This window comes from Staurois parvus, unplaced genomic scaffold, assembly GCF_062004578.1.
Source record: "Staurois parvus isolate SC_StPar_1 unplaced genomic scaffold, SC_StPar_1.0 ptg000175l, whole genome shotgun sequence".
Lineage (NCBI taxonomy): Eukaryota > Metazoa > Chordata > Amphibia > Anura > Ranidae > Staurois > Staurois parvus.
This window is the reverse complement of record NW_028317971.1, coordinates 8,926,345-9,214,702: the sequence shown is the minus strand read 5'-3', so window position 1 is coordinate 9,214,702 and position 288,358 is coordinate 8,926,345. Positions and strand designations below refer to the sequence as shown.

The 288,358-nt window shown below is 41.0% G+C and overlaps 3 protein-coding genes across 7 annotated transcripts in view; 2 read left to right on the top strand and 1 right to left on the bottom strand.

Annotated features, from left to right (window-relative positions):
* The window catches only part of STRIP2 (striatin interacting protein 2), a 70,254-nt gene extending 21,511 nt beyond the window's left edge, over positions 1 to 48,743 (top strand). Inside the window, exons 5-21 of the mRNA XM_089676922.1 lie at positions 1,015 to 1,135; positions 2,901 to 2,969; positions 3,076 to 3,182; positions 6,850 to 6,977; positions 7,097 to 7,276; positions 7,876 to 8,087; positions 11,657 to 11,722; positions 11,803 to 11,866; positions 13,020 to 13,091; positions 15,583 to 15,657; positions 17,867 to 17,964; positions 22,709 to 22,835; positions 25,294 to 25,394; positions 28,473 to 28,539; positions 39,532 to 39,636; positions 40,417 to 40,621; positions 47,774 to 48,743. Of these exons, the coding sequence (XP_089533048.1) occupies positions 1,015 to 1,135; positions 2,901 to 2,969; positions 3,076 to 3,182; positions 6,850 to 6,977; positions 7,097 to 7,276; positions 7,876 to 8,087; positions 11,657 to 11,722; positions 11,803 to 11,866; positions 13,020 to 13,091; positions 15,583 to 15,657; positions 17,867 to 17,964; positions 22,709 to 22,835; positions 25,294 to 25,394; positions 28,473 to 28,539; positions 39,532 to 39,636; positions 40,417 to 40,621; positions 47,774 to 48,024 (2,048 nt within the window). The 3' untranslated portion in view covers positions 48,025 to 48,743. The remainder of the gene's footprint in view (positions 1 to 1,014; positions 1,136 to 2,900; positions 2,970 to 3,075; positions 3,183 to 6,849; positions 6,978 to 7,096; positions 7,277 to 7,875; positions 8,088 to 11,656; positions 11,723 to 11,802; positions 11,867 to 13,019; positions 13,092 to 15,582; positions 15,658 to 17,866; positions 17,965 to 22,708; positions 22,836 to 25,293; positions 25,395 to 28,472; positions 28,540 to 39,531; positions 39,637 to 40,416; positions 40,622 to 47,773) is intronic.
* A 7,839-nt stretch (positions 48,744 to 56,582) lies between these two features.
* SMKR1 (small lysine rich protein 1) lies at positions 56,583 to 86,615 on the bottom strand. 3 transcript variants are annotated; one of them, XM_089676925.1, is made up of 4 exons: positions 86,319 to 86,615; positions 68,853 to 68,926; positions 67,792 to 67,850; positions 56,583 to 56,998 (listed from the first exon to the last, which is right to left on the bottom strand). In XM_089676925.1, the coding sequence occupies exons 3-4, from the start codon at positions 67,792 to 67,794 to the stop codon at positions 56,753 to 56,755; spliced, it is 249 nt and encodes an 82-aa protein (XP_089533051.1). In that variant the 5' UTR covers positions 67,795 to 67,850; positions 68,853 to 68,926; positions 86,319 to 86,615; the 3' UTR covers positions 56,583 to 56,752. The 3 variants fall into 3 exon arrangements, with proteins under 3 accessions (XP_089533051.1, XP_089533050.1, XP_089533049.1); XM_089676924.1 differs by lacking the exon at positions 68,853 to 68,926 and having other exon boundaries at positions 86,319 to 86,611; XM_089676923.1 differs by lacking the exons at positions 67,792 to 67,850; positions 68,853 to 68,926; positions 86,319 to 86,615 and adding an exon at positions 65,281 to 65,423.
* An 85-nt stretch (positions 86,616 to 86,700) lies between these two features.
* On the top strand, positions 86,701 to 187,931 carry NRF1 (nuclear respiratory factor 1). 3 transcript variants are annotated; one of them, XM_089676921.1, is made up of 12 exons: positions 86,701 to 86,818; positions 108,017 to 108,272; positions 119,253 to 119,367; positions 128,431 to 128,557; positions 133,674 to 133,814; positions 144,397 to 144,555; positions 148,682 to 148,876; positions 151,929 to 152,030; positions 152,313 to 152,470; positions 155,889 to 156,013; positions 170,464 to 170,546; positions 179,417 to 179,555. In XM_089676921.1, exons 2-11 carry the CDS (start codon positions 108,026 to 108,028, stop codon positions 170,511 to 170,513), a joined length of 1,419 nt encoding a protein of 472 aa, XP_089533047.1. In that variant the 5' UTR covers positions 86,701 to 86,818; positions 108,017 to 108,025; the 3' UTR covers positions 170,514 to 170,546; positions 179,417 to 179,555. The 3 variants fall into 3 exon arrangements, with proteins under 3 accessions (XP_089533047.1, XP_089533044.1, XP_089533046.1); XM_089676918.1 differs by lacking the exon at positions 170,464 to 170,546 and having other exon boundaries at positions 179,417 to 187,931; XM_089676920.1 differs by lacking the exons at positions 86,701 to 86,818; positions 170,464 to 170,546 and adding an exon at positions 86,929 to 87,907 and having other exon boundaries at positions 179,417 to 187,931.
* The last annotated feature ends 100,427 nt before the right edge of the window (positions 187,932 to 288,358 follow it).

Genomic DNA, 288,358 nt, shown 5'->3' with positions numbered 1-288,358 from the left:
GTGGACAGCCTTCCCAGAAGAGTAGAAGCTGTTATAGCTCCAAAGGGCGGGCCAACTTAGTATTGAACCCAACGGACTAATACTAGGATGCTGTTAAACTTCATATGCGTGTAAAGGCAGGTGTCCCAAAACTTTTAGCAATATAGTGTATACAAAAATATTACATCTCAAGTAATTACACACAGATGTACAGTATAAGACAAAGGTAAAACCAAATGGGAAAACAAATTCAGTATCAAAAGAAACAAAAATTATCAGTGTCTCAATAATAAGGCATTAAGTATGATAAAGAGTCATCAATATAAAAAAAAATGTTCAAGTTAGGAATAATAATAAAAAAAAAAAATTAGTTGACATTCGGGAGTCTGTATAAGACCCATGGAGTACTTTACATTTTAAAGGGAACCTGTAACTAAAATAGGTTTGCCAGATTAATTCTAATGTGATGTAATGTAGGGAGGAATCCATAGTGCCAATTGAGCAAGATGCTATGAGAACATCTGGATGTGTTAGGTTAGTTGTACAGAAGTCAGTTAGTAGGACAACTTCTGTACCACCTCCCTGCCCATACATGGATTGAAATTCGTCCAGTCCCTGCTGAACTGGCCAAATTTCGATCCACTTATGGCCCCCCCCCCCCCTTAGATAACAGCAGTATCTGAGAGCAAACATTTGACCATCCTTTGGAAAGGCAAATAATCCTCTTTACTGTATGGGCTTGCTCTTTCTTCTACAAGCTAGTGAACGTGTAATTTTTTAAATATGTAAAAGGACATGCCTTCTTCTAGGGGATGGTTAAACTTTTGAATTTCAAAATGTCTTTTTTTTTTTTTTTTTTTTGTGTTACACTTGTTTTTGAAGCTTTCTTTTTTTAAGCCTTTTTCAGGGAAAGGTGGCACCTCCTGTGCCATTTTTGTCAGAATGCAACAAAATTGCTCTCTTGCATAGCACGGACTTCACATTTATGTGTATGGCCGGCATAAGTGGATGACACCTGTTGATCTCTCTTGCCAGGGGTGTTTGGAGAAAGTGAGAATGAGACTGATGTCCTCTACTGGTCCCGATACAACTGCTTCCTCCTGTACCAGATGGGGACATTTGCTGTCTTCTTGGAACTTCTGAACATGGAAATTGCGTAAGACAACTGAGTTCTCTATGTAACATTCTGTATTATTTTAGTATATTGGTGCATTTAGATGTTTCATAAAAATGTGTTCTTTCATATGAACTCAGAACCATGCATAAAAAACAAAAACTAATATATTTCATAGTTCCACCCAAGTCATCTTATATCAAGCTGTCAGAAGTAAGATTTGCCTGTGAGTCTGTTGCTGCCCAGAAACTGCTCCATAACGTCTACATAAAGAAAATCTGAGCAATTTCTCATGCAAAAAAATTCAAATGCTATTTTTTTTTTTTTCTATTAAAGTCTATTTTCTGGTAATATACCACATATGTATAATTTTTTGGCAGCTTGTTTCCAAGATTTGGTTATTTGTGTATTTTCTAGGGGCTGTGGGGGCAGGAACCAAGCAAAAAGCCCAGCTCCTTCCAAAACTCTGAGCTGGAAATGATAGAACTGTGTAAAAAAAAAAAAAAAAAAAAATTATTTGGGAGGTTTGCCATCACCTCTAGTCCAAAGAGAAGTTGACTTGAGTTGAGCTTTAACATATTCCTGCAAAGTTACAACTAAAAGTAGGCTTAATAATTGAAAAGTATTACTCTCTAACGTGATAGTCTAGTCATCATTGTTAGAACACTGCAAGATCATTTTATACCAGTATATACTGTATTATTGTCCTAATCTGATTATTTAACCACTTCCCGTCCAGTCCATGTACATAAACGGCCGGACGGGAGCAGCGCAGGAGCGGGTTGCCGTTCATACACGGAGCCCACAGTTACAGCCTGTGTTCTCCAAAACACTGATCGCTGTACGGGACCTCTGTGTGAGGTCCCGATTATGTGATCACTGATTGGCCAATCAGTGAGTGATCACATGAATAGTAGTAAGCAAGATGTCACTTCCTGACATTATTGCTTACTACTAGTGAAATCTGTGAATGATCACAGAGGTCACATGGTACAAAGCTATTTACAACAGCCTTGTACCATATGACAAGCTGTGACCAATCACAGCTCTCAGTGTTCCTCAATGGCTGCAGGAATGCAGCCAGAGAGAAGGAGAAATTGTTTTTACAGCCTTTATGGGTGTAAAAGCAATCAGTGTAAAACAAAAAAATCATCAGCCCCCCCCCCCCCCCCAAGTAGTACAGTGTCACTATGGTGACACTGTACTGCTAGGGTGACAGTATGTTAAAAAAAAACCCATAATATTAAAGAAATAAAATAAAAATGTAACGTTTTTGAAAAAATATAATTTTTGGTTATAAACTAATTTGGGTTATTATTTTTTTTTACTAGAAAGCTAACTGAATACGTTTTGACCAAGATTTATGAAAGATTATTTATTTGTAAAATTTTATAAGAAAAACACTTTTTCAAAATGTTTGGACTTTTTCATTTATATAGCAAAAAATAAATAGAAATCCCAGTGGTGAATAAATACCACCAAAATAAAGTTTTATCTGTCTCAAAAAAATACTAAAAAATGCATATGGGTACAGTGTTGCATGACCGCACAATTGTCATTCAAAGTGTGATGGCACTGAAAGCTGAAAATTGGCCTGGACAGGAAGGGGGTGAAAGTGTCCGGACTTGAAGTGGTTAAAACATGGAACAGGGAAGTGCAGTAGTATATAGCAATCCAATATGTTCTCCTTCCTGAAGTATGCAAAGTTTTGTTGGTTATGCTGCCCTTTGAACAGTGTGCATAAATAATGTGTATGTTACATTCAGTTTTCAGGGACTTTTGAACATGTATATATCTTTGGTCCTAGGAACAGCCAGGCCTGCAGCAGTGCTCTAAGGAAGCCTGCTCTGTCATTGGCAGACAGCACTGAGCTCCGGTAAGTCCACGTGGGTGATGTAATCATACATGTTTCAAGTATCCTTTTTTTTTTTTTTTCAGTACTTGACATGGTATAAAGGTTTCTGCCCTTTTTCTCTGTCTAGGGTGATTCTAAGTGTCATGTATCTCTTGGTGGAAAATATAAGACAGGAGTCACCAGAAGATGATCCAGAATGGAGTTTACAGAGACAAACTTTCCAAACAGAACTTGGTGCGTAGGGGACATATTTTTCAAGCAAACAGCAGTTCTTACAGAGAACCAGTCATAATTGTACTTGTGCAGAATTCTGAATATTTAGTCTCCATTGTAACACTACAAGATCATTTTTGTAGGATTTATATTTGACTCCACATTCAACTTATTCTGACAGATGCGGCTTGCTCTGTGTCCTGCCATTCAGTGTTGAGAAAGCACCTTCTCGATTCTAATCCTGATTAAAAATGACGTGGATTTCTCCTCCGTTCATCTCTGTGCCCGCTTACAGTATCTTGGGCACATTTGGCCACTTGTCCCTATTCCTGCTAAACTGCAGCCAGGTTAGTGCGTATCTGAGGCCTAGCCTCATACCCTGAGCTGTGTTGCATTCCACTTTGCACTGCAACACACCTGGTTCTAGATACATGGGGACAGTCCCACTGTACTGGTTGCTACCAGAAAACACTTCAGTAATGGTTCTGGTGCTGCCTGTAGTGTACCCCCTGAGGTTGCTGATACAGATGGTCTGGAAATGTTGTCTACAGCTAGAGTCTATGCCATCCTTGGAATACATCCATGGCTCTATTGGTAACGGCTGCCTCATTTGCTCTACCCCAGGAGGGTCAGCCCCACTTTCCAAGGTGGGAGGGTATCCGTTAGCCTTTGCAGACTCTTGGGCAGCTAGCATTTCAGTTGAATGAGTGTGGTGGATGGGTTTCCAGGGGCTATAAGGTGGAATTTTGCTCCCAGCCACCTTCTTGGTTCATTACTTTCAACCTGCCTGTGTCACCATATACAGTGAATATAAAAAGTCTACACATCCCTGTTAAAATGTCCATGTTTCTGTGATGTAAAAAAATGAGGTAAAGATAAATCATTTCAGAACTTTTTCCATCTTTTAATGTGGCCTATAAACTGTACAACTCAGTTGAACAACAAACTGAAATCTTTTAAGTGGAGGGAAGTAAAAATAAAAAACTAAAATAATATGGTTGCATAAGTGTGCACACCCTTAAACTAATACTTTGTTGAAGCACCTTCTGATTTTATTCCAGCACTCAGTCTTTTTGGGTACGAGTCTATCAGCATGGCACATCTTGACTTGGCAATATTTGCTCACTCTTTGTTGTAAAAACACTCCAAATCTGTCAAATTGCGAGGACATCTCCTGTGCACATCCCTCTTCAGATCACGCCACAGATTTGTACCCTTTTCCTGAGTGATACCTTGTAACAATGGTGGATTCTTGTGATGATTTGGAAGCTCTCTGCGGACCTTGGCTTTTGCTGTAAGATGCGACTAAGAAAATGTCAGGAAAGACCTACTAGAAGAGTTGAACTTTATTTGGGGTTAATCAGAGGCACTTTAAATGATGGCAGGTGTGTACTGACTCCTATTTAACACGATTTTAAATGTGATTACTTAATCCTGAACACAGCTACATCCCCAGTTATAAGAGGATGTGCACATTTATGCAACCATATTATCAGAACTCAGTCAGACAACTTCACAGTTTGGCATGCATCAACCACCTGAGAAGATCCAGAAGTCTTGCTGTGGCAAGAGAGGTAGAAGGAATTTTGTCCTGGGCAGAATTTTACTTTCCAGCCTTGTACGCCATTTACATCCCAAGCGTGGACCAGTGGCAGACAGACTTCCTCAACTTGCACATCCTGGAGCCAAGAGAATGGTCCCTACGCTCCTTTTTTTTTTTTTTTTTTTTTTTTAATGTTTGGGTGGTGTGTTCATTTTTTGTCTGAGTGTAGATCTATGCTTGTCCCAAGCATGTTTGAAGCTATTTATTGTTGACTGGCTCACTACCTTCCAGTAAAATAGCATCAACTACTCTTTCAGTAAAATAGTACTTTTTGAGATTAGTTTTGAACTTTCTTCCAGATAGTTTAAGCAGTGGATGCTCTGGTGGCACTTCGTGGTTAGTACAGCACAATGTATGCCTTTCTTCCCCTATCACTCCCCATCTGCTGTGCAGGATCGACATGAAGGGTATTCAGATGATCTTCATAGCTTCAAGCTGGATCAGGTGGATGTAATACTGTGACGTTATCTGACTCCTGTCAGATGCTTTGTGAGCTCCATGCTCCATCAGATCTTCCAGATCTTAAGTCTCAAGAACTGGTTTGCCACTGTGCTTTCAGGGCCATTGACTTCTTACAGCTGTTGAAGTCCAGGTTCTGAGAGACAAAGACACCTGTGGATCTGTGATCCCAACAATTCTGAAAGCTGGGAAGTTTTCTTCTCACAAGGTTTACCATTGCACATGGAAGGCATCTTTCACTTAGTGTGAGGCAATAAACTTTCATCCCAGCAAATTCTCTGTGAGCTGAATCCTCCTCCTTCTTCCTCCTTCTTCCTCCTTCTTCCTCCTTCTTCCTCCTTCTTCCTCCTCTTCCTCCTCTTCCTCCTCTTCCTCCTCTTCCTCTTCTTCCTCCTCTTCCTCTTCTTCCTCCTCTTCCTCCTCTTCCTCCTCTTCCCTCCTTTTCCTCCTCTTCCCTCCTTTTCCTCCTCCTTCCCTCCTTTTCCTCCTCCTTCCCTCCTTTTCCTCCTCTTCCCTCCTTTTCCTCCTCTTCCCTCCTTTTCCTCCTCTTCCCTCCTTTTCCTCCTCTTCCCTCCTCTTCCTTCTTTCTTCCTCGTCCTTCTTTCTTCCTCTTCCTTCTTTCTTCCTCGTCCTTCTTTCTTTTCAAATGGCCCTGGATCAGTAGTTGGCCTTAGTGCCATCAAGGATCAGGTCTCTAGCGATCCTGTCCCAGAGTCTGCTTGGCTTCCCATTCTTTGCTCAAGACCTTTTTGTATAGGATTTCTCCCATGTGGCTCCTGGTGTGTGTGCTTCCCTCTGTCTCTCTGACATCTGAATTTGATTTTCTTGGACTTCAAAAACCACTTTTTAAACCCATAAGGAATATTCCCGTCTAGTTTCTAGAAGTTTTACCGGGTGGATTTTCAAGCTTCATCTGATGCCAGCTTCATGTGTAAGGTCCTGCAGGTGGCTGAAGGTCCTATCTGAGTCAGTCCGTCCCCAGTTCTGTTGTTTGCTGTGTGGGTCTGCTAGTATTTTGTTGCTGTTGCTCATCTCTTAATTGGACTGCTTTTGTGGATGTCACAATTGTGTCTGAATTGATGTCCTTCAAGAAATGAGAATATAAACTTGCCATAAAATCTATTTCATGAGTAACAGAGAATTCCACCCTTCTGTTTATGATCATGCTTTTGGTGCTGCTTTGCTACAAAACTGAGGCATACAAGGAATTATACTGGGCTGACCCTGCTTTTCTGTGTCCCAATGCTTTTCTAGGTGGCAATATAATCCAAACGTATCTTAATTGCTGCATCCCTTTTGTGAATGCAAATGGATTTTACAGTTCAAAAAAAAATTTTTTTTTCTTTAGGCTGGCATTTTTTAATATTTTATTATAATTTAAGGCTTAATTTTCAGATTCTTGCACAAGCCAGATCCTTACTGTTTCTCCTCAAATCTTAAAAAAAATAAATAAAAGTTGATTGACAATTTCATATATTCTTTGTTCTGAAAAGCTATATCTTGCACATCTTATTTCATATTATTGTATTTCATATTATTGTTTGTATATATCAGTCTTGTTTACCTCCTTACATATAATTTATTGTCTATATCCTAAATTGTAACTCTTTTCATGTATATGTTTAGCTCTTCCATCCAATGGGGAGGAACCATTTGCTTACCTCCTCTTCTCAATGGTTACCAAGTTCTGTAGTGGCCACTCTCCACATTTTCCCATGAAAAAGGTCCTCCTATTGCTCTGGAAAGTTCTTTTGGTATGTTCAGTAATAAGAAGCTTGTGCTGTTTAGGCTATTTTATATAGTATATGTAATGTATCTCATTGCTAAGCACCTTCAAACTATACGCAAACTCATTTTGATGTACTTTACTTAGTTTACATTAGGGGGATTCTCTGAGCTGCAGAAGATGAAGGAGAGAAAGAGAGCAGAGTTGGGTCTTCCACCACTGCAGGAGGACAGTATACAAGTAATGAAGAACATGAGGGCCACTGCTCCTCCATCCTACGGAATTGAATTTGGCGAGCAGCAGAGGAGGGGGCGACGTAGCCGCAGGGTATACCTTACATGGATCTAAATATGTTTGTCTGCATAGGTTGTTTTCTTTTGTCTGGGGTAAGTGACTGCATTGCAGCACATGTGACCTCATGCCAATATAAGTCAAACAATTAAATTAGGTTCACTATGAGAAAAAAAAAAAGGTCCCTAGCCCCACTTTGCATGAAAGGAAATAAACTATATTCCAGTCCTCTTGTTTGAATTTAGGAAAAGCTGAATGCTGTGACTTGTCGAAAGCCATAACATGGTTTTCCTCCTGCAGCATCCCATGCATGTACCCAAGCCTATTGCTTGGATGGTATTCCGTTAAAAGAAGCCATGACTAAACTTGACATAGTCATGATCCAGAAAGTTGTATGTGAGCTAAATACAAACTTCCAGGTTTCTACAAAATATAGGGGTGGGGGGGGGAGTACCTGTTGTGTAAATTTGTTAACTAGAAAAGCTGGGACTAAATCCCAACCTGCAGAAGTAAGCCCCATTACATCACAAGAATGTCTAAATGAGTCATGTTTGCCCTTTTATGTATTGTGTTTAACTGGTGCACCTTTTACCTACTGTTTTTAACACTAATGTCTGCATCACTAATTCAAACAGGACAGCCTTGATCTCTATAATGAGAAAGACCCGTTCAAGAGTGAGGAAAGTGCAGGGGCAGAAGAGGATGAAAACGAAGATGCAGATAACATGGTGGAGGCAGAGTCTGATTTACAAGAAAGGGATGTCATGTCACAGCCATTGGCTTGCCTGAGAATCCACACAGAGCGAGTGTGCTTCCCCAAGGGTCTTCCTTGGGCACCTAAAGTAAGGTGAAAAGAACTAAATTTTTACACAAATCACTAATGTATATTGGTTATACAAAGTAGCATAGTGTTTTGGTTTCAGAGCTGCATTACTTTGTGCCTGCACTAAATATTACTTTGTCTTCCTTTCCATCACATACTTCCAGCACATTACCAAACCCTAACCTTGTCTCGTGTGACCTGCACTGCCTCCTAAATATTAAGAGAATGATTGGTGTCACCTTTCTTTCTTTTTCTTTTCTTTTTTTCTTTTCTTTTTCTTTCTTTCCCTGTGAGCTGCTAGTACATAACAATCTTTCCAGCCCCCTGAGAAGTGCACCCTTTCTGTTTAAATTCAAGGTAAATACCCGTGGCGGGACTTCATTCTTGTCTGGATTCCTTTCCTTCTCCTATGTTTAATATCGGCTCTGAGCTGCCTGCTCACTCCTGAGACTTCACACAGCTCCTCTCTCCCCTCCACCCCCCTTCTCACACCGGACACAGTTCAGATCCATTCTCTTACAGACAAGCCTCTATCTGCACGCTGTGTAGCGTGATTCCATGCTGCATAGCCACTGCAGCATAGCAGGCAGCTTCACAGTGTGTTGATGTGGGCTGTTTGTAAGAGCTTTGATCTAAATTGTGTTATGCTAGGGGAGGAGGTAGGGAGAGAAGGGGGAGAGGAGCTGTGTTGTCTGTGTGCAGTGCAGGGATGTGATAAAGAGCTCAATGGGCACAGCATCCATGGAGAATGGAGGGGGGGCCACAACCCTCCCTAACACTCCCCCCTCCCCCCCAGATTCAGCCATGTCCATGCTACTTATGTATTTTCCACTTTTATACATAAGAATAACACTAAACAGTAAACTTTTTTACTGTTCAGGTGTGTGCTGTAGCCACAGCGTGACCACATCCTCCAGTGTAGGAGAGACAGGAAGAGGGGGTTGACAGCTGATGTTGTAACCATCCCCTCTGAACTTTCAAACCGCAAATGGCCTATTATTGGTACCCACATGACAGATGAAGTGCCCATGCTGGGAAAACAAAAGGAGGGAGGAAAGAATTAACAGCTGATTCATGATTATGGTAATATTTGTTAATTATTTAGCCTATCCCAAACTTTTCCTTTTAATGAACATGCTCCTTTATATATTTGTTCCCAAAAGACTATATATTCAGTATATGTTCACGCATTATTGTATTTCTCCTTTATTTTGAGTGTTTCGCAAGCTACAAGATTGAGGCTAGATATCATTAACATAGATAATGGGTTTTTGTTGTTTTTTTTTTTTGTTTGTTTTTTTTTTAAATAAAGAATTGCACCAATATTCTGCAGCATAACTTATAGTAACTACCGTCTTTTAATTCCATACATTTTTTGTTTTTTAGTTTTTAGTTTAGTGGTACTAAAAAAAATTAATATATAGTATGTGCTTATTGAAGCACAGCTTCTGAATTGTGCAATTACTAAACAAAATCTACTATATCCACAGGGATAGAAATAAGTTTGAGTTTCTGAATTTATTCTGTTTAAAAATTGCTTAACTCCTTCTTCCCACTTGCAATCCGTATAATAACGTTTCCTGTCATGTCTCAGGCCAAGGATACTTTTACTATGCATTCTCCCCTATGAGAACCCACATTCAACACTTCCCATAGCTGCTGGTTTAATCACTCGTTCACTGATGGGTCCTCGACTGTCTGTGACATAGTGATCATGTAAAGGCTGAAAGTTCCTGATAAAGATGAAAACTTTCAGCCTGGTTTGTAGTGTTGATCTGCATTGCCGTGTATTTTTTTTCATTTTTCAGATACAGCTTCCCTATTAAAAATAAATTTTATTTTTTTCATGTTTGCACATTTTGTCAGCCTCAAATAAAAACAGGGTAGTGATGTTTTTCGCAAATAAAAACCGTATATATAAAGATGTGTAATAAGTCAGAGTTTTTAAGTTAACCCCTTCACGCCTAAGGGTAAAACAAATCTAAATGCCTAAGCACAATTCTGCAACGTTGACGTGTTAGTAAAACCGTACATATCGTCACAACTACTTTGTACATCCAGGTGGATTATACCTTGTTTTTTTCAGGACAAATTGGGCTTTCATTTGGTGGTAAATGGTCATGGATAGCTCCTAATTTTTTTTTTATTATTAAAAGAAAACTGGGCCAAAATAGTAAAAAAAATCATTTTTTTAAATTTAACTGTGTGTTTCTTGTTACGACCATAACCTACCACCAAAGAACAACTCAAAATACATTCTCCAGTTCTTGACGATCGCAGCGATACCATATATGTGTATGTTATTTGTTGTTTGTACCCGTAGTACAGTCCAGAAACAACAGTGCGCATTTTGTTTTTGTCTTTTTTTTTTTAATATAAAACACACTGTCACTGACATTGACATTAACACTAACTGACACTGATACCAATTTTTTTTTTAAAATCCTGACCTTTGACCCTGACCTTTGACCCTGACCTTGACCCAAACACTAACCCTGGTACTGAACTAGATCAAACCTTGATCTAGGTATTTTTCTTTATTTTTTCTTTTATTTTTTAATATTTATTTATCTTTTTTTTTTTTTTTTTTTTTTTACAAACTTTTTTTTCTCTCTCTGTGTCAGGAGTTCGAGAGATACAATGTATCTCTCTTCTCCATTCATAGAGAGAGAGAAAACAAGGGGGCCGGGCTGCACAGTGATTGATCACTGTGATAGCCAATCAGAGGCTATCACAGCGATCACGTGACCCGGAATCGGGAGTCCCGGGTCCCGATCGTTAGAACGGGACCCGGGGCTCTCAGTGACACCGCGGTCTTGGTGCTGGGAGCGCGCCGAGCGGCGCGCTCCCAGCACAAAGACAGGTACGCAAATATGCGGCCCCACGGAAAAAAGCCCAGGTCCGTGAGGCCGCATATTTGTGTTACGTCGGCGTCAAGGGGTTAAAAGAGAAGTAGGGTTTTTTTTTTCTTTTCCCCCCAGTCATACTTGCCTAGGTGGATGCAGCATCGGTCCAATGCTGTATCTTTTTTTCTCGCCAGCTCTAAGTGTGAGAATTCAGCGATCACTTGACCGCTTATTACTGAGTTCTCACAGCCGCTCTGAGCAAAGACTGTCAGTCACTGCTGTCTGCTCTGCCACCCAGTGCACTCAATGGAGCGCTGGGCTGTGGAGGGAAATGGAGTAGTCGGCTCAGGCTCTCTGCAGATCGCGGAGAGGCTGAGCCAGGTACCGCTCCAGACGCTGGAGTGGATCCTATCTTTAAAGTCTCGATCTTTCCACAGCCTGGACTGGCTGAATGATGTCAGCCAACAGTGGGCTTCAGCTTGCTGTCAGCTGAAAATGGGCCACAGGAGTGCAGAATGAATTGCACTTCTGTGATCCACAGAAGTACAGCCAGAAGATTTTTGGCTGTAACTCTCCTTTTAATTGGTGCATGCAGACGCTGCTAAATTTGACCTGAGCATCCAGGAGTCAGTGGTATTTGGTCAAAAATGGTTAGGGTACTAGTAGTTCTAAACCGCACATTGCTGGTTATCAGTTGCAGATTCTGTTTGAAGAAATAGAACCTTATCCGTATATTGTGTTTTTCAGAGAGCAGGACATTGAAAACTTCCTGGAGATGAGTCGAAACAAGTTCATTGGATTCACACTAGGACAGTGAGTATAATATTAATCTTGGTGGTGTTCTCTGTTATGTACCAGTAGTCAGTGTATGTGATGCATTTTCTCCTGTGTAGTGACACGGATACTCTGGTGGGATTACCACGGCCTATTCACGAGAGTGTGAAGATTTTAAAGCAGGTAACAACAAATAATTTGAGTCCTTTTATATCTAGCAGTTGTATTGGAGTGTAAAACTGATCCTGTATTGGGTCTTCTATGCAGCTTTTACTGAGCGTTTCTAAATGTAATTTTATCCAGTGAAGCCCTGAAGTAATCCATTGCAGCCCATAACATACCTTCTTTCTTTAACCCCTAGATGCCGAGCGCATGCAAATATGCTGCCTCTCGGCTCCTGTTTCTTGACACCAAGCGGCCGCATATTTGCGTGCCATTAGAAAATACATATGTGCTGAGAACGCTCCCAGCACATATGTCCGTGACTCACGAAAAGGTCCCGATCTCCCCTTGAGATTGTGACCTTTTCCGATCATGTGACCGCCAGGACCGCAAATTTATTTTTTTCTGCTAGGCAAATAGCTGGCAGCTTGCTGTAATACCACTGATAGACATACTGAGGCTGATTTACTAAATTACTTGATCATTTTTATATATAATAACATTTTTGAATATTCACTTTCAGTTCCCCATTCCTTTGAAAAGAAAGTCCTGGTTTATGTATTTATCTGTACATGATCGGATAATCAAAGTGAATCTTCACACATTTTATTGTATGAATATTCTCAAATCCTTTAGTAAATCAGATTAATTGTGAGGGAAATCCACAAACAGCTGCAATATATTCTCTAGCATCGGGAAAGGCTAGTGGATGGGGAAGATTATCTATTGTCCAAAGTGCATATTACCTGTAATTTCGTGTTATCTCATGCATAATCATTCAGCATAATCATTCAGCATTACATAACACGTACAGTGTATAGTGACTCTATGCTCACAAATGCAGTTTGATCTATGCTTCCAATACAGTATCTGTTGAGACTATCAATTCCAGTTCAGCTGGTTCCCTGCGTGGCCATGAATGATTCAGGCTAAAGGGTGTCAAACTGGCGGCCCTCCAGCTGTTGCGAAACTACAATTCCCATCATGCCTCTGCCTTTGGGAGTCATGCTTGTAACTGTCAATCTTGCAATGCCTCATGGGACTTGTAGTTTGGCTACAGCTTGAGGGCCAGAAGTTTGACACCCGTGGGCTAAAGGGTATTTAATTCAACAGTGTTCAGCTTTAGATTGTTCCCAGTATGGGTGATGTGATGACTTAATCTTTGTTTTTCCAGCACAAGTATGTTTCAATTGCTGATGTACAGATTACAAAGGAACAAGAGCTAGAAAAATGTCCCGTGTCACTGGTAAGAGGATTGTTTTTAATTAGATTACAGTTATTCGAAACGAGTGAAACTTTTGTGAAATTTTAATCTTGTGCATCCCAGTTAGTGTTCTGAGCCAAGCACCTGGGTCTCTATTGTTTTGTATCTGATGGTGTCTCCTAATAAAATTGAGACACCTTCTGACACACGCTGCACAGTAAGAAAACCTGAACAAATTCTCAACATGGATTTCCAGATTGCAAGATGTGTATTGGTTCATTGATCCAAAAATTCTTAGGTGTTTATAAATGGATAAAAAGGTATAAGAGACCAAAACTTAACATAGAAGAATTTCCACTTCCAGACCTTCAAAACTAAAGGCTGTCAGGGAGTGTTCGTGAAAGGTAAATCCTCAAGTTGCAATGTCTATACACAGTTCTGTACTGAATAATACAGTACATAAGTCCATTCCATGATGGTCACTTATCAAGAACACTATGATAGGCATCTTGTAATTGTATGTAGCAATACCAGTTTTACTTAGTGTTACTAAACCCATGACCTTGCTTTCACTATATCTGGTCTCCCACAGTACACAGGATATGGAAATACAATTATTTTAGTAAATTTGAACTTCTAAATACCTATATCATTAGCAGTATATAGCAGTATTGTTACTTCTATAAATGTCCAGCTGGTTAATCTTGTAGCAGAAGTTTTCATTCTCCTCTGACTGTCCTATGAGGCTGCATGACCCCTGACCCTCTCTCTGGACAGAGCTGATTAGCCCTGTGCTGATCACATGCACCCTCCCAAAAAAGAAAAACTATAGTGATACACACAAACTGAACATGTGCAGAGTGTCTCCTAGGGCTCTGTACTATCAGCAGATGGATTGGGGACATTGGAAGAAGGAGAGGATCAGAGAAGACAGGATCAAAAAGCATTTTCACACAATGCAGAGGATTAACTCCTTTGGCTCTACAGTGAGTTTAACAAGAATGCTTTACTGCATATACAGACTTATTTTACAGTTGTGGGTTTAGTAACACTTTAAATCATGCCTAAACTCAAAAACAAAAATGTAATTTCTGTCTTACAATGTTTCACCTTCACACCTTGAGGTGAATGGATACATGCCAAAAAATCCGGAATCCTCACTCCGATATGACCTTTTCCCAGCTCAGCCCGCCCTCAGTTTTGTGCCAGTGTCTGCTCCCCCAGTGGGGAAAAGGATTGGCTTTATCTAGATCAATCACCTACAGCCCTGGGCCAAGAGTTACAGTATACAGACCTCACTTTAGAAGATCAGAGCAGGCCTGTATGGTCGCTGGTTGACACTGGATCCTGCAAGGAGTGACCATTTGGGTACTTTGTATAGACTGATTTGCTGGCGGGGTGCTATATAGGTCCAGGGTTAGTCGAGTCCTTGAGGGCCTCTGGGGGTGTGCATGCCGTGATGAACAAAAATTGGGTTCTTTTTACCTCATGAAGCAGGACTCCTAAGAAAGCCTGGTCCACCGCAGGAAGACTCCTGTTTCCTTCAACAGACCTTGAAGAGGTTCCAGTATGAAGGGTGCCACTGACCAACAGTCTGAGGCTCTTTTTAAGGCCTATAATAAAATAACTCCATGCGTTATCACAAAAAACAAGTGATGATAAAACCAAATGTGCAAAAAAAAACACCTACACAAGTAAAGTGAAATAAGGACCAGCTGCTGTACCAAAATACCCTATAGTTGCCAAGATATATGTAGAACCTAAAGATTCCTCATAAACTACAGCGCCAGTATTAAGTAGGAAATATACTCACATCATCATGAAAGGCAAACACAGCATGAACAGCCTCAGGTGAAATGGTTAAATATAGCTTGAAAGCAGCAGGGGGAATTATCCTCCACTACCTGCACATAGGTTGAATCCCAAGAAGGATGTATGGTCACCAAAGGAAAAACGACCTCACATATCGTGTAATACTGTAATTATAATCTCTAATTCACACATGCAGATAGATACTGTGGAACTAATCGGCGCCAGCTGGAATCTAGGACATCAATCAACCTCCAGCTGCCCAGCATCATGCTGCTCACAGCACACAGAGATTAACACCAATCTGCTCTGCTGACAGTATTGTGTATGGTCCCGACGCGTTTCGTCATGTGGGACTTTGTCAAGGAGATTTTTAACTTGAACTCCACTCTGCCCCTTTTATAGAGCCACCTATAACAGCTTAGCCAAATTTGATAAGATATGGTACCCATGGTTGGAATTCCCTGACACTGTGACGTCAAACTAAGACGTCTAGCTGTTAGCTGTACTTGTATTTCCTAATTTAACTGTCCAGTAACACTAGTCAGACATAGTAGTGGTCTCTAATATCGCACTAATGCCAAAAGGATTTACATTTCCAGGGAAACTTTCTTTTGAGCATTGCTTGCCGGATGGATAATATCGTTTGATATGGCAAGTAGAACAGTCTTCCTTTATGTAATTGTTAAAATACTCCACAAATGATCTTGTTTTAATTTTACAGGGAGAGGAGGAGGTGGATCAGACTGCAACAGAATGTCTATATAAAGCCATGTTATTCAACATACCTCAGTACATGGTAAGTTCTCTAACTTGTGTCAGGTGACCAGCGATCGGAAATCATTTTTGTATATACAGCCTGCAGCTCATTTTGTTTTGTCATAAGTTTAGCTGAAAAGATAACTACATAACAATGTTACATGATTGACATTTGAGACCAATAAAGAGTTGATGGTGTTTAAAGCGAGCAATATCCTCTCTTGTAGTAAAAGGACGTATAGACTCCAGAGAGAGAGCTATCATATTACCCCGGTACAAATCATTATTAAGACCTCATCTGGAATATGCAGTTTCGTTTTTGGGCACCAATTCACAAAAAGAACATTGGGGAACTGGAGAAAGTGCAGAGAAGGGCAACCAAACGGATAAAAGGCATGGAGGAGCTCAGCTATGAGGAAAGATCAGGGGAACTGAATTTATTTTCTCTTGAGAAGAGGAGATTAAGGGGGGGATATGATCAACATGTATAAATACATCAGTGGTTCATATAGTGAACTCGGTGTAGAGTTATTCACCCTGAGGTCATCACAGAGGACGGGGGGCATTCTTTACATCTGGAGAAAAATAAATGTAATCTCCAAACATGGAAAGGTTTCTTCACAGTGAGAGCTGTGAAAATGTGGAACAGACTCCCTCAAGAGTGGGTTCTGGCAAGCTCAATGGATTGCTTTAAAAAAGGCCTGGATTCTTTCTTGGATACACAGAATATAAGTAGATGCTAACATTTATAGGTAAAGTTGATCCAGGGAATATCTGATTGCCTTTCCCCTGCAGTAGCAAATTGGATCATGCTTTGCTGGGGTTTTTTTTTTTTTTGTTTTGCCTTCCTCTGGATCAGCTGTGGGTGTAGGATTATAACTTTTTTGTAATGGTTGAACTGGATGGACTTTTGTTCTTTCAGCCAAACTATATATGTAATTCCAGGAATTCAGCCACTTTGTAAAAAGTGCAGGAACGTGATCAGTTAGGTCCAAGGAGGAGCACAACATCTCCTGAACTTCTCTATTATTTATATCTAACAGGTTTATGCCTCTTCTGAAGATACACTTGAGACATTCAGGGCTATGAGGAAGGAGAGAGGCACACAGAGCAGCTATGCTCACCCCATCCCTCTGCTGCCTTTTGTATTTTGTGAATGAGTTCACATAATTCAAAGGCTTCTGTGATTGGGCAGGAGGAGGAGAGGGGCGAGCATAGCAGCTGCAACGACTCCAATGTTGACAATACTGATATCTGAAGGATGAGTGTCAGGCCTGCTGGTACTGCAGCGAAAGCTGTCTTCTGGGAGATATGAATAATAGAGGATAAGTTCATGAGATGTCATGTACCTCCTTGAACTTAAATCATAGTGTGACTTCACTATTTACAAAGCAGATGAATTCCTGGAATTCAGTTTTAATTGGAAGGTGTAGAACTGTAGTGTGCCACTTTGTTCAACATAAGCATGATATGATCACCTAATTTAGGTGACTTTTTATTCCTGTGTAGGGTTTCACTGTCATTTGAGGCAGAACTACAGTGTGCACAAAAACTCTTGGTTGCAGAACCCAGTGATTTCTGCCCACATGAACATCTTCATCAGTAATTTGGAAATCATTTGCTGAAAAACCTGAGAATATTTCTTTGTATTACTTAATGTTGTGTGTGTTAGGCTGGCCAAACATGTTTAAATCTGATAGTACTATGTGATATCATGTTCTTCTTCAGATTGACCAACAGCTCTGCATTGCAAGGACTTACTTAAAGAGTCTATTTAATTTTATTCAGGCAGTCTCACTCACTACATAGTTGTTGGTAAATCTAAAAGAAATGGTATAATCTGATTTATAATATGTGTAGGCATCTTTGGATTGGTATTTCCTGATGTGAGATATGCTTTCAAAATGATGTTGCTTTATGCTTCCAGTTGACAGATAATCTAACTTTTGAGTGCCCCAAGCTAGTTGTCAAGAACCTAGCAGAATGCTTTCTATATGAAACAATACAGTCTGGGTTTATTCAGATCTTTGACACACACCTTTGATCGTTCGGTTTTGTTTCTTGGAAACTTTGGTGAGCCGCAATAGCTGTTCATAAAAAACGGAAAAATTTAAAACGCGTAATGACTTATAATTGATTTATTGCATAACTGATAATGGATTGGGTATATTTTTTTGCTCTAGAAAAATAAGTGCTGTATCTGTGGTATATTATCAATTTTATAAACCAGTTTGTGCCTGTTTTGGTAGATTGCCTTGTTGAAGATACTTCTGGCAGCTGCTCCAACTTCCAAAGCCAAGACTGACTCCATTAATATTCTGGCTGATATTTTGCCTGAGGAAATGCCGTGAGTAGTACTGAAGTGGGGTAAAGCTACCAAATAAAAGCAGCTGTTAGCAATGATCTAGTTCAGGGGTCTCCAAACTTTTGAAACGCAGGGCTAGTTTATTGCCCTTCAACTATTAGGGGGGCAGACTGTAGCCAGTCGAAGTAAAATGCCCCAGCATTGGTGGAAGTAAACCATGCCATAGGCTTGGTGGTCAGTGGGAGTAAAAAATAATTACATTTTTGGTGTCAGTGGGAATAATAGTGCCCCATAACTGGTATCAGTTGGAGGAATAATGCCCTGTGATTAGTGTCAGTGGAAGAATCCGTTCCCCATCTCTGGTGTCAGTGGGAGGAATAGTACCCCATTGTTGGTGTCAATGGGAGGTTAATGCTCCGTCTTTGGTGTCAGTGGAAGGAATAGTGCCCCAAGGGCTGGATAAAGGCAAAGCACCTGGCAGACCCCTGGTCTAGTTAGTAAAGCTCAGTAAATCTGAACAGTTGGTGAAGTGCATCATGCCAAGCCTTATACCTTATTGCTTAGATTAAGGGACATTCTAGTTCCCTTTTTGAAGTTCCACAAAATTCCTTTGGTAATGTGGCTATTTAGAAAAATGCTTTACCTCTGATGGAATATATGCAAACCTGTGGGCATTCTTCTGTACATAATATCCCTGACACTATATAGAGTGGGCACTCTGAAAAGCCAGGTCATTGTGTTATGGAAATATCCACAACAGTTGTCTTGGCTGAGTTGCAGCTCACCTCTTTTTGCTTCTTTTCTGTAATATTGACTCGTTTGGCTAAACCATGACAATTGTGGCTTAGGTTTCTGTAACCGTGATCCAGCTTTTTGGAGTACTGGACCCTTCTGAAAATTAAAGAACACCTATCACCAATTTGTTTCGATTTTGAAAAGAGTAGGGGATCGATGAAATTCTTCCAGTGCTTTTGCCATCTGTTTTCCATTGGAGAGATTTCTCTTCACATCCTGATTTGTAGAAGGTAACTCATCAATTTGAGGGAAATGCACTCTTAGCTGGGTATACATGTCCTGAAATTCATCGGTTCAGCAGGAACCGGCAAAAAAAAAAAAATCAGTACCTGTGTACCACTCTTTAACAAAAGCTGGTCTAAGGATAGGGGAGTCCCCGCTGTTAGAATACAATAGTGTGGCAGGGAAGGTCCCTGCATCAAAATTGCATGTGAGGATCTGTCTTTTTTTTTTTTTTTTTTTTTCAATCTGCTGGCTGAATGAAAAAATAAAAATGCTTGTATAACCTGTTTGTATATAATTGGATATTGTCTCTAATTTTTACTAGACACACTTAAAAATTGAAGTTTAGATATTACAAATTTTACATGGTTACATTGGTCTAGCTTTGATTTGATCCCTGTGGATCACTGTAGTTGGCACTGCTACTGCAGCAATTGCTGCTAGCTTCCAGGCCCTGTGCCAAGCGGTTGTCCTGCTACCTACTGAACAAGGTTGCTTGCTCAGTATAGTTGCCATCCATAGAACACTTTGCATTTCTCAATAAATGCAAAGTGTTCTCTGATTGGATGAAGTGGAGATTGTGACATCTGCGCAACACCTCTCCACCTTATCCAATCAGATAAGAATGCTTTGCACTCATTGTGAAAATACAAAATGTTCTCTAAATGCTGCCCGTGCCAAGCAAGCAACCTCCGGTGTTCACAGTGCAACAGGCCAGCCACTCAGGATGGGTCCCAGAAGCTCATGGAGAACACTGGAGTAGTGGTATGTAGGTAATAACGGGTTAAATAGGAAATGCATTTAATTGTAATTTCTTTTAAAATAGTAGACTTGTATTTCCTGGTTTCTTTGATGTGCATACAATGTCAGCTAAAGATCACAAATGATTTGACATGGTAAAATAAATGAAACAATACATTTTTACTCAAGGAATAGGTATTTACTCAACATGGCGACACTTGCAGACTATCTGCAAGTGCCGTTGTACACAGGAGCAGCTGCATTTTGCCAGCTACCCCTGCTGAGTAATCCAAAGCAATTCCTGGCTGTTAAGTTGACCGTGTGTAATGGTGGCAGAGAGAGTGATGTCGGGGGGGGGGGGGGTTTAAAGTGTTGCTAAGCCCAGGCCCTGCATTCACTATATCTGGTCTCCCACAGTACACAACATGAACATGCAGTTATTTTAGTAAATATAAACTGCTAAATACCTTTTCTCATCAGCAGTTAGAGCAGTCTTGTGACTTCTATCAGTGTCCAGCACAGCACTGCTTATAGCTTGTAGGAGGAGTTTCCTTTTCTGCTCTAGGATTATGCAAAACCCCTGACCTCTGTCTGGACAGCTCTGATTGGCCCTGTGCTGATCACATGCACTTTCCCAAGGAAAAAAAAAAACAACCTCTCTGGCAATACACACCAAACTGAGCTTGTGCAGAGTGTCTCCACATCATATGTCTTATCAGGAGATAAGAGGGGGACACTGGAAGAATGGGAGGGTCAGAGAAGTCAGAATCAAACAGCCTTTTTGCACAATGCAGAGGATTAGCCCCCTTTAGCTTGCGCAGTGAGTATAACAAGCATGCTTTACTGCATACAAAGATTGATTTTACTGTTGTGGGTTTAGTAACACTTTAAGTAGAACAGAAGATGCATCCAAAAAACTTAAAATTTAAGATGTATCTCTTTCATTGAAAATCATCAAGTGGTTAGGCACAAATGAATAAAATCTTATCTACTTAGCAACTTTTTGACCAAAGGTCTTTGAGACCAGAGACATCATGGGCAGAAAGCTGTTTTATTTTTTTCTCCATGACTGTACAGGATTGGTGGGTTTCTGATTATCACTCAGATGAGATTTTTTATCAGTATGTAGTAAATGTTGCTTTCTAAATGAGTGTCATTCACTCTGAACTTCAGCTTCTGGCTCCCAGACGGAGACTGCAGTAGTGTCATTGACATGATCATTCATGTCAGTGAAGGGTGTGTATGGGTAGACACGTGCTTACTCCCAGAAACTTTGGATATATTTCATCACAGGCAGGTTCTGGAAGTGATTAAACAAGTGCAAAAGGAATGGCAAAGTATTAGTGGCAAATTTAAAATGATCATTGACAAACAGGTGGAGTTGTGTTTTTTTGTGAAGTGTTTTTTTTTTTTTTTTTTTAAATGGCTGTCGAGAGCAAGTAGTTGTTCAATTGATCTCTGCTTAAAGGATAAGTTCACCTTTCATAACATATTACATCCATATTCAGGGTGTAACATGTCATGTTCAGACCAGTCCCTGCTCCCCCACCCGATCTCCGCTTTGACAGCTAGCGGGGGATCTTCTCTCCCCTCGCTTGCTGTCAAATTTAAATAAAAACGTGGCCATGCGGGGCTCTGTCCACATGGCCGCATCATTTATTTGCAGTCATCTGTGAATGAGAGACTACAAGTCCTCAATGAACTACCAGTGCCGTGGTAGTTTATTCATTCTTCCTGTCAGAATATTATTATTATTATACAGTATTTATAAAGCGCCAATAGTTCGCTCAGCGCTGTACATTACAAAGGGGGACAGAACATGTGACAGAACAATACCAATACAATGCAAAACATGAGGGGATTGAGGGCCCTGCTCTTTCGAGCTTACAATCTAGGAGGGAGGGGATGGTGGTACAGGAGGAGATAGCTGTGGGGGATGGAGTGGTAGGAAGAGTGGAGGAGGTCGGCAAGTTAGCAGGGGGTGGGGTAGGCTTCCCTGAAGAGATGGGTTTTCAGGGTGCGCCTAAAAGAGAGGAGAGTAGGTGATAATCTGATGGGTTGGGGCAGGGAGTTCCAGAGGATGGGTGACACCCTGGAGAAGTCCTGGAGGCGGGCATGGGAGGAGGAGACCAGGGAACTAGAGAGAAGGAGGTCTTGTCTGCTTTATCGTACATCCCATACAGCAAGCAGATATTATGACAGGTCTGCAGGAGACTGTATGGCATCAGCAATCTACTGATCGCTGGTGAAATGCTTTCCAGGCGCCTGCAGACAAAAATAATAAACGCACATTTTTTTCTACCTGCAAAAAAATGTACATTTATTATTTTTTTTCTAAAAGGTGAACTTATTTTTTAAATTGTTACCAAACCCAGGACCCTGCATTCACTATATCTGGTCTCCCACAGTACACGTAAAGGGGCAATTATTTTAGTAAATATAAACAGCTAAATACCTTTTCTCATCAGCAGTTAGAGCAGTCTTGTGACTTCAGCAGAGCACTGGTTAAAGCTTGTAGGAGGAGTTTTCTTTTTGCTCTAGGAGGATGTGAAACCCCTGACCCTCTGTCTGGACAGTGCTGATTTGGTACTGTGCTGATCACATGCACTCTCCCAAGAAAAAAAAAAACACCTGTAGCAATACACACCAAACTGAGCCTGTGCATGTGACCACGGGTTCAGTCTGCATCAGGTGGTCAGGAGGGGCAGAGAAGAAAAGATCAAACGGCCTTTTTACACAATGCAGAGGATTAACCCCTTAGGTTCCACAGTGAGTATAACAAGTATGCTTTACTGCATATACAGACTGATTTTACTGTTGTGGGTTTAGTAACACTTTAAAACGTGCTTTGCAGGCAATGAAATGAGACTAGCCTATACTATGGTAGAGACTGTAAAATGTGTAACATCACTACATCAAATACTGAAACTATTTAAATGCAATAATTTAAACTCTTTGTGGGGAGTAGACATTTGTGTTTGCTATATTTTCACGTTGTCTGTTTTCACTTTATCTTTTCATCCCGTAGGGTCACTGTGCTGCAGAGCATGAAACTGGGGATCGATGTGAACCGTCACAAAGAGATCATTGTGAAAAGTGTATCTGCACTGCTGGTACTGATGCTCAAACACTTTAAGCTGAACCACATCTACCAGGTATAGTACCCAGAAATGTGTGACAGCAATACAAATTTCTGCTTTCTACATCTTCTCATTACAATCCATAGCATTGGACAAGGAGAGGGGTCTGCCTATTTTTCATTAATCAGGTTTGAGAAGTGTATTTGAAAACACTTGAGCATGTTTTGCACATGTCAGAAACCCCATTATCTTTTAGTGAAAGGCGCTCACAGAATCAGACTCCCAGTTACTGATTGCTGACAGTAACCTGCAATTGTATGTAATGTTTACTGCACATATGTATGCATTGCTACCCCCAGAGGAGCCACTGAATTGTTTTGTGATTTCCCTGCACACCTGAAGATGACACACCTCGCTCTGCCAGCACTTACCCAACACACCTTGAGGTAAGCATAGCCTGAAAGAAGAAAGGATTAGCAAACAGTAATTGTATGGTTAAACACCTGCAGTAAAGTACCACAAATGCCACACCTCCTGCGCTCAGGGACCTGGATCCGTAGGGGGCCGATGGACCAATACTCTTGAAGAGTATGGAGATTTGTCCAGGACCGATCAAAGGCTGTGCAGCTCAAAAAGCTGCGGAAGCTCGATACAAACTGTAGTGAAGAACAAAAGACAGAGCGCACCAACCTTGCGCATTACCTCAGCAAACAGTTAGATTTAGGAAAGATACTCACAAGCATGTAAAGTCTAAAATCAAACCACACGATAAGGAGACACGTGCACATCCCATCGGGAGGGGAGATTCTCAAAGTGGCTCTGACGCATTTCGAAGGGGGAGCCCTTCTTCATCAGAGCTCTTTAGGTGTTTATCTCCTAAATCAATTAACTGTTTACTGAGGTAATGCGCAAGGTTGGTGCACTCTGTCTTTTGTGCTTCACTAAACACCTGCAGTATTCTGACTAATCGTAATTAAAAGCACTAAAATGAATTTACCTAATAACAGTATGTAAAGACAAAATTAACCTATAACAGTCCGTTTTTTTGTTTTTTTTTTGTTCCATAATATTTGTATTAGAAAGTAAGTACACAACATTCTCAGTTTTTATCCTGCTTGGAAGTGATTGATGGAAAAAAAAAGTTGGCCAGCAAAGTTGGGGCCAACTACTGTGTGAAAAAGTACAGCAGTTCCCATTAGACAACAGATTAACTTCTATGATGTTAGTCTCTTACCAGTCCTAGGGTACCCTCTTCTGGGTCTCCGAACACATGCTCTGGTTCAGTAAAAGTCCATTTCAAGTGAGACAAGGATAGAAGTTGCTGATGATCTCTCTTTCAATCCTGCGGAGACATTCCCACTTTTCCTTCCTTACAATTGGTGGGAGTGCTCTTTAGTACTGTCTGCTCTCACCAGGCACCCAAAATAACACTCTCACAGGTAGAAGGTTCTCAGTCTCTGCTTCTCTAAGCTCTCACTGAATTGTGATCACCTACGGCAGGAATATGTTCATCCAGCAGAAACTGTCTTTTTTTCCACACACCTGTTTGCTTCCAGGACCATCCTCTGACATGTAACATTGCACAAAATATTTTCAGGGTATTTTCAGGTACTTGTATAGTGCCGTCAATTTACGCAGCACTTTATATACATATATATTGCACATTCACATCAGTCCCTAACCCTCAAGGGGTGTAAAATCTAAGGTTCCTAACTCACATTCATACATACACATACTAGGGCCAATTTAGACAGGATCCAATTAACCTAACAGCATGTCTTTGGAGTGTGGGAGGAAACCAGAGTTCCTAGAGGAAACCCATGCAGACATAGGAAGAACACCACCTCCAGGCAGGTGGTGTCGTGGTTGGGATTCGAACCAATGACCCTAGTACTGCCAGGCGGAAGTGCTAACCATTTAGCCACTGTGCTGCCCTTATGACTTCAGAAGCAGTCTCTGATCAGCACTCTTCTCTTGGGCAGTACAGCATCAGATAGCTCCAGCAAACTCTGGCAACAGACCACTTTTCTCCCGTCTCTACAACCTTGTGGTGCCCTTTCTCAGCTGCTCAGTATAGGAAAATGGTTGCAGCAGCACATGGTCCTCTCAGTGGCTTCCTCACTGCATTCTGCAAGCTGATGGCAAAACAGAAACGAAGAAAAGTGCGTTTTGTTTTTTTCCAAAGGTTCAGGTGTTTATTTTATTTAGCAAAAAATAAAAAAAACTAGGCGATTAAATACCACCAAAAGAAAGCTCTATTTGTAATAAAAATTTCATATGGGTACAGTGTTGCAGGACTGCGCAATTGTCATTCAAAGTGCGACAGCGCTGAAAGCTGAAAATTGGCTTGGGCAGGAAGGCGGTAAAAATGCCCGGTATTGAAGTGGTTAAATGGACCTTCAGTTTTGAGCAATGTCATTAACAGGGTGGCAAGATTCAAACTGGTAGACTTTGGAAATGCATATTTGTCAAAAATAAGTGTGTTGCCCAGCAGTACATAGCCTTGCTCAGCTCCTCTTCTTCTGTTTTGTAGTTTGAATACGTTTCCCAGCACCTGGTGTTTGCTAACTGCATCCCTCTGATCCTGAAATTCTTCAACCAGAACATTATGTCCTACATCTGTGCCAAGAACAGGTGGGAGCAGATTTTTTATTTTTTTTACAAAGATCTTATTTAGTGGCATAAATAACATACTGTTTGAGTTGTAACACAATTTGCCTCTGAGTGAGGGTGTTCAGACTTTTATCCAGATTTAATACAAGATTTTAAAATGCTGTATGGTTCTGTGTTGGGAGAAAAACTAAGGGCTATATTTATAAAGCAGTGATTGTGATATTTATCAAACATTCACTGCAGGTGAATCTTCCTAGTGCATAGTGATTGATTTCCCTTCAGTCCATATTTGGTGAATGTCACATTCCTTGCTCTATAAATATAATATATAATGCCTGAAAACACATTTTGTCAGCAGCATCCTCATATTATCTAGAATATATAAAAAATTATTTTTCATGGATTTCTGTACTTGAGTTAGCAGGTCTTCCCTCCTGCTGGATATATTACAGTGGGTGTCACATTCACTTATGGATTTTTAATTATTTTGGATTTCCGTTCACTTCCTGTCTACAAGACAAAACTGGAAGTGTGTGGATTTATCTATAGGAGGGAGGGGAAAACTTCTCTTAGACTGTTGTCGTAACAGGTTCTCCTTTAGAAGAATTTGCTCTAAGGCCAGGTTCACACCTGCGTGGTTTTTTTTTTGTGCATTTTGCAGGAACGCAGTGCATGCCATTTATCATGATTCACATCTATGCAGTTTTTGAATGTGCGTTTTTTGGAAAGGGTCAGGGACTTCTTTTCCCGCAGCAGCATGCGTTTTTAGTCCGATAGACTTCAATGAAACCGAATATAGAACGCAAGTGCTGCATTTGCGTGCACTTTTCATGCGCTTTGCGTTTTTAATCTGCCAAGCGACAAGTTGGCCAAAAGATAAACAAAAATGCATCAAAAATACATGTGCAAAAAGCACTGCAGAAACGGATCAAATGCAAACTGCACAGGTGTGAACCTAGCCTAATTATGTTCCGATAACTGTAAAATACTGAATTTCACATTACATTCTGTTCAGTAACAATTGTCCTGAGTGCAATTTCCCAATAGGGGCACAGACGGCAAAATAAAAATAAAAAATACTCAACAGAGGTTCTAACTGGTCCCAGATTAGATCAGCCTCACGGGAGAGTTGGGTATGTAATCCTAATTCAAAATGTAAACAAAGCAAGGTGCCAATTATATCTCTATAGCTTTATTTAATTTATACCATCTATTTCCATTCATTTCAATGAAGTATGCCCAGGGCTTGGTGTATTTAAAACTCCAAAATGTATGTATTGCAGCTAATCAGTTCTTTTGATGTGCTTACTCATGGGGAAATGTGCATGGATTGCAGAGACATACTGAATGTGTTTGTTTTTTATCCTCAAAGCATATCCAAAGTCATATGTTGCATTTTATTCGTTTCTATGTGATGGCTGCATTCATTTTCGTTTTTTTTTTTTCCACCTCGTGAACCTGCTAGTAGACGCTTGTGTAGACTTGCAGTTGGCAGGTGTTATCACATGGTTGCGCCACATTTTTAGCACTGTTAAGCTCAAAAAAGTTGCATGAGCTACTTTTCCATGCATAGGGAAGACCATGAAAACGAATGGGCTGCTCTGTGTATAGTGTGATTATGCGCAAAAAAATAAAACACTATGCTTTACGGCAAGCATCATAGTGACCTATTAGAGAAACTATGCAGGCTTTACCAAAGAGCCTTCTGTACAGCAAACCCACCTCCTTCTTCTCTGGCAAGCAATATTCCTTGAAATGTTGACAACGCCTTATGTTGCCAGTGGTTCTAGAGGAATAGTGTATAGCTATATTTATATTCCTTATCCCTTACCCCTTAGGGCTCTTTCACACTGGCAGCCGGGGGATTTTAAAAGCAGCTTTAGAACCCCTCCCTTCCCTAGGCACCCGCCGGAATTGTAACATTACAGCTTGCTAGGGCTGTGAACATGCCACAGCTGCCATGCTTTGCTTCTTGCCAACGGCATTTTGACTGGATCAACTGTGTGTATAGGATTAGAACTTTTTTTTTTTTTTTTAATGGTTGAACTGGATGGACTTTTGTCTTTTTTCAGCCAGACTAAATATGTAACTATGTAACTTGCGGCATTTGACAAGCAGAGCCACCCATCGTGATAATTAGAGCCACACTGCAATCATGAGCCAAATGTTTGGTTCGCAGTTGCAGCGTTGTTCCCCAAATGTAAATTTAAAAAAAAAGGGATCAAGAGGTGGCAGTAGTGCTTCCTGAATTCCTGTGAGCTGCTGCTATCCCGCCCGTTGAAAAACCGGCTACTGCGGATTGCTTTTCAGAGGGTAATAAGAATTGCCACCTGTCTGAAAAAGCCCTTAGTTACTGATTCTTAATGCTTCTGTGCCTATGTGTCTATAGTAGATGTATCTTTGTCTATAGGCATACCCAGCAGTGCTAGGAATGTTACAAGTTATAACTCTGAAAGCTTTGCTGCACCCTTTAAAATTTGGACAGTTTTGAGGAACCCCATTTTAAAATGGGGAGCCTCAAGGCTGTCCATAATTTTAAAAGGGCACCGAATTCTAAAATGTGCAACTATTCTAATAGTTTCATATAATACAGCAACATCCACACATGTAGGACACCCAACATTAGAGGTGATGTATTCTTCCAGAGCAAATACACTTTTGCACGCTGGTACTGACTAGTATTCCAATGTTTCTCTTCTCCCTCCTCAGTTTTTCTCTATCACTGAGCTAATGTGACCCCAGCACTGATGGAAAGGGGCAGGAGAGGGTCAAACAAGGATGCTGTGCAAGCAGCTGACATCCTCCTTATCAACTGATGTCATTGGTCGTCAGGACGTCAGCGGCTAGAAGGTTGTAATGGTGCACAATGAAAACCTGTAGCTTTGTGTAACTAACAGGCAGGCTTGTTCCACCTGCTGGCTTTTATACAAATTTTGGGAAATTTTTAGACCTTTTGCCAAGGCACACCTGAAGAAACCTCAAGGCACCCTTGTTGAGAGAGACTGGGTTAGGGCATGGTTAAAATCACTTGACATACTGTATATCTTATTTATATTTAAAATGTATACCCTGTCTTATTTATATCTCTTCCTTTCTCAGCATCTCTCTTCTTGACTTTCCATCCTGTGTCGTCCATGAATTGCCAGAGCTGACTGCTGAAAGTCTGGTAAGAAATTTTGAAGATGCCAGTATGTTTCAGCTGTGGTATAGGGGTTACCTTTCATTCAGGTAGGCTACAGTGTATGCGGATCTTTTTTTTTTCATGGAAACTATGGCTTCTTTAAAACATGCGAGAAAGTGGTAGTTTTGCCCAAAACCTGCCCTGCCTTAAAAAAAAAAAAAAAAATCTCAACTGGTTATCATAACTTTCCACTCCCTCTGCTTTTAGTATGTCCATATCCAGTGGCAAAACTGGAATCTTCAGGGCCTCAGTGCAAGAAACCTTGAAGGGCACCCCTTACACCTCGGCCAGGGCCATTCCTATTGATCAGGGGCCCTTTATTCCTGTCACGGGACCCTTTATTACAGTTTCGCAGGGAGACCCGTTCACATGTTCTGCAGCGGACCTTCTTCCTGCTATCTTGGGGCCTCCATGGTGGTGGAACACCAGGGCCTGGTTGCAAGTGCGACCTTTGTGACCCTGGTAATTTCGTCACTAGTGTCAGTAGTTTTCCATTTTTATTTTTTTTTTACCATTTTGGTTTTTTTTATTATTTTTTACAATTTGGGGGGCTTTGGTGAGACATCAGGGGCCACAGTCCTCAATCTCCATGTATGCAGCTTCAGCTGCACAGAATTAATGGGGAGGAATAGTTCTGTACAGAGCGGCTTCCTGTTCATTCACAAAATGAAGCATAGTAAACACAGTTTACTATGCTTCAGTTATGAATGGACACAGAAGTAATAATTACCAATTATATAGAAATATCTGTGCTGTGAAAAAACAAATGAAACCATGTGCGGTAGCTTTCACATATAGGTACATTCTTTGGAGATTTATTTCACTGTATTATTGTTTCATGTACATTAATTTAAGTGGTGCTGTACAATTTTATTCTTCATAATCCTTACCAATCACTCACTGTGTCCATTCAGAAAAGGAATAAATTACCGAACATCTTACCTGCTCTCCATCCTGAAAGTATCCCCCCGCAGCAGCCTGCAGGAAAGGGGAGAGATGAAGCTGGCAGAGCTACGGGGGACGAGGGGGGGGGGGAAGAAGAGTTGAGGGCAAGGAGAGTAAACCAGGGGCCTGGGGCTGCAGGACCTGGATAGGAGGGGTGATGGGAGCAGTATATAGAGTAATTGATACTCTCCATTTTCCTCCCACAGTCACTGAAGGCCTGCAGGAGATCGAGAAGGAGAAACTGGCTTTCAGCAGCTGCAGGAGGAAAATGGAGGGGATCAGTTCTTCTATAAGACGCCCCCACTGCCCCTCCTATCCAGGTGTACAGGGGAGAGCTGCACAGGTCCCCTGGAGCATGGGCCAGGTTGCAGTTGCGACCCCTATACTTAAGCCCCTGTCCATATCACAGTGTTTAATTAGCCACAGCCATTGACATGGCATCTAATGGAAGTACTGGTATAGAGCCTAAAAAGCAGGATTTATTATCGCAAGGTTTGCAAAAGTACTAAATCCTGTTCAGCCAGTATGTTAGTTCAGTCCAAATGTTTGGCACCGATGTGTTGTGCTGGGATTGAAGCCTCATTAATTGGCTGATATCAGCTGAACTGAAATGTGGTTGGTGGATTGATGTGAACGAGGCACTTTTTTTTTCGGAATGTATCTTCTCTGGAGATTCTGAGTATTTGACGTATAATCTGGCTAGAAATCTAGAACAGATCATTCCCTTGCTTAGAGATATGAGAGACTGACAATTATTAACTTTCTGTGGGTAAAAAGTAAGAAGGACTGATCATTGATCAATGCCAGAAATATTCCACTGCTTGTGTTCTTTCCTGTGCCTGTCTTATATGGCATAGTTGTCAATGACACTGCTCAGATAGGTCACATGATTTGTAGGAACTGGGCAATGGCCACATTCTATACCTGGGTTGGTGACTGTGCCATACACAGTGCAGTCTGTGTACAATCATAGTTCTCATGATTGTAACGAACAGCAAATTAATTTGAAACCTAAGATGAGAAGAACCCTTTAAGCTAGTGGCATTTGGGGCTTACCTTTTCTTTTAAATAGAATGTAGTGTTAAAGCAGTATTAAACCCCAAAGCAAACATTTATTATATTGCAGCTTACCAATTCTTAGATATAATGGCAGGATTTGATTTCTTTTTTAGGATTTCTTTTTTTATTTTCATCTGGTGATCCAACCAGCAAGTCTTTTGTTTTTTCAAAAGCACAAGTTCCCCAGCAGAATGTATCCGTTTACATAGATGACACGTACCATTAAACAGTGGCAGGAGTGCTTAAAATGATCAGTTTTTTTATTAATGTAAAACCTTTATAATAAGTTACAGCTTGGTATTTTCTTTTTGGGATAAAGTGTGAGCTGGAGTTTGGATTCAGGGTTCAATTTGTTAGTGTATCTAAATCTGCTAATACATTTAATACTACCCTCTCCCCAGACTGACAATGCTGCTGTCGACTGTGCCCCTTAATCTAGAGTTGTAGCACTTTAATACAGGAGGCATGTTACTGGCTAGATCACCAGGGGAAAACAGGGGGGAAAAAGCCAAAGAACAGAAAACTAATGTAGCCACCACCTGTAAGCGTCCATATATTACATTTTTGGTTTTGTGTTTTTTACCATTTTAAGTTGGCCTTTCTTTTTGAAACTTTTTTTTTTTTTTTGCTCTTTTATTATATCGTCATTATTATTGGTTTGTTCTGGATTTTACAACCACTAATAAAATGTGTAACCTGATGTTTCAGGAGGATAACATTTGCATCCCATTGCAATTTTATGAATTGAAATTCGGTTGGTTCAGCTTAGACAAGCCAAATTTCAATCCATGTATGGCCATTCTAGCTTTACCAAAGTCGATCCAACAATTGACCTCTGTCTAACGGGAATGTTGGAAAATGTTTCTTGGTCAGTGGCAGCAGCTATTTGCTGATGTGTACCGTTGACAACAGCAGATTCCTCTTTCCACCTCGCATGTGCAGATGGGAGAATCTGAAAAAAGTAAATCAGCCTGCTGGCTGATCAAGAAGAAGAAAAAGATCAGTCTATAGCCAGCTTAGTGACACTGCAACATGTTTTTCTATGGAGGGTGTTCTATATGGAGGAACAAACTGCTGCATTATGCTGACATCAAGTGGTCATTTTGTTGTACTGCAGTCAGTCTGATTCTGTGTTAGGCAGACTTTACAGGAAAACTTCTATTGTGCAACTCCTTCCCCCATTCCGCTAGAGATTGTTATTTTATTTTGTACAGCACTTTACTTCTATACAGTTTTAATGTCATGTTGGTGTCACTTTACAGCACCGTATAAAGTAAGGATATATGATTGTTGTAGCAATAAAATAAAAACTCGCACATCTACATTTAAGATTAGCAACAGGAACTCTGCCCAAAGTAGTATAAAAGGAGTGGTGGGAGATACCACATACAAGGCATGTTTGGGTTCAGTCGCTTTGTTGTCAGATAAGTTTAGGGGACCAAGGTTATGCAGCCTCAAAATCTTTCTGAAAATGCATATAAGAAGTAAAGCGGTCAGGAAAGAAGTGGGAGCTGCAATTGCTCAGTTTTGAAGGTGTAATCTTTAGGAATGTAATTTTCTTCCTTTTTTCTACTGTGAAAGACCCAGAGCAGGAATGCATCCACTGAATTTTCAGGACCTTTCACGTTTGGTGTGGGGCAGTCATTTTCTAAGTATTGATGCAGGAATAAGGATTACATCCTTAAGGTGGAGTTCCACTCACCTGTCAAAAAATAAAAGTCGGCAGCTACAAAAACTGTAGCTGCTGACTTTTAAAAAAAAAAAAAAAAAGCCACTTACCTGTCCCTCGGTCCCATGGTGTGTCCCCCATGGCCCATTTCACCGGCCATCCTGTATTCCAGGAGGCCGGCATCTTCAGTGTGGGCACCTGGTTGTGATAGCTTGCGGCTTCACAGCCGGGTACCCACTGCGCATGCGCGAGTAGTGCTGCACTTCATGAATGGTCCTGTAGTCTTCTGGGACCTGTCACGTGTCCCAAAAGACTGCAGGGATGGAGGACAACTTCCGTGTCCTATCGCCTAGGTGATTTGACCGGAAATGGGAGCGATTACCTGTCAAATTCGGGTACCCGCTCCCCCTGCCCCCCAAAGGTGCCAATCCTTAATGGGGAGCGGGGGAGCAGTCCTTAAAGCGGAACTTCCCCTTTTGCTTGGAGCTCTGCTTTAAAGCATAGAGAAACAAGTCGGCAATGACCGCTTCCATGAAAGACTCGGAGGGTGGTAAATGACTGATGGCACATAGAATAGATTTCCAAAGAGACAAAGCCATACATACAATGTTTGCATTTATCTAAACTCAAGAATGAGATTCAGAAAGTACTATATTGATGAGGAACTTACAATATTTAAACTAGAGCTCTAAACTATCTTGGTGTTGGAAGTGGGGAATGACTTATGAGTTTGACCTGCTGTATTCATAGTAGATTAAAAAGGAAAAAAAAAAAAAAAAACAGGGCACATTCTCCTCGTGCATTAATGCAATAACCAAAAATGTATGAAAAAGATGCAAAAACAAACAAGCCATAAAGGTCATAAAAACAGAGACAAGAAGTCAAAGGTGCCAATTGTGGACAGCATGCATCCTCAGGTAAAGTCCTAACGCGTTTCGGGAGTCAAACTCCCTTCCTCAGAGCAATAGATCACTTTACCTGAGGACACATGCTGTCCACGATTGGCACCTTTGACTTCTTGTCTCTGTTTTTATGACCTTTTATGGCTTGTGAGTATGTTGTTTGCATCTTTTTAATACATTTTTGGTTATTGCGTTAATGCACGAGGAGAGTGCGCCCTGTTTTGTTTTTTTTTCTGCTAGTATCAAGATTTCCCAATCGATCAAGGGCGGCACCTCAGCAAGTGCAGGATTCCATTTTGAGTGCAGCAAGAGAGATCTGTGCGCTGGTTTCTGGTTACTGTTGGAGTATTCATGGTAGATTGTTTAGTACAGTAGAAGGCAATAAAGGACAAGCATTATTAGTGTATTATCTTGTAGTCAAAATGAGTGCAAGGTCAAAAATGATCTCTAAAGGGCTTGTTCGCATGTTTGTTGATTATGAAGAATGACGCAACGCTCATTAATGCACTTATAGCATTTATGAAGTGTTTTTTTTTAATGCTTGTTAAATGTCCATGAAAGTGTGGTGTTTTTCTAGTGGGAAGTGCTTAAAGCTTTACTAAACCTACAACAGTAAAATCAGTCTGTAAATGCAGTAAACCCTAAGGGGTTAATCCTCCACATTATGTAAAAACGCTATTTGATCCTGTCTTCTCTGATCCTCCCCTTCCAGTAGCTCCCTCTTATCTCCTGATAAGACATATCGTGTGGAGTCACTCTGCACATGCTCAGTTTTGTGTGTATTGCCAGAGAGTTTTTTTCTTGGGAGAATGCATGTGATCAGCACAGGGCCAATTAGCACTGTCCAGACAGGTCAGGGGTCCTGCATCCTCCTAGACTAAATTGAAAACTCCTTCTAGAAGCGTTAACCAGTGCTCGGCTGGACACTGATAGAAATCACAAGACTGCTCTAACTGCTGATGAGAAAAGGTATTTAGCCGTTTATATTTACTAAAGTAATTGCATTTCTATGTTGTGTGTACTGTGGGAGACCAGATATAGTGAATGCAGGGTCCGGGGTTTAGTAACACTTTAAATGGGAAATTTATATAGTAGAGATGATCTGCTATGAGGTTTGGTTAGGTTGTGGTGTGATAGACATTTTTGTGATTTCTCTGCAAGATGTATTTATATACGTTGACCTCTTTTACACTTGGCTTGTCCCAGCTCCCAATCTAAGGAGAATACCTGCTTTGTGACTTGTTGCCTGCTTTGTGACTTGTTGGGATTTTTTTTAATGTGTCAGAATAGCTTAGGATACTCGGGTCATATAATTCTGGGTGCTGTTCCACCTCTTTTTATGAGTACTGATACATTAATATCCGCTTTCATGACACTTGCTGGCACTGGCACTTTCATGTACTGAATTTTGAAGGCGTGGTCACTTGCTGACACTGACTCTTGCTGGCTCCAGCACTTGCTGACACAAAAAGCTTTGTCACTGGCAATGATGCTTAATTCCTCTGCCTGGCACTCTCAGTATTGCTGGGTGACTTGTTGCTTTTGCTTGCACACAGAATCAAATGGTGTTGGCACACAGCTGCTCTGTACAAACATGAAGTGTCTGAAGCTGCTCTGTCCTAGTTCTCTATTATTTCCCAGTGCATTCTGGGATACAGGACCCTCCACTGTCTCTCCCCAGCACCCAGCTTACACTTTAAAAAAAGTTTCATTAACACACCATAAATGTTATAGGTTTGGTTAAGCTGCATTCCAATTTTAAATTAATGGAGGCGGTTGATAAGCGTTGATGTCTCCTAGACTGTAAGCTCGAAAGGGCAGGGCCCGCTAACCCTCGTGTATCGTGTATTGTTTTGCTACTGTATTGTCTCATGTCTTGTCCCCCATTCTAATGTACAGCGCTGAGCAAACCCTTTGGCACTATATAAATACTCTATAATAATGATGGTGGCACGTTGCTTAATTTGTAACACAACAAAACACAACACTGTTGCTCCTATGTGTACTGCACAGTGCAGTGTTCATTGTAATATTCATGGCAGGCATTGAAGGATGGTTATGAGACTTTTAAAATGCTGATTAAATGCCACTTAACTGCTTCCCCGCTGCCCTATATCAGAACTATATCACTGTATTTGCATCATTGGGGTGGCAGTTAGTCCATTACCTCCCAGTGTCAGAATGCCCGCCGCAGTCCCACTATAAGTCTCAGATCACCACCATTACTAGTATTAAAAAAAAAAACCAAAAAAAAAAAACGCTATAACTATCACATAAACCAATCAATTTACATATATTGGGATTTTTGTTTTTTAGCAAAGACATGTAGCAGAATACATTTTGGCATAAATTGATGATGAAATCTGATTTTTCAAAAAAAGATTTTTACTGGATATGTTTTATAGCAAAAAGTAAAAATAGGGGGGTTTTTGTGTTTTTTCTTTTTTTTTTAAAAAAAGTATCGGTCTTTTTTTTTGTTTATAGCGCAAAAAATAAAAACCGCAGAGGTGATCAAATACCATCAATAGAAAGCTCTATTTGTGTGGGAAAAAAGGACATTACTTTCATTTGGGTGCAGCGTTGCATGACTGCACAATTGTTAAAGTAATGCAGCGCTGTATTGCAAAGAATGGCCTGGTCAGGAAGGGGGGTAAATCCTCTGTTGGGCAAGTGGGTAAACATATGATAATGATGGGCATGTGAACGAGCCCTTAGTAGCATGAGGAGTCGGGGAGACTGAACTGTTACAAAGTGATACGTCTGGTAAGATAGTCCCTTTCATTCATGCTAGGATTTGGCTCCTCTTATAGAGTTTAGGAGCAGATCTGAGTGTCCTATCCAGTCAAATGATACTGCAATCTAAAGAAGTGAAATTATTGTACATTAAAACAGAATGGACCCTGTACAAAATGTGCCAACAGACAAAATGACAATTTTCATCTGATCTGTCTAGTGGTTGTTGGACCAAGCAACAATTGTAGATTTGCACACCCTACCCTGCCTTTCCTGACATCATCTATCAGACCTTTCACAGTGGAACATCAAGTGGCCAAATATAAATTTGTACTGTTTTACCCCAAGATAATTCACATGTCTTGTTCAGTGAATCCCCTTCCTTGCATATGGAAGATTTCTTGGCATGGCTGGTAGGATGAGACAGAGAGGGAGTCATTTGTTTATTGGCAAACACTAAACCTCTGATCCAGGGCAGCCAGTAGAGACTGAGTTTAGCAGAGTTCTGAGACAAATTTACCACTGTAGATTAGACAAATTTTTATTCAAAACGCACACAGAAATAAGAGATCAGAAGTAGGTTTTTCCACACAAATTTTGTAATTAACTTTTCAAAAGAGTTTACATAGCATCAAATTCATTCACGCATGGAGGGATCAAAACAATTGCATGGATTATTATACAAGCAGGAGTGAGTATAAACAGTTCATCCAAAGTGGCATTCCAGGGGTCCAGCCTTTTGGTTCATATTGCAGACTTTGTTTTGGGGCAAAACAGAAGTAGGGTTTTTTTGGGGGGCAAACAGAAGTAGGGTTTTTTTTTTTCATGTCCTGGTGCTACTTTTAGCCAGGAGAAGTACTTCGATTGACTACAAGATTTCAACTTGATTCATGCTCTAAAGCTATCTTCTGTTTTGCACTGCCTTGCTGTGCAACAGAATTGATAACCGTGTTTAGCAGCAAGGTCAGTATTGGAAGGATGAGAAAATGTGAACTAGCCCTACCAAAATACAAAAGCAAAAAGCTGCTTACAAAAGGTATACAATAAATCCCTGAAACCTATATATAATGGTTGCAGCGCCAGAAAAACCAATAAGTAAGTGATAATCCACAATATACACTCATTGGCCACTTTATTAGGTACACCTTGTTAGTCCAAAGAAAATATCTCCCCATGCCATTATACCACCACCAGCCTGAACTGTTGATACAAGGCAGGATGGAACTATGCTTTCATGTTGTTTATGCCAGAATCTGACCCTGCCATCTGAATGTCGCAGCTGACATCGAGACTCCTCAGACCAGGCAATGTTTTTCCAATCTTCTATTTTCCAATTTTGGGGAGTCTGTGTGAATTGTAGCCTCCGGTTCCTGTTCTTAGCTGACAGGAGTGGCACTCGGTGTGGTCTTGGCTGTAACGAGTGGTTATTCAAGTTACTGTTGCCTTCCTATCATCTCGAACCAGTCTGCCCATTCTCCTCTGACATCAACGAGGCATTTTTGTCCACACAACTGCCACTCACTGGATAATTTCTCGGGCCATTCTCTGTAAACCCTAGAGATGGTTGTGCGTGACAATCCCAGATAAGCAGTTTTTAAAATGCTCAGACCAGCCCGTCTGACACCAACAACCATACCATGTTCAATATTCCTTTTAACCCCCTTTCTTCCCCATTCTGATGCTCGGTTTGAACTTCAGCAAATAGTCTTTACCACGTCTAGATGCCTAAATGCATGGAGTTGCTGCCATATGATTGGCTGATTAGTAATTTGTGCTACCAAGCGATTGAACAGGTGTACCTAATAAAGTGGCCAGCGAGTGTATATTTAGTGCGAACATAAATGTGTCCTTAAATCAAAAACGAAAAAGTTCTTCTGTTGTAAAGAACAAAAAACAAAGCTCACCAACCTTGTGCATTGCCTCAGTAGGCACTTAATACATTTATTGATAAGAAATATACTCACAAGAGTAGCAATATAAAAGGCATGTAACAACGAACAGCGAAACAGTCTCTCGGTCAAGCTGATGCGTTTCGAAGGGGGGGGGGTTCCCTTTAAAACGCATATCAATAAATTTATTAAGTGCCTAATGATGTAATGCGCAAGGTTGGTGCGCTTTGTTTTTTGTTCTTTATTACAGTTGTTATCGGGTTTCCCCAGCTTTGTGTTTGAGCCGCACAACCTTTGATCAGCGTTGGATGAACATTATACTTTCATCATACTGTCATATTGTTCGATTTGGCCTTCTTCTGATCTGGGTCTCTGAGCGCAGGAGGTGTTGGATTTGTGCTTACAAAAAGTTCTTCCACAGATGAATCGCAGTAAATTGTGAATATCACTTGTGTATCCAGTGCATAAATAATAGATGGTGTCTCTTTGCTCAAACCTTCACCATATATAAGGGAAACAGCCGCTCTGTTTTTTCTTCATCTTATAGGGAGATTTCAAGCTTACCGCAATAAAATGCTGTCTAAGCAGAGAACAGCAATATGCACGTGTTGTATAATATCCTTCAGGACCGCTCTCCTTCCATTACTAAAAACAAAAACTGTATGGGAACATTGTGAAGATTTGCATTCTATAAAATGCCATTTCTTTTCCAAATTTGTAACAAGGCAAAACAAGAGATTTCTTAGGTACTGTTCAAATAACATCATCAGTGTCAAAAAGTTTTGGAGCACTTTATCCTCATGGCCTGAAGTAGCATGTTCTTACCAGGGCTGGATTTGGCCTACCTGATATAGGGGTGCAGTATAAAAATAAAAAAAAAAGGTCAGGAGGTATAATGTCAATGGTGTGACAGAGATACATAGAACCAGTATTCTCTGTTTACTCTGTATTCTTCTGTACCATAACCCGGATGTGACATCTGACAGGTAGTGGAGAGGAGGTGCAGGAGTGAACAGTAGTATGTGTTAAGGTGATTAAACAGAACCTGTGCCCCCTTAGGTGTTCTATCAGAGTTCCCCCTTCCATTGGGGTAACTATAAGTACCCCCCATTACATCAAGTGTCCTCATCAGAGTGTCCCTTACATAAAATGTCCATGCCAGAGTGCACCCTTACTTCAATTCCTCCCCTCAAAGTGCCCCCCTACATCCGTTGTCCCCATCAAGTTTCATGGATTAGTTTGCTGCACTCTTCGATATCTTTGTGGGGCACAACTAAAATCTGGGGGGGCATAGCCCAGCACCCACCTAGATCCAGGCCTGGTTCTTACCTCCTTTCTCTCACTGGAGGGATTCTGCTGAATATGCATTCCCTGGCTGGTTTGTACTATTCAATTGTTTCACAGATGGTTCTGATGATGGATCCTCTGTGCAGCCTGTGCTATGGTTGGCGGTATGGTCAGAGAGTATATCTGTTACAGCTGACCTGTACAGGGAATCACTAGAGACAAGGACCTAGGACAGCTGGGAATACAGAACTCTTGGCAGGAGTATAGTGCAGCACTGGGCTGCTGATCTTACAGGCAACTTAAAGCATCTGTGGAAGAACTTTTTTGTTTTTGATTTATGGACACATTTAGGTTCACACTAATTATATGTGATGGATTATCTAGATCCACTTTATTATTTAGCACTACAATCATTCCATAGTGGAATGATGAGGTTGGCTTTATTTTAATATTACATGGACTGTGTGAACATCTTTTTGTAATGTGTTTTCAGGAGTCGGGAGACAATAACCAATTTTGTTGGAGGAATCTCTTCTCCTGCATCAACCTGCTGAGAATCCTTAACAAGCTCACCAAGTGGAAACATTCCCGGACCATGGTGAGTGTCCAAACAAAAGATAGATATGCCGAGCATTCATACAATGTACCTCTAGATTCAAAGAAGCTGGAAAATGATTGATTGCATGCATGCAATACGTGCACAAATCCTACCGATAAATATCGCAAAATGCCTGCTAATCTATTCGCATGCAGAAGTAAATAATTTGAGATGCTGCATTCCAAATGCTTGGTAGGGTTGTACCACAGTCATGGGGTAAGTTTGTGCATTTGAAGCTGACCGGGCACACACTGACTCTTTTTGCATTCATTTTGTATATCTTTTCCATATGCGTCGTGAAAACAACTTAGTTTCCCATCAATATTGGAAGTTTGTATGCCGCAGTATTTTTGATCTGGACTGTGGCTGTATTAGAAAACATGAGCTTTAAAGCTTATCTAAAAGGAAAACTTTTTTTGGAAAATGTAGGTAATAATTAGAAACGCCTCTAAGTTATGTGTTTTTGACGGGAAGTCCTCTTAGACAGTTGTCACTGGAGCTGACCTTTCAACTGGAAGATTTTCCCTAACCGGTTTTAGGGACAACATTTTTGACTTTTCCATCATTGTCTGTTCCTGTGACCAAAAAAGGGTAGTGAATCTCCTTAGCAGGGACACAGGCTGCAATACATTTTTTTTTCCAGAGGTTCTAACCCATCCATATTGTATCAAAATCAAAAACTTTCTTTTTTTGTTTAGGATACAACTGCATTAGTTATAACCTTTTGTCCCATTTGCTGTATTTAAAGTGTAATAAGATATGATGTCACTTTGGTTACAGATGTTGGTGGTGTTTAAGTCTGCTCCCATATTAAAACGAGCACTGAAGGTTAAACAGGCCATGATGCAATTATATGTGTTAAGACTGCTGAAGCTCCAGACTAAGTACCTGGGGAGACAGTGGAGAAAGAGCAATATGAAAACTATGTCTGCTATCTACCAAATGGTGCGGCATAGAATGAATGATGACTGGGCCTATGGCAACGGTAAGTAATTACCCATAATACATCAACCATTTACCTTTGTGAATTATTAAAATTTTCAGAATAATATTGAGCAGAAATGTACACACTATTGCAGTGTATTGGCTTATTGGAAGTTATCAGTGGTTTTCTGTGTTTAAATATATATATAATATGTGTTTTGATTTTATATATACTTTTATTTTTTTTTTTGTCAGTGTCCAATCACCTGACGTAGTTTTATATAACACAGTTTTATTAATTTTAGGAGTCTCTGCAATCCGATTTTGTACATAGAATAAAATCAATTTTCTATAGTTCATTGTGGGACATAGGTTCCAATGCTCTGTGTCTATGATCATGCTATTGCTTTTCCATGCTCAGAGTAGGAGGGGTAAAATTGGCACTGCTTTTTTTTGTTTGCCAATATCCAAACATTCTCTAGGAAGCAGTATAACCTAACCGTCCCTGAATTCCTGTGTCCATCAATGAACTCCAGAAAACAGATTTTACCACAAATAAAAAAAAAAAATCTGTGATTAGCAGTGCCTTGTTTTTCTAACAGTTGTCAGAGTGAGAACATATTTTTCACTCTTTTTAAAGCTGAATTTCTGTAATTATCTGTTTTTGTCTTTTACCTACATTGGGCTAGCTTGGATACATGTAAATATCCATGGAGGACTGCTGGGGATGATGTAGTAGTTTGTGCTATATATATATATTTCATTTCAGCATGTAACCAAGCTGGCTCCATGAAAGTTTAAATTATAAGATAATGCCTGGAATTCAACATCACAGCCCCACCCCTGGGATAAACTAATCCTTATACTAAATAATAATACTATCTAAAAGTCCTTTTACTTACCAGTAACCACGGTCATGTGATGCTCCAGCTCCTGAGCCTTCTGCTTTTCTGAACTGAAATTAATGCTAAAGCACAACACGTGTCAAGCATTTTTTCTAAGGATGCACTGATATGATACCCTTTTTTGATCGGCAAGTACGAGTACCAATACTTTCGGTCAAGTACTCGCCAATACAAAGTACCGATAATTTTGCAGTGCGATTTACTTCAATACGAAATGTATGGACGCACGCAAATTGCATGGCAAAGAATAGAATGTGATTCCTGTCTAAATTGAATGCTGTTTCCCCTTTGCTCCTTTGTGAACCCAGGCTTGTCAAAGCTGCTTCACAGGCCTGGGGATTTGAAATCTCCGACACTTTCTCTCCTCTCCTTGCAGGGCTGACAGTACAGGCTAGACAGCTTCTGACTGGTCAGCACCGTCCATGTGACCGTTCTGACTAATCAAAAGCTCTCTAGTCCAAACTGTCATCCCTGTAAGGAGAGAAGAGAAAGCCGTGGGGAGTGCAAATCCCTGTGGCTTTCTCTCCTCTTCTACAGCTGAGAATACGGAGTATCTGCCACCAGGTATCTATCCCTACACGCCCACTCTTACAAAATGTAGTTTTTAAAATATTTCATTTATCAAAAAGCTGTGCAAACCTACCTGGCCCTATGTGAAAAAGTAATTAACCCCCACCCCCTTGCTAAATCGTGAACGAACTGTGGTTAGCCACATTTTTTGGAAAGCTGAATTAGATTTCACTTTGCGCATGCAGGCCTAATTACCACCAGTCCTGTTGAATCAAAAAATCTATTAAATAGAAGCTGTCTGACAAAGTGAAGCACGCTAAATGATCTCAAACTGCAACACATCATGCTGCAATCTAAAGACATTCAAGAACAGATGAGAAAACCTAAACAGGCCGTTCATGCTTGAAAACCCCTCCAGTGTGGCTGAATTGAAACAATTCTGCAGAGAGTGGGCCAAAATTCCTCCATAGGAATGTGAAAGACTCATTACCATTTATCGCAGATGCGTGATTGCAGTGCAGGGCACAGCCAGTTATTGGGTTTAGGGGGCAATTACTTTTTCACGTAGGGCCAGGCAAGTTTGCATATTTTTTTTTTTCCCCCCCTTACAAAATGAAGTTTTTTTTAAATTTATAATTTAATTTATTATCTACTTTGTTTGACGATCTGAATCATTTAAGTGTGACAAATATGCAAAAATAAATAATCAGGAAGGGGGAAAATACTTTTTCACAGTATTGTATGTGTGCATGGACACATAGACTAATATAGAGGGGTATTTAGAGACAGAAAAAAAATTACAGATCCCTCTAAAAGCAGAATTAAAAACATGTGCATGAGCTCTAATAGTTAGAGGTGAGTGAGAGAATTGTTTGTGCCCTAACCTTAAACCTGTTAAAAGGATCTTTCTTTATCATACATCACAGGACAAAGTGGGCTATTCATGACTATGTGGGTTATAGGCCACCTATAGGTGAATGGACACACGCTGACTAGAGAGGAGGTCCTCCTCTATATAATCCCTCCTATATAGGAAGTACTTCAGTTTTTTTTCACCAGTGTCTGTAAGGTGGATAGTCACTGAATGTGTTGCTGTGCTCTTGGAGCATACCTGAAAGTCCAGAACGGTTCCATTAGAGAATCAGGGACTATCGGATCTATTCGGAAGGCTATGAGCTAAAATGGATGGTACCCAAGCATCGCTGAATAAGGAGAAGCACCCTTGAAGTTTTGCCTGTAATGCAGCCCGCGCAGATTGAACCCTGTGCAGTTTTAAATCTGACCAAGGCGCTTCCAGTGGGGTGCTATACGTGTCCAAGGCAGTGTCCCCTCAGAATGGGGACTGAGCCCTTGAAAGTCTGTATGACAATGCCCGCCATGAAGGTTGATGTTTGACGGAAATCAGGGACCTGATTTTTTTTTTTTTGTTCCCGAGATGTTCTTGCTCTTCTGTTGTCGGCCATTAGAGGGATTACAGTCGACACGCATGTGCAGTAGCAGCTGGAAATGGAAGTCGGCCATATTTGTTTATCTGGAGGCCAGGACATACATGGGCTGCTGCTGGGGAATCTCCTGTGGCCAGGATACAGAGCGGACTATTCTGTAGGGGCATGTGAGTACTCCTCTGAAAGGGAAGCATGGACCAGTCAGTCAGGAGCCACCCTAGGTGGCTCATAAGGCAGCATTTGCATTGAGCGGTTTTACTTCTGTGCACTACTTGCATAGCTGTATCTTGAGATCTGTGTTTACTAGTGGAGGTGCACGGCTTTGCGCTATCAGAAGTAATGTCTTCCAGAAAGCGGAGTTGGGGAGGAGCAGCAGGAAAGGGCACTAATGTACCACCGCCAGGTCCTGAGGAACCTAGCCGAACATCCCTGTAATATCCTCTCCTGACAGGCCATAAGTGACTGGGCAGTCTGAGCCGCTGTGCCTATCTGGAATTGTGGCTGCCATTGGGGCTTCTGCCTTAGCATATGTAACCAAGGATGATCTTGCTTCAGCCTTAGCGGGTTTAGAAGATAAGATCGCTGGGGTGATTGCATCGGTTTCTCAGGGGACTAAGAAGCGGAATAGGTCCCCACTAGAACCACAAATCCTGGAGCAGGAATGGGTGGAGCCTGAGGATGAAGAAGAGTTGAAGGAAGGTCAGGTAGTAGAATTTCTGTCATCACAGCCTGAGCAGACGCAGGTGGTCCCTGCCTCCCAGTGTCAGAGATTTTTAGTCCAGGATCTCACTGATATGGTAAGGTCTGCATTGGGGCTATCTCTGATAGAAACCTCTGAGGTTACTTTTTCTTCCGAGGGAACTTTGAAGCCTTCACAGAGTACTCAGGCCTTTTCCAGTGCATCCTCTTCTGGCGCAAATTATGTATGCTGACTGGGATCACCCAGACAGGGTTTTTCGTTTTAGCAAAGAGGTTCTCTTTTATTACCACAAGGAACAAAAGTTTAAGAAATGGGGGTTGCCTGCAGGGAATGCAGCTATTTCAGAAAACCTGTACGTTATCCACAGGACATGTTAAAGATTTAACTTATCCACTGGATCCTTGAAAACCTGTACATTATCCACAGAACATGTTAAAGATTTAACATGTCGTGTGGATAACAAACAGGTTTTCATGGACCCAGCAGATAAGAAGCTAGAGTCTCTCCTTAAGGTCTCCTTCTCCCTGGCAGATTCTGTCGCACAGCCAGCTGTGGCAACTATTGGCATTTGGCAGAGTCTTTCTGACTATGTCAAGCAGCGGATTGGAGCATCATCAGTGCAGGGGGAATGCTCGGCCGAGGATTTGGAGGATGTTCCACATGCTTTGTTTCACTGTCGATGCTCTTAAGGATTCAATTCATCAAATTTCTCACTTGGCCCTCTTATCAATACACATGCGCAGGTTTTTGTGGCTGAAGAGTTGGTCGGCAGAACTGCCATGCAAAAAATAGTTGGCAGGTTTTCCTTTTCATGGGGTACGGCTGTTTCGGGTAGATTTGGACAAATATATCCAAAAGAGTTCAAGAGATAAGAGTGCTCTCCTTCCCTCTAAGAGGAAATCTAAACGCCATTCTTTTAAAGTGACAGGGGCTTTGGTTGCTGGGCCCTCATCTACCAGGCAGTCATTTTGCCACACACAGGTCCCAAGGTCCCAGCCTCCAGAGGTAGATCTCAGAATTAAAATCCAAGGAGGCCCTGGGTGAAAAAGTCGTCTGACAGATCCAAGGTCCGCCTACTTATGAAGGAGCGCCCCCACTTGTTTGGGTGGGGGGGAAGGCTTTTAAATTTTGTGGCCACATGGAGAGCTCTAATACAAGAAAAATGGGTAATTTCCATGATTTCTCTGGGGTACAGGCTAGAATTTCAGGTATTGCCCTCTCCCCGGTTTTTAAGGTCAAATGTACCAATAAATCCAGAGAAAAAAGCTTTATTTCAGGAACTCGATTTTTCAGGGGTTTTATTTAAACCTGTTTACCATCCCAAAACCAAATGGGGATGTAAGGCCTAGTTTGAACCAATTCCATACGAAAGGATCGACATTTACGAACTGATTTAACCCTTTGAGATCCAGTCAGTAGTGACCTCCCTACAGGAGGGAGATTTTTTTTATGTCCATAGACATCAAGGACGCATACCTGCATGTACCGATATTCATTCCTCACCAAAGATTTCTGTGGTTTGAGGTAGGGGCTCCGCATCTCCAGTTCATAGCACTATCGTTTGGGCTGGCTACGGCTCCCAGAGTTTTCACAAAAATGTTTTCTCCTTTGTTGGGGCTACTGAGTACTACAGGGAGTATCGGTCAAAAGTTATCTAGATGATCTCTTGCTCAGAAATCGGTCAGTGCCAGATCTGAAGCAGGATGTGGTCCTTACAATGCAGATCCTGGAAAAGCTGGGCTGGGTGCTCAACTTCAAGAAGTCGGCCCTGGAACCAATGCAGAGCCTGGAGTATTCGGGGATGGTCCTAGACACTGTTCAGGGAAAGCTATTTCTGCCTCCAGCAGAAGGTTGTGCCCTGGGGAACGAGGTTTGCATTTTGAAGGCTAAGAGGTATCCTTCAATTCGCCTCTGTATGAGCTTGCTGGGGAAGATGGTGGGAGGAGTCTATTCCGGTGATATGGATTGCTCCAGCCTGGCCCAGGAGGGACATAGTGAGGATGGCAGTAGATGGGCCGTGGGCCCTGCCGTATCGGCCAGACCTATTGTCTCAAGGACCTATATTGCACCCAGCTTTACGGTCACTAAGTTTGATGGCATAGCTATTGAAACCCAGATCCTGAAGGATAGGAAAGTGCCAGATTCTATCATTCCCATCATGTTGGGTGCTAGAAAGGAAGTTTCTAGGAACATTTATTACAGAACCTGGAAGGCTTACATTGTCTGGTGTGAGGTTCATAAATGGCACCCACAAAAGTATGTGATTGGCAAGATTCTGTCATTTCTTCAAACGGGGTTTAACATATCCGCTGGTCCTTAAATGGTGCCATTTAAGGGCCAGATTTCAGCATTCGCTATTTTTTTTTTTGCAGAGGCCCATTGCACCTCACTCCTTTTGTCTGCACTTTTTTTTACAAGGAGCGATGCGTATGGCTCCTCTTCCTGTCAGGTTGCCTTTCTGTCCTTGGGACCTGAACCTTGTTTTGGAGGTTTTGCAAAAGCCACCATTTGAACCTATTGGAGAGATTCCACTGGTCCTGTTGACTCGTAAGGTGTTGTTTCTTGTGGCAATCACTTCTGCGAGAAGGGTGTCCGAGCTGGCAGCTCTATCTTGCAGAGAACCATTTCTGGTTTTGCATCATAAGTTGGTGTTGCGACCTCATCCGTGCTTTTTACCAAAGGTGGTTTCTAGCTTTCATCTCAGTCGGGACATAGTTCATTCTTTCCTAAGCCTCAGTCAGCACAAGAAAGATCTCTGCATACCTTGGATGTGGTTCGTGTTTTAAGGGTCTTCTTGAAAGTGACAGCACAGTTCAGATGCTCTATTTGTGCCGCCAGAAGGGCCTAGGAAGGGGCAGGCGGCATCCAAGGCAACTATTTCTCATTGGATCCACCAACTGATCATTCAAACCTATGGTTTGAAAGGTAAAATCTCACAGCTTCGGGTGAAGGCACATTCTTCCAGGAATGCTGGGGCATCTTAGGCAATCCACCATCAGGCATCAGTGGCTAAGGTTTGCAAGGCCGCTTACATGGTCTTAGTTTACACTTTCACAAGGTGGATGTTGGAGCCACAGAGGATTCGGCCTTTGGCCGCAGTGTTTTACGGGCGGCTCACAGGACACAGAGGTCCCGCCCCTCTTTATGAAATTTTCATTGCTTGCTAAAAAAAAAAATGAAGTACTTCCTGTATAGGAGGAGTTATATAGGGGAGGACCTCCTCTTTGATTGGTTGGCCAGTGTCCATTTAACTAAAGGGAGCCTATAACCCACATAGTCATGAATATCCTGTTCTGTGTCCTGTGATGTACTACAAGAAATCGATTTTACATGTATGTAGAAAAAAAATCTAATTTTTGGCAAACTTACCAATTAATCACATGGCATTACAGTGGTGCCTTTTCTGCAACAGGAGCTTGAATTAAGCCATGTATGTCCCTCAATAACAATTTATAAGATATGATCCCTACCTAAGTTGTTAATTATATTAGATACCAATACAAACTACTGTAAGTGCTTAAGTAGCACTGTTATGTGAATTGGTTAACATAGTAAATAATCACTACAGTTTCCTGCCATAAACGTCATTTGTTACATTTGTTATCTTTAATATGGTTTTTATAGCAGTATTTATTTTACTATATTTTCTTTAGATATTGATGCCCGACCTTGGGACTTCCAGGCAGAGGAGTGCACATTACGGGGTAACATAGAAAGCTTTAACAGCCGAAGATATGAGAAAAACCCAAACTGGGAGTTTGCCCCTGTAGACAACTGTCTGCAGAGTGTTTTGGGCCAGAGGATTGAGCTTCCAGAGGATTTTCATTACACCTATGAGCTCTGGCTGGAAAGAGAAGTGTTCTCCAAGCCAATCCAATGGGAAGAACTGCTGCAGTATTCCTGACTACCGAGCATAGCCATTTAGTCACATCTTCTTGTGTACTATATGGTGCTTTTCTGACACTGTGTAACATGGGAAACCCAGAGTTATGAGTAACTGGCAGGCATTTTCTCTGCTATGGGTCTAGTTTGAAGAAAAGAGCTTAATGAATGTTTTGGAAAGGTCAGAGTCATTTTCTATTTGCACTGAAGAGGGGTAACTCTGGTTTTTGCCAGTACTTTGTTTTAGTTGGAACAGATCTGTTTGACATGAATGCCGTCCAAAGGCCCCAACTACCTGATGCCTTCGATTCAAGTGCCTAGCCTTTATATGATATCATACTAGTTGGGTAATTAGCGCCAATATTAGTGTGAAGCTTTTGGGTTTTTTAGCGATTTGTCAGGTAAATAAACTTGTCTCTTTTGTGTGTTTTCCACATTGTGTATGTAAAGGAACTCTAGAAATGTAAAATTTAGCTTTAATATAAAAGTGATTTTTAGCCTGTGTTTTTATTTTTTCTGAACAACCCAACATGTTGCACAAAACATCAAAGAAGTTAGGTGAACGTGCAAGTGAGGTCTCTTCCCCCCTCAAGGAAGAAATCCCATCATCATACTCGAGGTATTTATATGGGACTTAGCTAGTGTCTACATGCATTTAAGGCTGCATTCTCACTGTAGTTTTTCATTAACTTGTGCAAAAATGCCCGATTTCGTGTGTGATTACAAAATGTGCAAAAACCACTTGTAGTGCTTGTGGCTTCATTTATTGTTAATGACACCCCAAATACCGCAAAACAATCATGTGTCTTTTGCTAGAAAAATGCATGACAAACACTCCAAAGCATGGTAGAAAAATGCTCAAAGCTCATAAAAGTGTATGAGCCACTTTCCTGCACATAAGGCTGCCCATTGAAATGAATAGGCTATCCTATGCAAGTATTGCAGCACTGTGCAAAAAAGGCCCAAAAAAACACCTATTAGTTATACCTGCAGTCACGCATTAGAGGGTGAATAAATAAGCAATTCACAGGAGGCTTTGTATTCTACAAATGATTACAAATCTTCTTCTGATTGGCTGAGGCACAGCTCATGATGTCATCTTTTCATAACTGCCTCTCCGCCTCAGCCAATCAGAGTAAGCCTTGTATATATTCATAGAATACAAAACTTCCTCTAAATGGCTGAGCAGCGCTCTGCCCAACTTCATTTTGTTCTGGGAGCAAGATGGGAAGTTCACAACGCACACAGCCACTGCAACTGTTAACTGCTTCCCAACCGCCCTATAGCAGATATACAGAGCACACGGGTGTTCAAAATCATGTGTATATATACACGTGATTTTGCATTTCCTGATAGGGGGTGCGCGCCCCACCCACGGTGCCATTTGCGGCCGCTTCTGGCAATCACAGGGTCCCAGCTGGTGATTACTCGCCGGCGCCCGGGGATTGCCGAGCATCTCCGACAGGTAGGAGAATTGTTTTGTAAACAAAACCGTTGTCCTCCCTGTCAGCCCATGCAAAGCAGTTCCCCACAGTGTCAGAATACCCACCGCAGTCCCGCTTTAAGTCACTGATTACTGTCATTACTAGTAAAAATAAAAAATTCCAGTATCTATACCGCCATTTGTAAATGCCATAACTTTCACTTAAAAAAAAAAATCCCAATATTTGTGAATTAATTAGTTTAAGCAAAGACCTGTAGAAAAATTCATTTTAAAAATTCTTTTAGTCAAAAATATTGGGTGTTTTTTTTTCTCAAAATTGTCGGTATTTTTTTATAGTGCTAAAAATTAAAAATGCACAAGCGATCAAATTCCACAAAAAGCTTTATTTGTGGGGAAAAAAGGATGTAAATTTCATTTGGGTGCAGCATTGCATGACCACGTAACGCAGTGCCATAATGCAAAAAAAAATGACCTAGTCAGGATGGGGGGTAAATCCTCAGCAGAGCAAGTGGTTAATAGTTTGTTTTGACCAGCTTGGCCCAAATTAACTATTTAAAGTTGAATAAAACATGGAGAAGTAGGGCCAAGCCTCTTTTAGCCTTACTCTTCTGTAGGTCACAGGACTGCACTTTGTTCTGTACTCATGTGACCCATATTCAGCCAATAGTGGGCTAAAATCTGCTATCAGCTGACATTACACAGCTGGTCCAGATTGGAGAGATCCCGAGACAGAGGAAGAATCTGCTAAAAAAATAGGACCCGAACAAAAAGGAAACTACTGGGGCTTTATCGGGCACCATACCAACAAAACGCCATATACAGATTATAAACCGTGTATAGCTTTATTAACCCCTTCACGCCTAAGGGTAAAACAAATCTAAATGCCTAAGCACAATTCTGCAATGTTAACATGTGTTAGTAAAACCATACATATCATCACAACTACTTTGTACATCCAGGTGGATTATACCTTGATTTTATTCAGGGCAAATTGGGCTTTCATTTGGTGGTAAATGGTAATGGATAACTGCAGATTTTTTTTTTTATTATTATCAAAGGAAAACTGGCCCAAAATAGTAAAAAAATATATATATTTTTTTTATTTAGCTGTGCTTCTTGTTATGACCATAACCTACCATCAAAAAACAACCCAAAATAAATTCTCCAGCTCTTGACGATCGCAGCGATACCATATATGTGTATGTTATTTGTTGTTTTGTACCCGTAGTGCAGCCCAGAAACAATAGTGCGCATTTTGTTTTTTCTTTTTTTTTGTTTTTTTTCCTTATAGCTAAAACACACTGACATTAAAACTGATACCAATTTTTTTTTTTAATCCTGACCTTTGACCTTGACCCAAACACTAACCCTGGCACTGAACTATATCAAACCTTGATCTAGGTATTTTTCTTTATTTTTTCTTTTATTTGTTAATTTTTTTTTTTTTTTCTCTATGCCAGGAGTTAGAGATACAATGTATCTCTTTTCTCCATTCATAGAGAGAAAAAAAAACAAGGGGGCTGGGCTGTGCAGTGACTGATCACAGTAATAGCCAATCAGAGGCCATCACAGCGATCATGTGACCTGGAATTGGGAGTCCCAGGTCCCGATCGTTAGAACGGGACTCGGGGCTCTCAGTGACACCGCAATCTCTGTGCTGGGAGCGTGCCCCCAGTACAAAGACAGGTACGCAAATATGCGGTCCCACGGAAAAAAGCCCAGTTCCGTGAGACCGCATATTTGTGTGACCTCGGTGTGAAGGGGTTAAACACCATTAAAAGTACAATTGAAATAGGAGATTTGAGCATAAAATATAGCTCAGTGTATAAAAAAACATGTAGCCGTTACCTATTGTGACATCAGGCTTATTTCCAAAAGATTCCCATATACAGTGCCTTGAAAAAGTATTCATAGCTATTGAAATGTTCCACATTTTGTCATGTTAAAACCAAAAACAATGTATTTTATTGGGATTTTATGTGATAGACCAACACAAAGTGGTATATAGTTGTGAAGTGGAAGGAAAATGACTTTCAACATTAATTACAAATAAATATCTGAAAAGCTGTTGAACTGTTGAGTCCCATGAGGCCAGGCAAGACTCCCACAGGCAGAGGCATGATGGACTTGTAGTACTTTAGCAGCTGAAGGGCAATAGTTTGGAGACCCCTGAATTCTAAACTATTCCATTGTAGCTCTGGCTGTATGTTTAGGGTTGTTGTCCTGCTGGAAGGTGAATCTCCGCCCCGGTCTCAAGTCTTTTGCAGACGATAACAGGTTTTCTTTCAAGATTGCCCTGTATTTGGCTCCATCCATTTTTCCATGAACTCTGACCTGTCCTTGCTGAAGAAAAGCATCCCCAAAACATGTTTCACGGTAGGGATGGTGTGTTCAGGGAGATGTGCAGTGTTAGTTTTCCGCTACACACACTGTTTTTAGGCCAAAAAGTTACATTTTGGTCTTATCTGACCAGAGCATCTTCTTCCACTTTTGCTGTGTCCCCCGCATGGCTTCTCACAAACTGCAAACAGGACTTCTTATGGCCAGATTTGTGGAGTGCATGACTAATAGTTGTCCTGTGAACAGATTCTCCTGCCTGAGCTGTGGATCGCTCTAGCTCCTCCAGAGTTAGCATGGGCCTCTTGGCTGCTTCTCTGATGCTCTCCTTGCCTGGCTTGTTGGTTTAGGTAGACTGCTATGTTTTGGTAGGTTTGCAGTTGTGCCATACTCTTTCTGTTATCGGATGATGGATTGAACAGAGCTCCGTGAGATATTCAAAGCTTAGGATATATTTTTTTTTTTATAATAACCTAACCCTGCTTTAAACTTCTCCAAAACTTTATCCCTGACCTGTCTGGTGTGTTCCTTGGCCTTCATGATATAGTTTGTTCAGTAATGTTCTCTAACAAACCTGTGAGAGCTTCACAGAACAGTTGTATTTATACTGAGATTAAATTACACACAGACTCTATTTACTAATTAGGTGACTTCTGAAGGCAATTGGTTCCACTAGATTTTAGTTACGGGTCTCAGAGTAAAGGGGGCTGAATACAAATGCACGCCACACTTTTCAGATATTTATTTGTAAAATTTTGAAAACTATTTATCATTTTCCTTCCACTTCACAATTATGTGCCACTTTGTGTTGGTCTACATGAAAGCCCAATAAAATACATTTACATTTTTTGTTCTAACATGAATAAATGTGGAAAATTTCAAGGGGTATGAATACCTTTTCAAGGCACAGTACATTACAAAGGGTGTATGTACAGCTTATATATAATGTCTTGAAAATTTTCTCCAACACGTTTTGCAGGACAAAAGCCTGCTTCCTCATGGAGACTTAACACACAATTCTAAAATTATAAATAAAGCAATAATAAACAAACTGAAACTTATATATGAAAACAAAAGCCATCTGTCACCAAAATATTTACATTTTACCAGTTGATGGCATCTAGTTTTCCATGAGGCAGCCAAGCAGCCATGATCGTATGAATCCCAGAAGCCTCTTCATTTAGCAGTTATAAAAAAAAGAAAGTAGATATGGGCCTACCAATAATAGGATTAGGCCCATTCAGTCTACAAGAAAATAAGAAATTATACAATTTATAAAAAAAAAATTGGGGGGGGGGGGGGGAAAGAGGGAGAGGAGAGACCCTCCCACCACCACCCCTTGTCACTTAAAGGTATGGAGCTATACAGTGGATATAAAAATTTTACACACCCCTGTTAAAATGTCAGGTTTCTGTGATATAAAAAAAATGAGACAAAGGGAAAAAGTTCTGTAATGATTTCTACCTGTAATGTGACCTATAAACTGAAATCTTTTAGGGGGGGAAGTAAACATAAAAATTTAAAATAATGTGGTTGCATAAGTGTGCGCACCCTCTTATAACTGGGGATGTAGCGGTGTTCAGAATTAAGTAATCACAGTCAAAACCATGTTAAATAGGAGTCAGCACACACCTATCATCATTTAAAGTGCCTCTGATTAACCACTTGCCAATCTCGCTATAGCCGAATGACTGCTACAGCGCGGTTGTCCAGTTCTGGGAGGGTGTTACATGACTTCCTCCCAAAACGCGCACTCCCAGTGGCATGCATCTGGCGCTCTCCGTGATCGCTGTGTCCTACGGACACAGCTGATCACATGATGAGGTAAAAGGCCAATCACAGCAGCCTTTTATTGTGATCAGCTGTGTCCAATGACAACAGATCACCAAGTAAATACAGCTGCTGATTATCAACTGCAATTTCCTGCCTCATCAATGCATATCGGTGAAGGAGAAAAATTACTTGTTTGCTAAATTTTAGAATAGAAACAAAGAAAATAATTTTTTTTTTTGCTCTTTTTTTTATTTATATAGCAACAAATAAAACACCCAGTGGCGATTAAATACCACCAAAAGAAAGCTCTATTTGTGTGGGAAAACAATGATAAAAATGTCATATGGGTGCGATGTTGCATGACCGTACAATTGTCATTCAAAGTGTGACAGCACTGAAAGCTGAAAATTGGCCTGGGCATGAATGGGGTAAATGTGCTCAGTAGGAAAGTGGTTAACCCCAAATAAAATTCAGTTGTTCAAGTAGGTCTTTCCTGACATTTTCTTAGTCGCATCCTACAGTAAAAGCCATAGTCCGTAGAGAGCTTCTAATGCATCAGAGGGATTTCATTGTAAAAGGTATCAGTCAGGAGAAGGGTACAAAAGAATTTCCAAGGCATTAGATATACCATGGAACACAGTGAAGACAGTCATCATCAAGTGGAGAAAATATGGTGGAACAGTGACATTACCAAGAAATGGATGTCCCTCCAAAATTGATGAAATGATGAGAAGAAAACTGGTCTGGGAGAATGCCAAGAGGCCTATAGCAACATTAAAGGAGTTGCAGGAATATCTGCCATATGTCTGGGCTATGGGGTAGAGTGGCAAGACGGAAGTCTCTTCTTACGACTAAAAGCATCCAAGCCTGGCTAAATTTTGCAAAAACACATCTGAAGTCTCCAAAAAGCATGTGGGAAAATGTGTTATGGTCTGATGAAACCAAGGTTGAACTGTTTGGCACAAAAATAACACTGCACATCCGCAAAAGAACACCATACCCACAGTGAAGCATGGTGGTGGCAGCATCATGCTTGGGGCTGTTTTTCTTCAGCTGGAACTTGTGCCTTAGTCAACGTGGAGGGAATTATGAACAGTTCCAAATACCAGACAATATTGGCACAAAACCATCAGGTTTCTGATAGAAAGCTGAACATGAAGAGGAACTTCATCTTTCAGCACGACAACCCAAAGCAAACATTCAAATCAACAAAATAATAGCTTCAACAGAAGATAAAAGTTTTGGAATGGCCCAGACCTGAATCTGATCGTAAATCTGTGGGGTGATCTGAAGAGGGCTGTGCACAGGAGATGCCCTCGCAATCTGACAGATTTGGAGTGTTCCTTTTTCAAGGAAGAGTGGGCAAATATTGCCAAGTCAAGATGTGCCATGCTGATAGACTCATACCCAAAAAGACAATGCTGGAATACAATCAAAAGGTGCTTCAACAAAGTATTATTTTAAGGGTGTGCACACTTATGCAACCATATTATTTTAGTTTTTTTTATTTTTACTTCCCTCCACGTAAAAGATTTCAGTTTGTTGTTCAACCGAGTTGTACAGTTTATAGGTTAAAGGTGGAAAAAGTTCTGATATTTCTTTGTCTCATTTTTTTTTTTACATCAAAATGGCACTCATGGAATCCCCCCTCCAAGACTCCTCTCTCTCTCCTCTATAAATTGTGCCAGGCTATATATCACTTCTTTAAGTGTCTGGAACAGGTCAAGAGTACTCCAGATAGTGTATTACCTCTGCTGCCACTTCCAGAAATGTCTCTCTACTTCCTACCACATGGAAAAACTGTATTAGAGTGCCCCCACTCTGGCTGAAGGAGCACAGGGTGTAACTTTTGACCGCAGCATTTTCAGTCTGGGGTGAGGGGAGTGTTAGATGTATTAGAGGATTTAAATACACTAACGGACTGAAACCGTACTCCAGCTCACATTTTATAAGCAGTTACAGCAGTTTTTTTTCCTTTTGGGATTAAGACTTTACATAAATAGAAATTATAATTGTAAGCACCCGTCAGTAGTAAATGGTGGGTCTCATCCCTATAAACTGGTACATTGTTCTTTTGAAAAACAACAGACTTACTGGCAGGATCACTAGGTGAAAATAGAAGAAAGCCTAAAAAAGAGAACTAATGCAGCCACCACATCTAAGAATTGGTAAGCTGCAATATAATACATTTTTGCTTTTGGGTTTAATGCTACTTTAATAGCATGAAAATATCTTCCAAATGAAATAAATATAGCAGAAGAGAAAGGGACATCCATTTTTCCCAAGGACATCAAGTCAAACTGAACATGTGGGAGGGGTATAGCCTTAAAGGGGCAAGCCTTCAGTTTTTTTATGTGGCTAGTTTGAATTTCTCCTGTAGGCGGCAGTATAATCCTAGGTTTTTCACTATCAAGATGTGTACCTCAGTGGACGATAGAGACACTGGAAAATTACAGAGATAACTCAAGTAGATGTAAACCTTAACTGTATGACATTTAGCTTATTAAAGCACTGTAGAAATAAAAAATGCCATTTTTTTTTAAAGCTCCAGGTATAATCTTTACTGCAAACTTATATTGATCTAGCTTGGCACAATGCAAGTATGAATATCTAAGGGGCCGCTAGGGAAGCTGGAAATCACTGAAGTAGTATGTGCTGCTACAATACCATGATCTTTCAAGTCTCACTCAGATTCTAAGCAAGAGGCTTTTTAAATTATATTCATATATTAAAGGTAATATGAAATTCCAGTGATTGGGTTTACATATACTTTAACTGAGTGTGATAAACAGGGCCTACTTGATCAGAATTGGGCTAGCTGCCTCCCAGTTCTGGTCTATATGTATTTACTGTCTTTGAAAATTACATTTCTTGAAATTGAGAGGAAATTAAGTTGATGAGAAGAATACAACCAGTCTTTGGATTGTTGGCGATAGATCTAAGAAATGGTGAGCAACAACTGAAATATACACAACAATTCTTTGAATATAAAATAGCTAAAAGCTATCAAAATACACCAGATACAGTTACATTTGCACTACAATTTATTGCTAATTGCTATAAAGTAAAAAAAGCCAGAAGTGGTATCTAATGATACCATTAAGGAAGATTATATGTCTTGACAGTTCATGTAAGGTCAACTAGTTGTCTTCTTTTTGGCACCAATAATAAACTGCTGCCAGTAAATGTAATACAACTATTTCTTTTTCTTTCCTTTCTTTCCTTTCTTCCCTTTCTTTTTTGGAGCTCCAGACCAATTAAAGCCTCGAAATTCCAAACAGTCCACAGCATTGTGAGATATATAGTAAGCATTCATCATGGCAGCAGGGCTGAGTATGTCCACTTCAGGTTTGGGCTCTTTACTTTTTTTTGTTTTCTTTGACTTCTTTCCCTTTGTTTTCTTTGATTTGGCAGACCCCTTCGATTTGGCACTTTTAGTTGGCTGAAAAAAAAAGTAATCCATTTGTTAAATATCTTGTAGTGTTCATATTTATGAGATACAAAGATTACAAACACTAAAAATGTACTGTAGTTGAGCTTCAAGCAAACAGCTATATATAATGTACTAGGGGAAATGGAAATAAATACACCGATGATCTACATATAAGTGTGATTGCTTTACCTGCCAAAGGGTTTTTATTTGTGTCAAACTAGGTCTGAGATTTATATAGCTTTATCACACAGCAAAGCCCTGTCCAGAAGGCAGGATATATGATTTTAATCTGCTGCAGGTAAGTTACACAAACAGGTCTTCTCTCCACATCAAACCACATGACTGAACTCTAAAAGCAGAAACAGCAGAGTAATCAGCTCATTTCTTGGCCACTCTCCTGCTCAAGAAATTCAAGACAGAATAAAAATCAATCGGGGTGTTCAGGCACAATGTCAGGAACTAAAGCACCTTCTGGTGGCATGGTGATCCTCAGAACTATAAGGTGTAGTTCCAGTGTCCACCAGTGGATGGCTCCCGGGGGCCAGCAAATGCTAGGGATTAGTCTGCATCTGATGTTGGTTGTTGGGCAGGTACTTAGCCCCTCATCTATCATTCCACAGTGCCTCAGTGTTTTGTGCTGTGAGCCGGACCTTCTGATTGTGATGCCCTGATCTTGCTTCTGTACCTGTTACCCTGATTTCACTGCCATTACCTGATCCCTGGTCTGACCCCCTTCCTGACCTGTTTGACCTGCTGTTCCTTCCATCTGCTGTCTGACCTTGCCTTACCTGATCTCTTCCCTAGCTTTGTATACAATATATTACATTATAGTTACTTTTGTTAGGTATTTTTACACTAGGTTTCATTTGCCACATGTGTTTGACTATTGCTTGTTAACTGTTTGTGGTGCAACATTTGTAGATGTTCCGTATAGCACAGCAGTTATTTGCTGTTGTTGTAACATGCAGTTTCCCCTTGATCTCCGCTAGCCCTCTTCTCGTCCATCCCAGGTGTTATCACATATAAGAGCCTGGAACAGACAGTAGAGGAGGACCTGTTGGGAACAGTGCAGCAAATAACAGTATGTTTCCCTGCACCGCTCTACAAATCCATAACACAGAGTTTCTCAAATAGAGTTCCACCACAAATAAATATTGTGGAGGATGTATATCTGTCCAATGTTGTTTTCAATATGAACTAACAGTGCACATTGATACCTGACCAACCTGTAGTTGTGGTTCATGTGAACTAAGAGGGTGGCATCAAGAGGAGTGCAGAGAGTGGGAACATGTGGCTGGATCAGGAGGTGACATCCTAGCAGCAGTGAATACAGACTGTGGAGGGGGGAAGCGGAGAGTGAGAGCACGTGAATGAATATGACATCCAGTGTATGGCAGCATTGAATGTAGACTGGAACAAGGCTGGATGAGAATGAATGTAGCAGGAGGTGAGATCATACAGTTAGGTATATATATTTGGACACAGGCCCAATTTTAGTTTTTTCAGGTATTTACCAAAACATATTCAGGCTATAGTTATATAATGGATATGGGCTGAAAGTGCACACTCTCAGGTTTCATTTGAGGGTATGTACATCCAAATTGGAGGAAGGGTTTAAGAATTACAGCTCTCAAGAATAGCCATCCCCCCTTTTTCAAGGGACCAAAAGTAATTGGACAATTTAATCAAAAGCTGTTTTATGGCCAGGTGTGGGCTACTCCTTCGTTATTTCTTCATCAATTAAACACGTAAAAGGTCTGGAGTTGATTCTAAGTGTGGTATTTGCATTTGGAATCTATTGGTGTAAACCTACATCATGCATTCAAAGGAGCTGCGCATGCAAGTAAAACAGGCCATTGTAAAGCTTCAAAAATGAAACAAATCCATCAGAGAGATAGCAGCAACATTAGAAGTGGCCAAAGCAACAGTTTGGTACATTCTGAGGAAAGAAGAACGCACTGGTGAGCTCAGCAACATAAAAAGGCACTGATGTCCATGGAAGACAACAGTGGTGGATGATTGAAGGATCCTCTCTATGGTAAAGAAAAACCCATTCACAACATTCAGACAAGTGAAGGACACTCTCCAGGAGGTGGGTGTATCGTTGGCAAAGTCTACAATAAAGAGAAGACTTCATGAGAGCAAATACAGAGGGTTCACCACAAGGTGCAAACCATTCATAAGCCTAAAGAATAGAAAAGCCAGATTAGACTTTGCCAAAAAACATCTAAAAAAGCCAGACCAGTTCTGCAAAAGCATTCTTTGGAAGGATGAAACTAAGATTAATCTGTACCAGAATGACAGGAAGAAAAAAGTGTGGAGGAGGCTTGGAACTGCTTATGATCTAAAGCACACAACATCATCTGTAAAACATGGTGGAGGCAGTGTGATGGCATGAGCATGCATGTCTTCCAGTGGCACTGGGTCATTGGTGTTTATTGATGATGTGACTGAATTCTGCAGTGTTTAGAGATATACTGTCAGCCCAGATTCAGCCAAATGCAGCAAAGTTGATTGGACGGTGCTTCACAGTACAGATGGACAATGATCCAGAAAACACTTCTAAAGCAACCCAGGAGCTTTTGAAGGAAAAGAAGTGAAATATTTTGCAATGGCCAAGTCATTCACCTGATCTCAACCCAATTGAGCATGCATTTCACTTTCTGAAGCAAAACTAAAGGCAGAAAGACCCACAAATAAAGAACAACTGAAGACAGCTGCAGTTAGCCTGGCAAAGAATCAGAATGGAGGAAACCCAGTCTTTGGTAATGTCCATGGGTTCCAGACTTCAGGCAGTCATTGCCAGTAAAGGATTCTCAACAAAATATTAAAAATGAACATTTTATTTATGCTTATGTTAAATTTGTCCAATTACATTTGAACCCCTGAAAATGGAGGGACTGTGTATAAAATTGATTGCAGTTCCTACAATTTTTACTTGATATTTATGTTCAACCCCCTGAATTAACCGCTTCCATACAGGGCACTTTTACCCCCTTCCTACCCAGGACATTTTTCAGGTTGCAGCGCTCTCACACTTTGAATGACAATTGCGTGGTCATACAACACTGTACCCAAACTAAAATTAATTTTTTCACACATTAGAGCTTTCTTTTGGTGGTATTTAATCACCACTGGGATTTTTATTTTTTGCTAAATTAACAAAAAAAGACCGAAAAATTTTGAAAAAAAAAACGTTTTTCTTTGTTTCTGTTAAAGTTTGCAAATAAATAATTGTTCTTCATAAATTTAGACCAAGATGTATTCTACTACATATCTTTGGTGAAAATAACCCAAATTAGTATTTATTATTTAGTCTGTAGGAAAGTTATAGAGTTCACAAACTATGGTATAGATCTGAAAATTGATCAATCCTGAAGTACTGACAGTCAATCTAATTTCTTGAGGTCCAAGAATGTCAGAATCGTACAGATATCCCCCAAATGACCCCTTTTTGCAAAGTAGACAGTCCGACATATTTCATAAGAGACAGGGCGAGTTTTTTGAAGTTGTAATTATTTTTGTCATAATTTTTCGAAAAATGAAAAAAATAATTTTAATTTTTTTTTTTTTTTTTTTTTTTTTACATACTGTCACCAGTGCAGTACAGCTTCATCTTATAACTGGCATGGCGGTGATCAGGGACACTGACTGGTGACAGTACGAAAAAAAAAATTTATTTTTATTTTAATTTTTTTATTTTACATTTTTTATTACATTTTTTTTCTGGTTTTTTTAAGTTTTTTTTCATATTTCACTATGACCAAAGTAGTATAATGTTACCATAGTAACAGTGTACTACTTTGGGGAAGTGATCAGTTTTTTACACAATTTGCTTATAGCAAAGAATTACTTTGCTATAAGCAAGCATTTACCTGAATGACATCGATTCATTCAGGGTTTTTTTTTGTTGTGCTTAGCTGTGATTTGGCAAGGGCTAAGCACACGAGACAGCTGGGCTGTGATTGGCCCAGCTTGTGCATGTGATCTCTGTGTCGATTCACAGCTAGACACACTTGTATACAATGGATGGCATGAAAGGAAGCCATCCATTGTATTCAACTGTCATGTGACCTGCTGTGATTGGTCACAGCAGGTCACATGGTACTGGAAATGGGGCCGGTACACAGATCTGTCATCGGCCGTGTCTGAGGTACACAGCCGGTGACAGGTCGCACCGCAGAGCGGACCTGCGGGCAGGTGCACAGCGCATGCCTGAAAGGACGTCATATGGCGGCATATGGAGCCAAAAGTATGAAAATTGTGCCTGTGTCCAAATATATTTGGACCTAACTGTATTAGCTTTATGTACAGTTATGACATAACATATAGCTAATATAATCTTACCTCCTGTTACATTCAGTCTCATCCAGCTGTGCGCTCCCCCTCTCTGCAGTCTGCATCACTGCTGCCAAACACTGGATGTCACCTCCTGTTTCAGCCATGTTCTCCCTCTCTCTGCTCAGTCTCCAGTCTGTATTGACTGCTGCCTTACACACACACACAGTGCTCAGACTCTCTGCACCCCCCTCCCCCACACTCTGCATCACACCACTACACAGACTCAAGGGATCTCACCTCATGATCCAGCCATGGGTTCATGCTCTGTGTTCCCTTTCACTGTCTTGCCATAGGAAATAATACCTCCCCCTTCAGCTCCTGCTCTATGCAGTATCCCTGGCACTTCACTCTAAATTCGCAGGGGCGGACTGACCATTTGAGCACTCGGGCACTGCCCGAGGGCCCAGGGTCAGTAGGGAGCACCATGAGATGCCCCTGGTACCTTTTTTATAGGCTTTTTTGAGTGTGGGCAAGGACACAGGGGCCCCATGATCCCTATTGCCCGGGGGCCCCATGAGTTGTCAGTCCGCCCCTGCACAGGAGCCAGAACTACAGAGGAGGCATTGGGTATCAATGTTTCCATAGTGTTCTCAATGTGCGCTGACAGCCAGTACTGTCAGCGTGCATTGAGAACACTACTGGAAACAACAGAACACATTTTTATGATGTGATCCCTATCATCAGTCATAGCGATCACATGATACTCGGTTACAGATTACCAGTAACTGTAATCCACTGTGTCCGGTGGACATAGCAGTCACAGGCAGGGCCGGTGCTTCCAATAGGCAGCCATCTAGGGCGCACTGCCACCTAGGGGCGCTTGAGGCGCAGCACAGGCCAGCACTCTCTCTGTGTGGGATGCCTCCACATCATGAACGATCCTTCAGCTGAGAGGAGGGGCAGAAGAAGGGAGGAAGAAAGAACAGAGGAAGATGCCGGGTGTCTGGGGCCAGTGTAGCAGCTGAGCTGCCGCTCCTTCCAGTGTTCCTCTCAGACTCAGTCCCTTACTGCAAGCTGGCTGGTGGCTGCTGATCACTGTAGAGCTCCAGCCCTTCTCTTTACATTCATCCGTGGAGGAGGAACTGTGCCTGCAGAGGAAGGTAATGTCTGACTCTGATGCATTGTATCTGTGTGAGTGAGACCCGGCCTGCCATCCATCACATGTGCAATGTGTCAGCAAGTGATGACATCATCATGATCCCACAGCCTGCTCTTCTAGTGCCTGCTGATCTGTGTCAGTATTGGTGGTGGTGTGTTGTGTCGGATCTGTCACTGTGTGGGATTGCTCAGTTCAGGTGTTCTCTCTGTGCGTGGGGGCTGGGCTGCCTGCTGTCGCAGCATTTTATCCCCCCCCCCCCCCCCCCCCCCATTGCCTGGGGATTTCCCGCCTGGGATCTGTCAGTGTGGATCCATCATCCTCCACTCACTGCAACGGTCACCCTGCCACTGCCAGCCACAGGTACAGAATTTTAACAGTTCCATGTTTTGCTGATTTAATATTTTCTGTTTTTTAAAATATTTATTTATTTGGGGGGGGGTGCAAGTAAAGTTCCTTGAAAAAGTATTCATACACCTGAAATGTTCCACATTTTGTCATGTTACAACCAAAAACTTAAATGTCTTTTATTGGGATTTTATGTTATAGACCAACACAAAGTGGCACATACAGTGGGGATCGAAAGTTTGGGCACCCCAGCTAAAAATTTGTATTAATGTGCATAAAGAAGCCAAGGAAAGATGGAAAAATCTCCAAAAGGCATCAAATTACAGATTAGACATTCTTATAATATGTCAACAAAAGTTAGATTTTATTTCCATCATTTACACTTTCAAAATAACAGAAAACAAAAAAATGGCGTCTGCAAAAGTTTGGGCACCCTGCAGAGTTAATATCTTGTACTGCCCCTTTGGCAAGTATCACAGCTTGTAAACGCTTTTTGTAGCCAGCCAAGAGTCTTTCAATTCTTGATTGAGGTATCTTTGCCCATTCTTCCTTACAAAAGTCTTCCAGTTCTTTGAGATTTCTGGGCTGTCTGTCATGCACTGCTCTTTTAAGGTCTATCCATAGATTTTCAATTATGTTGAGGTCAGGAGATTGTGAAGGCCATGGCAAAACCTTCAGTTTACGCCTCTTGATGTAATCCCCCGTGGATTTCGAGGTGTGTTTAGGATCATTATCCATTTGTAGAAGCCATCCTCTCTTTAACTTCAGCTTTTTCACAGATGGCATCAAGTTACCATCCAAAATTTGCTGAAATTTTATTAAATCCATTTTTCCTTCTACTCGTGAGATGTTCCCTGTGCCACTGGCTGCAACACAACCCCAAAGCATGATTGATCCAACCCCATGCTTAACAGTTGGACAGAGGTTCTTTTCATTAAATTCTGTGCCCCTTCTTCTCCAAACGTACCTTTGCTCATTCCGGCCAAAAAGTTCAATTTTAACCTCATCGGTCCACAGAACTTGTTTCCACAATGCATCAGGCTTGTCTATATGTTCATTTGCAAAGTTCAAACAATGATTTTTGTGGTGAGGACGTAGAAGAGGTTTTCTTCTGATGACTCTTCCATGAAGACCAAATTTGTACAAGTATCTCTTTATAGTGGAATAGTGTACCACAACTCCAGTGTCTGCCAGATCTTTCTGGAGGGATCGTGCAGTCAAACGTGGGTTTTGAATTGTTTTTCCCACAATCCTGCGAGCTGTTCTGTCTGATATTTTTCTTGGTCTTCCAGATCTTGCTTTATCTTCCACTGTTCCTGATGACTGCCATTTCTTAATTACATTCCGAACAGAGGATATTGACATCTGAAAACGCTTTGCTATCTTCTTATAGCCTTCTCCAGCTTTGTGAGCGTCAACTATTTTCAGTTTCAGTTTTCTAGACAACTGCTTAGAAGAACCCATGGTGCTGATTGTTGGGGCAAGGTCAGATGAGTCTGGGCATTTAAAACCTTTGAGATTGACATCACCTGGTCTTCCCAGACGATGATTGAGAACAATCCATGACACTGCAGGTCTCAGCTTTGCAAAGGGGGCAGTGCATGCTATAAATTCTGCAGGGTGCCCAAACTTTTGCAGACGCCATTTTTTTGTTTTCTGTTATTTTGAAAGTGTAAATGATGGAAATAAAATCTAACTTTTGTTGACATATAATGTCTAATCTGTAATTTGATGCCTTTTGGAGATTTTTCCATCTTTCTTTGGCTTCTTTATGCACATTAATACAAATTTTTAGCTGGGGTGCCCAAACTTTCGATCCCCACTGTAATTGTGAAGTGGAAGGAAAATGATAAATGGTTTTCAACACTTTTTACAAATATCTGAAAAGTGTGGCGTGGATTTGTATTCAGCCCCCCAAGTCAATACTTTGTAGAACCACCTTTCGGTGCAATTACAGCTGCAAGTCTTTTTAGGGATGTCTCTACCAGCTTTGCACATCTAGAGGGTGAAATTTTTGCCCATTCTTCCCTGCAAGATAGCTCAACCTCTGTCAGATTGGATCGAGAGCGTCTGTGAACAGCAATTTTCAAGTCTTGCCACAGATTCTCAATTGGATTTAGGCCTGGACTTTTACTGGGCCATTCTAACTCATGAATATGCTTTGATCTAAACCATTCCATTGTAGCTCTGGCTGTATGTTTAGGGTCGTTGTCCTGCTGGAAGGTGAACCTCTGCCCCAGTCTCACATCTTTTGCAGACTAACAGGTTTTCTTCTAAGAATGCCCTGTATTTGGCTCCATACATCTTCCCATCAACTCTGACCAGCTTCCCTGTCCCTGCTGAAGAAAAGCATCCCCAAAACATGATGCTGCCACCACCATGTTTCGGTGAGGATGGTGTGTTTAGGGTGATGTGCAGTGTTAGTTTTCCACCACACATAGTGTTTTGCTTTTAGGCCAAAAAGTAAAATTTTGGCCTCATCTGACCTGTGGACAGATTCTCCCACCTGAGCTGTAGATCTCTGCAGCTCCTCCAGAGTTACCATGGGCCTCTTGGCTGCTTCTCTGATTAATGCTCTTCTTGCCGGCCTGTCAGTTTAGGTGCACGGCCATGTCTTGGTAGGTTTGCAGTTGTGTCATACAATTTCCCTTTTTGGATAAAGGATTGAACAGTGTTACGTGAGATGTTCACAGCTTGGGAAAAATTTTTCATAACCTAACACTGGTTTAAACTTCTCCACAACTTTATCCCTGACCTCTCTGGTGTGTTCCTTGGCCTTTATGATGCGGTTTGTTCACTAATGTTCTCTAACAAACAGAACAGCTGTATTTATACTGAAATTAAATTACACACAGGTGGACTTTATTTACTAATTAGGTGACTTCTGAAGGCAATTAGTTCCACTAGATTTTAGTTAGGGGTATCAGAGTAAAGGGGCTGAAATAAATGCACGCCACCTTTTTCAGATATTTATTTGTAAAATATTTTGAAAACAATTATCATTTTCCTTCCAATTCACAATTATGTACCACTTTGTGTTGGTCTATCGCATAAAATCCCAATAAAATACATTTACGTTTTTGGTTGCAACATGACAAAATGTGAAAAATTTCAAGGGGTATGAATACTTTTTCAAGGTACTGTAGCTGGTCTTGCCTAGGGTGCAAAATGGTTTAGCACTGGCCCTGGCCACAGGAGGGGCACGCAGCACACTTCTAACCTGGAACAGGCACAACGATGTACATGTATGTGATTGTGCCTGCACATGCCGCCCTGCATATAATTACTGTGGCAGGCCGACAAGTGGATAAACTGTATATAGCATCAGATACATGCAGTATAAAGCACTGTGTTCCGGCAGCTGTACAGGAACTTTCCGTCCCGTTCCCAGAACAAAATCAAGTCACATTTAGCATTGCTGAGCCATTCACAGGAAGCCATGTATTTTTATCAAAGGTGGAATGGCAGGCGGCCTTGTATTCATTGATAAAATACAAGGCTTCCTGTGAATGGCAAAGTAGTGTTCAGCCCAACTGTATTTTGTTCCGGGAACGGGATGGGAAGTTTCCATACCTCTGCCGCAACACAGCACTCTATATTGTATGTAGCTGATGCTACATACGGTTTATATAATGCTGACAGGAGCCACATGTGTTAGCAAAGAAAATAATTGGTTTGGACCAGCTTGGCCCAAACAAACTATTTAAAGTGACAGCAAAGCTGGAGTTAGGTTTTAAAGAAACATAATATTGGGAGTGCTGACTGTCACTTTAAAGTAGTACTAAAGGCAAAACTTTTTTTTTTCATTTTGCATAAAGTAAGGGTTTTTTTTTTGCCAACTGTGTCCCATTGGGGAGAATTCCCTTCACTTCCTGTCCCATAACCAAAGCAGAAAGTGAGGAAATCCCTCCAAACTGAGATAATCCCGGGGTGTCACCAGGGTCAACAGTACTAGTGTTCCTATTGGAAGATTTTATCTCTATTCCTGTTCTGATGTCAACCCAAGATTTGGGATTTTCTTTTACTTTCACTTTCAATAATGGTAAACAGGACAAATAGAGTGAATCTCCCTAATAGGGGCACAGACAGCAGTAGAAACCTGACAAGATACCTTTCCACTCTATCCAAACCAAAAAAAAAACTTGCCTGTAGTTATACTTTAAAGCAGAGTTCCACCTGATAAAAAAAAATAAATAAAAGTCAGCAGCTACAAAAACTGTAGCCGCTGACCTTCAGTCCAGTGGTGTCCTCACCACCTGTCTTTTCTCCCTGGTGTCGGCATCTTCAGTGTAGGCAGGCAGCTGTGACAGCTTGCGGCTTCACAGCCGGGTACCCACTGCGCATGCACGAGAAGTGCTGTGCTTTGTGAATGGCCCCGTAGTCTTCTGGGACCTGTCATGTGTCCCAGAAAACTACGGGGAGGACAACTTCTGCTTCCGATCGACTAGGTCATTGCAGCGGAAGTGGGTACCTGTCAAATTCGGGTACCCACTCACCCCCATTCCCCAAAGGTGCCAATCCTTAATGGGGAGTGGGGGAAAAAGGCTTAAAGCGGAACTTCCCCTTTTGGGCAGAGCTCCACTTTAAGAAAGCTGCCGGCAGGCTTTCAACAAGCTTCAAGTAGTGCTGAGGCCTACTGAAGCCTGCTAGACATTTATTTAAAGCCCAACTCCAGGAAACGTTATGGCCCTCCCTTGCTGTGGGGCTGCACCTGCACTGTAAGGGCTAACAGTCTGCTTATGTCTAGGGCACGGCAAATGCACTTTTACTTAGCTGATCATCTGCATCCTCTGGTCTGTCTTAACACAATACCTACTAATGCACATGCAGTAAACATAGTACATTGGACTTGACTGGTGTGAATGGGCCCTTACTGAATAATCCTGTAAATGTAACAGCACACTGATACTGTAATAGGCCACTGTAGTAACTAAGAGAGTTCTTACTGTTAGCAGCAATAAGGCTGATTAACAATACAAAACAACAACACGAAAAGTCACTATATTGTATGCATTACCATGCTGAGCACACTGAAGATGCTGTGAACAAGGTTTTACATATCTATGATGCCACGTCCTGCAAAAGAAAAAAGGAGAAAATTAATGCTGTGCTCATAGTAAATACATATATTGTATCGTATGTGACTGTACGCCTTATGAAGATTTTGATGATTTTTCATGAACAGCCTGACACAAAGGTTCATTTAAGCAATGATTAAATGCTAAAATAATAAAGAAAACCTTATGTAAGCTTTTGTGTGGTTTATCGCTTCCTAAAGTGTCTGTCTGGGCATTACCCAATTTGCCTGCAAATTCTACCACCGCCCCCCCCCCCCCTTTTTTTATTTTTTATTTTGCCTTGTTCCTGAGGCAAGAATCTGCCCTTATTGCTTGCTATGATTTCATTACCAGGCTTTTTGCAGGGGCAGATGCTGAGCTCAGTTCCTATTGACATAGGCTTGCCTTCAGAGACCTACAGTTGTGTTCAAAATAATAGCAGTCAGACATCACTAACCTGATCAATCACTGTTTTAGGTAGAAATGATATTTCTACATGGGAAATAATTTACTAGCAGGTGTAGTAGAGTAATAGAACTCCAACAGACCCAACAGTCATGACATGCATGCTGCTGATTCTGTGTAAATGAATCACTAATTGAAAGGGGCATGTTCAAAATAATAGCAGTGTGGAGTTCTATTAGTGAGGTCATTCATTCTTTGAAAAACAGGTGGCAATTATTGCCCTTATTTAAGGAAGGAAGGCAACAAATGTTGTACATGCTGGTTACAGTGCATTTCTCTCTGAAATTCTGAGGAAAATGGGTCGTTCCAGACATTGTTCAGAAGAACAGCGTACCTTGATTAAAAGTTGATTGGGGAGGGGAAAACATATAAAGAAGTGCAGAAAATGATAGGCTGATCAGCTAAAATGATCGCAAATGCTTTAAAATGGAAATTAAACCTGAAAGACGTGGAAGAAAGTGAAAAACTGCCATTCGAATGGATAGAAGAATAGCCAAAATGGTAAGGACTCAGCCAACAATCAGCTCCAGGAAGATCAAAGAAGGTCTAAAGTTACCTGTGAGTACTGTTACAATTAGAAGACGCCTATGTGAAGCCAAGCTATCTGCTAGAAGCCCCCGCAAAGTCCCACTGTTGAAAAAAAGACATGTGCTGAAGAGGTTACAATTTGACAAAGAGCACATTGACTGGCCTAAAGAGAAATGGTGCAACATTTTGTGGACTGATGAAAGTAAGATTGTTCTTTTTGGGTCTAGTGGCCGGAGACAGTTTGTCAGACGACCCCCAAACACTGAATTCAAGCCACAGTACACTGTGAAGACAGTGAAGCATGGTTGTGCAAGCATCATGATATGGGGATGTTTCTCATACTACGGTGTTGGGCCTATTTATCGCATACCAGGGATCATGGATCAGTTTGAATACATCAAAATACTTGAAGAGGTCATGCTGCCTTATGCTGAAGAGGAAATGCCCTTGAAATGGGTGTTCCAACAAGACAACGACCCCAAACACACCAGTAAACGTGCAACATCTTGGTTCCAGACCAACAAGATTGACGTTATGGAGTGGCCAGCCCAATCCTCGGATCTTAACCACTTTCCTACCAGGCACTTATACTCCCTTCATTACCAGGCCAATTTTCAGCTTTCAGCACTGTTGCACTTTGAATGACAATTGTGTAGTCATGCAGCACTGTACCCATATGACATTTTTATCATTTTCTTCTCACAAATAGAGCTTTCTTTTGGTGGTATTTACTTGCCGCTGGGTGTTTTACTTTTTGCGCTATAAACAAAAAAAGAGCAAAAAATTTGAAAAAAAAGGTTTCTTTGTTTCTATCATAAAAGTTTGCAAATAGGTAATTTTTCTCCTTCACTGATGTGTGTTGATGAGGCTGCACTGATAGGCAGCACTGAAGGGCACTGATAGGCAGCACTAATGAGGTGGCATGGATAGGCGGCACTGATAGGTGGAACTGATAGGCAGCACTGATGATGGGTACGGATAGGCAGCAATGATAGGCAGCACTGCTGGGCACTGACTGGCGGCACTACTGGGAACTGACTGGTTGCACTGCTGGGCATTGACTGGCTCAGTTGCTGGGCACTGACTGGCAGCACTGATGGGCACAGGTGGGTGGCACTGATGGGCAGAGTTGGGTGACACAGGTGGGTGGCACTGCTGGGTACAGGTGGGTGGAACTGGTGGGTGGCACTGCTGGGCACCGATCATCAGGGAACTGATCATCAGTGCCCTGATGATCAGTGCCAATCCCTGCTCTGACAACTGTCGGTTCTCGGCAGTACTTTCCCCACTTTCTGACAGTGTGAGGAAAGTGCAGCCGAGAACCGGCAATTGCATTTCCCTGTGATCAGCGTGTCATTGGACACGGCTGCTCAAGTGGTAAAAAGCCGCTGTGATTGGCCTTTTACCACATCACGTGATCAGCTGTATCCGTAGGACACAACGATCACAGAGATCACCAGGTGTGCGCCCCGGGGGGGGGGGGGAGTGCGCAGGAAAGTGCGTTCTGGGAGGACAACATATAACGCCCTCCCAGAACTGGCCGGCCACAGTGTAGCCGTCATTCAGCTATCTGCGGTCGGCAACTGGTTAATCCAATAGAAAACCTGTGGGGTGACATCAAAAATGTAGTTTCTGAGGCAAAACCAAGAAATAGAGAAGAACTGTGGAATGTAGTCCAATCATCCTGGGCTGGAATACCTGTTCACAGGTGCCAGAAGTTGGTTGACTCCATGCAACACAGATGTACAGCAGTTCTCAGAAACAGTGCTTATACAACTAAATATTCATTAAGTGATTCAAAGGAAAGCAAAATCTTCAAACATTTTTCAGTTTATATAGTGAATGTTTGAGTTTGTAAAGAAGAATACAAACACTGCTATTTTTTTGAACAGTCTAATATTCACTTTTCTTCAATTTTTTTAGAGGAACAACACAAATTTGATATATTTTTCTTCATGTTTTGATTTGGAATAGAATGTGTAGTGTCCCCAATGCATTTGTGTGTATGGAAATATTATTTTGCTATTGTTATTATTTTGAACACAACTGTATATCTCCCAAGAGCCCTTTCCCTATACATAGTGTTGGCTAGGTGCCAGCATTATGTTGTTGGGAAAGAAATGTAGGCATGTGGATAGGGAGAGAGAGAGGTGAGGGGAGAAGTTGAGTTCTGTAGTACAGCAGGCAGGGCTGACAATCATGTTTGGGATTTCACTGACATACACTTTAAAGCGGAGGTCCAATCAAAATGAAAAAAAAAAAAACAAAAGTCAGCAGGTACAAAAACTGTAGCTGCTGATATTTAAAAAACACTCACCTGTCCCTTGATCCCGTGGTGTCCTAACACTGGCTGGGTTCACCCGCCGTCCTGTGTCCCCAGCGCCTGCATCTTCAGTGTTGACACCTGGCTGTGACAGCTTGCGGCTTTGCAGCCGGGTGCCCACTGTGTATGCGTGAATAGCTCTGCACTTTGTGAATGGTCCCGTAGTCTTCTGGGACCCATTACATGTCCCAGAAGTCTATGGAGAGGGAGGGGTGGAGAACAACTTTTGTTTCCTATTGCCTAGGCAATTGCAGCAGAAGTGGAAGCGGGTACCTGTCAAATTCAGGTAACCCCCCTCCCCCCCTCAAAGGTGCCAATCCTTAATGGGGAGCAGTGGACAAAGCTTTAAATCAGAACTCCCCCTTTGGGTGGAGCTCCGCTTTAAGATATAGGCTGGTGATATTTGTGAGTTTCAGCGAGTCTGAAGAAAGCAAAAAGTAACCCACTGATGCCAGTGTCACACTAATATGCAGATCTCAGGAGAGGCTAGTCTACATCAAGCCTTAAAGTGGTTGTAAAGTTGTTGTTTTTTTAAATAAAAAACATGTTATACTTTCCTGCTCTGTGCAATGGTCCCCAAACCTCTACTTCTAGGGTCACCTGTCGGTGCTCTGGGCTCCTCCTCTTTACCATGTGCTCCTGTGGCAAGCTGCTTGTTATGGGGACACGTGTAGACTCAATCCCACGCCGAGCTGTGTGCATCCATAGACACACACACAGTGAAGCTTGGCCCCACCCCCCGCATGATTTGGCTGACAGCAGCAGGAGTCGGCCTCTGTTGAATAGTCTTGCTGGAAAAAACAGCATTTGACCAATGGCTGCAGTGCCGGTCGGTGTATTCTGACTGAGAAGGAAGTTCCCACTGTCAGAATGCAATAGCACAGTTTTTGTTCAACCCACTGGTTGAATGAAAAAAAACTGTGTGCCCAGTTTAAGAATAAACTTTATTTTTTAATTTAGTGTCAGTGTGTTTTAGGGAGGATAACAAAAGAAGAAAATTTACACACTGTTATTACTTGGTCCTACTATAGGTAAAACATCAAATACTATAAACAAATATGATATTGCAGCAAATATCAGGAGTAGGAGATTATTTTTTTTGTGGTGGGTGACAGCAACAGCAAGAAATTTACAGCTAAAATGTGATAAAAAAAAATTGGGGGGGCAGTTAAACTTCCAGCTGGTGAGTAGCAAGTGTACTCGGGAGTGGATATTCCCATTTCACATTTTGTTTTAACTGTGAAGCTAAAATCCTGTAGGAAACAGCTATTCATACATCTGTTTCTTTATTTTTTCTGGGCTTTCCACTTCAAAGAGGCATGATCTGTCACCAACTTTAAGGACCCTTTTACACAGGTGATCCAATGAGGTTCACCTGTCAGTTTATTGGGTGGACTAATTCAGAAGGTCCTTGTGTCCCTATGGACTGGCAGGTGTAAACGGACTTGTGTCTTTTTACACCCGCATACCTCCATTCCAATCCAGTCCACTATAAAAACAAGTGGATCTGCTCCCCATCTTAACGGATCAGATCGGAGGGCCTTTTACACCCGGCCGCCCATTGAGCAGAGCAGACTCAGTCCCTGACGGACCTGTCATCTGCTTGTTCTGCTCTGATCAGCAAGGGATCAGCAGACAGGTCTCCTGCTGAGTGAAGGGGATTCTGCCCTGTGTGAAAGGGGCCAAACTATCTTCCTAGCAGAAAGAATCCAACACCCTTTGATGGATAAGCATTCTTTTCAATGATCACATAATTTCTCTCATGCTCATTCAGTTTTCTACTCAAAAAGATTACGGAATACTCTTCTCTATTCTGTACATAGAACAATACCACCCCAAACCAAAATCTCAGGCAATAGTCTAGACCAGGGGTACTAAACCTGTGGCCCTTGGAGCTCTCTGATGTGGCCCCGACCTCAAACCAGGGAAGTGCACTTCTATTATATCCTGCGGGTTTTGTGCACAAGATATAATAGATGTCTATGGCAAAGCACAGCTAATCCACAGGAAAGCCGTAGGCACACTGCACTGCACCTGTGGTGTGGGTAAGCAACAGCAAATCACTGTGAAAGCAGCCTCATAGGGGGCTCAGGACAGTAGGGATTTGTTTACATTTGCAGTTTGGGAGGGCGTAAATTGCTATAGTTGAGGAGTGTTTTTACCCCCCCTACCACAGGTGTCAGGGGTTGCAATGGTGGTCCCTGTCACATTCTGTTTTACACTTGGACAGGAGGGCTGGGTGGGGACAACATATACAGGACCAATTCTCTCCATTTTCCTCCTGCAACTGCTGAAAGCTGGCTTCTCCTCTCCCTTATGCCAGGCATTCAGCAGCTTCAGGAGAAAATCACTTACGTGGCCCTCGCTCATCAAAAGGTTGAACACTCCTGGTCTAGACAATACATTTGCCAGGCATTTAGCAGCTTCAGGAGAAAATCACTTATGTGGCCCTCGCTCATCAAAAGGTTGAACACTTCTGGTCTAGACAATACATTTTTCTAATCAGTAGCTTCTAACGCTGGCTGAGTACAAAAGTCTGCTCTGCACTTAATCATTACAAAGTCTGTAAATATTCTATAATGCACTACAATACACAAAAAGGCCCAAATCTGCTTCATATTGGCATGATGTAGCCACCCCTGGACAGTGTCTGTATTATTAACTTGGGGTTTATTGATCCTATGGCCAATGGTATAACCCAACTATTTGACTTCCTCTAGTCCAGTGGTGCATTCCTGTGTGTTTATGATAAAGCTAGCTTCATGTAAGGTATCTAGAACTGCTTGTACCATATGCAGCTGGTAGGCCTTGTCAGAATTATGAACGATGACATCATCCAGATACGCAGCTGCGTACCTCTGTTGGGGATGTAGGACGCTGTCCATGGTTCTGTCCATGAAAAGAAGCTGGGGCATATTATCATCCACAGGCCATTACATATACTGAAAGGAGCCCTTCAGCATTACAAATACAGTCAGTAGTGAGAGATCTGCCAGTAATCCTTCAACAAATCTCTGGTCCTCATATATTGGGCTCATCTAGACAGTATAAGCATAAGAAATTTGTCAACTATGATAACTGCATTAGGCTTTCTAAAGTTGTTGAAGAACTGTCAACTGTCACTGTCTAAAAAAATAGGTGCAGCGCTAAAATACGACAATATGCGTATTAAAGTGTAAAGTGATCATAATCTTCTAGATGTGAACATGAATACATCGATAATAAATATTAAATATTATATATAAAGTGCAAAGAATATCACTCCAAGGTGATAATGGTAGTGACAAAATGTCCCAAGATAAACGTGAGGATCCTTTCAAGATCACAACCAGTGTGTATGGGTAACTGATCCAGGGGTGACAGATGAAGTGAATAAATGAACAAAATGCACACTCACCAGAAGTCTGTTTTAAACACGCATTTGAGATTATTCCTGTCTCATCAGGTAAAATCAGGTCATCTGCTCCCAGGTTCGGCCAGGTTCCTATACACCATAGGGTCCTTATGCAGGTGTCACAGTGTCTGGTCACGTCTGTGTCAGGTTTATCGGGGTTCCTTAATGTGTATCACCGTGTAGGGTCACCACTCAGATGGGCTCTGCGAATGACGGAGCTCACAAGGAGAGCCCAATGAAAGACACCACATAGTGTGATACTGCATAAAGGGATTTTATTTCCACAAAAGACAGGTGTATAAAAAATGTATATATAAAAACCACTGACCATGTATATCAGGATGGCCAGCATTGAGACGTCACACCACCGCTGGTGGCCATCCTGATATACATGGTCTCATATGACCAGAGCATCTTCTTCTGGTGATGATTTGCACTTTAATACGCATATTGTCGTATTTTAGCGCTGCACCTAATTTTCTGTTATTTACATTGGAAGGATTGTTTTGGTTACCTTTTGGTGTTCCAGCGGCTAATTTTTGAGGTAGCGCTCGCTAATATCCTATTTGTTTATAACGGTCACTGTCTGGCCTAAGGAAAGTAGGGCTTGATCAGTCACTACTGGATTCTTCAATAACCCCCAAATCAAACATTCTCATTATCGCTTTGGTTAATACTTCCTTTCTAGTCTCTGGAATCCTATAAAGTCTTAGTTTTACTTTTTACCCAGACCGTGCTTAATAATTGTGGTCTGGCCCAACATATTAGAAAAAAAAGATCTCTGTTTCCGAGCAGCAAGCCTTTAGCTTCATGTTATTGGATATTTGACAAAGTATCAGCTTGTGGAAGTTGCAGAATCACTTCTGCAACAAATCATTCCCTCTTTCCAGAACTTTTGCAAATTGACTTGATACATTTGTTAAGTTTCCTTTCCTGGTGTCTCCCAGACAGAGAGTGACTCCATCTGTCACACTGCATTGGGGCAGGTTGGCTGCTTTTTGGCAACCACTGTAATGTGGATGTTACCATATACACATCAAGTATCTCTCTAAGATAACAACTGAGAAGTTGGTATGATGGAATCCAGAAGCAATTAATGGGGGATGTTCCAACCTGGTACAAATGATTACAGATACACTGCTGTGAGTGCACATGCTGAAGTACTCTCTAACACACTTGCAATGTGCACTTATGTGATGTTTACATATTATGATAAACCTTCATGTGTGCCTTAATAGGTTCAGAGTTGTGGGAATAACATATTGTTGCAACTCAACACTAATATTTGTGAATATTACAATATGTGCATCAAAAGATCCCTCTGGGATGAACTGCTCAGTCTGCATGATAGTTTCTACAAGCTATAGAGTCCTTCACTCTTGAGGGATGTTTCAATGTAATATATATACACACATATACACTATAATAATAATAATATATTGCCAAAAGTATTGAGATGCCTGCCTTTTCATGCACATGAACTTTAATGGCAACCCAGTCCTAGTCCATAGGGTTCAATATTGAGTTGGCCCACCCATTGCAGCTATAACAGCTTCAACTCTTCTGGGAAGGCTGTCCACAGGGTTTAGGAGTGTCTATGGGAATGTTTGACCATTCTTCCAGAAGTGCATTTGTGAGGTCAGGCACTGATGTCGGATGAGAAGGCCTGGCTTGCAGTCTCCACTCTAATTCATCCAAAAGGTGTTCTATCGGGTTGAGGTCAGGACTCTGTGCAGGCCAGTCAAGTTCCTCCACCCAAAACTTGCTCATCCATGTCTTTATGGACCTTGCTTTGTGCACTGGTGCGCAGTCATGTTGGAACAGGAAGGGGCCATCCCCAAACTGTTCCCACAAAGTTGGGAGCATGAAATTGTCCAAAATGTTTTTGTATGTTGACACCTTAAGAGTTCCCTTCCCTGGAACGAAGGGATCAAGCCCAACCCCTGAAACCCCAACACCATAATCCCCCCTCTGCAAAACTTTACACTTGACACAATGCAGTCAGGCAAGTACCGTTCTTCTATCCAGTCCTATCGGATAGCAAGACAGAGAAAAGTGATTAGTCACTCCATAGAACACGTCTCCACTGCTCTATAGTCCAGTGGCAGCGTGCTTTACACCACTGCATCTGACACTTTGCATTGCACTTGGTGATGTAAGGCTTGGATGCAGCGGCTCGGCCATGGAGACCCATTACATGAAGCTCTGTACGCACTGTTGCTGTGCTGAAGGTCACACAAAGTTTGGAGGTGATTAGCTATTGACTCTGCAGACAGTTGGTGACTTCTTCCTACTGTGCACTTCAGCATGCACTGACCCCGCTCTGTCTTTTTTTGTGGCCTACCACTTCATGGCTGATTGCTGTTGTTCCCAGTTGCTTCCACTTTGTTATAATACCACAAACAGTTGACTGTGGAATATTTAGTAGTAAGGAAATTTCACGAATGGACTTAATGCACAGGTGGCAACCTATCACGGTACTACGCTTGAATTCACTGAGCGCCTGAGCGACCCATTCTTTCACAAATGTTTGTAGAAGCAGTCTGCATGCCTAGGTGCTTGATTTTATACACCTGTGGCCATGGAGGTGATTGGAACACCTGAATCCAATGATTTAGAGGGGTGTCCCAATACTTTTGACAATATAGTATATATGTATGTGTGTGTGTATATATATATATATATATATATATATATATATATATATATATACACAGTGGGGATCGAAAGTTTGGGCACCCCAGCTAAAAATTTGTATTAATGTGCATAAAGAAGCCAAGGAAAGATGGAAAAATCTCCAAAATGCATCAAATTACAGATTAGACATTCTTATAATATGTCAACAAAAGTTAGATTTTATTTCTATCATTTACACTTTCAAAATAACAGAAAACAAAAAAATGGCGTCTGCAAAAGTTTGGGCACCCTGCAGAATTTATAGCATGCACTGCCCCCTTTGCAAAGCTGAGACCTGCCAGTGTCATGGATTGTTCTCAATCATCATCTGGGAAGACCAGGTTATGTCAATCTCAAAGGTTTTAAATGCCCAGACTCATCTGACCTTGCCCCAACAATCAGCACCATGGGTTCTTCTAAGCAGTTGTCTAGAAAACTGAAACTGAAAATAGTTGACGCACACAAAGCTGGAGAAGGCTATAAGAAGATAGCAAAGTGTTTTCAGATGTCAATATCCTCTGTTTGGAATGTAATTAAGAAATGGCAGTCATCAGGAACAGTGGAAGTTAAAGCAAGATCTGGAAGACCAAGAACAATATCAGACAGAACAGCTCGCAGGATTGTGAGAAAAACAATTCAAAACCCACGTTTGACTGCACGATCCCTCCAGAAAGATCTGGCAGACACTGGAGTTGTGGTACACTATTCCACTATAAAGAGATACTTGTACAAATATGGTCTTCATGGAAGAGTCATCAGAAGAAAACCTCTTCTACGTCCTCACCACAAAAATCATCGTTTGAACTTTGCAAATTAACATATAGACAAGCCTGATGCATTTTGGAAACAAATTCTGTGGACCGATGAGATTAAAATTGAACTTTTTGGTCGGAATGAGCAAAGGTACGTTTGGAGAAGAAGGGGCACAGAATTTAATGAAAAGAACCTCTGTCCAACTGTTAAGCATGGGGTTTGATCAATCATGCTTTGGGGTTGTGTTGCAGCCAGTGGCACAGGGAACATCTCACGAGTAGAAGGAAAAATTGATTCAATAAAATTTTAGCAAATTTTGGATGGTAACTTGATGCCATCTGTGAAAAAGCTGAAGTTAAAGAGAGGATGGCTTCTACAAATGGATAATGATCCTAAACACACCTCAAAATCCACGGGGGATTACATCAAGAGGCGTAAACTGAAGGTTTTGCCATGGCCTTCACAATCTCCTGACCTCAACATAATTGAAAATCTATGGATAGACCTTAAAAGAGCAGTGCGTGAAAGACAGCCCAGAAATCTCAAAGAACTGGAAGACTTTTGTAAGGAAGAATGGGCAAAGATACCTCAAACAAGAATTGAAAGACTCTTGGCTGGCTACAAAAAGCATTTACAAGCTGTGATACTTGCCAAACGGGGCAGTACAAGATATTAACTCTGCAGGGTGCCCAAACTTTTGCAGACGCCATTTTTTTGTTTTCTGTTATTTTGAAAGTGTAAATGATGGAAATAAAATCTAACTTTTGTTGACATATTATAAGAATGTCTAATCTGTAATTTGATGCCTTTTGGAGATTTTTCCATCTTTCCTTGGCTTCTTTATGCACATTAATACAAATTTTTAGCTGGGGTGCCCAAACTTTCGATCCCCACTGTATATATATATATATATATATATATATATATATATATATACATACATACATACACACACTTAGTATAGTGTTTATACAATATTGAACCCTACAGAATCAGATGCCAATAAACTTTGTGTGTGTGTTTGTAAAAGGCAGGTGTCCCAATACTTTTGGTAATAAAGTGTACCCTGTCAGTGCCCGAGTTTCCAAATGGTCAGTCCACCCCTGGTGTGTACAGTATATATATATATATATATATATATTTACACAATTGTGTTCAAAATAATAGCAGTGTGTTGAAAAAAGTGAATAAAGCTCAAAATCCTTCTAATAGCTTTTATTTCCATACACATAAATGCATTGGGAACACTACACATTCTGTTCCAAATCAAAACATGAAGAAAAATAGATCAAATTTGTGTTGTTCCTCTAAACAAATTGAAGAAAAGTGAATATTAGACTGTTCAAAAAAATAGCAGTGTTTGTTTTCTTCTTTACAAACTCAAACATTCACGATATAAACTGAAAACTGTTTGAAGATTTTGCTTTCCTTTGAATCACTTAATTAATATTTAGTTGTATAAGCACTGTTTCTGAGAACTGCTGTACATCTGTGTTGCATGGAGTCAACCAATTTCTGGCACCTGTGAACAGGTATTCCAGCCCAGGGTGATTGGACTACATTCCACAGTTCTTCTCTATTTCTTGGTTTTGCCTCAGAAACTGCATTTTTGATGTCACCCCACAAGTTTTCTATTAGATTAAGATCCGGGGATTGGGCTGGCCACTCCATAACGTCAATCTTGTTGGTCTGGAACCAAGATGTTGCACGTTTACTGGTGTGTTTGGGGTCGTTGTCTTGTTGGAACACCCATTTCAAGGGCATTTCCTCTTCAGCATAAGGCAGCATGACCTCTTCAAGTATTCTGATGTATTCAAACTGAGCCATGATCCCTGGTATGCGATAAATAGGCCCAACACCGTAGTATGAGAAACATCCCCATATCATGATGCTTACCCAACCATGCTTCACTGTCTTCACAGTGTACTGTGGCTTGAATTCAGTGTTTGGGGGTCGTCTGACAAACTGTCTCCGGCCACTAGACCCAAAAAGAACAATCTTACTTTCATCAGTCCACAAAATGTTGCGCCATTTCTCTTTAGGCCAGTCAATGTGCTCTTTGGCAAATTGTAACCTCTTCAGCACATCTTGTTTTCAACAGTGGGACTTTGCGGGGGCTTCTTGCAGATAGCTTGGCTTCACATAGGCATCTTCTAATTGTAACAGTACTCACAGGTAACTTTACACCTTCTTTGATCTTCCTGGAGCTGATTGTTGGCTGAGTCCTTGCCATTTTGGCTATTCTTCTATCCATTCAAATGGTAGTTTTTCGCTTTCTTCCACATCTTTCAGGTTTTGCCATTTTAAAGCATTTGGATCATTTTAGCTGAGCAGCCGATCATTTTCTGCACTTCTTTATATGTTTTCCCCTCTCCAATCAACTTTTTAATCAAGGTATGCTGTTCTTCTGAACAATGTCTGGAACGACCCATTTTCCCCAGAATTTCAGAGAGAAATGCACTGTAACCAGCATGTACAATATTTGCTGCCTTCCTTCCTTAAATAAGGGCAATAATTGCCACCTGTTTTTCAAAGAATGAATGACCTCACTAATAGAACTCCACACTGCTATTATTTTGAACATGCCCCTTTCAATTAGTGATTCAATTACACAGAATCAGCAGCATGCATGTCATGACTGTTGGGTCTGTTGGATTTCTATTACTCTACTACACCTGCTAGTAAATTATTTGCCATGTAGAAATATCATTTCTACCAAAAACAGTGATTGATCAGGTTAGTGATGTCTGACTGCTATTATTTTGAACACAACTGTGTATATATATATATATCTTGCCAATTTTATGTTTTAGATTACATTGAAAATAATGGCACCTGAACCTGCATTTTGCGATCACAGTGATTCTGCCGCAATCCCAAAATGCCCAGGTGTGAATGGAAACGCCCTGGTTCACACATATGCAATTCTAAATGTGATTTCAAACTCACAGATTCCAGTGATAGGCTAGATATTATGTGTTTCTATTGAGGTGGTGCACACAGATGCAATCTACACGCATTGTGTTTTGAGTGCCATTACAAAGAGGGTCCTATGTGAGTTTGTAGCAGTGCGTTCCAGACTCACAAATTATTGAGTAGAGTAGAATGGAATGCGGAGATGCAGAAGTGTTCACATAGGATTGCTATTGACAGGAGTTTTTGCATTGAAGTCAATGGGAGGCGTTTTTACATTGAAGTCAACGGAAGGCATTTTTACATTGAAGTCAACGGGAGGCGGATTTGCATTAAAGTCAATGGGAGGCGGATCTGCCTTAAAGTCAATGGGAGGCGGATTTGCATTAAAGTCAATGGGAGGCGGATTTGCCTTAAAGTCAATGGGAGGCGGATTTGCATTAAAGTCAATGGGAGGCGGATCTGCCTTAAAGTCAATGGGAGGCGGATTTGCATTAAAATCAATGGGAGGCGGATTTGCCTTAAAGTCAATGGGAGGCGGATTTGCATCGAAGTCAATGGGATGCGTTTTTGCATCGAAGTCAATGGGATGCGTTTTTGCATTGAAGTCAATGGGAGGCATTTTGTGCATTGAAGTCAATGGGAGGCACCGTATGAACCTAGGCACCAGGATACAATTTCTAGTCGCCATGGCGCCCTGACGCCTGGGATTTGTCGAGCCCTGTAAATTTATATACAGTAATACATGTGTGGGTCTACCTCCTTCCCTACAATTCTGCATTATTATAACATTTTATGCTACAAATGTAATTAGGGTACATATAACACTATTATGTAGTATCTTGCTTTGTTTGAGATGTCCGGGAACCTACATTTTTTTATGACTATTGTGGATGTTCAGATTTTAGATACATAGAAGTAAAGGTGTTGTGTTCTACCATCACTGTACAGGGAACAGTAAACCCTTTTGTTACTATCTCTCCTCTTCTCTTCATATTGTAGGGTTCTTATTACAGTGTTTTTCTGTTTGCACTAAAGGAGAACTGAGTAGAGACGATGATTGTAATATTATCTGTATCAACAAAAGCAGGGAAACTAAAGATGTGTGCATGCAGACAAGGAGAAAGTTATGCAGGCTTACACATAAAGAGACAAAATGGAATAAACACATAGGCAGATATGTACATTCTTATCTATCTGTGCTCTGTCTTTTCATGCATTTTCATGCTTCATGCAATTTTTTTGTAGGAGTGGACTGGTTGTTAAACACAAAACCCTACCAAAAATGCATGTACGTACATTTTTGATGCGCTTCCATTAAAGTCTATGGGGTCAAAAATGCACCGTCCTGCATGAAAAAAAGTCCATACACCTTTCCAAAAACAAACTGCAGGAAACTGCATATCTGTGAATGGGACCCACAGGAAATAATGTTACATGGATTGTAGTCCCTTTGCTTCAAAAAACACAATAAAATTGCATAGACGTGAACCTACCTTAGGAGGAGTACAGAAGGGGTTTAAAGCAGAACTACACCCATCTTTTTAATGGTTTCAGAAAACAGGTAACTGTCACATATGCTTGTACCCTCAAGTAAACTGTCAAACCATCAAATGAATGGTGTCATAAGTGATCACATGCAGCACCATGGCAACTGCAGATCAAACCGAGGCTAAGATGGCAGCTTCCTTGGCTGAAAATGAGGGTTTAGTTCCACTTTAGGAGAAGTACATTTATCTGTGTGTGTTCTGGGGATGGAGGGTACACGTATCTGTGTGTGTTCTGGGGATGGAGGGTACACGTATCTGTGTGTGTTCTGGGGATGGAGGGTACACGTATCTGTGTGTTCTGAGGATGGAGGGTACACGTATCTGTGTGTGTTCTGGGGATGGAGGGTACACGTATCTGTGTGTGTACTGGGGATGGAGGGTACACGTATCTGTGTGTGTTCTGGGGATGGAGGGTACACGTATCTGTGTGTGTTCTGGGGATGGAGGGTACACGTATCTGTGTGTGTTCTGGGGATGGAGGGTACACGTATCTTTGTGTGTACTGGGGATGGAGGGTACACGTATCTGTGTGTGTACTGGGGATGGAGGGTACACGTATCTGTGTGTGTACTGGGGATGGAGGGTACACGTATCTGTGTGTGTTCTGGGGATGGAGGGTACACGTATCTGTGTGTGTACTGGGGATGGAGGGTACACGTATCTGTGTGTGTTCTGGGGATGGAGGGTACACGTATCTGTGTGTGTTCTGGGGATGGAGGGTACACGTATCTGTGTGTGTACTGGGGATGGAGGGTACACGTATCTGTGTGTGTACTGGGGATGGAGGGTACACGTATCTGTGTGTGTGTACTGGGGATGGAGGGTACACGTATCTGTGTGTGTACTGGGGATGGAGAGTACACGTATCTGCGTGTGTACTGGGGATGGAGGGTACACGTATCTGTGTGTTCTGGGGATGGAGGGTACACGTATCTGTGTGCGTTCTGGGGATGGAGGGTACACGTATCTGTGTGCGTTCTGGGGATGGAGGGTACACGTATATGTGTGTGTTCTGGGGATGGAGGGTACACGTATCTGTGTGTTATGGGGATGGAGGGTACACGTATCTGTGTGTGTTCTGGAGACAGAGGGTACACGTATCTGTGTGTTATGGGGATGGAGGGTACACGTATCTGTCTGTGTTCTGGGGATGGAGGGTACACGTATCTGTGTGTGTTCTGGAGATGGAGGGTACACGTATCTGTGTGTTATGGGGATGGAGGGTACACGTATCTGTCTGTGTTCTGGGGATGGAGGGTACACGTATCTGTCTGTGTTCTGGAGATGGAGGGTACACGTATCTGTCTGTGTTCTGGGGATGGAGGGTACACGTATCTGTCTGTGTTCTGGGGATGGAGGGTACACGTATCTGTCTGTGTTCTGGAGATGGAGGGTACACGTATCTGTCTGTGTTCTGGGGATGGAGGGTACACGTATCTGTGTGTGTTCTGGGGATGGAGGGTACACGTATCTGTGTGTGTTCTGGAGATGGAGGGTACACGTATCTGTGTGTTATGGGGATGGAGGGTACACGTATCTGTGTGTGTTCTGGGGATGGAGGGTACACGTATCTGTGTGTTATGGGGATGGAGGGTACACGTATCTGTGTGTGTTCTGGGGATGGAGGGTACACGTATCTGTGTGTGTTCTGGGGATGGAGGGTACACGTATCTGTGTGTGTTCTGGGGATGGAGGGTACACGTATCTGTGTGTTCTGGGGATGGAGGGTACACGTATCTGTGTGTGTACTGGAGATGGAGGGTACACGTATCTGTCTGTGTTCTGGGGATGGAGGGTACACGTATCTGTGTGTTATGGGGATGGAGGGTACACGTATCTGTCTGTGTTCTGGGGATGGAGGGTACACGTATCTGTCTGTGTTCTGGGGATGGAGGGTACACGTATCTGTCTGTGTTCTGGGGATGGAGGGTACACGTATTTGTCTGTGTTCTGGGGATGGAGGGTACACGTATCTGTGTGTTCTGGGGATGGAGGGTACACGTATCTGTGTGTTCTGGGGATGGAGGGTACACGTATCTGTGTGTTCTGGGGATGGAGGGTACACGTATCTGTGTGTTCTGGGGATGGAGGGTACATGTATCTGTCTGTGTTCTGGAGATGGAGGGTACACGTATCTGTCTGTGTTCTGGGGATGGAGGGTACACGTATCTGTGTGTGTTCTGGAGATGGAGGGTACACGTATCTGTGTGCGTTCTGGGGATGGAGGGTACACGTATCTGTGTGTTCTGGAGATGGAGGGTACACGTATCTGTGTGTTATGGGGATGGAGGGTACACGTATCTGTCTGTGTTCTGGGGATGGAGGGTACACGTATCTGTCTGTGTTCTGGGGATGGAGGGTACACGTATCTGTGTGTTATGGGGATGGAGGGTACACGTATCTGTGTGTGTTCTGGGGATGGAGGGTACACGTATCTGTGTGTGTTCTGGGGATGGAGGGTACACGTATCTGTGTGTGTTCTGGGGATGGAGGGTACACGTATCTGTGTGTGTTCTGGGGATGGAGGGTACACGTATCTGTGTGTTATGGGGATGGAGGGTACACGTATCTGTCTGTGTTCTGGGGATGGAGGGTACACGTATCTGTGTGTTATGGGGATGGAGGGTACACGTATCTGTCTGTGTTCTGGGGATGGAGGGTACACGTATCTGTGTGTTCTGGGGATGGAGGGTACACGTATCTGTCTGTGTTCTGGGGATGGAGGGTACACGTATTTGTCTGTGTTCTGGGGATGGAGGGTACACGTATCTGTGTGTTATGGGGATGGAGGGTACACGTATCTGTGTGTTCTGGGGATGGAGGGTACACGTATCTGTGTGTTCTGGGGATGGAGGGTACACGTATCTGTCTGTGTTCTGGAGATGGAGGGTACACGTATCTGTCTGTGTTCTGGGGATGGAGGGTACACGTATCTGTGTGTGTTCTGGAGATGGAGGGTACACGTATCTGTGTGCGTTCTGGGGATGGAGGGTACACGTATCTGTGTGTTATGGGGATGGAGGGTACACGTATCTGTCTGTGTTCTGGGGATGGAGGGTACACGTATCTGTCTGTGTTCTGGGGATGGAGGGTACACGTATCTGTGTGTGTTCTGGGGATGGAGGGTACACGTATCTGTGTGTGTTCTGGGGATGGAGGGTACACGTATCTGTGTGTGTTCTGGGGATGGAGGGTACACGTATCTGTGTGTGTTCTGGGGATGGAGGGTACACGTATCTGAGTTGAATGAAAAAAACCTGACATATCATTAGATCAACACAGGTGATGTGGATGCACGGATCTTCCTCGCTGCGCTATTTTCTGACAGTGGGACCCCTGCTGGTGTCAATCAAATCCTGTGAGGACAGAGCAAGGCTGAGCCATGCTGTGGGTGTCTATGGATGCACACAGCCCAGCTCGGGACCAAGCCTACATGAGTGCCCCCTACAGGAAGGGGCATGCTATAGAGGCGCACAGAGAAGAGGAGGAAACGCAAGCACCATGGGGGGGCCCCCTAGAAGAGGAGGTTCAGGGCCACTCTGGCCAATACCACTGCACACAGCAGATACGTACTGCACATCATGTTTGTTATATTTAAAAAAAGACCTTTATAACGATTTCATCTATGAAAACGTCTCACTAAAGGAAAAATATAAACAACTGCTGTGCCAGCTTATGAAGTCTGAGCTGAGCTCCCCCCCCCCCTTCCAGACTGACAACGCTGCTGACCAAAGGTGTCTCTGTTACCCATTCACCAGAGTGGAGACACTAAGAAGGGAAGTGTCCTAATATAATACATTCCAGTCAGCTGTGCCCCGTCCCTCGGACCTCCATCCTCTCACAGTGGGGTGCAGTGCTCCCCTTCCTCATACAATGAATACATACACACAGCCGGCCCGGCTCTCCGCTCCTCTCACAGACTCTGCCTCCTGTGTTGCTGAGGATTCAACTGTTGCAGCGGTTGCTATGGTGACAGCGAAAGCCACGCCTCCGAGAACTTCAGAACCAATCAGCACAGTAGATTAGTTGATAAAATGTCAGAACGAAGCCGGACCACCCTGTAACAATGGCCTCTGTGAACTGGGGCCGGTTGTATGTAAGGGTAAACCTCATTTTTTTAATATATATATATCTTTGAATGAAATATTGTTCCAGCTCCCCTGCCCCATTGAACATTCTATTCACGGGGCAACATTACACCTTCCGAACATGGCTGCCGGGAGTGGACGTCACGTACACCAAGAGGCAGAGGACGTCATGACGGCGGTGACGCAGCTCCTCCAGCCCTGGCCGTGTGCAGCGTGGGCTCCCGCAGCCATTGCAGCTCAGAGAGGTCCCAGTCAGAGTGTCACGGCGCAGGCTCGGTGTAGCGCAGCCGCTCTGAGGTGAGTGCCCTACCGCGCAATCTCCAGCTATCTCAGCCCTGCTGGCGCAGCCGCAACACGGAGCTCGGGCTCCGGGGCTCTGCCAGCAGCTCCGCCCCGCACAGCGCTGGCCGGGGAGCGCAGCGGGAGCGGGGAGGCGGCCGGGGGCTTCAGAAAAGGCGGGGAGGAGGCTGCAGGCCGCGCTAGGCCCCGTGCGCATGCATGCTGTGCAGGAGCGGGATGTACGGAGTGCGCGGACGGCCTCAGTGCTTACAATGAGCAGAGAGGGCCATACTAGTCTAGGGGGCTGTGTCTGTATTGTGATCTGTAGATACACCCCTCTGTGTATTGGAGTGTATACATAGACCTGTGTGTATAGGGGAGGTGGGGGCACGGACATTATAGTGGGTGTACCTGCTGCATCACCAGCAGGAGGATCCATGTCTTCTCTAGGTCGGGACTGGGGTGAATTATATACTGGGAGGAATGGGGAGTGGGGGCCTGACCTCGCGCTGTGCCCCCCCCCTTCCTACATGGTATGATCCATGTTAGATGAGTGGAGGTCCAGCCAGAAATGTGGTGCAGGCCTCTGTATGGTGTCATTACATGTCAAGGCCTCCTGTAATGTACAGCCACACAATGCATGGCAGCAGGCTGCATCCTGTTCCTCTATTCTTGTGTGGGTGACATTTGCTATGTATGTGGACATCTTATCTGTCATTGATTCAGTGGATGACAGTGTCACCTGAAGAATGAATGAATGCCTATTTCCCAATGTGTTCAGTAGAAGGGCTTGTGTGTGAAGGTGGGGGGATGATTCTGTTTACTAAGCTCTGATAGGAAGTGACAGCTGGGATCTGGTCATGGTGAGCCCCCTCTTTGCCTATCCTTCATTTATTTTTTTTTATAAATTGGAATGCTGGCTATACACCTTGCTGAACTACACCCTCCCCCCCATCCTCTCCAGCCAAGGAAGCGGACATGGTGGCCTCTGTTTGATCTGCAACTGCTATGATGCTGCACATGTGATCAGTTATGACTCCAGCCATTTGACAGTTTGGTAGAGAACACAAGCAAATGTGACAGATACATTCCTGATATGCCAGGATTGTAAGTGGTTTTTGAAACCGTTAAATTGTTGGGTTTAGTTCTCGCTTTAAAAATCGTATGCATGCTAACTAATGAGGGCCATACATGGTTAGAAAATCATTTGAAAAAAACCATATATAAAGATCTGTTGAATGTGCATGCGTTAACGCCATCATTGTATCAATATATTTCCCCACCATCATTGTATCAGTATTTATAATCAAAATATACAGGAGAGCGCTAATAAGTGTGTGTGTGTGTGTGTATATATATATATATATATATATATATACACACACACAGCTAGCACTTAAGGTATAGGCAACAATCCCAATGAAAATATAAATATAGAAGTGCAGCTCTAAAATCACATAAAATATATAAAGTGGAACAGTAAAGTGCAGCATATATGAATAAATAGCCTTGCGCATATAAAAATTCAAGAACGTAGCAATAAATAAAGTCCGCAAGTAAAAAGTGCTAATCTGCAATAAAGTGAATTAATAATAATGTCCATGACTGCATATATCAAAATGATAAATCTACATCCAGCATATGTTAATCATAAAACCGTCCCTAGGTTGATTATGTGCAAAATCGCCAGATGCAGAGTGTGAATATTCACATATGGAATCCACCACCTTGAACGGATGTACACAGCAGAAGATATATAATATAATGTGTATATCATGTCACGTCTGGAGGTGCAGCGGCAGCCAAAGGGTTAATCCTGCTGTATCATTTCCATAAAATTCCACGTGGAGTATAATGTATACAGATACCAAAATGGCCGCCGCTGCGTCCTTTGGCAGCATGACGTCAGCAGTGTAGGCTCCACCTGATGCGTTTTGTGCTTATGCACATCCTCGGGTACGTCACGCCGGCGCTGCTGAAGGACGGAACGGCGGCCATTTTGGTATCTGTATACATTATATACACGTGGAATTTTATGGAAATGACAGTTTTGATTTATTAATAAAGTACTACACTATATTCGTACTCTTGGCTCCTGTGGTTGAGCTATTTCCCTAGGACAATGGACTCCCCTTCCATCTATACCCGGATGATACAGCAGGATTAACCCTTTGGCTGCCGCTGCACCTCCAGATGTGACATGATATACGCATTATATTATATATCTTCTGCTGAGTGTACATCCATTCAAGGTGGTGGATTCCATATGTGAATATTCACACTCTGCATCTGGCGATTTTGCACATAATCAACTTAGGGACGTTTTTATGATTAACAGACGCTGGATGAATAATATTTATCATTTTGATATATGCAGTCACGAACTTTATTCACTTTATTGCACAGATTAGCACTTTTTACTTGCGGACTTTATTGCTACTTTCTTGAATTTTTATATACGCAAGGCTATTTATTCATATATGCTGCCCTTTACTGTTCCACTTTATATATTTTATGTGATTTTCGGGCTGCACTTCTATATTCATATTGTATCGGTATTTGTTCCCCAATTATTGACCTGTTATTGATTGATAATTAAATGGTACTTTTTTTGTCTTTCGATTACACTTGCGTTTACATTTTAAAACACGCATGCGCTATAGATTTTTTCAGACTCTTAGATCAATTCCACTACTTATGTTTTTAAAATCTGTTTAGGATCAAAAAATCCGCCATGATGGTTCTTTTTTTTTTGCCATTAAACTTTGCATTTCGATAATCAAAATTGTCTCACTAACTTTTCGAAAGTCAAACGATCGAGCATATCTTCGAACAATTCTCTAACAATGTATGGTCATTATAACCTGTGTAAAGCTGGGTCCACAGGTTCCAAAAGACATCAGGTTCTTTTGGCTTTTAGAATGTGTGTACTCTTCTCTGTTCAGCAGGAGCCTGCCTGATGGGCAGCTTTTGTTCAATGGTCATAGTGGAAAACCAGCATTCGATCAGTGTTTGCAGCCAATGGCTGCAAGTGCTTATCAGTGTATTCTGGTGGAGGCGAGAGAGAGAGTTCCCCAGTCAGAATACAAAGACACAGCAGTAGAGATCCCTTTATCAACATCACTTTAGTTTATTATACACAGTTTATTTTTCTTTCAACTCTGGTGGAACGAAAAAAAAAGCCTCTTAAACATTGTACCCATGATCTGCTGATTGTGGGTGCAGTGCCAGGCTCCTCTAGACTTTGTCAGCTGTCTGCTCATATCTCTCATGCAGGCAGTTACTGAACTGCAGGAAGAAGCAATGAACCCACTAGAGCCTTACCAGTGCTCTTGTAGTTAATTGAGAATTACAAGCTGTCTGCTGCAGTGGCTGACAGTACTTGTAGTCCGCTTATAGAACTCTGTGAATGAATGAGTTGGCCACACTGTTTTTAAATAGTAACAGTGGGTACAGGGAGAAGGTCCTTAAATACAGATGTAACATGTTACAAAAGTGAACATATCCTTTAAGAGATATATATATATATATTTGCCTATTATCAGGCCAACCACTAGTAAAGCCTGGAACGGTGACATTACCCAGAGGCGTCTGTGGCCCATTTGTTGTTGGCGCTCCCTCCTCTCCCCTGAAGCCACCACTGGCTGACATATGATCATATGACTGGACCGAGCAGCCTGAAAATATGTAATTAGGGGTGTCTTTATTACACAAGTTAGCAAGTGTTAGGCAGGGGGAGGGGCCGTTTTAAAGGCTAAGTTCATCTTTGTGCAATAAAATAATAAATGCAAATATTTTTGCAACCAAAAATGCATTTGTTCTTTTTTTTGCCCCAATGAGCCTGCAAAGCATTGCACTCTGATCAGGCTCCTGCATACACTTCCTCCAACCTTGTCTGCCTCTGTATGGCTTTCTGTTAGAAAGCTGAAGGAAGTGTCAATGAACTACCAGGGTGCCCATCAGTGCTCTCGTAGTTAATTCAGGCTCCATTGGCACTAGTGCTTTTCAAATCGCAGGCGGAATCGCTGTGATTCTGCCCACGGTTTTAAAATGCGCTCTGAAAGTGTGAAACCGCTTGATTGCGTATTCAGGCGGCATTAATTTTAATGGCACCTGAAAACACAGAGTTTATGCTGCGATTGCGGCGTGGCAAGCAAAATCCCGGGACATGCAACGCCCAAAAAAGGGTCTGATTGTGACAAAAACTCCTGCGTTTTCAGGTGCCATTAAAATGAGTGGCACCTGAACATGCGATCGCACATTTTAACTCTTTCAGATCGTGGGCAGATTTGCGGTGATTCCGCCTCCGATTTGAAACGCCCTACTGTAAATGGAGCCTCAGAACTACAAGCCGTCTGCCGTGGTGACAGATGGTACTTGTAGTTTTTTTCATTCACAGATTGCTGTGAATGAATGATTAATTTAAAATGTGACTGTGGAGATGAGGAACCCCATCTGCTGTTGAGGGGGATGCTGGAGCATGTCACACTGTTTGGATGCTGGCACTCTTCAGCCAGTGTTTTGTTCTGCTCAGCACCTTTGATTTCTCAAGGAAGTTTAAGCTGGATGGTGTCAGCAGGGCCACCCACAGTTTGAATTTCAAGGATTTGAATGAAATGTGAGCGGTCTTTGGCTAGCTCACACATTGGCTCCATTGTTCCATTGTCACTGCTCATGTTAATATGATTGGCATTGAGAACAATACTGCATGTGTGTTATGAGGTAAAGTGACCAACATTCAAGATCTTTAGCATCAAATTTGTTGTCTACATGTATAATTCGGGACTAACTTGACAGAGGCATTGGCTCCGTACAGAAGCAGCAACTAAATGCTAATTTGACATAAGACCTTAGTTCTCAAAACTATCTCTTGTTTCACTTGTCAGTGGAAAAGACACGCAGAGCTGTAATTGGAGATACAGATAGGAAACTGTGATACAGGGAGAATCAAACACGGAACATCCAAGTAATTCTACATTCACAGGTGTCATTGGATCAACACTTTCTTTTTTTATGCTGTAACTTTGTTGGAGATGCTGGTTTTATCCCAGCACATCTGCTCCTGACTTACATTTAATCACCTCAGGCTTCATAGAACAATTACAAGCTTGATGACGATCACATTGTTTTTTTACACTACACCCTATGGAATTAATTCTAAGGAGACAAATTTAAACTTGAACTCCAGCCTTAGCTTCAGTTTTGCACAGTGGTGCAGGCTCCTCTCTTGTACTGAAATTACCTACAGTGGGCATTAGAAGCTACAGCAAGTCAGGGCCTGCCTCATTTCCTAGCTGAAGAACATCTAGCATCATTTATAGTTCTTTACTGTCCCATTACGTTTCAGCTCTTTTATTCTTCGAGGCTCATCATTACTTGTGGGCATTATATTGGGCAGCCTGCCTAGGAACTACCACTTTCTAACTGACGTCAACCCATACAGGCATTTTGATATCCTTGAGAGGCAGGGTGCTGTGAACCCTACGGTTCCTCCAGAGGCTGCTAGGTGTTCCCTTGAGCAATGAGCAATTTCTACCTCTCAGATAAGTTCCCACTATTACCATTGATCATTTTAGCTATCTGTAAGGGAGTCATTCTGTCCAGTAACCATAAGTGTAGGGGGCATTCTTCCCACTGACCATCACACTAGTGTTCATTATTTGTAGACAAAAGTTATTTAAATGGTTCCTCCGTATTGATAAGTTTGATAGGCTGACATAGATGAAGGGAGAAAGGAGAAGCCAGAAAAGGCAATTCAGCTGGACCAGTGGGAGAAGGGAATTTATTTGTATGTGTGTGTGTATGTATGTATGTATATATACACACACATATATATATATATATATATATATATATATATATATATATATATATATATATATATATATATATATATATATATATATATACACATCAATCATCTGATTACAGTTCTCTGCAGAATAATATCTCATAATTCTGCAGATAACTGTAATCAGGTGATGTATATAAACAAGATTAATTAAAAAAAAAATAAAATACAAGTTAAAAATAAAATAAGAGATATATTATTCTGCAGAGAACTGTAATCAGATTGATATATATCTATCTTTTATTTTTAACTTTGTATTTTATTTTTTTAATTAATCTTGTTAGTGATTATCTGCAGGTTATTGTATGTTTTTTTCTTTTTATAAAATATCCACTGGGAGGGGAGACAGAGCCTATCCCATCCGGGACACCCGAATAACCATATAACTTCTGCTGGCTGATCATAGAGGCAGACAAAGACCAGCACCACTTTTCCGGATGGAAACGGCACCAATTTTAAAAATGGAAAGCATTTGATCACACCAATCTTGGTGTGATCAAATGCTTTTCAGAGCAGAGGAGGAATATGGGGTCTTACTGATCCCAGATCTCTCCATAAAGAGTTCCTATCACTGCCTCTTGCTGTCACAGAGGATGTTTACATTGCTCGTGACAGCAATAAAAGCAATAAAAAAAAAATTAAAGTGACAGTGTGAATAAATAATTTTTTATTTTTTTTAAACGTTAACGCACCCCTGTCCCCCCGTGCTTGCGCACCGAAACAAATGCATGCATCAGTCCCGCATGCATGCAAACAGCGATTGTCACACAGGTGAGGTATCACCCTGCACGTCTGATCGAGGGTAGTAATTTTAGCACCTGAGCTCCTGTGTAAATCTAAAGTGGTAACCTGTAAAAGCTTTTAAAGCATCACCCATGGATAGTAAAATTTATGCCGTTTGTTGCCATTGCATGGGCGTGTGCAATTTTAAAGCGTAACATGTTTGGTATCTGTTTACCTGGAGTCACATCATCTTTTATATATTACCAAAAAATCGGTCATGTATTGTGTTTTTTGTATTAAAATTCCAAAAAAGTGTATTTTTAAAAAAAAAAATTGTTTGAAAAACATCTGTGCAAATGCCGTGTGACATAAAAAAAATTGCAAAACCCACCTCTGCTTTATAAAAATTCTTTGGGCGTTCTAGCAAAAAATAACTAGTTTAAGTCATCATACTGCCCCTTTCATTTTTAAAAGCCCTAGACATTCCTAAAAGCACCTCTGCCTTAAAAAAAAAAAAAAAAAAATCTTTTGTATTTTCAGTTCTGAGAATCTTTTTTTTTTTTTCCCCTCAGGACAAGTAGATTGTATTGAGGGACAAGTAGATTGGGTCCTCCAATAAGTCCCTTGGACGAGTAGTTTTTTTTTTTTTTTTCTTAAATTTCCACACCCCTGATGTTCCTGTAATAGATCTCCTCTCCTGCCAGACAGGACTGTGTTTTATCAGAGCTATGTAAATTCCAGAACTGGATGGACAGAAATAAAAATGATTTTCTAATAATATAATACAGGAATTATATAGCGCCATTAGTTTGCACAGTGCTTTACAACATGAGGGCAGACAGTACAGTTACAATACAATTCAATACCGGAGGAATCAGAGGGCCCTGCTCCCTAGAACTTGCAATCTAAGAGGGAGGGTCAGGTGATACAAAAGGTAATCACTGGGGGATGAGCTGATGGAGGAGAAAAAAAAAAGTACAGTTGTTGGGTAGGGGCAAGATTTGCTTCTCTGAGGAGAAGGGTTTTCAGGGATCATCTAAAAAGGGCCAGAGCAGGAGATAGCCAGAGTGGGGTCAACTGCTCATCTTTTCTGGGGGTGGGCACAAAGCTCATAGTCAAATGATGCGCCGATCCTCTGAAAAGCGCACTCCCCCATGGCCCAGTGGTGGACTGTTCCTGTCTATGGAGCGTGCATTGAGCTTGCTGACATCAGGAACAGTCCATTTACAAGACCGCTGAACTGGGGGGGGGGGGGAATGGGGACCGGTCTTGTGCAGGGAGGATCAGTGGGTCAGGTAAGTATATCTCCAGTGTCCTAGTCCCTGGTACAAAACAAGCAGTTATCCTATGCAGTGCGGACACAGCCCCACTGCATGGGCTTACAAAAATTGGGAATGTCGTCTTATGTCAGCAATATAAAAGAGATCTGCTTGATGCTGACATCCACCCAAGAATTGAGGTGCCACTTATCTTCTTCCAACCCCCCTAGCTCTTAATTTTCAAACTTTTTTTTTTTTTTTTTTTTTTTTCACTGGGAGCTGGTTCCTTTAGCTTCACAGGTACTTGCTCCCACTTCCTCAATTCTTGCCTAGGCAAGGGTGACGTCAGCTTGGCATGGCAGCCATGAGTTGGCCAATTTACTGAGACACTCCCCATGTGGCTGGAGGGATACGGAAAAATTGGTGTGATCCACTGGAAGCTTCCTCTAGTGGAGGGCTCTACAAATCGTGGGCCGAGGACTACATGAAACCCCTGAGGCCTTTTTTCTGCCACTCGTGAGGTCCTAGCTACGTACTCTTCAGTAGTCCAGGGATTTTGGGTGTTGCCTTGCAATGTCTGTGGCTTGTCCTGCAGGATCCAGATTGTCAGGAAGGCATTGTTACTATGTGGGCACTGCCTGTTGGGTGGAATGATCTCCAGACAGACGTCAACATGAAGGAAGCAGTGGGAGTGCATGTATGTAGCTGCCTGCTAAATTAGGAGGTTTTTTTTTACCCTTTTGAACACTGAGGGTAAGGGGTTGTTATTATTGCAAATGTCACTATTGAAAGGGGGGGGGGGTTATTTATTCCAACAATACATTTTCCTTTTTTGATTCAATTTGCTCTATTAAATATACCGTTGAAAGCATTTTAATAAACCTAAAACTGTATAAGCGACTCAGTGCTGCACAGTACAAATACTCCTAGTGAAAAATTATTGTGTCGTGCAATATCACATAAATGCAAAACAAAATCATATAAAAAAAAGTGTGTTTAGTGGACATAAGTGTAACATATGTGTTTATGTGAAAATATAAAATGTGTATAACACATGCGTTTATATCAACACAATGTATCTGTCATTGTTTAATCACAGTTATTGGTGTGGATTGTTCCAAATTCCACATGTCCATATATTTTAATAAGAATCCTCTACGTCCAATAATCCAGCTGTATAATCAATCGTGTGTGTATATATATATATATATATATACTGAATGTATGTTCTTTGTTTATATAATCAAAACGTGTAGGTACCCATCCAATGGCAGTGATATGCTCACACCTTTTTATTAGACCTCACAAGGTCTAATGCGCCTGCCCCTTGTAGTGGGGTCCCCTATATCACAAGAGTGATGGCTTCCTCTGGACCACTGGGGCTTTTCAATCCATCATCCTCAGCAATCCTTGGTGGAATGTTTTCAATATACTCTGAATAAAGAAGGAAATAAAGTGCTCTCCTCATAAAAAAACATCATTTATTGATTAAAAATAAAATACATAAATACATACATTTTATTTTACCCATTTGACAAGTGCAAAAAATATAGCTGTTCATGCAACTTCTAACTCCCTTTACTCTGCATCTTTATTGCGAGCAGTTAGCATTGTTCCCTGCTAAATAAGGCAAGAAAACATCCAATGGTCGCACATCCGATAAAATCACCTTCATTACAAAATTCTTTGCCTAAACCACTTCCAAAAAATGTGGGGAGCACAGTACTCCAGCTAACGCAGTTCACGCTCCATCATCACTTAGTCTCAGCTGAAACGCATTAGCTGGAGTACTGTGTTCCCCACGGTTTTTGGAAGTAGTTTATGCAAAGAATTTTGTAATAAAGATGATTTTATCGAACCGACCATTGGATGTTTTCTTGTCTTATGAAGTCGGCTGCCGACAAGGCCAGCACCTCAGTGTGTGAGGGGTAGTGGAAGAGGGGATCGACCTGCAGCAGTGTTTTTTGTTTTTTCCTCATTGTTACTTGCTATTTATGTGGACTACAAAACACATCCCTCTGATATGGAGAGCTTTGTGGGAGAGGGTTATCCTTATATGAATGTCTTTTCCTGGTTTTATTAGGATAATTATGGCCATCACCTGATATTTTTTAATAGCATGTATAAATTGTAAATCAAAGCACAGGCTGGATGAACTCTGCAGGTTTCTCTCTAGCAAGGAGAACATTGATCAGCATTGTAGTGACGTCACTGAATCTCGGGAGGTTAGTAGACAGACAGCAGTACCTTCTGCACAGCAGATATATTTCTGTATTGATTTTAAGGGGCATTCAAGTCAAGAGGTAAATCTTTCAGGGCACTGCTTAGGCACACAGTTAATGCTTTTCTAGATGTTCCTTATAAGATATAGATAACAAATGTTCATTTTTTAAAATGTAGATATACTACAAGGGTAGCTGTACTGTGAGAAAGGAATAGGCTTAGAATCTGTTCAGGATATATTTCTGTTTCCCTGCTTGGCAGGTTCACCCTCTGTTTGTGCTGGTGGCTATTGTCACTGAGACACAAAGCAGTAGAAAATCCAAAATATCACAGTTGTTACCTGGTGAAGGGAAAATATTCAAACTGTGACATCTATTCCAGTGACAAGGCATTCCTCTTATTTTGTTGTCTTCAGCAAAGGAAGTGAGGGAAAATCTCCTCGACAGACAATACTCTTTGTGTGGGGACAGGCAGTGGCTTAGCCCCCTGGTTCTCCTCCAATGCGTTTTTTAGTGCTTTTTGCAGAAACACTCTACAGTCCATTTAACATGTTTTCCTATGGGACATGTTCACATCCTTGCTTTTTTGAGCTGCTGTGTCTTTGGAAAGGGTCGGGGACTTTTTTAAACACAAAAGGCAGCGTTTTTACTACAATAGATTTCAATGGAGAAGCTGCCGAAACACGTGTTGTGTTTTTTTTTTTTTTTCTGCCCAGCAACAAAAACATTTCCACTTTAACAAAAAAAAAAAAAAGTTGAACGAAACCTGCTCATGTAAAATCGCAAAGCACAATGCAAAAAACATTATAAAACAAAGCAAAAATCATAGGTGTGATCCAAGCCTAAAATACATTTACCAAGAGCAGAGACCTCACCAGCAGAGTACCTGCATTAAAGCATTTAACTTCCCAGCATGTCTAGTAATTGAGGTAAATGATTTGGGGGTGGCCTCCCCCCCCAAAACGCCCCTCCCCCACTCAAGGCTAGGACCACATATGTGCGGGTGGTGCAGCTGCGGGACCTGTACAAAAATACCTGTAGCCGCACCACCCGCACAGAGAAATGCGGGACCCAGTAATTCTAACAGCACGCCACCCGCACTGGAAATCGCAACCATACTGGGAACCTCGGTTCCCGTGCGGGCTGCAGTTGCAGGGGTACGGGAGTCCAGTTAAATTAATGGGCTCTTGTTTCCACGCAAAATGCGGCCCGCACGGCTGCAGATGTGTGAACCGGGTAAAGCAGCAGATATTTTACTAAGCATAAATATTTAATTTTATCTTTTAATAAACATTTCTGCCTTGTTGTATGGCATCTTGATGGAAGAAGACTTGTGGCACTGTTGCAGTATGCTGATTGTGACATGGATCTTGAGATATTTAAAGTATGCCTGTTAGGGAGAAAAATTAGAGCTGCCAGTGTTGGCTGCCTTCTGAAAATGCTAGATGAGCCGCAGTCCAAAGAGAAAATGCAAATGAAGGTTGGAAAATGGCGTTCTTAATGTCTACTACTTTCATGTCACAAAGTATCTCAATGACAGCCAGGAAACCAAAAACTGCATCCATGTTTTTCTGTGGAAAACTTTCCAGTCCTGTTAAAACTAAAGCCAGTCATACATGAATGAAATTCATCTGGTTGAGCAGGGCCCAACCAAACTCAACTCCTGTATAGGCATTTTGGTTGAATAAAGTCAGTCTACCAGTTGACTTCTGTACAACCGTCTTGTTGGATTCAATCAGTGCTGAAGGTTATCGATGGCATCACTGATCAGTGTGTTTTTACAGCCTAAAGCTTCCCCACTGTCACCTCAAATGTGTGGATGGGGTAGTTGGGTCCATGTTTGTTTTTTGGTTTTTTTTTTTTCAGCCTGCTGGTTAGATAAACAGTGTATGGGCAGATTAAATCCATACATATACCCACTAAATTGACTGGCCTTGTGATAGAGATGAAACACATCTTCCTACATAGGTTGTACCTGTTTGCCCCCTGCCAATGGATGTAGAGAAGACTGCAGATAGAGTGCTGACGTAACACTGCAGAGCTGATTGTCGGGAAGGAACACACTCTCTTCACACAGAACCTAGGAACAGAGCTGAGGCTGTCTCACAGGCTGTATGCTGGAGATCTCTCCCCTGTCACCTTTTTTCTTGGTGTCAGGAAAGCTTGTCAGAAGTGACTAATCCTGAGAGCTCCTCTGGAGGCAGCAGACAAAAATGACACCTAGTACCCTGGTTAGAGACAAGTACACACTATAGAAGGATATGTTCATTTTACATGTCTGAGGTTTACAACCACGCTTAAGCTGTCCATCCATTGCTTGCTTCATGCATGTTAAGTTGGAAGCCAAAGACATCTGCACCTGTTTTGAGAAGCCCTAACACAAAGCAGTTCTCCATTGGTTCCAAACTGTGACACACAACTCTGAAGTGTCAGACTTCTTGCCATCTTGAAATCAAGTATAATCAGTCTCTAAACTAGTAGATAAATGTTGGTTATATTACCTTTTTTGTGCAAAGAGACTTTGGTCAGCCCCTGCTCAGAAGACTCCGTTTAACTTTAAACAAGAAAAAAATATACAAGACCAATAAAACCTAAAGAAGTATTCAGATATTGGTATTATTATTATACAGTATTTAGCGCCAGAAGGTTTGCTCAGCGCTGTACATTATAGTGGGGGACAGAACATGAGACAATACAGTAACAAAACAATACACAAGGGGTTCGAGGGCCTTGTTCTTTCGAGCTTACAATCTAGGAGATCTTTACATAGTTACATTGTTCCAGCATACATGTAACTATGCATATACAAGTCCTTCGGGATCCCTCTAGAAATTGGAAATCACTCCTCCAGTGGTCTCCACTAGCTTTGGGGTTCTGTTCCAATCTGCAGCTCTGCTGCATTGTGAACACAGGAGGTTGGCCACTGGGCACGAGGGCCATTCAGAGAAAGCTTTGCATTTTATGGATGAGGTAGAGAGTATGCTATCACCACCCCACCAAACTGGACCAATGTAATTATGTAAAAACATCCATTCCTAAAATGCTTTGTTAATTAAATCACCCTAAAGTAAAATCAATCTATATAGTGTGTATGTGTATATAATTAATAAACCCCCCACGCAGACACCCCCACACCCACCCTATAACATTATGACCACCCACCATAACCCTCCGAGGCATGGACTTTGCTAGACCTCTGAAGGTAAGCTTTGGTATCTGGTACCAAGCTATCATTAGCAGATGCCTTAAGTTCTGTAAGTTGCGAGGTGGGGCTTACATGGACAGACTTGTTTTCCAGCAAATCCCACAGATGCTTGACTGGATTGATCTGGAGAATTTGGAGGTCAAGTCAACTCCTCAAACCATTCTTGAATTCATCAGACCACACCACCTTCTTCCATCGCTTAGGCTGCAAAGGGGAGTGTACAGTGCAAAATGTGGCAGGCCAGAGATTTTAAAGGTTAAGTTCACCTTTGGAACATGTTACATGTTCCACTAGTATTTAGGGTGTAACATGTTCCAGCTCCTGCCCCCACAGATTCCTGCAAATTAATAAGCTATACTGTCTGCCACTGCGGCAGACAGACTTGTAGTTTAATTGGGCTGCAGGGGCTCTGATGAGTGCTCTTATAGTCCACTGACGTCCTCCAGCTTTCAAACATAAAGCGCATGCAGAGGTACAAGCCGAAAGCCAGAGGACATGTCTGCAGGAGCCCACAATTCACCTGCGATCTGATCGTGGGTGCAATGCTTTCCAGGCACCTTGAAAAAAAAATATAATAAAAGCACCCTTTTTTCTGGAAAAAAAATTTGCATTTATTATCTTTTCTGTTAAGGTGAACTTAGTATTTAGAAATCCAGTCTAGTGACCTTTGAAGTGGCTGATGCAGACTGCACCAGGTCAAGACAAGTGGTGTTCTTAAGTCTAGGAGAAATGTCAGTAGACTGAGATACCTTGGGGACCAGGTGTACAATTTTCCTCCTGGCCGCTGCAGCTGGGTTTTAGGAGTTCTAAGCCCAAAAGTACATACAAATATACCATTAAAGTGGCCTCTTATATTCCACCATATAATTCCTTATGTCACCGTTTTTGTTTTTTTAATACGTTTTTTATGTGCCAAATTAATGTGCAGCCACCCCTTTAAGTGTTAAAACCACTATTAGTACAAACCACAACAGAAAAAAAGGTATGGCGCTACGAATATTTAAATGACTCATAAAATTAAAGTGAAAAGAAGTCCAAAGAAATCTAGGTGACAAACTTGTGCCCAACACCTCAAGATGGTACATTTTCAGATAAGCCTCTTGTGGATTCCTACACCATAAACATCACCACATGTGGTAAAAAATGCACACTCACCACAGGGAATGGCCCTTGATTAAAGGAAGGACAAAAGCACTTGGTTCTCCATTGAGATTTTCAGCTAGAGTGGATTTTATGTTCTTCCTCAACTTTCCATAAACACTTCCCACTCCAATCACTCAGCCACAAACTGGGGGGAATACCAGATAAATTAAATAGTGTATTTATTAGTTAAAAGCTTTTCGACATAAAATATAAAAAGATCACACATCACATTAGCTTCCTGAAAATGCCATCTTGGTGAAATGCATCAAAGGGCATGTTGCCGTGATTTACGATACCCTTGTGTTACGTCCGATCCTAACCTTCAAGTAATTGGAACGCACGCCGACTTATGCAAACGGAGCGGTCTGTCACTAACCAAGCTATTATTATATTAAGCTATATTATATGCGAGTTTGATCTTTTTATTTTTTCTGGGAAAGCTTTTAATAAATACTACACAATGAGTTAATTTATCTGGTATTCCCCCTGGTTTGTGGCTGAGTGATGACAGGTACGTGTTTATGGAAAGTGGAGGAAAAACATAAAATCCACTCTGGCCAAAAATCTCAATGGAGAACCAAGTGCTTTTGTCCTATTAATTAGGGGTCAGTCCTTGTGGTGAGTGCGCTTTTTTTTTACCACGTGGTGAAAGAATCAAAAAGAAAAGGCTTATCTGAAAATGTACTATCTTGTGGTGTTGGACACAAGTTTGCCAGCTGAATTTCTTTGGACCTTTTATCACTTGGATTTATAGAATAATTGAAATATTAGCACCGATTCTTTTTTTTTTTTTGTTCTATTCGTACTAAGCCTTATAGTGCCTTGAGGTATCCTAGGAGTTAACTACTTCATCTCATTGTCTATATCTGTCCTGCATTCATCCTGAGCTCAGAGTGGAGCAAGGGGTAATTGCAGCTTTGTGGTGTCCAGAGATTTAGACTCCATGTACACTGCAGCTGATAAACTCACGTTCAGGAGATTTTCTGCGTTTTTTTTTTTTTGTTTGTTTGTTTTCAGCAGCTCCTGAACTCACCCTAATGTTCTCCCATGTGTCCGTGTACACTATGTTGTTTACAGGCAGCTGAGTTTACAGTCATGTTTTTTTTTTTTTTGAACGCTCCAAACTTGCATTCAGGAGTAGATTTTATCAGTGTTTCAAACGCTTGTAACCGCGTTTATAAGCGTTTGCAAATTTTTTTTAACTCTTCCATTTCCTGATGCTGTCCAGAGCCTTTTTCCATCATGAAAGCATCTTCCCAGTACTCAAATGGACCTGGTACACCATACTGTGAGATTTTGCATAAAAGAAAATGTTAGACACTGCTGCAATAATTTGTGCACAGAAATGAGCTGGAACACATCCAAACACCTCAAAAAAAAGACAGCTAAACTCAGCAAATAGTGCTTTCTCTGCTTCTGCTCTCTATTTCTCTCAAACAATCTGAAATAGTTAATAATTTATCATTTTTCCAGTGCATTCTGGGCATTTGGGAGGTTCTCCTGTGCTTATCTTTAAAAAAAAAAAAAAAGCTTCTGAATGCAAAAACGCATAAATGCGGCAAAACTGACATTTTTTTAACCTGCGTTTTCCTGCTGTCAATTTCCAGTGCTCAGAAGAGATCTCCAAACGCACCGTGTAAATGGAGCCTTACAGCTGTAATTGTAGGCAGAAAGCAAGGGTGTAATTATGTAATCAACAGATTGCTACTTTTTTAATTATTTAACAATAGGTGAACAAATCTGAAAAAAACAGCCGTTTGAAATATGTTGTGTAAACTAAAACCCACACATACTGTAAATATGGACGTTCAGTGTTGGTTCTGCAGAGCAGCACCACAAGCATCGCTTTGACTACCTATGTGCAGGAACATTAAAGACAATTTCCACGTATAGATACTTTATACCTGGATACATTGTGCCAGCTTAGACTAATATAACTATACATATGTGGGCAGCACAGTGGCTAAATGGTTATCACCTCCGCCTGGCAGTACTAGGGTCACTGGTTCAAATCACAGCCACTGCACCTCCTGCCTGGAGTTTGCATGTTCTCCCTGTGCCTGTGTGGGTTTCCTCTGGGTACTCCGGTTTCCTCCCACACTCCAAAGATATGCTGGTAGGTGAATTGACTCCTGTCTAAATTGGCCCTAGTATGTGTATGTATGAATGTGAGTTAGGACATTAGATTGTACACCCCTTGAGGGTTAGGGAGTGATGTGAATGTACAATATATATGTAAAGTGCTGCGTAAATTGACGGCACTATATAAGTACCTGTAATAAATAAGCTGGCTTTACTAATCCATTGTTTGAATAAAAATCTTGAATTCTGCTCCACGTTCTGCAAGTGTTATCAGCACATACCCACAGCAACATCCCAAGACCTTCCAGTCATGTCCCAGTTCCACCCCAGTCTGACAAACAAACATGTTTGGGAAAAAAATGCTGTAGAGGGTAACTGGGTAAAGTGTATATAAACTCTATGGACTTATTGTATTTGCTGTCTTTTGGTATGTTAAATATAGCAATAAAAGTGTTCTGTTCAAGTAGTGCAAACATTACCTGTTGATCCTGCCAGAAATCTCGTGAGATAATCCCTTCCTTTGCTATCTGCCTGTGCTGACTGATTTCAGTTTGCTTTATCCCCGGCTCTCTCTTTAGACTAAGGAACATCTTCAATCTGTTATGGAGAAGATCCTGCAGGATGCGTTTTATAGAGGAAACACTGCCCCTCCATAAGGCACAGTGTGAGAGTTGTCATGTTAGTGAAGTAGTGTTAATGGCAGGACCACCGGATGGAAATAAAGGAAAAAAGCCTGGGGGAAAAAGGATGCATCCACAACATCTAGTCTAGTAATCTGCAATCTTTTACATTTTCATTCTTGTGTTAGGATGCACTTTAAGGTGAATCCAGACTAGATCCATGAACAAAAATATATTGAAGATTACCTGTCATTTGGTGTGGTAGTTCTGTTTGTTTCTTTTTAATGCTTTTCACCTAGTGATGCTGTCAGTTACACACTTCATGTCCTAGGGTGACAACTCACTCACTGTACAAGATCTATGGAGGGGAAGTAGTGTCACCCTGGCAAGTGTGTTAGGATAAAGAATACCTCCCCTTCCATGCACTTCTCCATAATCGAAGGTGGTGGGGGCGTTTTGTAGTTAACAGAGCGAGAGCTGTCACATGAACAAGAAATAGTTAAAAGCAGCAAAAAAATATAGTGGAGGCTAAATCCAGAAACTGCCTTCATAGCTAAGCATATTTCTTAATACAAATACCCAAATATTTATACACATTTAAAAGCCACAATAACAAACCCAGTTAAAAACCCTGGCCAATGGGCTACTACAAAAAAATATTGATGAGCCTGTGTGCATTTAATATCAACGTTAGGATTTCTACAGATGAAGCATGTAAAATATCTGGCATAACACTTGACTTGATTCATAGCATCAACATATTCAAACACATGTGATCTGTTTAGTCCGCCATCATTCAGCAAATCTATGCCTGTTGCCTCTGTCTGACTGCATCTGCTGACAACTTGAGGCCCTGTTTGGATAAGTATAAGCGATTCAGATTTTTATTTTTTGTACATTTTTTGCATGTGTATATGAGAACTTCCATGCTAATCTTTAAATACTGATGTGCCACTGCCACTAACATTGGACCTTTATACGTCATTCTCGTGTGGAATTTAGTTTTTTTCCATCTTATGTTAAGTTTATTACTACAGGAGGATCACTGCAGCACAGTACTGGGCTCATATTAAGCAAAACAAGTACTTCTTTTAACCAGCAGATTTCTTTATGGATCTGTGCACATGTACACACATTGTACAGTTTGCAACCCTAATGAGAATATGGCATCATTAGCAGAGGGTTTGTGCATGACACCTACACCTGGAAATAGGTTTGTATCATCTATAAGAAACTCCGTGAGAACTGTTTACTACTGCAACAGATTTGTGCACTATTATTCTTGCAAACCGCCTGCATCAATAGTTGAAAGTGTGGTTGAGTCTGGGTGTGAACATTGATATGTGAAAAATGCTCCTAAAAGTCAGCAGACCTCTTTATGAATATTTGTCAAAACACACATTGAAATCTTGTAAACTCAGTGAGAACCGTACAATGATGGCACTAGCAACAGATCTCTGTATTACAACTGTGCTTGCAAATAAAGCTGGCACCCAAACAAGGTAGAAGGAGGATTCCCCCCTGCTCTGGGACATTGTATTCTGACAGCAGCACCCACGGGGACGGCCACATGCTGGTTCATGCTAATCTGGCCGATTTTTGAGTATTGTATGGTCAGTTTCCAGTAAATCTGCACTGACGATGGAAAGAATTGCTACTTATCAGAATCTTCTATGGACTTGCTTTCCAATATACATTTGCAGCTTTGCAAGTTCACTGAGAAGTCTATAACTATGTCTATGACCTCCTGCTCTCTAGCTCCCTTGCCTCCTCCTCCCATGCACGTCTCCAGCGCTTCCCCCATCCTCTGGAATTCTCTACCCCAACTTATCAGACTATCACCTACTCTGCTCACTTTTAGGTGATCTCTGAAAACCTATCTCTTCAGGGAAGCCTATCCTGCCCTCAGCTAATAATGGAATCTTCTACTCCTACCAGTCCATCCCCCACAGTTACTACCTTTTGTACCACTATCCCCTCCCTCTTAGATTGTAAGCTCCTAGGAGCAGGGCCCTCCTATCCCTCTTGTATTGAACTGTATTGTTGCTGTATTGTCTCCTGTTATATTGTAAAGCGCTGAGCAAACTGTTGGCGCTATATAAATCCTGTATAATAATAATATTATGACATAATTAGCAGCAGATCCATGCAATTTTTTTTATATTCAGAAACAAGTTTATCACACTCATTAAAGTTTATTGGAGAGACTTCATTTAGGCCCCTTTTATATGGGGAGGACTCTGTTTTGATCAGCAGGATGAGCGATCTGTGTCCTCAGTTTCTGCAAAGCAGACATGGACAGCTCTGCTCTATGGGTGACTGATAGTAAATGGAATCCACCTGTCCTTTTAGACCCAACTACCCTCCGATCCAATCTGCCTAGACCGAGAAGGATGGATCCCCTTCAGTTTTTTCTTTATTAATTTTTTGCTGTCCTGAGGTAGGTGGGTGTAAACGGACACAGTGCAGCTTATACTGGACTGTAAATGCAGCTGTATGTATGGGCTCATTGATTACTATAGTGCTGCTCTGAGAGGCATAAGAAACTGTCTGCTGTATGCATCTAAATGCAGCGTTTTTACTTCCGTGTGAATGAGTCCTGTGTGCTGCATTTAGATGCGTACAAAACTATCTGATGTACACATCTAAATACAGAAGTTTTTGTGCCTGTTTGAATGAGCGCTAAGGATGGGTATATTTGTACAATATGAAATAAGGCAAATTTTTGCATGAAGCTCTGTACACAATGAGAATATTGGACGAATGATCGTTCGATTTTTATTTATTTATTTATTTTTTGCATGCTAGTGTCATAGAAAGTGAAGAGGTTACTAAAGTTACAAAACTTCTTGTACTACAGAAAAAAATATCAAAAGTGATGTATTGTATTTTTGGATGAAAACTGTACTAATTAACCACTTGCCCTCCAGAAGATTTACCCCTGTTCATAACCAGGCCATTTTTTGCGATATGGCGCTGCATTAGTTTAACTGACAATTGCGCGGTCATGCAACTCTACACCCATATGAAATTTATGTTTTTTTTTCCCACAAATGGAGCTTTCTTTAGGTGGTATGTGATCGCCTGTGCATTATTTTTTTTTTTGTGTTTTTTTTGCGCTATAAACAAAAAAAAAAAGACAATTTATGAAAAGAAAACTATTTTTGACTTTTTGCTATTAAACATGGCCAGTAAAAATTTTTTTCAAAAATCAAATTTTGTCATAAATTTAGGCCAAAATGTATTCTGTTACATATCTTTGCTAAAAAAAAAATCCCAAGACACTTAGATTAATTGGTTTACGTGAAAGTCATAGCATTCACAAATGGTGGTGTGTGTATATATATATATATATGGAATTTTTTTCTTTCCCACTAGTAATGGCGGCGATCAGCGGGACTCTGGCTGACATTGACACTAGGGGTAACTGACTTGGTGTCACTGACATCCCCAGTGACACCAATACAGTGATCAGTGCTAATAAAAAGCACTGATCACTGTGTGTGCTTTACACTGTAAGCACACTTTTTTGTTTGGCTCTGCTATGCAGAGCCATATAAAGCAGTGTGCAGGAGCTGACGGGAGAGATCTGTATTGTTTACATACAGGTCTTTCCCCCGTAGGAAATATTCGGAGATCGCAGTGTGCTGGCGGGGAATCACCGGCCTGGACCCGCTGATTGACAGCTGAGGCCGCAAATGGTGACGTGTGCCCCCTATCCAGAACTGCAAAATCACATATGCGATTTTGTGCACCTGTGCTGCCCTGTAGCAGTATTTCTGGAAGTGGTTAAATGAAAATCTTATGATTTGGCATTGTGCAAGAAAAATGTTTGTGTTTGTCCCTTCTAATATTTTCGGATGAAAGCTGTGTAGTAACGATCAGATTATTGTACGATTTTGTGATCGTGTGTACTAGGCTTAGGGCTCAAATGGTAGCATCCATTTATCGGTACTTGTGCTCTGCAAATACTCTAATCCCTATGTAAAAAATAAATAAAAATGTAAGAAAGTGTAACTTCCACAGCAACTGCAGTAATGTTTTTGTGTAATGGACTTTGCTTGATTGTAATGTTTTATTCTAGAATCTTTTTTATTATCTATTTTGACAGTTGGCAGCCATGGAAGATCATGCAGTTACACAGACGGATAACCTGACAACCATTGAAGCGCATACAGTGGCTCACACTGTGGCTCACTCTGTAGCCCAACAAGTACAGCAAGTCCATGTTGCCACATACACCGAGCACAGTATGTTGAGTGCTGATGAAGATTCTCCATCCTCTCCAGAAGATACCTCTTACGATGACTCGGACATCCTCAACTCCACTGCAGCTGATGAGATAACTGCCCATCTGGCAGCTGCTGGTAGGAGCTAAGTAGTGATAAATAATGGTAGCTCTGCTTAGTCATACCATTGTTTTTCTTGTGTAGATGGGCTTTGCTGTTAAATGCTGCTTTTTGCATTGAAACGCAGCACTGTTTAAGCACATGCATTTTTAAGTCCAAATGCAGCAAAAGGTTGCATTTGACCCACTTTTCCTTCAGTGCAAATTTATCGCAATAGGACATGCTGCATTCAATGAAACACATTGTGAATTTGGTGGCCTGTGTTTTTGACATCCGTTGCATGTTGAGGAAACAATCTAAACAAAAACGTGTGGGAAAAAAAAAAAAAATAACATTTTTAATTTATATAATAGTCTTGGCAAGAAACAAGACCCACCAGACCAAATATTGTGGGGGGTGGGGGGCTGCCTGTAATGTGAACCTTGGGCATCAGGCTCAGCTTTGCGTGCTCCTAAAGAACCTAGTGTACTGCTGTCCAACTGCAGAGTGTTTTACAGGTCGTGTCAGTTTCTCTAAAGCAGTGTACCAGTCTCTAAGCACTCAATCTTTGAGTAAGCCCAAGGATGGGACACAGATACTGTATATTGGAATGTGACCTTCAGGCACAGGCCTCTGCATTACAGTGTACAGAGTACTCTCACGTTTTTGAACAGTGATAGAACATCTAATGTGTACACAGTCTCTGGTGTCTTCCTTTGATGCAGATATCTTAAGTGTGATCGTCACCTTAATGGACATCATCTCAACTTGGTGAATAATGTCTTTACATTTAGGGACTTTACTGATGATCAGTTAGGGTTCTTGTTTAAAGGATAAGTTCACCTTTGGAAACATGTTACATGTTCCACCCAATTTTTAGGGTGGAACATGTAACATATTCCTGCTCCTGTAGCCTCCCTCTGACCTAACCACTCCATTTGTCTGGACACTTTCACCCCCTTCCTGTCCAGGCCAATTTTCAGCTTTCAGTGCTATCACACTTTGAATGACAATTGCGCGGCCATGCAACACTGTATCCATATGAATTCTTTAGCATTTTTTTGAGACAGATAAATCTTTATTTTGATGGTATTTGTTCACCACTGGGATTTTTATTCTTTTTGCTATATAAATGAAAAAGTCCAAAAATTTAAAGTGTTTTTCTTATAAAATTTTACAAATACCTAATCTTTCTTCATAAATCTTGGCCAAAATGTATTCAGTTATCTTTTTAGTATAAAAAAAACACACATTAGTTTATAGCTAAAAATGTATAATTTTTCAAATTTTTTTTTTTTACATTTTTATTTATTTTTTTTAACATACTGTCCTCCTAGCAGTACAGTCACCATAGTGACACTGTACTACTTGGGGATGATGATTTTTTTTTTTTCTTTTTTTACACTGATTGCTTTTACACCCATAAAGGCTGTAAAAGCAATAATTTCTCCTCTTTTGACTGCATGCTTGCAGCCATTGAGAAATACTGTGAGAGCTGTGATTGGTCATTCACAGATTTCGCAAGTAGTAAGCAATTATGTCAGGAAGTGACATCTTGCTTACTACTATTCATGTGATCACTGATTGGGCAATTAGAGATCACATGAATCGGAACCTCACACAGAGGTCCCGTACAGCGATCGGAGACAGCGGGCACCGGATTGCGGTGCCGCCGCTCCCAGGGAGCTGCAACCTGCTCCTGCACTGCTCCCCATCTGGCAGTTTATATACATGGGCTGGATGGGAAGTGGTTAATTGTGACAGTGTGAAGGTGATCTTGTCTCCGCACCCGCTGTCACAATTTGAAAAGTGCGGGGCTCTGCCCACACAGCTGCGTCAGCGGTTTTTGAATGAATGAACTACAAGTACCAACAGCCTTTGCAGCTGACGGCTTGTAGTTCTTGATGAACTACCAGGCGCTAGTGAGCATTCTTGGTACTTCATTAAGTATTCCTGTCATTGTGTAACTGCCTGCCCGTATAAGCAGACAGATATACTGACAGTCTGCAGGAGCCCTGCATTGCTGCTGATCACGAATGCAATACTTTACAGGCTCCTATAAAAAATAACAATAAATACACATTTTTTTACCTGCAAACATGTGCATTTATTATTTTTTAGAAAGGTGAACTTATCCTTTAAGTCTCAGTTTAGGTGAGTGGAGATACTCTTCACCCTATTCTGACAATAGCTTTAATATATCCCTGTCCCAGTTTAAATGCACACGTTTTTCTGCAGCTTTTACTCTGAACCTTGTATCCAGGTATCTGATTTTTGGATTTTTTTTCCTAAGATTATTGTACCCCAACCTACAGAGTTGATATACATTACCCGAATATTTGTGTTTATTGGGAATTTAGGTCTCTCTTATAGCACTTACTATTATGTCACTATTTCTTCTTGCATCCCCATCGTGAAACACTTCCTATATTCTAATTGAAATGCTTCGGTACCCTGCTTTCTGGACATTTATTGTCATTCTAAGTGTTCTCCCTACTCTGGAGTGTAACAAATACTATCATGTTTACCCCTTATGTCAGAAGTGGGAGATCCCAGATATGGACATTAGGTGCAACAACAATCTACTCCTGTTTCTAGCCAGTACGAAGGATCCTGTAGCACTGTTATTACATGCTGTGGTAATCCAGTGGACTCCAACCATGTTAATATGTGCCTTCCTTTCAGTGCGAATTCTTCCTTGACTGCCCTGCATGACAGAGTAACAGGAAAAAACTGTGATTTTTTTCCTTTCACAAAACTGTCCCAGTAGAACCTGGTACACCAACATACTCAATCTTCTAGAAGACAAACCCTGGCTTCTTCCAAACAGGCCAGACTTGCTGTCTTGAGGCCCCCTGTACCATACTGCTCAGTCACAGACTTTAATGGCATGACTGTTGAAGCCCAGGCCTTGAACAACAGGGGTTATATCTGACTCTGTCATTCCCACATTACTCAAGACCAGAAAAGCCAGTTGAAGAAAATTCTGCTACTGTGCCTGGAGATCCTTTTTCATCTGGTGCAAACACAGGCATTTAAACCTTAGAAGCTACTTGGTACCTTGTATTCTGGCTTTTCTCCAGTGAGGACTTGACCAAAACTTGGCTCTAGGTACTCTTAAAAGACAGATTTTCACCCTGTCTATCCTATTCCAAAGGTCTTTGGCTTCTCTTTATTGTAAAAAGCATTATTCAAGGAATCTCGCATATCAGACCCTCATTACAGCACCCTGTGCTTCTTGGGATCTCAATCTGGTCCTCATCTTTGCAGAAACTGCCCTTTCAAACCATTAGAGAACTCATCATGAGTGATCTCTCCTGCAAAGTGGCCTTCTTGATGGCTATCTTGTCCCTTACGCATTTTTCTGAGTTAGCAGCCCCCTATTGTAAGGAGCCCTTCATAATGCTTTACAGGGACAAAGTAGTCTTGTGTCCAAAACCCTCCTTTCTGCCTAAGGTGGTATCAACCATCCACCTTAATAAAGAGATTTTCCCACTTTCCTTGTGCCCTGCATTCAAGCATCCTCCATTGTTTGAATGTAGTCAAGTCTGTCCGAGTCTACACCAAAAAGTACTACACCTTTCTTTGTATCACATTGAAGGTCTACTCCCCTCTCTCCCATTAGATTACTGTAGGGTGGGCTCTTATTTTGTATCTCCCTTTCTCTACATTCAGGGGTTAAGGATATTCTATAATCCCCAACTGTTCACTGGTTCTGGTTGGGGCATTCTTTCTTTATCTGACATTCCTTCCCTGAGGTCAACAGTTAGGTATCCTAGGATTCAGCCTTTACCAACATTTTATTATTTTTGTTGACCACGTTTGCTGTTCTAAGTTGTTCCTATGATGGCTGCTGGGTTGTCCTCCACTTGATTGTTGAAGTCCTTTATCTTTTCGGATAAGTCTTTCCCTAGGAGTGCTACCTGTCCTGGTATGGAACGCCAGATTCTTTTTGGTGTCTTTCTTATAGTAGCAGTTCCAATATTGTTCCTAATTTTTTTAATCTAGCCTTTCAACCAATTATTTTTTCAGATAGTCTTCCAGTAGGATTTCCACACCACATCCATTGTTGCCAACCCTTCGGTTGGATTGCATTTGGACATGTCACATATCTGTGATTAAATATATCACTGTGTCCCTCAATTGTGCTATAAAGAAAAAATGATATGTGTACTTGCCTTAAAGTCTCTTTTTCTTGGATTTCTTTGAGTGACACTGATCCCATCCCTTTGTCTCTTGGCCCTATGTACTACTTCATCAAAAAGTAAGGTGGAACTTCAATGTCCTTTTTTTTTTTTTTTTTTTTTTTTCTTCTGCTGGTCATTGGCTAATTCCTGAATGCAGCAACATATCACACATATAATTTACTATATAACTTTGTCTCTCAAAGGACTTCAAGAAAAAAAGATTTTATGGCATATACAAAAATCTTAGTTTCCTGGTACAACTACCATTCTGGTTAAATTAGTGTATTCTCGTTCTGATAGTGGATGCATGCATGTTGACACCAGCTGTTGCAAGAGTTACTTGCAGAACCAGCAATTAAATCTTTGGGTTGTTGGAGACTGCTTTTGCCATCAAATGATCAGCTGAATTTTGCCAGTCCTGGACAAAGTAGCCCTTAAAATCAATGCCATTAGCAGATTATTTTCCTTACAGTGAAATTATTGAATTTAACTGCATGCTTCCTATTTACAGTGCCTTGAAAAACTATTCACACCCCTTGAAATTTTCCACATTTTGTCATGTTACAACCAAAAACATAAATTAATTTTATTTGGATTTTTTGTTCTAGTTACAGTTAGTCTGGCTGAAAAAAGACAAAGGTCCATCCAGTTCAACCATTAAAAAAAAAAAAAAGCTATAATCCTATACCCACAGTTGATCCAGAGGAAGCTAAAAAAAACCTCAGCAAAGCATGATCCAATTTGTTCCTGCAGGGAAAAAAAATTCCTTCTTGATCCCCTAATAGGCAATCGAGATTTGAGACTGGGGCGGAGGTTCACCTTCCAGCAGGACAACGACCCTAAACATACAGCCAGAGCTACAATGGAATGGTTTACATCAGGGTTTAAAATTTCGAGTCTAGACCTACTAGCCAGGCACAAACCTTACTCTCCTCCAAATGCCCCACCCCCAGCCCTGCCCCCAATCACGCCCCTTAAAGCTTATGAAATTAAATTTTTCTTTAGAATAAAGAGTCCAAAATATAAACATTTGCAATTATAACATAGCTTTATTATGTCAATTTAAAAATAACAGCAATGGCTTAATAGCAATCAAAATATCAAGTTTTACAGCTTTAAACCTTTTAGTAAACATTTTGTTTTATCTCCTGCATTTTTAAAAAGAGACTTTAACTAAAGTCTCTTTTAAAAGATGTAAGTTTAGTTTACAGAAGTATAGCACAGCGCTGAGCAAACCGTTGGCACTATATAAATCCTGTATAATAATAGCGTAAGAAAAAGTAGTTATTTTGATGCCAAAAAACATGGAATAATCATTACTGTAAACATGTTGTATTTTTTTATCTCCAGCAAAGACCTTAGAGAAGCGTGGCATTAAGAAAAAAGAAAAAAGTGCCTCTTTTGATGGCCAAAAAACATTGCATAAAATAACAATCGTAAACGTTTTTGCTTTTTTTATCTCCAGCATCTTATTAGAAGAGCTTAGAGAAGTAGTGCATTAAGAAAAAACAAAAAAGTGCTTATTTAGATGCCAAATAACATGGCATAACAATAGTAAACATTTTACCAAAGATGTGCTAATAGAGCAGCCATGGTTTGTGTTGTACAGGACATAGGATCTTGAAGCATTAATGGATCTGGTAGAGTTCTCTTTAACATGGAAGGGAGGAACCCAATCCTTTGGGCTTGAATAATCACTTCTAGTTAAATGGTATTATTATATTGCCTAGTGATAATGTGCTAAATAATAATAGTATTGTGCCCACGCTGTATCAACAATGTGGATTTACAGCTGCCCCCGAAAAGTGAAACAATACTTACAGATATCAATAGTGAATAGGTAGGCGGTGGAGGGCGGGTGTCTCCTCTCAGCAGAGGAGAGCGGACGTCTCCTCTCAGCGGAGGAGAGCGGACCTCTCCTGCACCTGTCCCCTCAGCGGCACTACCAGTGTAATGGCGGTGCCGAAGAAGAAGTTGGAAATCGGAACTCGGCTTCACGATGAGGCTTGGAACGCAGGTGGAGCTGCTCCATCTGTGCTCACCACACAAGGATTTCCCCTCGCATTTGGCGAGCAGCTTTTTCAAGCCCTGGTTTAGATCAAAGCATATTCATGTGTTAGAATGGCCCAGTCAAAGTCCAGACCTAAATCCAATTGAGAATCTGTGGCAAGACATGAAAATTGCTGTTCACAGACGCTCTCCATGCAATCTGACAGAGCTTGAGCTATTTTGCAAAGAAGAATGGGCAAAAATGTAACTCTCTAGGTGTGCAAAGCAGGTAGAGACATCCCCAAAAAGACTTGTAGCTGTAATTGCAGCGAAAGGTGGTTCTACAAAGTATTGACTCCAGGGGGCTGAATACAAATGTACACCACACTTCAGATATTTATTGGTAAAAAAAATGTTGAAAACCATTTATCTTTTTTCTTTTCTTCCACTTCACAATTATGTGCCACTTTGTGTTGGTCTATCACATAAAATCCCAATAAAATACATTTACGTTTTTGGTTGCAACATGCCAAAATGTGGAAAATTTCAAGGGGTATGAATACTTTTTCAAGGCACTGTAAATATGTTGCAACAGTTTACATTTTTACATGAGTGTAGCTGTTATATGGCTACAGTGTTTTAAAGTTACTGGGCTACACAAATATGGGTATTGAGACTGGTAAAACATTTCACTTTTATTTGAACAGTATGTTTAGCTGTTTATCTAACTGCATAAAAAATAGAATGCCTTTGCTGTTACAGATATTAGAACAGACTGAGATTGTTGCAATGTCATTTATTTAGCCCTTCCTCACTAAAGTCACAGTTGAACAGCAGATCAGTCCACACGCTGAACAAGAGTTCATATTTTCAGAACCAAAGTTATACTTTTGACTAATGTTTCGTTAAACATACACACATACTGTATATATCAGTTATGAAAGCTCTTTAGTGAAACAAATGCTGTTGCGTTCACTAGAATGTTAGCAACCTGCTACACTGACTGTCTGTACAATTTTTTCCAGCAGAGGGAGCAGTTACAACACAAACACGCCTAGTGGAGTCTCATTGTTCGTGCTTCTATACCAAAGACATGATGCAATTTATAGGGAACATGTTGTGAGAGGCGCATGCTTGACGTTGCACTAACAATTTTACTTTTGTGTTTGTTTATTTATTTGCTCTTTTTGTGGCACAGACAGTTAATGCTTCTTGCATCTGTTACCTGAACTACTTCTGCAAATTATTTTAACAGAAGGTACATCTGCAATTTTAAGGCGTCAGGCACGCAGGGAGTTCTTGCAGCCACTGTAAGGGGTGTCAGGCGGTATTTTTTTTTTGTTTTTGTTCATTTGTTTTTTCTACAGTTTCCAGATGCCCCTCCATGTTATCCTATGCACACAGACTTTTACAAGCTTTTAGTGGCAGGGGCTTTCAGAGACAGGAAAAAAATCAAACTGCCAGTGCATCCAGGAGCAGCAGAGTTTTAGCAGAAAAAATGCTTGATGCTGCTAAAAGCACCTAAGCACTAGGTGTGTTTAGCTCTTGAGCATTAATTAACTTCCATGGCCAGAATAAATGATATAGTCTGGCCAATTAAATTAATTATTGTCCAAGAAATTGACGCCTAAAAAAGGTCCTAAAAGCTTTAGACACTGTTATAAGAGTCAGGCATTTTTTTCTGCAAAAACACTGTTGGCTTCCAGGAGAGTTAGGCCTCATGCACACAGGACGTTTATTTACCTGTCCTAGAAGCCAACAGCGTTTTTGCAGTAAAAATGCCTGACACTTGTAAAAGTGGTTTAAAGCTTTTACAAGCTTTTAGGAGCTTTTACAGGCATCAAGCTCTTGGGTATTCATTTCATTGGCCAGAATAAATAATTTATTCTTGTCATTGAAATTAATTGATGCTCAGGCACTACCGTTTAGGCACATTTAGCAGCTTTTAGTAGCTTCAAGCGTTTTTTCTGCCCAAATTCTGCTGCTCCTGGATGCACTGGCAGTGAGGTTTCATCCTGCCTCTAAAAGCTCCTGCCACTAAATGCTATTAAACGCCTATCTGTGCATGGACACATAGGCTAACATGGAGGGACGTTTAGAGGCAGGAAAAAAAATGTCAGACGCCCCTAGAAACAGCTGAAAATGTTCTGAGTACATGAGGCCTTAACGTGGTTCTAAAGACTCAGTTTTTTTTTACCTTCACGCATTCTATGCATGAAGATAAAAAACCACCTGTGTGTAGCAGCCCCCCTAACCCTTACCTGAGCCCCATCCTGATCTAGTGATGTCCAGGAGAGCCTCGGTTCTCCGGGAACTTGCACTTCTGATTGGCTGAGGCAGCAGTGGAAGCCATTAGCTTGTGCAGCGATCAGTCACAGCCAGTGAGCCAATCAGGGGAGGGATGGGACAGGGCCAAGTTGCAGCTCTGTGTGTGTGAATGGACACGCAGAGCCGTGGCTTGGGAGCATGCCTGCTCAGGTGCCCCCATAGTAAGCTTCTTGCTTTGGGGGCACCCAACATGAGGGAAGGGCCAGGAGCACCGGTGGAGGACCCAAGAAAAGGATGATCCGGCTGCTCTGTGCAAAACCACTGCACAGAGCAGGCAAGTATGCAATGTTTGCCATTTAATAAAAAAAAATAAGACTTTATCACTTTAAATAAACGTCCTGTGTGCATGAGGCCTTTTAGTCCTGGTGTTTAGAAAAAAATACAGCCACGCTCCAGGACGCAACTGGTTGAAGACCACCATTCTTATATTGCTTAGATGATGTACAATCAACATGGTTTGGTTATGTTATTGTTTGATATAACTCCATTACTTGATATCTATTTGTACATATCTGTACCTTAACACTTTGTTTAAACTTCTTATAAAAATATTATTTGAAAAAAAAAATACAGGTGGATAAATATAAAGTCCACCTCCTCCATTTTCATTGATGAAAGCTAAAGTTCAGGTTCTATGCAGGAGGGGGCAGAAAGAGCCAGAATAGTTGGCACTCTTGACCAATGCTTGAGACGGGTCCAGTGGGGAGGGCAGAGGACTGAAGATTTCAACTAAAGATGGCTATAGATGGATCAAAGTTCAGCTAGGACCATCCACATTTCTATCAGAAGTTAATCTAACAATAGACTTCTGTTGAACGTGTTGGAAAAAAGCCGCTCTATCAGCAGCTGAAACTGATCTGTGTATTCTGACAGCGAAGGGGTGCCCCCTACTGTCAAAATGCAATAGCGCAGCAGGGAGGATTCCCCCAATGGCTCCCGCTGCTGTCAATCAAATCTTGACAAGGGAGTGCGGGCATGGCCAAGCCATGCTGTCTGTGTTTATGGAGTCCACAGGTGTCTCACAATTAATACTGACTTCCTATGGTGGCCTACTGAGAAGAGGAGGCACAAAGCATGTTAGCAGGGGACACAAAGCAGGTAAGTATAAACCTGTTTTTTATTTTAAAAAAAATGAACACTAAAAAATGTCCGTACTGTCCCATGTGTCGATTAAAAAATAAGCTAACGTTAGGCTTTAAGTCCTTGGTAATGTACCTATGCAATCATCTGTGAAGAACATCTTCACTGAATAGCCATTATAAAGCAGCAATAATAATTAAAGTGGGACTCCTAGATTGTAAGCTCCAAGGAGCAGGGCTCTCCTATCCCTCTTGTATTGAACTATATTGTTACTGTATTGGCTCCCGTTATATTGTAAAGCGCTGAGCAAACTGTTGGCGCTATATAAATCGTGTATTATAATAATAATAATCCTCTGCAAATACTTAAATCTTCCTGAAACTGCTGCCTTGGGAGTTCTGATATGCAGGTAAACAAATTGCTAGGAGTTAGATTTTTTTTTTTTTGGCAAAGGAGACACCCAAAGTCTTTTGCCAAAAAAATCTTTGCCCCACACCTCTAGCATTTTTTCTGCCTGCATGTACAATGCCCAGCATATGCAATTTGCAGTGCACATCATGACTCATTGTCTGCATGCTGAGAGAATTAGTTAAGATGTACATATGTGCAGAAATTAAATCATCAGTGGCTGTCCAATGGCCAAAGAGGAATGTTGTAGGAGTTGGGAAAACCGTTGGGAGATGACATCAGCGGACGCAGCAGTGTCTACATCCTGGACCTGTCACCGCTGGTGGGATCACTAGGAGGTAAGTGTACCTTAATGGTGAGACCTCACCCCCACAAAGTGGGATTTAGTCCTGCTTTAATTTTTCTTCACAAATTTGACAGCTGAGCTGCTTCCTGTCCCAAGCTACTGGTTATTAAGCATATTGGGCAGGGAGAACAACCCATATCTAGTCGGAGTAGAGGGACAGTTATCGCCTTTCTGAAGAAAGCATTTGGATATTGGGGCACCCTGGGTTTCAGTGGGCCTAGGGTGCTTCAAAAGGTATGTTTAGGCATGCGCAGGAATCCTCTGGTGCCTGCTTTTAAAAGTGTTCCAAGAGGACCACAGGTCACTGTTGTTGACCACCTTCTAAAAATACTAGTTGCCTAATTTCATCTAGCCTCAGTCTTCTGAGGCACTGGCTTGGAGCAAGCTCTTCATCAATGCCTATGACAGGTGCAGTGGCAAACAGTAGAGGATACTTGTTTTGAGTCAGGAAATACAGAATCAGTTTGCATTAATAATATAGCAAAATCACTAGGGTTTTAAAATGCCATGCTTATCAGTGGCAGCTTGTGTATGTTGTCAGTTGAGTTTCCCTTTTAAATCTAAAGGTCCTTCATCTTAGCCCTTATGTTTTTAAGCATTTTTGTGTTTTTGGATTTTACTTTTTTTTTCTTCTAAATTCAATTGTACTTTGTAGTAACTTTGTATTCTGTGTATTTGTAGGCCCTGTGGGAATGGCTGCTGCAGCGGCTGTAGCCACAGGAAAAAAGCGCAAGCGGCCTCATATCTTCGAGTCCAACCCTTCAATACGTAAAAGACAGCAAACAAGACTTCTCCGGTGAGTGGCTGTTTGCAAACTATCAAACCACCAGAATAAAAAAAGATTACTTTGTGAATCAACAAAATGGCAGCAGGTTGTTTTTGATAGATTATTATTGAGTCTTTCTAGATCAAAGCACAATGGCTCTGTACGTAGACTCTACCATAAAGTGACCCTGATGCTACACAAAATTAACCTAAGCAAGCTATACTTAAATATGACTCTTGTACTTAACCAAAAATCCTCTACTTGGAGTCCATTAAGGGACACAGGAATAGAGATACAGCCAGGTTATACTGCTAATTACAGGATGATTACACACTGGCAAAGGGAAAAATTAGAAGTCGCCCCCAGCCCTTCTCTATCCAGCATGCCTCAGTTTGTAGCAAGCCATACCAAAAGCATAAACAGAAACCAAGAGGGGTGAGGCATGTGCCCCTCAATGGACTTTTTTCTTTCTTGTCCATTGAGGGGCACTCAAAGTTGGGATATGGAAAAGCAGTCCAGCTGAAGGGTGGGCAACAGGCCCAATGAAAAAAGTAGCCATCTGAAGGACCAGTGCCCAAATCTGAAACCAGAGGTCACATCCCCTACGCAAAGGCTTGGCAACAACTAGATGTAGTCTACCACAGTCTGAACCAGGAAACCTGCACAAAGTGAAATCTTCTGGTGTAGTGCGAACTATCTGTTCTGAGGAACCAAATGGTAGCCCTGGGGATAGAGGTTCTCCAGAGAGTGAAATCCCTGCATATGGCAAGTATAAATTTTCCAGTCACTTGAAGAAGCTGTAGGATCACACTAGGGACTACCTGGTTCAAAGAAACAAGCCTGTGGGCCTGCTCGGAACCTACACTCATGACAACAGGGAGAGGGAGATGGAAATGGCCTGGGAAAAGATAGGAGATGGGGAGGCCAATCTGAAGGGTGGTCCCTAATGCCCTACATTTCTGCAACAATGAAAGGGGGTCATTTCTCTAATAACAAGGGATATACGTGTACACAGGGTGTGTCTCTTTTTAGTGAGGGCTTAAGCTGAACAGTTTTGCTTATGGGTGACTGATGGCTATCAACTCTGGAAATGATGAAGCCCGATTTGGACAGATCTTGCCTTCAGGAAGATGTGGACTACAATGATTAATAAAACTGACTCTCTTCACAAGAGACCATCTGAGCATCCCACAAATATTATGTTGGTAAAAGGCACTAGGCTGAACACAAGACCCAATACACCGAGTAGCCAGTGTGCCCAGGAGACACTGAGGACCCAGGGCCTTTTCCAGGTAGGGGACACTCCGAGCAGGTCCTGGTTGACCTCATAGATTGGAGTGCTCTTTTTGGCGAATAGGCACATTAAGGAGTACCATGAGGGCTTTTCATATCCCAAGAATGGGGTTTTCCTGATCCAGGGTGTGGAGGCCCAGATGGGACACCGCTTTAGAAGCCAAGTTAACTGGGAAAGATGCATTGTTATGGGGAGTAGTACAGGGGAGATAATAGGGAGCAATTGAAGGGGGCACAAGATGCTTAGCCTGTGGGCTTAACGTGGCATTCTGCACATCTGAATGCGGATAAGACAGACAACTTGAGGACCCGCCAGGATGCCCAATCAGCCCCTTGTTTGTAGAAGTGGCATGAACCTTCATGTAAAAGGCTTTTTTTGGAGGTGTTTGCTAATGTTTTAGCTGTATACGCTATAACTTTGTGCATCCAAAGAGATGACCTCTCCCAAAGCAAAAGTGAATCAGATTCTCTTTGGCTGTAGCAGCAGTGTCCAAGCAGTGTGACCAGAATGCTTTGCACATCTTTAAAGACATAGGATTAGATGCTTGTAACAAGCTGTCACAGTGCAAGGTTGCAGACATTTGTTCCACACTCTCAATTAAACAGGAGTCCTCCCCGGCAATGGAGAGGTCCTTTTTAAGGGATCTGACCCAATATGCTAAGTTAAGGTGACTTCCCACACAGTATGGAGGGCAGAATCAGCCAGTCCAAATGGAGACCTACCCTTTCACTGCCATAGCTGTTTAACAGATGTTTAAAAAATTAATTTAAGTCTGAAGATTACATAAAAGCCCCAAATATATATTTTCTAAAAGCAGACTGTTTCAAACCCCCTCACACGTGCTTTCTCTTCCCTGACACAGTAGCTTTGACCTCAACATTTGAGAGCTCACAGCTGTGATGGTGAGGATGAAAAATAAAAGTTGGGAGTCTTAGCAACTTCCTATCAACAAGGAGAAAGGAAGGACGGGGTAGTGCAATCTCTGGGAGTTTTTCAGTCTGGCTTCAGGATGTGCATAAATGGCCTACACCTATAGCCAAGGGAATTATTCTGCTTTGGTCAAAGCTGCACAGGTGTTTTCATCTGCAGACTGCCTTTAACTGGTTCTTGGTAAAGTTAAACTATGCCTTTAAGAAAGGATGTTCGCTACTGGTCAGTAGGATCCTTAAAGGTAAGTACGCATTCTGCTTCTCTGGTAGTCTTCTTGTTTAAGTTGGGTCCAAAATGACCCTTTTATAATTCTGAGTTATTTCCTCAGAGGATATCAGATAGATGCCCCCAGAACTGTTATGGAAATATAGGACTGGGATCTTTAATATACAAAAATTTTTGCATTCCATAATCAATTACCTCTGTCAAAATAAATAAATATAGTGTTCAAATATCATAAACCCACTAATTTATGTTTGTAAATATCCTTAAAACCATATTTGTTTCATGGAGAAAGGTTTAAATAGATCTGTGGACTTTTACATTGTTATTTAATAGTCACAAAGTGTCCATCAGGTAAAATCATCCAGTGAAAACGTGAAATCCACCACCACAGGGAAACTGCCTCTTACCAAATCTATAGACCCCAAGTTATAGGTGGGGGTGGTATACGGCACAAGCTGTGTATGATGCGATCCTTAATCTCCACCATAGGATGACTGATGTAACAATCTCCTCCTCCATCTCCCCTCTACAGGGACTCGGGTACAGGGAAGAAAAGGATGGCAGTAGTGAAGTTCTGCAAATTTTATTTTTAACCACTTGCCTATGAGGCACTTATACCCCCTTCCTGCCCAGGCCAATTTTCAGCTTTCAGCACTGTTGCACTTTGAATGACAATTGTGCAGTCATGCAACACTGTAGCCATATGAAATTTTTATCATTTTTTTGAGACAGATAGAGCTTTATTTTGGTAGTATTTAATCACCTCCTGGGTTTTTTTTTTCTAAACAAACCAAAAACAACTGAAAAGTTTGGAAAAAAAAGTTTTTCCTTAGTTTTTGTTATAAAATTTTGTAAATAAGTGATTTTTCTCCTTCACTGATGTGCGCTAATGAGGCTGCAGTGATGGGCACTGATAGGTGGCACTGGTAGGTGGCACTGATGGGCATTGACAGGCATCACTGATGGGCACTGAAAGGCAGCACTCATATAGCACTGATAGGTGGCACTGATTGGTGGCACTGAAAGGCAGCTCAGATGGGCACTGATATGTGGCATTGATGTGCACTGGTAGGCACTGATATGTGGCACTAATGGGCACTGGCAGGTGGCATTGATGAGCACTGAAACTGGCATTGATGGGCACTGACAGGTGGCACTGCTGGGGCTGCATTGATCATTAGGGCGCTGATCATCATTGCCCTGATGATCAGTGTAGATTTCCCCTCTGAGGAATGCCGATTACCGGCTCTCCTCTCCTCTTGAGCCGTCAGCATGACAGCTCGTGAGGAGAGAAATGCCGATAACCGGCATTTTCTTATTTACATGCGAGCAGCTGTGATTGGACACAGCTGATCACATGACTGAGCCAACGTCTTCGGCTCTTTCCGTTGATCGGTGATCTGCTGTGTCCCAGGGACACAGTGCATCACCGATCGCCACACTGCGTGCCTCCGGAGCCGTGCACGCGCGGTTAGAATGGGAGGATGTCATATGATGTCCTCCCAGAACGAGAGAACCGACTTGCGCCCGTCATTACTTTATATGGCGGGTGGGAGGCAGTTAAAAATCAAATTCCTACTTATAAATTCCAATGTTAAAATCGCATGTAGTAGTATCAGAACACTGCTGTTGCCGGCTCCAGCTGGTGTAGGTGATGTCAGCACGGACAGAGTCGTCCGTGCTGACGTCACCCACGCCAGCTGGAGAAGGCAACAGCAGCATTCTGATACTACATGCGATTTTAACATTGGAATTTGTAGGTAGGATTTTGACTTTCATTTCTTCCCTGTACCTGAGTCTCTGTAGGAGGAGGAGATCGTGACATTGGGTATCTTATGGTGGAGATGAAGGATTGTATCATACACAGTTTGTGCTGTATTAGGCCACCTATACCTTGGGGTCTATGAATTTGGTAAGAGGCTGTGTTTCTCTGTGGTGGTGCATTTCACATTTACAATGGATGATTTTATTTTATGGACACATTGTGTCATGGAGAAAAGTTTAAATAGATCTATGGACTTTTACATTGTTGTTTAATATTCACAAATATTATTTTAATGATATTTACAAATATAAATTAGTGGGTTTATGATTTTTGAACACTATAAATATTTATTATTTTGATTACATAGCACAACAGTTTTTGTACCACTTGCCCTCCAGAGTATTTAACCCTCCCCCTTCCTGATCAGGCCATTTTTTTACATTACAGCTGCTGCGTTACTTGAACTGACAATTGCAACGCTGCACCCAAATGAAATTTATGTCCTTTTTTTCCCCACAAATTGAGCTTTCTTTCGATGGTATTTGATCACCTGTGCGTTTTTTTTTTTTTTTTTTTTTTTTTTTTTTTTTTTTGCGCTATAAAAAAAAAATACTGACATTTTTGAGAAAAAAAACAATATTTATGACTTTTTGCTATTAAACCTGTCCAGTTTTAAAAAGTTTAAAAACCTAATTTCATCATAAATTTAGGACAAAATGTGTTCTGCTACATGTCTTTGATATAATTTATATATATATATATATATATATATATATATATATATATATATATATATATATATATATATATATATATAGAGAGAGAGAGAGATTTTTTTTTTTTTAAATTCATTTTTTTTTACTAGTAATGGCGGCGATCAGCGACTTATTGTGGGACTGCGGCGGGCATTCTGACGCTAGGGGAACTGACTTGGTGTCACTGACTTTACTAACTGTTCTTCCCCCCCCCCATCGGAGATCCTTGACAATCACCAGGCACCAGCGAGTAATCACTGGCAGGGACCCAGCGATCCACAGCCGCGAATGGCAGCGCTAGTAGGGCGCGCGCCCCCCACCTGGAAATGCAAAATCACGTGTGTGTATATACACGTTATTTTGCGCAACCGTGCCGCCCTGTAGCAGTATATCTGCTACAGGGCGGACGGGAAGCGGTTAAGTATTGGTACACATTTTATGTTTTTGGGTGCAGCTGTGAATTAATTATTTATTAACTCGTTGCCGACCGCAGATAGCCAAATGACGGCTGCACTGCGGCGGGCCAGTTCTGGGAGGGCATGTAAATAAGATATGCAGCGCTAATAAAGTTAATAGGAACAAGTGGAAAATTAGAACATGAATAGCATAATAACATATGTGAAAGAACTCAGTCCATATCGCATGGTGAGATAAAGTGATAGCTGCAATTGTCCAAATAATCCATGTTCAGAGATAATCGTGACTCTTGTGATCTCGTGATTGTACAAATAATGCACTAACCAGATAGCGCAAGAGATGCGCATGGAGCAATTAAGACCCGCTCCTGGTGCTCTGGACTTGTGATATTAGGAGGATGTCATCTGCAGGTTGGCCACCAGATGTCATCAATCCAGGTATATTTCGTGTGAATAACACTTCCTCAGAGGGAGTGTTATTCACACGAAACGCGTTAGGGAGGTGCCCCTGACCTGTGTACCCATACCACAAGGCTATCCTGACTGACACCCTGGTGGCCAGACTCTTTTTTGGATGTAAGTTTATCCTTAAACTGTACGTGCTGTAAGTTTTGCTTATTAAAGATATACTACACTATCAGAAGCTTCTCTGGGTCTCATCTATTGTATGGGAGCCCGCTTTTGAAGGTTCCGTTTGGTTGGGAATGATGTGTGATCACCCCCTCCCCCGCTGATGATCTTTCTGGTGGATGACTTACGAATATACCTGGATTGATGACATCTGGTGGCCAACCTGCAGATGACATCCTCCTAATATCACAAGTCCAGAGCACCAAGAGCGGGTCTTAATTGCTCCATGCGCATCTCTTGCGCTATCTGGTTAGTGCATTATTTGTACAATCACGAGATCACAAGAGTCACGATTATCTCTGAACATGGATTATTTGGACAATTGCAGCTATCACTTTATCTCACCATGCGATATGGACTGAGTTCTTTCACATATGTTATTATGCTATTCATGTTCTAATTTTCCACTTGTTCCTATTAACTTTATTAGCGCTGCATATCTTATTTACATGTTCTCATTTGGGTCCCAAGGTTACCTTTTATGCTAGCTGCTTTATTCTTACGTTCCCAGCGCTCTATTATCAACTTATACAAGTTCTGGGAGGGCGTCATATGACATCCTCCCAGAACGCGCTCTCCTGCGAGCCCCCGGGGAGCGCACGCCCAGCGATCTCTGTGATCGCTGTGTCCTAAGGACACAGCTGATCACGCGATCTGGTAAAAGGCCAATCACAGGCCTTTTACCACGTGATCAGCCATGTCCAATGACACGCTGATCACAGGGAAATGCAATTGCCAATTCTCGGCCGCACTTTCCTCATGCTGTCAAAACGTGGGGAAAGTACTGCCAAGAACCAGCAATCGTCAGAGCAGGGATCGACACCAATCATCAGGGCACTGATGATCGGTGCCCAGCAGTGCCACCCACTGTGCCCAGCAGTGCCACCCACCTGTGTCACCCACCTGTGCCTAGCAGTGTCGCCAGTCAGTGTCCAGCAGTGCCACCAGTCAGTGCCACCTATTAGTGCTATCAGGACCGCCTAATCAACACACATCAGTGAAGGAGAAAAATTACCTGTTTGCAAAATTTTATAATAGAAACAAAGAAACTTTTTTTTTTTTTTTTCTTCAAATTTTTTGCTCTTTTTTTTGTTTATAGCACAAAAAGTAAAATGCCCAGCGGCAAGTAAATACCACCAACAGAAAGCTCTATTTGTGAGAAAAAATGATAAAAATTTTATATGGGTACGATGTTGCGTGACCACGCAATTGTCATTCAAAGTGCGACAGCGCTGAAAGCTGAAAATTGGCCTGGTAAGAAAGGGGGTATAAGTGCTCGGTAGGCTAGTGGTTAAGCACTAAACGCAGTGAGCAGAGATTCCTTTATGGTACTGGGATCGCCAGTAAAGTGTAAAGCAAGGCCTCAGGTACTCAAAAACCCAGAGAGCTGGTGCTTATGAAGGTCAGGCAGGTGAAAGTGTCCAGATTGCTTGATGGCAGGAAAAAGTGTGGACCATGTGCCTTTCCACCCAGTGGATGATGTTAGTACTTAGTCCCTTAGCATTAACCCTTCTCACTGAGAAAACCAGCAGTAGCAAGAAAATTTAAAAGGTGCCCAGTGCTGCTTTCAAAGACAGCTCCTAGTGCTTCGACTCAAAGGCAGTGTGCTGTGGCAATGCTATGTCTCTGGATAAAAAAAGCACTTCATGGCTAACTTTTACCAGTAGACTAGGGTCCAGAAAGTTCTGTTTTGCAGAATCCACTATTTGAAGGTCACATTCCAAGTTAGCCTTGCACATCCAGTCCAGAGCAGTCTGGTATGGTGCTCCAAAGTCAGGCTTGGGAAAGGCAGATCTAGATAGCTGCTATACAGAGAGCAGCTCAACAACGGCGTAATGAGGAACCTTGATTGAAATCAATTGAAGAAGAATTAAAAGAACAAAATCCAAGAAAAAAAAAAGCTAGCAAAAATTAACCTTTTATGGAGTAGCCAAAGAAAAAAATCCATCCTGCCAGGACACTAGAAAAAACTGGGTGGAGGAGTGGTTATACTCCAGCTGGCTTTCAATTTTTCTGTTTGCCAGAATCCAGTCCTCCTCTAGACACCCTGACTATCTGAATTCATGCCTCTCTCTTTATTTCAATATTTTTATTTAAAACTGTTTGGTCTTTATAATACAACAAGCTCAACCTGGAAGAAAGGAAGACTAAAAGAGTCACGGATCCAGGGCTAGCACAGTCAATGACTATAAGAGGCCATAGCTAGTAGAAGGCAGGGAATAATGTATCCAAGGTTCCCAAACCTTAAGGAATCTCTGATGAGAATCTTGAAGATCTTGAGGGGAAAAGGAAACCAACACAGTCATCTCCTCTAAGAATTGGTACACTGAAATAAAATGTTTTTGCGTTTAATACTGCATTAAGATTTAAAGAAGTTGTAAAGGCTCAAGGTTTTTTTTCTTCCTACATTTTATGCATGAAGGTTAAAAAAAACCTGTGTGCAACAGGCCCCCTATTACTTACCTAAGCCCCATTGTGATCCAGCTATGTGCATGGGAGCCTCAGCTCTCCAGGGACTCTCCCTACTCATTGGCTGAGAGAGCAGCGGGAGCCATTGGTGACCCTGGTGACAACCAAGGATTTCTGTCTGCACGTGCTGACTGCTTTCATACTCTCAGCATTCCTCTCCTGTACATACTGCCTGCCATCCTACCCTTCACACTCCATTTGTGCACATACTATTCAACATTATACCCTCTTCTCTTCTGAACATGCCACTTGCTGTCATACCTTTCACACTCTTCTCCTGCACATACTGCCTATTGTTCTACTCTCTGCACTTCTGTCCGGCACATGCTGCCTGCTGTCATGTACTCCTTTCTTGCATACACTGCCATCATACCCTCCCACTCTGCACTTCCCTTTTGCACACACTGTCTGCCATGGTACCCTCTGTTTTTCCCCTTGCACATACTGCCTGCTAAGACCCTTCTTTAGCATTATTTGTAATATCACCCACTTTGCCCATTCTGATGCACACTTTTGCTAGTCATTATTTATGTAAATAAGTTTGAATATGTTTTTTCTTGTGTTACAGCATCCAGTTTGACTTTTCTCATGCTTTGCTTTTATTGATAGGAAACTGAGGGCAACTTTGGATGAGTATACTACCAGAGTAGGACAGCAAGCCATTGTCTTGTGCATTTCTCCTTCCAAACCCAATCCGGTCTTCAAAGTGTTTGGAGCAGCTCCACTGGAGAATGTTGTGAGTTTCTTACCAATTTTACCAATGTTGCCTAAGTGAGCATCAGTTATTGAAAAAAAAATTTGTTGCAACCTATGGTTTGTTGTTTTGAATTCACAGCTATAACAGTGACCTGCAGTGTAGGCCCTTTTCTCTAACCCGTGTTTCCAAAGATTTGTATTGTGATTTGTGAAGTTAAAAATGTGTGAGCTGCCATATCCATTGGTTTTCAAAATTGCAGGCAGTGAGGCTGTCATCCGGACTATTGAGTCATTGACTTTCAAGACTTCACTGGCTGTTGGGTGGGGAAGCCAGGATCAGAATTATTGCCCCAATGTCTTCTAACAACTTGTCATCTGCCCAGTGTAGATAAACAGATGAGCGGTGCACTCCTAAGGGCCGGAACCTATGTGTAAACATAATTTTTTATTTGCACGTGCACACCATTTAGTATGTGCATAAGCATTACACTGTCATCACTGTGTCCATTGGACACCGCGTATCACCGAAGAAGGGTACAGAGCCAATGAAATTGAAATTGGCTCTATACTACGTATGCGCTGTGACCACAGCATGAAAACAAGGCTGTGGTTTGCAGTCAGTTGTCTGTTTGCCATCATATACTCATCCGATGTTGGAGGAAAAGGAAACGTTTTGTATCCCGATCAGAAGCAGCAGGAACTTCACGCATTGGGGCGTAATTTATAAACCTGCCACTGCTATACAGCCTTTCGCCCTGCTCATCTCTCCCGAAGCCCAGGGTAGCACTTCCTCTCTACAGTGACTTCCCTTTGCTGTGCCCAACATGGTTCGTCACCACGTCATCCTCAGATGTCCCCGATGATGTTGCTGGTGAAAATCAAACTTCATTTGCTTAAAACTAAAACTTTTCATTCCTCTTGCTAAATATCTTTATTTTTTATAGACATGTGCAGTTTGATTCCAAATCAAAATTTGGACAAAATTTTCATTATTTGGGGATTCTATTGCATCCAAATTACAATAGAAACAAATCTAAATAAATCAGAAATGACACAACAAAATTTTGTCCAGAATTCAAATTCCGTGCCTTAAAAAGTACATTGAAAAAGCATTTATAGCCCTTGTCATGAAATTCTGTCATGTCACAACAAAAAACATAAATGTATTTTTATTGGGATTTTATGTGATAGACCAACACAAAGTGGCACATAATTGTGAAGTGGAAGGAAAATGATAAATGGTCTTCAAAAGTTTTGTACAAATAAATATCTGAAGTGTGACATGCATTTGTATTCGGCCCCCCTGAGTCAATGCTTTGTAGAACCACCTTTCACTGCAATTTCAGCTGCAAATCTTTGGGTATGTCTCTACCAGCTTTGCACATCTAAAGAGTGACATTTTTGCCCATTCTTTACAAAATAGCTCAACAGCAATTTTTAAGTCTTGCCACAAATTCTCAGTTGGATTTAGGTCTGGACTTTGACTGGGCCATTCTAACACATGAATATGCTTTGCTCTAAACCATTCCATTGTAGCTCTGGCTGTATGTTTAGGGTTGTTGTCGTTCTAGAAGGTGAATCTCTGCCCCAGTCTCAAGTCTTTTGCAGACTCTAACAGGTTTTCTTCTAAGATTGCCCTGTATTTGGTTCCATCCATCGTCCGATCAACTCTGACCAGCTTCCCTGTCCCTGCTGAAGAAAAGCATCCCCACAACATGATGCTGCCACCACCATGTTTCACGGTGGGGATTGGGTGTTCAGGGTGATGTACGGTGTTAGTTTTCAATTTTGGTCTTATCTGACCAGAGCACCTTCTTCCATGTTTGCTGTGTCCCCCAGATGACTTCTTGCAAACTGCAAATGGGACTTCTTATGGCTTTCTTTCAACAATGGCTTTCTTCTTGCCAGTCTTCCATAAAGGCCAGATTTGTGGAGTGCACAGCTAATAGTTGTCCTGTGGACAGATTCTCCCACCTGAGCTGTAGATCTCTGCAGCTCCTCCAGAGTTACCATGGGCCTCTTTGCTGCTTCTCTGATTAATGCTCTCCTTGCCTTGCCTGGCCTGTCCGTTTAGGTGAATGGCCATGTCTTGGTTGGTTTGCAGTTGTGCCATACACTTTCCATTTTCAGATGATAGATTGAACAGTGTTCCGTCAGATGTTCAAAGCTTGGGATATTTTTTTATCACCTAACTCTGCTTTAAACTTCTCCACAACTTTATCCCTGGCCTGTCTGGTGTGTTCATTGGCCTTCATGATGCTGTTTACTCACTAATGTTCTCTAAAAAACCTCCTGAGGGCTTCACAGAACAGCTGTATTTATACTGAGATTAAATTACACACAGGTGGACTCTGTTTACTAATTAGGTGACTTCTGAAGGCAATTGGTTCCACTAGATTTTAATTAGGGGTATCAGAGTAAAAGGGGCTGCATACAAATACACGCCACACTTTTCAGATATTTATTTGTAAAAAAATTTAAAAAACCATTTACCATTTTCCTTCCACTTCACAATTATGTGCCACTTTGTGTTGGTCTATCACATACAATTCCAATCAAATACATTTACATTTTTGGTTGTAACATGACAAAATGTGGAAAATTTCGAGGGCTATGAATATTTTTTCAAGTGTGTGTGTGCAAGTCAATCATATTTTGTAGACTAACTTTCACACAGTCTGGGTAATGTGTGTGCTTGGGTGCGCCCAAGCTGCTTGCTGTGGGGGCACCCAACAGGAGGGAGGGGCTAGGAGTGTCAGCAGGGTACCCGAGAAGAGGTGGATCCGGGTTGCTCTGTGCAATACCAGTGCACAGAGCAGGTAAGTATAGACATGTTTTGTAATTTTTTAAGGCTTTAGAATAACTTTAAGTAGAAGAATACATTTTGACCTAAATGTATAAATACGATTGTTTATTTGCAACACTTTATAACAGAAATAACACATTTCTTTCACAAAATGTTCAGGCTTTTTCCTTAAAATGTTACTAAATGCAGGGTACTGCATTCTCTCTATCTGGTGTCCCAGAATACACACTATATGGAAATGCAGTTAAATACCTTTTCTCATCAGCAGTTAGAGCAGTCTTGTGACTTCTATCAGTGTCCAGCCAAGCACTGGTTAAAGCTTGTGGGAGTTTTCATTGTCCTCTAGGAGGATGCAGAACCCCTGACCTCTGTCTGGACAGTGGTGATTGGCCCTGTGCTGATCACATGCACTCTCCCAAGAAAAAAAAACTTCTAGCAATACACTCCAAACTTAGCATGTGCAGAGTGTCTCCACACACATGTGACACTGGAAAAAGGGGAGGATCAGAGAAGTCAGGATCAAACAGCCTTTTTACACAATGGAGAGGTTTAACCCCTTCGGTTCCACAGTGATTATAACAAGCATGCTTTACTGCATATAAAGACTAATTTTACTGTTGTGGGTTTAGTAACACTTTAAGGCCCCATGTACACTAGGTGCTTTATCTCCAAAGCTTGAGATTCCGATGTTTAGATGTGGATGAAAGGCACTGCTGTAGTGACCAGCCCTACTGCCAACAGCCTGTGAAACTGAGAGGCTGAAATTTGCTGCAGCTGGACAGTGCGCTGAGTGCTACTAACATTTAGGTCCAGTTCACGCTACATGCAGTTCAATGCATTTTTTTTCTGCATCAAAAATGCATTCACAGTGTATTCCAATGGCCCTGGTTCACGCTAGTGCAGTCAGTTCCAGTCAGTTTCCGGTGCAGAAAAGTAGAACATGCTGCATTTTTTCTGCACAGAATCATACTGGAACATAGCAAACTGCAGCGAACTGCACTGGAACTACATGTGGTGTGAACTGTAAGCAAAAACATATCCGGAATGCTTTCAAAGTGCGTTTTTGTTGTGTGAACTAGACTGCATCAAGTGTGAACTGGCCCTGAAGGTAGCATATGGCAAGGGATGAGTGACTGGAATGCAGCTTTTGTTACAAGCATTGGGCCTTACCTGCATACAGCCATAAATGTTAGTAGCACCTGGTGCTCTGCGCAGCAGCTTGCAGCCTCTATTAGAGCTTTGCAATCTTCTGGCGGTAGGGCTGGACAGTGCGCCTGTGACTTCGACCACACCTAATCGCTGGAATCTCATGCATCAGGACTTGAGACCTTTTATCGTAACCAAAAAATAAAAACAGTGGTGATTGAATACTACCAAAAGTAAGCTCAATCCATATGAAATTCATTTAGCTATAGTTTTGGTTTACTGAGTAATTGTCAGTCTATGTAACACAACGCTGAAAACTGAAAAGCAGCTTGGACAGGGATTTTAACATTGTTGGTCCTCAAGCAGTTAAAAGAAAAGTATGGACTTAAAAAAACATTTATACTCCCCTATGTGGATGCAACATCAGTCCGATGCTGCTGCATCTGTCTCCTGCCAGCTCTGCAGGGAGAACTGAACATTCAAACACCACTGATCACTCCGTTCTCCCCCTCCACTCTGGACAGTCATTCACTGGCTCCCTGCCGTGCCCCTCCAGCGCTTACTGGAGCACCGGGCTGTGGGGGGGGGGGCGGTTGGCTCAGGCTCTCAATGGATCGCTGAGAGACTGAGCCAGGTGTGGGTCCAGGCATTTGGGAGCATCCCAACCAACTTAGTGACTGAGTGACGTCTGTCGGCTGAAAATGGGTCATAGGAGTGCTGAACAAAGTACACTCTGTGACCTGCAGAAGTATAGCCATAAGTGTGTGTATATATGTATGTATGTACATATATGTGTATGTACAGTATATGTGTGTGTGAGATATATATATATATTACATACACACACACATATATATACACGCGTGTATATATGAGACATGTATTTAAAATTTAAGTAGAATTCTGTTAAGTATTAAAAAATGGATTGTAAAGTGAAAATGATGGAAATTGTAAAAAAAAAAAAAAAATATTGTCCTTTTTTACTTTTTTTTTTCATCTCACTGCTATACTGCAGAATAGTATTACTTAAAGTTTCATCATCATTTCCTGCCTATTCTACCATCAGAGACACAGAATAATATATATTTTTAGCTGGCAGCTGTGTTACCACAGGTGTCTTTAAACCCAGGGGCAGCCATGTAACTATGCGCTGAGAAGATGAGAGCTGCAGTCATCTCTGTTTACCACCTCTGTTTTCCCTTAGGTACGCAAGTATAAGAGTATGATCCTGGAGGACCTAGAAACTGCATTAGCGGAGCATGCGCCTGTACAACAAGACATCAACTCTGACCTGCCCCCCCTGACTATAGATGGCATTCCGGTATCTGTGGATAAGATGACACAGGTGAACAGGCTACTGATGTATTAAAATCCAAAATTTTAATTTCTTTTTTTTTTGCTTCTTTACAGTGAGGAAATGTAATCCTCCATGACAACTGAAAGAATTATTTATTTTTGTCTCTGTCCAGAACTGCTCTGTTATGTCGATAACACACTTGCCCATTTTTACCAAAATATCTTTAATTCCCATGGCACTTAACACATGAATACCGTGTGTACCTCATAACAAATTGTCATTGAAAGCAATTGAAGGTGACATTATTAGAATAGTAATTCAGAGGATCTGAATTGATTCTGGTGGTTTGTTTACTTTCTTTTATGCCAAATCTAAACAGACTAGTAAAATCCCAGCCATACAATGCATTAGAGCATTAACCATACATGTTCACAAAAAAGGACAATGAATCTTGACTCAAGCATAGATAACCCAGGTATAACCTGGGGAAGTATTGGTTTTCCATTAGGGGGTGATTGTCTGAGCGAGGGAATAAAGAAAAATGGTGGGGAAAGGAACACAAGGGGTATTATGTTTACTTGTGTAAAAGCATAGTTTTTGCGTAAGTATTGGCTTAGGGTAATTATTTTTTAGTTTCATGTCAGCTTCACTGAAGATAGTAATGGATAAAAAAAACAAAGGATTTTAGTTTGTTAGATGGTTGCCATGTGACAGAAAAGAAAATACAACTTTCTCGATTGCTAAGATCATGCCTGTTAGGGGGATTTCTTCTTATTTGCATGTATGTTTGTGGGAAAGCTTACTATTATCGTTTTTGTAACCTGTCTTTAACAGGTTTAGTTCTTAAGCCCTTTTTCGTGAGGTATTTCCTAATAATGGAACAATAATGGACCATACCTAGACCTGTAGTTTTTATTCTGTATTTGCCAGTGTGATGAATTCTACAGTTGGCTTCTGAATTGATATTAGCAGTCTTACAGTTTGATTTCTTCAGTCCGACCTGGATTAAATAAACCATGAATGAGTTGAAGTGGAATGTAATTTCCTTTGGGATTGCTCAGCAACTTTAGAGCTGCCAGTAACCTTTCATCAGGGAGGTTCATTAAAAGGGAGAAGTGAAGCTGAGCTCAGGTGTGCAGTTCACTATTCTGGCAGTAGGTGACACAACCTTAATTGCTCTATTTTCTGTCTTTGTCTTAAGGGAGACAAAGGTGTCACAGACTTGAAAATCCAATGTGTTTGTACGCCTAAAACATCAGATCTCTTACATTATTAAACCCTGGGATGTTTTTCTTATAAACAGTATCTCACAGAAGTGAGTACACCCCTCACATTTTTGTAAATATTTTATACCTTTTCATGTGACAACACTGAAGAAATGACACTTTGTTACAATGTAAAGTAGTGAGTGTACAGCTTGCAGAACAGTGTAAATTTGCTGTCCCCTCAAAATAACTCAACACACAGCCATTAATGTCTAAGCTGCTGGCAACAAAAGTGAGTACACCCCTAAGTGAAAATGTCCAATTTTTGGGCCCAAAGTGTCAATATTTTGTGTGGCAACCATTATTTTCCAGCACTGCCTTAACCCTCTTGGTCATGGAGTTCACCAGAGCTTCACAGGTTGCCACTGGAGTTCTCTTGCACTCTTCCATGATGACATCACAGAGCTGGTGGATGTTAGAGACCTTGCGCTCCTCCACCTTCCGTTTGAGGATGCCCCACAGATGCTCAATAGGGTTTAGGTCTGGAGACATGCTTGGCCAGTATATCACCTTTACCCTCAGCTTCTTTAGCAAGGCAGTGGTTGTCTTGGAGGTGTGTTTGGGGTCGATATCAAGTTGGAATACTGCCTTGCGGCCCAGTCTCCGAAAGGAGGGGATCATGTTCTGCTTCTGTATGTCACAGTACATGTTGTCATTCATGGTTCCCTCAATGAACTGTAGCTCCCCAGTGCTGGCAGCACTCATGCAACCCCAGACCATGACACTCCCACCACCATGCTTGACTGTAGGCAAGAGTCTTTGTACTCCTCACCAGGTTGCCGCCACACACGCTTGATACCATCTGAACCAAATCAGTTTATCTTGGTCTCATCAGACCACAGGACATGGTTCCAGTAATCCATGTCCTTAATCTCCTTGTCTTCAGCAAACTGTTTGCAGGCTTTCTTGTGTGTCTGTATCTTAAAGGTTAACTTCACCCTAAAAATGAGTGGAACATGCAACATGTTCCAGTTCCTACAGTGGCTTGATGATCTGAGAAGTTCCCCATACCAGTTGTCACTTCTTGGAAAGAGCACAGCTGTGCGTGGGTCTCTGCCCACATGTCGTTCATTCACAGAGTTCTGTAAATGAATCGACTACAAATACCAACATGCTTTACGGATTTCGGCTTGTGGTTCTCAATGAACTACACTGTGGTACTGCCATTTTGTAAATGCCTGCTTTTATGATGTATGGGCATACATCTTACACTGACAGTCTGCAGGAGTCTGTTGATCTCTGGTGCAATGCTTTGCAGGCTTTTATTTGCACACAATTTTTTTTTTTAGTTTTTTTTGTTTTATATATATATATATATATATATATATATATATATATATACACATACATATATACATACACTGTACACTGTGTTTGTATGTAGAATAGTTTTTGTGTAATGTGCACTACATACTGTATTTCCCAACATACTGATATGTAAATCATCCGTCCTGTTAATTAGAGAGTTTCTTACAGGTGAACAGGCTTTAGTATGACTACTTCTGCTGCTGATCATGTCTCCAGGGGTTGTAGTTAACAAGACGACTGTGACCTGCAGAGGCCCGGTAATTGCCACTTCACAATCTTGGTGTGGCGGTATCAATAAGGGTAATCTTTAATTATTGACTAGGTTATAAGTGAGGAGATATATTATTATTATACAGGATTTGTATAGTTTGCTCAGTGCTTTACAATATAAAGGGAGACACTACAGCAACGATACAGTTCAATACAAGAGGGTTAGGAGGGCCCTGCTCCTTGGAACTTACAATCTAAGAGGTGTGTGTGTGTGTGTGTGTGTTATAAAAGCACATACAATACTAACAGCAGAAAAATACATTTATATGTGGGTTCTGTATGCAACATCACTAATAAAAAGGATTAGTGTATATGAGTTTAGGCTCACATTCAGAATCCAACCCCCTCCCCGAGCACCCCTTCCATTTGTGTTTTTTTTTATTTTTTTTTTAAATAACCTGTTCCAGATGTCTTCGGGCCAGTCATATGACACAAAGGGTGGTCACCTGCTTGTCCTCCACAACTAGGCAGCCTCTATCATTAGCTGTAGTGCCTGGTCCATGGTATGCTCCCTGAAGGTGTGTCCATGACATCCTGTACAGTATGTGTTCTCAGTCTTTTGAGTTGAATGACACCAAGCATTGTTCAACTTGGAATACTGTATACATCTAGTGGCGAAAAGGATTTACAGTGAGGGCGAGCACTGGAAAGTAGGTGAGTATTGTGACTTGAGCTTTAAATTGCTTGTAAACCTCCAAAATTAAAGATAAACACTTGTCACTTCTGAAAGACTGTGACACACATGACAGGTTTATGCGGCACAACTTTATCTTTTGTATTTTACAAAAAATTGTGTTTTATAATGCGTTTGTGTGCGCTAAAATAAGCTTTAGTTAAAGAATAAGTTCACCTTTCCACAAAATATAATAAATGTACGTTTTTTGCAGGTAAAAAATGTGCATTTATTATTTTTTGTTTTGGGAGCCTCTAAAGCATTGCACCAGCGATCAGCAGATTGCTGATGCCATGCAGGTCTTATGCAGATCTGTCAGTATATCTGCTTGCTCATACATCCTGTACGAGCAGGCCGATAGTTTTGAAAGGAAGACTCGGTGCTCTACCACAGCACTGTGGTAGCTCACTGAGGACTGCAAGCTGACAGCCGCTAAGGCTGTCGAGACCTGTATTCCATTCATTCACAGAGGACCGTAAATGAATTACACGGTCGTGTGGGCAGGACCCCGCACAGTCACACTGTTTTTGAAAAGTGACAGCTAGTATGGGTAACTTCTCCCCGTACTTCTGTCATAGGGAGAGGGGGGCAGCAGGGGCTAGTGGCTGCAGGATTGGGAACATGTTACATGTTCCACCCTAAAAATGGGGGGAACATGTAACATGTTCCTAAAGGTGAACTCATCCTTTAATTTTAGTTAAAATATTAACTTTATTTTTTACTGCCAATGTATTGTGACAAAGAATTGCAACTACCACCATTTTCTTCTCAAGGGTCTCTGCTTCAGAAAATGCATGCTGTTTCAGGGTTTTAGGGGCCAATTCACACTGGCATGCGCTAAAATGCATGTACATTTCCATCCATTTTAGTGGCGTTTTAACGCACACTGAAGTACATTGACATACATTTTGCAACACAACATTATGGTGTGAATAAGATACACTGAAATTGTTTTTCAGATGTCCTTTTGTTGATATGCATTTGCAGCTGCTCTAAAACGCACTGGTGTGAATTGACCCTGACTAATCTTCAGGCCTAAAATGTGCATTTTAATGTGCAAAAGATGGGGGGGGGGGGGATTCGGAACTAAAGTGGTAAGTAAACAGTTTGTGAGTAGGAAGGGGCTAATGTTAAAGAGCACAATTTGAGATGCTGAATTGTTCCTGTTGGTCTCTTATGCACTTATCTCAAATTCATTTATTGATTTCATACTCCCATCAGATGTTCATTCTTTCTGAGCTTTTGGCTAGGTTCACGCTTATGCAGGTTGCGTTTGAGCCGTTTCTGCATTGCGTTTTGCATTGTGTCTTTGCACTGGTGGTGTTTTTTTTTTTTTCTTGTCGCTAGGCAGATTTAAAACACAAAATGCATCAAAAACATAGCAAAAACACACCACATGCTTTTCTGCAGCATTTTCATTGAGGTCTATAGAACCAAAAATGCAACTTTTTGCGTTCAAAAAAAGTCCCTGACCCTTTTCAAAAAATGCACCGGGTGAAAACGCACTGGTGTGAACATGTCCCATAGGAAATCATGTTAAATGGACTATACTGCATTTCTGCAAAATGCTGCAAAAAACACTTAGGTGTGAACCTAGGGTTACACAGACATGTGTTGCTCTGTTTTGTAATGTGCTATCACACACTGCCCCAAGTTGTATGACATCTCACCTATGCTAAGACATGTAGCTGATTAGTTTGACACTAATATGTGTCCAGTTGTGAGCAGTTCTGAAGGGAACCAAGGACCTATAATGCAGCTAAATGTGCGTTATAGAGGCTGGGGAGCCTTTTTTTTTTTTTTAAGACATTGTCACCTTGCCCATGCATAAGCAAGGTGACAGTGTCTCTTAAAGAATAATGTCACCTAAAACTGTTGTATTTATTAAAGTCTTAAGCCAGCCATAGACTGTTCTAATCTTGGCCAATTCAGCAGGAACTGGCAGAGATTCGAATCATGTATGGACAGGCTGAATGTATCCAAATGATTGATCAATCAACTTGGGTACAACCAGCCTGCTGGATTTTACATGCGATTATTGCTAGTGGCTGTTATAGCTGATAGCAATTAGCCGCTAGCTATAATCACTGTGTTCTCCTGACGGAGACAGCTCCACCCACCTGGAGAACACAATGGCTCCACGGGTGAGATTCCCCCATCAACACTGACTGTGTTGATGGTTAAATTGAGCAAGTAAGACATTTTCTCCTTCTGTGGTCTGTCTTACTAGTTACATTTTGTAAGTATATGGAGAATAGTATAAGAAACTTCAAGCAAAATCGTCCATTGAGAACTACAACCCATCAGCCACAAAGGCTGTCAGTAGTTGTGGTTTTCCATTCACAGAATACTGTGAATGAGTAATGCGTCCGTGTCTTTTCTAAATTGTGGCAGCAGACTTGGGGGGGGACACAGCAGTAACTTGTTACACCCTGAATACGGTTTTGGATTCTACATATGTTTGTAAGATACTCGCAATGTACTTTTTGTAGAGACTTTGTCATAGAGATGCTCATTCAGTTCTTTACTAATTTTGATATTTAGCAACTAATCTTGTTTATTTTTGCCTGATGGTGAGCATTGACTTGCAACCACTATCCCCTATACCAGTGTGGTTAAACCCATGTTTCTTGCATGCAGACATTATTTTGGAATTGTTTGCATTCACCTAAAAAATTAATGTTACAGTTTTTTCTTTGTATTTTGTTTTTTGTTTTTATTTGATCCTATGCTATCCTATGTTTGTAATTTGAATACCACTGTGCAAAAATTCCACAGCCTTTAGATATGAGAAGCAAAAAAATATATAAAATATGCATATATGCTGCAAACCAGATGATGCTGCTGTGCAATCTTTCCACAGTCTTGCACTTCCTCGGTTACCTTAGGGAGCAAGGTTACACCAGCCAGAATCAGGGAATAATGTGCATGTGGCAGGCTTGTATATAACATGGAATGTTAATAGTACTGATGAATTTGACTAGGTTTGCATTATAAACCATTGTTTTGTGGTTATGTCAAATGCCTTATTCTCACAGCCCATTGTCTTTTATAATGTTTTAAAATACCTTGTATAACCATCTGTAAGATTTTACCCCTTCATGATCAGAATTTTTTTTGCTATTTAGCACTTTGCTATTTTAACTGGTAATCCTTTTTCTCACAGAAATAGAACTTTCTTTTGGTGGTATTTGATCATCACTGGGTTTTATTTTATAAATGAAAAAAGACCGAAAATGTTGAAAAAAATAAAACCATACTTTTCACTTTCTGCTATAAAACATGTTCAGTAAAAAATGAAAAAAAAATTCTTTATAAATTTAGGCCAAAATGTATTCTGCTACATGTTTTTGATGAATAAAAAAAAATCCCAATAATTGTATAAAGATTGGTTTGCGTAAAAAAATAACTCCTACCAACTATGGTGTGTGTGTGTGTGTGTGTGTATATAGTGGAATTGTTTTGTTTATATATACATACACCGTATTTTTCGCTCCATAAGATGCACCTAGATTTTAGAGGAGGAAAACAAGAAAATAAAAATTCTGAACCAGTGGACTGCGGACATAGTACAGGAGATGACCAGAGACTGCGGACATAGTACAGGAGATGACCAGAGACTGCAGACCTTGGGGGAGGGGGCCGGTACCCGAATTTGACAGGTTCCCACTTCTGTGGAGTTGTCCTCCCCCCCCCTCCCCCACCCCTCCCTCCCCGTAGTCTTGTGGGACATGTGACATGTCCCACAAGACTATGGGGCCAGTCACAAAGCGCAGCGCTTCTCATGCATGCGCAGTGGGCACCCGGCTGTTAGGCTGAAAGCTGTCACAGCTGAGTGCCCACACTGAAGATGCTGGCGCCAGGGAGAGATGACGGCTGATGGAAGCAGGACACCGCTAGACTGAGGAACAGGTAGGACTGAGAAGCGGGTTCTTCTGCACAGTAGAGCCGAGCGTCCAGCCCGGTATCCTAACGCGGCGGTGACGGGGGGGAATACGGGCCAACAACTCCATTTTTGCTCCATAAGACGCACAGACATTTCCCCCATTTTTTGGGGGGGAAAAGTGCTTCTTATGGAGCGAAAAATAGTGTGTGTGTATCTAATGGTGATCAGTGACTTATAATAAGACTGCGATAGTACGGTGGGCAGTCTGGTACTAAATGATGTTGTACACTGTAACTGTACTAATGACACTGGCTGGGAAGGAGTTCGCATCTAGGGCAATCAAGATTGTTCTCCCTGTACAGAGCTTTGTGTTGATTGTCAACACAGAGCTCTGAGCTGTGATTGTACACAGCCAGTCAGCAGGTCCCGGCCATGAATCATTGTACACAGCGGGTACTGGCTGGAGTGTGTGCATGCACACGCCCTAAACCCGGAAGTAGGCAGTGATGTACAGGTATGTGACTTTGCCTACAGTGGCCACCCGTCTGCAGTACAGTGCAGGCGGACAGTCAGGAAGTGGATAAAGAGTCTGAAAAAAGATTACGAATTGTGTGTAATAACTTGAGCGCTCAAAGCTGCTGAAATAAGACAGCAGAGCATATTTAAGTTTTACAACCAACCTGCCGTTTTACATATTGGTGGTAAGCTGGAGAAGTGTTCAGGCCAGCTAACAGAGTTATGTACACACAAAGTACTGGAAATGTACCTGTTTAATGGTGAAAGACTAAAATGTTTCCTCCTATATTTATAACCAAGTCCCGGGTGGGAGTTTTTTTTTTTTTTTTGTTTGCACAGATGCATCAGGGAAAATTTTCCCAAAAGCGTCTGTCAGGACAGCAGCTCGAGAAACATTGCAACGCACGGTCTTTTAAAAGGCCACTTCCAGCCAGACCCATAAGTATTCGTGTTTCCTCTAGCCTAGGTGGAGAAGCTGCAGATGAATTGAGTGCTGTTCTCAGGTGCTGTCCTGGGGTAAGCAAGTCTAATTGTCTTTTTAAGTAGCTTTATTTCAGGTCATCCCAGCATCCCCTCTGGTGGGTGGAGGATGCTCCTGGGATCCGCTCCCTCTGCAATGCTTGAGAAGGGCCAGTACTGTCAGGTGTCTTGCTTATAGAGAATATCATTGTGACAATGCAGCCACTTAAACAGGCTGAACATTTTCTCCACCAGTGGAGTAATGTCATTGTGATGGAAACTATAAGTGGTTTTTTTCAAGCTTAATGTTTTTAATGAATGTGCAAGTTTTACAGAGCAAACAGTCCGCGTTGTGTCTGCAGCGCACCCTGGACTTTTTTGATAGTGATCAAATCAGAACAGAGGATCTCAATACTACATAACACATCACATGCTTGAAAAAATAGACCCGTACGGTCAGCTAGGAAACAACTGAGCGAGGAAAAGGCAAACAAAATAGGGTAAAAAGAGGCAGGGGGAGTCAGGAAAGAAGGATTAATGCCTGTAGTAGAAGAGAGTAAGAAGGGGAGAAGGGAAGAGGAACCTAGCGCAGGGGTCATGTCATGACAAGGAGGCAATAAAAGGAAGGGCAAAGGAGGCAAATGTCATGAAAGCAGGTGAGGGTGGCAATAGGCAACACAAGGGTTCCAGATCTTGTCAAACATTTTGTGACTGTTTGTAAGTGTGCTATTCAGGTGTTCATTGATATATAAGCCATCTAGTCTGGTTTTGGCTTTAGAGAAGCTGGTGAACGGCTTAATGCAAGCTTTGGCGTTTGATCATTTTCAGGCTAGGAGTATGAAATGCGCCAATTTTAATTGATTTTTAGTGAGATTTGTAGGCTTAATATGTAGGAGTGCAAACCATGGGTCTCTGGGTAATTGAACCCTGAATAGTTTGCAAAAGAGGACAACTACTTTTGACCAGAAGCAGCCTAGCATTGGGCAGGTCCACCACTTATGGAGAACATCCCCTGCTGTTTGGCAAGCCTTAAAGCATGTACCAGAATGGCCAGGGATTTTGTGGGTGAATCTGGTTGGTAGCATATACCACCTGGTCAAAACCTTATAGGACAACGTGAGTGTGGTAACAATAATAGTGCAAGTTGCGATGGTCGACCACATGCAGGACTATTCTTCCTCTATTTTATGAGCTGTGAGATCTGCCTCCCACCTCGCCACGTAGGCAAGCCTAGCAGGGGAAGAGAGGTGTTTAAGATGTGAGTAAAGTGTAGAAATTAGTTTAGGTGCTACTGGTGTGTGATGGCATATATGTTCAAAGACAATCCGAAGAGGGAAGAGTCACAGATGAGTTCAAAGACAATCAGGAGAGGGGAGAGTCACAGATGAGGGAAGCTACCCAGTGGTGGAGTTGAGTGTATATAAACAATTCAGTGGGGAACACCTCAAAGCATTCCCTGAGAATAAGCCACGGAATGACTTTTCCCCTTTTGAGGAGAGAAGAGGTTGAGGTGTTGGGTCCACCAGAAGGCTGCTGAAGAATCCAGTCCATTAGGGAAAAGTGGGTTATCTACCAGAGGAAGTAGGAGGAGGGGAGCCGTGAAGCTGTAGTATTTGATAACGGCCCAAATGCGCAAAATGTATAGCAGTAATAGACTGAGCATTGGTTGTCAAACTTGTCACATATGGAATGGAATCCAGAGTGGGGATCATAAGCTGATGCAGCCACAAGAAGGGGATTCCAAGTCCACCCATACAGGGCAGTCAACAAAGCTATCTAAGTATTCCCAAGCAGCTCAAAGTTGTGGTCCTCTAGGCTGCCCTGACATTGGAGGAAGTGCATAGTTGTCGTCAGAATATGTGGCCTATGAGAATGGCAAATGAAGGACATCACCTAATTCTGAAAGGAACAAGTGGCTATTTCAGCATGTTACACAGGTTTTGTCAATGGTTATCACTATCTGGTAATCTTCCCAGATAAAATGACATGCAGAAAACTGTAGCCAGAGTACATACATATAGACGGGAGTGGCTGCAAAGAGGCTGTAGAAGATCAGCAGCACTGATTCAACAAAGGTTGAAAACATTGCCAAATGTTTTTTGTTTACAAAAATAGCAATAATGCCTTTACAGAGTGCTTTAGGAAATTGCAATGTATTCAGTTAGGATATACAACTAATTTACAGAGAAATCATGTTCACTCGGTTAAGCATTTTTCCTAATCTCTTACTTTTTCATTCCTTTTTGCTTCTAGGCCCAGTTACGTGCATTTATTCCAGAGATGCTGAAGTACTCCACAGGTCGAGGTAAACCAGGCTGGGGCAAAGAAAGCTGTAAACCTATCTGGTGGCCAGATGACATACCTTGGGCTAATGTTCGTAGTGATGTCCGCACTGAAGAACAAAAACAGAGGGTAAAATATTTACCTAAGATAGAATACTGTACCAAGAATGTGATTTATTTCATGGCACAGTAAAACTCTTGTGCTTCATGCTTACGCCCTTTCTCTTTCTCTACAGTCAGTTCTCCGATCCACCCCTTCCGTGTTTTGTTTTGTTTTTTTTACATCTTTATTATTACATCTTTATTAAATGGCACAGGCTGGATCCTGGGTTATAGACTACTCCCCTCCGGTGATTGGATGCGGGCAAAGCTCTTCTGTGTACGCACTCTGGGTGTACTCCTATAACCCCATCCCACTCTTGCTACTGTGTTTAGGTGATGAACTTCTACTCCCTTATGAATAAGTTCTTTTACGCTTAACTAGTTTATTTTACTTCAAATTCTTTAATCAACCCTTTAGTCAACTTTCCACTGCCTTCTACTATAACAAGGCAAGCAGTGCATAAAGGATCCCAAGCCCTGAAAACACCTTTTTCTATGAGGACTTCGCTACAGGACCAGTCAACAACTGGGTTGTTTTGTATCCTTCTATGGATACACCTAACCCCATTTCCACACCCTACTTCGTGAGTACCCCATAGGAGAATACCCTCATTTATGGCACTGGCTAAAACCTGGCGTAAAGGAGCCGCAGCAATAGCTCAGGCAAATATTCACTATGCTGATGGGATGCAAAAAACTCAAACCACTCAGAGTGACAATGTTTCCTATGCATCAAAGGAGAACCCTATTTTAATACCAATTTCAGTATCCAATTCTAGCTTTATCTCAGGCATGCAGCAAGTGGTCTACCTGACCAAGGCAGATGTTTCTGCAACCATGTCAGACTTTCATGAAGAACTAACAGCCCCGTCTCAACATGCCCCGTTGTATACTAAGAGACCTGTAAAGTCTCAAAAGACATTCCCCATCCATGAACAAAAAGAATGGGCAATGTGTGATGTTTGGGGTAGTCCGGAAAAGATTTTCACTCCTTTGGGAATCATTCCCGAGCTCTATCCAGTGGACAAAGTATTCACAAAAAGTGGGCTGTTCTACTTGTAGTAGTAGAACCTGCTGTCTTAGTCATAAACATACAACTTACTGTCCCTATAGAAGATGTTCCCTCACTTAAGGATTCTGCTGACAAGATTTGTGACCCTCTTTGCTCTTGCAATCCAGCTCTGCAGCCATCTATTGGTGCAGTTTCTGTTTGTCAGACTGCATCTAATTGGACTAGGGCAGTGAACAACCAACAGGATCTTGTCTTCCAGGACCAAACTCTGACAGAACATTTACATACCGTATTCCACATTACTTTTTCGTGTTGATGCCCTAGAACAGATCATGATGCAATCATACTGCGTATGTGTGAATATGAGTTAGGGGCTTAAGATTGTAAGATCCCTGAGGGCAGGGACTGATGTGAATGTACAATATATATGTAAAGCACTCTGTAAATGAACAGTGCTATATAACACCTGTAATAAATATATGCGCAGAATATAATGGCTGAAAGCATGGTCAGCTGCCTGTAAAGGACACCTTACTCCAATGTCTTTTGAAGGAGGACGTCTTTCTGGTAATGCATTTAACAAGTTCATAAAGGATGTCAAAGGTCATTTTTCCACAATGGAAGGCTGCACACATCCCTTCTCCCCGGGGGCTTCTACCTCCTCAAAGCTAAGAGCGCCCCATTACTGTCTACAGGCTTCATCTTCAAAGCCAAAATTTAACCCAGGTCTTCCCCACAGCCTCCTTCACAGTCAAAGGGCGCCCTCATTCCTAAAAGTGGGGAATACATCTGTTAGAGTTTGAATTCCTCTGGGTCACTGATATCCCAGACCTATAGGTTCAATTGGTGGTTTCAGAGGTATACAAAATGGTTTCAGTCTCTACCCTGTCATCATTTTTCTTCTGCCTGAGGACAGTCTGATTTGCAGATGGCCCTGAACCATCTTGAGTCCCAGGAAATGGTTGTTCTGGTTTCTCTGTAGGATGGTTTCAAACGATTCTTTTCAAACCTGTTTGTGGTACCAAAATCAGATAAGGGTATTTGTCTTATTTTGAACATAAAATCCCTAAACTAGCATTTTCACTTTCCAAAGTTTCACATGGAATCCACAAGGTCGGTTTTTGCCTCTCTGAAATAATAGGAACAGTCAGTAGACATTCAGGATGCATAGCCCCATTTACCCACCTCATCAGTGCTTTCTGCACTTTGCAGTAGGAAACAAACACTTCAAATTTTTTGGTATTTACCAGTATTGCACCCCTACTCCCTCTTAAGAATTTAGGGTATCCAGGTCACAGAGTACCTAGACAGCCGCCTTCTTCTCACAACTATCTGCAAATGTCCAAAAGACTATTCAGATTCTTCAGGATTTTGGCTGGGTAATCATCTTTCAAAACTCTTCAGCCACATCCTAAACAAAGCCCAGGTAAATGTTTTCCTTCCAGAAACAAATTTTTATTTCTCTGAGATCTCATGCTTGGATCTTAAAAGTGATTCTAAAGGAATTTTTTTTTAAATAATAAAGGTCATACTTACTGCTCTGTGCAGTGGTTTTACAGAGAGCAGCCCCAATCCTCCTCCTGGCAACCCGACCCAGATGGTTCCTACATGCCAACATATTCAATGTCAACTATAGAGAATTTCCTGATGTGAACATTCTGGCCTCCAGGTTCCAGAACAAAATAACACGTTTGTGGTCAGGACCAAGGATCCTCCAGTACATGCGTTAGATGCTTTGGTAATTCTCTGGACCCTGTTCAGGTTATTGTATGCCTTCCTTCAGTGCAGATTCTTCCTTCCCTGCTCCGCACAAGAGAGGAAGAGAGGAAACCAGTCATTTTTCATTGCACCAAACTGGCTCAGAAGAACCTGGTACACAGACATACTCAAACTTTTAGGACACAATCCCTGACCTTTTCCAAGTGAGCCTGACCTGCTGTCTCAAGGTCCCTTGTTCCATCTTGCTACTCAGTCACTTGCTTTAATGGTGTAGCTGTTTGAAAACCAGGTCTTTAAGGAAAGGGGTATCTGACTCTGCTATTGCCACGTTTTTCAAAGTCAGAAAAGCAACTATAAAAAATATCTATTATACCTGGGAATCTTTTTTTGACTAGTGTGAACACAGGCATATGACCTCCAGAGATTGCTCTATATCTCGCATTCTGACATTCCTACAATCCGGACATGACCAGATTTTAGCTAAGTACTTATAAGGGACAGGTTTCAGCCTTGTACTTTCAGAATCCTCTGGCTTTGTTTCCTGTGTGTAAACCTTTTATTCAAGGTGTCTCAAAGATCATAACCCCCCCAACCTCCTTTACAACACCATGTGTTTTCTTGAGATCTTGGTTCTCTCTGCCCTGCAGAAACCAACCTTTGAACCCATTGGGAAGCTCCCCTTGGCTGATTGCTCCTGCAAAGTAGCCTTCTTGGTGGCTGTTGCATCTGTTAGACATATTTCTGAGTTAGCATCTCTCTTGTAAGGTACCTTTCCTTATTCACAAAGATAAGGTGGTTTTGCGTCCAAGATGGTATTAGCCCTCCACCTCAAGAAATACATTGGGGTTGGTTTACTAAAGGCAAATAGTCTGTGCACTGCAAGTGCAGTTGCTCTAGATCTGAGGGGAACATGCAAGGAAAATAAAAAAAAAACAGCATTTTTGCTTGCACATGATTGAATGATAGAAACCAGCAGAGCTTCCCCTCAGATCAAGCGCAACTGCACGCGCAACTGCACTTGTAGTGCACAGACTCTTTGCCTTTAGTAAATCAACCCCATTATCTTTCTTTCTTTATGCCCTGCTTCTTAGCACCACAAAGAAGTTGCTCTCCACTGTCTGGACATGGTTAGAGCTATCATAGTTTATCTGTACTTCACAGGTCCAGTGTCCAATCACATGTAAACCAGGGTCTTTAAATATCCAGCCTGTGTCCTGTACTATACTCCAAAATATGGAATTAATAGGCAAGTCAAAATTACTTCTTTTCATCAAGCCACAGTCATTTTAAGCAGTTGCAGCAAGTGTGTGTGTGTGTATATTCTATATCTCTAATATGCTAGACATCAGATGCTGAAAAATTGATTTAACATTGGTCAGTGATTATAATGATTAGAACGGGACTTTTTTTCTCTTTTTTTCAGGTTTCTTGGACACAAGCATTAAGAACGATAGTAAAGAACTGTTACAAACAGCATGGACGGGAAGATCTGTTATATGCATTTGAGGATCAGCAGACACAACAGGTGGCAACAACACATGGCATTGCTCACCTCGTGCCATCACAGACTGTGGTGCAGACTATCAGCAACCCAGATGGCACAGTGTCTCTTATTCAGGTTTGTTGTCGATGCACATAATCTAATGTTGGTGTAAATTTAGCAGTATCCTATTTTTATTAGGTTGATTCTGGACGGAATATGCAGCAGAGCGGTTGAATGACTGATTGGATTCCACTGCCTGTTCACAAAATGTGATGCATTGTGAGAGTGTAGTAATACAAATTCTGTGAATGGTAGAGAGGGCAGAAAGGGACAGGTGGCCCAGCTTTCCTCTGTAGCAGTAACTGGAGTTAACTTGTAAGAGACGCATTTTATGTTAGAGGGTGCTGGGAAGATTTCTAGCACAAGCAAAAGCCTGCCTTTTACATAGGTTGAACCAATGGAAATAGAATACTGCCATATACTGAAGCCGATACCCACAGTTGATGCAGAGGGTGTAAAAAAAAAAAAAACCCCTTCTAAGCATGGTCCATTTTCAGTGGCAGGGAAAAAAAACCCTTCCTAATCCTCGAGCGCAATTGGATATTCCCTGGATCAACAACCTCTGGCATTATTACCTATAAATGTTAATGTCCAGTTATATTATGCATTTAGGAATGCTTCCAGCTCTCTTTCAAAACTGTTTAATACACTGTCCAGGACTAGTTCCTCAGGGAGTCCAATCCACAAGTTTTTCCGTATGTGGAAGTTAAGTCTCTTTCTCAGATGTTAAGTGTGACACCTTTCCCCTGTCATGACCTTTAACCATTTGCCTACCGGACACTTATATCCCCTTCTTTACCAGGCCAATTTTCAGCTTTCAGCACTGTCGCACTTTGACAATTGCGCGGTTATGCAAGATTGTAACCATATGACATTTTTATCATTTTTTTCTCACAAATAGAGCTTTCTTTTGGTGGTATTTAATCGCCGCTGGGTGTTTCACTTTTTGCGCTATAAACACAAAGTGCAAAAAATTTGAAAAAAAAAAAAAGTTTCTTTGTTTCTATTATAAAATTTTGCAAACAGGTAATTTTTCTCCTTCACTGATGTGCGTTGATGAGGCGGCACTGATGGGCACTGATAGGCGGCACTGATGATGGGTACTGATAGACAGCACTGATAGGTGGCACTGACTAGCATCACTGCTGGGCACTGACTGGCGGCACTGCTGGGCACTGACTGGCGGCACTGCTGGGCATTGACTGGCGGCACTGCTGGGCATTGACTGGCGGCACTGCTGGGCACTGACTGGCGGCACTGCTGGGCACTGACTGGCGGCACTGCTGGGCACTGACTGGCGGCACTGCTGGGCACTGACTGGCGGCACTGCTGGGCACTGACTGGCGGCACTGCTGGGCACTGACTGGCGGCACTGCTGGGCACTGACTGGCGCCACTGACTGGCGCCACTGACTGGCGCCACTGACTGGCGCCACTGACTGGCGCCACTGACTGGCGCCACTGACTGGCGCCACTGACTGGCGGGCACTGCTGGGCACAGGTGGGTGGCACTGCTGGGCACAGGTGGGTGGCACAGGTGGGTGGCACTGCTGGGCACAGGTGTGTGGCACTGCTGGGCACAGGTGTGTGGCACTGCTGGGCACAGGTGTGTGGCACTGGTGAGCAGTGCTGGGAGGCACTGGTGGGCACTGCTGGGCACAAGTGGGCGGAACTGGTGGGTGGCACTGCTGGGCACCGATCATCAGGGCACTGATCATCAGTGCCGATCCCTGCTCTGACAACTGCCGGTTCTTGGCAGTACTTTCCTCACAATCTGACAGCGTGAGGAAAGTGCAGCCGAGAAACGGCAATTGCATTTCCCTGTGATCAGCGTGTCATTGGACACGGCTGATCACGTGGTAAAAGGCCGCTGTGATTGGCCTTTTACCACATCACGTGATCATGGAGATCACTGTCCATCAGACTGTCACCAATCCATCAGACTGTCACCTTCCCTCCTCACCTTCAGGCGCTCCCTGAAAACCCACCTCTTCAGGGAAGCCTACCCCACCCTCACCTAACTGCTGCTCTCCTTCATTCCTCCTACCACTCCATCCCCCACAGCCACTTCCTCCTGTACCACTACCCCCTCCCTCCTAGATTGTAAGCTCGAAAGAGTAGGGCCCTATAACCCCTCGTGTGCTGTTTGTAGTTGCTGTAATGTTTCATGTATTGTCCCCCCCTCTATTGTACAGCGCTGAGCAAACCCTTTGGCGCTATATAAACTCAATGTAATGTAATCACTGGGTGCGCGCCCCCGGAGACGCGCAGGAGAGTGCATTCTGGGAGGACGTCATATGACTCCCTCCCAGAACTGGCCAGCCGCAGTGTAGCCGTCATTCAGCTATCTGCGGTTGGCAACTAGTTAAAGTGAATAACTTTGCACAAAGTTCACTATATGGTCCACTTATGTATTTATACATGTGATTCTGTCCCTCCTAATCGTCTCTCTCCTCTCTCATGTTTTAAGCCCCCAAGTGCGTATCGTTACATTTATTAACATCGTTGCTTAATTGAACAGTGCATTATGGTTAGTTTGAAAGTTGGAGACATTCTGTAAGGACAGCATTCCACTACATAGCTTGGTGTCATCTGAAAATTTGGGGATACAAGCAATTACACATAACTTGTGTATGGTGCTGTATCCCAAGAAAAAAAAATAAGCTTCAGCTTTAACTCATCTGACTGATATAAGGTCCATTATCTTAAGAACATGACAGATTTATGTTCTTGTAAATATGTGGTTGTAAGCACAGACTGCACATTTTATTAGCAACATGAAAAAAACTAGAGAACAATGCTGTCTTGTCTTAACACAGGTATATCACATTCTTCCTTTGGAACACTCACCCCATATTTCTGAAGCAATACTGCTTATCCATAATGGTACAGTCATCTTCAATGAACCACGTGCTAATGTTTCCATGTTACTGGAGCCTATCTATTGCTGTTTAGAGGGCCATAATATTATACCTAATATCTGTGTGCAAACAGCATCCATATTTCTGAAGGGACCATGGCACAGAGCTCATCAAAGATGGCTGTAGAGCTGTGGCTCCAACATAGTATTATGCGCTTCTGCTATTTATATATCTACATAATGTATCTATCCTGTTCTTTCCTCCCAGGTTGGCACAGGTGCTACTGTTGCCACATTGGCAGATGCTTCTGAGCTACCAACTACAGTAACTGTTGCACAAGTTAATTATTCTACAGTCAGTGATGGTGAGGTAAGACATGCACTATTGTTTGTGTGTGTGTGTGTGTGTGCATGCATGCGTGTTTCTGCAGAAGCTGAAATGTCAACATGTTGCTCACGTGTCAGAACTGTTCTGGGCAGTTAAAGACACGCTTATCACAACCTTTTATATTATGATCTGTACCTGAAATGAGCACCTTAGGTCATATAGCAGTATTGTTTTAAATGTAAACAATAGTGCTGATATTGTGTAATATATGAAATGCTAGATGTACTGTATAGTGAAATATGCAACATTTATTTATTCTGTCAGGTAGAACAAAACTGGGCAACGCTTCAAGGTGGTGAGATGACCATCCAGACGACGCAAGCATCTGAAGCGACTCAAGCTGTTGCTTCCCTAGCTGAAGCTGCTGTTGCTGCATCACATGACATGGCGCAAGGTGCTACAGTGACCATGGCACTAAACAGGTAAATGACAATGCAGACCTTCCCCATGAAAATGGCTGTATATATGAATAGTTATTTTAATTCTGAGTTTCAGTGATTACACATCCTGTAGGAGAATATTGGCCATTAGTACCCCTTTTTTTCAGCCTTTGACACTAGAGGGTGCTGTACATGAAGTTAACTCTTATGGCTGGCTTGGAAATATTTATTAGAATATGCAGTATGTGTAGCAAACACTAAAGTGTAGTCATTTATGGAGAACATTTTTTTTTCTGTCTTGCTTGCATTTTAAGAAAGTTGCTACATGCGGTGTAAGTTTACATTTGAATCTTTTGCATGCCGATTATTTTACATTATATACATGAATGCATGAGACAATTTTGGAATTCCCGCTGTGAACACAGGTTACTACATACATTTACTAATGATTCATACAAAGCAATGTACATACTTATAAGAGAGTAATGTTGGGGGTGGGTTACTTCACACTTCAAGAAGTGGAAACTACATTTATTTTTCAACATACTCCCCTGCTACATTTATACACTTATCCCAGTGTTTAATACCTGGAAAGCTTCGGCATAGAAGATTTTTCAGTACGTCTGAACCATCCTAGGCCAGCCTGCTTCACTTTGTCATCAGTGCTAAAAAAAAGGCTGACCTCCGAGGAACTCTTTTTGGTGAAAATACCTCCCACCCGAGTTGCTGTAATACGCACGTAGTGCGGTGAACAGTATGAGCTTGTGCTTTGTTCTGGAGAAAGATTAGTTTCTTGTGCAATTTCACAACAGGTTATGTGTCGATTATCTAGGATCAAGCGTTTCACACGCTGAATGTTCACAAAAATGACTGCTGTGGGCTGGGAACCACCACGGCCAGGATTGTCGCTGACGGATGTACTAAAAACGTTTACACCATTCGAATGTCTTATTATAGCTGAGTGTCTAATCACCGTACTGTGCTTGAAGTCTTTTGTAGATATCCACGGGTTTTACGCCATTATCAACAAGAATCTTCATCACCACACTCTGTTCCATTCACACACTAACACTGTTGAATGCCATCTTAATTAATAGTCTCTGGACTGGCCCACAACATGTGTGCCGCCTATCAGTAATGGGACACACTTGTATATAGTACTGCCACGCTAGCATCCTTTTTTACACCTATAAAACTAGTCCTGGTTTGACTTGAACAGTGTGTGTGTGTTTGTGTGTAATAAATATATATTACACACACACTCTCTGGTCACTTTTTTAGGTACACCTTGCTAGTGTCAAGAAAATATCACCACCACCAGCCCGAACCACTGATACAAGGCAAGATAGATCAAAGCTTTCATGTTGTTTATGCCGCATTCTGACCTACCACCTGAATGTTGCAGCAGTATTCTCTTCTGACAACCACAAGGCATTTTTGTCCACACAACTGCCGTTCACTGGATCATTCTCTGTAAATCCTAGAGATGGTTGTGTGTAAAAATCTCAGTGGATCAGCAGTTTTTTAAATACGCAGACCAGAGAGTCGGCACCAAAAATCATGCCACGTTCAAAGTCATATAAATCCCCTTTCTTCCCCATTCTGATGCTCGGTTTTAACTCCAGCAAGTCATCTTCACCATGTCTACATGCCTAAATGCACTGAGTTACTGCCATGCGATTGGCTGATTAGCAATTTGTGTTACCAAGCAATTGAACAGATGTACCTAATAAAGTGGCCGGTGAGGGGATGTGTGTGTATATGTATATTCAAATCATCTCCATGGCCACAGGTGTATAAAATCAAGCACCTAGGCATGCAGACTGCTTCTACAAACATTTGTGAAAGAATGGGTCACTCTCAGGAGCTCAGTGATTTCAAGCGTGGTACCGTGATGGAATGCCACCTGTGCAATAAGTCCATCCATGAAATTTCCTTGCTAGTAAATATTCTACGGTCAACTGTTAGTGGTATTATAACAAAGTGGAAGCAACTGGGAACAACAGCAACTCAGCCATGAAGTGGCAGGCCAACGTAAAACGACAGAGTGGTGTCAGCGCATGCTGAAGCGCACAGTGCACACAAGTCGTCAACTGTCTGCAGAGTCAATGGCTAAAGACCTCCAAACTTCATGTGTCCTTTAGATTAGCACAACAACGGTGCGTAGAAAGCTTCATGGAATGGGTTTCCATGGCCGAGCAGCTGCATCCAAGCCTTACATCACCAAGTGCAATGCAAAGCATTGGATGCAGTGGTGTAAAGCACGCCGCCACTGGACTCTAGAGCATCATGCTTCTATGTCTGGTAATCCCATGGACGTGTCTGGGTTTGGCGGTTGCCAGGAGAACGACACTTGCCTGACTGCATTGTGTGTAAAGTTTCGATGGAGGGGGGATTATGGTGTGGGGTTGTTTTTCAGGGGTTGGGCTTGGCCCCTTAGTTCCAATGAAGGGAACTCTTTAAGACGTCAGCATACCAAAACATTTTGAACAATTTCATGCTCCCAACTTTGTGAGAACAGTTTGGGGATGGCCCCTTCTGTTCCAACTTAACTGCACACCAGTGTCATGACCTCAATCCGATAGAACAGCTTTGGGATGAATTAGAGCAGACTCTGCGAGTCAGGCCTTCTTGTCCGACATCAGTGCCTGACCTCACAAATGCACTTCTGAAAGAATGGTCAAACATTCCCATAGACACACTCCTAAAAGTGTTTGTAAAGGCTCAAGGTTTTTTACTTTTCTCCATTCTATGCATAAAGGTAAAACAAACTGTGTGCAGCAGTGCCCCCATAGCAAGCTACTTGCTGTGTGGGCACTCGACAGAAAGGAGGAGACAGGAGCACCTGCTGGGGACCCAAGAAGAGGAGGATCAGGGCTGCACTGTGCAAAACCACTGCACAGTGCAGCCCCAGTAGGTAAGTATAACATGTTTATTTTCCAAGAAAAAAAAAAAACCTCTAGAGTCCCTTAAACCTCGTGGACAGCCTTTCCAGAAGAGTTGAAGGGTGGACCAACTCAATATTGAACCCTACGGATTAAGACTGGAATGCCATTAAAGTTCATGTGCATGTAAAGGCATCCCAATACTTTTGGCAATATAGTGTGTGTGTGTGTGTGTATATAATATATACGCACACATACACAAATGTAAGATATTTGAGATCTTTTAAAGTTAACTAGAAAATCCATATTCAAAATTGTATAAGTACAATGTACTGTGTGGGAATTTAATTTAAGTAAGTAGTTCCTTAACATGAAGAATTTCAGTAATATGACCTGATATAAACATGGAAATGGAAGACAACCCTTTCACCTTCCTGTTAGTTTTCTGTGCTGAAATGACAGAGCAGCCACTGACGCAAAAATTAATTTTAGAAAGCGGGGGATACCTTGCGATGGAATACAATAATAGTTGCTTCTCTTATTTCTATATATATTTTTTTTTTGTCCCACTATAGTGAAGCAGCAGCTCATGCAGTAGCCACCTTAGCAGAAGCCACACTACAGGGAGGAGGACAGATCGTTTTGTCAGGAGAAACCGCTGCAGCTGTTGGGGCTTTAACTGGAGTACAAGATGCCAATGGTAAGAGCAGGCCACCCTGCAGCATTTTTTTTAAATGGTAATGTATAGAACCCTATATAAGACACCTGACTTTCTAATATTCAGATAAAAAAGCCAAGCTAAATAAATCTGTGCACGGCATGTCTTCTTTCTAAATCTCTTGATATATACATCTTCCTCTAAGGCACAATGTCACAGAGACCTTGTGCAAAACCTAAAACAGGATGCTTATAGCTCAAACACATTATTTGAGTGTCTTGATCAATTATACTGTATTTACCTGAAGACTGACACCTCAAAAGATCATGTCATGTTCATTAAGCAGATTTTTTTTTTTTACATCCGTGCTAGATGGTCTGGCAGTTATTATCAAAGCAGCAAACATATATACTTTTATTTTCTGCAGATTGTAATATAGGTGCACAATAGGGAAGTTGCTGAAGTAAATGATAACAGTGGACAGAGTGTAAGGGGAATTTTCTTCAAAGTGCGTTCAAAGCACTCCACAAAATATCCTTGCAAATTTTTACTGAAAATTTAGAAGACCTAAAGCACTGCTGCCTCAAAATTCTCTAGTTTCAAGGGACTGCGTGCTATTTGGTGATGTCACTACTGTGATGAGCATTGTTCTACTTGCTGGATGCACATCCGGAATGTTTATCATGAATCAAAACTCTTCCTCTACCAAGATGGCTACCTGACTCCATACAAAGATACAGTGCAGAACAAGGCAAGATTAGTTGGTAATGGGGGAGAGATCAGCAATGTCAGCGACTAGTCCTCTTTTGTTTTTTTGTTATGTTTTTGGACACAGTTTGTAAGCATTTACAACCACCTTAAATAATTAAGTTCACCGCCAACAAAAAAATATTGGTTATATTGCAGTTAAAAACAGAAAAGAAAAGTTCATCTATTTTTTTTTTTCATAGGCACCAGCAAAGTATTACACCGGCATTCAGTGAATCGGGGGGGGGGGGTGCAGCGTCAGGCTCCTGCAGAGTGCAATCCTCCCTCCTGCGCTTGCTGACCTGTACCTTTCAGTGAAAGCTGGAGGGGCTGAGAATTTACTATAGGCTCGGACTGATCAGCCTGCTCACAGTCCACTGAAACTACAAGTCTATCTTCTGTGGCTGCAGATGGGACTTGTAGTTTATTTTTTAATATATCTCTGTGAAAGAAAGATGCAGCTGTGTTGGCAGAACCCCACACAGCCGCACCAATTTTAAAATGTTGGGGAGAAGAACCCTTGCCCTCTGTCATAGGGAATATGGGTGGGGGGTGAACATCTTACATATTAACCCCTAAATACAGCTGTAACATGTTCAAAAGGTGAAGTTATCTTTTTAACTAGTTTATTATTTTAACTTTGAACTACTCTTTGCTGTCTTCTAATAATAGAAGCAGTGCAACCTAGGTAAAATCTTGAGAGCCGTACAGGTTCCCACACCATGTTGCTTTGGGTATTGAATTCTGCATGGTGCTCACCTCAGCACTTTGTGCAATGTAGAGACAATATAAGTGCAGCGCTATAGGTAATGTCCAAGTGGCAATTAAAATATATACGATCTTCAAATATGAAAGTATTCAAGATGGTAGACAGTTCAGTGATGGGGGACTCGCAGGGAGTATAGGTGTGATCCAATCCCAGAAATAGATAAATTGCCCGCTTACCAGAAGCAATTACAATGCGCATGTACAGGTTACATATATCCGTGGTCCCATGTAGGCGCTGCTTTATAGTACCCAGATGGTCCGTCGGTGGTAAGGCGATACTGGTCCGGTCGGATCACACTGCTCCTTCGGTCCGCACAAAGAACCTAAAAATGCTGGGGCTGAGGTATGGGAACTCAGTGCCAGGTGTAAGGAGTGAAAATACTCATAGTGTAGTATGTTTTTAAAATATTTATTAAATCCAATACATAAAATCATTAGGAGTTACCAAAAGCACATGCCTGCAGCCTGTAGCCAGTAAAAGCAGCTTGAAAAAAAGATACTATACACTGACCAGTGGGAAACATGGGTGGGCCGCCGGACCTCCTGACCCGGCGGCGTGACGTCAAGGCGTGCGAAGGCTCCTCCTAGACACGTTTCGTGTCAATACACGTCTACTGTAGGGGTGATGGTGATGGTGGTTGAAAAGTTTACAACCACTTGGAGCTTTGTCTCAGGTGGATGACCGAGTGTTACATCATACCACAGGTCTCACACTTTGTCACTTTTGTCTAAAGCTTTTTATAAGGTACTCAGGCGTTTCCTCCCAACCTTTCTCACAAGCAATTTTCTACTTGATGAACACCATCTTGGTTGCTGCATACTCTTCTGTTACTTCTACGGACATGCTTACCCCATTTTCGCACCCTACTCTGTGAGTAGCTATTAGCTGAAAACTCGCACTGGTAGCAATGGCTGAAACCAGATGAAAGAGAACGTGGTAACAGATGAAGGAAACATTCGCTCTCTCAAAGGCCTGCAAAACATTTTGACCACTCCAAGCAATGACACCCTTGAACCGGAGCAGGACCTTATTTTAACACCAGTCTGTGCATCTGATCCTGGTATTCTTAGCACACAACAGGCAGCCTACCTGACTAAGGGAAATTTTTGTGCAGCTGTGTCACAATTCCTTGGGCAGTTGTTTGCTTTAATATAGCCATAACTTTCCAGGTCTTAAAAGTTCCAGGCTCGTTCCCCATCCTTACCCTCTCTTCCTGAGTCAGATGTTGATATGTCTGTTTTGGGAGAGGTAGGCTAGAGTAGATTGAGGAGGCCATGGACGATTTCTCACCCCCCAGGCTCCTAAACACCTGATGTTTTAGCTTTAGGCAATATGCTTGCCAGTATTTATATGCTCACTCCTGCTGTTTGCAAAAGCATCAGCAGTGCCGCACCTGATTCTCCCCCATCTCGCTATGCCTCTTTGAGTAGTTGGAGACCTTCTAAGTCAAAAAAAGATATTCCCCATTCATGAACCAATAAAATAGGCATTCTATGAAGATTGGGCCAACCCTGAGGTTCATTGTGGAGCTCTGCCATGCCAGTCTTCCTTCAGTACTTGGTAATGATGTTCCTTCTTTCAAAGATTCTGCTGACAGAACATTTGAGACACTCTTCAAGGCTTTCCTTACTCTAGCAATATGAGCTCTGCAACCAGCTATTGCTGCAATTTCTATTTGTCAAACCTCAGCTAACTGGACTAGGGCAATGAACAACCAACGGGATCCTATATTTCAGGACTGTACCTTGGTTGAGCAATTACAGAAATTACCTTCTGCCTTGCTCTTTCTGTGGATGCCCTTCAACAAGTTTTGACACTCAGGAATTCCTCTCTGTTAACAGACTGGATTTGTTCAACATGTGCAGATACTTGTGGCTCTAAGCTTTGTTAGCTGAAGCTGCCTGTTGTAAATGCTTATATGCTCTTTGAGGGAGAGTCTATGGTAAGGCACTTCCCAAATACATCAGATTTCACATGTGTAAAGCTTCTACAGGGGCTTCTATCGCCTCGAAACAAAGTACCTTAACACTCTCTACCCAAGCATCAATTGTGAAGCCTAAATTCAGGCCTTCATTTTGGCGCAAGACTTGGGTCACAAAACATCCACCAACTCTTCCACAAAGCCTTCTTCCCAAAGAAGGAGTGCCCTCATTCATAAAATTGGGGTAGAAGTGTTTGAATTTGCCCCTCTCTGGGTCACAGATGTCCTAGGCCTGTGGGTTCAAAGGGGTACAAAAGAAAAGTTCTAACTTCTCCCTCACCACCCGGGGAGTAGTCATTCCAGTGCCTCTGGAGGACAGGTTCAAATAATTATTTTCAAACCTGTTCATGGTACCAAACCCAATAGGGGTATTTGTCCTATCCTGAACCTAAAATCTATAAGTACTTTCTTCTAGATCTATATTTTTGTATGGCATCCAAATGGTCAGTTATTTCCTTTCTGTGAAAAAGGCAATATCTGGCATCTTTAGGCATCCGAGATGTCTATCTGCGTATTCCTATTTATCCACCTCATCATCGCTTTCTGCGTTTCGCAGTAGAAGACAAACATTCAGTAATATCCAGTTTATCACACTGCCATTTGGCCTATCCTGTGCTCCCAGAATATTCTTAAAGGTGCTTTCTTGCCAACTTAAGAACTTAGCATTCAGGTCAGAGGACCTTCTTCTAAAGGATTCCTCTCCTTTACAGCTATCTGCAAATGTCCACAGGACTATTCAGATACTTAAGGTTTTCAGTTGGGTAATCAACTTCCATAACTCTCCAGCTTTCCTTTCACCTGGGGAACTTGTGTCTCATTCTCCCAAGCCAGAGTGTTACAGAAAAGAAATTGCTCTTTATTAGATCTAAGACTTGTGATTAAAAAAGCATCCCTTTGTGAAATTCTGTATGAGCTTTTGGGACCATTTTGGCATGGAACAAGCATGTTTCCTCTCCTAACCAACCTATGTCCCCAATCCAGCCAAGCAAGGATCTTGGTGATATTCCAAACCCTGACAAAACATTGATTAATGTGCTCTTAAAGGTTCAGTTGCTCCTGGGATCCCGCTAGACTGCACCACACACCAACACAGTGGCCATACATATACATGATGCAATGGCATAAACTATTTCAGTAGTCAGGCTCCAATTAGTTCTCATCCAACCCAGCCATTGTCTATTCTATAGTTGGGCTTTTCCAAAATTCTGGTAGACCTGAAGCTACATTTATTATTTTATTGTCCATGTGTCAGAGTCCTTTCCTGATACTTCTGCACAACAGTCGTGTCTATGCCTAATCCATACTACAAAGAAAGAATTTTGCAGTGTTCTGGGCGGCGCTATTCAGTTGCCCCTCAGACTCCCCCCCTCTTATACAGGTTGTCCTTTTGTGACAGCCATGGTAGAGTTATTGCTCTTGGGCCCACAGTTTCTAATCCCCTATACTTGAGCTGATTAGTTCCACAAACCTACTCTATCTACTTCTCCCTTGTCCTTGGGGTATGTTTATTGATTTATTACTCTTGGGTCCTCCGTTCCTAATCCCCTATACTTGAGCTGATTAGTTCCACAAAACTACTCCATCTCCTTCTACTCCATCCTGCTATGGCATGTGCTTCCTGGCCTCAGCCCTCCGGTTCTGCTTCAAGCCCTTATGCAGCATTCCCTAACCTTACAAAGGCTATGGATGACTAACTCCCTCGGTTTTGGAGCTAGGGCAATTATTCTGCCTTCCCCTAGGTTTTGACCTTTGTGCCCAGCAACTTAATTACCAATTTTGTTTTGGCATTGGTTGCCTTCCCCCTGTTCCCATGTTAAATTGGTGATTTCCTTTTCTTTCCACTTGCTGTCAGCACTTGTCTACCGTACTCGGCTTTCTTCCTTAGGCTACATTTGTGAGTGAGCCCTACCAGGCAAATTCCTGATATCCCAACTTTCCAGATATTTTCTGCATTGTCGCATTTCAGCCTCTGCATTGGATGCTGCCTGTACATTTTTATACATGCAGGTTAATTACCTCTGCTCTCTAGTCTCTGGTAGGACAAGTCTACCCTTTGGTGTAATAGAGAATGTTATCTGGAGTTTTCTACTTGTTTCTTATTCTGTGCACCCTTCTTCCTGGTATTGCTTATGATATGTCCATTTGTACCCTGTAGTTCCTGGTAACTTATCTTCTTCCTATCCCCTGTGCCCTTGCACCGTCTGCGATTTTTAACTGAAGATAGCTCTTCCTTGTCACCTGGTGGGACTCCGGCAGGACTTAATTTCCTAGCCAGGCCCGGTTTTTTCTCATTTAAAGGGTTTCCTTTTTTTGTAGGATCTTTATAAAAGATCCTCATTCTGTTCCCATCAGAAGTGCCTTGGACTCTTCCGTCTACTTCCACTTGTGCACATGTGAACCTGGAAGCTGGTTCTCACATTCTTTCCCTGATGTGCTTCTTGTTTTCAAGGAAATTATAGTCTATTTCTGGACACAACAATTATTTGAATTCTTAGACTGTGCAGTTATACTACTGCATATTTTCTCATCTTGGGGCAGTATAACCCAACTGTTTAGGAATCACAGTGTCCCTCAATGGGCTCCAAGAAAAGGATGTTACTGTAAAAACAAAAATCCTATTTTTTCAGCCTGTTACATGACCATTTTAACAAAAGAATGCTGAGAGGAAGTTAACCATACATTTCTTGGTCCAAATTCAGAGCATTCAGAACTCCCTTATTCTTTTCATAAATTTGAAAGATATAATTGTCATCCTGATGCATTAACTCTGCGATATGTAATCAAACCAAAGCACTAGTAAAAGTATCTACCAGCATAAAGATGAAAGCCTTCTGTCAAACCTAATTGCATAAATGTTAACACTGCTGTGTTTTGTCTAACAAAGAACTAGATCAGCTCTAATGATTTGTCCTTCTCTGCCCATCAACCCACACTAAATATAGTTCACAAAGCAGATCAGTGCACAGCACTCTGCTGTCTGTGTGTGATGCCACATAAAATGGAAACAAGGGCTAGAATAAAGCCAGCATATTACAAGGCATGTATCTGGGTCTGTGAAGCCTTAGCACACAAAGCTGTGCTAGGTGTGGCTCAGAAAGAACCCAGCAGGACCAGTAGCTGAATAGATTTTTTTTTTTTTATGATGGCATAAGGTAATTGAACCACCCATTTTATGGATGAAGCATACTTATTTTTATGCTGTCCGCATTTGGTATTAATGGGCTATACCAACAGTGGGCGTTACTCAGGTGAGAGCAAATGGTTCTAAATCTTAAAAATGTTCTCCAGGCAAATGTAAAAAGCTTCTATTTAGTATGTATGTTTGTATGTATGCGTGTGCATGTGTGTATATATATGTGTGTGTGTGTATGTATGTATGTATGTGTATATGTGTATATATATATATATATATATATATATATATATATATATATATATATAATTTTGATTTTAAATGTAAGGCTGCTGTCAGTTTGTAGCTTTTGGCTAATGTCCAAGCAGGCAGTCATATGTTTAAAATGCTGCTCTGGTTGCCTAGCCCCAGTATACAAACTAATCGGAAGAGGGTGCTCTGAAAGAGCAGCTTGGTTTTAGTTGAGTTCAATAGATAGAAAGCAAATTTTCATATCTTTAGTTGGTAGTGTATTTATTAAAAAAAAAAAATGACAGCAGGGTATGCTGCAAGGCTTGGCATTCAAATAAACCTGGCACAGTGGGTGTACGCATTAGTTTTCAAATCAGTTTCTGTATCCACATGGAGCCATGCCCCTCCTTTAAATTGTTGAACGCTGGAACCTTTACTTATTAAGGCTCTGGCATTTGACTGTAGAATGACAGGATCTGGGCCTTAGTGCCAAGAGGAGATGGGATGTTGTGTCAACTTGCCCTGGGTTCAAGTAGCCCTGCAAGTGCACAATGCCAAGTTTTAATATTGGCATTTATTACAATTAGATGCCTGCAATTCAGCAGCATTATTGCCCTAAGATAGTTTAGATGAATCACACCCATAGTATTAGGAGATATTGTGTGTTGTAGCTTTCTAGCTTTGTTTTTAGGTGAAGAAAGAATTTAGAGTGTAGTTTTCTTTCTTCATTCTAATGCTTAATATGCGTTTTGGGCATTGTGTCTGATAGTAGCAAAAATGTCTTTCTGCAATTTTTACCAGCATTCTACTAATACTAAAAGCAACTTTGCAGCATCTGTCATGATTTGACTACATGTATACATATATGAGAATATATTCAGCTAGTTTGTAGAGAAGGTATACTGTTGTTTTTGTGATATGGTTTGCAAACTGATGCACATCTGTATTGTAACACGATGACCATTTTCATTGTTTCAGGAAAATACTGCCTTTGGATATCTTGGTTCTTTCATGGGTTAATTGCAGCCTTTGTATTTTCCAGAAAAAAATTACTAGTACTAGATATTTATGTCCTTCTGGAATGCCTTTTTAAACTCCTCAAATATTGCACTTCTCAAGCAACGCTTTTAACAGGTGGCTTTGAAACCTACACCTTCCTAGGTCACAGGGGATTTCATATTACCAGCTGTCAGTGTTATTTGTATTACCCTATTACTCCTATAGATATGGTTGAGACTGTTCATGTGCCTCAAATTAGAGTAGGGTGAACTAGAGGCACACGAATACCTAAAAATAACAGATTTGGAAGGGAATTAGCCGAAAGGAGCTTTAAATTCCCCACCAATTTGCCAAGGGATAGGTGATTAGTTTGCATTTCTTGTAGACCCTAAATAAGCTGCACAGACAACAGGATTCTGGAAAAAAAAAATCTGTAAAATAGACCATCCCCTTCCCCAGACATGGGAACATCATATGTCTGTAAGCAATTAATAGATAGCAGCTATCATAGAGGAAAAGTAATATGATATGAAAGGGAAGTTGGCAGTGATCCCAGAGGACTGCTCCCTTACCGTACAAAATCCTGCACAGTAAAAGAGTTCTTTCTGCTTAGGTAAAGAATATCTCAGATATTAAGGTAGTTTTGATAGCAGGATTACTTTTTGTTGCACGTAAAGTTCTCCTTTTCTTTTCCATCTACATAATGTACAAGTATCATATATTCATTGACCTTATTTTTACACCCTGTTATCTAATTATATTTCTTATATTATGTCACCATCATGCCCCCTGCAATTGAAATTTCAAGAAATAGCAGAATTGACTTCTGAAATGAGAGGAGGTGGAGAGCATGAGAACTATATATCCAATCACATCTGAAGTTTCCTATCTGCACTTATGTCATATTATAGGTCCTTTAGGTGTTTGACATTGTATGACCTGATTTCTCTTTGATATAGTTCAATAAAAAATACAGGTCTTGTCCCTCTCCCAGCTTGAGATTGGAGAGGAAAAGTAGACAAAATAGACTGACAAGCTAATCTCTGACAGCCTGTTCTCTCCTTCTGTCAGCATGTTCCTTGTTAGCATGATTGGCTGTTTCTTTCTCTCCTAGTCTGAGCTCTGCTGTACAGGGAGAATGATCCCAAGTCAAATTACCCTGCTTGTGTTAAAACAATACATAAATAAATACATGTAATGATAATAAATACGAGCCTGCATTCATTTGTGTCTTTGTGTTTGGCCCCATTCACATTTCATGTAGTGGGAACAAGTATTCCTGCTTTTGGGTTTTTATGGGGTTTTTATAATGGGCTGCCCTATGCATGACAAAAGCGCTAAAGAAGCACCTGCACCTTTTCTGGCTCGGGGTATCACACATTTCTTCAGCAAACCGCACATCCAGTAACCCTGCTTAGGGTGCCATTAAGAATGAATGGCACCCTAAGCACATTGTGCGTTTTGCCAGTTTTAGTGCAATCTGGAATCACATGCAGAATCATGTGATTTTTGCCTGTGATTCTGCATTGCTCAGATGTGAACATGGCCTTAAAGACAAAATTGCAATTTTATGCAGCATAATGTACAACCAGGCAGTTTTCACACATATTTTCAGTTCAGCTTCCTGTGTTTCTTTTCTGCCTCCAGACAACTCATTGTAGAACGAGCCCAAATAATCACTTAGGTCCCGGAAGTAAAGGAGTGAGATTCCTCACTGTGCAGTATGGCAGGGCTATGTAAATTATTTCATTGACTCAACAAACTTTATGAATGGTTTGGCAGAAAAACAGTCAGTCATTTTGATTTTGCCTGGAGGTCTGCTTTAATTACAGACGTGTAATCTATGTGCTGTGTTACACAGGGTGGGGGTTTATTAATGAGAAACACATTGTTTGAGGAAGTGGATGGACAATATCATAGGTACCTTTTTTTTTTTTAACAGATATATTTTATAGGACCTAAACGATGAGGGTCGTACTAAGGTACTAGGTTTAAGTACAGTCATGGCCGAAATTGTTGGCACCCTTGATATTTCTCCAGGAAATCATGTATTTCTCACGAAACGTATTGCATTAACACATGTTTTGCTATACACATGTTTATTCCCTTTGTGTGTATTGGGACAAAACAAAAAAAGGGAGGAAAGAAAGCAAATTCGACATAATGTCACACAAACCTCCAAAAATGGGCTGGACAAAAGTATTGGCACCCTTTCACAACTGCGGATAAATAAGAATGTTACAAGCATGTGATGCTCCTGTAAACTCACCTGGGGCAAGTAACAGGTGTGGGCAATATAGAAATCACACCTGAAAGCAGATAAAAAGGAGAGACGTTCACTTAACCTTTGCATTGTGTGTCTGTCTGTGCCACACTAAGCATGGACAACAGAAAGAGGAGACGAGAACTGTCTGAGGACCTGAGAACCAAAATTGTGGCAAAATATCAACAATCTCAAGGTTACAAGTCCATCTCCAGAGAACTAGATTTGCCTTTGTCCACAGTGCGCAACATTATCAAGAAGTTTGCAACCCATGGCACTGTAGCTAATCTCCCTGGTCGTGGACGGATGAGGAAAATTGATGAAAGATTGCAACGCAGAATAGTCCGGATGGTGGATAAGCAGCCCCAAACATGTTCCAAAGACATTCAAGCTGTCCTGCAGGCTCAGGGAGCATCAGTGTCAGCGCGAACTATCCGTCGACATTTAAATGAAATGAAACGCTATGGCAGGAGACCCAGGAGGACCCCACTGCTGACACAGAGACATAAAAAAGCAAGACTACAGTTTGCCAAAATGTACTTGAGTAAGCCAAAAGCCTTCTGGGAAAACGTCTTGTGGACAGATGAGACCAAGATAGAGCTTTTCGGTAAAGCACATCATTCTACTGTTTACCGAAAACGGAATGAGGCCTACAAAGAACAAAACACAGTACCTACGGTAAAATATGGTGGAGGTTCAATGATGTTTTGGGGTTGTTTTGCTGCCTCTGGCACTGGGTGCCTTGACTGTGTGCAAGGCATCATGAAATCTGAGGATTACCAAAGGATTTTGGGTCGCACTGTAGGGCCCAGTGTCAGAAAGCTGGGTTTGCGTCCAAGATCCTGGGTCTTCCAGCAGGACAATGACCCCAAACATACGTCAAAAAGCACTCAGAAATGGATGGCAAAGAAGCGCTGGAGAGTTCTGAAGTGGCCAGCAATGAGCCCAGATCTAAATCCCATTGAACACCTGTGGAGAGATCTTAAAATTGCTGTTGGGAAAAGGTGTCCTTCCAATAAGAGAGACCTGGAGCTGTTTGCAAAGGAAGAGTGGTCCAAAATTCCGGGTGAGAGGTGTCAGAAGCTTATTGATGGTTATAGGAAGCGACTGATTTCAGTTATGTTTTCCAAAGGGTGTGCAACCAAATATTAAGTTAAGGGTGCCAATACTTTTGTCCAGCCCATTTTTGGGGTTTTGTGTGACATTATGTCATATTTGCTTTTCTGCCTCTGTTTTATATTTGTTCCAATACATACAAAGGGAATAAACATGTGTATAGCAAAACATGTGTTAATGCAATACCTTTTTTGTGTGAAATACTTGATTTTCAGGAAAAATATCAAGGGTGCCAACAATTTCGGCCATGACTGTATGTATTCGCAACATCTCCAGCACCCCTTACCTTCCATGTTGTTGAGAGATTTGCAAATTAACTTGTGACATCTCAGCAGAAAGCCACAAAGTAACTTTCGTTCTCATCCATTGAAGGGCACAGAAATGTTTTAATCTTCAGGTTATACGGACTCCTACAGGAAGTTTGTACCCTTTTCCTTTTTAGGCACTTTCTAGACCCTGTCTGTTAACGAGTAAGTTGCGGAGATAGTTGTCCAGGACCGTTGACATTACCTCAATGCTTTCCCTGTCTGATGACTATTTCTGTGAGTAGACTGACTGAGCTGATCACTTGGTGTTCCGCTTACTGCTGAGGGGTTCATCGCTGATTCATTTCTCTACCTGCGGGTGTAGTGTGACATGTGCACTCTATGCTCTTTTTCCGTCAGCATTCAAGAAGTATGTCCCCACTGCTACTCTTTCATTGCAGAGAGATACGTGGAACTCTGGTCTTTGGTCCATTCATACTGCCCGCCTACAATGATATGGTTACCTCTAGTCATCCCACCCTCACTTGCTGTCAGTGGTTGGGATCCTTAAGTACATAAGGCCTAGTCTTTTGCCTTCAGCTACATTTCTTCACTGCCATGACAATATAACAGGGGATACAGTCCCATTGTGCGAGGTGCCTCCAGCGCATTGACTATGGTGCTGCCTGCAGCATGTCTACTGATTTAGCCTGGAACCATCTTGCCCTCTGTTTCTAAAGTCTTTGCCATCTCCATAGTCTTCCATAGGAGGTTTTTACTACAGTCACATATGGGTTTATGGCCCAAACCACACAGTTATGTTCTGATTCTGAACAAAGAGTCCACAAGCATAACATTTTGGCTCTTATTGATGCTATGTGCACTACCTTGAAGCTAGAGGATCAGTCTGTTTTATCCACCAGTGATATTTCTAGTCTAGGATCCTATGACCTCCTATACCTTTCCAGTGCACCCACAGTTCCACGTCTTCATATATGGGAATTGGAAACACCCTAAAAAGATGTTTGCTCTGCCCAAGAGCTTATTAACCTTTATTCCTTGTAGAAGATTTTGTTAAAATGTGGGATATCCCTTCTGTGGCTCTGGTGTTGTCCATCTAAACAAAGCGACCCCCATTTCACTGTAGGATGCGTCTGTATTTACAGTGTAAGTTCATCTTCAGGAAGATTTTTCCAAAAATCCCCCTATGCAATTCTGTATCTATAGAATAGTACATACCAGAGCACCTCCTGTTGTAAATGGTGAAGGTCCCCACTTACAAATGCAGGTGTTTTGGGACCTCTCCAGAAAAACCGGCCAGCCCCTCATACCCCTGTCTTGCATTTTGCAGGACAGACCGAATTATCACAGTAATGCGCCCCCTAGTGGCAACTTCAAGCTGTTCAAACTGCATGTATATGCAGTGCTTTATTTCTCGGCTCCAGCTAAGTTTATTAGTAGCCGCTCCCGGCTGTTCAAACTGTATATGTACATGGACTCCTTTTCTAGCTGAGTTCAGCTGGAGACTGCACTTAAGCAGTTTGAATGGCTCGGAGCAGCCACTAGTAAACTCTGCTGAAGCCAGTGAAGGCACATATGGGCAGCACAGTGGCTAAATGGTTAGCACTTCCGCTTGGCAGTACTAGGGTTGTTGGTTCGAATCCCAGCCACGGCACCTCCTGCCTGGAGTTTGCATGTTCTCCCTGTGCCTCCGTGGGTTTCCTCTGGGTACTCCGGTTTCCTCCCACACTCCAGACATGCTGGTAGGTTAATTGGATCCTGTCTAAACTGGCCCTATTATGTGTATGTATGAAGTAGGTTAGGGACCTTAGATTGTACACCCCTTGAGGGTTAGGGACTGATGTGAATGTACAATATATATGTAAAGCGCTGTGTAAATTGACAGCGCTTTAGAAGTACCTGAAATAAATATATAATATGGTGTGAAGGGTCTGGAGCAGCCACTAGTGGGCACATTATTGTGGTATTCAGCCTGTTCTGCAAACAGCAGGATAGAGGGGAATGAGGGGCCAGCGGTTTTTCTGGAGAGGACCCCCAACACCTACTACTGTAACCTGTCGAACTGAGGGTGAATTCTGGGCACCTTGTCTTTCACACCAGCATTTAGATGCTGGTGTGACTTCACCACCATGAAAGAAACAAGAGTCTTTCCTGGTTCAGGAGAGGTAGTTTGGTTCCAGGGATCTAAATTTTATTCATGTTGATTCCTGTCTTGAAGACCATTTCTACCAACCTTGGCTTCTAGATATGGAGGAGAGGTCCATGCACCTAGCTGCATCTAAGACCCTGTGTTGCACGTGAGAGACATTGGAGGAGGGCCCTGTGTCACCCTGAGCTGTCCGTGAGCAGAATCGGCCTGATTCACAGATTTGTGAGGAAGGGCTTTCTGGCATTTTCTCTGTTTTGCATTCATACAGGCAAATATTCTCCCATTTGAACCCCTGTAGTCTAAAGTTTTTATTGTCTGTTTTTACTAAATACCTGGTTAATGCTGCCAGGGAAACTTGATTGCTGTTTTAAACTGGCCACACTAGCCATAAAAGAAGATCCATTCTAGCGTAACTAGTTTGTATCTCTTCTCCTTACTTGGGAGCTACAGGATGCCATGCCTACAGTCCCATAGTTAGATTAGCTGTCACACTCAAATCCTGAACTTCACAGTTGTAGTGACAGGTGCAGGAACCATGCTATCTGCAGATCTGCTAAGGGAGCACCAGCAGAAGCTGCTGAACAATGTCTTCAGGCTCTACCCTCATCCCTTCAAGCCTTGAGAGGGGAGTGATGCGTGGTCATGTGACTGCAGCAAAAAGGAGCTGATAAAGTATATCCAATTCACTTTTTTTTAAATGACCATGGAGCTATGTGGTATTAATAGTGCCTAGTGTCATTACATGTTTTTTACATCCTTTACATTCACATACACTTTGACCACATTTGGTTGTGGAATTTTTACTTCCCTGAATGTGAATTTGTTTTTTTTGTTTCAGCTTCTTGCGTGGTCTATGGTTTGGTGCTCCCTTCCCTGCTGAGTCAGTGAACTTTCTTTTTTCTACTTATTCTTGGACATAAGGTTGGTTCCCAGTGTCTTTATTTTGGGCATTTTTGGCAGGGAGTTCTGCCTCATCCAGTGTCAGATTCAGGCATTTGTCTTTTGAGGCGATTTTTGGGTTGCAGGCAGTTTCAAGTTTTGTTTTGTTGGGCCTGTCAGTGATTTGTTGCTGTTGCCCACCCCTTAATTTAACTGCTTCTGGATATTCCAACAGTATGTGATTTCCTGGGCTGGCCTACAGATTTTTTTTTTTTTTTTTGTATATGACCTCCTGTGTCCTTCAATAACTCCAAATAAAGAATTCCATTTCAAATCCATTTTTTGTAATCACTGTAAAACCCTTTTCTTGGATTCCACTGAGGGACACAGGTCCCACCACTCCTATCTATGATCATGATCTTACAAAACAAAGGCATTCTGGTAGTAGGAAGGGTTATCCTGGGCTGACTTACATTTTTTTTTTTTTTTTGGTCAATGCCCAGTCTTCCTGCAGGCAGCTGTGTAATCAGGTGAAAGACTTGTGTCCCTCAGTGGATTCCAAAGAAATTTAATTTTAAATTTAAAAATTCTATTTTGCTATTTCTGCCCACTATTTAACTACTTCCCGTCCGGCCCATGTACATAAATGGCCGGGCAGGAGCAGGTGGCCGTTTCTAAACGGCCTCCGCATTCATTGCCTGAGCGCGCTCCCTGGGAGCGCGCGGCATCGCTATCCGGTGCCTGCTGTGTCCTGAGGACACAGCGGATCACCGATCGCTGTAAGGGACCTCTGTGTGATCATTGACCAATCAGTGATTACATGAATAGTAGTAAGCAAGATGTCACTTGCTGACATCATTGCTTACTACTAGTGAAATCGGTGAATGATTACAGAGGTTACATGATACAAGGTTATAGTCACAACAGCCTTGTACCATGTGACAAGCTGTGACCAATCACAGCTCTCACAGTATTTCTCAATGGCCGCAAGAATGCAGCCAGAGAGGAGAAATGATTGCTTTTACAGCCTTTATGGGTGTAAAAGCGATCAGTGTAAAAAAAAAAAAAAAAAATCTTCATCACCCCCCACAAGTAGTACAGTGTCACCATGGTTATACTCTACTGCTAGGGTGACAGTATGTTATAAATAAATAATATTTAAAAAAAATTATTTTTGGTTGTAAACTAATTTGGGTGGTTATTTTACTAAAAAGATAGCTAAATTAATTTTGGCCAAGATTTATGGAGAAATATTATTTGCAAACATTTGTAAGGAAAATGCTTTTTTTTTTTTTCAAAATGTTTGGACTTTTTCATTTATATAGCAAAAAAAATAAAAATCCCAGTGGTGAATAAATACCACCAAAATAAAGTTTTATCTGAAACAATTCTAAGAATTTCATATGGGTACAGTGTCATTCAAAGTGTGATAGTGCTGAAAATTGGCCTGGACAGGAAGGGGGTGAAAGTGTCCGGACTTGAAATGGTTAATTAAAATGATTTAGTAGTATAGTTGCTGTATAGTGTAACCGTAACTCTTCTATGCAATTAGAAATGTCTGGTATTTCTACATAATTGGTCATGTCATTTGCTATAAAACAATTTGTTACTGGTCACTATAAATGCAGATAGTTGGGAAACATTTTATTTGCAGATTTTTGACCATTGCTTAACACTTTTGTCCTGCACCTCTATATAGGACATTCTGAGGTGATGCAGATGCAGTTGAGAATAGTAGATTGTTAATGTGAATGTATAAAGGCCACAGTAATGTACATTTTAGACACTGCACCAAAGGTACAGATGTATAGACACTGCAGTTTATAATAGGTTAATCTGCCTATGGGGTTGTGTTTTGCATTATGGCTTGCGGTCTTTTGTAATGGGTGTGGAGCAGGCCTTGTTCTGCCTATCCTCCTCCCAGTATACCGCAGTGCGGAGTGGATGGAGCAAGTCTCTGTCCTGATTCCCCTCTCCTCCCCATGACCTTCCCAGCCCCTGACAGCTTGCTGTGCTGTAAAGCAGCTCATGTGACTGCAGTAATCCAGAGCCAGCAAACAGCTGTGCAAGAACATAGCAGGATGAATCAAGCCTATTGTTCCGCACTGCAGACCTGTCTCGTTAGGCAGTGCTTTTAATGCATTATGTTGTTACACAGTGCCTTGTAGGATTGTTGCTAGTAGAGGGTGGGTTGTGTGTAATGGTTCCTGATCAATTGTTACTACTATTGGAACCATGCCCAGGGTGCAGTACAGATTTCATTTGCACTCACCGTCCATCATAAATGGATTAGAAGGATCTGCAATAGCTGCAGACACCCTTTTAACTGGGGAAAATGTATATATTTACACACACACACACACTCACACACACTCTCACACACACACACTCTCACACACACACACTCTCACACACACACACTCTCACACACACACACTCACACACACACACTCTCACACACACACACTCTCACACACACACTCTCACACACACACACACTCTCACACACACACTCTCACACACACACTCTCACACTCTCTCACTCTCTCTCACACTCTCTCACACTCTCACACACACACTCTCTCTCTCTCTCTCACACACACACACACACTCTCTCTCTCTCTCTCTCTCTCACACACACTCTCACACACACTCTCTCTCTCTCTCACACACTCTCACACACACACACACTCTCACACACACACTCTCACACACACACACACACACTCTCTCACACACACTCTCACACACACACACACACACTCTCTCACACACACTCACACACACACTCATTAAAAACATTACTTTTTTATGCAAGCAGTGCAATTACCTACATTTGACTTGGTATCAGCCTCTTGCAATCCCTGTACAACTGAGTTCAGACTGGAAGAGGGAGAAGCAGCACAAAAAGCCAGTCAGTTGTGCTGCCACACTCATGTGATAACAAGGGGCTAGAAGTAAAAGACAAAATGACAGCGAGAAACTCAGTAATGTGCTACTTCTCCTTTCACTGTGCAGTAGTAGGCTAAAGGTGGGACCAGACCTGTAAATGTTCCTAAACTGCAGTAGAGTAAAAAATCATCTCCCTTGTCCTGCCAGAAAGGGCTGTGCTGTGTGGCAAAGCTGTGTAAATCTCAGAACTGAATGGGCAGAGATACAAATCCTTAGCTCCAGTATGTTTTTAATCTCTGTTTTAATCCGTTTGAATGCAGTTCAGCTTCAAGACTTTTTTTTTTTTTTTTTTCTTTAATGGTTATTTCATTACAATGTCAACCTAATAAAATATCACAAATTAAGTTTATTTTACCCAAAAGGAACCTACTCAATGTAGATTGCCCTGGTTTATAACAGGTTTACTTGAAAGGCATTCTGTCATGAATGACAGAAGTGCTGGAATTACAATTGCTGCTCTGTTGTTTTTTTTTTTTTTTAAGGTGTACTCTCTAAGCCATCCTTCTCCTTCGTTTCTTGTAGACTTAACAAATGTGAAATGAACAGGTGCAAGTCAGATGCTGGGACATTTAATTCATATATGCTTGTTGTAGGTTGTTTACTAATCAAACCATCAAAAATAAGTCGCCAGTGGCCATTTCTATATTTCTACCCTGGCAGACTCCCTTTAAAGTGATAATAAACCCTTACAAAAGCAACTAGCCTCAAGTGATGTGCAGTGAAGAATTTAAATCCTCCCACATCAGCTATACCTGTTTATCTGTAGCCCTCTCTCCTCCACAGCCTTCCAAAGTAGACAGACTGGATGGTATTTCTCAGCTTCCGGGAGGTATGGGATGGGGATCTAACGTTGCACTCCCCAGGTCAGACCAGAGAGCTGAGTGTAATCTGACATCTGAGTGTAAAGCATGGACAACCCCTGTACAAAATCTCACAGGGAAATTTGCACATCTGAGGGTGTCAGTCACCTTTTGCTTGGGATGGGGTGGGGCGGTAGAGCCATCACTGTGGATTGCCTGCTGTTTGTGTGAATAACTTCTGACAGTTTTCCTAGAGGACGGAGAGAGCAGCCAGGATCTACACTACGTGTTTTGGACTAATAGCATTTCCATGTTCTGTGTACTTTGGGAGATCAGATATAGTGAATGCAGGGTCATGGGTGTAATAACACTTTAAGCTATAAATAAAAGCTTAATAATAAAACCTGCAATCTGCAATAAAACCTGCAATCTGATTACTATGCACAGCTGCCCCAGATTCTGTGTATACCAGTTTTAGTAAAGTACCTGCCCCCCCTTCCCCATCACCCCATATTTATGTTATGACGGATGCAACAGAAGTACTGGAAAGAACCATTTTTGACCACGGAATGAGGCTTAAAGTTGGGCATGGGCAAACCCATCTGGCCAAAGAGGTCACCATGGAATATGAGAAGTCAGAAGGGGATCAACTTGCCTGTTACAGAAATACACCTAAAGTCTCCTGTCTGGTAGTCTAATAAGTACCCAATCCAGTTAATATGAGATGTATAGGCCTTTTTAATTTTTTAGGACTTCCCTCACCTTCTCTGTATGAGCTTTCTTAATTTGAGTATCCCATGCTCCCCCTACCAGACACTGCAGCTCACAGTGAGGGTTTCAGCAACAGAGGCAGTGCTGTCAATCCAAGTAGCTAATAGGTGTGGCCAGGTGCTAATTGAGAAACTACAGACATGTGAATCATCAGTGACAATGCTGGCAAGCACAGCCTACAGGAGAGCGACAACTCTGCTCTGATTTAGCAGCATTGCAGCATCCTTACACCAATATCAATCGACGCTGCATTAGGTGGACTGTCCTGCCAAACTCAACAAGACTTTGTAGGGGAGCAAAGAGAAAACTGTAAGCGCAGATGACCTTTATAATTAAGTGCTGTAGCCATGTGGGAAGCCATAGTTGTACTTTAATAAAAATGTACAATGACTGCCTAGCACATATATTCTTTTGTATATATGAACCACTTGCAAAGCTGAATGCGTAAACAGCCATTTGTTTTCAAGGTCTTATTTTGCTGTTTTAGCCCCTTGAATTACATTTAATGCTTCTTTTTTGTGTTTTTTTTGCTAGACTAGAACTATAGTGCCCCCTTTATGCTTGGCATACGCATGCCAGCTTTCTAAAAATTTCAGCCAGGTTTCATAATCCAAACAATAAAATGGGTCAAACTCCAAAACCAATTTACGAGTTTATTTCTTCTCACCTTGTTCATTATATGGATCAATACCACATACACATATCCCTGCCAGATGCATATAAATATACTTAAAAAAAAAAAAAAAAGGCTTGCCTTTAGTTGCAGGTTTTTTTTTTGTTTTTTTTTTAAGGATTTCAATAGGGTGGAGGGAGATTAGAAAACTGTCAGTTTTTGGGTTTTTTTTTGTACTTTCTGCTCCTGTTAGGGAGATTCACCCTCTCCATTTGTCCTGTTTACCATTATCATTGAAAGTAAAAGAAAACGCACAATTTTGGGTTGACATCAGAACAGTAATAGAGGGAAAATTTTCCAATGGGGCATTAGTTTTGGTGACACCCTGGAATACCCTGACTTTTGAGGGATATCCACTCACTTCCTGTGCTGACTATGGGACAGGAAGTGAAGGGAAATCTCCCCTATGGGACACCAATAGCAAATAGTAAGGGAAGGGTATATAACCCCTCCTATTTTATTTCCAAAATGGAAAAAGAGGTTTTGCCTTTACTTACACTTTAAATGCATAGCACCTGTTGGTGGTGGGTTGGCTTGTTTTTGCATTTGAAAGCTAAATGTATTCGACTGGAATTATTAGAAAATGTGTATGGGCAGCATTGTGGTCATCTTCTCAGATGGCATAGTTTTATTACTGTTAAATTAAGCACCTCATTCCTCTGCCAGTAATTTTAAAATTAAGGTCTGACAAACCCTGTGGCTGCATGGTGGAGTGATCTTTCATAACTGCAGATTCATACTGTGTGTGTGTGTGTGTATACACACACACTAGACTCAGTCCATCATGCTTTATGCTGCTTCATTTTCATTCAGTCTGCCAGGATATGCTTGAAGCAAGGGAGCCCTTTCATTGCCTTGCAGTTAAACACTGTGCACATTCCTACAGTGGAGCAATCACAGTCTACAGGGCAAGAGTGCCTTGTATTAAAGCTCAGTGGACAGACAGTGGAGTGATTAAGCCCTTGACAAGTATTAATCAGGTTTCTGATTGTCCCGACACAGCATCTGGTCAGGCGTGGGGCTTTGATTAGGCTAATCTAGTCTGCACATGTCCATAATCCAAAGTGGGGGATTAAGACCCTTTCAGTTTTATTAAAAGACGGTCACGTCTCTCCAACACACTGAATCTCGCCCCCAATGTCATCAATATAGTAAGGTACTGCAGTATCTGGTGTACACAATATGCATCTTATTCTGTGGTACCATCTTATTCTAAAGAACTGTTCATTCATACTCATTTCATAGCCAACTATCCCATGTAACTTTATACTTCATTTTTAATAAAGATTTAATTGCAGAATTAAAAAAAATAAATCTTTCCAAGCAACCTGTTGGTGTCGCATTTTATCATGACGTGCAATATAAAAAAAACTATACAAGCTTTTTGTATGTTCTTTCTCTGAGATAAGGTGTATTCATCATATTCCCCTTTGCTACTTAAAAGATATACAGGTATAATGTACCATCTTCTCAAAATCTATAGAGAAAAAATCATTAAAAACATTCCAAAAGCTTAAGTTGTTATACAGATCAATGTATGTATGTATGTATGTAAATAACTTCATCAGTATTTTTTAAACAAATTTTTGAGAGGATGAAAGAAAAGGCCCACCTGCAGTTGCTAGTGAATTCCCACTTGGCTCCATTGTACCATGGAATAGTGAGGTTTGCAGGGATGCTCAGCTCTCCTGTTGCATAGAAAGACCTAAAGGGTACATATGAATCCCCTTGAGACTTTAACAGCAGAAACAAAATAGAGGAAATATCTAAAAGACAAATTGTCAGTTTTTATTCGCATAAAGATTTTGGCCAAAAGGCCTATAAAACCTGATAATGATTCAACTACAGTTACACTTACAATAAACAATGGAATACAGATACACCGATATACATGAATAAATCTTGGTTGATAGCAGTGTAGTCTTCCAATACCTCCCAACATGTCTAGGAATACGGTTCCTTCTTCAGGGGTCAGATGGGTTTCGTAGTGCTGTGTCCTAACAGACAAAACATCAGTAGTGTACACAGGGAGGATATTCAGAGCATTGTTTTTAAAGACGATACATAAATATGTATTCAAGAAATACAAGAGCGACAGACAGTATTTACACTTAGTCAATATGTATGTCAGTATGACCATATCCAGTGCTAGTAAAAATAACCCAAAAAGAGGGGAAAGGCCCGCGTCCACCTAGAGTCGCCAGGAGTTCGCCATCAGCATCCCCACAGTTTGCCACACAACTACAAGGGTCCCAATAGGTCACAACAGGGATATCTGGCCGGTCTGACTAAGGTGTATATAAAAGGCCACAGTTATCTAACAAGATTATAGTCATAAGCCATGCATGAAAAAAGGCAGTATATTCAACATATGGGATCCAAATAAAGGGTCCCTTAGGAACAGACCCAGAAAGACGTATAGAAATATATAGTTGGAAGCATAACCATAAAAGCCATAGAGAGAGGCAACAATGGATCTATAAGCAGTAAGGCCATGTTCAATGGGTACCCAAAATGGTGATGTGATATATATATATATATATATATATATATGTATGTATGTGTGTATATATATATATATATATATATATGTATGTATATATATTATATATATATATGTATGTATGTATGTATGTATGTAAAAGCTAAGAGAAATGTGGCCAATCAAGCCCCTGAGTGAAAGAAGCACACCCACCGCTCATATGCAGCATGTGCGGCATGCATCATGGGATCCTCTGGTGTCGCTCTCTTGTTAAAGGAAACTTAAAGTGGTTGTAAAGGCTGAAGGTTTTTGACATTCATGCATTCTATGCATGCAGGTAAAAACCTTCACTATGCAATTCTCCCCTCAGCACCACCAATACTTACCCGAGCCCAATCTTGATCCAGCAATGTGCACGAGTGTGGCTGCTGTCCCAGCTCTCTGCCTCCTCATTGGCAGACAGCAGTGGGAGCCATTGTTTGCTGCTGCTGTCAATCACAGCCAGTGAGGAGGAAGCAGAGGGCGGGGCCATGCCCTGCTGTCTGTGTCTATAAATGCAGTCAGGAGTGAGCCTGCAAAAGTACCCTTTAGCGAGCTGGGAGCGCCTGCTGGGGACCCAAGTGGATGTACAAAGTAGTTTGTGTCACGTTTTTTATTTAAAAATAAAAATTTGAACCTTTAGTATCACTTTATAAGTACTGAGAAGATATTCTAATCTGCCATTGCTGACAATTTTAATAACTGCTAGTTGCATGTTATTAAGTAGTGAAGTTGGAATGGCTCATTGGTGTAATTGTTCCATGTCAGTAACAAAATAAAAATGATTGTCACCAAAAGATGAATTGAACAGTCAGGTATTTCAGTTGATAGGTCAGCTACAAAGATTAAATAGGTATACAGAATTAAAGCAAGATTGTCAGAATGACAGCCTGACACTTACTATTTTCAAAGGGAAGATCAGCAATTCAGCTTCCATATTTCTGTCAGGACAGGCTTCCTTTAAATATTTAAATATATATTTTATGCGGTTTTTGGTTGGTGCTTTGTTATTACCACTGATTTATATATGCTTTTTAATATATAAAAAAAATCAGAGTATGTAGAAGGTTCTTTGCTTTAAACAAGTTGCTGTATCAATGTTGGTGTTTAAAACTAGATATTTGGATTTTAGTTATTTTGTTTTATTCCTGTTCGTTCGTGTTATCAGTACTGACAGTTTTCTGGTTCCTTCCAGGTCTAGTTCAAATCCCTGTCAGTATGTATCAGACGGTGGTGACCAGCCTGACGCAGGGTAATGGACCCGTCCAAGTTGCCATGGCTCCTGTCACTGCAAGGATATCTGATTCTACAGTTACAGTGGATGGGCAAGCAGTGGAAGTGGTTACTTTGGAGCAATGACTGTTACAAATGGGACATGTGTGATATGATTTCCTTTTCCGCTCATCTCCCTGGTGTTTTGAGAAGGAGAATCTATAGGCATCTTCTGTTGCTTGGAGACCTGTGCCACTGAAGGGATCACTGAAGACTCATTGCCAAGCCTTTATCTCAAAGTTTCTTTTTGCCTATACACTGGTCCTATTTTCCCTTAAGCATTTAATTTATTTCAGTAAAACAAGCGTCGCTTGCATCAGTCAGCTTTTTTAACCCCTTAAAGACTCAGTGGGACATACAGCGCACCGTGGAAAGGATAACTGATGTTTAATTTAATTTAATGAGCAGCTTCTTGCTATCAAAGATAAGAAAACATGACATGATGTCCTCGGAAGCAAAGACTCTTGTGGTTTTAATATTCTACTTTTGGACTAAAATGTTGATATTGCAATGAAAGTTCAGGTCTCTATGCTGCATTCATCATATACCTTAGCAATCAAGGCCTGGACACATTGGTTATAATTTTAGAAAATGAGTCTTTTTTTTTTGTCCTCTTTAGGACAGTGAAATGTCTGTAATAGAAGTAACCAGTAAGCATTTGTAATGCCACCTCCATTGCGAACTGCTGAAATTTGTAGATTAACAGAAAGTCACAATCTATTTACCAGAGCCTGAGTAAAAGAACATTCAGTTAATATATAGTCATAATTGTCTAAATTAATTCCGGCTCCACATAAATTTCCGTGAGATTGCGCAGTTAAGCAATAATGTCCATTGCGTAATGTAACTTACCCATGTCAGTGTTACATCAACTTGAGAGGTTGGTTTGACAGTGTGACTATATATATATATATATATATATATATATATATATATATATATATATATATATATATATATATATATAATACATCGGGGCTCAGGGCATTGGTTTGGTAATGTCTTTCTACTGTTCTGTTATTTTACTGCAGAAAATTATACTTGATTTAGATATTTTGTTACATAGTCTTGAAAATATAGGATCTTGCATTTAAAACGTATTTGGAGAAATAATTAAGCGGCATACACATCTATAACTGCAATTTTGGAGGCTGCTATGCAAAATTTTGTTTTTTTGTTGAACATTGTGGATCCACATGTATCCCTAAGTGAATAGCGGTTGTTAAAAGAACACAAATGCAGAGTTTTAGGAGAATTTGTTTTGTTTTTTTTGACTGTTGCTGCTAGTGTTACATCTGAAACAATGTTGTCCTTCCCATTCATATTGTTTTGAATTCATTTTTCTGAATTTCCTAATAGTCATTGTTTAATTTTTAGCTATAAGCTAACATTGCCTTCATCTTAATAAGTGGCATTGTTTCATATTTGCAGTGTGCTGTTCAGGAGCTGCCACAGTGATAGTTGCTTTCTGTGGCAGTATATTGACTAAAGTGAGCTTGAATGCTGACCATATAGCTGGGTATACACACCAACATTAGGAACACATTTTTGCTTACAGTCATTAAATGCTCAAAACATCTAAAGCTTGGTTTGAATGCTCAGCACATTGAATGCAAAAACATGGTCCCTTGGCACTGCAAATGAGATTTTTGCTGTTTCATATGTACTAATCTGTGATAGAATACTTGTCTGAGTAATTGCATGAAGGTATTCTGTGACAATCCAGGCTGTTGCTTCTAGCTCAACTTCTAGCTGATGCCATAAGATACATCACTTTTTGCATGCCACAAATTTTGAACCGCTGGAAGTCACTGTGATGGCGTCAGCATAGACAAAACTACTATTTTTAAAACTAGTTGTGTGCAGGCGACTTGAGGTGCCTACTGTCAGGTTGTTACTATGTTGAGTGCAACAACAGATTCACTGAATGATTGGAAGGTTTTTTTTTATCACTTACTGGAAACATGAATTGAACAACAATATGAACAACATGCTGCAGTGTCCTAATCCTATAATTTAAAGTGTTTTTATTAAACTCACAATAAAATCAGTCTGCATATGCATGCTTGTCATATTCACTGTGGAATCCTAAGGGGATAATCCTGCAAATTATGTAAAAAGGCTGTTTGATCGTGCCTTGTCTGATCCTACCTTTCTTCCACAGTCCCCAATCCATCTGCTGATAGTACAGAGCCCTAGGAGGCACTATGCACATGCTCAGTTTGATGTGTATTGCTATTGCTTTTTTTTTTTTTTTTTTTTTGCTTTGGGAAGATGCATGTGATCGGCACAAAGCCAATTGCACTGTCCAGACAAAGGGTCAGGGGTCCTGCAGCTTCATAGGGCTGTCAGAGGAGAATGAAAACTGCTCCTGCAAGCTTTATCCAGTGCTCGACCGGACACTGAAAGAAGTCACAAGACTGCTATATACTGCTGATGGGAAAAGGTATTTAGTAGTTTATATTTACTAGAATAATTGCATTTCCATGTTCTGTGTACTGTGGGAGACCAAATATAGTAAATGCAGGTTTAGGGCCTAGGTCTAGTAACACTTTAAGTTAAAGCAGTATTAAACCCAAAAGCAACATTTATTGTATTATATTTCAGTGTAGCATTAGCTTAGCTTAGCATTTCTTAGATATGATGGCTGCATTCAATTTCTTTTAAAGGCATTCTTTCCTTCATTTTCATCTGGTGATCTAGCCAGTAAATGTGTTGTCTTTCAACAGAACAAGTTGTCCTGCAGATGTAGCAGTTAGGGGGTTGAGGCAAACCCTTTGCCACTGACAGTGGTGCTTACAATGATCAGCTTTTATTTATGTAAAACGTTTATCCCGAAAGAAACAGAACTGCTGCTTAAAAAGTGTGAGCTGGATTTTGGCTTCAGTTTGTTAGTGCATCTAAATCTGCTAGTGCATCTAACACTACTCCTCCCAGACTGACAATGCTGCTGTATAAAGGTGTCTCTGTTGCTTCTTCATGTTGTTTGTCTAGGCCCTGTGATACAGGAGGCGTGTTACTAGCTAGATCAACAGGTAAAAACCGAAGGAAGAAAGCCTCTACATGTTTGCTATTACAAAAAAAAAAAAAGGTTTACAATCACTTTAAGGCACAGTAAACATGAAGTTAGTTTTTAAATGTGGAAACTTTTTTGTCTTGGATACTCCCAACAGTGAGATCTGCCTGTCATCACTTCTGACTGTTCCCACCTACCTGACAGTCTCGGGATGTTCTTGCCTACTTTTTTGTGTTGCATTTTCTCCTGTCACATTTTCCATAATATAAAATATTAAAAAAGTGCAATAGGGAGAGCATCATATTTGGCCAAGGAACCTGAGGGTAGAGATTTCACTAAGAGAGCTCCCAAGAAATATAAAAACTGTCACGTTTCTTAACCACACAGCATCTACCAAAAAATAAAATGTGTTTTGGATAGACTGGGGAAGGCTTAAAACATGTCAGGTTTGTAATGCTGTCCATATACCTGGTATGGAAATTACCTAAATTTGTCCTGGTGATATACACTCCCAAATGGGCGGAAAAAAGCCAACAGTGACTTTATCCATTCTCTACTTAATCTAAAAATAACAAAATGCTTCAGACATACGTTAAAGCACTATTAAACCCAAAACAAAAAATGTAATGTATTGCAGCTTACCAATCCTTAGATGTGATGGCTGGTTTAATTTTTCCTTTTTAGGCTTGCTTTCTTCTATTTTCATATGCTAATCCAGCCAGTAAGTGTTGTTTTTCAAAGGAACAAGCTCTTCCAGATGTATCCATTTATATGTATGAGACAAACCATTTAACACTGGCAGGACTGCTTACAATGATCAGCTTTTATTTAATCGCCTTTTTCCCAAAAGGAAAACTGTTTGCTATAACTGATTATAAAGTTTGAGCTGGAGGTTCGCTTCAAATTACTAGTGTCTTTAAATCTGCTAGTACATCCAACACTACCCTCTCCCCCATACTGACAAATCTGCTGTCTGCTGTGCCACCCGTTCTCATTCATCCAGAGTGTGGCTCTCTAAAACAGGAGGTGTGTTTACTGACCAAATCACCAGCTGAATAAGAGGGGGGGGAGCCTAAAAAAGAAAACTAATGCAGTCACCACATCTAATGAATAGTAAGGTGCAGTTTATTACATTTTTGGTTTTGGGTCTAATACTGCTTTAAATAAAACAACATTTTTGTGGAGACTGACCCTTTTACATATTATATTGAATCGTAATTGCAATTATTTTTGTTTGTTTTTGCATAGCATAGGGAAAGGTTAGAACCTCTGTTTTTGTTATTGCCATCTGTATCCCTAATGGAATGAGTTACAATCTCTGTTTTGGTGTCTGCTCTCACAAGGACAGATAGTAGTGGGAAATCCAAACTCTTTGATTGGTCAGTAGAACAAGACAAAATGGGAAATCTTCCAATGGAAACACCTGTTTGGGTGAAAACTGACACATTTGGAGAAATGTCTGATTGTGTTTGGGGAGGAAAGTGAAGGGAAATATCTCCACATATACTGTACATATGCTTTACTGGATAAGTGTATGTTCAGCTGAAACCTTTTTATTTCTAATCATTCCAGTCTCTGACAGCAGTCGCCCAGACCAATAGAAAGGGAGAATCTACCTAACCAGGGTAAGAAACCGCACTCAAAATTGACAGTTCCAATATATATACTTTATCCAAAAGCTAAACTTTGGCTATACATAAACTTTGCTGCAGTGACATTTTATTGTGGGTCAAAGTGGAACCAAAGGCAAAATCCTTTGGTTTTTTTGGGGGTTTTTTTTATTGCTGGATATGAACAGCATAAGGGAGGGTTCCTTCACTTAATTTCCTGGTGACAATCAGGGCATTGCTATGGTAGAAATGCTATGGTACCAATTCCCTGTACCACTATGACAGAATTTGAGGGGACACTTCCATTGTAGACTTCATAGTAGACACAGACAGCAGTCAAATAGAAAAAGGTGATTCAGCATAGCGTAGCAAGTTTGAAATTTATTGAGCCAAAGAAGATTTAAAACACAAATGTAATTAAGTATATACATCAATGGTAAGCTTATGCAATGCCACTGATGGCCAAGGAGCACACTGCTATTACTATTGTTTAAACAAATCTGAAATCCCCAGTAGGCGTCTACCTTCATATTACCTGATTGGTGACCCCACCTGTCATTTCATTACTTGGTAAGTCACACCCCAGATATGGTAGCACTGCTTCATGCTTTTATTTATTAGTAATTAAAAAAAATAAGAAGCTTTAACCCATTCTCAGTCAAAATACAAAAAAAGTAAACCTTAACCTTACTAGCTGTAAGTTCCAAAGCATTGTGGATGGTATATTCTTTTAAGTGTTGGTGATGGGTACGTGGATATATTACTGATCTGAGAAGAACCCCCCTGTTAGTATATATGTCAAACCTTATACCTTTGTAAAAAAAAAAAAAAAAAAGTCAAACCTTGTGACTTCAGTGTTGCAGTTTGATTTACAGCTTTTTTCCTTCTATGTTATCATGTACATATTGCCTATAAGGGAGTTGGATGATGAAAAGTTTTTATACCGATCACTGTTTTGGCAGTAAATGCAAGTCTTCTTTCTTTTGGTTTACATATTGCTATAACTTAATAACTTTTCTCTGCTCCTGTTTTGATTTAAATGCTATAGATTTCTGTTTATCATTCAGAAACCGTGTTTTTATGGAGTAAGTATAGGCCCTAAGAGTAAAAATATACAAAACACAAACGCTGCTCAATCCATAGTTGCTTAAAGTGGTTCTAAAGGCTTTTTACCTTCATGAATTCTATCCATGAAGGTAAAAAACCTTCAATGTGTAGCTCCCCCCTTATACTCACCTGAGCCCAATCCAGTGATGTGCACAAGAGCAAAAGCTCTCCCAGGTCTCTACCTCCTCATTGGCTGAGACACAGCAGTGGGAGCCATTGGCTCCTCCTGCTGCTGTCAATCACAGCCAGTGGGCAGCAGGGCTGAGCCTTGCTGTGGGGGGCACACAGCAGGGTGGAGGGGCCTGGAGTGCTGGCGGGGGACCTGAGAAGAGGAGGATCGAGGCTGCTCTGTGTAATATTATTGCCCAGAGCAGGTAAGTATGACATGTTTTTTTTTTTTTGTTTTGTTTTTTTTTTAATAAAATCTGAACCTTTATTACTACTTTAACTGTGTTTGTTTGTATTTCTTTTTTGGATGTAGCATTTGGTCAATATGCTAATGGTTCACATAATGAGCTTCAGTGACTACCTCCACACCCTTTGACACAGCAGGCATAAGTGTATATGTTCAGGACCATTGTACTGTAGGTACAGCTTTATGGTAAAAAGAGCCCTTTGATGATCAGGGGCACCTCTCCCACTGCACCTTCCCTTTTTTTTTTTTTTTTTTTAAATAAACTGTTAAAAATTCTTGAACCACTGTTCCTACACAGACTTATTAACAAAAGTATGGTGATGGAATGGTTGCTAATGGTTTCACATAATAGTTCAGAGAGTGAGACCTGGAACTTTTCAGGTTCATTGTGGAAATGATTAATCATTTATGTGTACCAGGGCCAAAGAGGTAATGTTTTGTAATGGGCATCAGATTCTCAGACACATGTATGCAGTGCAAAGATGACTTGATTTCTTTCCTTCCACCACGGGTGCGAGGAAAGGAAATCACTGTAATCATTGTGCTGTACAGGCTGGGAAGTCTCTCTGCCGGGACAACACAATAGCACCATGAGAGTCATTCCTCCATCAACACCGACTGTGTTGACGGGGGAATGCCTCCCACAGCGCTGTTCTGCTCTCCTGGCGGAGAGCCTTCCTAGCCGGCAGCACTTGCCTGTAAATAAAAATCTGACAGGCTGGTTTGTACCAAACTTGATCAATGGTTCGACTTGGGTACAATCAGCCTGCCAATACATAGATTGCATATCGGCTGGTTCCTGCTGAACCAGCTGAATTTGATCCATGCATCGCCAGGTTTAATGTTGCTGGAAGGTAGAATTTTGCCATAATTCCATAATCTCACCTGTAACTTGAGGGTTCCATCTTGGCCTAGAGTTGCCATTTTACTAAAAAGGTATTATGTTAATAGAAGTGGAGAGCTACCATACTGTCACATGGCTCCTATGTAAACCAAAGCCCAGAGGTGACTTGCTGACCGCAGTAAACTTTTCTTGTTCTCAGGTCAACCCTTATGCCTATGGAAATATCTTAATGCTTCCCCATCCCCTGACCAATTTCTAATGCTCCCAGAATGCAATTCCTCAGCTTTGGCCACATAAACCAGTTAAAGAGTTAAATATCTGTCATATTGCATGTAATATACTCCACTGACTCAATGCAGCTCTACACTTTTCATAGTGAATTAAGCATAGAGCAGTAAGAGCTTCTGACTGACAACTCAGCATGACAGTCAGAAACCAACATTACATCATGAAATTAGCACTTCTGAATGACACCTTCCTGCTGAAGGAGAAGCCCTTTCATTGGATATAGTACATCTGATTGATCGTCTTTTAAATTTAATTTGTGCTTTAGCTCATGGGGCCAAGACATGGCAAGTACACAAGCCATACATGCACAGGGCTGGTCGTGTTCTATATAACAAATGTATTTTTTTAATTGAGCACCTGGGGAGCCAAAGGAGCTGGATGGTTTCACTGCAGATAAAAATGAGTAGCAAATAAGTTTTTTGTTCATTTGTTCTAGATTTTTATCGTAAAGAGGGAGAAGAAAATTATGTAGCACTCGGGCTTGTTGGTCAAATTCAAACAGCCACGGTAAATCTTGGAAAGCTAGCTGTGAATCTAGAGTAGCATTATATTTATATTAAAATGAAGGCAAAGCAAATTAGAAAAAAAAAAAAGCCAGCTGTGTTTTGGTAGACCTAATAATAGACCATACATTTGTTGGTGTCACAGAAGACTGGAATTGCAGGTGTCTGGGTAGATCTTTATTACATCCCTATTTGGCTCCAAAAAAACTGTCAAAATATTACTAAATCATATTTGAGTAAATGATACTGTACACCTGCCTCACTTATTCCACCCTGTGCCTCCCTGTTATGTGTCCACTATGTCCCTACCACTCCAGAGCATGCAGCAGCTTTGACTGACCCACCAAAGGCATTCTTAACATTTCTGTAACTCTGTTTTGTACATAAACCTTTCCTGTATAGAAAGTGGTATTCTTTGTTTCACATAATGTGTGTTGTCTTTAAAAACATTTATATACATATAAGCCTAGCTTGTACAAACTTTTTTTTATCGGTGTTAAAGATTTCTTATAACTTAAACGTTTTGTTTACTGCAACACAAATGTTTTATTGAGAAATTTGGAATGACAAACCACTGTACCCTGCTGATTATTTCAATTGTCCCACTTTACCCATCCATTTTCCATTGCATTGAAAAAATAAATTGTTCAACCCATTTGTTTGTGTCACCAGGTAATATAATGCTGCATACATGTTTTTTTGGTAAATCTAGTGCCAATCCCATGTCTTTGGAAGCCTCACACAATGTTATTTGTGAGGAACAGTCAGCAAGTTAGAAGATCTGTCCTGATTACCATTGTCCATCCCTCTGTTACGCCAGCACCACTTCCCGTTCTTTACCCAAACCTAGTTTACAAGTGGTGCTGTGCAGTTTAAAAGACTGCTTTCCCTGAGGACGATTGGATCATGCCTATCATCCGAACTTCTTCTTTTGGCAGCCTAAATTCGCTTACTAAGATGAGTCAGTGTTCTTAGATTAGGAAAGGAATTTTCTCGCTTTCTTCCCGTCTATACCGTAATCTGATTTTAACAAATCCTTATGCATAGACACCCTAGGTAAGAAAAGGTAAAGGGATAGTTTATGCACACTGTAACAAAGGAATCCACAGTAAATGTGATTTCATGGTTAATTTTTACAGTGAATGAAACCCAATTGGTGGCCCCAAAGAATTTCTTTTCTTGCTTTGGTCCTCAAGGAGAATTCCAGAAACAGCAAAGATGTACGATACATAAGGAAGAATAAAAAAAATCTGTCTTACATATTTTAAGTGAATAACGATTCTACTTGAGATTGATTTTAATTTTGGGCTGCAACTTTTAGAAAACAATTCCACAAGAATTTGGACCTGTAACAGGAAGTAAAGTCCCCCTTCTAACAGCCATGCTTTGCTTGGTTTTGGTCAACCAACATTTCTTTCAATGCTGTACTGTCCAGAAGCGAATCTCACATCAGCTGATTTTTACATTTGATACTAATGTATACTGTACAATTACTGTTGCATAGAATACATTTAACATTATGCACTTCAACATGTGATTTTCTTACCCTGATAGGACTTGAGTGGTCCAGTAAATCTTAAACCTTGGAGTTATGCTGCTGCCTACAGGAGGATTGATGCTGGTAAAAAAAAAAAAAAATCTAGGCCAGCCCATGATACAACATCCTACTACCAGAGGTCCTAGGAGGATGGATATCCTTTTTTTCAGCTTTGCAATTAGATGACCCACCTATTTTTTGCTAGCATTTTTTTTCATATTTTGATCAAGACTTTTCTCTACAGAGCTGGTTTCTTCAATTGCAGCTATCCTAAGTCTAGCTTTTTGGAATGCCAGTCTCTCTGTACTGGATATTACGGGGCTAGCCTTCAGGCAGTGTCTGGATAAGGGGAGTAGTCCCTACATCTGTGTCTCAGGTAGGATACCTGAATGTAAGTGCTCTTTGGTGTCAAGGTACTGTTTGCAAGGCTGCCATCTGATCTTCTGTTTGCACATTCCCTTAAAGTGGTTCTAAAGGCACTTTTTTTTCTTTTGAAAAAAAAACCACATTGTATCTACATGTTCTGTGCAGTGTCATTGCACAGAGCAGCACCAATCCTCCTGTTGGTGCCCTGGGCACTTCTGGCCCCTCCCCCTTGCCCAGTACCCCCAGAGCAAGCTGCTTGCTTTGGGGTACTCATGCATGCTCGCTCCAGAGCCACCTCTGTCTATTGGACACACAGTGTGGCTCAATCCTGCCCCCCCCTCACTGGCTGTGATTGACAGTAGTGGGATCCAATGGCACCTGCTGCTGTGTCTGCCAATGAAGAGGCAGAGACCTGGGAGAGCTTCTGCTTTCGTGTACATCGCTGGATTGGGATCCAGTTCAGGTGAGTATGGGGGGGGGCTGAGCGCAGGGCTGCACACTGAAGGTTTTTTTACCTTCATGCATAGAATGCATGAACCCACATATTTGCAAATTGGATGCATTTTGAACCGCACCCATTTCACATGACATTGTGAACCTGCAGCCTTTTCAATGGAGCTGGTTCACATACACTATATTGCCAAAAGTATTGGGATGCCTGCCTTTACACATATGAATTTTAATGTCATCTCAGTCTTAGACTGTAGGGTTCAATATTGAGTTGGTCCACCCTTTGCAACAAGGTTTAGGAGTGTGTCTATGGGAATGTTTGACCATTCTTCCAGAAGCACATTTGTCAGGCACTGATGTCAGACAAGAAGGCCTGGCTTGCAGTCTCTGCTCTAATTCATCCTAAAGGTGTTCTATCGGGTTGAGGTCAGGACTCTGTGCAGGCCAGTTAAGCTCCTATACCCCAAACCCGCTCATCTATGTCTTTATGGACCTTGTTTTGTGCACTGGTGTGCAGTCATGTTGGAACAGGAAGGGGCCACCCCCCAACTGTTCCCACAAAGTTGGGAGCATTAAATTTTTCAAAATGTCTTAGTATCCTTCACTGGATCTAAGGGGCCAAGCCCAACCCCTGAAAAACAACCCCACACCATAATCCCCCCTCCACCATACTTTACACTTGGCACAATGCAGTCAGGCAAGTACTGTTCTCTTGGCAACTGCTAAGCCCAGACACATCCATCATTTTGCCAGACAGAGAAGTGTGATTCATCACTCCAGATAACACTTCTCCACTGCTCTAGAGTCCAGTGGCGGTGTGTTGTACACCACTGCATCCGACACTTTGCATTGCACTTGATGTAAGGCTTGGATGCAGCTGCCCGGCCATGGAAACCCATTCCATGAAGCTCTCTACACACTGTTGTGCTTATCTGAAGGTCACATGAAGTTTGGAGGTCTTTAGCTATTGACTCTGCAGACAGTTGGCGACTTCTGTGCACTTCAACATGCGCTGATCCTGAAGTTGCTGTTGTTCCCAGTTGCTTCCACCTTGTTATAATACCACTAATAGTTAACCATGGAATATTCAGTAGCAAGAAAAGTTCACGGATGGACTTATTGCACAGGTGGCAACCTATCATGGTACCATGCTTGAATTCACTGAGCTCCTGAGTGACCCATTCTTTCACAAATGTTTGTAGAAGCAGTCTGCATGCCTAGGTACTTGATTTTATACACCTGGAGGTGATTGGAACACCTGAATCCAATGATTTGGAAGGGTGTCCCAATACTTTTGGCAATATAGTGTATGTACGATCAGTATGATTTTGAGCCTGGTTCAGGTGTGATTTCCATTGTCATACACATTTGCACCTGAATCTCTGAACAAAGTTGCACTGGAGGGGGCTAAAATCATGCTGGTAAAAAACCTTCAGGCTTTAGAACGGCTTTAACTTCTACCAGGTGGATGTTCAGGTCTCATCTGCTGTCAGCTTCAGGTGTAAGATCCTTTAGGCAGCTCTTTCTGCTGCCAACAGTCCTCAGTTCTGTTGGTACAATATTCCTTTAGGCTGCAGTTTGACTTGTAAGGCTTTCTGTGTCCCTAAGTGGACTCCGTAAAATCCTTTTTGTTTCTAATATAACAACCTCCAGAAGGTACCTACGCAGTGCTTCTAAAATCTGTTCCAAGCTGTAATGTAGTAGGTTTAAAAGCAATACTATTGTAAGTGTACACGGTCAAAAGGAGCTAATGAAAAACATCTAAATGATTCATATGAACAATGCAGATTCTGTGTATGGGGACTGCATAACAGCTCTTAGCTGCATGAAGGATTTTTGGCATGAAAGATTAAGCACAGGTTTCCTGGGAGTTTTCTATAGATAAGTATGCATTTACTTATGGTATTTTTTTTAGCATTTCAGTGAAGATGATAATACCTATAAATACAGTAGAAACTCGAAAAATTTGAATTTTGCAAAAGTTCATTTATTTCAGTAATGCAACTTAAAAGGTGAAACTAATATATGAGATAGACTCATTACATGCAAAGCAAGATCGTTCAAGCCGTGATTTGTCATAATTGTGATGATTATGGCTTACAGCTCATGAAAACCCCAAATCCACAATCTCAGAAAATTAGAATATTACATGCAATTAATAAAACAAGGATTGTACATAGAACAATATCGGACCTCTGAAAAGTATAAGCATGCATATGTACTCAGTACTTCGTTTAGGCCCCTTTTGCAGCAATTACTGCTTCAAGGCGGCGTGGCATGGAAGCTATCATCCTGTGGCACTTCCGAGGTGTTATGGAAGACCAGGATGCTTCAATAGTAGCCTTCAGATCTTCTGCATTGTTCGGTCTCATGTCTCTCATCTTTCTCTTGGCAATGCCCCATAGATTCTCTATGGGGTTCAGGTCAGGCGAGTTTGCTGGCCAATCAAGCACAGTAATCCCACGGTCATTGAACCAGGTTTTTTTGGCAGTGTGGGCAGATGCAAAGTCCTGCTGGAAAATGAAGACAGCATCCCCATAAAGCTCGTCTGCGGAAGGAAGCATGAAGTGCTCCAAAATCTCCTGGTAGACGGCTGCGTTGACCCTGGACTTAATGAAGCACAGTGGACCAACACCAGCAGATGACATGGCTCCCCAAATCAACACAGACTGTGGAAACTTCACACTGGACTTCAAGCATCTTGCAGTGTGTGCCTCTCCATTCTTCCTCCATACTCGGGGTCCTTGGTTTCCAAATGAGATGCAAAAGTTGCTCTCATCAGAAAAGAGGACTTTGGACCACTGAGCAACAGACCAGGTTTATTTTTCTTTAGCCCAGGTAAGACGCTTCTGACGTTGTTAGTTGTTCAGCCTCCAGCCTCAGTCCACTTCTTGTGAAAGTCCCCAACACTTTTGAATGGCCTTTTCCTGACAATCCTCTCCAGGCTGCGGTCATCCCTGCTGCTTGTGCACCTTTTTCTTCCACACTTTTCCCTTCCACATAACTTTCTATTAATGTGCTTTCATACAGCACTTTGGGAACATCCAACTTCTTTTGCAATTACCTTTCGAAGGTTTCCCTCCTTATGGAGGGTGTCAATGATGGTTTTCTGCACAACTGTCAGGTCAGCAGTCTTTCCCATGATTGTGATTCCTACTGAACCAGACTGAGAGACCATTTAAAGGCTCAGGAACCCTTTGTAGGTGTTATGGCTTAATTAGCTGATTAGAGTGGGACACTTAGAAAATTAGAATATTGTGAAAAGGTGTAATATTCTAGGCTCAGAGATTGTGGATTGTGGATTTGGGGTTTTCATGAGCTGTAAGGCATAATCATCACAATTATGACAAATCACGGCTTGAACTATCTTGTTTTGCATGTAATGAGTTCATATATTAGTTTCACCTTTTAAGTTGCATTACTGAAATAAATTAACTTGTGCACAATATTCAAATTTTTCGAGTTTCACCTGTATAACATGTTTTGAGATTTGTAGCACATAACATTTTTTTTAGATCAGGACAATTTGGCAAGAGCACCTATAACTAGCTAGCTGTGCTAGTTACATTTAAATACATTTTAAAAGCATTAGGACAAACATGCAGCAAATGTTACTAGTAGAGATGAGCGAATCGAACCAGGCGAAGTGGAATTCGTTTCGAATTTCAGGAAAAATTCGATTCGCGACGAATCCGAATATTAGCATACTTCGGGTGCGCGAATCGGATTTTTCCCGATCAGCCGGCAAAAGTGTCCATGCAGAGAGCTCCGCTATTTCTGACAGTTCCTTCACATGTACAGCGGTTGAAACATTGTATCTATTTGTTTCCATTTAGGATACAGATGTTTTTATTCGGAAACAGATACAATGTTTCAACCGCTGTACATGTGAAGGAACTGTCAGAGAACTGTCAGAAATAGCGGAGCTCTCTGCAGATACACTTTTTGCTGTACTGGAATACTTCTTCTTTTCATTCTTCTTCTTTTCATTCTTCTTCTTTTCATTCTTCTTCTTTTCATTCTTCTTCTTTTCATTCTTCTTCTTTTCATTCTTCTTCTTTTCATTCTTCTCATTCTTCTTTTCTTCTTCATGAAAAGAAGAATGAAAAGAAGAATGAAAAGAAGAATGAAAAGAAGAAGAAGAAGAATGAAAAGAAGAATCTTCTCATTCTTCTCATTCTTCTCCTCATTCTTCTTTTCATTCTTCTCCTCATTCTTCTTTTCATTCTTCTTTTCATTCTTCTTTTCATTCTTCTCATTTTTCTTTTCATTCTCCATCGGCATTTAAATTAAAGGTACAGTGTTCTGCACTAATATAAAGGCTCTCTGAAGCCTAGAAACCCTTTTTATAAGTTAAATTTGCATCGAATTTTTGAATAATTCGCTCATCTCTAGTTACTAGCACTAATGATAGAATGCCCATAGTATGATCATCCTTTAAAGGTGAGCCTGATATCCTGTATCTTTTATACTAACAGAGATATGTCCATTTTTATTTCTTTTGATCTAGTATTAAATATTTGTGGTCATAGTTACAAGATTTATAGTTTCTCTTCATCATGCTCTATATTAATATAATTGGAAATCTCAAGGTACTGTATGTTAACCAATGTAAACCCACTGCTTAATTCCTGAAGATGTTAGTTTATTGGCTGCTATAGTGAACTACTAGCTGAAATAGCCAACAGAGGCATTCCTACGTTTGTGAAGAACAGAGGGCACCCTAAAGAGAGGAAAGCTGTTGTACACGTGATCACATTGGGGTGGGCATAGTTTAATAAGGTTGAAGTGGGTACCTCCTGAGGAAAAAAAACGGGGGATTTATTTCATCAAATAATTAAGCGCTACTTTACTACCAGCGACTCTTGAGACACACATAGGGCCTGTTCACAGCAGTGGATTCATATTATGTTGTGCATAACATGCCATGCATTGTTACAATGCATCATAGTGCTTTCTTTTTTCTTTTAAATATATACCTGCATCATTTTATCACAACACACCAGCACAGCATATTGGTGTGAATATTCCCTATACGATCAAGGATTTTTGCTTGCAATCCTAAAATGCAACCCAATGCAATTGTTGGGAACAAGCCCTTAAAGCAGAACTTTTGCCTGGCTATGAACATTCAAATATTTGTATATTCATTAGCTGAAGGCCCATTTCACATGAGTGCTCTGATCAGGTCTGCTTGTCACTTTTTCAGGTGGACCTGATTGGAAAGTCCATGGAGCGCTATGGACAGATGGATGTAAAAAGACTTGTGTCTTACACCTACCTACCTACCTTCAGGGTCCAACCGGGTCTGGTAAAAAAAACAAAAACAAAAAAACAAACAGAAAAGGACCACGTCCTTTTTATTTTGGCAGACCGGATCGGAGGTAGCCTGATGTAAGTAGAGTTTGTTTACATCTGGCCACCCATAGAGCTCTGTGGAATCTGACGGTGTCTGCTCTGCATAAAGTGAATGGGCACGGATGTGATATCAGTCCAGCTCAGATCCAATCAGCAGGGGTATCTGCTCAGAGTGCTGATCAGAGTGGACTCCGCTTCATTTGGAAAAGCTCTTAAAATTAGCCCTCCTTGACCTCTGTTGTTGCAGTTTATCCTCAGACTCACAATAGAAGCACTATGCGTATGATCTTAGCACTCAGTTCTCTTCCTCTTTTTGTGGACCTGCTCTGCATTTACATCACAAATGAGAAGACTGGCAGGCTGCTAACTCTGTCAGTGGATTGCTGAGCCACAGAGAGAAAGTGAAAGTAAAAATTAGAAATCATCAGCTTCAAAGTTTGGAGATGAAGCGTTTGAGATGAATCACTCCACAATGTCTGCAGCTACAGAGTTAAGGAAGAGCTTGTTTTAAAGTTAATCGATTGTCTATTAAGAATATGTAAATGACCAAAGCCTGGTCATGGTCTAACTTTAAAGCATATACAGTATGTACAGTAGTCAACATTTAGAATCATATATTCATTTCCAGACTTTATTTCAATAATTTCTAGGCAACTCCTATTAATCTGAACGATCTGGAATTTTGTAAACTTACTTTGTGAAGATTCTCCACACATTTACTTCCTTGAATTAAACAGCAGAGGAGAAACTGTATACCATGCAGGGAATCCAGGAAGTTGTGGAAAGAGATTGTCATAAGATATCATTTTCTATTGGGTTGTCAAATATAACTGGTGTTTGTATTGCTGTTACAATGCTTATTATAGAGACATGTCCAGGAAGAATGTCTGCTGAGTAGTGCCAACATCTCATATTGCATAAATACCTTTGAACGCTTGTGACTGGGACTTTTTTGGCACACAAATATTACCAAAATTAAGACAGACACAGTTTTTGTTTTATCAAACTGGATTTACTCGGCTTAGAGCAACTTATATCCAAGCAAAAGATAGAACTCCAACATGTCAGAAAAAAATAAAAACAATTCAAAAACAGAATCACTGAGTTGGAAAAGGGATCACCCCCTTGTATCGGTATTTTGATTTGAACCACCTTTTGCTTTAATTACAGCCTTTAGTCTATCCCTCCCTAGATCAGGACGTTGCTCCAAACTGGATGAAAAAGCCAGGAGGAAACTGGCCAGAGAGGCTAACAAGAGGCCTACAGCAACTCTGAAGCAGTTGCAGGAATTTATTACAAAGAGTGGTCATTGTGTGCATGTGACAACAATATTGCATTCTCCACAAATGTGGTTTGTATGGGAGGGTTGCAAGAAAAAAAAATCACCAACTCAAGAAAGGCCACATGCAGCCATGACTGAGGCTTGCCAAAACTCACCTTGAAGATTCTGAGGCCATATGGGAAAAGGTGTTATGGTCAGATGAGACTAAAACTGAATTATTTGGCTTCAACAGTAAACGATATGTCTGGCGGAAATCCAATATCACTTGTCGGGATAGAAGGAAAAACGAATGGAGCAAATACCATCAAATTCTTGAGGAAAATCTTCTGCCAGAAAGTTGCCAATGGGAAGAAGGGTTACCTTCCAACATAACAATGACCCAAATCACACAGCAAAAATGACCACACAGTGATTGAAGGACAAAAAGGTGAATGTTCGAACATGGCCTAGTCAGAGCCCAGACGTAAACCCCATTGAAAATCCATGAAATGACTTGAAGACTGCAGTCCACAAATGGTCACCATCAAATTTACCTGAACTTGAACAATTCTGCAAAGAAGAGCAGACAAATGTTGCGAAGTCTCGATGTACAAAGTTAGTAGAGGCATATCCCAATAGACAAAAGCACGGGTGTCAAACTAGTGGCCCTCCAGCTGATGCCAAGCTACAAGTCCCATGAGACATTGCAAGATTGACAGTTACAAGCATGACTCCCAAAGGCAGAGGCATGATGGGACTTGTAGTTTTGCAACAGCTGGAGTTTAACACCCCTGGACTAAAGGCTGTAATTAACTACTTGCCCTCCAGAGGATTTACCCCCCTTCTTCACCAGACCATTTTTTGCGTTACTGCACTGCGTTACTTTAATTGACAATTGCGCAGTCCTGCAACATTGCACCCAAATGAAATAAATGTCATTTTTTTCCCAAAAATAAAGCTTGTAATTGGTGGTATTTGATTGCCTCTGCGGTTTTAATTTTTTTCGCTATAAAAAAAAAAGCCTGACAATTTTGAGAAAAAAAAACAATATTTTTGACTTTTTGCTATTAAACATGTCCAGTAAAAAAATTAGAAAAATCAAATCTCGTCATAAATGTAGGCCAAAATGTATTCTCTGCTAAATAAAATCCCAATACGTGTAAATTCATTGGTTTACATGAAAGTTATAGCATTTACAAATGGCAGTGTATACAGTATATACTGGGATTTTATTTTATTTTTTTTTTACTAGTAATGGCGGCGATCAGTGACTTATAACGGGGACTGCGGCGGCATTCTGACACTGGGGGGAACTGACTTGGTGTCACTGACATCCTCAGTGACACCAATACAGTGATCAGTGCTAATAAAAAGCACTGACAATGTAATAATGGTACTAGGCAGAAAGGTGTTAACTTGTGGGGCGATCAAAGGGTTAACTGTGTGCTGTTTTACTGTGTGTGTGTGTGTTTTCAACTGTAAGCACACTGCTTTGTATGGCTGTGCTATGCAGAGCCATGCAAAACAGTGTGCAGGAGCTGACAGGGGAGAGAACTGTATTGTTTACATACAGTTCTCTCTCTCCATCGGTAATGCTCCTCGATCACCCGGCAAGTAATCACCGGACTCGGTGATTGACAGCTGAGGCCGCAAATAGCGGCGCAGGTAGAGCACACGCGTGACTCGCGCACACCCCCTACCCAGAAATGCAAAGTCGCATATATATATATATATATATATATATATAAGTGATTTTGCACACTCATGCCGCCCCATAGCAGTATTACTGCTATAGGACGGGCGGGAAGCGGTTAAAGCAAAAGGTGGTTAAACAAAAGACTAACACAAGGGGGTGATCCCTTTTCCAACTCAGTGATTCTGTTTTTGAATTGTTTTTATTTTTTTCTGACATGTTGGTATTCTATCTTTCACTTGGATATAAATTGCTGTAAGCTAAGTAAATACAGCTGGATAAAACAAATACTGTGTCTGTCTTCATTTTGGTTTCTTCATTTCAGGCTGCAAAGCAACAAAATGTTATTATTTAAAAGGGGGTGACTCTTTTCTATACCCATGATATGTTATGTGTTCTCATTAACATTGCCTAATGTAAAAAAAAAAATGATAATAAAAATTGCTGCTTACAAAATCTACTTAGCTTCCCTCTTCTACATAATGTTAAGGTATGCTTACAATAATTAACCCTGTCTTTACTGTGCTGACAGATCATCATTATCAGTTGTAAACTAGATGTGCACACTGTCTATCCTAACAGTTAAAGCCCATGTTTGCTGTACCTTGACATAGTTTCTGTGTGCCAAAAAAAAGCTATTTCCGTCACCAACAGATGTGCCCCGCTGGGCAAAGATTTACATAATAGCAATTTAGCATATTTTGAAATTGGTAAGTATCCGATAATAATTTCAGGATGGGTAATATTGGGAAGTCCAAGAGTTGAAGAGATCAAATGAATGACCCTTAGCCTAAAATTTTTGACATACAAACAGATCCAGAAGCACTGAAAAAAATCAGCAGTATCTCAACATCGTCTGAAGCAAACTGCAGAAGGATGTAGACCCATTTATTGCTATCTAGCAGGTGGAAAGTGGCTGTGATGGATCGGTTCCATGCACACTGGCTTAACGCCTTGGCGCCGGAGCCTCCTGGCCCTTTAAGGGTTTCAGGAGGCGGGGCGGGGTTTTAGGGTCATGTGACCACCATGATTCGCCGTCACGGTGGTCACATGATCGGGAAAGGTCCTGATCGAAAGAAGAGATCGGGACCTTTCCGTGAGTACCGGACATGTGTGCTGGGAGCACACGGGGCGTGCGCTCTCAGCACATATGTTTTTCTTAATTGGACACAAATGTGGGGACCCTCGGCTACTAGGCCCAGACGCCGGGAGGCCGCACATTTGTGTGCGGCTGGCGTGAAGAGGTTAAAATGCTGCTTCTAGAGGTGTTTAGCGTTTTTCCTGTAGAAGTACCTAATGTTATCATATGTGTCCATGCACATCAGGATGTGTAGAGGCATATTTTAAGCTCAGCATTTAGAGCAGGGGTGTCAAACTGGCAACCCTCCAGCTGTTGTGAAACTACAAGTCCCATCATGCCTCTGCCTTTGCGAGTCATGCTTGTAACTGCCAGCCTTGCAATGCCTCATGGGACTTGTAGTTTGGCAACAGCTGGAGGGTTGCCTGTTTGACACCCGTGGTTTAGAGGCAGAAAAAAACCCTTCTGTTTGGCTTTTTTGAGAGCAATTTTCTGGCAGAAAAAAACCCTAAACACGTTTAAACCTGTCTAAAGGCTAGTGCAAAAAACGCTCAGAATTAGTGTTTTTTTTCTGCCAAGGGCACTAAAAAGGAACCTCAGTTGTATTACTTCTTCTCTATAAGAAATCACTGGGCCCTTATACATGTCCTCAAATTCCAACCAGTCTTGGTCAGTGGGCTGAAGTGTAGGAGAAGGTCACTTGAGTTAAAGGATAAGTTCACCTTTTAACAAAAAATAATAAATGCACATTTTTTTGCAGGTGAAAAAATGTGCATTTACAATTTTTTGTTCTGGGAGCCTGGAGAGCATTGCACCAAGGATCAGCGAGTCACTGGTGACATGTGGACTCCTGCAGACTGTCAGTATATCTGTGTCCTCGTACGGCTAAGCAGATACACACTGACAGGAAGCTACCACAGCACTCAACAGCACCGGGTTAATTCATTGAGATCTACAAGCTGACGGCCGCAAAGGATGTCAGAACTTGAAGTTGTCCCATTCACAGAATACTGAGAGAGTCATGTGGCCAGGTAGGCAAGCCCCGCATGGCCACTTTTTTTTTTAAAATTGTGACCGCTAGCAGGGAATCTTCTGCCCCCGCTAGATGTCACAATGAGGAAGCAGGGGGCAGTCCTTTCGTAACATATTACCACAAAGCTCCTAATTCACTCCCTGGTAATCTCTCGCCTCGACTACTGCAACTCTTTCCTCATGGGATTACCTTTACATAGGCTATCCCCCTCCAGTCCATCATGAATACTGCTGCCAGGCTCATCCACATTACCAACCATTCAGTGTCTGCTACCCTTCTCTGCCAATCTTTCCACTGGCTTCCACTCGCCCAACGAATAGAGTTCAAAATACTAACAACAACTTACAAAGCCATCCACAACTCTGCCCCCAGCTACATCACCAGCCTGGTCTCAATATATCGACCAAACCTCTCTCTTCGATCCCCTCAAGACCTTCTGCTCTCTAGTTCCCATGTCACCTCCTCCCATGCTTGCCTTCAGGACTTCTCCCATCCTATGGAACTCCCTACCCCAATCTGTCCGGCTGTCTCCTAATTTATCCACCTTTATACGATTCCTGAAAACCTTTCTCTTTAAAGAAGCCTATCCTGCTTCTATCTAGTAAACCGCCATTTATTTCCTCCATCAGCTCATCCCTCCACAGCTATTACCTTTTGTATCACTCAACCCTCCCTCCTAGATTGTAAGCTCTAACGAGCAGGGCCCTCTGTTTCCTCTTGTACCAAATTGTATTGTAACTGTAATGTCTGCCTTCATTTTGTAAAGCACTACGCAAACTGTTGGTGCTATATAAATCCTGTATAATAATAATAAAAAATGCTACACCCTGAATGTGGGTGTAACATGTATCATGTTACGAAAGGCAAACTTATTCTTTATTTTATTTTTTTATAGGCGATTATACAGTGCTCTCAATTTACACAGCGCTTTACATAAACGGTATATTGTACATTCACATCAGTCCCTAACCCTCAAGAGCCATACAATCGAAGGTCCTTAACTTACATTCATACATACACATACTAGGGCCAATTTAGACAGGAGCCAATTAACCTACCAGCATGTCCTTGGTGTGTGGGAGGAAACCCACGCAGGCACAGGGCGAACATGCAAACTCCAGACAGGTGGTGCCGTGGTTGGCATTCGAACCAAAGACCCTAATCATTTAGCTATTGTGAACCTTTAAGCATCACGTTTTTACTGCAGCAACAAGTTATTTATATTACTGTTTAATTTATTTAAGATAAATTAACAAAATGCATAGAAGTTTTACTAGGATTAATTTGGAAAGTTTTCTATTGTGTAATTCCCAGAAAAATAAATGACCCCCACATAAAAATGTTGCCATTGCATATGAGTGCCTGAAAGTGTAATTGAAATGTGGGAACTGCCATTAATGACTTTATCTGTCCTGACCTGGAAGATTCATGCTTTTTGATGTAGGATTCAATTAGAAAAATGTATCAATCTTGACTGAAAGTTTGGGGAACCTTGGGTGAAAACAATAATGATTAGACCCTTAAAGGATACAAGTTCACCTTTGGGAACATGTTACATGTTCTGCCCGCTGCTCTCCCCCTCTGACAGATAGCATGGGGAGAAGTCTCCCCGTACTATCTGTCAAATTTGAAAACAGCGCGGCCGTGCGGGGCTCCGCCTACATGGCCACATCATTCATTCATGGACTTCCATTAATGAGTGCATACAAGTCCCAGCAGCCTTAGTGGCTCTGGGCTTGTAGTTTTCAATGAACTACCTCGCTGTGGAGCGCCATGGTAGATCATTGAAGCTTCCTGTCAGAATATCTGCTTGCTCGTACATCCCGTATGGCAAGCAGATAATCTGACAGGTCTGCAGGAGACCTGCTTGGCCCCAGCAATCTACTGATCACTGGTGTAATGCTCTCCAGACTCCTGTAGAGAAAAATAATAAATGTACATTTTTTTTACCTGAAAAAAAAGTGCATTTATTAGTTTTGTCTAAGAGGTGACCTTATCCTTTAATCAGTGAAGACAGGAGCAGGATAATGGTTCTGGAGCCAGGACCTTTTAAATACAAGTTAGCAATGGCAGCTTTCTTATTTCTTTTCCCATTTACCAAGAGCTATGTGCCAAGATTTAGTTTTGCCCATTATCAAGACAATTTCAATATTTATTTGAGTATTTGGCCAACTCTCTGACTAGGGTGTCTTTTGTATGTTTGTGTTTGTAAATAAGAAATAGTCACCTCCTTGATGGAAATTGTTTTATTTGGAGATCCAGATGATATCTGATAATAGTAATCATTTAAGGAAGAGTTTCTGAAATGCCTTTTGTAAAGTGTCATTATTTCCTTAACTCTGCATGTGGAAAAAACCATGAAGGCCAGGGGCGGACTGACAACTCATGGGGCCCCTGGGCAATAGGGGAGCATGGGGCCCCTGTGTCCTCACCCACAGCCAAAAAAAGCCTATGAAAAATCTCATGGGGCCCCCTACTGACCCCGGGCCCTCGGGCAGTGCCTGAGTGCTCAAATGGTCAGTCCGCCCCTGATGGAGGCCAAACCATCATGAAAAACATGGTGGTGTCTTCATGATGGTCTGTATTTGTGGAAAAGTGAAATATATGATTATAATGTTTCAATATTTTCCCCTTTAGTTATAATGCTTTATCATGCAGTTTTCCAATCACTATTGTGTTTACAATTTACATTCAGCTCTACCCTTAATGGTCTAGTATCATCTTTTAAAATGTGCTGTTCAAAGCCTTAGTTCAGGAAATAGGGATTTAAGTGAAAGTGGCCTGGTGTTGTCTCAGCTGCCAGTCCATGGAAGGATGTAAAACAAAGGCTTTGCAGGTACTGGCAGGTGATGTGAAGGGAGGTAGGGTTCACCTGCTGTAAGAAACCAATAAACATACATGTGCTGTGTTGACAGACCCGTGTGTATAGGTGAACGTGACACAGTCCTCTGTGCATTTACATAGGAGCCTCACTGAGAACCTGCCAGACAGCTGCAGGGGCAATATCTGTAATATACAGAGAGAACACTAAAATGATTCATAAAGAACTGTTAGGTTCATTATTACATGACCTGATGGTGATAAATATCCACAGAATATTGGAGGAAAGAGGTGATGTCAGATTTGCTAAATTCCCTTGTAATGGAATTTGCCTTGCTCATCAGCTTCTGCGGCATAGAAACGTAAGCTAAGAAAGTTGGTTTCTTGCCTGTGACGTATATTCATCAGATATTCTTAAAGTATAACTAAAATCAATTTTTGTTCTCTTTTTTTGGATAAACTTGGGAATACTTAAAATCTCTTATTAGTACATTTCTACATTCGTAAGAATTCGCACTGCACTGCATCTGAGCACCACGAACCAAAAATGCTATTTAATTCATTGTAAATCTTCAAAGAAAACTCACTCATCCATTCATGTCTCCATGCTTTATTTCGCTGAGGAATAATTTTGAAAACCACTCCCTGGCACTTCTGGCAGTGGTTATCTTGAGTAAGGGGAGATGATTCATTTAGTATTTATTCCTGGAATCCATCTGCCCTTTGCTCAGTCATTGGCTGAGCTGAGAATCCTCTCTCCCCTCCTGAAGATACCTGGGATTTTCAGTAGATATAAAAAAAGTCTACACACCCCTGTTAAAATGTCAGGTTTCTGTGATTTAAATAAAATTAGACAAATATCAATCATTTCAGAACTTTTTCCACCTTTAATGTAACCTATAAACTGTACAACTCAATAGAAAAATAATCTGAAATCTTTTATGGGGCAGAAGTAAACTTAAAAAACTAAAATAATGTGGTTGCATAAGTGTGTACACCCTCTTATAACTGGGGATGTAGCTGTGTTCAGCAATCACATTCAAAATCATGTTAAATAGGAGTCAGTACACATCTCCTATCATTTAAAGTGCCCCTAATTAACCCCAAATAAATATCAGATGTTCTAGTAAGTCTTTCCTGACATTTTCTTAGTCGCATCCTACAGCAAAAGCCATGGTCCGCAGAGAGCTTCCAAAGCATCAGAGGGATCTCATTGTTAAAAGGTATCAGTCAGGAGAAGGGTACAAAAGAATTCCAAGGCATTAGATATACCATGGAACACAGTGAAGACAGTCATCAAGTGGAGAAAATATGGCACAGCAGTGACATTACCAAGAACTGGATGTCCCTCCAAAACTGATGAAATGATGAGAAGAAAACTGGTCTGGGAAGCTGCCAAGAGGCCTACAGCAACATTAAAGGAACTGCAGGAATATCTGGCAAGTAGTGGCTGTGTGGTACACGTGACAACAATCTCCCGTATTCTTCATATGTCTGGGCTATGGGGTAGAGTGGTAAGATGGAAGCCTTTTCTTACAAAGAAAAACACCCAAGCTTGGCTAAATTTAGCAAAACACATCTGAAGTCTCCCAAAAGCACGTGAGAAAAAGTGTTATAGTCTGATGAAACCAAGGTTGAATTTTTTGGACATAATTCCAAAAGATATCTTTGGCATGAATCACCAAACGAACACCATACCCACACTGAAGCATGGTGGTGGCAGCATCATGCTTTGGGGCTGTTTTTCTTCAGCTAGAACAGTTCCAAATAACAGTCAATATTGGCATAAAACCTTCAGGCTTCTGCTAGAAAGCTAAACATGAAGAGGAACTTCACCAGAAGCAGATTAAAGTTTTGGAATGGCACAGCCAGAGCTCAGACCTGAATCAGATTGAAAAACTGTGGAGTGATCTGAAGAGTACAGGAGATGCCCTCGCAATCTGACAGATTTGGAGTGTTTTTGCAAGGAAGAGTGGGCAAATATTGCCAAGTCAAGATGTGCCATGCTGATAGACTCATACCCAAAAAAAAGAGTGCTGGAATAAAATCTTAAGGTGCTTCAACAAAGTATTAGGTTAAGGGTGTGCACACTTATGCAACCATATTATTTTAGTTTTTTATTTTTACTTCTCTCCACCTAAAAGATTTCAGTTTGTTTCTCAACTGAGTTGTACAGTTTATAGGTTATATTAAAGGTGGAAAAATAAGAATGCCAGACAAAACATTTTTTTTTTTACTTTTAGATGGAGTAGAGAAGGGTTTTTATTGCTCCCAACATCATTGCTGGGAAGATTTCCCCTCACGATTTTCCCCATGACACAACAGGAAGTAAAGATAACTACCAAGCAAAAACTCAGACATTAAAAAACCTGACCGATATTCTAACCTTTCCATATTCTTTAAAAAAAAAAATTTCCTTAAAGTGTTACTAAATTCAGGCCCCTGCATTCACTTTACCTGGTCTCCCACAGTACACAGGATATGTAAATTAAATAATTTTAGTAAATATAAACTACTAAATACCTTTTCTCATCAGCAGTTAGAGCAGTCTTGTGACTTCTATCAGTGTCCAGCAGAGCACTGGTTAAAGATTGTATGAGGAGTTTTAATTCACCCATGATTGTCCTATGAGGCTTCAGGACCCCTGACCCTCTGTCTGGACAGTGCTGAATGGCCCTGTGCTGATCACATGCACTCTCCCAAGAAAACAAAAAATTAGCAATACATACCAAACTAAGCATGTGCAGTTTGCCCCCAAGGCTCTGTGCTATCAGCAGATGGATTGGGGACTGTGGAAGAAGGGGAGAATCAGAGAAGACAGGATCAAACAGCCTTTTTACACAATCTGGAGGATTAGCCCCTTAGGTTCCACAGTGAGTATAACAAGCATGCTTTACTGCATATACAGACTGATTTTACTGTTGTGGGTTTAGTAACACTTTAACTGTATTTTTTTTAACTTTTCTATTCAGAATGGTATCATAAACGTTCTATCATAAATGTGCTATAATTTTTAGTTATCCTTATGTGCTACAAATCCTAACTCAAAATTCTGTTTACAGTTAAAAGAATCATCATTTAAAAGATAACTTCAGTACTGAAAACAAGCAAACACTTTGAGGAAGAGTTATTGCTAGTTCCAGTTCCTGTACTTTCCCTTTACAGTCAATAATCCTGAATGTCTGAAAAGAATTTTAGTTGGAAAATAGTTTTATGAAATAACTTCTGCAATGCAAACTTTGAGGCTGATTACCCAGGAGACTTTGCCTAGTGTTCTCTAAGTACCAATTGGTCTTCACTAGAACTCCTGATGGTGGAGATGGGTTTAAAACCCTAGAGCAGCAATGGGCAAACTACGGCCCGCAGACCTTTTAATCCGGCCCACGGAGCATGATAAGAAAAAAAAACAGCCAGGGCAGGCAAACATTGGCTGTCAGGATGTGTGTAGGCGGGGCAGCGTGACGAACGTGAGGGGAGCTAGGCTCCTCTCACAGTCCGCCCTGAAGACCGGAACGGCGCGGGAACTCGGCGAGAGGAACGCGTGGAGCAAAGGTAAGCAAATTGACACAGAGGAGACTTGGCTTACTACTTGGGGGGGAATAGTACTATGGGGGATGAAATACTATATGAGGGATGAATTAATATGGGGGATGAATATGGGGAATTAATTACTATAGGGGGGATGAATTACTATAGGGGGGATGAATTACTATATGGGGGATGAATTACTATGGAGGATGAATTACTATGGGGGATGAAATATTATATGAGGGATGAATTAATATGGGGAATGAATTACTATAGGGGGGATGAATTACTATAGGGGGGATGAATTACTATGGGGGATGAAATACTATATGAGGGATGAATTAATATGGGGGATGAATTAATATGGGGAATGAATTACTATAGGGGGGATGAATTACTATAGGGGGGATGAATTACTATATGGGGGATGAATTACTATATGGGGGATTAATTACTATGCTTACTATGGGGGAATATTACTATACTTACTATGGATGGCATGGTAGTGTTTAAATTAATCTAAACATTTAATGTTACAAATTTTAATTTAATTTATATTAATTCACACATACACATCATTCATCTACTCTTGGTCCGCCCCCCGGGTCCAATATATGAACCCATTGCGGCCCTCAAGTCAAAAAGCTTGCCCACCCCTGCCCTAGTGGTTGTTGGTCTTCTTTGTTGCAAATTGGCACTTGCACTAGGTTGCAGACCTCAGTATTGCCCCACCAAGGAGTTGCTGGGACAGATAGTTAACGGTGCAGAAGATGTTTATGATACAGCAAACAAGAGTATTCAGATTCAGGCAGAGGTCATAGCAAGTTTTATGCAAGCGTGTAGTCAGGTCAAGCTGGGTTAGCAACAAACAGGCAAGTGTAATAGCTCTTTTCTCAGGTAGCTGTCAAAAAGCCACTTCAAAGCTTGGAGCTTAAATATCATTCTGGTCAGAGGACATGCCCAGTGTAAAATCGGTCTTTTGAAGGAGGTAGGTCCTGGAAACCATGGTAGGAACTTTGCTATGAATACTGGCAGAGCCATAAGGTATCCTGTGAAAAAACTTAAAGACCTGGCACAGATCCTATGAGCAGTGTAACAAGGGGTTTTGTTAGGTTAGTGTGACAATTACACATTCTAAGCTTCACCCTTCGCTGAGATTTTTCAGCTCGCAGGACACCAGCACCAGCAGACTGAGATTGATCCTTACTGGGGCAGGTTATCTGAGTAATTAACTCTTTGTACACACACAGCTACCACCGTAACAAAAATTCACACCATTCACAGCATCCACTGTTGCAGTTCTGACCTTTAAAAATGCATGTATCACTCGCTGCCACATCCAGACAGGAGCGTAACAGAATTTTACTACGGTAGCTTCTTCAAAGGGACAAAGTTCTTAATTCCTAGTTGGAGCATTCAGAGTTTCAACTTAATCATTTTGAATATTGCTTGAAGAAAATTAACGAAAAAGAAAAATGGTGCAAGAAATATTTACAGAAAAGATATCAACAAAAGAGCCAACAGAAAATAAAAAGAAACAACAGTAAATAAAAGGGTTTAAAAGTGAAGAAAATACTTACATAAAGTCTGCTTTGTCTTTAGTTCAGTGTAGAGCTTGGATCACTTGCAGAATAAATCTATGTTTGCAAGAGTCACTGACCCTCAAAAAGTGACTCTCAGTGTCTTCAGTAGTATCAATCATCACACAAATGCACCGGCTGCCAAGTGCAGATGCTCATTCTTGTCCGTTACAGAATGTTTCAGAGCTAACTCCATCCAATAAACGGGTCTGAGGAGTGTGTTTTTGGTGCCCTGCAGTATGTTATTATGACCAATAGACACTCCACCCTGGTGGTCACAGGGTTCTGCCCAGTTGCTACTGTCCAATGGCCTACTCTTGCAACTCACAAAATACATTTCACACAGGCATGATCACTGAATGGGAGCTCCTTCCCCCCAGGACAAGCCTCTGCAGTCCATGGGCTGTCCTTCTCTGGTTCCCTCTACGCAAAATTCAGGGATCCCTTGTACCAACTAACCCAGGCAGAACCTATGAATGTAGTCTTCAGCACTCATTTAAGCTTTTTCCAAGAGAGAGCAGATACCAGGCATACAATCCCTTACTGCATAAGCAGAGTCCACTTAGATGCTAACCATCTCTCTCTTCAACTTCTCAACACACAAAAAAACTACGTCCAATCAGGTTTGGTTAAAGCAACTTTAGCTTTACTTCTCAGAATCTGGTAAAATATCATTCCACAAAAATAACAAGTACTAGTTAACGTTTCCAGTAAATTGGTAGCACAATCCATTTATAGGTGGCAAAGGTCAGATCCCAGTTCTTCCTTTCGAACCCATTACCAAGAGTATTTCCTCCCAAAGGGGTTCTTGCAGTCAATGATGCATCATAAATTCTAGCTCATTGTGAGAAGAGATACCAAACCCCATACTCTGCGGGCCCTACTCCAACTTACTAACTCCACCCACCTGTCTATGTACAGCGGGGATACTAAGTGACAGGCCAGTTGTGAGGTACTCGAGAGGTAGGGCCTACACTTAAGGGGCCCTAACACCCTACTACAACACCCCATACTCTTATCTTACTCCAACAGTGTAGGTATAGTCTGTTCAAGTCCAAGGGAAATTAGTGAGCAGGTGTGAGCAGCACAGAAAGGATTTCTGAACAAAGGATGGAAGGAAGCTCTAGAATATACTTGGAAATCCAAATACACAGGGAATGGAGGAGTGAATAGTGGAAACATAGTTTTGAGTTTTTTTTCACATAAAGCCAATTTAGAACAGCCATTCACTGCATTAAAGAAAACAAACTCATATAAGATGATTTCCATAATTATACATACAGGGAAATTAAAAACGGACACTTAGATCACTTTTTCCAGTTAGGTGTTAGAAACAGAATGGTGTGATTCTTGCAGAGAAGACATGAAGGGTCATACTACATATCTGTAAAATACACATGTGAAAGTTTGCTAGGTGGTAGGCAAAATGTCCCCTTTTTTTAGAATATCTGTCTTCTGGAAGCTTTATCGCAGGGGTGTCAAACTGGCGGCCCCCCCAGCTGTTGCGAAACTACAAGTCCCATCATGCCTCTGCCTTTGGGAGTCATACTTGTAATTGTCAATCTTGCAATGCCTCATGGGACTTGTAGTTTGGCAACAGCTGGAGGGCCGCCAGTTTGACACCCGTGCTTTAAAACACAAACAATTTTCACGATGTACAGTATGATTCGGGAACAGTATGTATATTATATGAAGTGCACAGAACTGTGTTGCTATAAATATCTGTGGTCATAAAGAGCGACATGATAACACTGGTCTGGGGGTCACCTAACTGAAATCCGGTCCTGGGTGTGTACAAATTATATAAACATCACTCTTCCTTTTTTATGCAGCAATTATTCTCACCCTCTTTCATGGATGTCATGATACAATATGTGCTTGAACATGTCAGTATGTAAGGGGAGGAAGGGGGGTAGGGAGTCTCCTTGTCTGCAGATGAATGGTGACTTTAATCTTCACTAATCGCTATTAAATGAGAGGGTCAGGCCCACCTGCTGGCTTCCACCTTCTGCTCATTGTACAACTCTGTTTAATCCAGAGTTAGGTTTAAATAGCCGAGGAACAAAGCTAAGTAATGTGTACCACAAGCGTGCCTGGGAGGGAGCCATGATCTGAGAGCGACACCCTGATACAGATGCATGTTTAATGGCTTCATCACAAAACCTGCCTAAACGAGGGCAGTGCTCCAAACATGACACGTGACCGCCTTGTGATGTTCACCAAATACAGCGCAATCATCATTTTATTGTCTTTTCATCATACTAGTATGTTACATCCAGGGGCAGACTGACCATTTGGAAACTCGGGCACTACCTGAGGGCTCGGGGTCAGTAAGGGGCCCCATGAGATGCCCCTGGTACCTTTTTCATAGGCTTTTTTGAGTTTGGGCAAGGACACAGGGGCCCCATGATCCCCTAATGCCCGGGGGCCCAATGAGTTGTCAGTCCACCCCTGGTTACATCTAATACCATCAGGCTGATTTAATAAGGCAAGAGCGACGTGAAAAGCACATTTACCGACAGCAACCAGGTTTTGTTACAGTCAAATTAGTAAAAGATTTCTAAGTAACTGTTGGGTTACTGTGCTTTGCTTACTGTTCTTTGCCTTTCTGAATAAGAATGAAGGCATTTATGTGACAATTTGAAAAAAGAAAATGATTGTGGTACTACAAACCTTACTCCGTATTCATAGGATAGGCTACATAGTCAATGTCAGGACATACGTTGTACTTGCAGTACATAACCATGGAGAAAATGGAAGTCTGGCACCAACACACTTTAAAATAAAATCGTTGCAGACTTTATTTGCTATCCATCAAGACAATAAGGGCTCATGTTTACAGGGTGTTTGGAAAACTCTTCTGAACGATGGAAACTGCTGCAAAACGTACGTTAAAGAACATCCGTTTAGCCGCGTTTGCATACCCGCGTTTATGTGTGTTTACATTTAGAAGCGTTTTTAAAAGATAACCTCAGGAGACCTTCCCAAATGCCCAGAATGCACTGAAAAAAAGAGTAAAAAATTATTATATGGGATTATTTAACTATTTGAGACATTTTGAGAGAAATAGAGAGAGCAGAAGCAGAGAGAGCAGTATGTGTTGAGATGACCTGTCTTTTCTGGTTGTATTCACTATGGAACCCATCATGAGCATAATGCAGCACGTTCTACCATTTTTTCCTTCACGCAAAACCTGGAATTGACTGCACTGGTGTACTAGGTCCATTTGAATACATGGAAAACGCTTTGCATGCATGATGATGAAAAAAGGCTCTGGACAGCATTTGGATATGGAACAGTTAAAAAACGCTTCTAATTGTTTGGCATTGAAACGCTGATAAAATCTACTCCTAAATGCAAGTTTGGTGCGTTCAAAAAACGACTGTAAACTCAACTGCCTGTAAACGATTGTAAAAGACATAGTGTACATGGACACATAGGAAAACATTAGGGAGAGTTCAGGGGCTGCTGAAAAAAACACAGAAAAGCTCCTAAACGTGAGTTTATCAGCTGCAGTGTACATGAGCCCTAAGACTGAAGGCATTTATGTGACAATTTAAAAAATGAAAATGATTGTAGTACTACAAACCTTACTCCGTATTCATAGGATAGGCTACATAGTCAACGTCAGGACATATGTTGTACTTGCAGTACATAACCATGGAGAAAATGGAAGTCTGGCACCAACACACTTTAAAATAAAATCATTGCAGACTTTATTTGCTATCCATCAAGACAATAAAAGAATCCATAGTATAAAATGATTAACACATTTCCGCCCCTTCCAGGTCCTACTCATAACGACTAAGGCCCGGAAGGGGTGGAAACGCATTCATCTTTTTCTACTATGGATTCTTTTATTGTCTTGATGGATAAAGTCTGCAACGATTTTATTACAAAGTGTGTTGGTGCCGCACTTTCATTTTCTTCCATGTATGCTACAACACCTACACACAGAAAGTGTGGGAGGATCCAAAATGTAGAGTTGTTACCAGAACTGGAATAGAGGAGAAATCTTTCAATAGGGTCATTTGTTCCACTGACAACGTTCTAAGACAGAATTTCCTTCATTTCAAGAAATTTTCTCTCGCTTCCTAAAAGCCAAAAACAGCAGCTTTAGTAACAAAAAGAAAAGGAAAGTAACTAACAGTTTTAGTAACTAAAGAAAAGGAATGTAACTAACAGTTTTAGTAACTAAAGAAAGGGAAAAGAAGATAAATCTCTTAAATGGAACACAGGTGGCAAAAAAATCAGACAGAGGTTTTAACTATTTCCTCATCTGTCCAAATGGCAAAAAAAGATTTTGGTTTAAGATATACTTTGAACTACTGCATATATTATCCCCAGTGAGACCATTTCAAATTCAGCTGATCATAGAATGCTCAGAATATTATTGTATCCAGATTTCCAATGGGAAGATGGGCAAAAAGTAAGCCTTTACCACTGGGCACGGAGAATACTATACAATGAATAGATTATTTAGCTGGATTGTTTGCTGTCTAGTCCTCATGCACACTGGATGCTTTTAAAGCTGTTGTTTTTGGCTTCTGGTGTTCTTTTCTACAGCCAGTAAACCCACCAGCATGTTATCCTATGTGTCCATGCACACATAGGCTTTAATCAGTGTTTTTTGGCAGGAAAGTTTTCAGGCTGGAAAAAACCTAGGACTGGTGGGTTTTAGTCCTCATGCACGCTGGTAACATTAGCTGTGTAAAGTCACGTTAAAAACTTGAGTTTTTCAGCTTTTTTAGCATTTTTGCATTAGCGTTTAGCGGCGTTTTGCTACTTTTAGCAGTGTTTTACCGCACTTGCATTTTTTAGCATTTTTTTGGGTCAAAAAAAGTCCAAAAATGCCAGGTTGGCACGTTTTTCAGCGTTAGAGCATTTGTAAAGCTAAAAAAAAATCAAGAAACCCACTAGCCAAAAAACTTTGATTACAGTCTATGTGTGCATGGACACATAGGCAGGCCATAGATGGGTCGAAAATCAGCTGAAAATTCATCCAAAAGAATAATCGGCCGATTTTCAGATTGTTAGTGGGTGAATTTGTCTGCCGTTTTTCATGATTTTGACACATTTTTTTAATCGGTCATGTTGGAAAAAAAAACGTCCGATTTTGTCGATCGGCCGATTTTCACGGCAATGATGGGCAAATGGGCTGATCTTTTTACGGATTAAAAAAAATGCGCATGAGCCGTGACCTGCAAGAAGAAGAAAAAGAAGAAGATGAAGACAAAGGAAAAGAACATCTGTATCTATTTGTATCCATTTCGGATACAGATGTTTCTATTTGGATACAAATAGATACAATGTTGCAACCGCTATACTTTTAAATGTCAAATATAATAGCGGAGTGTTCCTGCAGAGATCTCCACTATTATAGTTGACATTTAAAAGTACTGTGGTTGCAACATTGTATCTATTTGTATCCGAATAGAAACATCTGTATCCGAAATGGATACAAATAGATACAATGTTGTAACTTTGCTATACTTTTAAATGTCAAATATAATAGCAGAGCTCTCTGCAGGGATACCGCTATTATATTTGCCGGCCGTAGACGGGACGAAAATCAGAAGATTTTTTTTACCAATGGTGGTAACGTCAGCCGATTAAACAACTGATTTTTCATTTTTAAAAAAAAAAATGGCCGGTTTTCGCCCCGTCTATGGCCTGCCATAGGATAACATGCTGGGGGGTTTACTAGCTGTAGAAAAAAATGTCAAAAGCCAAAAACAGCAGCTGTAAAAACATCCAATGTGCATGAGGACTTAGCTGCGTTTTTAAGCGTTTTGCCGTTTTTGCCATTTTGCAACATTTTACTGCGTTTTTCAGCATTAGAGCGTTTTTACAGCTAAAAAACTCCTCTAGAAACCCACTAGTCCTGGGGTTTTTTCTCAGCCAAAAAACGTTGATTACAGTCTATGTTTGCAGTCAAGAGGAGTTTTTTAGCTGTTCAAATGCTCTAACGCTGATGAAAGCTGAAAAATGTTGATAAAAGCATCGCATCGCCGCTAAAAACTGAAAAATGCTAAAAATGCAACTATGTGGCGTTTATGAGCTTGAAGATTTTGTGAGAGTACAACTTTGCTAAAAAACACAAACACTGAAAAACTCTAAAAACGGTGAAAAAAAATAATGCAAAAAAGCTAATAAAAAGCAAAAAAAAACCTTACATTTTTATTGCAGCATTCTACACCTAACGCTACCAATGTTTTTAGAACATTCAGTCTGCATAAGGCTGTGGACAGAGACAGCATTTAAATACTTTAGGAAATGTATATTTCCTTTAACACTTTCCTACTCTATACAAAACTAAAAGGTTGGAGCTGGGCTTCAAACAGTTTATAAAACCAGAAAAGACCTCTATTATGAATCACAGACTGAAGACGTGATTTCCAACTGTCCTGGATGTCACAGGACTGTTCTGGCATTTGAACTAAATCTTGGGGTCTGACGGGAATCCCCCCATGACCTGGCATCAGATGTTGGAATGCTCATTTCAGCTTGTACAAACGCCAGACCTTTGACCAATCTCATGTAAAGTGGAAAAGCCTTCTAAACTTATTTCATTCTTCTGGTCATGTAACAAACACATCACATGACATGGAGCTAGCAGGAAAGTCTGGGACAGAAAACTTCTCGACTCCGCTGTATGGAAGGTGTCACTGGTCAAATGGGGAGGAAAAGGCATTACCACTGATCTGAGGTCTGTATGTCTTTACCACCAAATAGTATGTAAAATCATGAATTTATATATACTGTATACAACAAGGTGCTTTCCCTGTCTCACTAACATCGGTGTGTTTTCCCTCCCACTGACACCAAAGTGTTTTGTATTTCCCACTGACACCAGGGCATTTCCCAAAGAAGTTAAGGTATATCCCTTTAAGCAATGCACAATATAGCCACCCTCACTATTAGTTACAGCGCATACTGCAATATTGTTTATTTATTTCAGGTACTTATATAGCACTATCAATTTACACAGCACTTTACATATATATTGAACATTCACATCAGTCCCTAACCCTCAAGGGGTGTACAATCTAAGGTCCCTAACTACACATATTAGGGCAAATTTAGACAGGATCCAATTAACCTACCAGCATGTCTTTGGAATGTGGGAGGAAACCGGAGCACCCGGAGGAAACCCACGCAGGCACAGGGAGAACATGCAAACTCTATGCAGGAGGCGCCATGGTCAGGAATTGAACCCATGACCCATTTACTGCAAGGCAGACGTGCTAACCACTAAGCCACTGTGCTGCCCGTGCGATACGGTGTCCCTGATTTTCAGATTCTAAAGCTGGGAAGTATGCAGTAAGCTGACAAAGACAGCTGTAAAGCTGTAATATTGGGTATTGTTGGACAAGATATTCTGAACTGAATTGGAAATAATTTGTCAGGTAATAACTGTATTTCTGCTGAGTATTTAGATGGGTCACTTAGTATCAAAAACTTCTTTATTTGCACAAATGAAATCCTACTTATAAACTGTAGAACAATTAAAAGCATTCACATAAATCATTTCCAAGATGGCCAACAGTGCGATGACATTAGAGGGAGGCTCCACCCAACGCGTTTCATCATCAAAAGACGTCCTCTAGGGGCTACAGCTTGTAAGTAAGATTTTATTTGCGCAAATAAAGATGTTTTTGATACGTATTGCACTATGAGAGGCATGTTTTTTCTTTCATGATCTCATTTGACTCTACACTTTGAGTCCACATTTGAGTTGGAGGTCTAGAAGATCCATGTTCTGGGCATGACACGGAGAGCCTGCTGGTGTTCTACGTCATAATGTGGGTTGGGACCCCCTATAATTAAGGGGTCTCCATTTCTGGTAAGCCTTCATTCGAATATTTGGTGGTGGTATACACTTTGGTGACCATTTGAAGGAAGATTATCCACATTTGCACCTACAGCATTGTTTACAGTATCATCACTGATTGTGGAGTCTTTATCTTTATATGGACTATATGTCTATATGGACAATTAGTTATTGCTCTGGTGTATTTTATTGCTTTTTGTATGTACTTGTGGTCAATATATTCTGCACAGTATTATTCAATTTACCTTCAACCTTGATCACTTTTCAGAGGTATGAGGGTTTTCATAGATATGGTGTATGATATTCCAAGGTTTATTCGACCATATTTCACTGTTTTATATGCACACTTGTGACTAGTGTACCTACACAGTTTAATCCATCCAATCTTTTCATTTTTTTATTGCTTTTCAGATGTGTGAGGGTTTTCATAGTGAATATGTATGTACTGATATAGTTTTATTTTATCCAGTTTGTTTATTTTTGATTGCCTTTCAGAGGTGTGAGGGTCTTCATAGTGCATATGTATGTTGTATAAAGGTTCGCCTAGTGCAGTATTCATTCAAATAAATTTTTTTAAGAGAGGATATTATTATTATTATACAGGATTTATATAGCTCCAACAGTTTGCTCAGCGCTGTACATTATAAAGGGAGACAGTACACGAGACAGTACAGTAACAATACGATTCAATACACGAAGGGATTGAGGACTCTGCTCCTTGGAGCTTACAATCTAGGAGGGAGGGGATAGTGGTACAGGAGGAGATAGCTGTGGGGGATGGAGTGGTGGGAAGAGCGGAGGAAATGGGCAATTAGCTGAGGGCGGGGTAGGCTTCCCTGAAGAGATGGGTTTTCAGGGTGCGCCTAAAGGTGAGGAGAGTAGGTGATAGTCTGATGGATTGGGGTAGGGAGTTCCAGAGGATGGGGGAAGCCGTGGAGAAGTCCTGGAGATGGGCATGGGAGGAGGAGACCAGGGAACTAGAGAGTAGGAGGTCTTGTGAGGAGCGGAGAGTATGTTTTGGGTGGTATTTGGATATCAGATCGGTGATGTAGTTTGGGGCAGTGTTATGAACAGCTTTGTACGTCAATGTTAGCATTTTGAATTTCATCCGTTGGGCAATGGGAAGCGAGTGGAGGGATTGGCAGAGGGGGGTGGCGGATACGGAGCAGTTATTAAGGTGGATGAGTCTGGCCGCAGTATTCAGGATAGACTGAAGCGGGGATAGCCTGCGGTGAGGTAGGCCAGTGAGGAAGGAGTTACAATAGTCAAGTAGTGATATAACAAGGGAGTGAATGAGTTGCTTAGTAGTTTCCAGGGTTAGGAACAGACATATCTTGAAGATGTTGCGGAGGTGGAGTCTACATGAGTTTGTCAGCGATTGGACCTGGGGCTGGAAAGACAGATTGGAGTCTAGGATGACACCTAGTACTCTGGCTTGCGGGGTGGGACTGATGGTGGCGTTGTTGGTCGTAATCGAGAAGTCGGGGGGGGGGTGCAGGCTGGGGGGAAAAGGATATCCTCTTTAATACTTGCAGCTTTGTGATATTAGGTGATTAGGGATTTGCGCGGTTTGATTCCATATACATTAGAAAGAAAACTTCTGTAAAAGATTGAATGGCTTTTGTTTTGTTGAATCTGAAATATATTTAGCTGAAACTGAGCACACAACATTTTTGCCCTAAGGACATCAGAATGCTTGTTTCATTTTCCTATTAAATGACTGGTGGTACCTGAGAATTTAATCTAGCTTACTAGAGTTATCTCCCTTTATGTTGTGAGTGCTGCCTTGCTGCTGGCCATCTCTTTCCAAAACGTCCTGGATTTCCCGCCCTGCTGTTTACTTACCATTTTGAAGGACTACATATCCCATGGTACATTGCTGCCTGCAAGCAGTGATTTCTGTACTGACTCCTCCTCTCAGCACCTCTGTAGTTCAGAAGGCAGGCTCTGTGAAATGTGTGACACAGCAGTGCCTACTCACAGGGCATAGTGACTAGGTGTCACAGAATTCAAGGAAGTAAATGTATAGGGAGCTTCACAAAGAAAGTTTACAAACCTCAAGATTGTCCAGAGTGATAGGAGTAGGGTAGAAATAATGGAAATACAATGTGGATGATATGATTTTTCATTTTGACCATCAATGTTTTAATATTTTTGTCAGCTTCCTGCTACAGTAAATGTTACAGTTTTTAGGACAAACAAGGCTTTCTAGTAGTAGAATATCGAAGTCCATATTTTTGTATTAAAGTAGTGTATTTGTACTTTTATTCTTTGTGTACTTGGTAAATATGTCTTATGTACTGTTCTGACACAGGATGTGAAAACTTGCCATCATTCCCACTTACTTTATACAATGTGGATTGTTCCACTTTTTTTCTTCTGTATGAAAATAAAAAAAAAATAAAATAAGATGAAACATAAAATGTAGTTTTACCCAATCAGAAGAATCTCAGGATGTGATATTATGGGGAAGATTTACTGCAACTGGAGCACACAGAATCTGGTGCTGCTTTGCATAGTAACCAGTCAGCTTCCTGATTTTATTGTCAAAGCTTAAAGTGTAAACCCACAACAGTAAAATCAGTCTGTATATGTAGTAAAGCATGCTTGTTATACTCACTGTGGAACCGAAGGATTAATCCTCTGTATTGTGTAAAAAGAAAAAAAAGACTGTTTGATTCTAACTTCTCTACTCCTCCTCTTGTTCAAATGTCCACGTCTTATCTCCTGATATAAAAGACTGAACCGAAGCCATTCTGCACATGCTCAGTTTAGTGTGTATTGCTAGAGAGGTTTTTTTTCCTGTGAGAGTGCATGTGATCAGCACAGGGCCAATCAGCACTGTCCAGACAGAGGTCAGGGGATCTGCATCCTCCTGGAGCAGAAAAAAACTCTTCCTACAAGCTTTAATATGTGCTCTGCTAAACACTGATAGAAGTCACAAGACTGCTCTAACTGCTGATGAGAAAAGGTATTTAGCAGTTTACATTTACTGAAATAATTGCACTTCCATGTTCTGTGTACTGTGGGAGACCAGATATAGTGGATGCAGGATCCAGAGTTTAGTAATACTTTAAAGTATAACTAAAGGAAAAACTTTTTTTTGTTTTGTTTTGGATAGAGGGGAGAGGGATTGGAACCCCTGTCAGTTTTTATTGCGGTCTGTGTCACCTGTTAGGGAGATTCACTCTATTTGTACTGTTTGCCGTTATCATTGAAAATAAAAGAAAATCCCAAATTTTGGCCTGTCCCCAGAAAAGTATTAGAGGGGAAATCTTCCAATGCAGACACTAGTTCCAGTGACCTGGGGGTCCCCAAGATATTCCCTTAATTATCAGGGATTTCCTCTCACTTCCTATTTAGGCTGTGGAACAGGAAGTGAAGGTAAATCTCTCCCACATGGGACACGGATGACAAAAATAAACTTTACAGGGATTATAAAGCACCCTTACTTTATCCAAAATAAAAACATAAAGGTTTTGCCTATAGTTCTACTTTAATTGAACAAGCTGATGATAGAAGCTGATTGGCAGCTATGCACAGGTGTGCGCCAGTTTTAGTACATCTCCCCCTATTTGCCTGGTATGTTAGACTGTGAAGCAAGAAGTGCAATGCATGTATTACTTAGATTTTGTATCCATAGTATTTACCTTTAAATAATTAAAAATATATTAATTTGCTTTAAAATTTGGATTATAAATATGATTTTATTCTTATCAAATAGTCTATCCTATGTCCTGTGTTTCTAGGTGTAGTAGATTTTGCTCCAGTGACAATGACCGGCACTAACATAGGGGAATGATAGGAAACACTTGCCTTTGTGCTTCCTTCACCTCCCAGAATGCTGAAATCACATGATGCAAAACCCTCTCATGAGGTTACACATTGATATAATATGCCCTTCAAATGTAAATAAAACCAAGAACAAAAATGTTATATTGTACAGCATACCACTCCTTAGATGTGGTGCCTGCTTTTGTTTTTTAAGCCTTATTTTCACCTGGTATTCTGCCAATATTACGCCTTCTGTCTTAGGGCTCGTTCACACTTGGGTGTTTTACCAACACTTGCGAAACACCTCTATAGCGTTTGGAAAGCGTTGGTCCGGCGTTTGCAGAGCATTTTTTAACGCTTGGCAAACGCTCCGCAAACGCCGCATGCGCGGTTTAGCAGCGGTTGCTAGGCGTTTGCCGAGCGTTAATAATGCCTCACAAACGCCTATAATGCAGTTTGAGTGGTGTTACTGCTCCGCAAACGCCCCGCAACCGCGTCGCATCCGCACCGCAAACGCTGGCCGGGTGTTTGCGGAGCGGCACCATAGACGAGAATAGGAGGCTTCAACACCTCCTGACTCGACCAGAGGCGTCCGTTTTGCTGCGACGCAACGCGACGCAACGCAAATGCTCCCATTAGAACAGCACCATGTGCTGTAATGTGCAGAATTGGCAGAGGCGCTTGGGAAGCGGTAAAAACGCTTCCCAAACGCCTCTCTTCCACCTGCACACAACGCTAGTGTGAACGTAGCCTTAGGGTGGCTTTACTCACTCCTCCACTCAATGGTATTCCTAGGGGGGTGTGGGGGTTGGGGGCCGCACCGGGTGACACCATCACAGGGGGTGCAAGAGCAGGATGCCAGTAGAGCTTCTGGGCTCTGAGAAGGTCCTGGCCAGTTATTGGGGTGATCCCGGATTCCTGGCACAGTGACACCTTCCCCCGGTGTAGCAGTAAAATGAGTATCCCGGACCCGTGAAGATATGTATCCCCTGAAGCAACTGTGCATGTGCCAGTTTCAGGCTGAAGAAGCCGCTCTGAACCTATACGGGGTTAACTGATCTAAGTGGGATCAGCTTCAGCGGTTTGCAGCCTGTAAGGGGTTAACTGTGGCAGCTTTGTGCTAAAGTCGGAGATCAGCTTCTTTGGCCTGAAACCGGCACATGCGCAGTTGCTTCAGGGGATACATATCTTCACGGGATACTCATTTTACCCCTACACCGGCACCGCTCTTTCCTCTCTGGAGGGGTGACACCACGTGTTACCGCACTGTGTGACACCAACCTTAGGGATGCCTCTGCCTCCACTGTATCTATGAAGAGCAATATAGCCCCCCTTGGACAGCAGCATTGGTAATCATTGTCTATTATGAAGTACACAAGACTCAAGTGTCCAGCAACAGGGAGTAATGTGTCATCTTTATATGAATGTAAGATCGCATATTCTCCAAAACGCTGTAAGTCAACCATCTACGCCCACACTTGACTGTTACAATATTGTATGTGTCAACCTGGTTATACAATAAAATCAAAGTTCAACCCCTGAAACCATGTGTTGTGACTCGTGAAATGCAGGGATGGAGGGAGATCAATGATCTAATACAGGGGTTCGTACAAATCAACCAAATAGCCTGTCTCTAATTAATTGTGGAGGATCCAGTCCCGGTATGTCTAACCAGTCATTCCAGAATTCTGTGAATTTTCCAGGGCATCGTCTATGTTGGTACATTAAGCGTTCCCAGATCAGGACATCATTAACTGTTTTCACCCATAAAGCATGTGTTGGGGGGCTGGAGAGAACCACTTCTGGGCTATAAGCTCTTGAGCCAAAGAATATCAAAGATCACTGTATATATGGGTAGAGTAAAGAGTTCTTCCTCCAGCCAACCCAAGATGAAGATCTTAGGGTCCAGTGGCAACGTAGCCATATCAACCTCTTTTATGGTGTGCAGGACAAGGGTCCAATACCTGGTTAGTATGGGGCATGCCGCATCATATGTATCAGCGTACCATTATCAACTTCACAGTGTGGCCATAGGGGGTATCTCTCCTATGTATAATAAAACAAGTGAGTTTCTAGGTGGCAGAGAGGGACAACTCTAACATATCATTAAGGATCTTCACTATTCTGTACAGATTCTATGAATTTCACTCACAGGGGCTCTGTGCCTTGGTAAGAATGAATAGCTGGCTGGTTAGTTGATTAGCCTATCAACTGATTAACACAGCAATATCTAGCTTTACAAAATGCCAAGATGAAGAAAGTACATAATGCTAAATCTGTCTGCCAGAAGCTAAAGTATTGCATTGTTAAATTACATATTTTATGACTAAGAAAATATTATGTATGCATACAAAGGAAAAGATTGAATGTAGTCTTAATATGATAAATTATAGATACTACCATATTAGCCTTTTTTTAAATCAGATTTTATTTTTCAGACATTTTGGTATACATACAAAAACATGACATGTCAAAAAAGAAACAAGTAAGTTTCATCATTCAGAAATGGACAGAAAAAGATTGCATATTCGTAAAATTTGTAATACAGCTAAGTGGTTAGCACTTATGCCAGGCAGCACTAGAGTTGGTTTGAAGCCCAGCCACGGGACTACCTGCCTGGAGTTTGCATGTTCTCCCTGTGCCTGAGTGGGTTTCCTCCCACACTTTAAAGACATACTGGTAGGTTAATTGGCTCCTGTCTAAATTGGCCCTAGTATGTGTATGTATGAATGTAAGTTAGGTACCTTAGAATGGAAGCCCATTGAGGGTTGGGGACTGATGTGAATGTACTATATATATATATATATATATATATATATATATATATATATATATATATGTATATATATATGTAAAAGCTCTGCATAAAATTGATGGCGCTATATAAGTACTTGTAATAAAAATAAAATAAATAAACCATATAGTCACAACAGGCACCTGAGAAGTTAAAGTCAGAGGGTGGCTGTTTTTCTAAGTTACATAATGGTTAAATATGGAGCACCTAGCCATCGTGACCACATATGGTCAAATTTTCATGGAGCATTGTGTTGTAAATACATACAGTATGTTTCGCTATACATCTATTGAGTTCTTGCAACCATTCCTCTAAGGTGGGGGAGTTGTTGAGACCCATTTGACAGCTAACATTCTTCGTGTGACAAATAGCAATTTGGAAAGCACCAGAGACTTTGTCCAAAGACATGGTGTCAACGCTACCAGGAATGCAAGGTCTGGGTTCACATTAGCCATTTTTGAAGAGAATGTACGACCTTTTCAATAGCTTTTTAGATATTATTATTATTATACAGGATTTATATAGCACCAACAGTTTGCTCAGCGCTTTACAATTGAACGGGAGACAATACAGCAACAATACAAGAGGGACAGGAGGGCCCTGCTCCTTGGAGCTTACAATCTAGGAGATGTATTAATGGACAACTATATTAACCTGTGCTATGTGATCCCCCAGAGCTCCCCGCCAGCCATTGACCTCTTCAGCCCAGTGGCTTCCAGGTATTGATCCCCAGTTTTTTCCATTGGCTGGTCTGAGATGACATCATTCCCATACATGCGTGGGAGTGCAGTCATTTTGGCATTACAGTGAGGACAGGCAGGTAAGTAACTAAAAAAAAAAAAAATAAAAGTCAGCTGCTACAAAAACTGTAGCTGCTGACTTTTAAAATACAGACACTTACCTGTCCCTTGGTCCAGTGGTGTCTTAACCACCACTGATTTCACCGGCCGTCTTCTCTCCCTGGCGCTGGCATCTTCAGCGTGGGCACCTGGCTGTGACAGCTTGCGGCTTCACAGCAGGGTGCCCACAGCGCATGCGCGAGAAGCACTGCGCTTTGTGAATGACCCCGTAGTCTTCTGGGACATGTCATGTGTCCCAGAAGGCTACTGAGAGGGAGGGGGGAGGAAAACTTCCGCTTCCGATTGCCTAGGCGATTGCAGTGGAAGTGGGAGTGGGTACCTGTCAAATTTGGGTACCGACTCCCCCCCGCTCCCCAAAGGTGCCAATCCTTAATGGGGAGTGGGGTTAAAGGCTTAAAGCGGAACTTCCCCTTTTGGGGAGACTTGGCATATCTCTTCTGCATTAAAAATCATGTCTTAATATTACATATGCAGGCTCTGCTTCCTACTTTACAGTGTCACAAAAAAATAAAAAGTGCACTTCTTATGTAGATTGTATCAAAATACAGAGATCCCTTTAATGGTCAACCTATAAATATGGAGTGGCAAACATTTAAAAACGGGAACTATCATATCAAAAGCTACTTAAAATGTGTGAATCAGAAATACATGATACTTTCCCCTTAACTATATACATTACAAAAGCAGCCTTCGGTAGATCAAAGGATCACAGCCTTAGTTATTATTAAAAAGCCTCCTTCCAATTAGGCCATGGTGCTATCAAGGCCTGCTCTTAAATACCCGTGAGTCACGCAGTAGAAGAAAGGGCTTAGCAAGTACCGATGAGCCATGTGTGGGATGATGGTGACGGTAAAGCTTCCTATTTTATTGTTTTTAAGACCTGGGAAGCAGATGATGATTTACTGTATATTTCAAAGAAAAGGGGGTGTATGTTAACAAAGTTTCAAATGGGAGTTTGGAGAGATCTAAAAGCTCTTACACTGTATCGAAAAATCGTTTTGAAAGTGAATATTGTTAAGATTAGTGTTAGGGCATCCAAGTTCTCTGAAAATCCCATGTTCTAATATAACATAACAGTGGATTACACAGGACTTAAAATGTTATGTACCTGCGCTGGCCCTGTGTTATCTACAGAGGAGAAGTGAGAAGAGTGTGTGTTCTGTAGCAACCAGCTTCTATCTAACCTTTGAAAAGATAGCTGCTAGAATTAGACAGCTTATGTCTGGTTAGTGACCATGGGCAGACAAAGGCAATTTTATATTACATCAGTATGATAAATGGAAATCATTTTCTGGCAAATAAAATTAGAGTGCAGTTTTTTTTTTGCTAGCAGATTTAAATACACTAACAACTTGAAGCTGAACTCCACTTTTTTTAAGCAGTTACAGCAAATGTTTTTCTTCTTTTGGGATATGGTTTATATAAATAAATAAAAGCTGATTATCGCAAGCACCCCTGCTAGTGTTAAATGGTTTGTCTCATCTCTAAAACTGATCAATTCTGCTGGAGAGCTTGTTTGTTGGAAAAACAACAGACTTACTGGCTGGATCACCAGACGAAAACAGAAGAAAGAAAGATTAAAAAAGGAAACTAATGCAGCCATCACATCTAAGAATTGGTAAACTGCGTTATAATAAATGTCTGTTTTGGGGTTTAATACCGCTTTAATATCACTTTAAGGCATTATTTTAAGCCAAACATAATGCCATTCTATGCATGAAGGTAGTAAACCTTCAGTGTGCAGTTCCCCCCTCAGCCCTCTTTATACTCACCTGTGCCCAATCCGGATCAAGCGGTGTGCCCGAGAGCAGCTCTCCAGAGTCTCTGCTTCCTCATTATCTGAGACACAGCTAACTGACACAGCAGCAAGAGCCAACGTTAATTACAGCCAGTGAGGAAGGAGCAAGGGGGCGGGGCCAAGCCACACTCTATGATTCTCATAGACAGACAGAGGCGGCTCAGGAGTGAGCACACATGAGCACCCCCCGAGCAAGCAACTTACTCTGGGGGCACTCAGCAGATGGAACAGCCTGGGGTGCCAGGCGGGACCTGAGAAGAGGAGGATTGAGGCTGCTCTGTGTAAAATCACTGCACAGATCAACTGAATATGATGTGTGTTATATTTAAAAAATCAGAACCTTTACAATCACTTTAAGGCTCTAAAGGGAAACTCCTCCAATGCCTCCATATCTGTTACTCTGGCGTGTGTGCTGATGTGCCAAAGGGCTTTGCCTGGCCTTCCCACAGAGGGAGTTTCCACACGTGCAAACACAGCAAAGTTTGGGGCTTCCATACTGCTCCACCACTGTGCATGCATAGGAAACCTGTGTGTGCACAGATGGCTGTCAGTACTCTGCCAGGACTAAAAGCCCTGTGGGACATCTGCACACATGCAGAATTGGATATTATTTTTCTTTTACTCTCATAGGGTTTTTTTGTACTTCCATCCATCTTGCCTAGACGAGGGTGACAATGGCTGTCACCCTTGCTTAGGCAAGAAAGATGGAAGTACAAAAAACCCTATGCGTTTAAAAAAAAAAAAAAATAATTTCCAAATGTGAAAAGGAAGGGAGAAGAAGGCATCTATTCTACTGAAAATAGTTTTGGTTGAATTTTAACTTTACTGGCTTCGCAACTATGGATTGCAGCGCCATTCTCCACTGAATAAGTTCAGTAGTGACAATGGACCTACACTGCAAGGCATAAGAATTCAAGTTCTGTGCATTGTGGTGCACTGTGTTAAAGAAAAAGGCGCAGTTTGCTTCTGTTTCCAATTGTTTGCAGCCCATTCTAAATGACTAGACCCCACTTCTAAATGGATAGGGGCAAAGCTTTTTTTCAGCTGGACCTTTTTTCCACCTCTGGCTCAGGCCCTCTGCTCCCTGCTCATCACTATCACTTGTAAACACAAAAGTCCAGCTTCTGTGTTTATAAGTGACAGCTTGTCTCCCAACAGCTTCCACAGATCTACTGAGCGGCTCCCACTGAGTGCAGGATGGGGACAAGATAGGTGCCCGGGGTGCAGTACAGATGCCGGAACCCCCACTGGTTGATCTCTCTGAAAATGATTGAGGTGGAGCCACCTACAATGTGCGGTGCTTCAGCTTAATACAGCAACAAAAGTAAGATGTGGAAGATGGTGGAGCTTTTAAGGAGGGGGAGAAGATGGGGCAGTGGAGGGGGTTGCATACAGAGGTCAAAGCAGAAAAGGGGAGAAAGTGAGATGTAGATGGAGAATGCAGAGCTAAGCAGCTGTAGGCTGAACCCTGCACTCTGTGTATAGTGCAGCACTGAACTCTGCATACTGTATGCAGTGCACCGCTGATCTCTGTACTCTGTGTGTAGTGCACCTCTGAACCTTGTCCTATGTTCATTGCGCACCCCTGAACTCTGTACTCTATACGTAATGCACTCCTGGCATTTAGTGCCCTTTTAAGACCCTCCCACTGTTAGTGAAATTTGACCGCACCTACTATTTGATATGGTTTGGAGGGTGTGTGTGGGGGGTTTTGGGGGTCATGGTTGAGTTCCTACACCAATTTTCTGTGAAAAAAAGCCCTGGATAGGGCTACCAAGGGTACAGGGATGAGGGAGGCTGGGAAATGGGCAAGGTTTCCACCTATTGCGTGCCAACGGAAATTAGCCAGCACACTAGTGAACAATAACCCAACGTTACCCAATCTGGGCATAAAAAATACACACCTACTAATATCCACACTGCCATCACACAAATGACAAGATTGTGTGAAACCTTGGTCCTGCAGCCTTAGTTGTACTCTGCTCTCCGGTAGACTATCACACAGGCATTCATAGTCCATACACCCTTCCTTTACTAGCAGTTACAAGTTGGCTAAAGCAGAAACAAATCGCTTTTACAGTTAGTACAAACATCCATTCACAGTCTCTTACCACCAGCAACAACTAGAGGGAGACTCTACCAAACTCTATCTAGCTGGACACACACAGGCAGATACAGTACAAATCTTTCATACATTCTGCTTTAAGGTTTATGTAGAAGCTAGGTGATTCCCTATACTTATGAGATTCCCCAAACTGTCCTTTGAGCTGGAATCCTTATGCAGTCATCTTTCCCACTTCCCACACACCCACATACACTCAAATCCCTTTTGCTGACAATGGAAAGTGTCCCTACCTGTGGCAGATACGATACCTTCCATGCAAGCATATTGGCCGTCATGTTCTATGTTGACCAACTGATGCAATTACAGAGACCATGAGAATTTGGTCACATGGTGCAGTCTTATACAGTTCAGCAGCAAATTAAAACCGAGCTTAGAGAAACTGATATTACAATCCAACTACCAGGGCCCTGGATAAGGGGGTACCACCAGACCTCCTGTATGAGGCCAGCAGAGGGGCCCAGGCTGGGTGAATCGGATGTGGGCAGGGACAGTGATCGGCACGGCGGGGAGCAATTACTGAAACCGATCCCCTGTATGGCTCTCTCTGCAGCAGCTGAAAGCCAGCAGGAGGGAGAGGGAAGAAGCCAGCTTTCAGCTGCTGCAGAGAAGGCCATACAGGGAAACAGTTTTAGTAATTGCTTCACCCTGGTGCACCCATCACCCCTCCTGCCCCCACCCCTGTAATGTTGCCTGCTTCCCTCCTTTCATTCCCATCGGCTGCATACAATATGATCCTTCAGGATGGAGAGTTGGGGAAGGGTCTGGTAAATATGTCACATTTACCAGCCCCTTCCTTTCCTGAATTAACAGAATGAGTGATTAGTACCAGTCAATCACTATGTTCATTCATAATTGAAGCATAGTAAACTGTGTTTTTTGGTGGGAATTGTGGGGGGGGGGGCTTGTCAGGTTGGCTGTATGGGGCCCCGTGGTTTGTGGCGCCCTGTCAGGTTGGCTGTATGGAGCCCCGTGGTTTCTAACAGCAGCCCTCACAACTACACATATGACAGTCTCCTCAGATTTGTGAGTTCTTTATAGGAATCCAAACCCAGTCTAATAATTTATATTTAATATCCCTAGGCAGGCAATACATATGCAAACAGCATTGAAATGACAAGGTTTAGGATTTAGAGATCTGAAAGTAAGTGTAATGGATGCAAGTGTTCTGCTATCCCTGTACACCAAACATGGACACTTTATGCTTAGCCGAATCAGTACCAATGGAAAAAGACCCAAATATTAATATCATTGTCATTATTTACAATAGCTGGCTTGTTGGGGTCTAACAACTTCTCTCTGTGCAACCAGGCTTTTGCAGATTTTTTTATGATTGTGTACTACATAGGATGGGTGTTATCAGATATGACATTTTCCATAATCCTCCAAGATTGAATTACACATATTTGTTTTAGAGACTAGGTGAGAAATGTACACTTAAGCCAGCCACAGATGGACCGAAATTCAACAGGAACTGGCCTAATTTCAATCCATCTATGGGCAGGCTGGTTGTAATGAAAGTGATATTAAAGCTTCCAATTTTTTTACATTAAAATTGCAAACATGTTATACTTACCTTCAGCCCCAATCCTCTTCTGGGGTTCCCCACCAGCACTCTTGGTTCATCCTCATCTCCATGTACCACCATAGGAAGTCGCTTCCTATGGTGTCAGATACGTGGGCTCACTCCTGAGCTCTGCTCCTTCTTCATAGGATTTGATTGGCAAGAGCATGAGTCAATGGTTCCCACTACTATCAATTTGCCCAGTGAGAAGGGACAGAGTCGGGAGAGCCGCTGCTCTCATTATAGGATTTGATGGACAGGAGCAGGAGCCAATGGCTCCCGCTTCCTTCAACCCATGGTTGACGGAAAGAAAAGCATAATCTATGGCCAGCCTTAGTGTGTGCTAATTTGACATGCAGACAGATCAGTGGGAACACAGAGGGGGGGATTTACCAAAACTGGAGCATGCAAAATCTGGTGCAGCTCTTCAGAGAAACCAATCACCTTCGAGATTTTATTGCCAAAGGCTAATTGAACAAGCTGAAATTAGAAGCTGATTGGCTACCATGCACAGCTACACCAGATTCTGAGTGAACCAGTTTAGTACTCCAGAGGGTCTAAGGATTCCTGCTATGCAGGCACACAAATCATACATTTGGCTTCTCCTCTACACTATATTGTTAAAATCATGGCAGATTTGTACTGTAATGTTTTTGAAATATTGATCTAGGCCTACTCACTGTTCGTTGCATCATGAAAAGGCTGCCTTAAACTGGAATTCCAGGTACAGACATCTTTATATATTCTTAAGTGTAAAAAGGTATTCTGTAGTCAGATGTATTCTTCAGTCTTCTCTAGTCAGGTGTATGCTTCTGGACTTCCTCAGCTATAAAAGTTGTAACTGTCATATAGGAAATCGAAAATTATCCATCCCCATCTCCCATTGTCCGTTCACAGAATGCCTTGTATTCTGTGAACCATTCATAGAATATACGACCCTGGTCCTGAAGCAGCAAAGCACCCACAAGCCATAACGTTTCTGCCACTATGCTTCACAGTTTCTCCTGAAATTATGTTCTTTGTGCCAAACATGTCTACTGTTACTGTGGCCCAAAAAATCTATCTTTGATTCATTTATCAACAGCATAATGTTCCAGAAGGCCTAATCTTTGCATATGTGTTCAATGGCAATTTGTGATCCTGGTCTATTGTGTGCCAGGAAAAAGCAAAGGCTTTTTCCTGGCACATATGCCATTTAGATACAAGCACATTGACACCAACTGTTGCAAGTAGAGCTGCTGTCAGAAACCACGGGGCCCCATACAGCCAACCTGACAAGCCCCCCCCCCCATTCCCACGAGAAAACACAGTTTACTATGCTTCAATTATGAATGAACACAGTGATTGATTGGTACAAATTACTCATTGTGTTCATTCACGAAAGGAAGGGGCTGCTAAATGTGGCATATTTACCAGACCCTTTCCCCACTCTCCATCCTGAAGGATCATATTGTGTGCTTGCAGCTGCCAGTGGGAATGGGAGGAGGGAAGCCGGAAACATTACAGAGGTGGGGGCAGAAAGGGGGAAATGTACGGTGTACAGGGAGGATGATGGGTGCACCAGGGAGGGGCAATTACTGTAACTGTTTCCTTGTATGGCTCTCTCTGCAGCAGCTGAAAGCCAGTGGGAGGGAGAAGGAAGGAGCCAGCTTTCAGCTGCTGCAGAGAGAGCTATACAGGGGATCCAGTATTTGCCCCCCACCGTGCTGATCACTCTCCCTGCCCACATCCATTTCACCCAGCTGCCTGGGCCCCATACAGGAGGACTGGTGGTACCCCCTTATCCATGGCCCTGGGTGCAAGAGTTACCTGCATTTTGTGCAATTAATTTTTGGGGTTCTTGGAGACTTCTTTTGGCATCAAAAGGTCAACTATTGAGCTGAATTTGATGGTTGACGGTAGTTGTTTTAAAAACTACAGAACATTTTTTTTGCACAGTGAAACGACTGATTCAGAATAATTTGGCAATCTCTTGAATACCCTGCCAGACTCCTAGGCATTCACAACTTTCTTTGTGAGACCTTTAGACTCCTTTCACACAAACGTTCCAATCAGGTCCGCCTCACTGTTTTTCAGGTGGACTCGATCTGAACCTCTATTCTCCTCTACAGAGCGGCAGGTGTAAACGGTCATGTGCCGGTTTACCCCCACCTACACACAATCCAATCTGGCAAAAACAGATGGATGGGGGTCCATTCTTCTCCCATCCAGCGGATCAGATCGGATGGCAGTGGGGTGTAAACAGACAGACAGCTCATTTACATCACACTGCCCATAGAGGAGAGCAGGCTGTGCTCTGCATAGGTGGAGTGAACACGGACCTGTCATCCACCTGCTCAGCGGTGATCAGCAGGTAGATCCCCTGCTGAACAAGTGGATTGCAGGCAGATTCTGCCTCTTGTTAGTTAAAGGGGCCTAAGAGGGCTCTTTTGACTTTGGTATGGTGAAAGCACACACCCCAGTAGCCAAGAGAACCCAAGAACCTAAACAAGACAGGTTCCACCTGCATACTCACTAAGAAAATTCTAATTATTGGCACCTTTTCTAGAACACCTGATTCTAATGTAGGGTCCTTTTGCACAGGCGTTATGTTTTTTTCATCAGTTCAATCACGTTTTTTCCAAGAAAAAACAGATCAGTTCACATCAATTTATCATCAGTTTACATCAGTTTTTCATCAGTTTACATCAGTTATTCGGCAGTTTACATCATTTTTCATCAGTTTACATCAGTTTTTCATCAGTTTACATCAGTTATTCGTCAGTTTACATTGATTTTTCATCAGTTTACGTCAGTTATTCATCAGTTTACATCCATATTTCAACAGTTTACATCAGTTTTTCATCAGTTTACGTCAGTTATTCATCAGTTTACATCCATATTTCAACAGTTTACATCCGTTTTTCATCAGTTTACATCCATTTTTTCATGTCCTTTACCAATGCAAAAAATGGACTGTATGTCCATTTACATCCATTTTTTCGTCCGTTCCATCTTTTTTAGCGGAATTAAAATAGGGTTTTCCTCCGTTCAAAAACATGGATGTTAACACATGCGGACATTACCGGATGTAAAGAGATGATCATTTGTTTACATCTGCTAGTCCATAGAAATACACGGGTGTCCGTTTTTCATCCGTAAACGGATAGGTGAAAAACTGACATACGGAACGTCCATGTGAAAGGGTCCTACATGCATTTAAATTAGTGGGGTTGAGGTGTATTTACTTTTTCCATATGACAAATCTGCATTTTGAGAACGAATACACAAACATGTCAAGTCCATGTGTCATTTGTCCTAGTAAATCATGTTTACCTGTAGGCAATATTTGAATAATGTTATCCAGTTCACATTTGCTGCAAAAGCCAACAATTTCCATGGATGTACATACTTTTTACTTTTTTCACATGTATTTTTTAAATTCAGCAGGGAAATATCGGTATTGGCAGCTTCTGTTTGAATCTTCAATACTATCATGGAAAAGTACACAGAGCTGGGAGATTTTGACATTGATCTGTGCCAGCGCACTTTGGATAAATATTCAACATGGCTGAATCCTGAAAATGTTATATTATTACAATGTAGATACTGAAAGACTTTTTGAATACATGTCCCATTATATGCAAAAGATTTGGTGTGCAATGTATTTTTTAATACTTCCAAAGTGATTACATGTTGTTAATAGCATGCCTATAATTTTCCTGCCCCAGGCATATTATTATTATTATTATTATACAGGATTTATATAGCGCCAACAGTTAGCTCAGCGCTTTACAATATAACGGGAGACAATATAGCAACAATACAGTTCAATACAAGAGGGCTAGGAGGGTCCTGCTCCTTGGAGCTTACAATCTAGGAGCATATTCACATATATTAGTCCAGCAGAACTGTGACAGCGATATCTAGTCATATTCTTCCATCATGTTCTGCTACCTGTATGAACATAGTAAGGGTACTAATTGTCATGACAGATTCCATTTGTGATAATAGAGGAAGCTGCTGAGGTGGTGAAATGTTAACTGACATTTTCAGGCCCAAACACTGGTAGAGAACATGTTTTAGATGTAACCTATTCAAGGCCAGATACTCCACCAAAGGGTCTCCTAGCATCATTTTCGCACAATTTTTATTGTGGTTGCATATGACCTGAAACACTACCCGACTCTGTACGTAGGATTGCCACCTCATCTCTCTAAACTCGAACACATATTAACCTCTTCATGCGGGCCGAACGCAAATGTGTGGCCTCCTGGCATCTGGGCCTAGACACCGAGCGGCTGCACATTTGCGTTCTATTAAAAAAAGACATATGTGCTGAGAGCGTGCGCCCTGTGCGCTCCCAGCACACATGTCCAGTACTCACAGAAAGGTCCCAATCTCCTCTTTCGATCGGGACCTGTCCCGATCATGTGACCGCCGTGATGGCGTGTCACGGCGGTCACATGACCCTAAACCCCGCCCTGCCTCCCAGCTTCTGAAACCCTTAAAGGGCTGGGAGGTGCCGACTTGAAGGGGTTAATTACACAGATTCTGAGGCTAATTTAATGCAGATAAGGCACTAAGTGAGTTTAATTACCACCTTAATCAGCCACAGAACCTGTGTAATTAATATGTGTTCGGGTTTAAAGGGATGAGGTGGCAACCCTACTCTGTACCTGTATGAAGAGCATCTTAGACTATTTTATAAAAAAAAAGAAAAAAGGAGAACTGGATGCACAATTCCACACTGCAGTAATGCGAGCAGGATTCATAATTAATATATGCCGTAACATGTGTAACATATGCATTGAATAGCCATTTATTTTGAATGGCACCACAATACACTTGAAAACTACATGTGTTGCAGCATGCCACAATTATGCATTAAGGAAAAGGATCATGTGCGATTTTTAGGAAAGTTAGGGCGAATTGACAGCCAATTGATTTTGAACATTAATGCCTAGTACACACTGGGGTTGATTTACTAAAACTGGAGAGCTTCCAGGTTTTAGCCCTGGTTCACACTGATGCGGTGCGGAATTCGCAGTGTTTTCAGTGCAAATTCTGCACCGCATCAGAATCGCACCCCGTTCATGCGAATCGCTCGGGTGTTTATGTTAAGTTAACAACATCCCGAAAATGGAGTGCAATGTGCAGAATCGGAATGCATAGATGTGAATACCCATGTGATCCGATTCTAGTGTGGACCAAAAAAAGGGTCCAGCACGTTTTTGGTGCGGGTGAGGTGTGATTAGAGCCATATACAATGTATGGCTCCAATTACATCGCACACAAATCACATGTGATTTGCACAGAAATGCGGTGCGGTTCCTGTGCGAATCACATGTGATGTACTGCACCACATATATATGAACCCAGGCTTATTGTCAAAGCTTAATTGAACAAGCTGAAGTTAGAAGCTGATTGACTACTATGCACAGCTGCACCAGATTTTTGCAAATTTTAGCAAATTAACCCCATGATAAGAAAATCTGATGGAAAAAAAATGTTTTCAGAGCGATCATACAATAATCTGATCGTTAGTAGACAGAATTTGAGAGCCGATCATGACAGTTCATGTGAAATAATCCGAAGGGACAAGCACAAAAATGTTTCTCCTAAAATAACAGAACAAACATTTTTTGTTTAATCAATACAGTATTTGTCCGTAAAAAATCGAGTGACCAAGACCACACATGCTTGAAAATGAAAGGATACATTACAATACCATACAATACATTACATCAGAGCAGGATGTATTCTGTATTTTTGTAGCGTTTGTAACCTATTTTTTGTAGAATTTTTGTAGCGCTAGTAACCTATTTGTTTTTGATATGAGACTAGCATGCAAAAAATAACGGACATTCATTTGTCTGATATTCTCATCATGTGTATGAGGCTTAATTCCTAGAACCATTTCAGTATCATTTTCATTGTAGTTGGTTATGAACAAACTCGCTCACTATCAGTATGATCAGCCACTCAGACTATTTACAAAGAAAGAAAAGATACAAAAATTTACATTTGTGGATTTACACTTCTACATTGCAGTAATGTGCATAACATATGGTACTGTGTTGTGGTGCTACTCATTCTTAAACTCTCAAGTAAAATAAAGATGACTGAATTGAATGCTCAACTTTTGCAATATTATTGATAAATCATATACAGTATATTTAATGTTAGAAAAAAAATTTTATTTAAGTCTGTAGATGCAGTTACCTTCCAACATCATGTGAATGGTACCCTACTTTTCTCAGATGACTGCACAGAGTAAAATTTCAGGCACACTCTGCAATAGAAGCAGCTTTTTGGTGAAATACTCTGTAAGGCATACCCTTTCTAACGGCATTCAGACATTGCAGTATTTCCAATTACAACAAGTTATTGAAATCAGGTGATTAGAATAAAGTCTGACTCTCAAGACATTTAGTGTGAGAAGACATGCTAGAACAAAAATGGAAAATTAAAATAAAAAAATAAAAAAACCCATATAGTATACAGAAAAAAAAAGAAACATGAAAACGCTGATTTGCGTAGAAGAAATCTTTCGGGTTGTAAGCATGTGGATTCACTAACATTTGGTTGACCGTTGACCCAGATGTCAATCCTACTATTACTGGCTGTGAGTTGGATATACCAGTAACTAGGAGACCAAATACTTGTCACTCAGACTTAGGATCCTATCCTACACCATCCCATGGTGCAAGCTGCAGTGTAATGGTGGAATTTATCCATGGAACGAAAGCTGTGATATCCTGTAACTTCAGGTGTGCAGAGGAGCTCATGAAAACAGTCCTACTGCACTACCATCAGCCACTGATTGAGGAGGCTTGAAAATTAAATGGTTTCCATTGTCGTTCCTACTGTAAATGGTGATGCCATGGTCCGGATGAGCTGAGGCTTCTATAGCATTGTATTTGTCCTGATGAGAGCATTCCTCCCAGGCCATAGTTGGCAAGTCTAGAACCACCGGATCCACATAGCTCACCAGTGTGAGTTCTACCATTGCCAAACACTGCCGGAGAAGTCAATCTTTCCGGTCCTGGGCCTGAGAAATAAAAAAGTGGACAGCATCAACACAGAAAACCATCAAGTAATTTTGCTATTTTATTAACCTAAGACCAGACTTATGAAAATGTATGCAGGAATTAAAAGACTTCTTGTACTGTTAACATTTACCATAAAAAATTAGACAGAATCTGAATGGCAAGCAAGTTCAGCATCTCAATTTGTCACATTCCCCAGCTTACATAAATCTCTTTGCATGCTCCTAGTGAATTTGTTGGAAAGTTTGATGACACTGATACCATTATGGTTACTAATTTTGATAACAAGGGAACCATGTTTATTTCTCTACCTAGAACACCCTTTGATAAAAAGAATGCCCAAAATATAATGAACAGCAAATACATTAGCCTATGGCGAAGGTCTTATCTGAATGATCTTTAGTGTTCTTATCTCTCAGTTCATTTCTAGAAAGTGGAAAAAAAAACAAGAAAGTCAACAATAAAATCCTAATAGTGTGGTCAAATTAAGAGATTTATAAACAAAAAAGTAGTAAAAGTAGGGGGCTTCTACAACTCAAGGTTAACATATAGGATTTGAACCCAATGGCGAGCATTATCAATGGGCGTCTACTGCTTTCCCCTCTTTAATGTGTGTTTGGGTAATTGTGACTTTTTTACATCAATAAAGTTGCAGATCCCTTTCTTCTTGGGCACATCATATGTCACCTAAATAGAGTTCAGTAACTGCCTGAGTGACCTCTCCCAGCACATTTGTAGCCAAGAAGCCTTCCATTAGCTCTCAATTCACTGATCTGTGGTTCCATTTCTTATGGCGAGAAACCCTAATCTAATGAATAGCTCAGCCCAGACGTTGGTGGAAGTAATATAGACAGATAAGAGATGGCCTTGCTGCCTCTGTTGAATGGAAAATGACTCAATATTCAACCCTTGTTATTGATGAGAATGAGTCGCTTAGCTTCAAAACAATTTTTAGAGTTGCAAATTGCTTCTCTTGACCTTTTAAGTGCATGTGATACATTTCCTATTGGTGATAAACAATCATTGGTCAGTCATTTTCTATTGACTCAATTCATACCAATTCTTTTCAGTGTAATAATAAAAAATATGGAAAGACTGGATTATTTGTATTGATATCTTATGGAAGTGCTGTTGCAGACAACATGTTAGCACTATTTCTTTTCATTCAGAGCTATGTGATCATGTGTGGGTGTGTATAAATGGTATGTGAGCAAAGCATATAGAGTGTCAGCACTGGGACCTAGATGGAAAGTAAACTACGCAAAAAGAACCCAGTTGCAATCTACCTTTTATTTGGATCATGTAGACCCCATTATGTAAATTTTAATTTGCCATTAAAGATTTATTTTTAGTAATGAGAGTGACAGCTGACAATGGCAAATAACACTTGCATTAAAGCAGCATTAAACCCATTAAACACTTAGCCCTGGTTCACACTGATGCACTGCAGAATTTTCAGCGTTTTCAGTGCGAATTCCGCACCGCATCACAATCACACCCTCTTCATGCGACCCGCTGCGGAGGTGTATGTTAAGTTCACAACACCCTGACATCGGTCCTCATAATGCATGTGATGTGCAGAATCGGATCACATAGGTGTGAATACCTATGCGATCTGATTCTAGTGTGGACGAAAAAAGGGTCCTGCATGTTTTTGGTGCGGGTGCGGTGCAAATAGAGCCATACAAAATGTATAGCTCTGATCACACCGCATACAAATCGCATGTGATTTGTACAGGAATGTGGTGTGGGTTCTGTGCGAATCACATGGGATTTACCACACCGCTGTAGTGTGAACCTAGGCTTATTATATTGCAGCTTACCAATTCTTAGATGTGATGGCTGAATTATGTTTCTTTTTTAGGCTTTCTTTAGTAGTATTTTTATCTAATGATCCAGTTAGTAAGTCTGTTTTTCAACAGAACAAGCAGTCCTGTGGATGTAGCAGTTAGAGGGTTTAGACAAACCGTTTAACACTGACAGGTGTGCTTACAATGATCAGGTTTTTTATTTATCTAAAACCTTTATCCCAAAAGAAACTGCTGCTGTAACTGCTGGAGGCCAGTTCCAATGTTTTAGTGTACCTAAATCTGCTAGTGCATCTAACATTAAACCCCCCCAGACTGAAAATGCTGTTGTCCAAAGGTGTCTCTGCTGTTCTTTCAAACAGAGAGTAGGCATCCTAATGCAAGAAGTATGTACTGTAAAGTAGCAGCCAGATCACTAGGTGGAAACAGAGGGTAAAAAAGCCTAAAAAAGCTAATGTAATGTTCCTGTCTTTAAAATACACCAGAACTGTCTATGCAAATTCAGGCTTTCTGAAAGTCAGTATTTGCATTGGCTTAGACCCTGCAGGATTCGGCAGAGAATAGGTTTGGTACAAAATTCAAAGACAAAAATGATGTCTGTAAAGCCTGGTACACACTTACATTTTTTTACCGTTCAACCCAGCAGGCTGAATTAAAAAAAAAAAACCTGAGAGATCGCCGTACTAACTATACAATGTAAGTATAGCGATCTCTCCCACTGTGCCTTTGCGTTCTGACAGGGGACTTCCCCCCTCCAGAACATACTAATCATTGGCTGCGATCACTGATTGAAATACTGGGTTTCCAACATGTCCCTTTCCACAAAAGCCTGTCCTTAAACTGGCTTCTGTTGGAAGGACAGCTGTACATGTGGTCCGTGGTTCCTGCTGAACTGGCCGATATTTGGACTATGTACCCAGCTTAGGTGATTTTGGGCAAGTGTGTAAACTGAATTTTATTTGTGCCATTTCTCATTTATAATTAGATCCTTCTAAATAATTAAGAAAAATAGTAAATGCTCATTTAATCCAATTTCTGTAGCAATGCTGAGATGGACTCCACAGAAAACAGCTGTATTGCCATAAGATGATCTACCTGATGTGGTGTTAATGCACAAAACGTCAACTCTACAAAGCATTTTTCGGACATTAAATAGTATATTTTATTACATTTGGGATATTTGAAAAATATATACTTGGTTATGCACTCCCTTTCCTGAAGTCTTCTTGGCTCAGTTACAGTACCTAAGGCACATATCTCTACTTTGCATTCCGAGCCCTTGGGGGTGTCCTGTGTCCCTGTACTGTCCCTTCCCTCTGTTCTCCCATCCCTTAAGCCCCATTTTTCCTTACTACAACATTGTACCTTCTTTTTCCATTTCTATTTCCCTTGACCCACTTGGGCAACCCAGTGTTTGACTTTAGCACTCGGTGCTCCCTACTCTACCCCCCAGAAGAGGGGCCCAGGCATCTGGGTGAATCGGATGTGGTCAGGGAGAGTGACCGGCACGGCGGGGGGCAATTACTGAAACTGATCCCCTGTATGGCTCTCTCTGCCACAGCTGAAAGAGCAGGAGGGAGAGGGAAGAAGCCAGCTTTCAGCTCCTGCAGAGAGGGTCATACAGGGAAACAGTTTTAGTATTTGCCCCACCCTGGTAGACCCATCACCCTCCCTGTACACCATACATTACCCCTGCTGCCCCCACCCCTGTAATGTTGCCAGCTTCCCTCCTCTCATTCCCATCAGCTGCATACAATAGGATCCTTCAGGATGGGGAGTTGGTCACATTTACCAGCCCCTTCCTTTTCTGAATGAACAGAATGAGTGATTGGTACTAATCAATCACTGTGTTCATTCATAATTGAACCATAGTAGACCTTTTTTTTGTGGGAATGGGTAGGGGGCTTGACCAGTTGGCTGTATGGAGCCTTGCGGTTTGCGGGGTCCTGTCAGGCTGTATGGGGCCCCGTGGTTTCTAACAGCAGCCCTACGAATGGTCAGCTGTTCTACAGAGCCCAGAATGGGCAATACTGCTGTTGATCTTTTATTTGCAAAATCAATAAGAATACATTGAAACAGAAAAAAATATATCAGTTTCATAAGGAAAAGCAAAAAGTTACCTCAGAATTCTTTACTGCTGTTTGGCTGTACATGACAATCTGCAATTTACCTCTAAAAACTCCTGCTGTGGCCTCCTTTAATTCTATACACTGGTTGCCATTATAAGAGATATTGCAAATGTGAAGCAAAGTGAATTATAAAAGTACCTAATACCATTCAAGGTGTTACCAAACTGTGAAGAAGCTATAAATGATGACAGTAGTTCATGTGAGAGACGGAAGGGTTTGATTTTGTAAAGGAATAGACGGTTCACTGAGCTAAGTAGGTAAAGTGAAGCTGTTTTCTTGAATCATCCAATCATGTAGGAAAAATATTATGTATTACTTTGTCTGGCATATGATTGGGTATTTAAAGTGATCTTTAGATTGTAAGCTCCATGAGCAGGGCCCTCCCATTCCTTCTGTACTGAAATGTATTGTAATTGTACTGTCTCCCTTATATTGTAAAGCGCTGCGCAAACTGTTGGCGCTATATAAATCCTGTATAATAATTATAATAATCTCAGCTTCACCTTTTTTAATCATCTATGTCAGTGGTCCCCAAACCTTCTAAACAAGGGCCAGTGCACTGTTCTTCAGACTCTTGGGGGGGCCAGCTTGTGACCAGTGGGAGTGGAAAATGTCCCAACATCAGTGAGAGTAGACAAGGCTTTGTGGTCAGTGGGAATATATAAAAAAACAAAGCTCCTGTGGTCAGTAGGAGGAGGAATAGGGCTCCATCATTGGTGTCAGTAAGAAGAATGGTGTTCAATTGCTTATATCAGTGGGAGGATATGTGTTCAATCGCTTATATCAGTGGTAGGAACAGTGCCCCATTATTGGTATCAATGGGAAAAATAGTGCTTAGTTGTTTATATCAGTGGGAGGAATAGTGTCCCGTCATTGGTATCATTGGGAGGAATAGCGCCCCATCATTGGTATCATTGGGAGAAATAGTGCCCCATCATTGGTATCATTGGGAGAAATAGTGCTCCATCATTGGTATCATTGGGAGGAATAGTGTCCCATCATTGGTATCATTGGGAGGAATAGTGCCCCATCATTGGTATCATTGGAAGAAATAGTGCCCCATCATTGGTATCATTGGGAGGAATAGTACCCCATCATTGGTATCATTGGGAGGATTAGTGCCCCATCATTGGTATCATTGGGAGGAATAGTGCCCCATCATTGGTATCAGTGGGAAAAATAGTGCTTAGTTGTTTATATCAGTGGGAGGTATAGTGCCCCATCATTTCACCTATGTGGCATCATCAGAGCCACCAGACAAACTTCCATGACAGTATCCATGGCAAAAACAGTGTTCAATTTTTTATATCAGTGAAAGAAATCATTGATATCAGTGGGAAGAAGAGTTCATTCCCTTATATCAGTGGGAGAAATAATACCCCATCACTGGTGTCAGTGGGAAGAATAACATTCAATCACTTACATCAGTGGGAGGAATAGTGCCCCATCATTGGTATCAGTGGGAAAAATAGTGCTCAGTTGTTTATTTCAATGGATGAAATCATTGGTATCAGTGGGAAGAATAGAGTTCAATCTCTTATACCAGTGGGAGGAATAGTGCCCCATCACTGGTGTCAGTGGGAAGAATAGTATTTAATTGCTTTTATCAGTGGAAGGAATAGTGCTCAATTGCTTTTATCAGTGGAAGGAATATTGTTCAATTGCTTTTATCAGTGGGAGGAATAATGCACCATCATTGGTGTCAGAGGGAGAAATTATGGCCCATCATTGGTGTCAGTGGGAGAAATACTGCCTAACTGTTGGTGTCAGTGGAAGGAATGGTGCCTCATATCAGTAGGAGGTAAAAGTACCCCAAAGGCCGGATAAAGCCAACCAATGGGCCACAGTCTGGAGACCACTGATCTACTGTAAGTCAACAATGAGTTTGCTAGGTGATTGGTCTCCACTCCCTTGGTACAGCAGCCCTAATGCATATAACATAAATCATGCAGTACACACAAATTGTCTATATTTATTTTTCCATTCATGCGGTTTTAAAGCAGCATCCGGGCTGCAATATGCCTCTCAAGGCTCCTTAACAGTTGTCTATCCTGTGGTGTCCTATATTGGCACTACACATAATTGCTCAAAGAAGATGTACAAAAGCAAAAATGTGCTAGTGCCAAAGCAGGCCAGACAGAGTTCTTCTCTAGCAATAAATAATTACAAAACAATAATACAAATCTAAAAATGTAGACGATTCATGTTATATATTAAACAAATATGTTATTTTGCCATTCAAACTCATTAGCTAAAGCCTAACTCCAGCCAAATGTTTTTTCCTTATTTTCAGAGTGAAAAATGTTCAAATTTCTGCCGATGACCCTATTGGGAAGATTTAACCTTGTTTACATTCCTGTGACCCCTGTGTAAGAAAGAAGGGTCAGGGTGTTCCCAGGACAGGAATAAAAACATTCCTCACTATACTCCGGGGGTCAGCAACCAGTAGATCATGATCTACCAATAGATCACGGCCAGGTGACTGGTAGATCGTGGTCTGGGCTTGCCGACCCGCCATCCCAAAGCAGCAAACAGAGTGCAATGCAGAGGGACTACTTGGAAAGTTTTGAGCTGTAGTAGGGAACAAGAACGGCATAAGCCAATGTCTCCAATGTAGTGCTTGCTCCTGTCCCATGCGGAGTGATACCAACTGCACTCCACCTCTTATCCCGGTTAGTGGTCTCCAGAGTGGTGCCAGCAGCAGGAAAGAAGATATCTTCAGGTCAGTGTGAAGCGATACACGGGGCATAATAGTATAAGGCTGCTTTCACACTGTTGTGCTGCGGTTTCCCCACACCGCAGGTGCAGGACAGTGTGCCTGTAGCTTTTCTGCGGGTTTGCTGTGCTTAGCCATAGACTTCTATTATATCATGTGGGTTTGGTGCACTTTCTGAAAGTGCAGGAGTCACACCTGCAGGATATAATAGAAGTCTATGGCAGAGTGCAGCTAACCCGGGAAAGTCTCAGATGAACTGAGCTGCACCCATGGTGCAGGTACACTGCAGCACATCAGTGTGAAAGCAGCCTTATAGGAGGCTCAGAGCAATATGGGTTCATTTATGTTTTCAGTTTGGGGGGTGGTATGGGTTAAGACATGTTTTTGCCACCCCCACACATACCACACCCCCTTTAGCTGCAATGGCCAGGGGTATACACATGTTGCCAGGGGCGGACTGACCATTTGGAAACTCGGGCACTGCCCGAGGGCCCGGGGTCAGTAGGGGGCCCCATGAGATGCCCCTGGTACCTTTTATCATAGGATTTTTTGAGTTTGGGCAAGGACACAGGGGCCCCATGATCCCCTATTGCCCGGGGGCCCCATGAGTTGTCAGTCCGCCCCTGCATGTTGCAGCTGCAGCAGGAGGTATACGCCCTGTCATGGTTGGTGGGAGTAGCACCTGCCAAGCATGACCCATTCAAGTGAATGAGGCTGCTCTGCAAGTGCCCTGCAACCTTGTACAGTACAGCAAAGAAGGGGTTAAAGCGGGCAGCGTTGTATTGCTTTCTCACTACCTTCTTTAACCACCTGGATCCCGCAGAAGCATGCCGATGCCGGGCACTTGCAGAGTGGCCCCATTTACTTGAATGGGTCATGATTGGCAGGCAGTAGCACCTACCAAAAGCAACAGGGGGTTTAATTCCTGCTGTGGCATGTGTACACCTTTGGCTGCTGCCTCAGTGGCAAGGTAGGGATTGGGAGCAGTAAAACTGCGACTCAACCGCAGAGACTTACCACTCCCGAACTGTACGTGAATGAGTGCCACTGCTGAATACAACTAAGGGCTCATTCACAAGTGCAGCAGGCACCGCTGCTCCTCTGAAAATCGATCCGAGTGTGTTTGACAGATGGTGAGGAGGCGATATGTTGCCTCCTCACCACCTGATTTAAACCCATGATTGTCGTACAATGCGCATAATTGTGACATGGTAGTACTGCAATTAGAGGTTTAAATCTGGAGTGAGGAGGTGACCCTGGCCGACACTGTGCCCGGTGATCTTTGACTTCTCCCATGTTGTGCAGGTAGATCTCCACCTCTTTAAGGTTGCCTACCCCTGGTCTTCTCTGTGCATCCACTGACCTGACCGCTGACCCAATTTCTCTAACACAGATGGCAATGAAATCTTTACAGAGGCTCTAAACTGTACCCACTTTAGCCAGACTTAAATAGAAAACTTTGGGTGGAGTTGAGCTTTAACAATTACAGTTGGATTTACAAAAGCAGCATTTTTCACCTAGACTTCCCTTGTTTCAGGTTTCACACTACTTTAAATTTGCCCTGAACCTTAATGAGTTTCAATAAAAAATAATCAGCCATATACTGGTAAGTGGTGTATATTGTTTTACATTCTACTGAAAGTATGACTAAAGGCAAAACTTTTTAGATTTGGATAGAAAGTTGAGGGGTTAGAACCTTTGTCCTGTTTTATTACGGTCTGTGCCACCATTGGGGAGATTTACTGTCTCCATTGTTCCAGGAATGTCCTCAATGTCACCAGGAAAAATTAGAGTAATTCCAAATTTGTGAGCCACCAGAACAAGAATAGAGGGGAAATCTTACAATGGGGACCCTGTCTAAGATTAAAAATCCCTCACAGTATACAGATATCCTCACACTTCCCATTGAGTCTACAGGACAAGAAGTGAAGTGAAATTTCCCCCGATGAGACACAAATGGCAAAAAGAACAATTTTAACGTTACCCTAATCTAACTAACATGAAAAAAGTAATGCCTTTAGATATGCTTTAAGGGAAATATTACCATGCCTTCCAATACAGTTAACAAACACTGGCCATTTTACAGTATGTAAATGTTATTATGAAATTAAATCTACGCTCTTAATACACATCACATCTCTTACTACAAGGACATGGCATAATGTTAGCTGCTGTAGACCTCATAGCTGAAAAATGTTCACAAGTTAAAATAGAACTATAGGTATTTTTGTTTTCATTTTGGTTAGAGATAGGAAGGATTATAACTCATGTGAAATTTCTTTTTTGCCATTTGTGCCCCATTGGGGAGATTTCCCTTCACTTCCTGTCCCACAGCCAAAACAGGAAGTGAAAGGAAATCCTTGCAAATGAAGGGAAATCCTTGGGAACCCTCAGGTCACCAGAACTAGTGTCCCTATTGGAAGATATCCCCTCTATTACTCTTCTGGAGACAACCCAAAATTTGTATTTTCTTTTGCATCACTTTCAATGGTAATGGGAAACAGGACAAATAGAGAGGAAGATCCTCCATAACCATGGCACAGACAGCAATAAAACCTGACAGGTGTTCTAATCCCTCTGCACTCTATCCAAAACTGAAAAAAAAGATTTGCCATTATTTAAACTTATTGGACCTAAAATATGACATATCTGCAATATATTACTGGTTACATCTGACCAGTGAGCATTGCTTTAAAATACTAAATGTACTCTGTGCTCAGCCATGCTGGGTAATTATCTGCAGAGTCCAGGTACATGTAGGTGTTGAGAACCCCAGCTCTGTGTCAGAGATTTAAAAAACTTGCACTACACTAGTAATTATTGAGGAAGGGGAGCACTTCAAATGTCAAAGTGATTCCTGCCCTGCAACAATGCAGTCTTCCTTCATATGTGAACACTGTGAGCATTGTGTTTCCCATAGAAGCCAATTTACAACTGAAAAACAAAAATCCCCTGCGCTCAAGACTGGTGATGGATGGACCTCAGGTCTTTTGCAATTCCAGAACCGACAAAGGCTTTGTTGCCCTCTAAGGATCGGAGGAAACCCAGGAGAAGCACTGTAAAACAAAGAAGAGAGGGCACACCAACCTTCAATAAGGCACACACAGGCCACTTATAGAGTGTGATTTGGTATATATCAAGGGTGTTGCCAGCTGTACATATTTAGGTCATCACTCCCACCCACCAATGGGAGGCATTTTTGTAACATCATGTGACCACAATTATTTGTCATTTTAAGACTGTCATTGCACCATCCAAGATTGGCTCTGAGGAAGAGGGGATCGCCGCTCGAAACACGTCAACCATTTGGAGGGTCCTCTAACGTTTGGGAGCTGACTTGGTGATCAGGTCACTTTGGACTTTGACATGCTTTTGGTACTGAAGTTGTTTGTGAGTATACAACTATGTTTGAATCAATAAGCTACCTCCCAGGTAATGCACAAGGTTGGCGCGCCCTCTTTTCCATATTTTACAGTGCCAGTGTACAACTATTTTAGTTCAGATTTTATAATGGATGAAGGGATCTGTTTGGTTGTTATGGACAATATTGTCTATTTAGAACACTTTTCATACATGAGGCCTTCTTTTGGTGTGTAGAAACAGTTGAGTCTACCGGACAGGAGGTGATGGGAATGTTCCCCCTAATGAGACACAGATGACAAAATGTTTAATTGTAGTTATTCTTTAAACACTCTACATACAACCACAAAAGTCAGATTTGGTCCATTCAGAAAGTAAGATGCATATTTATTATATTACAGTGGTATGTACATTTGTGAGCCCAACCTGACCGAGCAGTGACATTTGTGATCCCTGACCGGAGCCTCCTGTGGTTCTTTCTCTGCTCTGTTTATGGCCCTATGGTAATTCACTGATTGTGTGTTTTCACAGTGAATTCTACCAGTGCCATACACAGAACAGGAGGGATGTTCACCAGCGACCCTGCAAAGAAAAGTCATGTTATTTGTGAACATTGGCTTTAATCAACAGTGTTCTCCAATCCACAAAGACCCCCAACAGTTTCTGTTTTGAATATAGGTTGATCACAGTGTTCATGTAGTACATTGTCACTCCTGAAGATCTGAGAAATAGGACCTATTAGTGGTCCCTGACTATTAAATGAATGAGCACTAATCTAAGATGAGATAGAAACCGGCTGGCTATGTTTCTAATAAACAGACTTTGAACTCTTAGGTTTTATAAGTTTAATAAGAGGTGAGAAAACCAGTTTGCAGATCAGCTGTACATTCCTGCACCCAAATAATGTGCTAAGGTAATGCCATGGTCATTACATCATTAGGAGTTTATAAAATTATTGTAAACCTCTGAAACAAAAGATGAACAAAGCATATCCCTGTATGTACTAGCCTCAAACCAAAGCTCCTGGTGCGGTTCCTATCTGCTGTCTCTTCCGTCTGCTATCTGCATGTGTCAGCTGTGACTGATTATCCTGACACCAAAGAATCTAAGTCACACCCCCCAAACACCCCCCAAGCACACAGAGGATGATTGACAGCCACAGCTGTGCATGTTTCCCTATGAGACTTTGTAGATGGGGGTGGGTCCTTTCCCTCCACTCAGATCTAAAATTACATCCAGTACTCCTCCTTACACTATGCAGTTTATGACATCCTCGCCCCCTGCCATCTGGAGCTCAGAGATGCTGTATAAAATGTGTGCTTTAGGAGGCTGTAGAGAAGAGGGTGCTTCAGATAAATGGGTACAACTTATACAGGAAAAATATGTTCTCTGTGTATCACCTGATGCTAGTGGGTATATGTAAGGGTTTACAACTTCTTTAAATCTTAGGGCTCAGAGGCCAAATAACAATATCTGTGTCTTTGTCCATATTGGTAAATCTGTGATAGTAGAGATAGATTACCGTATATGGATAATATAAGTGGCTAATTTACCACCACCTCTACATCAAATGCCCTGCATATATTACTGCATTATGCACAAACTATGATGATTTACTACAGGAGTATATAATGCTCAAAGTGAATGTTCCCATAGCTTAGTGCAATGTTAGAACCTCTGCCAGCTTTTTTATTGTTGTCTGTATCCCTGTTTCAGGTTTCCCTTTGCTTCCTGTCTGGTAAAATGTATATAGAACAAAAAGTGAGAAGAAATGTCTCTAATGGAGCCCTGAATTGCAATAAATCCCAACAGGGGTTCCTTTCCCCATTTATCCAAACATTAAAAAAGAGGTTTTTGATTAAGATACATGTTCTCCACACCATTAGTACATCAACCTCATTATGCCAATTACAGGTTATCTGAAACATTTTTTGTAGTTTGATATATGAAAAAAGTCCAAATATAAGGTTGACTTCTACAAAATATATGAAAAACTATGTTTTAATGTTTTATTATGGTATACTCCTAAGGCTTGGCTCCATTAAAATTATCCACTAAAACAATTTTTAAATGTTTTATTATAGTATATTTCTAAGGCTTGGATCCATTGAGCATACCCTGAAATGACCCCTCTGAGTTTTAACTATGAGATTTTTATATCTAAAATTCCAAATGTACCACTTATCTTAAATGCAATTCTTTATGAACATATATAATGGATTAAAGTGATTGGTTGTAAACCCCTTCATATACCCAGTGAAGTGACTAACCTCAGGTGATACACAGATATGAAACAAATCCTTCTACATAGGTTGTACCTATTTATCTGCAGTCCTCTCCTATCTACATTAATGCAAAATATAGAATTTATGCAACTTGTCTGAGCTTTCAGAAAGCAAGGGACAGGGAGATGAAGCTACACTCTGCAGATCTCAGTGAGGAGAGATCTGAGAGCTAATTGGAGGAAAGTGACCCCCCCCCCTTCACACAACAAACAGAAACAGACCTGAGACTGTCAATCACAGGCTGCATGCTAGAGGTCCCTCCCCTGTCACCTGTATAATATCTTGGTGTCAGGAAAACCTGTAAAAAGTGACCCAAAAAGGTAGCAGAGGAACAAGGCAGCAGACAGAAATGACACTTAAGTACACGCTACGGAGGAATATGCCTTTGTTCATATTTCATGTCAGAGGTTTGCAATCACTTTAAAGTTTAACTTTAATTATTTTTGAAATCATTCCAATAATATATATCCAAACTCATGAATGTACACCGTGGACTTGATTACTCAGAGGTACACTCAGTCCTCCAACTCCAGTTACACAGCAGGAACACCTTAATCTGATTTACTATTATGAAGTACACTTATGTGAGTGATAAATGCATCAAGGTAGCTGACTTGTGTATGTGAATTCACTCAATTCAAGACAAGTCCTCATGGCTGTAATAGCCAACTCCCAAGTACTGTTAACCTGCAACTTTAATATCAGATAATATCCTCATTATTGTAAATTGTTTGAACTTATAAATGTGTCATTACAATGAAGAATACACATTGAAATTTAACTTCATTTAAAATAAATATGTTTATACTGTGTGTCTTATATGTTACTGATTACTGTATCTGAGACTCTGCTATGCCATCAAAAATGTGTTTTTCTTTTATGGTTAAATCCAATTATTTTCTTTAATCATAGTTTAAAAGGAAAAAAGACTATATCGTTAAACAAAGTAGTCATTAACCCTTTGGTGACCACAATACTGTTTACTTGGAAAATTCCCCTTGTCCTGAGAATGTTAACCTTCCAGTAGAGAACTAGGAGTGTGCACCTAGGTGTGTTCCTATTTCCTTGTCCCAAAGTTAAACTGAAAAGAATAGTCATAGAGTTATTGTCAAGTTAACTGACACATACTGACGCTGCTAAACTTGGTCTAGGCATCTAAGCTACAAAAATAAAATGGTGGTCATGAAAGGTTTAATAATTATAAGCATTATATATGGCCAGTGGAGCTCCAGCTAATCTAAAAGGTTTAAAATTGCATATCACAGTCAATGGGCATCTGTGAGTCATGTCTTGCTTTGCAAAGTGCATGTCCATCTCAAGTCTTATTGCTGCCAGGAGTTTCTGTAGTAGGTGTGTAGAAGACTTTACTGTCATCCCAAATGGATTGGATCAATGGATACTAATCTACATGTGCAGATGTGCAGTGTGAAAAGACATTTTTTTTTAACTCAGTAGATTAAGATGCAATCATTCCCATCCCATACCCTACCTAACGCAATGAATTAAGATGCAATCATTCCCATACCCTACCTACCTCAATGAATTAAGATGCAGTCATTCACACCCCATACCCATACCCTACTTAACTCAGTGGAGTGAGATGCAGTCATTCACACCGCATACCCTACTTAAATCAGTGGAGTGGAATGCAGTTTTTCACACCCCATTCCCTACCTAACGCAATAATTAAGATGCAGTCATTCACATCCCATACCCTACCTAAATCAATGGATTGGTACGCAGTCATTCACGTTCCATACCCTACCTAACTCAATGGATTGGGATGCAGTCATTCACGTTCCATACCCTACCTAACTCAATGGATTGGGATGCAGTCATTCACATCCCATACCCTACCTAAATCAATGGATTGGTACGCAGTCATGCACATCCCATACCCTACCTAACTCAATGGATTGGGACGCAGTCATTCACGTCCCATACCCTACCTAATTCAATGGATTGGGACGCAGTCATTCACGTCCCATACCCTACCTAACTCAATGGATTGGGACGCAGTCATTCACCTCCCATACCCTACCTAACTCAATGGATTGGGACGCAGTCATTCACGTCCCATACCCTACCTAACTCAATGGATTGGGATGCAGTCATTCACCTCCCATACCCTACCTAACTCAATGGATTAGGACGCAGTCATTCACATCCCATACCCTACCTAACTCAATGGATTGGGACGCAGTCATTCACATCCCATTACCTATGAAACTCAGTGGAATTATTGGTTGAATTAGGTGATCTTGTGTCTTTTTTCAACCTAACTATGAATGGGATGCAGTCATTCAAGCGGTGGCAGAGGGAACATTAGCACATCAGGCCCAATGAGAAGTAGATATATGATTAATAAAGTAAAGCTGGCCATATATTATACAATTTTCTCATAACATTTCCTTTAGATTTACCTTCAACTGTGTAGAGCAAGGGCCTTCTTAACTGCATAAAAACTGAAAGTGTTTAGGTATGACCTCATATTATATGGTTTTGGTAAATCTAAATAAAATTTGTACAAGAAAATTGTATAATGTATGGCCATAAAAAAGAAGCTGGGCACCAACCATTTATGACATGGAGAGGAGTTACTGAGGTCTGCTTCTATTTACAGTACATCATGTGAAAGAACGCTCAGTTTATCTTTTGGATTGAAAGCAACTGAACATTTGAAGTGGGGCTGAGAAAGTATTGATTCTACAAATATTTGTAGTTGTGCGCAAGTTAGAGAACACCCTTTTGCTTGGTAAAATGATTTCAGTATATGAATAGTACAGAACTGTATAGGAAACTGATGCTGGAAAATAGCATTCCTATATGAAATAGCCAGCCAGCTTGCTGCTCTCACTATGCGCATCAAGCAGATCCTCAGAAATGTATATTAAAATAAATGGGTTTATTGTGTGGCTTTGTCTATTTTTAAGGCATCTATACCATGGAAAATCACTAATTTCCTGACAGGGTATACCTAGTCAGTATATGGGCCCATTCATATCTATGTGTTTTAATGCCAATCAGCATATGTACACAGGTTAGCCATTCTTTTCAATAGTGCTGGTTCACATCTGTGCAACATGTGTTGTCCATTTTTGGATGCCTCAATGTGCTTATTGATGACAATGGATGTGCATTATAACACGATTGGTTATAATATACATAAAAGTCATAAAACACGCACAGAAATGTGTGAAACCAACTGGTTATGAATAAGAATGTTTTGCTGCTCTAAGATAATAAGAAATTATTATATTATTTAAACATATTACTACCAAGTAAAACAAGCTGCAAAAGAGGAGTGATTGTTATATGTCTTATTATAAAATACCTAGTATAGATGGGAGGGTGTGTTATACATCTTATTATATAACACACATTGCAGACAGGAGTACGTGCTACATGTCTTATTATATTATTATTATTATACAGTGTTTATATAGCGCCAAAAAGTTTGCTCAGCGCTGTACATTATAGTGGGGGACAGTACATGAGACAATACAGTAACAAACAATATACGAGAGGTTCGAGGGCCCTGCTCTTTCGAGCTTACAATCTAGGATAACACCCAGTGTAGACAGAAGTTCATGCTATATGTCTTATTATATAACACCCAGTGTAGACAGGAGTGCGTGCTATATGTCTTATTATATAACACCCAGTGTAGACAGGAGTGCGTGCTTTATGTCTCATTATATTATTATTATTATACAGTATTTATAAAGCGCCAACAGTTCGCTCAGCGCTGTACATTACAATGGGAGACAATACATGAGACAGTACAATAATAATACAATGCAATACACGAGGGGTTATATAACACACATTGCAGACAGGAGTGCATTCTATATGTCTTATTATATAACACCCAGTGTAGACAGGAGTGCATTCTATATGTCTTTTTATATAACACCCAGTGTAGACAGGAATGCATTCTATATGTCTTATTATACAACACCCAGTGTAGACAGGAGTGCATTCTATATGTCTTATTATATAAGACCCAGTGTAGACAGGAGTTCATGCTATATGTTTTTTTATATAACACCCAGTGTAGACAGGAGTGCATGCTATATGTCTTTTTATACAACACCCAGTGTAGACAGGAGTGCATGCTATATGTCTTATTATACAAGACCCAGTGTAGACAGGAGTGCATTCTATATGTCTTATTATATAACACCCAGTGTAGACAGGAGTTCGTGCTATATGTCCTATTAGATAACACCCAGTGTAGACAGGAGTGCGTGCTATATGTCCTATTATATAACACCCAGTGTAGACAGGAGTGCATGCTATATGTCCTATTATATAACACCCAGTGTAGACAGGAGTGCATGCTATATGTCCTATTATATAACACCCAGTGTAGACAGGAGTGCATGCTATGTGTCTTATTATATAACACCCAGCGTAGACAGGAGTGCATGCTATATGTCTTATTATATAACACCCAGCGTAGACAGGAGTGCATGCTATATGTCTTATTATATAACACCCAGTGTAGACAGGAGTGCATGCTATATGTCCTATTATATAACACCCAGTGTAGACAGGAGTGCATGCTATGTGTCCTATTATATAACACCCAGCGTAGACAGGAGTGCATGCTATGTGTCTTTTTATATAACACCCAGTGTAGACAGGAGTGCATGCTATATGTCTTTTTATATCACAAACTGGGGAGATTTACTAAAACTGGAGCACTCAAAATCTGGTGTAGCTGTGCATGGTAGCCACCTTCTAACTTCAGCGAGTTCAATTAAAGTGGTTGTAAACCTCAAACATGAAATATGAACAAAGCATATGTACTTGTCTCAGTTAAGAGCACTAAGGTGTCCGTTTATGAACCAGCGGTAATAGATCGCTGCTCAGTTCTCCAGAATTCTCAGAGAACACAGTTCTCCTGCGAATGCCTTTTATGAAGCAGTGTAGATCAGTTCTCCAAATGAAAGGAGAACGATCTACAAACGCTGGAAAACGGCTGCTTTTACTATAATCTCGAGAGATTACAGTAAAAGATCAGTTTGCTAAACAGAGGTAAATTATTGCTGCTTAGTTTGCGGTTCCTCCGATTCTCCAGCTCTGGGCTGGAGTATCTGGAGGGAGAACACAGATCACCAGTGAAGGGCTGAACATGTTCTCCGTTGATCTCCTGAGTGTCATAAACTGTGAATGACCAGAGAGTAGCTGCGATCCTCTGAATCGCAGCTTTTCTCTGTGTCATAAATGGACACCTATGTGTTATTTCTGTCTGCTGCTTCAATTCTCTCCCATTAGTTTGAATCACTTCTGACAAGTTTTCCCAACACCAAGAGAAAAAATGTGACAGGGGAGGGATTTCCAGCAGATTGACAGCCTGAACTCTGTTCCTGTGTGCTGTGTGAAGGGGGTTGTGCCCCTTACCTCCAATCAGCTGTCAGAGATCTCTTCACTTGGTTCTGTAGAGTGTAACTTCACCTCTCTGTCCCCTGCTTTCTGACAGCTCAGACAAGCCTTAGCTTTATAGACTTTGAACAGATGTAGAGAAGAGATGGCTAGAGATAAACAGGTACAACTTATGTGGGAGAGTTTGTTTCATCCTTGTGTATCACCTGAGGCCACTGGTATATATATATAGTCTGGCCACTGGGTATATGTAAGGGAACCACTTTAAACTTTGGCAATAAAACCTGGAAGCTGATTTCTATGCAGAGCTGCACCATGCAAGTTTAGTAAATAACAGTGTAACATGTTATGTGTCTTATTATATAACAAACACACAATGTAGACAGGGGCGCGGGTGATAAGGGGCTACTGATCTACCTACATTTCTAATGATATCAAAATAATGAAGACAGAAACTATTTTAACAGGGAGCAATACATTGTCATTATACATATATAGTTAAAACTGGGTGGCTGTATTCTGGATGGGAGAGCAATGGAACTAAAGTAAAGTAGAACTCCAGCTAACACTTCCTAAGCACTTAAAGCAACATTTTTTTTTTCATTTTGGGATAGAGGTTTTGCAATAAATAAAAGCTGACCATTGTCAACACCCCTGTCAATGGTAAACGGTTTGTCTCAACCCTCTAACTGACACTTTTGCTGGGGAGCTTGGTTCATTAAAGGAAATTGATATATAGCAGACTTACTGGCCCCTTCAACAGGTGAAAATAAAGGAAAGAAAGCCTAAAAAAGAAACCTAATGCAGCAAGCAGATATAAGAATTGGTAATCTGCAATAAAATACATTTTTGGTTTTGGGTTTAATACCACTTTCTTATTGTCAAACACTGCCCATAGAAACTAAATGATTTTGGAAATCTGACAGCTACAATCTGATGGTTTCATGACAATTGGCTCATTCCAGATTTTGTACATAACATAAAGCTGAATTGGTTATGGATTACATGGATGATGTGCAGTAAAGGGATGCAAATAAAACTGTCTGCATGACCAATCATGTTTGGAGTTTTCATCATATGATGTATTTCAGGCAGACATTTGCAGCGTGTTCAATTTCCTAACAAGCTCTCCATTATGTGGAAGCATTGCTGGCCTGTGTGCAGCTCCCTCTGGAGCACAGTAATGGCACCGGCTGCTGTGTGCATCATATCCCGGAATAGGGAATAGGACTGGGACACTGATACTTCATCCTCCTTCTGCTATGTGCAGATCATTTACTACATCATACAAAGAACCATGGCACCATATTTCCATGCAGGCCCAATTAGATGAAGTGGAAGCCTATAATCCATTGTCAGTAAATAGGACACATCTGCAGATTCTACTGATAGAAACCTCACACTAAACACTGTTCTATGCAAAAACACACAGAGACACATTCACCACGTAATAATATACAGACACAAGGAGTGACACACTCACACAGTGATATACACATTGACACACACAGTGACACACTCATGCAATGAATTACATATAGACTCACATGGACACAGTCATTGAGAGATATACACGTAGACATGCACAGTGACACACTCACACAGTGATATATTAAATATACACACACACAGTGACACCCTCACATAGTAGTATAAAAATATACATTTACATAGTGACACACACACTGATACACACAGACACTTACACAGGGTGACACATTCACACAGTGAAATACACACAGACACTCACACAGGTGACATACTCACACATTGATATACACACAGACACACACACAGGGTGACACACTCACACATTGATATACACACAGACAAGCACACAGGTGACACACTCACACATTGATATACACACAGACACACACACAGGGTGACACACTCACACATTGATATATAAATAGACACACACCAAGTGACACACTCACACATTGATATACACATAGACACACAGAGTGACACAATCACATAGTAATATAAAAATAGACATACACACAGTGACACACACAGTGATATACACATTGATGCACACAGAGTGACACATTCACGCAGTAATATACTGCACACATGGACACACAGAGTGACACAATCACATAGTAACATAAACACAGACATACTCAGAATGACACACTCACACAGAGGTACATACATAGACACCTGCATAGTGACACACTCACACAATGATATACACATAGACACACACAGAATGACAGGCTCACACAGAGATACATAAATAGACACCTACATTGTGACACATTCATACCATGATATACACATGGACATACATGTAGAAACACACTCATATACACACAGACACACACAGAGTCACACACTCATACAGTGATATACACATGGTGACACACACAGTGATACACAATGTTACACACAGAGTGACACTCACACAGTGAAATACATGTAGACACACAGAGGGATACAGGCCCTGATACACATGCACACACACACTCATGCAGTGACCCACACACAATGGCACATGCATAGATGCACACACGGTCATACACATACAGACAGGCACACACAGTGGCACACAGAAATGTGGACACACATGCAGTCAATCCAGTCATTCATACAGTTATACATATCTTCATCCTTTCTAAACCTTGGAGGAACTCTTGAAATAATGTTCTGGTCTCAGGGAACCCCTGCTAGTAATTGCTATATCTAGATCTCATGGTACATTAATGATGATCAGGGAAGGGAATGTTCCTTACATTTGGGGTCATTCGGAAGAATCCCCCCCCCTTACAGAGAGCTAAAAAGATCTCTGGTGTCAGTAGCTACTTCTTTGAGAGGCAGAAATTGCTCAAGAACCCACATAAACCTTTGGAGGAACCCTAAGGATCCATGGAACCCTGGATGAGAATGGCTGCATATGTGTATATCAAAGAGAAAGGTGTGTTCTCTGATTGCATATTCTAGAACTGAAACCTTTTCATCTCCTTCAAAAATCACAGACTGATTTCTGAGAAAGAGAAAATGAGCACAACATTGAAGTTGCTTAATAGTGACCAATCAAATGTCATCCATCCATATCTATCTATCTATCTATCTATCTATCTATCTATCTATCTATCTATCTATCTATCTATCTATCTATCTATCATCCATATCTATCTATCTATCGATCGAGCTATCTATCTATCTATCTATCTATCTATCTATCTATCTATCTATTTATCTATCATCCATATCTATCTATTGATCGAGCGAGCTATCTATCTATCTATCTATCTATCTATCTATCTATCTATCTATCTATCTATCTATCTATCTATCTATCTATCTATCTATCTATCTATCTATCATCCATATCTATCTATGTATCTATCTATCTATCTATCTATCTATCTATCTATCTATCTATCTATCTATCTATCTATCTATCTATCTATTTATCTATCATCCATATCTATCTATTGATCGAGCGAGCTATCTATCTATCTATCTATCTATCTATCTATCTATCTATCTATCTATCTATCTATCTATCTATCTATCTATCTATCTATCTATCTATCATCCATATCTATCTATCTATCTATGTATCTATGTATCTATCTATCTATCTATCTATCTATCTATCTATCCTTTTTTTTGTGGTTACTCTGGGTACTAATTTTAATAATGTTAATTTAATTTCATTTTAATTTTAATTATTATTTTTTAAATAATGTTTGCCTATTTTCGTGTCTTCTTTGTTCAACAATCAGCCCAATCTATACATCCTGCTACATATAACATTTCTACACATTTACAGACAATGTGGGGATTTATCAAAACTACAGAGAGAAAAATCTGGTGCAGTGCTACATGATAGCCAATCAGCTTCTAATTTCAGCTTGTTCAATTAAGCTTTGGCACAAATCCTGGAAGCTGATTGGTTTCTATACAGAGTTGCACCAAATTAAGCAATTTCCAGTTTCAGGGCCAGTTCACACTATAAAAATGCACTCCGGATGCATTCCAGATATGTTTTTGCTTATAGTTGACACCACATTCAGTTCTGGTGCAGTTTTGATGCAGTTTGCAATATTCCAGTATGGTTCGATTCAGACAAAATGCAGCATGTTATACTTTTTTTCTGCACCAGAAACTGACTGGAACTGACTGCACTAGTGTGAACCAGGGCCATTGGAATACATGGAAAACACTGTGCATGCATTTTTGATGCAGAAAAAAAAGTGCACTGACCATGTGGAAACCTCAGTCCCTGTTAGGAGCCTCGCGCCTGGGGGATCAGGGTAGAGGTCCTACCCCTTCAGGGGGTAGACTAAAGCACACCCCTAAGTGCACTTTTTTGTGTTGGTGTTTTGCACTTGCACGCTTTTTGTTCACTTATGGGTTTTTAATTTTTTTGCACTTACGCGGACTTAAAAAAAATAAATAAAGGCCCTTAGTAAATCAACCCCACTGTATTGCATCAAGGATCAGCTCTCCTAATGGCTTTGTGATATGGAAATCTGCAATAAACTGAGAACTGAAAGAGGTTGATGGAGTTTACATAGACTGTGGTGCTGGATCATATTGAGGAATATATAGGGTTTTTTATTGCTACAGAGAGAGAAATACTTTATTTCATATCTGCTGCTTGTCCTTCCAATAAGTCTTCATAACTAGCAAATGTAAAGCTAAAATCGAATATAGGGTTTGCTCTGCTTATCATTTATCATGATCATTGTCATTTCATTATATATATATATATATATATATATATATATATATATATATATATATCATATGAACTGGTGCCATTAGTATCCCAGCCTTCTTAATGAGGTACAGAAAGATATATGGATAAATAGTATACACACTTCTGGGATCACTGGTAATTATTCTGCGATCTCTTCTCACAATGTATATATTCAGGGTCACAAACAAAGACATGCCGCCATATAAGAGGACCTGTCATATAGATCCCTGCCTAGGGCAGTACTAATGAAGGAGAATTACTATTTATTGTCGTCAGGCCATCTCTGATATCTATCGATGACAGTGCAGCAACCAATCAGCAACAAGCAATATTTCTGATTGGAACTCAGATGAATTTCCTGTGTGATTACAGCGTTTTCGTTGCACACTATTTCCGAGGATATTTTTCGTTTATTGTATAATATCACAATAAAGAAATGGCCGGAAAATACATTCTACTTCGATCAAGTATTACTAGGAGAAGAGCAAATCTCAGAGAAGAAGGGATGGCATGTGCCCTGATATTACACTGTAACCCACTAACCACTCCTATTACAATCTGATTGTACAATCTTCTTTTGATCTGCCAAGAAGTAGATCTGCCTGATTTGACATAAACCAATTGGGTGGTTCAGGTAGGTGCTCATATATTACACAGCTTTAATAGATCCAAAGAGGAATGCACAGAAATTATTTATTCGGATTGGAATGTGTATGGGGAAAATTTTGAGCACACATCAGCCAATCAAATCACAGCTTTCAGAAGTCTGCGTCGACATATTAATAAATAATAATGCCTGGCTGCTATAAAAATCGAGCTGTTAAAAAAGCAAACAGTATATAAATAACAATTAAAACAAACACAACAAATATATAGAAAGAAAGAAAGAAAGAAAGAAAGAAAGAAAGAAAGAAAGAAAGAAAGAAAGAAAGAAAGAAAGAAAGAAAGAAAGAAAGAAAGAAAAAAGAAAGAAACTGTCTATAGAAAATAATCAGGGAAAATTAAATATTAAATCTGGTCCCCACAGTATAAACTCCATTTTTGTTCGTCTGGCACCCATAAACCAGCCCTATACATTATGGTGTCTGAACGAATTCAGATCGAATCGTTCTGTCACCATCAGATAAAAGTTGGATAGATCGGATCTGCTGATTGCAGAAAGACAAAACAAAAAAAACGGGAAAAGTATTGCATATTCTTCATACCAACTGAAACATTTTTTCCCGAATATTGAGAAGTTTGATGTATGGTTGCAATATACTGTGAATAATCTGATACTTCTTTTTCTTCGCTAGATATTGTACAGTTGGAGTTCTTCTTTACATAAATCATTTTCTATTCTTTGATACTGCATTCTGCCTCGTAAAGAAACACACTAGGGGGATTCTTCGGAAACTGGGCAATGTGATACTTGACCGATCAGAACTATGTATTGGCTGCTCTGCTGTAATCCCGTTCATAGATCGGGACTGTCAGCCAGGAAAACAAGGCTGGTGTCATCGAGCTACTGCCAGTCCATCAGCAGTGTCCTTGAAGTGACCTTGGCGGTGATGACGTCACACACCGTCTATGGGGAGGCTGAAGTCAGTCGCCATCATGGCGGACTCTGCAGTGCTTTTTGCTTTTCCTATTTCATCAGTATATTATTCAGGAGATCTGTAATCAGGTTATTCACATGGTGAGACAATTATAGGAGGTGAAGGTCCACAGACAGCAACATTTGGAATCAGTTCCCCTCCACATGGTTCACTACAGATCAGATCGCAGGAACTGTCACTGATCCTGGGGAAAATGTCGCATAGGCGTGGGATAGTAAGAAATGACCTTTAATTAATCAGGGCATGGCCACTTCATTCAGAAAGGGGATCAGATGAGATCACGAACCTCCAACTACCTAATAAATGTAACACTTTATGCTGGAAAATAATAGCACTGTGTATACAGAACAAGTCTTTTGTTGGTCTGACACTTCTTATCTCCAGAAGATCTGAAAGCTTCATCTAAAGTCTGCCTGGAAGGTCCCAAGGAGCTTGGATCGTGCAGGAAAAAGTCATTTACTCTGAGCTAAACGGAGATTGTCTGGGAATGCCAAACCCAAATAATGGGATTGTGCTGAGTGACGATGTACAGATAACCTCACCACATTACCGAACGTTATACACCTTGTACAGGTCTGGTCTGTGAATATTTAGGACCATTGTGAGCAAAGGACCAAATCCAGCACCCAACAGGGATTTTTAAATCATACCTCTTAAAGTTTTTGCAAATGTTTCTGTACTTCAAGAATGCTTGACTGCTATACCTACTATCTATCTATAGATAGATAGATAGATAGATAGATAGATAGATAGATAGATATAGATATATATATAGATAGATATGTTTTTAGATAGATATAAAGACAGATAGAATTTTTTTTGCTCATTCTACGTGATTTTATATTTCTGAGACATAAAGCACAGCAGCATCATGGGGGAGCACAGCAGCCCTGGACCAATCAATACATAAAGGAAATCAGAGTAAAAAAGATGTAGAGAAGCCTGTCCTTACACAAGTTACACAAGAGCCCCCCCCCCCCCCCCCCCCAGCTTCTGCCCCATCCTGGCCTTTGTTTACCAACATACACATCGCATATATATATATATATATATATATATATATATATATATATATATATATACACATATTTTTCTTTTAAGAATGCCTGACTGCTATACCTAACATAATGTTTCGGTCTACGTGAGTTTATATTTTTGGGTCATATTGGGGACATAAAGCACAGCAGCACTTGTTTTATGACATTACAGGGGGTAGAAGAACTCTTCCTACCAGCTTTGAGCAGTAAGTGATTTTTAGATACCTCATTTATTCCCATAGCAGGTCATTTTCTCTCACATTTCCTGAACCAATCAATACATCTCCTAAAAGAAGTCAGGGTCAAAAAGATGTAGAGAAACCTGTCCTTACACAAGAGCCCCCCAGCTTCTGCACCATCCCAGCCTTTGCTTACAAATATGTGTATATATATATATATATATATATATAAAATGTATTTTTTATTTTTTTTAAGCATGCCTGACTGCTATACCAAATATTATTTATATACTGTTCTTTTTCCCAGGAATGCCTGACTGCTATACCTAACACACACACATATATATATATAAATATATATATATATATATAATTTTTTTTCACGCAGACTGGAAATATGTATATATATATATATATAATTTTTTTTTAAGAATGCCTGACTGCTATACCTAATATATATATATATATATATATATATATATATATATATATATAATTAGGGACATAAATCACAGCAGCTCTGTTTTATGACATTACATGGAGTAGTAGAACTCTTCCTACCAGCTCTGAGCAGTAAGTGATTTTTAGGTACCTCATTTGTTCCCATAGCAGGTCATTTTCTCGCACATTTCCTGGACCAATCAATACATCTCCTAAAAGAAGTCAGGGTCAAAAGGATGTAGAGAAGCCTGTCCTTACACAAGAGCCCCCCAGCTTCTGCCCCATCCCAGGCTTTGCTCAGGGCATCAATTAGGATCACTTAGGCAGATCAGAGATGATTAATATTTCAAGACGTGGGAGCAGCATTCTGTCTACCCATCCTGCCTCCCCCAGCTCTGTACTTATGTTCAATCGTTACTATTATCCCTTGTTCTGTCATCTGCACACCCATCACTTATTCCTACCCCCTATAATCCCACATAGGGAATGTCATATCTGTGCACTTCACATGTGACTGGCACTCATCTCCTGAAACAAATTCACATGCATCAATGTTTAGAATTTCAGCTGTTTATGTTCCATATTCCTCTGTTTGTGAGTGATTTAGAAAAAAAGAATGTGCTCTTCTGATTCAAATTAACGAACATACTTCGAATTTATATTGTAGAGGTGATTTATATAAGCTATTCGTACGAATAAAACGAGAAGAAACGAAAAAAAACGAAAAAAAAAACATTTCCAATATTAGCAAAAAAAAAAGTGGCAGTTATATGCTTCAAACGCGCATGAGGGTCGACTGAGCAAATCGTTTCCAATGCACCAATATTGTGCCATAACGAATTCGGTTAGGCTGTGAGTGTCTGGCACTGCAGCGGGGTGTCAGGGGTTAATAATACATTATCGGTGCGGAAGTCGGGAATGCAGACGTACAATGCGGGGAAATGGAGTCATTAATATCTCATGGTAAATCAATCTCAGTCCACTTTGCAGACTCTTATATAGAGCATCTTAGGTGGACTTTCCAAGGCGGACGATCTGTCTGATGTCCCTGCTCAGATCTGAAGAACTCTTTTCCAGAACAGAAATGTCAAATGCCAGGGTGCCATCTAATGTGATACGATCACCGTATGTATCACGAAGGATCGCATTGTTAGAGATGGCTGTCATTCTGTGCCACATCCACAGTGCACACCCCATGTCAGATGGCAGAAGGCAGGGATGACAGCAGAAATCACATTGTTGTGTCAGTGCAGAGACATGTCATATATACAGAAGAGAGACAGACAGGTGTGGGACTTGTATTCTAAATGAGGAAAATAGTGTGCAATACTCCAGACAACTAGCAGTCTCCATAAGAGGATTTACATCGGGATATTACATGGAACTGCTCCTGGGGGCTTTTAAGAAATAAGCATGGAGCTCCATCAAATCCTACATCAATCAGCATTTTTAAATGTAACATTATTATTATTATTAATTTTTTAGTTATTATTATTTTATATTTGATTTTTTTCCCCCTACAATCAAAAGGTTAATTCAACAGTTTCAAAATGTTCAGAATTTTCCACTGCTGGACTGAATAAACTCAGAATAGGTGGATCAGTTGCTCATTGATTTTCCAGAACAAGTCTTAGAATAAAGCAGAATGGTAGCTATTTGCTAAAGGAGACTCTTGTTCCATCCCTGTGCTGCTGTGTGTGCTGTCCCTCCATTCCTAGCAATGTTCTGGTGCACCTCCACCTGCCTCTGGAATGAATGGACAATTATATTGCTGCCAGGGCTTCAGACCTGCCAGGTCTCCAGCCTGGAAATGTACATGGCTGATCACGCAGCTTTCACACAGAATTGCACCAGATCATTTCATCAGCCGGCACAAAAAAAAAATCCTTCTCCCTTTGCAACTCGGATTAAATGACATCCCCTGTGGGTATGAGATTAATGATGCCTCAGTAGCCAGCTTCCATGTTCCACTCCCAGAACAAGAACACAGCATCTCTGCAGTCCTGGGCGTGTGTACCTGCACAGGCACTTGTCACCCCCACCTACACCCATCACACCCAGCCATGGAGCTGTATAGGTGCTGGGCAGGCCATCAGCTGCTAGAACAATACCATCATCTCAAGTATGTTCATCTAAATCGAGATGATCCCTATTTTATAAATTATACTCCCAGTTATAACACATTGTGCTCTTCTATCCTCCAACAGAACGAATTATTGCTGAAAAATATACAGCAAATACATATACAAATTGCTGAATTTAACTGAAATTAGACTTGATGTGCTTTTTTTTATATATAATCTAAGAGTATATATTATATAAATTTAGAATTTAGGAAAATAGTAAAGATCCAGCCTGTAAATGCAGCTGACAGTTAAAACAATATAAGTGGGCTAAAGGCTTTAGTCGCCTTTCAGGGGAGTCATCAGTCCCTTATAGGCGGGTACACGTCAGGAGGGGCATACAAGGGTGACCCAAGTCTCCTTTCAGGGGAGTCATCAGTCCCTTATAGGCGGGTACACGTCAGGAGGGGCATACAGGGGTGACCCAAGTCTTCTTTCAGGTGAGCCATCAGTCCCTTATAGGTGGTATAGGTGGGTACACGTCGGGGGGGGGGGGGCATAGAAGGGTGACACAAGTCTCCTTTTTAGGTGAGCGATCAGTCCCTTATAGGCGGGTAAACTTCAGGGGGGCATACAGGAGTGACCCAAGTATCCTTTCAGGGCAGCCATCAGTCCTTTATGAGAGGGTACACTACAGGGGTGGCATATAGAGGTAACCCAAGTCTTCTTTCAGGGGAGTCATCAGTCCACATAAACAGGTACACTGCAGTATGGCAGACAGAGATGACCTAAGGCTCCTTTCAGGGCAGCCATCAGTCCCTTATAAGCGACTACACTACATGGGTGGCATATAGAGGGTGACCCAAGTCTCTTTTCAGGGGAGTCATTAGTCCTCATAAGAAGGTACACTGCAGGGGTGGCATACATATGGCTTCCTCCATTGTGCTAGTATAAGGCACTCCTAATAAAAACTAGAGCAAGGATCAGTCACCTATTGTATTAACCCTTTCAGGGGCCAGCACAAGGCTCTTCTATTGAGGAGATGCACCTGGTGTGCACAGCCCCCCTGAGCTCCATTCATCTGATGAATAGCTGCTCATTTGAATCCCAATTCTGCGGCAGGTATGAGCAGAAAATACACCGGGCGCCTCTCAGAAACAAATGAGAGATTTATTTAAATAGTTATGCAAAGAGAGCTCAACAGAAAATGTCCCCCAGCTACTAGGATAGGACTCCCATACACCACGACCAGGAGCAATAAACAACCACATAAAGGACAGTATGGAAATGGGATCTGACAACACAGAATATACATTCATTTATGATGGATGTATTCTAATGAAATATACAGCAAAGATACGCCTCTGTCTGCTGCTCCAACGAATCTTTTTACATAAATATGCACAGCAGTGATCCATTGTGTCCAGGTATCTTTCCTTTTCAATAGTGCCTAATGAAATTAAAATGTATTTTTTTAACAAGTGCCTATTGATTTCTTACTTGAGATATATAAATATATATATATATATATATATATATATATATATATATATATAAAATAATAATTAGCACTATGCTGCACTCTAGACAACTGTGATATTAGTGGTGGGGGTCAGATTGTATTATAGGAGGCAGGCTTTTATCTGCAGGCTGGAGTGAAATGTTATATGATGGGTTTCAGTTTCCCCATCACTGATGATGGCTGGAGATGTCACAAGAGGAGATGTAACCTAACACAGCCTGATAACAGCCTGTATAGATTGCCTCCCAACTAATAGACTGGACCACTGGAATAGTACAAGATGTACTGCAGATTAGACATCTGCTTTGGCATCATCTCCCACTGCTACTGTTCGTATATCCCCACATAGAATACATATAGTTATCTCACTTATACATAGAGGTATCTATGCCACTGTTCATATATCCCCAAATATAATGCATATAGTTATCTCACATATACAAGGAGGCATCTATGCCACTGTTCAAATATTCCCAAATATAATATATATAGTTATCTCACTTATACACAGAGGCATCTATGCCACTGTTCATATATTCGCACATATACATATAGTTATCTCACTAATATAAGGAGGCATCTATGCCACTGTTCATCTATCCCCAAATGTAATACATATAGTTATCTCTGACTTATACACAGAGGCATCTATGCCACTGTTCATATATCCCCAAATATAATATATATAGTTATCTCTCACTTATACATAGAGGTATCTATGCAGCTGTTCATATATCCCCACTTATAATAGAATCATCTCTCACTCATATGGAGGCATCTATTCTAGTGTTCATATATCCCCAAATATAATACATATAGGCTAATTTAATAAAGGAGTTAGTTGAGTCAAGATTCACTTCAGTTATTCAATGAAATAAACAGCAAACTCCTGTATGTCAAGTATTTGAAGTGAACACAGCTACAATTTATTGATTGAAGATTCTCAACTCTTTTAGTAAATTGATCTCATAGAATCATCTCTCACTCAGATCTGGAGTCATCTATCTTCTGTTTATATATTCCCACAAACAATAGAGTCATCTGTCACTCAGATTTGGAGGCGTTCATGCCACTGTTCACAAATTCCCACATAGATACATACTAGATGTGGAGGCATCAATTCTGATGTTCATATCTTCTTCTTTTCTCTCTCTCTACGTATTTATATTATTTCTCAGTCTGATCTGGAGGCATCTATGTCTTTTTTCATATATTCTTTTACAAATCACCTCTCAGATGTGAAGGCATGGATGCCACTTCATATATCCCTACGTATAGCAGAATCATCTCTCACTCATAGATAGAGGCATCGATGCCATTGTTCATACATCCTAATACATAGAATCATCTCCCAGATATGGAGGCATTGATGCCACTATTAATATATACCCACATAAAATACATTACATTCTTAGTTGTTATCAATATACATATCAGGATCATTTAATAAATATATTTTAACACATCTATATATCAAATACATTGACTAGCGATCTGCTGATAAACAAAGGACTACATAACCCCCATAAGCATTTCACCTGTCCTGAGCCGGCTGTATACTTGAGGTTTCATCTGATGACTGTATTTTTTACAATGTACTGTATATTTCTGGATGATCAGCAGTAGATCTGTGTTACCTATCTGTTCTCGTACAATGTATATGTCTGGATGATCATCAGTAGATCCTATGTTACCTGTCTGTTCTCATACAATGTATATTTCTGGATGATCAGCAGTAGATCTGTGTTATCTGTCAGTTCCGATACAATGTATATTTCTGGATGATCAGAAGTAGATCTGTGTTACCTATTTGTTCTCATACAATGTATATTTCTGATGATCAGCAGTAGATCTGTCTCTTCTCATACAATGTATATTTCTGGATGATCAGCAGTAGATCTGTGTTGCCTGTCAGTTCTGGTACAATGTATATTTCTGGATGATCATCAGTAGATCTGTTACCTGTCAGTTCTGATACAATGTATACTTCTAGATGATCAACAGTAGATCTGCGTTACCTGTCTGTTCTCATACAATCTATATTTCTGGATGATCAGAAGTAGATCTGCGTTACCCATCTGTTCTCATACAATATATATTCTGATGATCAGCAGTAGATCTGTTACCTATCTGTTATCATACAATGTATATTTCTGGATGATAAGCAGTAGATCTGTGTTACCTGTCTGTTCTCATACAATGTATATTTCTGGATGATCAGCAGTAGATCTGTTTTGCCTGTCAGTTCTCATACAATGTATATTTCTGGATGATCAGCAGTAGATCTGTGTTACCTATCTGTTATCATACAATGTATATTTCTGTATGATAAGCAGTAGATCTGTGTTACCTGTCTGTTCTCATACAATGTATATTTCTGGATGATCAGCAGTAGATCTGTTTTGCCTGTCAGTTCTCATACAATGTATATTTCTGGATGATCAGCAGTAGATCTGTGTTACCTTTCTGTTCTCATACAATGTATATTTCTGGAAGATAAGCAGTTGATCTGTATTACCTGTCTGTTCTCAGCTCCAGCATGCCTCCTTCCTGTTTTCCTAGATCCCTCTGTGAACAGGACATAAAACATAAAGGAAAGTGAAGCCTCCAGTCTGACTGGTCCCCCTCCTCCCAGACTGCGGAGATCTGAGACTTTGTCAAAGGAACATCAGAGAGACAGAAAGAAAAGAGCCCCAGTCTCCATCAGCACAGCATTAGTGAATCCTCCCTGTATCGGATGACAGGAGGAGCCCCGGGGCATTGCCCTGTGTTACCTGCCTGGCTCTCTCCATGGAGTACATCGCAGAGGACTTGCAGCCCCACCACTGATTTTGCTGCCTGTCACTGCACTGTCATCTAAGGCTCCATCAACAGGTCACCAGGATAAATCCCCCAGCCCAACCCACCTCCAGCCTGTGTCCTGAGTCCCTCTAGATGTTCCACAGCAGACACAGATAATTCTCCTGTAATCACCTTACCTCCCCAGCCTGGGAAATAATCCAAGACAGAGCCTGTGCCTGGGAGAGACGCTCATTTTCCAATGTCATCGGCCCAGGTGCCTTTTAAGTTGGCAGTGGAGGGGGGCGGCTCACCTTGACAGTCACATGCTAATTAGTAATAAGCTGCCAGCAGATTGGTTGGTGGGGGTGTCTCTGCCACTAAACCCCAGCCTCCTTGTCTGATGTAATTTCCAAAGCCTTTTGATGGAGATCTGTTTGTCCATCTGAGCATCCTTTGGATACCTTTAAATGATTTAACCCCTAATTTACCAGCCAGGCCGTATGATATAGATTTATTAGTATCATTGCCAGAAGAACTTCCTATAAACATAAATGATAAGAAAATAAAACTGTTACATGGTGTACTTTGCCATTGCTGTCAGATTAGAGGACAGACTAGTACCCTTCCTGTATTTATCCCAGGCTGGAAAAGCAGAAAACACCAATAGCTACTCATCGGCTTTATTCTAAATGTGACATGGATCACTTCATCTTTATTCATTTACATCATTTGTGAACGAACTAAACGAAGAAACATGATTATTGATCAATAATATCGAAATCTAACCATTCAAAGCCTGAGCCTAACAGCACAAAGGAAGAACAGCAAGAAATAAAAGTCTACAATTCGGTGTACAGTCATGGAGGGAAATTGTATGTTATTACAGGCAGAATGTCTGTCGATCAAGTATCTATCTATCTATCTATCTATCTATCTATCTATCTATCTATCTATCTATCTATCTAATATCTATGTTTTTTAAAATCTAGTTTTATCTATCTCTTTCTTTTTTCGTTTTATCTCTTTTTCTCTGTATCCTTTTTTAAATCTATTTTTATCTGTTAACCTATCTCTTTTCCTATCTATATTTTTCAAATCTATTTTTATTTACCAGTCTATCTATCTATCTATCTATCTATCTATCTATCTATCTATCTATCTATCTTTTTTCTCTTTATCTCTTTTTTCTCTTTATACTTTTTTTTTATCTATTTGTTATCTGTCAATCTATCTCTTTTCCTATCTATCGTCTTAAAATATCTATCGTCTTAAAATATCTATCTATCTATCTATCTATCTATCTATCTATCTATCTATCTTTTTTCTCTTTATCCTTTTTTTTATCTATTTGTTATCTGTCAATCTATCTCTTTTCTTATCTATCGTCTTAAAATATCTATCTATCTATCTATCTATCTATCTATCTATCTAACTATCTATCTATCTAATTTTTTTTCTCTTTATTTTATTTCTTTATCCTTTTTGAAATCTATTTTTATCTGTCAATCTCTATCTCCTTTCCTATCTATTCTCTCTCTCTCTCTCTCTCTCTCTCTCTCTCTCTCTCTCTCTCTCTCTCTCTCTCTCTCCCCCCCCCCCCCCCCCCCTCTGTCCCCCTTGCCCATGTGTGCTGTGATGGCTCAGTGTGTGATGGGTACCTTGAGGTGCCAGTGTCCCCAGCAGACAGTAGCTCCTTGGACCCTGGGTCCTGAGTCCTTCCATTATCCAGCCCCTGCCTTTTTTCACCCTGTATCCAGCAGCTTTTTGGTACTGCCAGGCTATTAGCGAGGATATCTCAGTGAACAATCCACCTGTACTTGTTCTGCTTCAGTAAGTAAATCCCACAAAGGGGCACCTTTCTGATCAGGACAAAGGCAGATTGTGTACAGGTAGGCCAGCATGGAGCTCACTGACAAGAGCCTGCTGCCTCCCAGGGCACAGAGTCCAGGGCTGGCACACAGTGCACAGCAGGGGATCAGGTAGAGGATATCAGGGCCAATACTGGACATATTACCAGCCATTCTACTGATCCATGGGACTGGAGTGCTGACACTGCCTGCAGGTCTGGATGGAGGACAGTGAGGGGAATTCATGCAGCAGGTAGAACTCCAAAGATCAGTGTGTGACTGTATTGTGCCTGAGATGGCCGGCTGCCTATGCACATCTGTCATCCATCCACCCCCTTCCTCTTCCCACAGAAATTTCAGCAGCTAGAAAACAACTCTGCTCCATTCAGAAATGTGTGCCCCGGGGATAAACGACTGCTCTCCGGATAATGCACAGCCTGCTGCCAGCACTAGTATTCTACAAGGCCATATGGGAGGGAGATGGAGGGGATTAGTTACCCCACAGCATGGCAGCACTAGGTCACACTGTGACTGCTAGGTGTGCCTAGGCTAAAGAGTCCATGTGTATTACACAGGGCAGTGCCATGCCTGGAAATGATCCATCCACGTCACTGTCTGCTGTCATGTCCAGAGGTGCAGGGCAGAATACATGACACTTATCTATTTCTTGGATGGAATGGGGGACGCAGTTAAATCCTATTGATATTTGTGATAAAAAATTTGAACGTTTTGAATTTTAGATCGTTATTAAAAAACAATCAATTCAAAGTCTGGGGGAGATTTACCAAAAATGGTGCACACAGAATCTGGTGCAACTGTGCAAGGTAGCCAATCAGATTCTAACTTTACCTTATTCAATTAAACTTTGACAACGACACCTAGAAGCTGATTGGTTACTAGGCACAGCTTAACTATATTCTGTGTGCACCAATTTTACTAAATCTCCCCCTTTGTATTATCACCAGTCAAGTTGATTACTGCAGTGTGTGGGGACTTATTATTATTATTTGGAGTCAATGGTCTCCTGTGTTACTTTTTTGTTGCTGTTAATCCATTTATTCCAAGAATGTCAATAATGCAGTGTGAGGGGACCTATTGGTATTATTATTATAGGAGGTTAACATCCCCATGAAAATTATTTTTACGATATAATACATTGTACAAGGCCCTATATTTTTTACAGTGAATGCTAATATGTGGGGAATTATTATTATTACTATTATCCTTATTGTAATTAATATTACCTAGGGTCAGTAATCCTATGTGTTTTACTCTTTGTTATTCCATTGCACACGAGGTCTTGTTATATCGATATAATTGTATCTATTGTGTAAAGCATTCCTTTTAGAGAATGTACTATGAGATAATAATAATAACAATAATAATAATAGTTTGAATAAATTCTGTGTGCATGATACTTATTAATCTATGGGGAAAATCAGCCTCTGTATTTAAATCTATATTGGGATCGCTTTATCATGATAATGAATATGTTTACATTATAAAGTGATTTGATCCAATAGGTGAACAACTGAATTAGGATATGGAATAGTAAAGTGCAATTTTTTTAGGGTATTACTATTACTACTGCTACAATAATAATAATAATAACAATAATAATAATTGTTATTATTATTATTATTGTTATCATTATTATTGTTATTATTATTATTATTATTATTATTTTGTTAGGAATGAGTCCAATGTTTGTTATCAATCCTATAAGGTATTAGTATAGTGCTCTTATGATGATGGTGATGGTGATGATGATGATTTCATCTATATTAATGAACAGTGTTTTTAAAAAAAGCAGCTCAGTTTACACCATCGATGGATGCTTTTTGTTATCCAGTGTTTGGCAGTTCAGTATTTCTTCCAATGTCTCGGTATTTACTATTATTTGATTTAATTTAGCATGAAGACGCCTTCTAATACTATAAAGTGCAGTAATATAATCGGTCTGAGTTGATGAAAGACTATGGAGAGCTGCAGATTAAGCGGACCTGTCATCAGGCACAAGGCACTGTAGAGGTGACCTCCATCAGATGTATAGATATTGTACAGAGGTGAACCACCCAGGTACCGAGGGATATTCTGCTATACATGAACAGTCCTTTAGGGACTGATGAAACCTATAGCACTAAAATCATTTCTAAGCTGCAAAGAGATGTCCTTCTATCAGAGGTTCTATACCAATAAGAGAGAGGGCTGCAGTGGTGACCTATGGGTCTATGATAGAATGATGGAGGTCAGCAGTGGTGAGATATAAGCCCCCCTCTATAAGAGGTGTGTGTGTGTGTGGGGGGGCTGATGGCACTTATTTAAATGAATGTGATTTTCAGGCTGCTCTCTCCCAGCACACAACATATGTACATGGCATACAAAGGCTCTGTTTCTTTAAGAGAAGCTTCCTGCGCTCAGCAATTTAGGAGGATCAAGTGTCTGTATCCAGATGGTCTAAACTGCATCAGACGACTCTTATCCAGGGGGGACACCCTACCAGTCCTCAGACCTCCACAAAGCACACAAATCCATGTCTACTATCACAATCCCAATAGATGTCTTTATATACCTGTACAGACACACACACTGCTTAATAACAGTCCATAGGTCAGGAGGTAGAGAACAGAAGGAAACTTGTCCAGCCATCAAGCTGCATACCTGTCATTGTTCTCTGGTCCCAGGCTCCCATCCAGGTCCACACAGAGGAAGAAGGAGAGATCCACATGCCCTGGACTATGCTGGAGTATGGGGGTCCTACAGGGGCCCTTTATACATCCCTGGAAGCATGCAGGCTCCTCCTTCTCTTGTGCCCAATGTACCTGCTGTTTATCATTCTAAAGAATAAGTTTAGCAAGAAAAAAAAAAAAACCTTGCCCACCTCTCCCTACCTGATCCAGCTGTGGCAGGAGTTTGCAGGGATCCAGTTACCATCAAGTGAAAAGAAACCCTGTAATGGGATCTTATTGCCTTCATTAAGCAGGTTAACATTTGATCAGGAACAATCAGATAAGTAGTCCCTCACCCCTCACACTCCCAGTCATCACTGCCATCTTTTGCCACATCCCTTGTTTCTAGCTGATTAACTTTTGGAGAAGTTGAAACCTCATCTGAGTTTCAGGTCTCAATGAAAGAACAGGAGAGCAGCAAAGCCCCTGATGAATATTTCATGTGCTCCATGCTTGTGTGCCTAACCTGGCTTGTTCCACATGACGTCTGCCATTGTGCTCACTGTCTGTCAGGATGGGTGGGGGGATGTAACACAAGCACCCCAGTGGCATCAGGTCTCCTTTGTTGCTGCTGATGTGTGATACCTGTACAGGAGAGGCTAGTGAATGGAGCAGACATGGCATAACTCTGCACTGGACACTGCTGAGCTGTCTAATCCTCTTGGCTCATGCTGAGCTACTACCAATGCAGACCATATAGTACAGAATGATGGATTATTCCATACTGGGGGAATTGCACACATTCCATGGGCTAGTACTGGCGCTCACATTGGGATTAGGCTAAATACTAGGAATGGTTGGTAGACAGATACACCACTTTACTTTAAAGCAGAATTAACCCCCCCCCCCAAAAAAAAAAAAAACCCAATAAGAAACAATGTATTATATTACAGTTTACCAATTTTTGAATGTGGTGGCTGCATTTATTTTATTTTTTAGGCTTTTTTTTATTTTCACCTGTTGATCTGGCCAGTAAGTCTAGTATTTTTCAGCTTCCATTATCAGACCAAGCTGTCCAGCAAAAGTTGAATTTAAAGTGGTACTAAACCTAAGACCCTGCATTCACTATATCTGATCTCCCACAGTACACACAACATGGAAGTGCAATTATTTTAGTAAATATAAACTACTAAATACCTTTTTCTCATCAGCAGTTAGAGCAGTCTTGTCACTTGTCAACAGGTGCAGGCTCTGGTTCGCCACCACACACGATGCAATAGGAAGAAGGGTTAGCCGCACACCGGAGGATAGATGAATAAAGTGTATATTTATTGATGCATAGGACACACAAAACACCAGGACATGAATACAGGACCTGTGAACGCGTTTCACACGATCTCGTGCTTAATCGTTCATCATAGCACTGGTTAAAGCATGTAGGCGGAGTTTTCTTTCTGCTCTAGGAGGATGCAAAACCCCTGACCTCTCTCTGGACAGTGCTGATTGGCCCTGTGCTGATCACATGCACTCTCCCATTTGAACAAGAGGAGGAGCAGAGAAGTCAGGATCAAACAGCCTTTTTACACAATGCAGAGGATTAACTCCTTAGGTTCCACAGTGAGTATTACAAGCATGCTTTACAGAATGTACAGACTGATTTTACTGTTATGGGTTTAGTAACACTTTAAGTCTCTTTTACACTTGCATTGCCTCTCTGAAGAGTGATCGGTGGTGGATCGCTTTTCAGAGAGCATTTGACAGGCAGTGAGGAGGTGTTATGTTGTTGCCTCTCAAACGTGCTATACTTACTTGCTCTGTGCAATGGTTTTGCACAGAGCAGTCCTGATCGTCCACTTCTGGGGTCTCCCACCAGTGCTCTTGGGTCCTCCCCCCTGCTTTCTAAGCAGACACTCGTGAGGCCTCCCCCCCAAGCCTCACTCTGTGGGCCCATTGACACACAGAGTGGAGCACAGCCTCACCCCATGCTCTCTTCTGTCTGCGATGACATCAATGGGAGCCAACGGCTGAGCCAATAAGGATGAAGAGAATGGAGAGGACGGAATGCTGGATTGAGAGCAGGCTCAGGTAAGTACTGGGGGGCTGCATGCAGTAGGTATTTTATTTTACCTTAATGCATCAAATGCACTAAAGTGGTTGTAAAGCTTTGTTTTTTTTTTTATTAAAATAACAAACATTTCATACTTACCTGCTCTGTGCAGTGGTTTTGCACAGAGAAGTTCCAATCCTCTTCTCAGGTCCCGCGCCAACACTTCTGGATCCTCCCCCCTGTCGAGTGCCCCAGAGACATACAAAGCATGGACCCGCCCCCACTCTCTCCTCACTGGCTGTGATTAACAGCAACAGAAGCCAATGGTTGTCGCTCCTGTGTCTCAGCTAATGAGGAGAGGGAGACACGGGAGAGGCAAGTCTCTCATGCACAGCACTGGATAGAGATCAGGCTCAGGTAAGTATTGGGAGGGCTGAGGGGGGATCTGCACACTGAAGGTAAAAAAACCTTCAGCCTTTAGAACCACTCTAATGTAATAAAATGTTTAGCATTTAGAACCACTTTAAACCCAAAACTAAAAATGTAATATATTGTAGCTTACCAATCCTTAGATGTGGTGGCTGCATTGGTTTTCTTTTTTAGTATTTTTTCCCTCTGTTTTCACCTGTTGATCTGGCCAGTTACAAGCCTCCTGTATTAGAGTATCATCCACTCTGGATGAAGGAGCAACAGAGACACCTTTGGACAGCAGTATTGCTAATCTTGGGGGAGGGTAGTGTTAGATTTACTAGCAGATTTAGACACACTAACTAATAGAAAGGATGATAAGGGGCTATATCCAATAATTTGCTGATGAAAACATTATCATTAGTAGCAATCAGCATGGATTTATGAAAGATCAATCTTGCCAGAACAATCTGCTAACATTCTATGAGGAAGTGAGCTGCCATTTAGATGAAGGAAGGCCCTTGGATGTGGTATATCTGGATTTTGCAAAAACATTTGATACAGTTCCCCATAAATGCTTAATTTACAAATTGAGGCCTGTTGGCATGGACCATATGTCATGTACCTGGACAGAAGGTTGGTTACAGCGGCGCATTCAGAGGGTGGTGATAACTAGCGTGTACTCAGACTGGACTGAAGTGGTAAGTGGGGTACCCCAAGGCTCTGTCCTGGGATCAATTCTATTTCATTTATTCATCAGTGATATAGAAGTTGGCATAAATAGCTCGATCTCAGTGTTTGCTGACGATACAAAGCTGTGAAGGGCAATAACTTCACAGCAGGATATAGAAACCTTATAAGGAGACCTCAATAAAATAAATGGGTGTACAACTACATGGAAAATGAGGTTTAATGTTGAAAAATGTAAATTAATGCACTTAGGTGTCCGTTTATGAACCAGCGGTAATAGATCGCTGCTCAGTTCTACGGCATTCTCGGAGAACACAGTTCTCCTGTGAATGCAGTTTATGAAGCAGTTCTCCGAACGAAGGGAGAATGGTCTCCAAACGCTAGAGAACGGTCTACAAACTCTGGCAAATGGCTGATTTTACTATAATCTTGTGAGATTACAGTAAAAGATCAGTTTACTAAGCAGAGGTAAATTATCTCTGCTTAGTTTGCGGTCCCTCTGATTCTCCAGCTCTGGGCTGGAGAATCTGGAGGGAGAACACAGATCTCCAGTGGAGGGCTGACATGGTCTCCTGAGTGTCATAAACTGTGAATGACCAGAGAATAGCTGAGATCCGTTGAATCGCAGCTATTCTCTGTGTCATAAACGGACACCTTAGGAGCTAAGGACAGGTGCCCAAGTTATTCACTAGGGGGAGAACCTTTGGAGGAATCCAAGATGGAAAAGATCTGGGGGTCGTAGTAAATCGCAGACTCAGCGTAGCATGCAATGCCAAGCCGCAGCAAGCACAATATTAGCATGCATAAAAAAGGGGATTTACTCAAGGGATAAAACTATAAATTCTCCCTAGGGAAAAGAAGCTTGAGGGGAGATATGGAGATATGATAGCAATATACAAATACCTCAAGGGTGATTCTAGCATAGGAAAAAAAACTGTTCAATTTCAGGAGAAACACAGTTAAAGGATAAGTCCACTTTTGTGAACAATTATGTACATGTTCCACCCAATTTTAGGGTGGAACATGTAACCTGCTCCTGATCCTGCAGCCACTGCCTGATTCCCCCCCACCCACCCCTGTGACAGAAGTATGGGGAGAAGTTCCCTGTACGAGCTGTCACTTTTCAAAAACAGCACGGCCATGTGGGGCTTCACCCACACGGCCACGTCATTCATTCACAGTCATCCATGAATAAATGGACTACAGGTCCCGACAGCCTTAGGGGCTGTTGGCTTGTAGTCCTCAATGCCCTACCGCAGTGCTGTGAGCACAGTCACTGGTGCAATGCTTTAGAGGCTCCTAACACAAAAAATAATAAATGCGCTTTTTTTTGCCTGCAAAAAAATGTGCATTTATTATTTTTGTGCAAAGGTGAACTAAAAGAAGACACATGAACGCTCAATGAAATGAAAGGATCTGTGAGCAGATCCCCTGGTAACCGGAGTCAAAGGGACAGTCACCTCCACGCCTGTTCAGTTTCTACAGAGTGGATGCAGGTAATCCTCTGCCAGCTCTGTAGGTGGCCGAGTGTAAAATAACTCCACTTGTCCATTCACATGGACTACCTCTGATCCAGTTTGCAGAAATGGAAAAGGATGCAGTCCTTTTTCATTTTTTTTCTACTAGACGTGGACGGACCTGAAGGTAGGCAGGTGTAAATTGACACAAGTCTGTTTACACCCACCTGTCCATAGGGCTCCAAGAACCTTCTGATCAGGTCCACCTGTAAAACTGACAAAGGTAGGTGACTGGAACACCTGTGTGATAGGGGTCTAACACTTTTTAAGCAGTTACAGTAAACATTTTTTTTTCTTTTGGAATAAAGTTTTTACATAAATAAAATCTGACCATTGTAAGCACCCCTGACAGTGTTAAAGTGTTACTAAACCCCGGACCCTGCATTCACTATATCTGATCTCACACAGTACACACAACATGGAAATGCAATTATTGTAGTAAATATAAACTGCTAAATACCTTTTCCCATCAGCAGTATATAGCAGTCTTGTGACATCTATCAGTGTCTATCCGAGCACTGGTTAATGCTTGAAGGAGGAGTTATCATTTTTCTCTGGCTGTCCTATGAAGCTGCATGACCCCTGACACTCTGTCTGGACAGTGCTGATTGTCCCTGTGCCGATCACATGCACCCTCCCAAAAAAAAAAACTGAGCATGTGCAGCATGCCTCCTAGGTCTCTGTACTATTAGCAGATAGATTGGGGATAGTAAAAGAAGGGGAGGATCAGAGAGGATGGGATCAAACAGCCTTTTTACACAATGCTGAGTATTAACCCCTTAGGTTCCACAGTGAGTATAACAAGCATGCTATACTGCATATACAGACTGATTTTACTTTTGTGGGTTTAGTTATATCTTAAATGGTTTGTCTGAACCCTCTAACTACTACATCTGCAGGACAGCTTGTACTGATGAAAAACAACAGAATTACTGGCCAGATCACCAAGTGAAAATAAAAGTAAGAAAGCTTTAAAGTTTACCTTTAGGAACATGTTATATATTCCACCCATTTTTTAGGGTGGAACATGTAACATGTTCCCAATGGTACAGCTGCTGCTGTCCAATCCTCCCCCCCTCCCCCGTGACAGCAGTATGGGGAAAAGTTCCCTGTACAAGCTGTCACATTTTGAATAGAGCGTGGCTGTGCGGGGCCCACATGGCTGCATCATTTATCCACAGAGTTCTGTGAATGAATGGACTACAAATCCTGACAGCCTTAGCGGCTGTCAGCTTGCAGTTCTCAATGAACTACCAGAGCACTGTGGAGCGCCGTGGTAGTTCATTGAATCTTCCCGCCAGTATATCTGTTTGCTTGTACATCCCGTATGGGTAAGCAGATATACTGGCAGATATGCAGGAGACCTGCATGGCATCAGCGATCTACTGATCTCTAGTGCAATGCTTTACAGGCTCCTGCAACCAAAAATAATAAATGCACATTTTTATACCTGCAAAAAAAAGTGCATTTAGTATTTTTGGTCAAAAGGTGAACTTATCCTTTAAAAAAGAAAACGAATGCAATCATCACATTTAAGAATTGATCATCTGCAATAATAAATGTTTTCCTTTGGATTCAATACCATTATAAGGATTGGTAAGCTGCAATACAGTATATTTTTGTTTTTTGGGTTAAATAACACTTTACAGGCCAAGGGCACCATAAATCTATTTATCATTTTTTCCCCTGATTGTTGGGAAATTAATTAAGTTCCTGGCTTTTTGCTGGGGCCCAAGTAGAAAGATTTTCCAGCAAGAAACTCCAATTAGGCCTGAATGCTATACCTATTCCAAGGCCAAAAAAAAAATAGAGACGACATTCTAATGGCTTCTATGTAACACAGAATAAACACTTACCTTCTTCATATTGGAGAGAGGCATCATCAATATGGCTTTGTAGGAAGATGATATACACTACTGAAACATTAGAGCCAGCGGGTGATTGAGAGAAGCGTGCAGACTGATTTTGCTGATCTGCGTTTGTAATGCTAGTTGCCTGGCTGCTTTTTTTCTGAGTCAGTGACCAGGCACTAGCATGCAGTAGGTAGGGTCAAAGTGAAGTCAGAAACCCTAGTCTGCATTCTGGCTCAGTGACTCAGAAAGTACCAGCCAGAAAACAATTTCAGAAAGAGAATTCATCAGTGGGAGCCTCTCTCTCTCTCTTTCTCAGAAAACCACTTCCTAGAATCCACCAGTGCCCATTTATAACTGAAATGTCAGTCTTGTGTTGCGCCTTACCTTCCAGAATATATGATGTATTAACTAGACTGTCACGCTACACTGTTATTTGTGAGTTCTGCACTCAGATCTAGTCACATTGGCTGACAAAATAAATTGATGAATTAAAGAATTACAACGTTTGAATGGCATGAAATGCATCAAGTTTTTGAATAACAATTGAGCATGGGGCAAAAACCTGCTTTTTCATTGCTTCTCTTTTTAGTAATTATTTTACATTTGTATTTATGTATTTATGGTTGAATATAATTTTATTTAGATTTTGCAAATAGAAACACAGTAGACCAAAAGGTACCAGGCAAAACACTCATCGTAAACCCCACAAACAAAGAAAGGGGTGTGGGGGATTACGTGACTTATTTGTTTATCTATTCATGTATTTATTTTAAATTGTTTTGGTAGCAATTGATTTATATTTTTGTTTATTTTTTTAGTAAATATTTTAATAATAATTTAGTAATTTGAGAAATCTATTTTTTTTTGTTTATATCATAAACATGCTTGAAAATATGTGAACACCATCAAAGCCAGCTAAGAAATTGGGGTATATTTATCATGGGGGAATTGGGGGCATTTCCTCATCCCTTGGTTTTTACATCTCTTTTCCAGGTTGTAGGTCCAGTAAACTCTCTGATGTGATATGTCCAAATGTGCTTTTCAAGTTAGACCTGATGAACTCCAATGAGAGGAACTGGCAAGCATCTCACCTATTTGGGAGCATCAGGAAAGGTGGAAAGGTGAACTCCAGTTGTCACATCTCTGTATTTTTCATTCAATGTGATTGCAATTCAGTGTCTTTTAGGATATGTTTTACGTGTTTCACCATTCATCCCTATAAAGGACATGCTTTACTGGATAGTAAATCAAAGATGCAATAAGCAGGATTTCCTTTTAAATTCATTTTGTAAAGCGCTGCACAAACTGTTGGTGCTATATAAATCCTGTATAATACGAATAATAATAATAATAATAATTTAAAAATGTGTTACGCCAAAACTCATATAGGTGAGTGTAGATACTGATAGAGTGAGCTGCTTCCCAATATACTAAAGCATTTATTTTACTCCTGCTTTATATAGTGACACTTTTAATGAGGAGGGGAATATTTAGATTCAAAGGGAAAAAGTTTTTTTTTTTAAATATTATACCCAAATATTTCTTTACAGTTTGCTTACATAAGTTTGAAAAGCATGGAACATTTCACCAATCCAATAAGGTGACCTCTAAATGCTCAGTTATAGTTATTAGCCAGTGTCCAGCTTCATCGTTTTAAAAAGGCCTCATTCAAGTGGCCATAAAATAGCTGTAAAAATTTTACTGGTCATTAGGCAAGAAACAAAAGTTCCTGTGTAAATAACCAGTAAACAGACCCATTTTTAAATGCATAAAAATAGTCCTGGCCTTTTTTTCAATGGTATACGTGTGTATTCATATCCTCAGATACAGATTTTTGCATTTTGTGATACGGATCTGAAAGCAGTGCATTTTTACGCATCTGTGAGAATGTCTCCATTGAAAACGATACAGTTGCGTTCAGATCCATAAATAAAAACGTTTGTAAATGTGTTTTATTTACAGCTGTGTGAATGAGGCTTAATTCAGTTCAGTGCTTATTCACAGAGGAGTGTTGTGAATCCCCAACTCTCTACTACACAGAAATATAAAGCATCAACACAGCAGATTTCCCACTACTGATTACTTGGCAGTAGCACTATCAGTATAAAAATGTTAAATGATTTTTAGGTCTAGGACTTGTCTCTCTTATGTATGTGACCTTGCTGATGACAGAAATGATTTCTACGTGGCACATTTATTAAAATAGAAATCAGCAATTCTGATTTTCTCTCTTCCTACTTTTCATCTGTTTATTAAAAGATTTGTGAAATCCTAGATTTTTCTGGAATTTGATCTGTTAGATCAACTTAAATTTGGCTATCCAAAGACATTGGACAGCAGTCTGAATAAACAGATGATTCCAATATTTATTTGTCTAAAGGAGGGTATACATTACCTAATTTTCTATCAGACTGAATGACATTGTATAAATCTCCAGCAAAGTCATCTATTTTCTCAAGACTATAATTTTTTTTAGATCCAATTGCAGTGATGCATCAGATTGACAAAAAATGTTTGATTGGCTGTAAAGTCATTTAAAAGGTTTTTCCATTTTACAAGTTCACTTCAGAATGTTAAATATCCAAAAGTAGTTAAATATTTCTGTATTCCAAAGCATAGGCACTTGGCATCCAGGTTGTAATCCATGCTCAGTGAGTATGGAGCTTAAGCTGGCAATCCATGGCAAAAGTAAATAATTGTGCAAAATTAAGAACTTTGTCAATGAAAAAAAACACTTCAGATACACAAACTTTACAGGAACAGGTTAATTTTAATTGTTAATAAACAGATTCATAGTGAATGGCAATAAATCTTTTATGTGATTTTTTTTTTTTTAGAAGAAACATTTTAGTCACAACAAGAGCATTTGGTAGATTAAGAAAAATTATTTGACATTCACATACAACTTTGATAGTAGGAAATGGTAAATTCTTCAATTGCATCCTATTGAACATTTTGGTCAGATCAATCAGTAATGTTAGAGATTGATCAAATATGAATATACTGTAAGTGCTCTTGATTTTTTCCCCTCAATTGTGGTATCATATAATTTATATATTGATATAACTGTATCATGTAGGACCTCCATAAGAAACAGGAAGAAAAAGCTTTCTTAAATACACATAGCCAGAAACATTTATTTATAGAGATGAAATTTTGATCTATTTTGTACGACACAAAATCTATTTGCTGTCAATTTTTCCAGGCATTATTCCTGTACCAGGAAGAACCATTTTTATGTTACTTGGTAAAATCCTATATGGGAATTTAGTAATGGCCATTTTGCCAGAAAAGATCAATGCAGTTTGCATAAAAAAGATATGTATGAACTTTCTCAAGTCTGACAAACATGTCTAATGTCTATGACTATCCTTTACCAATTGCTAATTCAATTCCTAATTGTATAGGAATTAAATTGCTGGTTTAGCAGGCCCTTTCACTACATAAGGGGGTTGATTTACTAAAGCTGGAGAGTGCAAAATCAGGCTCACTTCTGCATTGAAACCAGTTTCTAACCTCAACTCGTTCATCTTAAATAAATCTTTGGCAATAAAATCTGGAAGCTGATTTTCTATTTCTATTTTCTATTCTATTCTATATTTCTATTTTCTATTCTATTTCTATTCAGAAGTGAACCTGAATAGGCACTCCAGCTTTAGTAATTAAACCCCACTGCATCTTCTAGTAAATTTGACCGATCTACGGGTCAACTCTATTGCTACCCATACACACCATAAGCTCACAAAAATTATTATCATTTTTCTGAAAATGATTAACATCACAGATTAACAGAACATGGTAAAATGTGATGATGATTATTTCATGCTAGGACCAGTTGTTACCCTATTTAATTTATTGCAGTTTTTTAGATAGCACCAACAATTTATGCAACACTTTACATGCAGTATTGTATATTCACATCAGTCTCAAGGAGATAACAATTTAAGGTTCATACCAATTGTTTCCTTATTGTATTTATTACAGAGAGTTGTATAGTGCCAACAATTTATGCAGCACTTTACATGTTCATTTACATCAGTCCCTTTTCTTAAGGAGACAACAATTTAAGGTTCATACTTTATACTAGGACTAGTTGTTACCTAATTTTATTTATTACAGAGATTTGTATAGCGCCAACAATTTATGCAGCACTTTACATGCAGTATTGTATATTCACATCAGTCTCACTGAGATTACAATTTAAGGTTCATACTTTATACTAGGACTAGTTGTTACCTAATTTTATTTATTACAGAGATTTGTATAGCACTAACAATTTATGCAGCACTTTACATGCAGTATTGTATATTCACATCAGTCTCAGAGAGATTACAATTTAAGTTTCATACTTTATGCTAGGACCAATTGTTTCCTTATTTTATTTATTGCAGAGATTTGTATAGCGCCGACAATTTATGCAGCACTTTACATGTTGTTCATTTACATCAGTACCTTCTCTTAAGGAGACAACAATTTAAGGTTCATACTTTATAGTAGGACTAGTTGCTACCTAATTTTATTTATTATAGAGATTTGTATAGCACTAACAATTTACGTAGCACATGTTGTACAGTCCCTTCTCTTAAGAAGATTACAATCTAAGGTTCATACCTTATGCTAGGACCAGCTGTTTCCTTATTTTATTTATTACAGAAATGTATATACCGCCAACAATTTATGCAAGACTTTATATATTGTACATTCAAATCAGTCCCTGCCCCCAAGGAGCTTACAATCTAAGATCCATACCTTACATGCACACATACAAATACTAGACCTAATTTAGACAGGAACCAATGAACCCACCAGCATGTCTTTAGACTAGTGTACCTGGAGGAAACCCATGTACATAAGGAGAACATGGAAACTTAATGCAGGTAGTGTCCTGGTTGGGATTTACACTGTTGACCCTTTGCTGCAAGGCCACTTATAAGCCACTGTGCTCAATAAAATGATTATTAATTGACCATACCATCCACTATTGCTACTAATTTTAGAAATATATTATTATTTCATTAAATGTTTTCCATATTAAATATTTGTTAGTTGTATGGCCAGCATAATGAAAATCTAATTAGCAATAAAGATGGTGTATAAGCTTTATTTTTGTGTTTTGTTTTTAGTATCTTTTCATAGGCGTAAATTCAGAAAATAGCACATGCAGTATTTTGTTAGGCTGGGCTATAGCACAGGTAGCTATCAGTTATTGTAGTAAGTAAAGTGACAGATATACAGCATCTGCAAATCAGCCTTATAAATGTGCTATCCTCTTACACCAGCTCCTATGCACACAGCAGGTGCCCTCCGCAAAAGGTTCATTAAACTCTTGGGGCAGCTTTGTTTCCTTCAAATGGAGCCTGGAGCAGGTAGTAAAACAGTTTACATAGTGCCCAAGGAGTTCAATACAAGAATTTGGCCCCTGCAGAGAATAAATCAGCATGGCTGTATTCATTGAAACCTTGTGTTACACTAACAGGACACTGGAAGACTCTTTGCCGAATGACAGGCTGCTACTTCATAAACATAACATAAAATTAGTGCAGCGCTAAAAGTAGTGATAGATATAAGTCCACTGAAAGTCTTGGTCATATGGACGTGTCCAGTGACAAATGAGGATTCAGAATTGGTGATCCGTGTGGAAACGGCTGAAAAACGCACTCACCAGAAGTAAGACACATAAACTCAGTGTGCATCTAGAGCTCCTGGATCCTCAATCCAGAGGGGGGTAAAGCTGGTCCGGTTACAGGAATGGTGGATCCCTCCTCTGTGGATGCAGCAACAGATCCTCCTTCTCCCGATTAGGTGTAGGATTCCAAGATCAAGATTCTGCAAGCAAAAGCTCCTCAGGGGAGTTTTTAGGGAAGGACACCCATAGTGTAGTAGGTTATAAAAAGCAGCTTTATTAAAATAATATCCAATTCAAAGTAGGCAGGTATCATAAAGATGTGTCAGCAAGACAAACTAACCCTGACACTCTGAATAATGGCCGCCGGGCCTCCACGTGGCTCCGGCGGCGTAGCGTCTCGACGTCCAGGCTCCTCCTTGCTTAGAGTGCTTAGCCGCTTTCAGGATTAGCGCTCACTGTTGTTTTTTTCTACTTCATAAACATATTTCACAAATTGAAAAAAAAATCATAATGTTGTATTAAATTTTCCATGAATGTGCAACAAAAGAAGTAGACAGCATGAGGAATGTGAAATAACATACAATTTGGGAACAATAAAGGGTCAGCACACTGTTTTCAGAGATCGTCAGGATTCAGGGTACTCCAGGAGGTATCTATAAAGTAAATGTTTAGTATTGTCAAAGATGAACCCAATCCAAGCTGTCCCACAAGTCTTCATCTCCAGCCTCTCTTCTGTAGGGTAGGTCTATATATGTTAGAACCCATCCAAATACTTTTATTCAAAATAATTGCTTATTGAGAGAAAGAAAATGTATTTTATTTATTTATTACAGGTACTTATATAGTGCTGTCAATGTATGCAGTGCTTTACATATATATATTGTACATTCACATCAGTCCCTAACCTGCAAGGAGTATACAATCTAAGGTCCCTAACTTACATTCATGCATACTAGGGCCAATTTAGACAGGATCAATTTAACCTACCAGAATGTCCTTGGAGTGTGGGAGGAAACTGGAGTATCTGGGGGAAACCCATGACAGGCACAGGGAGAGCATGCAAACTCCAGACAGGTGATGGTGTGGTTGGGATTTGAACCAACAACCCTAGTACTGCCAGGTGGAAGTGCTAACCATTTAGCCACTGTGCTGCGTCAAGAAAATGGCCATTACTATAAAACCTGTATACTCACAACATAAACAGAAAATTATGGAAATCATAGATATGCAATTCTGTATAAATAAATTGCAGTCATATGTGGCACATTGCATTTCATTCTTTTTTTACAGCATTTTATTTCTTTATTTGTTTTTTTCAACAGAAATAATATGACTGTTTTACTAAAGAAGCAGTTGTTAGCCTAGTTTGTGTTGTATATTGCTTTTAATGCAAATTCTGCTTTGAAGGAATTAAAAAAAACATTGGAATCAAACTGGCTGGTGAAGGGCACACATTTCCATAGCTATATTGCATCATATCTGATCTATGTCCTATCTGTTTCCTTACACACCTTTAATTATAGTGTTGGGTGCATCTTTACACAAGTACCATAATGCTTGCATACAGCTTGTATTTAGTAATGTGGGTCAGTGTAGTAGTATATTTCAGCATGCATGTTTTTCAAGAACGGTGTCTTCTTATGTACAATGAGCTGCACTTTACTGTGACCTTTCCATTTACCGATAACAGCCATAGAGTCTGTATGCATGCAATGAGGCACAACACTGGACCTCAACTGATCTAAAAATGCATCCGAATGCTGTCACTTTGGAAAGTGTTAAAATCTAGGTTTTTACACCAGGCAGTTAAAAAGCAGGAATATTACAGTTAAATTGTGTTTGACACTTCTAATACATAGTAAAAGTTGACATTAATAATAGTCATCTAACAAAATATTATTTTAAATAGTATGTCAATGACAGCTTTTCAGGTTGATTCACAATCGTTAAAGACATACTAAAGGGAAAACGTAAAGGCTTTGGGTCAATTTTCTTTTCTTTTTTTAAGTTCATGCATTTTGCTTTTTTTGGTTTTTTTAGTATTCAATTAAAAGTATTTGATTTACAAATAAACATAAAATATATGATGTACAACCTCATATCACATATCATAATGGGCTTTATTGTAAACCAAAGTTTTTTACTTTCAGTACTTTATTGCATCATTACTCCAACCATGAGTATATATAATTCAAAAATCAACAAGGCTTTACATGTAAATGTAATTTCATGGGTGATTTGTTTTATATCTGAATCTTTTGTTAAAATAATACCTGGGAGTCCTGGTATGAAATTCCTTATCCTGGTACTTTCTGATGAGAAGTGACAACAGTCTTCCAATTGTGCAGGTATGGTCCACCGTTATCAGTAAACTGGATAGAGCAATGATGTAGCAAGTCCATATAGACAGAAAGTGGTCTAGTGAGGCTGGAAGGGATCAGCAGCATTGAGACGCATAAAAAGGTGAAAACAGCATCTTAGCAAAAAATGTATGTTTTAAATACAGAACCTTAGCAAACATTATGTCATCCAGTTAGGGTCTAGGTATATTTTAGATATAATTGTATTTATTCTTTATTATAGCTGAACATCCTGGTGACCTTTCTAGGATTGTGTAAATTATATCTTATCTTATTTGGTTTCTGTGACTTAACATACGTCTCTTACATGGATACCTACTGAAATGAAGCTGATGTATATTCTACAGAATAAACTTTTCCAGTGATTTTTTTCTAGAGGTCCCCCTAAGCAAAACTGTAATTACTTTTTCACTGGTTTGTTGTATCATTGATAAAACAATTTTTGTGGAATTTGCTTCACAAATTGCTAAACACTTGAATTCATTTTCTCTCGGTTTTCTGGGTGCAGAGAAGCTAGGTGACTCAAGTATACTATGTTCGGGCAACAGGCCCCTGTCACAGGGGTGGAACACCAGGGCTCAGCTTGCAAGGGGCACCTGCTCTAGGCCCCACAATGACTGGGCCTAGGGCAGCTACCCCTTTTGCCATATGTTAAAGAGGGCCTTGATTCAAATATTTAAAGTTTTATTGTGGAGTGTCACAGCAAAGGTCTATGCTTATCAAGGCTCTTTGGGTGGAATAGATACAATGGTTCCTGGAAGTTTCCTCAGGGCACCTCCCCTGGTCTCTCCCAAAGGCCTAAGCTTGCGTGGTTACCCAGTCTGACTGTTCGTGTTTACATATAGGGTGGCACGGATGTCTGAAGGTGGTTGGATCCTGCATTGACCACCCTCTTGTGTTTTAGTCATTAGTCATTGTTGTACAGCCCTTCACTGTATCGAGGCATCAAATACATTTCTGATTAACAGGAAAGTAGGATTTCAAGGCATATACTAAAAAAAAACAGTTAGCTATATTCTTCTCAGATCTACTGTCAGCTTAGAGTTGCTTGAATAGTTTTGGGTCATTTATTAAATAAGTGATTTATATAATTTTGTTACATGTTATACAATTTATAAATAAACATTTAATACAGGGAGCATCCATGACACCACACTTGCAAAAAATTTGGGTTTTCTAAAGAAGCAGCCCAGCAGTAGGTGTTTCCTTGGTGCCTATCTCTAAATTTTCATGCACCCACATCTGTACAAAGAGGGCAGGGGCGGACTGACAACTCATGGGGCCCCCGGGCAATAGGGGATCATGGGGACCCTGTGTCCTTGCCCAAACTCAAAAAAGCCTATGAAAAAGGTACCAGAGGCATCTCATGGGGCCCCCTACTGACCCCGGGCCCTCGGGCAGTGCCCGAGTTTCCAAATGGTCAGTCCGCCCCTGAAAGAGGGGGAAGGCAAGTTACTTAACAGCAATGATATATCTAGTTATTCAGCTCTCTAAAAACAAGTTTTTGTCAGCAAAGCTGTTGAAGTTGCAGTTCAACTATCCTTTAACATACCC

What these genes read in the sequence shown, in the direction of transcription:
- NRF1 (XM_089676918.1), top strand. Translation starts at nt 108,026, where the DNA reads ATGGAAGATCATGCAGTTACACAGACGGATAACCTGACAACCATTGAA. An exon ending in CTACAGTCAGTGATGGTGAG is followed by an intron (nt 152,031 to 152,312) that starts GTAAGACATGCA and finishes TTATTCTGTCAG; the next exon opens with GTAGAACAAAACTGGGCAAC. An exon ending in TGGAGTACAAGATGCCAATG is followed by an intron (nt 156,014 to 179,416) that starts GTAAGAGCAGGC and finishes GGTTCCTTCCAG; the next exon opens with GTCTAGTTCAAATCCCTGTC.
- SMKR1 (XM_089676923.1), bottom strand. Translation starts at nt 65,319, where the DNA reads ATGGTAACTCTGGAGGAGCTGCAGAGATCTACAGCTCAG. An exon ending in TGCAGAGATCTACAGCTCAG is followed by an intron (nt 56,999 to 65,280) that starts GTGGGAGAATCT and finishes TTTTTTTTTCAG; the next exon opens with CCAACTAAAAGTGCCAAATC.